The sequence below is a fragment of the Neopsephotus bourkii genome, unplaced genomic scaffold (assembly GCF_033783945.1).
Source record: "Neopsephotus bourkii isolate Nb327-2 ecotype Australia unplaced genomic scaffold, CSIRO-AGI_Nbou_v1 NB_1036, whole genome shotgun sequence".
NCBI lineage: Eukaryota > Metazoa > Chordata > Aves > Psittaciformes > Psittacidae > Neopsephotus > Neopsephotus bourkii.
In genome coordinates this window covers 2,428,577-2,669,390 of record NW_026901525.1, presented here as the reverse complement: position 1 = coordinate 2,669,390, position 240,814 = coordinate 2,428,577, and the positions used below count along the sequence as shown (strand labels likewise).

General features: G+C 51.7%; 10 protein-coding genes across 15 annotated transcripts; 2 read left to right on the top strand and 8 right to left on the bottom strand.

Annotated features, from left to right (window-relative positions):
* Positions 1 to 38,347: 38,347 nt before the first annotated feature.
* Positions 38,348 to 39,857, bottom strand: AIRIM (AFG2 interacting ribosome maturation factor). The gene is made up of 4 exons (XM_061360882.1): positions 39,592 to 39,857; positions 39,331 to 39,510; positions 39,104 to 39,222; positions 38,348 to 38,729 (listed from the first exon to the last, which is right to left on the bottom strand). The coding sequence occupies exons 1-4, from the start codon at positions 39,855 to 39,857 to the stop codon at positions 38,662 to 38,664; spliced, it is 633 nt and encodes a 210-aa protein (XP_061216866.1). The 3' UTR covers positions 38,348 to 38,661.
* Positions 39,858 to 39,971: 114 nt separating this feature from the next.
* CDCA8 (cell division cycle associated 8) lies at positions 39,972 to 44,402 on the top strand. The gene is made up of 10 exons (XM_061360881.1): positions 39,972 to 40,105; positions 40,208 to 40,336; positions 41,041 to 41,085; positions 41,603 to 41,674; positions 42,007 to 42,146; positions 42,591 to 42,664; positions 42,996 to 43,094; positions 43,251 to 43,377; positions 43,847 to 43,933; positions 44,295 to 44,402. The coding sequence occupies exons 1-10, from the start codon at positions 40,024 to 40,026 to the stop codon at positions 44,337 to 44,339; spliced, it is 900 nt and encodes a 299-aa protein (XP_061216865.1). The 5' UTR covers positions 39,972 to 40,023; the 3' UTR covers positions 44,340 to 44,402.
* A 19,556-nt stretch (positions 44,403 to 63,958) lies between these two features.
* Positions 63,959 to 120,791, bottom strand: EPHA10 (EPH receptor A10). Of its 2 annotated transcripts, none has more exons than XM_061360768.1 (17): positions 120,620 to 120,791; positions 97,202 to 97,266; positions 95,316 to 95,985; positions 80,829 to 80,984; positions 79,844 to 80,173; positions 74,439 to 74,563; positions 72,959 to 73,121; positions 71,604 to 71,712; positions 71,333 to 71,388; positions 69,977 to 70,102; positions 68,338 to 68,523; positions 67,585 to 67,646; positions 67,266 to 67,469; positions 65,796 to 65,945; positions 65,434 to 65,627; positions 65,171 to 65,335; positions 63,959 to 64,288 (listed from the first exon to the last, which is right to left on the bottom strand). In XM_061360768.1, the coding sequence occupies exons 3-17, from the start codon at positions 95,917 to 95,919 to the stop codon at positions 64,174 to 64,176; spliced, it is 2,745 nt and encodes a 914-aa protein (XP_061216752.1). In that variant the 5' UTR covers positions 95,920 to 95,985; positions 97,202 to 97,266; positions 120,620 to 120,791; the 3' UTR covers positions 63,959 to 64,173. The 2 variants fall into 2 exon arrangements, with proteins under 2 accessions (XP_061216752.1, XP_061216751.1); XM_061360767.1 differs by lacking the exon at positions 120,620 to 120,791 and adding an exon at positions 98,200 to 98,295.
* Positions 120,792 to 124,344: 3,553 nt separating this feature from the next.
* On the bottom strand, positions 124,345 to 126,632 carry YRDC (yrdC N6-threonylcarbamoyltransferase domain containing). Its single transcript, XM_061360868.1, has 5 exons — positions 126,136 to 126,632; positions 125,899 to 126,013; positions 125,455 to 125,574; positions 124,894 to 125,036; positions 124,345 to 124,541 (listed from the first exon to the last, which is right to left on the bottom strand). Exons 1-5 carry the CDS (start codon positions 126,630 to 126,632, stop codon positions 124,478 to 124,480), a joined length of 939 nt encoding a protein of 312 aa, XP_061216852.1. The 3' UTR covers positions 124,345 to 124,477.
* A 5,433-nt stretch (positions 126,633 to 132,065) lies between these two features.
* MTF1 (metal regulatory transcription factor 1) lies at positions 132,066 to 145,669 on the bottom strand. The gene is made up of 11 exons (XM_061360746.1): positions 145,539 to 145,669; positions 144,751 to 145,215; positions 140,526 to 140,764; positions 140,014 to 140,145; positions 139,408 to 139,481; positions 138,743 to 138,876; positions 137,928 to 138,005; positions 136,798 to 136,900; positions 135,690 to 136,246; positions 134,778 to 134,844; positions 132,066 to 133,805 (listed from the first exon to the last, which is right to left on the bottom strand). The coding sequence occupies exons 2-11, from the start codon at positions 145,162 to 145,164 to the stop codon at positions 133,423 to 133,425; spliced, it is 2,181 nt and encodes a 726-aa protein (XP_061216730.1). The 5' UTR covers positions 145,165 to 145,215; positions 145,539 to 145,669; the 3' UTR covers positions 132,066 to 133,422.
* Positions 145,670 to 146,815: 1,146 nt separating this feature from the next.
* INPP5B (inositol polyphosphate-5-phosphatase B) lies at positions 146,816 to 163,610 on the bottom strand. 2 transcript variants are annotated; one of them, XM_061360770.1, is made up of 22 exons: positions 163,526 to 163,610; positions 163,242 to 163,461; positions 162,176 to 162,273; positions 161,781 to 161,810; positions 161,241 to 161,351; positions 157,297 to 157,390; positions 155,688 to 155,858; positions 155,047 to 155,148; positions 154,524 to 154,638; positions 153,768 to 153,884; positions 152,774 to 152,961; positions 152,121 to 152,232; positions 151,868 to 151,977; positions 151,344 to 151,479; positions 150,648 to 150,758; positions 149,867 to 150,029; positions 149,475 to 149,710; positions 148,796 to 148,909; positions 148,336 to 148,420; positions 147,834 to 147,961; positions 147,532 to 147,643; positions 146,816 to 147,237 (listed from the first exon to the last, which is right to left on the bottom strand). In XM_061360770.1, the coding sequence occupies exons 2-22, from the start codon at positions 163,442 to 163,444 to the stop codon at positions 147,113 to 147,115; spliced, it is 2,661 nt and encodes an 886-aa protein (XP_061216754.1). In that variant the 5' UTR covers positions 163,445 to 163,461; positions 163,526 to 163,610; the 3' UTR covers positions 146,816 to 147,112. The 2 variants fall into 2 exon arrangements, with proteins under 2 accessions (XP_061216754.1, XP_061216756.1); XM_061360772.1 differs by lacking the exons at positions 161,241 to 161,351; positions 161,781 to 161,810; positions 162,176 to 162,273; positions 163,242 to 163,461; positions 163,526 to 163,610 and adding an exon at positions 160,719 to 160,774.
* Positions 163,611 to 170,273: 6,663 nt separating this feature from the next.
* On the bottom strand, positions 170,274 to 177,575 carry SF3A3 (splicing factor 3a subunit 3). The gene is made up of 17 exons (XM_061360745.1): positions 177,415 to 177,575; positions 177,285 to 177,332; positions 177,118 to 177,170; positions 176,675 to 176,780; positions 176,236 to 176,308; positions 175,843 to 175,934; positions 175,467 to 175,549; positions 174,970 to 175,108; positions 174,563 to 174,631; positions 174,175 to 174,242; positions 173,713 to 173,820; positions 173,323 to 173,392; positions 172,527 to 172,691; positions 172,312 to 172,422; positions 171,789 to 171,879; positions 171,152 to 171,207; positions 170,274 to 170,533 (listed from the first exon to the last, which is right to left on the bottom strand). The coding sequence occupies exons 1-17, from the start codon at positions 177,508 to 177,510 to the stop codon at positions 170,456 to 170,458; spliced, it is 1,506 nt and encodes a 501-aa protein (XP_061216729.1). The 5' UTR covers positions 177,511 to 177,575; the 3' UTR covers positions 170,274 to 170,455.
* A 3,605-nt stretch (positions 177,576 to 181,180) lies between these two features.
* Positions 181,181 to 209,324, bottom strand: FHL3 (four and a half LIM domains 3). Of its 4 annotated transcripts, none has more exons than XM_061360743.1 (6): positions 209,235 to 209,324; positions 184,701 to 184,885; positions 184,450 to 184,624; positions 183,742 to 183,911; positions 183,426 to 183,612; positions 181,181 to 182,318 (listed from the first exon to the last, which is right to left on the bottom strand). In XM_061360743.1, exons 2-6 carry the CDS (start codon positions 184,854 to 184,856, stop codon positions 182,167 to 182,169), a joined length of 840 nt encoding a protein of 279 aa, XP_061216727.1. In that variant the 5' UTR covers positions 184,857 to 184,885; positions 209,235 to 209,324; the 3' UTR covers positions 181,181 to 182,166. The 4 variants fall into 4 exon arrangements, with proteins under 4 accessions (XP_061216727.1, XP_061216728.1, XP_061216725.1 ...); XM_061360744.1 differs by having other exon boundaries at positions 184,701 to 184,882; XM_061360741.1 differs by lacking the exon at positions 209,235 to 209,324 and adding an exon at positions 195,796 to 195,953.
* A 695-nt stretch (positions 209,325 to 210,019) lies between these two features.
* On the top strand, positions 210,020 to 215,470 carry UTP11 (UTP11 small subunit processome component). Its single transcript, XM_061360739.1, has 8 exons — positions 210,020 to 210,156; positions 210,241 to 210,302; positions 211,090 to 211,192; positions 211,435 to 211,548; positions 212,197 to 212,290; positions 212,894 to 213,024; positions 214,609 to 214,719; positions 215,187 to 215,470. Exons 1-8 carry the CDS (start codon positions 210,094 to 210,096, stop codon positions 215,268 to 215,270), a joined length of 762 nt encoding a protein of 253 aa, XP_061216723.1. The 5' UTR covers positions 210,020 to 210,093; the 3' UTR covers positions 215,271 to 215,470.
* A 23,499-nt stretch (positions 215,471 to 238,969) lies between these two features.
* POU3F1 (POU class 3 homeobox 1) lies at positions 238,970 to 240,557 on the bottom strand. Its single transcript, XM_061360880.1, has one exon. It carries the CDS (start codon positions 240,527 to 240,529, stop codon positions 239,408 to 239,410), a length of 1,122 nt encoding a protein of 373 aa, XP_061216864.1. The 5' UTR covers positions 240,530 to 240,557; the 3' UTR covers positions 238,970 to 239,407.
* Positions 240,558 to 240,814: the final 257 nt, after the last annotated feature.

The window sequence follows — 240,814 nt, the reverse complement described above, 5'->3', positions numbered from 1 at the left end:
CCAGAGTTCAAGTGGCTGCCATTCTTGCTGCTGATCCCATGACCTGGGGAGATGAGAATCTTTCAGCAGGAGTTGTCAGGAAGAGTTTATTTTTCCATGTCTCCACTTGGCTCAGTCCGCCGAGCAAAGTCATGTTCTATTGATTTATTCTGAAATCACATGTATTTTCCTTAAAGAAATAAAACCCAACATTTCTGCCTTCAGAATTCACGTGCATTGCCCAGAATGTGAGGGTCAAAGTTTCAAGTGTGAGTACATCCATAAAAAGCTCCTGCACCGTCAGGTAGCATCATTTACACTTGGGAACCTGATCCTATAGCACATGTGCCGGCGCTCAGCAAGTAAAGCGAGTCACACCATTACAGCAGAGGTGGAAATTCCCTCCCATTCCCATTCTGCAGCAGCACAGGGCTACCCACTGGTGTCCTCATTGAGGGACAAGTGTCACAACCCAACAGGCACGAAGGACTTTGGATTCTGCACTGATAAGAGCTGTAAAATAGTGTGAATAGATGCAAACAGAACAGAGGCTGACTCCACAGTTTGGGTTGCTTGGCTCTGGCTGCCTTCAGGGATGCACAGTGACTGGGTTTATACAGATAACACTATCGGAATGGCTGGAGCATCCCCGACACATGCATTGACCAGGATGAGTCACTGGAACATGACTCATAAATAAAGCAGACACCTTTGATGTCTCCATTTTCAAACGCTCAGCGAGGCTGGGGAGCGCTGGGGCTATCACGCAGATGTCTGTAATGGGATACTTATGCTCGCACATCGCTTCCACGCCATCAAGCAATGGTGCCCCTTCTGAAAAGGAAGCATCTGCAGGGACTCATTCGCCTGGCTCAGACTTCCCTGGGGCCTGTTTGCTAATCCCAGCCTGTGTTCATGGCACAACTTTTGCCAATGGTTTGGATTAGAGCTGGCGGATGGGGATGTGAGCCTCATAGGTGTTGCCCCTGCATCCCACCAAATCCCAGGTTACCACGTGCCTGATGTTATGAGCACCTACATGCACATTGCTATTAAACCTGCAAAACACAAGGCAACTGGGTTGCCATTGTCTCAGCTGCGTGCTTCCCTCCGGGTGCATTTTAGTTCACTGCATTTCGGTCTGCTTTCTGGAAAGCTTCACCTGAAATGGTTCAGTTGCATCTGAAAATGAGACGAGGGGAAAGAAATTTATGATGTCTTAAATAGATTCCCTCAGGATGAGAATCCCTCATCCTTTCACACCCAGAGCCAGAGGACTGCAATTTGGCAGCCGGCAGCAAGGGTGGATGTCAGTCTGCTCTCCCAAGTGACAAGCGATAGGGTAAGAGGAAACGGCCTCAAGTTGTGCAAGGGGAGGCTTAGATTAGATATTAGGGCAAATTCCATCACTAAAAGGGTTGTCAAGCACTGGAACCGGCTGCCCAGGGAAGTGATGGAGTCACCATCCCTGCAGGGATTTAGAAGACATAGATGTGGTGCCTGGGGGCATGGTTTAGTGGTGAATGCGGCAGTGCTGGGTTGAGGGCTGGACTCAGTGATCTTACTGGTTGGAAACCAACCTAAACAGTTCTGTGTGAGGGACACAGCTTTTGCTGCCCTTTTGAAAGAGAATGAACCCCCCACCCTGTTTTTGGCCAAGCTGCTCAAATACCCTGAAAACATCTGCTCACACTCATCAGATATGTGATCTCCAAACCCCTGCCAGCTCCACTGTGTTGGGCATCAAAAGCGTCTTGTTTTGGTGGGGTGGGGAAACCAGCATCCCATCAGCATCTGCAAAGTCCCTGGGTGCTCCATCAGCAGAGACTGGTGTACCAGCACCCTGCTCCATGCACCTTCACTCCCCATTGCTCCCCTGCCCTATGGGATGGATGCAGCCCTGTGGAGAGCTCTGCAGTGGCAATAATTGGATCAAGGCGCAGGCAAGGGGCTCGGCCCCATCCCAAGCACCCGCATGGGAACTGGCGCTCTCTGAAGCAGCTTTCTCGTATCAGGAAGAAACAAAACCCCAGGTTTTTGGAAGCTGCCACCGCCCTCCCCGCGCCAGCAAGTTTAGGGTTTCATGAAGCCTCCTGGTAATGGGTTACAAATGCACCTATCGGCTTCACATTTGTTTTCATTCAGGCTCCGTGAACTCTCCACCCAACCTGGCGATGGGCAGGGAAAGGTTCCCCCCTGCCCCGCTCCCCTCGCAGCACACCCACAAGTGAATTGTTCTTCCCTAATGGAAACCAACGCTGCTCCGCAGTAAATGGGGTTTCGGTTAAACCCTGTGACTTGTGTGCAAAGCCTCCTTGCGCAAAGCTCCCCGCGGGGTGCGGAGCCACCACGGGCACGCGGAGACGGAGCCTCCGCACATGGTGTCAATCGGCTCAGCCCCGCGGCGATGGTGGGGCCGTGGTGATGGACCTCTGGGTGCTGGGCATTGGATCTCTGAGTGCTGGGCATTGCATCCCTGGATCTCAGGCATTGAACCCCTGGATCCCGGGCATTGCACTCAGGGATGTTGGGCATTGAATGCCTGGATCCCCAGCATTGCCCCCCTGGATCCCAGGCATTGCACCCTGGGATGCTGGGCATTGAGTGCCTGAATCCCCAGCTTTGCACCCCTGGATCCTGGGCATTACATCCCTGGATCGCCAGCATTGCACCCCTGAACCCTGGGCATTTCACCCAGGGATACCCGGCATTGCACCCCTGGAACCCCAGCATTGCACCCCTGAACCCTGGGCATTGCATTCCTGAATCCTGGGCATTTACACCCCTGGATCCCAGGCATTGAACCCCTGGATCCCCGACATTGCCCCCCTGGATCTCTGGCATTGCAACCATGCATCCTTGGCAAGGCACCCCTGAACTCTGAGCACCGCATCCCTGGATCTTGGACATTGAATCCCTGGATGCTGGGCATTAAACCCACAGCTCTTGGGCATTGCACCCCTGGATCCTCAGTGCTGCAGCCATGGGTCCAGGGCATTGCACTTCCAGTGAAGCAGCAGAGAAATAATCCCAGGGACGATGAAAAATAGCAAAGTCTGAGTTCAAAGAGCCTCAGAAACTGAGACTATGAAAGCTCTGGTGATGAAATAGGCATGGCAGGCACTGGCTAGAGATCATAAAGGAGATCTTTTCTTCTGAACATGATTGAACTTCTGGAGATGTAATAAAGCGCGGCTTCCAGATGAGCCAAGCAAACAGGTCCTGTCTGGACCATGTGAAACTGAAACTGAGCAAAGTCACCCATTTCTAATTTAGCTACATGGTGATTACATGGGTTCTCGGCTGAGAAGCAACAGGGATTTTGCTTCTCTATGATAAATGAACGTTTCTAGTGCCTGGAGTAGCAGCTGTCACACAGCTTCTGGTGCTGCCAAGAGTAACTTGGAAAGGGAATTCTGAGCTTAACTTCTGTCTGATTTTGAGAGTTAGGACCCAAATATGATCAAAAAGCCCCTGTGTCCATCCTGCAGGCACTGAGAGCAGCCAAAGAGTAATGAACCACCTTAAAGCAGGTCAAATTGGATCGGAGATAGCACAGCCCCAACATTTCCAACCCCATTAGGTGGGCTGGAGCTGTCCTAGCCCTCACCCTGGACTGCTGCAGTATTCCTAAGGGAAGGTGACAGAGCTCCATGCATGACACATAGACTTCAGAGCATCGGGCATGCCACAGCTCTGGGGTTTGTGTTTGCTGTAGCTCCCCGATGTCCGAGCAGAAGCTGCAGCCATCAGTAAGATCTGCTTCCTGAGCAATTATTCCGAGATATTCCTGGGTCCTTCAGGACCGACTCTTGCAGAGAGTTCTCAGATGGAAAAAATCTATTTAATTTAGTGGTCTGTTAGCAATTGGAGTTGAAGAAGTGGTGCTCAGCTCTATTGTTTTCAGAGCGCGATGTTCGTGTCAAAGAGTTCTTTGATGCAGGATGCTGCAGTGCATGGAGGCACTGCAGACACTATACAATAACAGCACACTTGTGAAAACACAGATAATGGACCAGGAGCTGATTGCTAGCAAGATACCCGTGTTGTTGTTTATTTAAAGGGATGTCATCAACTTAAAATTCATGTTTAATTTATAAGTTAATTTATACGCTGAGATTGGAGAGATCATGCACTGACTCCAAGCGAATGAGGTCGGGAGCGGGTGCTTTTCTCTGGTTCACCCATCTTTGTGCTTTTTGCCTCATCTCAGCCATGCATTCCCTTAGTGCACAGAAATACTCACTGTAGTAAAACCAAATACATGTTGGTGTCCTTGCCAGCCATGGATGTGGTCACACAGCTCCCTGCTTCCCGAGCAGCGCAGGGGGATGATCAGTTTTCATCTTCCCCCCTCCTCTTTATGAATCCATATCTGGTTTGCATTAATGGGCCTCATTGTTCTAATCAGACTATCTAGAAGATGAGCAGCAGCAATGGGGTTTGTTTCTCTGAGCTGGTGTGGGATAGTGGGCGTGAGGCTGGTGCGGGGCTGCAGACCCCATCCCTGCATCCGACCGTGCTGCAGTCCCACTGTGACCCGCACACCCGTGCCAGTGAACTGAGAGCATTCACAAGGTGTATTTGAGGACCACAGTCACTCTTCCCTGCTCCTCACACCCCTGGACTAAACCCAGTCCTGCCCATCCTTTCCCACAGACTTTGGACCATCCTCCCTCTCCTCCGGAGCATCCCACCTTGGTCCATACCTTCCCTCCCCAGGATGCAGCTCACCAGCCAAGGACCCCCAGCAGCAAGGGGGAGAGATGGGCACCAGCAGCCTGTGTCTGGGGCAAGCTGGGGTTGTGCAAGGTGATCAGCCATCGAGGCAGGGCTGAGCCCCATTCCCTGCCAGGGCTGAGCCCCATTCCCTCCCAGGGCTGCAGGCGTTCTTCTTATGTGATTGCAGTTAAGCAGAGAAAGATCTCACTTCATTCACCCCCAACCGAATTACTAGCAGCCGTCCTGGGGCTCTGCTTTCATAAATGAAATACATGCTGTGATGAGTGCTCCCTTTGCCAAGAGCTTGTTAATGGGTGACCAAGTGCAGTGCTCATAATCTAGTGTTTTCCTGATTGCACCAACCTCCTCCAGTAGTTTATGACACCAAGCAGTACCAGAGCACAGAGGAGGCAGTTAGCCTTGCTGCTGGCACATGATAAACACAAAGAGGCTTATTTTTGTGTACAAGCAAGCTCAGCTTTCAATGCTCAACGTTGCACATTGCCTGGCTTGGCTGCTTATGGATCACCCCAAGACATGTACCCACTTCCCGAGGCACGGATGCCATCAGTCTGGTGGCCTCAGCCTGCATCAGCGGGGTTGGAGACCTCATGGGGGTAGAAGGACGCTCCAACAGCATCACGTCTACCACACACAATGGCTATCACTGTTTATCAGGCTTGAAGTATTCGCATAGACATTGATATAGGACTTAACGACTCAAACTGAGCTTGGCCCACTACCTCCACAGTGACATTAAGCAAATCTGCTTCTTATTTATTTTATCTGTGTAATGAAGCAGCAGGGACAGCTCCATAATTAAGGTCAAGCCGAGTGTTGCACTCAAAGAAAAACTCGTTGCAAACTCTCCCTGAAATGCCATCATTTTTCAAAGGAATGCTTCTGAAATTTTACAAGAAACCCTCTCATTTAGGTTAGTGCCTTCAGTGGGAATTTCTCTGAAGGGGAAGGTTTCACATCCCAGGGCCAAACGAAATAAATCCTCTCAAGTTATGAAAAATAATGACTAAAAATGTCTATTAATCCTGAACAAAAATAATGCTGTTTTTTTCACTCATCTCTCCTGCTAGCTCTGCAAAGGCAGAGCAGGGAGGACAGAGGAGAGGGCCACGTGTGTATGGGGGCACGTGGAAGCAGAACGGAGTCACCAGTGTGAGTAGAGCTGAAGCTTGGGGGGATGCAGACCTGAGCAGGATGGATGCTGGGAGGCAGCCCCACATGGGTGAGATGGGGCTGGGGATGGAGGGCCAGGAGGAGCATCAGGATCCTGCCTTGGGCACTGCCATCAGCAAGGCCATCATCGGACCCCATCCATTGTAACAGTATGGGCTCCGCAGGGCCATGTGCTGAACTGGGCCATGGAGTGTCCTGTGCCATGGGGCTCCAGAATGCCATGGGCTGCTCTGAGCAGCGGGCTGACCTGTGTTATGGGCTGTTGCGGTTCCACGAGCTTTGCTGGTGTTCAGCTCCATCCCAACCCCTCATGCCCCAGCCTGGCTGCTGCCTTCCCTCCTTCTTCTTCCCTTCCACAAATACTCCTTTTTTGCAGCTTCATCTGGAACCAGCTGCAGGAGGAAACCAAACCAAAGCATCCCCTTGCTGTGCTGGCTGTGGGTTTGCAGCACTCCGGCGCTCACAGCAGGGAAGGACACTGCTCTTGGGCTGCAACCCAGTGTGAGGACATGCCAGCGCTGCCCAGGGAGCTGAGCTGGGCTGTCCTCCACCCCTGCCTAAGGAATGGCGGGTGCAGACACCATCCATCAGAGCTTTACAGGGTGAGGGGGCCTCATTTGGAGAGGCTGGGGGTAATCTCAGCTCAGCACTTCGGGAAGATGGGAAGCGCACAGGAGGACCACGGCACACCGAGCACCACAGCCCAACACCCGTGCTGCCAGGGGCTGGGGTCTCGTGGCGGGGCAGCAGTGGGGAACAGCAGCACAAACTCCCATCTATACGTCTTGAACCCATTCCCAGCCCGGAGGCAGCGGTGCAGGCAGCCACGTGATGGGGCTCCCTCTCGCCAAGCCGTGTCCCACGCACCGGGGACTGTGGGGTTTCCCTTGCCTGGGAGTGACATGATTAATAGCCTCATTACTGCAACTTTCACTGACACACGCTCTCTTGCTTGTACACAACTGTTGAGTCCTCGCTCTCGGTGCCAGCTCTGATTCATATGTCAATAAACGCAGTGAAAGGAAAGTGGGTTTCCTTGCCAAACTAAACAAACAGTATCTTTCAGCTTAGGGCTACAGCATCCCTGGGAAACCAGCACCAAGAGGCATCGTGCTGCCATCACTCCCTGCTCTGCTGATGCTCCCTGTGCCATGCCTATGGCTGGGTATGGAGCACCCCGGCCCCAAACATCCTGTGCTCCTCTGCCCATCCGCTGCCAACACCTGACAGTGAAAAGTGGAAAGGGATGGGGGAATGCAATGTTTAATGGCACTTTTATCAATAAAAAGGAGTTATATTGGCCCGTATCCCTCCTGAAACTTTAATAAAAGTCGAACTATAGTTTTTTCTTCTCTCCTTTTTCATTTATTTCTAATTCAGACCTGCACTGGGGCCAGATCAAGAATGCTTTTAACCTTTCAAACAGGCCTGGTGGAGGCATGCCCAGGAGCACGGTGTACAGGGAGGAGGCTCTCCCACAGGTCTTGAGACAGGCAATGTGCACAGCAGCCTTGCCATGCGCTGCCTCATGAGCATGGATGTCCCCAGGGCCACCCTGCACCAGGCCTTGGCAGGCAGCAGTGTCCCACCAGCCCCAGGAGGTCCCACCACGCTTTCCCTATGCTGCCCCTTCCATCACGCAGGGATGTGGCAAGCAGGACACCCCTGTGAAAGCTGGTGTTTCCTTTGTTCTCCCTGGAATTTAGATTAGCTTTACTTCATGAAGATGCTGAGATTTAACACAATGTCGTTTTGTAGTTTGAATGAAGCACAAAGATCCACCAGAACTCTGGAAATGCATATCCCGAAACAGGCTCAGGGACTTTCAATAGGCTTGAGGAGCAGGACATGCACCCCCGACACTCACACAGCAGGACTTGAGGTCTACTGCTAATTCTCCTGGCTTTCATCAAGCCCTTTTGCAACACCAAGATGTTTTCCCTGCCTCATTCCCCACACAGAGCAAATGGGTCCCTCCCTGCTAATGGGAGTCCCAGCCCTGCACAGCATCGTCCTGCTCCCGAGCAGGCAGAGCACATCCAGGAAACAACTCCATCGCTTCAGATGGGATCAGTTGTTATCTATTCACACCAGACTTATGTTCTCTGGAGGAGCTTCAGCCTTAAACCCAAACCCAGGGGGAAGGGACATCTCTGCTGTCACTGTGGGTCTGGGGGGACCTGGAGTACCAGGATTCTAGGACGGGGTGAAGGCACAAGGAAAACCATGCTTTGAGCTTGTAATGACCTGCAATTGTGTCCTGCAATCTGAAACTTCCATTCAGTGAGAAACCTCTGCCTTCCATAGGGTGTGAACTAAGAGCAGGGGAGAGCACTGCTGGGTGAGCCGGCATCACATTCACATCCAGCTTTCAGAGCAGTATCATTTCCATATATAAATGTAAAGGAGATGGGACAGGAACTATTCAGCAGGATGTAAAGACACTCAGGTTTTGCTTTCTGCATTCTTCTCGTCAACTTTGCAGTGAAAGACTGAAGTTACCAACACCATCATAATCCCTTTTCTCCTCTTGGATTAGCCAGCCCTCCAGCTCAAGTTCAAGGGGCTCTCCTCATAAGGCCAAGAGCTACACATTGACTCACAGCAGATAAGATGGCTCAAAGCTTAGGTCTTCCCTTAGGATAGACACCAGGGTAGCAAGGAGATGCTGGTTGAGCCTGGGATTGGTGCTCTGCTCTTTCTAACACCTCACGTCCTCAAAGCCTGGCCACACAGACTCTTCCAGATCAAATTCCACACTTCCCTGATGGAAACAGCTGGAATTGCCAAAGGATAAAGGAAAATGGTTTCCATTAACACATCTAACACCCCCGTTACTGCATTCTCGGATACACGCGAGTGCTAATGAGATTTCACTCTGACACCATAGGAGGAGAGAGAATAATTGGGGCTCCTTTCATTTATAGCTGAACTAATTGCCTGAGCTGAAGCCTTCTGCAGGAGACAGCAGCTATCACAGGTGGAAGCAATGAGTGATTATGGGATGCCTGATTACAGGTGTAAAAGCAGGTGAAAATGAGCAGTTTTGTGGCAGCGGCGCTGGTTTGGGTGCCCTTGCTGAGGAGATGGGTGCAGGCATGGAGAGCAGAGCTATGGGTGGGTGCCTCCCAGCAATCCTGGCTTGTTCTTTACTTCCCTATAGCTTTTGCTTCTGCTCTGCCCTTTATCCAGGGGGTCCCCAGCTGGCCAAATGCAGCTCTGGAGATGGCATTTACTCCCAGGGCAGGCCCCAGCCCGGTTACCTGCAGTGCATGGGTGCTGTAGCTGGGACCCTGGATGGATCCCACATGGGGGTGGTGGGTTCTGCAGCCCCAGCTACACTGAGCAGCTCTGTGTGCCCCTGCAAGAGCACCCTGGGATGTGCTGGGAAGCTTTCCTGGTGGAATGCGGCTATGGAGGGAAATATTTCTCATCTTAGCAAATGAGAAAAGGGGGAAAAATAAGGTGAGCGAATGTTTTATTTAATGGACAATTTAATTGCTGACATCTGTGATAAAAGCTGCGTTTTCCAAACTGGAATTTGTTTCTATCTGAGGATGAAGCAGGGATGTGGGGGCAAATTCTTTGGAGAGTCCCTTTGAGTCCCATCCAAGGAGGAGAGGGAATGAAATGTGGCACATGTTAAACATGTAAATGAGGTACTGATTTACTGATTTATTTGTTTCTTGCATGAGATCTTCTTTGGCTGCATCAAAATTACTGTATTATTTATAAGCCTTAAACATTTAAAATTAGATGTGTGGTTTTAAAACAAAACATCAAAACCTTAATGCAAACCACATTGTTTCAATAAGAAATTAGATTAAAAAAAGCAAATTCAAAATGTTTCTGTGCTGGATCAAACCTGCACCTCATGTGGTTCGCATCCACATTGGATCCATTCTGTAGGACTGGGTTCTCTTTGCAATGATTTGCAACAGCGAACTCAAAATAAACAGATCTGGTTTCATTCATGGAATATTTCCTTGTTATTGAAAAGCATCATTTTCTGCACTGTCCCTTGACGTTTCTTGGGGAAATCCTGGAGGCTCGCAGCTCATCCGAGGCACCAGGACATCCCTCCGGAGCCAGCCGTGCACCACGCACGGAGGCGGCCGCTCTTCCCAGTGCGCTGCCGCTTTGCTCTCTGCGGGCTGGGACCGTCTCTCGCATGGCAAAGCGCATTCCTCAAGGCAGATGGGCCTCGCTGAGCCATTTGGTAGAGGATTTGGAGGAATCCATGGGCAGGGCTTGCTGCTGCTCCTGTTTCATCCCACAGAGATGGTGTCAACCGAAACAACACAGTGGGGCTGTTCTACCCTCTCCAAAGATGCTGCTTTAGTGTGAGGGGGCCCTGTCTCATCCTCTGCATTGTGCAAGCACCTTGACACCTACCCTGCACTGGAAGTGTGAACAAGCATGCAGGAAGTCTGCCCTGGAAGGATAAATTACTGAATCTCATGCTGCAGCTTGAACTCTGGCACCATCTCAGCTCCTCTTCCCTGGAGATGTGTGGATGTTTGTAGTCCACAGCACCCACCATCACCCCATCCCTCTCCAGAAGCAATCTTGCTGATGGGCTCACTTGCCTTTCCAGAGCCAGGCTGGAGCTCACTTTAGTGATGGGAAGATGGTTGTCTCATGAAGCATCACGAATTGTGCCTTGGAGCATCATGGAGTCCTGGATTTAGTTGTACCACAGCTTCCAGCTTCTGGCTATCCATGCAACTGGTGTGCTCTTCAAATGGGGGAACAAATGCTGATGTGTCTCACTCCCCCACCGGGGCTGCTGCCCCAGCATCATCAGCCCATAAACATGTCAACAGCGAAACGCAAACCAAATTGCAGTGGAGAAGCGTGACCATAGGCAGGATCACATCGGCTGGTTTGCTGCGTAGTCTGTAATGCACTTGCAACAGAAAGCTGAGAGAGATTGAAGGACCATAGAGCTCCACACCAGGGGACAAGACTCACTTCAACAGGAGATGTGCTGTGAGCTGTGCTGTGCCTGTTCTGGGTCACATTGTGGGGGCCAATGGTCCCAAATGAGTGGCTTTCTCTCCCTGAGGTTGGAAAGAACCAGGAATCCATCTGACCAAGAGGCCAAGAGACTTGCCCAGTGCCAGGCACACAGTTGGCATCACACACCCCCTCTGTGGAGCCCCGCAGCCTGGTCTGATGCGTGATAACAGGCAGGGCAGCAGCACTGAGACATCCCAGGGGTGCAAACAGCAAGATGAAGTACGAACCCATAAAACATAGAGCAGAGCAAAGAGGGAGCTGCTGCTTCTCTCCGAGCCACCAGGCTGCCCTCGGTGTGTGGGTCACTGTTGTCACTGCCTATTGTCATCGTGGGGGTCTCCTGTCATCCTCTTCCCGCTGATCCTGATGTATCTTTTCCACTCCCAGCTTTGCGGTGTCTGTTGTTATGAGTCAGCGTTACCCTCTGTGGCTCTTCCCCTCCGTCCTTCTCAGCACCCACTTTGCACTCTGAAAGCAAGGATTCTTACTGGGGGACAGGAAGCATTTGCTAACACCCTCTTTAATGCACATTTCCCTAAGAGCGATGGAGGAGTTGAGGGGAAGAGCAAGAACTGCAGGAATTGCTCCTTTCATTTCCTGTGGTTTCATAATTTTCTTGCTTACCAATTTTGAATTTCACAAAGCTTGTGGTTTCCCAACAGCCTTCGTCTGCGGGGAGGATCCATTTCAGTAGCATACTGAACTGACATGAAATCCCAAACAAGAATAACATGACAGCAACCGGCGTTTTAAGCTATGGGAGACAGAAATACAAATACCCCGCTGGCTGTGTTTGGTCCAGACAAGGAAGCGAAGCCAAAACACCCCCGTGGCAGCAAGGTCACCTCCGAGTGTCACAAACCTGAGGTCCTGGGGCTCCATCTCTATGCAAAATGTACCCAGGGCCACCAGCCTGTGCTGATCCCTGGCTTTTGCCAGTGGAAAACGCCTAATTGCATGTTTGAAAACCATCCTATGTTACAGCTGACTTTGGGTCATGGCAAGGACTGTGCTGCAATGGGTGGGAGCAGAGGGGGCTCAAGTGGCTGTTCATCCTCAAGGTTTCTTCATGCAGGTTGTGCACTGGAAGCCACTCACTGTGTCCTTGTGCCTCTCAGCCTTGAGCATCGCCCTGCTCTCCCAGCAGCACGTGGCCCTCACCAGGGCTGCCCCTCACTGCTGCACATCCCTGGTGCTTGCAGGGATAAAGAGTGGGAGCAAAGGAGACTGGGAGAGAGGAGAACATCTTCCTAAATAAGCAGAGGGGGCTCTGGTGTCAGCCTCACTCAGAGGATGTTTGGGATCGGTGTGAGCGCAGGCAGTAACCCCCAGACAAGGAGAAGCAAATCTCTGGTGTGGGCAGCGGGGCCGGTGCAGCTGCTGGAGCTCAAGGTTGGGTGAGGGCTCCGTTCCCATGGACTCGGAGCTTGACCTCTGTCAGAGGAGCTCAGCGGGTGCACCAAGGAGAGACTTGTCCTGTGGCAGCCTAATGGAAAGCTGAGGGATGTCAGCAGAGCGAATCCCACTGCCTCCGGTGGCCTTGCATCAGGTCTGTAACGGATGAGGCCGCGGTGATGCTCCCCGCTGACCTCGGCAGCTGGAGGTGAGCCTTGTGCAATAGCGCACGCAAACATGTCTCTAAGTGTCTCCCTGGACCGATCCGCGGTGATTAGGTACAGTAATAGCTGCTAACATCCTCCTCTGGAAACTGCCGGGGAGTCAGCTTGTGTTTATTGCGAGTAAACTTTCGGAGGTGAAGAGAAGCCTATTGGTGAGGAAAATACGTTTGCGAGCTCAGAATTTATAGCCTGCCTCTATAAAGCTGTCCAGAATCCACGGCTCTTTCCTTCAGATACTCATGTTAAAATCATTTTCATTCTGTTAAATGAAAAGTGCTTTAAGTTTGGCAGGGCTGCGCTGCTCATGCTCTCACCACTTCATAAATAATACTTTATAATAACAGCTCCGAATCAAGCAGAAGGAGAAGGAGGGGAGGGGGGCCAAGGTCCGCGCCGAGCTCTCCTTGTCGGCTGTAAATACCTCTCGCCATGATGTCAGCCCCTCTGACAGAGGATCTGCCCAAATCACTACCACATGTGTAGCCAGGGGACGGGCTTTACCTGGACTTTCCACTTCTTGAGTAATGTGGCTCGCTCTCTTGGCAGTGCTCTCGCACAGCTCATGGTTGGAGTCTCCCCTATATTCTCCTGTTAATCAGCTGCTAATATTGGACAGCGCGATTTCATCAAATCAGCTTGAGTTTTATTCCCCCCATGCGTTGTTTTTGTTCATCCTCTAAATAGAAAATGACTTCACACTCTCCTGAACGTCTCCGATGTGGTTGAATTCAGAACATGCAGCCTTGGGAACAGGGGGAGGATGGATGAGCACTCCTCCTTCGGATGCAAACCAGAACCCACATAAGGATGGAGCCGAGACGGTCCCACCTCTGGGAGGGCAGTGAAGTGTCAAGAAGCCACCACCTTGCTGCAGAACGCATCCAACTGTTTGAGGCTTCACTGCAAATGCGGAAGTGCATCTCCCCATGGCCATCCCCACCATGGTGGTGCTGCTGGCAGCTGGAGCGCACTGGCCCTACGAGGAACACGGGGCTTTTAGGACCAGTAACACCTCTAATGACCTTTAAACATCATTTACCAGCCCTCAAAGGGGCTGAAGTAATGAAATCTGCCCAGACATGGCCTGGGTGTGACTGAGCCCAGGGATGGGTCTGCCCCTCACCCTGCAGAGCAGCCTGGGGGCTGAACGTGACCCCCCCCCCCCGGATGGAGCTGTTTCTCCCTGCATGGCTTCGTAGCCTTGATTTTAATTAGTCTGCTCTATGAAGTGGTTTGGGGATGCAGCTTGCATGAAAGGCGCAGTAAAAAAGAGCACAGTGGAGTCCTAAATAGCAGAAGGACGTGTCCACATGTGGCAGATGTTAGTCACATTGCTAAGCCCTTTGTCTGGAAGGACTTGGCCACATACTCCCAGTCTCCTCTGCCACAAGGAGCTGAACAGGAGCTAGAAAACGGTGTGTTTTGGCCAAAACCTTGAGAAATGTGTGTGTAATAACCCTTCACTCACATGGAACTGCAGCAAAGCGTTTCTAGCATGCATTTGACTTGGAGCATGAGCTGCGACCTCCTCACCCCAGCTGGGAGCTGATGCTCTGGCTCTTGAGCTCCCCAAGGTCTATGCGGGTGCTCACAGTCAATGACACTCAGGGTGGGTGTTTCCCTTGTCTGGGCAAGGGGACCTCAGGCTCGTGAAAGGGTGGCAGCTCGTCATCCAGCTCCAGGCTTCCTTACCCAGCTCTGGCCCCAGCCTTTGTGCTAGCGGGAGGGAGCTCTCTGAGGATTTGGCTCCATGCAGACAACGATGCCATGAGCACAGAGTTTTTCTCCGTGCCAACGAGTCTAACCTAATAAAAGGGGGAAATTTCCACTGACCGCAGGGGAGCGGGATGGTTGAGACAGAAAAAAGAGGTGGAAAATTATTTATGACAGTGTAATTGCATTTGAGACAACTTGTATCCAGCCAAGATTCCACAAGAAATTTAGGAAAGAACGACTTTAGGTCAATCTGGTTTGCTGTCCTGTGTGTGTAGGGGTGAAATTTCCCTTGTGAGAATTGGACTCCGCAACCATAGAAGAGCTCATAATCAAAATTAATGTGGAAAATGAATTGCTGGCCGGCATCCCTGTCAGCAACGGACACTCGCTTTAACTCTGCCATCCTGCCTACCCAGCCCCATGGAGCTGGCATTTCCCTCTGGTTCCTTTAAAATCTGGTTTCATTGTGCCCGGGGCTGGAGGGAGGAACAAAGGATGCCCGAGCTCTGGGCAGGGTGGCAGAGGCTGCATAGCCCCAGCTGGGTGAGGAGGGGTTCGCTTGCACTCTGCTCCAAAGGGCAGGATCCTGCTCCTGGTCCTCGCAGGGTGATGCCTCAGCCACCATGCACTGGCTGTCACCATCACCCCACTGTTACCTATGTGGGGGGCAGCTTTAGGTGGAGTTTCACACCCAGGTCCCTTCAGCTCTCCCCATGTCTTCTCAAAGCTCTTGGGACCTGGTTGCTGCTCCCTGGTCAGCACAAGTGCTTGAATCTTTAACGCATGCCGAGTACGTGCTCCTGCTCAGCTCCAGCATCACACTTTCAACCTTTTCCCTGCCACCAAAGAAGCCAGAAACCTTCATTTCTGCAAGTAAAGGTGAGAGTTTCCAGAGCTCCTGCAAGAGTCTCTCTCTGGGCACATTCACTGGAAGCCAGAAGTTGGAGCTGTAAGAAATAAACCACCCGTTCCTGTGAAAAGCTGGAAGACCAAAGGCCGTTTGCTCTCTCCAGCAGAAAGCCAGGACCGCAGAAGGAGCACCAGGTCGTGCCAATGGGGAGCAGTGCTGTGGAGATGCTGTCTCCACATGGAGAGGTTACTGGATCTTAACCTGGCCCCGTTAGGGGATGTGCTACTAATTCCAGTGGTTAATTGTCTTATGTGTCATTTCCCTCCATTATTGGGTTCAAAAGATGAAGCCTAAATGCAGGTTTTTAAATTGCCCAGATTTCAGATCTTGCCCTTGGGAAAGCTTCAATCTCATCTTTTGTTTTCATTTAGGTTTTTTTGCAGGTCTGCAAATGTGTTTGTTTTAATAATGCAGCTGCAGGACAGAGTAAAAAAAGCAAGTATCGCTGGCATTTAGTATCTCTAATCCCGCAGTAAGACAAGCCTGCCGACTGTTTGCTTAATGGTCAACATCCTTTTCTGATTAAGCAAAAGGTTTGAAGTGATTATAGTTTATTTACAACAAAAATGGACTTAAATGAGAGTTAATTCCTCCCCCTTCTCCCTCATTGGGCCGCTTGCCAGTTACCATGTGTCTGCTTAGCTCCCTCTTCGAGAGCATCCACAGAAGCCACGGGCAGATGTTCCCACCAGGGCTCTCCAAGAAGAGGTTCTCCTATGGGGGCCTCTGGGGATGGAGGATGCTCTGGGGTCCCATTCACCCCACAGGGGCTCAGTCCTGGCTCCGCTGCCCATCTCAGGTGGGTCTCCTGTTCTGTTGCCCCTGCAAAAGGTCCAGCACGAGAAAGCTTTGATTTCAAGCACCAATATGCTTTATGTGTATTATTGTTCATAATAGGCTTGAAAAAGCAAGAGGCTACTCCAGTGAGTGGTGGGAGCAGAGCTTGAGGCTGGGAGCATGGTTCGCATCCCCCCATTGCCCTGTAATACAGGGAGACAGCAAGAAGGGAAAGAGAAAAAACAGAAAGAAGAGGTGAGAGTGATGGAAAAGAGAAGGCAAAATCCCACCCACAAGAGACCAAAAAACGAGTGGATTTTATCAAAACCCTAAATGATGATTTGATTTCTACTCAGAATATTCCCAGTGGGAGCTTGCAGATGGGGCGGATTTCTTTTTATGCAGCAGACACCTGCATCTGCCAGCATATAAAATAACAGCAGTCAGGGGGATGGCATCCAGGGGCTCTCTAATGTCACCCAGCCCCACTGGGTAAGTGACAGCCAGGTCCTCACTCCTGGTGCTTGCAAGAGTCTGCTGCAGGTGCAGATAATTACTATTTAGATGTGTAATCACATCCGCTGGGCACAGAGTGCTGGGTACCTGGTAATAACCATGCTGCCGCTAAGGCCCTTTCCTGGTGAGCCCCTGCGGAGTGTGGGCATTGCACTGGCTGGGCACAGCCAACGCAGGAGAGCAGGAAACAGCAGCAGCACTCAGGGACCCCCTTTCCAAAAGCCCTTTCCTCCCTGATGGATTTTCCAGCTGGGAACCTGAGGTCTCAGCCTCCCTGCAGAAAGCAAATGGGGGAACACAGGGATATTGGATGCCCCAAATACCCAAAAGGCTCCAGCTTCTCCCCTGGCTGCACGGATGTGGCTGGAGACCTTTATGGTCCCCATTGGCCAGCTCATCATCGCTGCGTGCAGAGAGCCTGCTTGTGACTTCCACAGCATCATTTCTCTGCTCATCGGGAATCGTTTTCCTGTCTCCAAACAAAGCGTGGAGCACACGCTGCACATCCGCAGCACTGGAGCCGGAGGAAGGGTCCCCGCGCTCCGGGCACCGCTCTGCCTCCACAGGGCTTTGGCGTTTCCCAGCGTCTCAATGGACACAATGAGGCTGGCGGGACCCCGAGGGGCGGCACGCCGGCAGTGCCCATATTGCTACCTAGAGGATCAATGGAGGCCCCGGCTCTCACCGGCAGGGAGTGCAAGGAAGAAAGACACAAAAGCTGCGGCGAGTGAATAAACTCAATTAGATCGCTGTAATTGCAACAAGAATTAGCGTGGGGGTCGGGCACATGTGCCGTCTCGGAGCAGTAATTAAAAGTGCAGTGTTTGCCACGCTGGGGAGGTGGCCTGCTGGGTCCCAGCAGTGCCCTTTGAAAAGCCCCATGATGGAGCTTCTAGCCTGGATAAATACAAATGTCAGTGCCTCGCAGGCCGTGGGGGGACTCTCAATCCACAGCCCAGTGGGAGAATCCCCTGCTTTACATTCCCAACAGTTGGGCTAATTTCAGAGTCAGGCTTTGAAGTGCTTTGGGGAGCCCTGTGTGCTACACACTTTCCCAGCGAGGAGCCCTCTCCCTTTCTCAAATGCTTTATTAATTTTCTCCTGTGGTTTTTTTTATCCTCCCTTTCTCTTGGGCCCGCCTGCAACTCCTCTTTTGTGCTCACACAGCAGGGCGCAGAGCGGAGAATTTATATCATTCTGAAATATATATAAAGAAGGGATAAAAGAGGAGGTGTAGGAACCTGCGGAGACTGCAGCAACAATCAGTCCTGGGAGCCAGGGTCCTCTTCCTCCGGCCACCAGCCCCTTGTGCCCGCAGTGTTAATAACATGGGTTTCCTGGCTGCAGACAGGGCTGCTCCTCCCATCTCTGCCATCAGCAGGGAGACAGGGATAACTGAGCCCCAAGGGACAGCAAAGGTGACAGGAGGCTGTTGATAACCAGGGCTGTTAGTGCCCCATGGCAGCCGTGCAATGGGCAGGATGGAGCAGAGGGGCTTCCCACACTAGTTTCTGCCATGGCCAGGCCAAGGGTCCCATGGGACCAACCTTTCCCACCCACCCATGGCCAGTACCCACCGCGAAGGGCAGCGGTGCCAGCAGCAGGAGTGCAGTATCCACCACAGCATGGGATGCTCTCGGCTCTGCTGGGATGCAGGATGCTCACAGCCCCCAGTGCATCCCCCAGTGCACAGAAGCAGTGCCTAGCACAGGTCTCAGCCCCCAGTGCCATCCCCGGTGCTCACTGGGAGCACCCACTGGATGCTGTGGTCACAACTGGGGGCTGTGGGGGGCATCACTGCTGGCACGTGTGGATGTGCAGGGTTTGTCTGAAGCCCCCCTGTGCAATCTCATCCTCCTCCACCCTGTCCCTGTCCCCTCATCTCCCCCCACATCCCACCCTGCTGCTGGGCGATGGCGACATTCCCACACCACAGCGAGCAGACCAGGGCTGCTCCGCTCCTACGCTGGCATCCAGCTCCCTTCCTGTTTTTTATTATCAACTACATTTGGCATGGAGGGGATTCTCTCCCCACATCCCGTTGGCACACAAAAGGCTCAAAAACCAGCAAAACCATTGTTTGTGCTTGAAGGGCGGGGACCAGGGTGAAAAGAACAGCATGTTTTAGAGCCCAGAGCTAGGAACCATCAGAGCATCTGGAACAGTTAGTGGGACAGGGGCGTTACAATTAAACAAAAATGGGTGATTACAGAACCATTCCCTGGCTCTGACACACACAAGGGCAGTCACAGCACATGCCTGAGCATGCAGTTAAGGGGATTCCTCTCCTACAGGCCCGGAATCAATGGAGTTTTCATCGGGAAAGCCTGAGGTCGGTGTGGCCGCCTCATGTGGGACAAGGAGCGCGGCTGCCCCTTGCCAGGACACGGGGCAAAGGCATCTCAATGGGTGAAAGGAGCCACATTCCTTGGAGCCGGAGAGGCACCGGGTCCTGGAGGAGCTGGGGTGGCAGCAGTGGTTCCAGCTCAACCACAGCCAAGCCTGCGCCACCGCAAACCCTGAGCACACAGCGGTGGGGAAGCTGTGATGCAGCCGAGCATCCCAACTCCTGCAAGTGCTCAGCCTCAGCTGAGGGTCAGGGCCAGCTTTCTCTTCTAACAAGTCCCTTAGGATTGCTCGTGCCCCATCCCTCCAGTTTGTGCTATTCAGAGGGAACCGGTAGGACTGGACAGCGCAGCTTCGGCAGAGATACACAGGTCCTGCAGAGCAAACCCTGCTGTTGAAGGGCATGGGCCCTGTCCCCTGAAATGTGCTGTTTTCATTAAAGCAGGGAAATCGGATTTCAAACAAGCCAGGCTTTGGACAGTGGCCCTTGATTTGGGCCTGATGAACAAGATCCAGAAGCAAAACAAAGGCTGTTTCCACAATGGTTGGAGGGAAAGGGAACCGGTCCAATTGCAAAACTTGGATCCTGGCACCGAGGGAGTCTTTGTGTGCGAGACCTGTGGCAATGGATGGCAATGACTTGGGGAAATTCAATACTCGCCTAGCTCATAAACAGAAAACAAGGAAAATAAACTTGGGCAGATGGGAGGAAGCAGGGAGCCAAGCCATGGATTTCTGCTCGGCTGGAAAAGAGCCTGCCTGTCCCAAACTGCCGGTTCTGGGATCGGAGGTGGTGCTCGGGGTGCTCGAGGCCACGGTGTTGGGCACCAGGCACCAGTCCGGGCAGCTGTGGATGGAGGGAGGCAGCAGCCACCCCTCTGCTGTGGTCACCGGGATGGAGGAGAGGCCACGGGGAGCCAGGGCAGGAGCAGGGCGGTGGGGATGGCACAGCAGGAGCCCCCCACATCCCTTGTGCAGCTCCTTGTCTCAGCATTGCCACCTCCTCCTGCCTGCTCCTGGATTCCCGGCCGGAGGAGAGCCGGGATCTGCGTGCGCAGTGCTCAAGGGTGGGAAGTGGAGCCTGTGTAGGCTAAACCCTTCACTGTATGTGCTGTGGGGCAGAGGAGCAGCCCCATGATGCACATGAGACAGGGATGTGCTGCCCGGGGATGCGACAAGCACAGGTGAGGGCTGCGATGGGGCAAGGGCAGCAATTAAAGGTTCAGTGAAAGAAATGACTTGAAAAAAAAGGTTTTAAGAAACAGAGTTGATGACGACCCCATCAAGCCTCAAATCCGCTGCCAGACGATGCCGCCTTGTTCAAAAACACAAGACCTAACTGTTCCCTCTTGGCCACAGACGAGGAATCAGTATTCAGACCATTTATGGGCCGCCGAGGGTCAGCAGAGATAGGAAATCTGTGGATTCATTGAATTCCCTCATTACCACAACCCCGCATTTGTCATTACAGACCCATGAAGCTCAGCATCCCGCCTGCCACTGAACGCTGCCTGCAAACCCGCTGCAGGCACTGCCCTAGAGCTGAGCTGGCCCTGCCATGCCACTGGCTTTGGGAGCATCCCAAGGTGATGATGTGACACAAAAGGTTCCCCAAAATCTGATCCTGGGATGCTGGAGCATCCCAGGTTCCGGCACGGAAGCAGTGTGGATGTAGGGAAAACCCGTGGTGTTTTTATGTCCTAACAAATCGTCATTGCTTTGGCTCAGGAAGCAGCATCCTCCCCTCAAACCAGGCAGTGATCCTTGTTTATTTTGGTTTTAAACTACCAGCTCATAAAAGAAAAGCAACCAAGAGTGGGGACGCAGCCGCACACATTGCAATGTGGAGCCAACGCACAGCACCGGCCCAGCACCACCAAACCCAGCACTGGGGCGCGGTCTCCCTGGAGCCAGGGGATGGTGCAGGACCCCAACCTGCTCCTCTTTGTGTGTCTGCAGCCTCATGGGCTTCAGCACTCGGGTCAAGGGGCAGAACCAGGGCCTCCAGTAGTCCCTGCCATAAGGAAGCCTTTGCCTGGTTAAACCAGCAAAGGCAGGCGAAAGAAATCCAAGCCAGCCACCTACTGCTCCTCCTTGGAAATTCATAGAAGCATCATTGGCCCGATCTTCCTTTCTGACAACGAATGGCATGAGAAATGCTAGAGATAAAATACACTGGATACTTTGTTGGAGAAAAAGATCATAAATCAGCACGAGAAGCCCACTTGCAGCAGTATTTTAGAAGGATATGTCAGATACACTGCCCAGCCATTAAATTTCACAGGTTCAGCTTCAGAACTTCAGGAGATTGCTGGCATTGCCTGAAAGGGAGAGGAAAATTACAAACACATGCTGGGGGCTCCGAGTGAGATGCAGAAATCTGGAGAATAATCCTCATTGCTATCCAAGATAGAACCAAACAGCCACAAGAAAGACTTCCATTCACCTGCCTGGAGAGTGACTGACTGCAGCCTCCAATGCCAGCGAGATTAAAAGCGTTTCTTTAGAGCAAGTGGACCAGGTATTTTGTGATGGGTTTGCTCAGACCCCATCTGGCCTTCTTCAGCCCGCACTGCACCTCCCCAGCTGCTCTCCTGTCATACCACTAGTCTGCAATGTTGCCTAGTTGATCCTCCGGATGCAAAGGAAGAGCTTGCACCATGCCAGTGGGACCCCCATGGGATGCTATCAGCCACCACTGCTTGCTTGGCTCATCCTGCCCTGCACCCGGAATCTGCTCCTTCCTCCTTTGTTGTGTTCCCAGCAGATTCCCATGGGAGGCAGAGCAAGCCCTGGCACAGGAGTCTCCCTCAAACTCACTTAGAAATGAGCCAGCACATGCCACACACTCGGAGTGTGCCAGGAGCAGAAGCTAACCGAGCTCCGCTCCACCCTGACACACTGCGCCTGCCAGCAGCAAGAGCTCGGTCCCGATGGAGCTGCTCAGGGATGAACTATGGTGGAACCACAGTCTCTCTATTCACCACCCACTTGGAGAAAGGAGACGTGCTGCAGTGCCGGCTCCTGCTTCCCAGTTGTCCCAGAAGATGCTGACACAGAGCGCAGTGGCGCCCATCACTGTGCAGACGGATCTGGCCCGTGGGGTGATGGTGTGTGGGAAACAAAGGACATCATTCATGTGGGATGCTTTGGGAGGGCAGCAGAGCAGATGCTGGCTGTCATGGGATGCAGAGGAAGAGGGAAGACAGAGCCACGGTGCTTTTGGACATCTCTAGACGTAAAATCAGGTCTTTGGGAAGGCAGAGGGAGGTGAGAAGCAGGGAGGATGGGGTTACACTGGCTCCTAGGGCACACTGTCTTTCAGACATTGTCACAAACCCCTCCTGCCCAGAGATGGGCATAGGTGATGCTAAACAGCCATGGGGCCAGGGAAGCACCGGGATGCAGGATGCTGTACAAGGGGAGCAGCAGGATGAAGGATGCTGCCTCAGGGGAGCACCAGGATGCGGGATGCTGCACCAGGGGTGCACCAGGATGGGGGATGCTGCATCAGGGGAGCACCAGGTTGTGGGACGCTGCACCAGGGGCGCACCAGGATGAGGGATGCTGCACCAGGGGCGCACCAGGATGAGGGATGCTGCACCAGGGGAGCACCAGGATGTGGGATGATGCATCAGGGGAGCACCAGGATGTGGGATGCTGCACCAGGGGCACACCTGGATGGGGGATGCTGCACCAGGGGCACACCAGGATGAGGGATGCTGCATCAGGGGAGCACCAGGATGCGGGATGCTGCATCAGGGTAGCACCAGGATGTGGGATGCTGCATCAGGGGAGCACCAGGATGCGGGATGCTGCATCAGGGTAGCACCAGGATGTGGGATGCTGCATCAGGGGAGCACCAGGATGGGGGATGCTGCATCAGGGGAGCACCAGGATGCAGCTCTGGGAATGCACAGGAAGTTCTGCAGGTCCAAGCTCACTCCTGGGAATAAGGATCCTGACTGAGCAGCGATGTGCAGAAGCGAAGCACTCGGAGCTCAGTGGTGTCCATGTAGACACGGTGGGAAAGCCAGGGAGCAGCGTCTGCAGGGGCTGCGGAGCGGGGAGCCTCTGGATCCAAGGACATTGTTACTATACTTCAGATTATATAAATAACTCACTGACTAAAACCACATGTGACCACATTCTGCTCTCCATCCCTCAGTGCTCTGCCGACAGCACACAGGCTCTTGCAACACTTGTTTACTAGGGAGGCTGTATATAAAGCGAATATAATTTGCTAGGTCTTATGTTTCCACTTGAATTCCCAGTGTATAAAAAAAACCTGTGAATTTGCTAATGGGCTTTGAAACGGCACTTTTCAAGCTGGGGCAGCACGAGCCGGTGAGTTGTTACAGAGGATTACAGAAGGAGCAAGGTTTGCTAGGGGAATTATTCCCTTGGGAAAAGCTGGAACAGCTGAAAAGCCAAAGCCGGTTCCTTTCCAAGGAGATAAACACCCTTCAGCATCCAAAAGCAAGCTGCGTTTCAGGTGTGAAGGGGCTTGTTTGTGCTCTCCTGTTTATGCACCTCCCGTAGGCTTCAGATGAGCACGTCTGAAGGCCAAACACCCTCACGGATTCTCCCTACAAAGGATTATTCCTGGTGCATCTTTAAAGCACACTTTTGGACAGAGATAAATGGCTCCGAGCATCGGGAGCGTTCGAGCCAGATGGTCACTGAGATTTCTTTGTGTGTTTCTGGATTTCACTCCAGAGCATAAAACCCATTCTTGTAGCATTTGCATGGTTTGTAGACCTGAGGAATCCTCTGGAACAAAGGCAAATGGACTGCTCAGAGGGGCCACAGACCCTCAGCTTGCTCGTTACTGGTCATTAGAACCTAAGTGCTTTTGTGTGTGTGGGGTGGGGTTGTATCCAGGGCTGATTGAGAGCTTTTAATTCGCTGGAGTCATTTGTTAAACAAGGGTCACGTCTGAGGGAGCAGCCCCTCCTGAGCACTGGGAATGGAGGAATCCAGTAGGAACATTGCACTTTTCCAGGTAGGTAATTGTTATTTCATATTCACAGCCTAAACCTCCTGAGGGTTGATGCCTTCCTACATTGTGGAAGCTGTTTCTCTTTTCCATCACTCCTGTATTCCTGTTGCCTTCTGTGTCCTGCCCCAGGAGGTGACGCAGTGCCTGCAGCTCCAGGTAGGGTCTGACTTTTAGTCACAATAATCTAGCACATAGAATCCCAGAGAGGTTTGGGTTGAAGGGACCTTAAAGCTCCCCCGGCTCCAACCCCTGCCCCTTCCCCTGGAGCAGCTTGCTCCAAGCCCCTGTGTCCAACCTGGCCTTGAGCACTGCCAGGGATGGGGCAGCCACAGCTTCTCTGGGCACCCTGTGCCAGCGCCTCAGCACCCTCACAGGGAAGAGCTTCTGCCTTATCTCCTGCCTCTGGGCATTTCCACAACTTTCCCTCTCTCCATAGCCACCTCTATTGCAGTTGGTACAGGGAATGTGCCTTGATTCCATGCATCACTTTAATTAGAACCAGGCGTCCTTGCTGATCCTTGCACCTTGGGCTAACAGGAGGGAAGGAGTTAACTGATCCTGTGGGATGGAGGCTGCAATTGCCACTAGGCTTGTCTAAGATGAATGAGCTTTTAAAGACTGCCAGCTTCTGAATGGAGGCAAGGAGGACCAACAACAGCATCGCCTTTTAATAACCAGCAGCCAGTGGCAGGAGCGCATATGGAGGCAGCGTGGTTCAGCCTGAAATAAACCCCGGAGGTGTCAGGGCAGTGGACAAGGACTGTGCTGGCAGCGTGAAGGTGGAAAAGATGAACTTGTGGATGCTGGGAAAACAAAGAACGCTGCCAGCCTGGATGTGCGTGTCAGCCTTGCTTCCCTCTTCCAGCCTATGGACCCGGAGATGCTGCGCCCGGGTTGACTAACAGATGCTGGCTACCCCAGGCTCCTGCCAAACAGCTGCTGGCTGCATGGGTCCCACCAGAGGACATCTCCAGCCAGGGACTCGGCTGCCTTTGAACCCAGTGAGAAAACCAGAGAACCAGGCCCAGGCTTTGAATCTTAGGGGACTATGGAGATGCTGCCCATTCCTGGAACCCCATGGGAGCAGACACCATGTCCTGGCGTGGAGGGAGGACATTCCATAGGGAACATGGTTGATTAAACACTTCCCACGGGGCAGGATGACTCCCTGGTTGGGAACCATGTATGGCTGTGCCCTGTCCCCACTCCTGTGGGTCACTGAGGGGCATTGTGCTGCCCTTCCATGGCCCTGGCATCACCACCTTCTCTCCATGGGGTCCTATGGCATCGGCCCTGACCCCAAGCAGCTTCTGGAGACCCAAGCAGCAATGGAGACATTTAAAGCGTTGTAAATACTCTTGCAAACAGCTCCACGGAGCAGGGGCACTGGTGTTCATATGGAGGAGCAACAGCTGAGTTTAAACATCTGGTTCTGTGAATTCCTATATTGTAATAAACGAAGTCTTCCCACAGATTTCACGTCATCTTTGTCTGGGCATCGCTGAACTGTGAAGGGAGAAACTTCTTTTGTGGTTTTCCAAGGAACAAAGAGACATTGTGCATCTGGTGAGGTGTCCTGGCAGCCTCCCACACCCTGAGCCTGCATCTCGTGCTGGCAACGTGGTCCTGTGTCCTGGGATGACAACGGCCTGACCCATCCTGGAGGGAGACCACGTCCCAGTGCCTGGGGAACGTGAGATCACCTCAAAGACCAACAACAGCAGCCTCTGGACAGGTAGAGGCAGGAGGAAAACGCCTGCAGTCTGGATCCCACCTTTCTGGCCCCTGTGCAAGTGAAAGGGCAGCAAAGAACTTAAAGCAAATGGGTTAAAAACTCAGAGTCCTCATGGAGCCCAGAAAGAACCATCCCCTGTGGCTCACCCAGCGCCCTGCAGGGAGCAACCACAAGCATCTCTCTGTGCAGGGCTGGCAGCACAGGACTGACTTTGTCCAGGGCACACAGAGCTCCATGCACCTCCTCTGCTGGGCCTTGTGCCTTAGCAGCATTCCTGATTCCTCACCCAGATGCTCTTCAGGACCAGAGACCTCACTTTTTGGTTCTGGGGGATGCAGGAGCATCCGATGGTTTCCAGCAGAGGGAGGGATGTGCTGATCTGGGGTGTGATGCTCAGCCTGCCATGCCCAGTGCTGGCCTTCATGCATGGGAGGGCAAGCCTGGGACAGCATCCTCCTGCAGGCTTTGTGCAGGTGCTTATCTTTGATTGGGAAGCTTTCCCTGGAAAACATGAATCTGCTGGAGCAGGTGGCTCGGCAGAGGGAGCAGGCACGGAATCCTGCTGGGAAGAAGCAAGCTGGATTGGATCATGTTTTCCATTAAGCACGGGGCTGTCTCTGTTCCCTGGGAGCAGACCCAGAGCTCTTCATTCCCAGACTTGGACAACAGCATCCCCTGGGCTCCTCCTTCCCCTGCTGCCTGCAATGTGACTGCTCAGGTACTTTGATTATTGCCCCCCAAAGCCAGGATGTGAGCGTGCTTGAGCCCCCCAGCAGGCATCCTTTGAGGACAAGGGACTCTCCAGCATCAACAGAGCTGTAAAGAGTCCCCTTCTCCTCTGCTCTCTGATTGTCATAACACAGCCTGTAACGCATCACATCCACTTTGTTTATCCATGTTTAAGAGACCCTGGGCTTATCTTAAGTCTACCACTTATGCAGAGAAGAAAGGCCCACAGAGTCTGTTGAAAGTCGGGGGACATTTGGCTGCAGCCAGCCCTTGGGGATGATAAATGGCTGATGGGGGAATGCGGCAGGAAATGGGATGAACTCGGCTGTAAATGTATGCGGACAAAGTGGGTTTGATGAAACCTGAGCATTACAAGGGGGGGAATGTGACCCCCATTCCTGAGCCAAGCCTCACCCTCCCCAAGGGCTCCCTGCCCCTATTGCCTGATACAAGCTCCCTTGCATCCCAACTGAGCAGGGAGACCACAACCATAAATCTCCATTTTTCAGTGGGACTAAATTCCATTTAGGCCGTTTACCAGTCTGTTTGGGAAAAGGGATTTCATTCCTTTGCTTCTTTGTGTCAGGATGGATTTACTGATCCCAAACATGTTCCTCACACTTTATTTAGGGCCTAATATGCATCATTTACATTGCCGAGCTGTCACCAGCCTGTCTGAGCTCTATAGGCAGGCAGGCAATGCGTTTCCCCTGCCCCATTGCTCTCCCTGCCAGATGTGGAGCTGTGAGGATAAAGCCGTTAGGAGATCCCTTGATGCAATTTGCATTTCCGGGGGGTTGCTGCTTACTCCGGTCTGTGCAGGGGCCAGGCAGGCTCCGCATGGATGGACACCATTCCCAGGACCAAGTCACCTCTAAGTTCTGGGGGAGAGGAACTGATTTTCCCATTAATGGATGCCAAGCGATGGGTCTGGAGCCCAGCAAAACCTTGCCTTTGTTGGCAGCAGAGGATGGGCTTGGGAGGGACACGAGGCTCTTGGAACCCTCTTACAAGACCGAAGAGCTCATCCTTGTGCTCTCCATGCCTTGGGGTGCCCCTGCTCCTGCACCTTCACCACCAGCAGCATTCTGACTGCTCCAGACCATGTTTCTTCCTTGCTGTGTGATTCAGCAGGGTCTGCCTCCCTGCCACCAGCATCCAGGATGGAGAACAGGGAGAGGTCCCAAACCAGAGCCATTTCCCCCAAAAAGGAACCCATGGTTGATTCCAGGGCTCCAGGAACTGAACTGTTCAGCCCTGGGAGCTCTGAAAGCAAAAGGAACAGTGGCTTTAGCATGATAGATCCCTGATGATAGCACAGAAAGGGGAATACAGCCAGGATTTACATTCTGGCCCTGGTTTGGCTGATAGACTTTAGCTGGATGGAGCATCCAAATGGAACTTGATCAAATTAAATGGTTGCAAATGTCATTGAGACAGAAAGTTCTTCTACACGCAACAAATGGGATTTACGCCTCTAGAAAGCATGCAGAAAGCATCCGCTACTGCCTATGAAGGACATTCTTGTCCTGGGCTTCTGACTTCGAATATTAAGACCAAACAGCACCATCCTGCTGAGGTGCCATGATCTATCCAGAAGGATTTCAGAAAGGCAATGAATGCTTCTTCAATGAATCAAATGAAGCGTTCCTCCCCAGGTGAGCAGCAGGATTACGTGCAGGAGCAGTTGTTAACATCTGGCCACACTGGCACAGGGTGCCCAGGGAAGCTGTGGCTGCCCCATCCCTGGCAGTGCTCAAGGCCAGGTTGGACACAGGGGCTTGGAGCAAGCTGCTCCAGTGGAAGGGGTCCCTGCCCCTGGCAGGGGTTGGAGCTGGAGGAGCTTTAAGGTCCCTTCAACCCAAACCAGGCTGGGATTCTGTGGCCTCCATGACCACAAATCAGAGATCCCAGAGAAGGAGCATCACAAATCGCCCTCCATCCACGGACAAAGGCAGGAATCCTCTTACCCTGCTCTTCTCTGGACATGGTCCTTTCCAGCCCTGCTAGATGCTCTGCAAGAGACAGCTCCCATGTGGGGAATTTAGGGAGCAGAGCTCAGCACCCCAGGGCTGAGCAGCCCTTCTGCAGCTCAGGCCCCCATCCTGTACCTGCACACAACTGGCCTGGCTCCAGACAACTGGATTATCTTCCTGCCTGCTGTTAAATACATATAGAGGTTAAGCATGTTTAGCCTGGGTCACAGCACTCAGCACCTCGTGGGGCTGTGCTCGCTGTGGGAGGCAGGGGCTGGGGTGGACACTCGGGCACCCAGCAGCTCTCATCACACGTTCCTCTGCATGAGGAGCCTGTTTCAAACAATGCCTTGTAAGTGCAAAGCTCCATCTCCAGTTACTGCTCCTCTGCATCAGCCAGTGCCCTGCTCCACGTGAGATATGTTTCAAATGATAGCATTTGTCTTTAATAAATGGCCACTCCATAAACTGCCTCCTATGGGAAACCTGGGGTTTATAAGTAAAACCTGATGTTTCCATTTCATTATAGTGCATTCGCTCTAAGATGAATCCCAACTCATCCTCTGGTTACTATCAGCCCAAGGTGTGCAGTGGGTTTGTATTACCAGTTATGAAATTCATATTGCTGGGCTTAATCCTTTTCAGATCCCACAGCTGTCTCTGTGCCAGCTTGACCTGGCACAGGGATGCTCTTCCTTTGCTGGAGTCACTGGCAGCACTGACATTCAGAGGAGATAAAAGCAAGGCTCCTTCCATGATCACAGAAAGTGTGATGTAGATTTGAGCTTCTTTAGCCCAACGTTTGCCTCCGAATACCTCCTGGGATGCTTTATCTCTAAGGTCAAATCTGACCACCTTAAGCACAGCCTTCTGTGTGTGTGCAGCTTGGATCTTGACATCGATCAGCAGAAAACGACCATTTCCCAACCATTCAGTAGACATTCATCTACAGCTTCACTGGAAAACACTGCTCTTAAATACAGAACGCATGCAGAGGACAACAGAAGGCCCAGGTACTGAGCATAGCTGCGTTTGGCTTAAGCATTAAGCATGCACTGAGCGATGCCTTGAAGCCAAGCCTCGCGTTTCACGCCATCACTCACGTTCCAGTGCTCCATCACTCAGGTATTTCTAACACAAGCAATGAGATAATCTCTGTCCCATGAGAGCTGCTCTGCTGCTGTCTCCTGTGGCTTGAAAGGGGAAGCAGAGCAGTGTCTCACCCCCTGTTAATCTTTGCAGAGATCCCTTTTCTGACTCAGTCTCACCAGGGACTGAAGATCCCTCAAATAACCTCAAATCAGGTTCAGGAGGGCACCACTGATTTGTGTCAAGAAGAGAAGGCCTCATCCGAAGCTGCAGAGAGCCATAAACAAATGGATAAGAAGAAATACGTATTTTAGCTGCTAACACCCCCAAAGCAGGATAAATGAATGAAACCACGCAGCAATTGAACTCTCCAGCCTTGAAGACGGCCCATTTGGGAAAGCCTGAACAGGACCAGCTCCCCCAAACCACTGCCTGCAAGCATGGGGCAGGTCTGCTGCTGCTGATCAAGGTGGTCTGCAGGGACCCCTTCATAGGCCTTGCTTTGTTTCCTACTCCCTGGTCCCAACCTGTAGTTTAGTTCCTAGCAACTGCCCTTTGGGGATGGAAAAACTACATAATAAATAAAAGACTGCCCCATTTGAGCTCCATCTGTTGGGGTTTATAACTGTTCTCCTAATTGCCAACTGACAATGTGAATTGCAATTAGCTAATTGCTTGCTAACTTTCCGTTCTAATAATAGGCATGTTCCAGAGTTATACAAGCTTGGAGTCTGCTGCTGTTCCCTTGCAACTGGCAATAATAAATAATCCCGTATTCCCTCAGCATTGCCCTTCCTTCCAAGTTTCATCCCCATGCAAATTGCTCCAGCATGTACTAATCCCTGACGGGATGGCAGAGGCATCAACAGCATTTCTTTGGCTCTCATTGCACTGCAGGGTTCAACACTTGCACGATGATGTGGCACCGGGATGCTGCGACTCCCGTGTGCCACTTCGTGCCTTCGCATGGGAGCTGCCTCTCCATAGGGCTGGGCAGCAGGACCAAGTGTTCTGCATCCCTGGAATTCCATTCCTCCTGTCAATATGGGTTGGCTTTCATTTGCTTTTGGAGATTTGGGGTTTGTTTGGGTTTTTTTGCTTTCCCTTCACAGGATCAGATGTGGCCCTGGCCCCCGTAGTGACATGTTTTATTACCAGTAGCTTCAATAATGTCAGCACAGACCCAAACTGGAGAGTTAAGGAACACAGGCTCCAGCAGCAAAACAAGGTGTACAAGGAGTCTGGATCCTAGTGGGGCTCCTGGTGGGAAGCTGGGTCAGGTTGGGTGCAAAGCCCCAGCATTCCCAACACTGGGAGCATTGGGAGCTCCCTTCCACACTGGTGAACTTCCCTGCACCCCTCTCCAGGCTTTCTCATCTCCGCTTTGTTCCTGCTGTGCAGATGCAGCTAATTGAACAGCAAAGCAAGAGCCTGATCCAGGGAAACCGAGGCCAATGGAATGAGCAACAGCGTTCCCTGGCGCGTGAGGGACTACTGAACGCAGGCCTGCCAGCGAGCTGACAGCTCCAGAGATGATGCACTAATCTTATTAAACTCGACCCAAAAAAAATAGCCTTTTTAGAAGTGGGGGAGTCGTGTCCAGCGAAAGCTGGGCTGGATTATTCCCTGGTGCCTCGGGGGTTTTTCCATGTCATCCCAAGCCTCAGGAAGGGGATGTGGGATGGGAATGGGATGGGGTGGTCTGCCCGGACCCTGCTGTCCTGGAGGGCTCAGCCCACCTGAAGTCCTGCCTCCTGCAGATGTGGCTAACAGCTGGCAGCAGGGGCTCACCAGCAGGGTCTTCATTAGGAGAACTGTTCTCTGGCTGCCTCAGGTGCCTCCCCCCCGGCCCCTGCTCCAGACACATCAGCCACAGGCTCCAGACCTGCTTCAGATGGCTTTTCCTTGTGCGCAGTTATCTGGACTTTTCCATCCCTTGTTTCTCCCCTGCCCTGCTCCTGACATCTGACTCACTGGGAGATTTATTACCTTTAAAAGCATTCCTCGTGCAAGCCACACTCCACAGCTCCCATCTTCCTGCTCTCGCTCTCAGCCCTGGAGCTCATTCGGGCATAGGTAGGAAAACCATACCATGAACCAGAGTTCTCCTTGGCAAAGCCACCACCTCTCTTTGCACAACAACGTGGAGATTCCTCAAGGGAGGAAAGCTCTTTGTAGAGAACTGACCTGGACCACTCAGGATACCGCTTTCAGCATCCTCCCCTGTCTCAAGCTTGCCATCAGCAGGGATTTCCAGACATTGCCAGGTTCTTGCTCCCCTCTGCCCCGCTATTCCCAGCTTCATCCTCCACACACCCCACTGTCAGACGCTTCTATGAAGGAAACTCCTGTCTTCCTCTTCCCCAGCCCTTTGGGAATGGCTGCAAAGCAGAGATTGATTTCAAATGCCCAGGAATGAGTGAAAATGTCAAGGTTGCTTGAGCGTGAAACAGCACAGAAAAGCCAAGTAGAACTCATTGCAAATTAGGCCTGGTTTTTGAATGGCAGGGATAATCTGTTATTGCAACCGGCTGGAGGGAACCCAGTCTGTTGGACCCATTGATCTAACAACAAAGTTAATCCATCATTGATCTAACAACCAGTCCAGCCTGTCGGAATCAAGGAGACCTTTACAATTCCTGATGGGTAAACCCCTGGTTTTCTGTTCTGCTTTCAAGACAAGCTCTGTTTAAAGTTCATCATTACAGTTCCTCCATGAGGAGAGGGAGATGGCAGAGCCCACTTCTGAGGGTAAAATGCAAAGAAAGGGAATGAATGATGGTTATTTGATTTCTCAGGCACAAAAAGCAACAAAAAACCTTAGAATTTATTCCAGAATCACAATTCATTCCTGCTCATTCCCAAAACAGGGATGTGATGTTCTCTGCTAGGGCGAGCAAGGAGGGTGCTGCTGCTGCTGTCCTTTCCCCACCACTCAGGTGCACAAGGCAGGAGTGGGCTCTTCTTGCTCAAACGAAGGAGCAAGACACAAGGAATGCAGCCAAAGGAACAGCTTTGCTTACTTCTGCTTTGGCTTCCTCGGCAGTGGCTGATGGGTTTCAGGCTGAGGGAACATCAGGAAACGGAAGGGGGAAGGCTGTGACACATCACAACCAGTGCCAAGGAATGGCGGTGACGCACGGCTGCTGGCGGGGACCCTGGTGTGCACCTCACCAGCACCACAGCACGGAGCCACCCTCCATGGGGACCCTGCTGTCCTCACTGCCCCAGCACCCCACAGCCACCCTCGGCCTCCCAGTGCCAGCTGCAGCTTCTCTGCTCACAGGAGGTGGAGATGATACCTGCTGTTCCACACCCCCCGTGGAGGGGATGCTGCTGGGGCCATGGCAAGGGGACAAGGTCCATGGCATCTCTGGGCAGGAAAACCGGCCCTGGCAGCGGCACGGCACAGCTTGTTCCTGGGGCTGGCGGCACGTTGCAGACAGCAGCATCGGTCTGAAGCTCAGCCACACACCAGGTCACGCAGAGGCTGGACCACGCTGCCATCCCCGCGGGAGCATCCCTTCTGCTGTGCCTGATGAGCTCCCCCCAGCACTACCAGGTGCTCTATGAAATGAGGAGGGACCAGCTTGAATTCATCTCCTAAGCTCAGGAGAGAAGAGAAAAGGTCCCATTATGCTTAGTGCAGAGCTGAATCTGGTCTCTGGCTGACAAGTGGCTATGGACTAGACACAAAAATGCTCTAAAGCTGACTGCACCAAATGTTTCTTCTCCACCTAACGCTGTTGTTTGGGATTCGGTTAGGAACAAAACGGCATCTTGTAGTTTTTAATAAAGCTCTTGGCCAACAGTTCAAACACTGGGCGGGAGGGGGGGGAGCGGGAGAGAGGATGAATTTATGGGAGCGGGAGGAGATCATTTGCTTGCTTAAGAATTGGAAAAGATTAATGGTGTGCGAAGGCTCTTGGACTCATTCCTCACATAGCAGAAGGGTGAGGAGGCTTACCGGCTTGATGGTCTGCATTCTGCCTGCCCCAGGTGAGGGTGTCTGCACTGTGGAGAAGAAGGAGCAGGGAGCACATCCCATATCAGCCTGCAGTGAGGAAGGTGGCCGTGGCTGGGGGATGGAGGAGCATGGAATCTCACAGAGGTTTGCTTTGCTAAGGGCACGAAACCGTTCCAAGGATCTGAACTTAGGGAAGGTCTCCCTCCTATCAGCACCATTTGGCAATGAACATGAATATGGTAGGTGAATCCAGAGCAAGGAAAAACGGAAGGAAAAAGATGGGATTTTCCCAAGTTCACTGAAGAACCCAGAGCTTCTTTACAATAGCCATAAACCACTACAAGCCTTGCTGCACAGCAAGTGCAGTGGGGAAGGATGAAGAGCCACTGGATGCACATGGAGAACCTTAACTTCAGGACAAGGCAGAGGCTCTGCTGGAGAGGCAGATGATTGCAACCTGGCTCAGGCATTGCTTCCAGTCCTCCAAATCTCATCATCCCACCGGACTTTGGGACAACAGAGGACCCTTTTCCCCAGAGGCCCACAGTGAATGCCACCTTTGTGCACAAACCATGAGGCTGCATGCAGCTTGCCATGCTCCACAACCAAGACAGGATGCTCAGGTCACTCAGTGAGCCACTGACCTGAAGTGAGTCACCTCCCCAAAACCAAAGTTATGCTGGAAACTAGATGAGAGGATGGGCAGCAAAACTTGCTTTCCATTGCTGGGTCACCATCAGAGGAACATCGGACACATCTCATTTCTCCGTGCTGCTGTAGCTGGGATATTCCAAGGCAACAGCCCTGCCACTTGGCTGGGTACCGAGTGTTTTCATGCCTTCGTAGACAGCCATGGAGCACAGTCTGCTATGGAAAACACTCCTGTGCTATTTATGAGTGTCTTGTGCTCAGTGAGGAGTAGAAGGCTGCGGTGATGCTTAAAACGTGGCGTTTTGTGGCAGCAAGGACTTCTCAGAAGGCCGTGATCAGTCGCGTTTTTCCAATGGGATTAGGAAATAGAATGTTTGCTCTGTCTGAGAAGGAATAGGAGCTCGGGCAAAACTGCTAAACATGAAAGTTCCTGGACATCTGGAAGGGATTAGTCAGGAAGGTGCCTGGGACAAGGAGTTCAGGCGGGTTCAAGAGACACCTACTGTAGACTTGCTTCCACGGAAGGAGGGAGGAGGAGGGATAGGGTTGGGGGGAAAAGCAGGAAGGGAGGATTGAAATGAAACCTATGCAGGACCGGCTGATAGGGCGAGTGGTGAGAGCAGGCTCTGCTCTGTGGAAGCACAAAGTGCAGAGCAGGAAGCCCTAAAGGGTCTGCTGCAATAGAAGGGGCTGGGGTGGCAACAAAGGACAAACCACAGCAATAAAGAGCTGGCCAGAGCAATGCTTGTGCCCACCTCTGTGAGGGCAAACAGCTCCCATGCTGAGCATATGGGAAAGCACAACCCTGCTGCTCAGGCAGATGTGCCCCATGCACACATCCACAGGGTTAGATTTTGCCCCCCTTGGCACTCATCAGCAACCCAACAGGGCAAGTGTTGTGATGAAGTCAAGAGCACTGGAGAAACACTGGAGCGTAGGCAGCCGGGCACTAGGAACAGAGCTGCACATCCAAGTACTGGGAGCAGAGCTGCACATCCAAGTACTGGGAGCAGAGCTGCACATCCAAGTACTGGGAACAGAGCTGCACATCCAAGTGCTGGGTTTCTCTCAGAGCGGAAAAGTGCTTGCTCAACCTCTTGGGCCCTGCAAAATCACAAAGGAGCTCTGCTGCAGGCCAAGATGAAAGTCACAAAGAAGAAGGCTGAAAACCACAGGGCCTTGTAAAGCCCACGCTTGGTTTAGGAACCGACTGATTCATGATGCTTTTTATCGCATATTTCTGCCTTTGATTCACTTTACACTTCAATTCAGGTGCCAAATCCTTTGTGTTTTTCCCAACTGTGGACCCTTGTAGTAAGTTCAAGTTTGGAATCTGGGATCCAGGAGCTTGTACTGAAGCAAAGCTTTTGGGTTTCAAAAGTCTGGAGTCCTCATTCCTGACGCAGAACGGAGCAGAAACCACTGCACCAGAAGCTGACTTCCACCCTAGATGAGGAAACAAACTAAGCAGATAGAAGTCAGATGCTCTCTATAAATGTTTGCCAGTGTTCCAATTCAGGAACTGGTTTCAGTTTTTGCTTTCCCTACCAGTGAGGAATAACTGTGTTCAAATTAAGGCAGCAGGAGGTAAAGCTGGAAATCAAAGCGCGAGCTTTGTGTTTCCTGACCATTTTACTTTAACAAGGTAGCTCCAGCTGCTCACTCGGGTTTACTGCATTCCTGAAAGACAGATCTCTGGGCATGCATACTTTAAGAGCCCTGCTCCCCAAAGAAAGGCACTCAGGTTTATCCTTATGGTTCGGTGTATTTTACCAGGGCACCCAACTGCCTGCCAAGCAGATGCTGCTGCTTTTTCACTCTCCTCCCTCCACTCCCTACCCACATAGGCACTGAAACCCTTTGCTGGTGACAGCAGACATGGCTTGCTAATAGTGAACCACGAGACAGCTCAGCCTTGAACTGCAGAAGCAAACTGAGAGTGAGCCAGAGACCTTTGGGATGAGGGAGAAACGTGGGGAAGAGCAGTGCCCACTGCAGGCAGCCTGCCCTGCCTCCCCAGAATTTCCAGGTTGGAAAAGACCTTTAAGATCATCGAGTCCAACCCTTCCCCAGCACTGCCAAGGGCACCACTGAACCACGGCACTGAGGGCCTCGTCTACATGGGTTTTGAATGCTTCCAGAGATGGTGACTCCATCACTTGGGGTCCCAGGCTGGGATGGCACCACTCATTGCTATCCCATGCAGGTACCTAACTTGGCCATGCAGGCTCACAGGCATCAGAGGAGGAGGAGCAGCCTTCCCACTCGAGTGCTCTCAAGTTAAGTGCTTCAAGCCTGAATGCCCACCCTGGCAGCCTTCATGGAGGGAACATCTGACCCCACAGAGATTCCCTGGTGAATGCTAGCTGCAGGGAGTCTCATACCCACAAGGAACCACATTCTTGTTAGCAACTGGGGACCTTGGCAGCCATCCTGAGCTGTAACATCCAGATCTTGAAGTGGAACAAACCCACAGTTGTCTCCAATTAGAGTGCTCTGATGCTGAGGTTCAGTTGTACTCTTCCAGAACACTGCAGACAAATGCAACTGATGACATGGCCCACCAGCCAGAAACAGTTCAGAGCCATTAATCATAGCGAGACTTCAGTGAGCACATCCTTCAACCCATTTCAGTCACTCACTCAGGTCATGGCCACTTTTAATTCAGAAACCCTTCTCAGCACTTTTAGCAGGGCTGTTGTTAGCCCACAGCCAGACATCAGTGGGACAAACATCTGGGAGAAGCAGAAGGGCCACCACTGAACTCCTGTGAAGACCTTCCAAAATTGAAATCCATTTGTTCTTTATGCAGCTGTACTGAAGACCGACTGACAGAAGAGAGGGGTGTTGAAGGGCTGTATAGTGTGTGCACATGTAAACACGACTCTGCATCCTTGAACACCACCCTTTATTGCTTTATGATGTTGACTCGGCAAGGCCTGAGAAGGATGACACCGCAGGGTTCACCCTGCAGTCATCCTGGAGAAGGAAAAGGCACTGAAAAGACCTTAGAGCAGCTCCCAGTGCCTAAAGGGGCTACAGAAACCTGGAGAGAGGCTTGGGACAAGGGCCTATAGGGACAGGCCAAGGGGAATGGCTTGAACCTGCCCGAGGGGAGACTGAGCTGAGCTCTTAGGCAGAAGCTCTTCCCTGTGAGGGTGCTGAGGCGCTGGCACAGGGTGCCCAGAGAAGCTGTGGCTGCCCCATCCCTGGCAGTGCTCAAGGCCAGGTTGGACACAGAGGCTTGGAGCAAGCTGCTCCAGTGGAAGGGGCTGGAGCTGGGTGAGCTTTAAGGTCTCTTCCAACACAAACCAGACTGGGATTCTGTGCTCTGCCTCCGCACTCTTCAAGCCACATTTCATGAACATAAGGCTATACAGGCACTGTCAGCTGGATTTCAGCCTGGTGGCCTCTGCAGCCACCGGCCCTCAGCTGTCAGAGATAGCCTGGAGGGCACCTACATAAACCTACTGTGATCTGTGTCATCCAAGGCATATATTGACCCCTTCCTTAACATCAGAAGTCAGTGACATCCCTAGGGAAGGCACAGGGGTTGAACACCAGCAGCAAGCAATGCCTAAGGAATTTTACCTGTGCTGCTTCATTGACTGGAACTGAAACATGGGATGTGACTCCCTAGAGCTGGGAGTTTATGACTGCAATCAAAGCCCTGGAAAAGGAAATTAGATGAAACTGCTCACTCTGCTGTGGACAGGAAAATAAATGCCTTACACTGAACTAGTTCTGTGATGCAACCCAGGGCATCAGCAGCACGCTGACACAATGAGTCAGTGACAGGTCACGGTGAGACAAAGGCACTCAAGAAGGAGGGGAAGTGCTTTGCATGCAGAAGTGTCTGCAGCAAGACTGCTGTACAGCCGTTTGCTAAACAAAGCTGCATTCTCGGCCAGTCTGCCAAACCAGTATCTTGAGTGCATCATCTGCTTCATCTCAAGCTGAAGCAGCAGGAGGGGGACTCCACGTCTCACTTCCCCGGGAAGGGGATGGCCAAGTGAGCAGGTCAGGACAGCGCTGCATTACTCACGTTATTTCCCTCTGCAATTGGAACTGTGTATAAAGCATCATCCCAGGAAGATCTTTTGACAGGAGGGGGGACGCCCAGCCCCAGCCCCAGCCCCAGCCCCGCACAGCCACCAGGGCCCCCAGTGCTGCTCTCTGCAGGTCGAGCAGTGCCCTCAGGTGGTCACATTCCCGGCTCCAAGAGCCACTTCATCATCAAACCAAGGAGCAGAGCACAGCTCCACCCTGTCCAAGCACCATTCTTTATTTGGCCTTCTCTGAGAACTCGGGTGTCTGCACACCTCCAGCATTACAAACATTCAAGCTCCTTCCTTGTCAATCCATGTGCAGGTGGGATGAAAGCAAACACACTGCTCAGAAGCACAAGGTACAAAGAGGGTTTAAGCCCTGATTTGACACCTTATTTATTTGTAAGGGCAGCACCTAAACATCTTTCTTATATGCTATCAGAACATTATGTTACGCCCATTTACTGGCAGATATCAAGTCCATTTCCACTAGAAAACAGAACAGCCCAAGCATCTCCTGCTCAGGCCAAGTCCTCAGCTCATTCAGCCTTCAAAAAGCACCAGTGAAGCTTCCTCAGTTCATCCTCCTCCTCTTCGAGGCCATCTTGGAGCACACCAGACTGTCACAGAAGCTGGTCCACATCAGCCCCTCCTGTTCTCTGTCAGGAGCCTGCTGAGCTGCACAGCTCTCGCTGGTTGTCCACAAACAGGGAGACCTTCAGAAGAGTATCTGAGGTGGAAGGAAGACAACAACCCCGTTAGCTTAATGCACTTTGTATTCTGTACACACAAAAATCAACCCTGTAATAAAGTAATAAAGAAAAGTTTAAGGACAACTAACTTAGCAGACCAAGTGTAATGGCTCTCCAAACCCCTTGTTTTACTTCAAGGAAGGGCATCACTTCCCATTGAGCCAGCGTGTGATGGTATTTACAGCTGAAGCTGTTCATGGTCGCAAAGCCCAACTGCAAACCAAGCGAGGCCACCCACTGCCACCCATACCAAGACCAACACACAGTGCAAGGCCTGCGTGTGACCTCCAGGGCTGAGGCATCACCATGGAGCGCAAGGAAGGGTCCCTTGGGCTGCTGAAAGTGGAACCACCTTGAACAACATCTCCCTTGTAGCGCTCCAGAATCTTCTCCCAGGACTGCGGGAGGGTCTCCATGTCTGCCAGGCTGTCACAGCTGATGTGGAGGAGGAAAAGCTGGATCTCCAGGTACCTTCACGCCCGGTAAGGACAAGAAAGAGGCAGAGGAACCCAACAAGGATGGGAAGAGGACACCGCCACCCACCAGCGCTGCCCGCGGAGCCGCACCGCTGAAGGATACAGGTGCCGGTAGTGGCGCTCCACGTCCTGCAGCCCCTCCAGCGCGTCGGCCAGCGATGGGCAGCGCGGCCCCCTCCGCAGGGCCAACTCCAGGCCCAGCTCCGCCGCCCGCTCCTCGTACAGCCGCAGCACGGCGGCCACAGCGGCCCCCACCGCGTCCCGCACGGCCCGCAGCTCCGTCCTGCGCGGCAAAGCGGGCTGCGCTCAGCCGCGGCCCCGCACTCCCCATCCAGTCCGGCCCGGCCCGGCCCCGCCGCCTCACCTTCGGCTGCTGAGCTGCTCCAGCAGGGCCTCGGCCGCGCCGCGCTGCTTCCGCCACAGCCGCTCCGGCAAGTCCCCGAAGGCACCGAGCGGGGAGGCGCCCCACGGCAGCCGCTTTGCCGCCCGCATCTGCGCCGCCAGCCCGGCCAGCGAGCCCAGCGGCGCCGCGCACCGGGCCAGGGCCTCCCGCCAGGCCGCGTCCTGCCGGGCCACGGCCGCCTCGCACGCCCCTAGCGCCGCCGCCATTGCCGACAGTGCCGCCGCCATGGCAACGCGACGGACCGGAAGCACCTTTTCGTCATCGCACCGCGCTGAGCTCTGATTGGGTGCATTTGAACGTGCGGCTGGCGGCAGTGCTCCGCATCCCGATCCCGATCCCGGTCTCGATCCCTGTTCCGGTTCTGGTCCCGTTCCCGTTCCCATTCCCATTCCCATGGCCCCCGCGAAGAAGAACCCCGGCGCGGTCTCGCGCCGCAGGAAGCTGGAGGCATTCCTGAAGGATTTCGACCGCGAGGGTAGGCCGCGGGGCCGGTTGGGGGGAGCGGGGCCGGTTGGGGGGAGCGGGGCCGGGGGTCAGCGGGCCCCGGGGCTGAGGCCGTGTGTGTGCTCCCCCGCAGTGGAGAACCGGCTGGCGCGGCTGGAAGCGAACGGGGAGCGCCTGGTGAAGGAGGTGGAGGACATGTACGACATGCACATCCTGCGGCTGCCCGTGGCCTTCCGCGAGATGAACTGGCTGGAGTTCTTCGGTACGGCCCGGGGCAGGGGGATCCGGGCTGGCGGGGCGCGGTTTGCCTTTGTTACTAAAACCAACGGCAATAACGGAGCCGCCGGGAACCATTCTGCCCCCCTCACCCTTCCCCAACAAGCGACCTGCGGGAGCGCTGAGCTCTTTAAAGTCATGGAGTCAACTGGGTTGGAAAAGAGCTTTAAGCTCATCCAGTGCAACCCTTCCCCAGCATTGCTGAGGCCACCACTTAACCCATGGCACTGAAGGCCTCGTCTGTAGGATCATAGAATAGTTCGGGTTGCAAAAGGACCTTAAGGTCATCAAGTTCCAACCCCCCTGCCATGGGCAGAGACACCTCACACTAAACCATCTCACCCAAGGCCTCGTCCAACCTGGCCTTGAACACTGCCAGGGATGGAGCATTCACAACCTCCCTGGGCAACCCATTCCAGTGCCTCACCACCCTAACAGGAAAGAACTGCCTTATATCCATTCTAAAAATATATCCATATATATCAATATATCTTGTTTATATCTGATCTGCCTTATATCCAGTCTATGCGCTTTGCGATTCCAGCACTGCCCAGCTCCCTCGCTGGCCCCAAACTGGTTTTTGCTGGTTTTCTGCACCCTAGTGGTAATTTACTAAAGTATATCTGTGTATGCTGTACAGGCCTATGGCTTTTATATGGCTTCCTTTTCTAATAAATCTTTTCTTTTTAGCTAAAGCAGGATGCAAGAAGCTGTTGGAAAAGACAGCAGTGGTAGGTTTCTAGCATAAATCTTTAGCTTTTCTGATATTGTGGGCATACTACTGTGGGCAGGGAAGGGTTTCTTGAGTCTGTTGGGGTGTTGCTATAGCAGAGAATACACAAATACTTCCCTCAGTGTTGCTGAAGCCTAACAGTCTGCTATATGCAGTATGGGATTTGTATGCTCATGCTGCTCCATGTGCCTCTTCCCTTACCTGCTTGGTTTCACTCCCAGATCCCTGACAGCACACACACTTTTCAATCAATGAAAGCATTCCTAAGCTGGTTGGGCAGCAGGGTGCACCCTTGTACCACGCTTATGTTCACGCCTTCACACAGGTGAAGCACACCTGTAGCATAAGTGTATTAGTCTTGCATGGCATGCAGATGTGTGTCACTATCACCTCCAGAATAACTGGGGAAAATCCCAGTTTAAAGCACAACAGAAAGCACAAAGGTATTCTTGCTGCCTGTCAGAACTATATCCTACTGAGAACCCTAATGGTGTTGTGACTGGTTTTAATTGTAGTCAGACTTGGAAATACCAGAAATAAACAAGCTGGCAGCAGAAGTTTGCCGTACTCCTTTCAAGGTCACCAAACAAGGTGAGTTTGCTCTAAACATTGTGGTGAGTGCAGTGAGATGGAGGCATGTCAAGGTTTACAGACTATGAGTAACAGCCCCGTTCTTACTTATGTTCTCCAGTATATTTAAAATCATGCAGACAGTCTTAGTTTTCTCCCTACTATCTGCAGGACCTCTGCTTAATTCTATTAAAACATTCAAAATAGTGCTCTGTCAATCATCTGGGTGACACTGGGATTTGGATTTTCAAGCTCAATTGTTGCTCAAAAAGCTTGTTGTTTGCTATTTACCTCCTTTGCTAACTAATAATTTCAAGTTACTATTTATTCTCAACTTGGGCAACACTTCCTAGGGGGAAAATTGCCACAGCATGTCGAAGCTATTCAAGAAGAAGCTGAGCCTCCTTTGCTTCCTCCAGCAAAGAAGGTAAAACATGAGAGCAAATGTCTTTCAGAGCCAGAAGCTAAAAGCATTAATACAACAACTGGAAAGGTAAATAGCTAGTTTTTGTGATACCTTTATTCCCAAAGTGTGAATTACTTACTGAGACAATGCCTATGACACTAGAGCTGGCTGGGGTACTTTGAACTGTAGAATCCTAGAATCCCAGGTTGGAAGGGACCTCAAGGATAATGTCCAACCTTTCTAGGCAAAGCATGGCTTAGACTTAGATGCCCCAGCACCCTGTCTAGCCAAAACTTAACAGTGTCCATTGTTGGTGAATCCCCACTTCTGGGGGACTTCAAAACATCTATTGCTTCCTTGAAAGTTGTAGCAATAGGGGAAGGTTACGGAAGCTTCTTTGGTGTTTGTTTGTGGACACTTGTGCCATGAACAGGAGCCTGTGGAGCCAAACAGTTTGTATGGAAGCCTCTGCTGATGTGGACTCAGTTGAGAGAGTGAAGTGACTAATTTGCTGTGTAATATGTGTTTCAGGTAAAGGCATCCACTAAAAAAGTGCCAGCATCCAGGAGCAGAAGAGCTACAAGAGAGGGGCGCACAAGCAAAAGGTAATAGAGGATATCTTTTGTGCTGGGTTTCAGAAATGGAGAGTAAGTGTATAGAGCTAACCCAACTCTGAAAAGGACTGGTTTAGTAGGGTGGCAGGTGTAGTTGTGCTATCCTATAGGAAAAAATGGGATTCAACAGTGAATGAAAGATGGGCAACTTTCTGTTCTGTGGTGAGCAGCTACCCCTAGCTTTGGGGTTTAACTTTGATTAACAAGAACCTCTGGTTTTCTGTGGTGACAACCTCATTCAAGTCTTTGGTAAGATAGCGCTTGCACACTTGTTAAAAAGATTCTTACAAGCAAATGTTTGGGGTTTTTTCTCCTTTAACAGATCAAGCAAAAACAATTTCATCACTCCAGCTACTGGCAGAAATGTTGGTCTCTGTGCTCCACATGGTTCCTCCATGATCACTCCCAAATTTGATCCCAGGTTTGCCTTCTGATGAATTTCTCTGTTAATCTCTTATGCTGTCATCTCCTGGCAATGTAATCCTTAGTGGCTCTTTGAACCTGAAATGAAAGACTTTGAGTCAAAGTGCTTTGAGCAACTGCAGTGCCCTTTCTTACCTCTAACTCTTTGTTTCAGCATCTTCAAGACACCGGGGTTGCGCGCACCCGTAGCACACGAACGCGTTTACACCGTCTCTGCCAATGGCAGCCCCCTTGCTGACATCAATGATATCTTCATCACAGTCCCTGTGGGAGGAGGGGAGGTAAATCACAAACTTGAATCTGCACTTGAATCAATGCTGAAGAGATAGCTTGTAACTTCTTTTTTGGGGGGGTGGGAAGTGGCCTTACCAGTTTCAGTTGATCCACTCTTGTTTGTTTAGTTGTGCCACTGCAGTTTATCAAGGGATGGATGTAACATAAGAAGAACCTTCAAAGACTTTTAAGAAGTCTGAGCTCTTCAAGCTGATCAAAATAGAATGTAGAATGATGGTTGCTCTTGTGTTTAAGTTGCATTTAAAGTAGCTTCTGCTGGCAGTCATATGTTAATGCACTGCAAGGAAGGTGAGATGAGCTTCTGGTCAAGCTTAATGTAGTCTCTGCCTGTACATGGTCTCCTGGTATGCTTGGGTTTTATTTACTTTTATTTTCTAATTGAATTTATTTACTGCTTCTGACTACTGCACCCTTCTATAGACAGAAAACTTAAGATGTGGCTGTTGTTTTCCACAGACCATTCGTTTAGCAGCAAATGATGTGACCAAGAATAATCTTCTTCATCTGAATGCAGAGGCCCAAGGATTTATGCAGAAGCTATCAGTAAGTCTATGTATTTTTGTCAGTCGTAGCCTGAAGTCACAAGGCAGTGTTGTCATTCTGGCATTAGTCACTGAACTCCTGAACTATAATAGGAGCTCCTTATTTTTCCCTGCCCTGCCTTGTATTTTGGCTCATAGCAGTAGCCAAGAAGCATGAACTGAGAAGGGGAGAGAATAGAGTAACTTTACATCAAATCTAGCTTAATACAAACTGAATAAACTATGTGCTTCTTGAAAAAGAGCTATTGTCAATGCTCTGGAAAAGCTGAATCAAACTGAAGGTGTCTTCTCCTTCAGGCAAAAGTCAATGGTTGTGGGGTATTGGTGTCTTAGAGCACTGATTCATTTCCTTTTCTTTCCAGGGTCGTCTGGCGCAAGCCTGCAGTGCTACAAAAACCCACAGATGAAACTCGGTGGATATTGACATACCTCTGTACATACAGAATGTACCTTTAGGACTGCTACCTTTAGTTCTCTCCTAATTGTGTCTTCCATTAATTTAGAGAAGGGAGGTTAACTAATTTTTTTACCTATAATATGTAATGGGATTAGAATAGATTTCATTCTTGTTTTTCAGGGCCAGGGAGGCAGATACTCTGTTTCCTATTTCCTTTAAGGTTTGAGACCAAGATACAGTTATCATGGGCTTGCAGACCAACAGCCTGAGCAGAAAAGCTGTTCTGGTATCTCACAGGAGACTTAAGCAGTGGACCCAAGTGACTGGGGAAAGAAAGCAATGGTTCAGATTTGAAGCACTTCCTTCCAGGCATGTCCTTTCTCTGCAGATGTGCTTACAAGCTGAGGCAAAAGGCAAATTACTGGTGCCTGGGGCTAAATGGAAAGATTCTTGTAGTTCATGATGCTTTTATTCTTTTGGTAGCCATTGCATTTTAACTGGCTTTGAGTTTTGTATAAAGAACTTGTGCATTTTATTGTTTTAAAAGAAATAAAGAATTGGAGTTGCTGAAACTCAGTAGAGTCATCTGGGCTGTGGCTTAACCAGATTACTGAGAGTAACCTTCGAGCTACTGGAGTATCACTAATATGAGAGAACTTTGCTTTTCCTACACCCCCTTTGAAACCTTTAGGAGAAGCAATGCACCTGGAACAGAGTATAGACAGGGAAGAGGAAAGCTTGACCTAGTCAAAACGTTGTTTTCCCCTTTCTTCTCATCTAAATTTTCATTCAGTGCATCTCTGACAAAGAGCCATATGCAGTAAATGCTGTTTTAACTTCCTCAGTCATTAATATGGGGGTTTTCCCTCATTGCTTACAGAAAATAGAAATTTTGCTCTGCTTGAGATTCATGAAAATTCACCTTTAAATGTAGCCCCTTGGGAACTTGCCGTTGGAACTGGATGGATCAATTCTAAGTCCTAACTGCAGGTGGCAATATTGTAAACTACGACTCCTGTTAACCAATGCTCTCATTGGAATTAAGACATTACTTATACATACAGCAAAAAATTCCTTGAAAAATAAGTGTTTAGCACCTGGAAGTTTGGGAGAAGCAGAATCTGCAGAACTTGCAGATCTGCAAGAACTGCATCTCAGTTGGTACTTGGGGTTGTTGGCATGCTGACTTTGCTCTGTAGAGTATGGAGGTGGCATAGGTCAAGGTTCCTTTTTACCCCATCCCTGGCAGTGTTCAAGGCCAGGTTGGACACAGGGGCTTGGAGCAAGCTGCTCTGGTGGAAAGTGTCCCTGCCTGTGGCAGGGAGTTGGAACTTGATGAGCTTTAAGGTCCCTTCCAAACCGTTCTGTAATGATTCCATGATTCCCAGAGGCAGTACTGCCAGCACATGGCATTCCCAGCACAATGCAACCAACAGCGCTGTTAATATTCAAGCTTCCTTTTCCCATTGTCAGACTGAGTTAATTGTATCTGACATGAATTAAAGCTGTCTGGCAGCTAATAGCTAAACAGATTCATCACCTAAATCCATTTTGCTTGCTGCCTGCAGCATGTGCTCCTCTGCAACGGGGGTAAGCAGTATTTTAGGTTAATGCAGTTTTATTGCTCGTGTAAATTGTTGCCATCACTTCTGGCCCTTGGCAGTTGCATTTTGTTTAAGGTGGAACCTACTTCTCTAGTTCAAGGATTATGGGGGCAATGCAGGGAAGCTGTCTGGTTTTGTGGATTTGGGGGAGGTTTTGTGGTACCTGTATGCTAGCCTGGCTGTAGTCTGAACTGCTCTTTAAACTGAGTGATGGGAAATAAAGAGCAACGCAGGGAAATAACTGCTCTGTCAGGTTGGAAGAGGCTGTGCCCATTGCTGGCCAGAGCAGTTCTGCCTACAGAAAGAGACTGACGTTGGCTTGTGCCACCTGAGATGCTGTGGGCATGGCTTTGGGGACTGGCCTGAGCAGAGCTGGTCTTGGGGTGGGCTAGAGGGCACTGAGGTGCCTTCTTGGAATATCACTTCTGCCTATGTTCTTCCCAAGAACTGAACTACCTGACCTCCAAGGGTCTGCGTTTTCTGTTCATAGATAGAGGCCTTGCAGCAGGAATTAAGGCCCCTGTGTTTTGTGGCTGATTCCATGAGGAAAAGTGGTTTTCCTGGTTGCCATTTCACCCATGATGCATTCTGCTCAGGGCTGACACCCGTGGCTTTCTTGTAAGAAGGGTGGTTTGGGGAGTAATGGCCATCATGTGTTAAAAGATTGCTGAGCACTGACTTAAGGTCAAAACCCCTCATCTGAACCAGAGCTCTTCCAGTGTAAGTTTCCCTTGGGAAAGGGCAAACTGAAGAAGGAAGAGCTGGTGGTACTTCCAGTGACATAAGACCCAGCAGGGAGTAGGTGGTAGTCGCAGGACAGGGTTTTTATTGTGCTGGATAACTACAGTCTTGCATGGAAAAATGCATTCCTGCATAGAGCCAGCCCTCCAGACAGGCGTTTCCACTCCTATTACAAGCGGGTACAGCCTGGGATATGCTCAGGGGTGTCTGTGCTCCAGCTTTGCTCTGGGGTGTGAGAAGCCCCCAGAGTTCAGCCCAAATTCAGAATGGGAATGTGCAACCCTTAATCGAGAGAAATAATGAGCAGAAAAGGTACCCAGCGAGGTACCTTCCCCAGGATGGGCTGACATTGAACTCCCACAAAGGGACTGTGTTAGATAATGATCCTAATAGGTGGCTCTTGCAGGCAATTTGATAGATGTGCACTATCAAGCATTGTCAGAAATAGCTCCGTATACAAAGCAAGCGTTTATCATCGTGGACACCTTGCAGGTGGTCACTGATTCGGTGACATTGGAAGAAAGGAACAGATACCAATTCCCTGCTTGCCGATGGAAGGGATGATAGCTTAGAACAAATTACAACTGTCTCTAGGCAATTCTTGCACGCAGGAGTTTTGGATTTGAAGGTGCAGGACAGCACATGCAGCTCCTCCAGTGGACCTGTAGAATTCCACCAGAAATCCATGTCTCCTGGGTCAGCTGAAGGCGTAAGAAGGGGAAATATTCCTTAGGATCACTTGAAGAGGCATCAAGCAGATCATAAGTTCTCACTTCTCCAGCAAGCGAGTGGGAGAACTGCAGATTCAAAGGTGAAATGTGTATCTGGTGTTTGGGTGAGTTTAGTTGAACAGGCTGCATCTCCAAATGTTCCATTGCAGTGACTGCAGCTAGCAGTAAAGGTACTCTGCACACCCAGAACTCATCCATGGGGGTTTAAGAGTCCATTTGAAAACAAGGATAACCCTCAGGGTGAGGGAAATGACAAGGAAAAGGTATTTTCAAAACCAGACATTATTTGCTTAATCAATAGGATGAATTGTCCTGAAAAACTGACCCTTTTACATGAGTGTCCACTCTGAGTGACTCGGTGAGGGCTGTCTGGGGACCAGTGAGAGCATCAAGCTCCTAGCGTCAGGTCTGTGATGCATGATGCTATTCCCTTTGGTAAGGACTCAGCTTTGGGGGGGCTTTTCTCAGAGGGGACAGAATGCTCTCTCCACTCCTGTCCCAGCCTGTGTTTCCATGTCACCTGATGGCATCTGGGCCATCACAGTGGCTCTGCTCTAACTTCCATCTCCCTTCCAGCAGCTCTCAGCTGAGCAATGTGCAGTTTTTAATGAGGCAAAGAGATAATCTCCATCAGGGAGACGAGTCCATTGGAGCCACATGGTGTTGTACACAGGTTAAGTTGTGTCTGCACTGAAGGACTGCAGGTCATAGAATCAAAATGAATCAGGTTGGAAAAGATCTTGAAGATCAAGTCCAACCATTACCCCAGAGCTGCCAAGGCCACCACTGAACCTTATCACTGGGGGCCTGCTGTAGTGGAAGGTGTCCCTGCCCATGGCAGAGGGCTGGGACTGGATGAGCTTTAAGGTCCCTTCAACCCAAACCAGTCTGGGCTTCAGTCACCTTCCATAAGAGGTGCCCATGAGGCAGGCTGGGTCTCGTGAGGCTTTCACAGCCTCACACCTCAAACTTTAAGCCTTTCAGGAGGCCAAAATAAGTATATCCAATTTATTCATAGATGGTAGCGGGCTTTCTTTCACAGCTGTGCTGCAAATCAGACTGGTGTTGTCCAGTGAATGTCATTTACAGCATGGTAATATGAAAAGTGATGTGGCTGGACCTCGCTGTGGAGTTACAGGCGCTGCTGCTCCGCTGTCACATCAGAGCTGGGGAAAGCATAAATGTCCTCTTAAAATACAGCAGTGGGAAGCAGAGCTTACAGGGTGCAGGCTTCAGAGCAATTTCATCCTTGGCTCTGATGAGAGCAGGGAAGAAATCCTCTATTTCTCTCAGAAATTAGTGCCCATAAACCGCAGAGCTTTACCCTGCTCCTGCCCAAAGCCTTCGCACGCTGAGAAATGGGATTAGACAGAGCCTCTCATTCTAACATTGCAGACCAAGACCAGAATCCCAGGCCCCCTCCCTGTGTCTCCAGGGAAAGATTTATTGCCTGCTACAATGTAATTAATCTAATTTCCCTTAATAAGGGCAAGACAGTTAAAAGGGAAGCCATGGCTTCAGCTCCAGTTGCTGTCCCTAAGCCTGGCTGTGCTGCAGAGCATGGACAGGACCGTGCTCATGTGCCCATCACAGCCCCTCACACCGCGGCCAGGCGCTGTCTGTGCCTGCAAAGGAACCAGGAAATATCCCCCTGGAGCCAGAAATCACATTGGAGAGGGAGAAGGGAAAGGAGTGATTCCCCCTTTCCTCCCATGGATGGGTGTCCTTGGGCTCAGGCTTCAGTCTGGGGGTGCCAGTGAAGGGCATAGCCCTGGAGATGCTCCCTGCGATGCTGCAGAAGAGGGTGGAACAGGAGGCATGAGAGGATGCAGGCTCTGCTCCCAGCACCTCTGGATTAGCAGCTCATGGTGCTGGAGTGTAATCCCATGCCCTACCGGGGTCTGTGTGCTCTGCTGGTGCTGTGCAGCCCTGCAGCAACTGCCTGAGAGCAGCTTTCAAGGGAAAAAATCAATAGTTACTGGTTATGGGTCAATCTTCCTCATCAAGTACCAACCCTGCTGAGTTTGCACAGTTCAGGGCTGCACACAGCAGGGAAGCCATCGTGTTCCCATGCGGCACTTGAAATTAATCCATTTGCAACCAGACATTTAGTAAGATCTTGTCCATCACCCTCCCTGAGAGATGCTGGCACCTGGCTCCAGCCCCCAAATCAAGGCGCTTGGGGAAGTGACTTGGTCCTTAGTGCCAGAGCACAAAGCCAGGGGGAAAGGACAATTTATCCTTGTCATGCATCAAACACAAAACCAGCACTGGGGGGTTGAGCATTAATTGCAGCCTCTCCCTGCCAGCTCTGAGCTTGCAGAACCTGGCACTACGGGATCCTTACCATTGGGAAGAGGCTCTGGATCTAAAGGCCATCCCATCCCTCAGCACTGCTGATCCAGGGAGCAGGACCATCCGGGTCCTGCAGGTGAGCAGGCACCATGAGATGGGTTGTGTGCTTCTGCTTGTCCCTGCTTGCACCACCAGAGCCCAGCACATCGCTTGCACCCACCCTCCTGCTGATACCCTGATACCCAGGGCTGGCTCCCAGCACGCAGTGACAGCAGAGCCCGTCTGCTCCTCTGTGCATTCAGTTACAGCAATAAAATCCAACCCCAGATGGTTTCTTTCGTCTCCTTTAAGAAGCACATCTGCTCTTCTCTCTTCCCAAACCTTCCCTTCTCAAAGGGCCTCAGTTCACCTTCATGAAGAGCACTAATTACAGAGTAATTTGGAGTGATGAGCATCTGCAAATGATACCTTCTGTGAGCAGCAAGTGGATTTTCCCCCATTGCTGCAGCATGCATTAGTGATGGAGGTGAATCTCGCTCAGCTCAGGCAGTGCAAGTGAGGGGAGAAGAGCTGCCTTGGGCCACCCTGTTTGTGCTTCTCCCCACTTGGGCTCATCCATGCAAACAGCAAAGGCTGGGTGCAGATCAATCCGGGTTCCTCACTTGGTGCTGGGATGGAGGGGACAGGGAGTAGTGGCAGCTTGAGGACCTGCTGTGTGCTGCAGTGGGAGAGGAGAATGAGGAGGGCTCTGATGTAGCACCGAGGGTGACCCGGGAGCCTGGGGAGCTGCATCCTGATGGCATTTGATTGATGGGGTGTGAGGAGTCGTTGTTCTTCAGTGTCAGTCAGGCTCTCTGCTGACTGCAAATGAGGGCAGGAGGAACTGGCTGGTAACCAGCGCCGGATGGGGAGTGCAAACCCAGTCTGGAGCGTGCAGTGCGGGCTGCCCGCTCACAAAGGCTCCTGCTTTCCCTTTCTGTTGCTCAATTACTGCACACAAAGAGGAGATGCAGGAGATGCAGCTCCACAGGAGCCTGCTGGGCAGGGGAACCGCTTGCCAAGGGCTGCCAGCTGGGAGCAGCTCTTGCAGGTACAGCACAGGGATGCTGTGGGTTCATGTCCATGAATGCCCAGGGAGCTCAGGCAGAAGCACCCAAATAGCTCCCACTTGAATGCTTCATCAGTGGGTGCCTGAGCCCCACTGGGGAGCATCCAAGGTGCTGTCTGCAGGTACCCTTTGGAAGGACTCAGCACAAGACAAGTCAGCATCAAGGCTCCGCTTGCTCCCTATAACCAAGAGCCCACGTGAGAGAGAGCCAGCTTCCCTTTCCCTATGGGACAGGGATAACCCCTGGCAAATAACCCCTCTGGTTGGCTTTTATCCTGTTTGAGGTACCGGGTGTCTCGCTGCCAATGAATTACAGGTTCATTCTCTCGTCCAACACCCAGCTCACCTCGAAACGAGGCCAATGGCAAAGGGAGGAGGAGGGAGCTTCGGAGACCAAGTTTGATGCTAACAGCCTGAGTTAATTGCCGATGGTTGGGAGCGGGATCGTGAGAGCCTATGGCTCCCTCCCCATAACAACATCTCCCTCCTCAGACACCGTCTCCATCTGGCACTTGCCATCTGCTCCCCACAGCACTCCCAGCCTTAGCTAAGCTTTGCTGTAGGAAGCTTCTCCGTGCAGAGGGCTGGAGCCCCGCTTGCAGCAGCACAACACAGGTGGGTTTGGAGGCTGGGCACTCCCAGTGGTCCCTCATGCCCCAAGCGCCTCTGCCCTGTACACCAGGGCCATTGCCAGGATGGGGGGGGGATCGTCATTGACTGATGCAGGCTGTAAGGAAGGTCCCTGTTCAGCTTTTCCACTCTATCTCCATCTGCTAAAGACCTGCCACTACATTCCTTTTCTTGTCTAACCCTAACTCTGCATTCAGACCGCTTCTGCTCTTTGCATCCATTAATGTCCCTACGAACACTTTGCTTTCGATGAGAAGTACAAAAGCTGTTTTCAATACAGAGCCACTGAGCTGCTTTTCCTGCTTCCCAAGCTCTCCTCAACAATATCCCCATCCTTTTTGGAGGCTGACATTGTTTGCTACAGCCATAATTGCCTTTTGGCTCCCAAGGTTACTGATGAGCCTTTCTCTGCGGGTATTCCATGGCACTGCCCTTCTGGCCACATGTGTGGGACCAGCAGCATCATCGCAGGGTATTTCCTTTCCTGATGGAGCAGGTCTAATTGATTCTGGGCTCATTCCTGCCTGCAAGACTGGCTGCCCATGGTGTAAATGGGGAAGATGGGGGCCCTGCTCCTCATCCCACCTCTCCCGCTCGGGGTTGGAGCCTGCGCACCACCGTGCCCCAAGCAACAGGAAACTGGCCCCATCCCTGTGATAGGTTCAATGCAGCAAAGGGGAATCGGTCACATTAAAAGGGAGTCGTAAAGCAGCTTTGGAAGGCGGTGCAGAGCTGCTCCAGGTGTTTGCTCAGAGCTGAGCCGTTTCACCCCCGGCACGTGGGCTGAGCAGCGTGAATCTTGCCCTCGCTGCTCTCTGCTCTCTGCTGATGGCAGCGCACGATGGGGCAGCCGGCACGGGCCCCGGGGCACCGCGTCCTTGGTCTTGCAACGCCAGCCCAAAGAGGTGGAGGTTTTGCAGCGAGGCTGCAGCACGCTCCCAGGACACAGCGGATGCTGCAGCGTCTCCACCTCTGCAGCGCTCTCTGGGATGCGCTTGCTGAGCATCTCAGGCTTCAGGGGGTTTTCCTCTTCGTCCCCAGTCTCCAGGTATTGTTGCTGCCTCTTCTTGCCCTCGGCTCTGGCCCTAAGCAGGCATCGTGGCTCCTCATCCACCCTGCGACTGAGGGCCTGCTTCACAGGCAGGTTTCTTGCAAAGCTGGGATTCACATGGATTCAAGGAATGGTTTGGGTTGGAAAGGACCTTAGAGTTCATCCAGCTCCAACCCCTGCCATGGGCAGGGACCCCTTCCACTGGAGCAGCTTGCTCCAAGCCCCGGTGTCCAACCTGGCCTTGAGCACTGCCAGGGATGGGGCAGCCACAGCTTCTCTGGGCACCCTGTGCCAGCGCCTCAGCACCCTCACAGGGAAGAGCTTCTGCCTAAGAGCTCAGCTCAGTCTCCCCTCGGGCAGGTTCAAGCCATTCCCCTTGGCCTTTCTCCGGCTTCCCTTGTGAAGAGCCACAGCAGTTGTTCTAGGGGAGCCAGTGCTGCAATATTCCAGTGGGATTTGGGGTCCCCAGCCAAGCTGAGGGCCCTGAGAGGCAGCACCAGTCCTGTGTAGGGCTGTCTCCATCACTCTGATCCAGTCTCAGGAGGGCTCACGTCCCACAGTGAGCAGAGAAAGGGATCCTGCCCAGGAAAAGGGCACTTTTACTTCTGCTTTTCCTCCTGTCACCTCCATCAGGTTTTCACAGCAAGCCCTCTCCGTGTGTGCGGGACAGGTACCCAAAGCACTCCGAATGTTCCATCCCATCCCATGGAAATGGGACCGGAGCCATCCACAGGGACCCGGCTGACAAATCACTGCTTTTGTGGGGTGCACGCACAGGCAGTAATGGAGCTGCAGTGAATTCAGTGCTGTTAGAATCAAAGCAGGGACGCTGCAATGAATGTGCCTGTGCTGTGGGGATTAGGGCACAGGTGTGATGAACGCTGTCTATCGGCTGTGATGAAAAGCCCATCAGCCCAATACATATTTTCCAGAACCTACTTAACGCTGAAAGAGATGATTAAAAACGAGGAGGGGAAATTGGCTGGGATATATTTAGAGTCCCCTTGCTAGGTAAGATGAATTCCAGGAGTCAAAATACCGCCCGTGGGGCGAGAAGGATGGATGCAGGGATTGCGGTAGCTCGTGATGAGAAGACAGGGCTGAGGCAATCCTGCTGGAGGAAGGAGAGCCCTTGGCTGGGTACCTGGGTGTTAAACTGATCCTGGAGCTATCACCCTTGATGGGGATCAGAGCACAGGGCTCAGCACAGAACAGGGATGAGCACAGAGCAGGGATGAGCACAGAGCAGGGCTGAGCACGGAACAGGGCTGAGCACGGGACAGGGCTGAGCACGGGACAGGGATGAGCACGGGACAGGGATGAGCACGGAACAGGGATGAGCACAGAGCAGGGCTGAGCACAGAACAGGGATGACCATGGAACAGGGATGAGCATGGAACAGGGATGAGCATGGAACAGGGCTAAGCACGGAACAGGGCTGAGCACGAAAAAGGGCTGAGCACGAAAAAGGGCTGACCAGGGAACCGGGATGATCATGGAACAGGGCTGAGCACGGAACAGGGCTGAGCACAGAACAGGGATGACCACAGAACAGGGATGACCATGGAACAGGGCTGAGCATGGAACAGGGATGACCACGGAACAGGGCTGACCACGGAACAGGGCTGAGCACAGAACAGGGATGACCACGGAACAGGGATGACCACAGAACAGGGATGACCATGGAACAGGGATGACCACGGAACAGGGATGACCATGGAACAGGGATGACCACGGAACAGGGATGACCACGGAACAGGGATAACCATGGAACAGGGATGACCATGGAACTGGTCTCCTGTCCCAGGGTCCTTTCGGTCCCTTCCTTCCTTGGTTCATTCCTTAAGGCTGTGGCTGTTTTGCCAGTGGGGACAGGAGCTTCTGCAAGTGCCAGCAAAGGATCCCAGGGCCCCCAATTTCTAAGAATGGGCTTTGCCCGGAGCTGCCAAGGAGAGAAACCCCTGGAGCTGGCAGTGATGGATGGGCTCTGCTGCTGTGTCCTGACTGTGTCCCTCCGTATTTCACTCTCTTGCACTCAGAGGCCAAGCGCACACGTGCATCTACCCCGAGCACCACGAGCCGGATCCTGCCGTGCGCCGGACATCTGGAAACCTGAGGTTTGATCTTGACTGTTCCCTGCGTCTTCCATTTAATCTCTCTGTGCTGCTGGCGATGACAAGATCATTAGAAACCCAGCTCCTGTTGCAGAGCCCTTCCTCCCGAGCAGCGCGCAACCACGCGCATGATGCCTGCGAGACAAGAGGCTTAATTGTGTTCTGCCAGCATCCAGGGGCAAGTTGGATTTAAAGGCAGGCGGGAAGGGGGTGGGAGCTGCACCTCCATTACTCATCCAGCCTGAATGAGGTTTCAGTTTTATTACATCCCGAAATAGCTGGTGCCTGGGAGGTGCTGATGGAAGCCATTTGAAAACATGACAACATCCCCAGGACAATAGGTGTCTAATCTAATGAAGCCAGGATGCATTAGCGGAGAGCTGCGTAAAGCGGAGGAAACGCAATTAAAGCATTCCTGAGGACAGATGTCGACCTGCGCCGGGGACGCCGAGATGAAGACATCGGCAGAGCTCTAATGGAAATAAATGATGTGCTTGAAACATCCCTCAAATCAATAAGGGAGCCCGAGACACCGCTGCTCCCCCCCTAGCCCTCCACCTCACCTGCACCGGGGCTGTGCTCCCAGGAGGACAAACCCCTTTCCTGAGGTTGGGGAACAGCCATAGCCCCCCTCAGCCTGTTGCTAGAGCAGGTCCCCTTCCCTCCTCGCCGAGGTTTGGAGGTTCCTGTCTCTAAAGAAGCACCTAAAGCACCTCAGGCTGCTGGGTTTTAATCAGCTCCTTTCTGCTTTAAAGACTAAATCCGAGGAGCACACGGGGCAAGTGAGACGGTGATGCATGGGAGCCAAGTTCCAGAGATTTCACCATCAATAACCATGGCTCCGCGCTGTGTCTTGTGTTTCAGGTCCTCAGACTCTCCCCTTCATGCATCCCCTTTTATCCCCAGCTCCTTGCTGACACGGGAAGTCTGACAAAGTTCCGATCGCAGCCCATGCATCTCAGTATCTTTTCCCCTCTCTTGATGCTGGTTTCAAAGGCAGCGCAGAGACTCTAGCCCTGCATCAGGGCACCCTCCTCCCTGTACAAGCAGCGAGTGCCAGGCCCATTCCCCCCTTGCCCGATGGTTTTCCCATGGAGCACCAGGTGGGAATGGCTGAGCCTCCCTGTCCTTATCCGCAATGGAGGCTGTGTAAAACCAAGAGCTGTAACGTGGGGAAATGCCCCTTCCCATTGCAGTGTGCATGGAGGGGATGGCCCAAAGCTCCACCCCAATGTACTTCCTATAAATCCTGCTTCACTTCATGGAAGTGAATTGGGGGGGGGGGATGCTCTGGGCTCAAGCACACACTGAAGCCAGGTCATGGGGAGCCTCTCATCCACCAACATCCTCAGGGATGCTCTCAACCTGGTCTCATCAGCCTCTGTTATTCACCCAAGTGAGCTGCAGCCCCTGTCCACAAGCATAGAAGTGGATTGTGCTTCACTTTCTCTCTCTGAAGCCCTTCTATATTGGAGCTCCATTTAGGAGGTGGGTTTTCTGTTGTACCACACACACATATTTAGTCTTTAGACTCTTACCGGTGTTATTAATAGTGCTGAAACCCACTCGCTTTTGTAAATCGCTGGCAAAAGCAACTCACCTCAAATCACGATTCTTTGGCAAGAATTGAAGTTGACAGTGACAAGTTTATTCCTGGAAGAAAGCTGTATTTGTGGAAGCTGGATCCATTATTGCCACATCACATTTGGATGCAGTGTGATGCGATAGCTGACACGCTGCCTTTCCCCACCAGTGGAAGCAGTGATTTATACATTGCTTTGCTCTGTGCTGTGAGACGGCTCCTCAGAGCCACCCTGATCTTACCAGGCAAGACAATATCCTGTTAACAACAGTTTTAACTGAGGGAAACTCTTCTCCTTTTGTGGCAAGTGTTCCTGTCACAACAGAGCTTCCTTATGGAAGTGGAAAGCAGAACCTGCCCCAGCTGCAGGTACTATAGACCCTACTGTGCACTTAATCACGATTAGGAAATCAAAGGTGTTGCAGAGCTGACTGCAAACACCAGCAACAACACAACCAGATGGCCCACTAACACCAGCACTTTGATTGCCAGTGCTTTAGATGGAAAGGACTCGGGCACATCTGTGAGACAACCTCATACACACACACATGTACACAGGCAGCATGAGGATAAAATAGCTCCCTTGGGATTCCTGGTGATGAAGCAGTGGAGGGGGAATGATGCTGTTGCTGTTCCACACAGGAACCACTGTAATGAACTGGCCTGGGCTCAGCTATAGCAGTCATTTTTATTCCTTTTTAGTAGCTGGTGCAGTGCTGTGGGTTTGACTTCCAGCCTGGGAACAGCGCTGATAACACACTGATGGTTTTAGTTGGTGCTCAGTGATGTTTGAGGGTGAATCTTTCATTACCCATTGGTAAAGTGGGATGTAATGAACACCCACGTGTGGCAGCACCCCCAGGCCTGGTGCTGCTGCATCTCTATGGGATGAGTTTGCTCAGCTGATGCCAATCACGAGCACATCATGGGCCTTTCTCTCCTCTAATGGGAGTTCCATCAGGTGCAATAGGCACCTCTGCATCATTCCCCTTTCACAGCTCAGGGTATCCACAGGACCCTCAAGGGGCTGGCACTGGGGTGCTCATCACTCGGCTCCAACACAGAGCACTGAGCACATCTGAGAGGTGCCAAGGCCACATGAACCAGGATGTGCCACAAATCCCAGCACATGCATCCATGCAGCACCCCCCTACCCTGGGTACCCTTAGCTGCCTTTGCTCCACAGCCTGCTGACAACAGACCCACCTGCCCTGCAGCAAGGGATGCCTGGAAGGCACAAGGAGCCGTTTGATTACACAATTATGCATGTCTTTGGCCTTTTTATCTTGCCAAGGCTGACAAGCGCCTTCAGCATCAGACAAAGGGAAGCTGTTATCTCCCTGCGCAGCGCCTGCCTGCCTGGGCAGCGGCCACATCCGAAAGGGCACAAACAAAAGCAGAGGAACAGGATTGAGGCAGCAGATCAGGATCAGTCCCTAAGAGACATCACAAGAGCTGGCGCTGCTGCGGGATGCAGGCAGGCACAGGGACACCCGGCTCTGCTGCCCATTGCAGCTGTGGGATCTGCTTCCAGCCATGGGGCAGCCTCTGTGTTTCCCAATGGATGCGTTTGGATGCCTTGTCCCTTGCTCTGCAGGGCAGCTCTGCTGCTGCACGGCCGTGCCTGCAGGATGGCAGCACCTTCATGCACCAAGCTGGGTAGCACAGGGCACTGGCCATCCCAGTGGGGAGACTGGGAGGGGATTCATCCTTCCCAGCAAAGTCCTGCTGGGAGGTGGGTGCTGGGCAGGGGCCGGAGGAGCTGCATGGTTCTGGCCATGCCCCAGCCTGTGCAGTGCTCTTCTCATGCACCAAGATGCTGGGAGATTAATACAAGGAGGAAAGATGCGTCCGTCCCGGTGACACTTGAGCTGACCGCAGGTGATGATGATAGATGGCACCGGCTCTTCCTGATAATTAGCAATTGTTCGTATTTAAACGCTGCTCTTCCTCCAGAGCCAGGCTCTTTTTAACATTCCCTGAGCATCCTCTCCTCCTGCCTGGCTCCATCCTGCATGGGGATGATGGGGAACACGCACCAGGGAGGCCGGGCTGGTCTGACCCCACCACATCACTGTCACAGGAGCAGTGGCTCGCACTGTCCTCATCAGCCATCACAGCAGATGAGACCAAGCAGCACCTCTGCAGTAAGTGTCCAAAAGAGGAAGGGGGAAGGTGATGGATCTCATATCTGAGGCTGCTAAGTGGGAGCAAGGGGTGAGAGGAGGAGACCTGGTTCTTCCTTTGCTCTCCCTGAGACATGGACCTGCCATAGGGATTGGCCAGATGTGGTCCCAGCTGCCTGCATGAGCACCATGCAACAAATGGCCTATGTAAAACACCCTCCATTTGAGGCAGCACCTGCCCAGGGCTGAGCCCATCCATGACCGATGCCTGCTGCATCCTGTGTTTTACTGCTTCATGGTTCCTCCTTTGGTACCAGATAGCAACACCCTGCCTTACAGCGTGCTCTCCATCAGCCCAGGGATGCAGGGCTGGTGGTGGAAGCTCTCCAGGGGCAGGAGCTGGCACCAGCACCTCTGAGCCATGGGCTGGCCATGCACAGTGTGATAACCACACTGTTTGCTATGTTTCCCAGAGCTTGGTTTCTTCCTCAAAGGCACCGCATGTGTCAGAAGCTGGGAAGTCCATTGCTGGATATAGAAGACACACGCACAGTTCCAGACCAAGCTGTAACGTTCATAGAATCCCAGCCTGGTTTGGATTGGAAGGGACCTTAAAGCTCATCCAGCTCCAACCCCTGCCACAGGCAGGGACCCCTTCCACTGGAGCAGCTTGCTCCAAGCCCCTGTGTCCAACCTGGCCTTGGACACTTCAGATCAGGGAAGTAGAATTCCATGCAGAGAAGTTTCCCTTGGTCCATCCTGCAGGAAATATCCTGTTCCGTGGCACCAGCAGAGGATGGGGGAAGAAGGAGCAGCATCTTCAAGGTCAGCCTGTGCAATGCACAACAGGGCGGTGGTGATGCCATCACTCCTGCCTGCCCACCAGCCCTGAAGACAGGCGATGTCTGCAGCTGGAGACCCCCATGTCCTCCACTGCAGCCTATGCTGGGTGTCCCCAGCACCCCCCGTTACAGCCATGAAAGGAGGTGTCCCACAGCCCCCAGGAAGGTCACACCATTACCCATGGAGCACAGGAGGCACGAGCACAGATAAATCAGGGCACAGAATCCATCTGCTTGGCTGCGAGTCGCAATCCACTATTCATAACCCTGCTTCAGAGCTCTCATTATTTCTTCCCAGTGCCAACAGAGCCCTGGCCAGGCTCCTAGTGAAAGCTGGCTGAATTAATTGATCGACAGAAGGCAAATAGGCTGCACCCATTTTAAGCACCCATTCAGTTCCTTTTCCCCAGCAGCTGTCACTGTTGTCAGCATCCCAGACCGAGACCTTTGTACCTGCACTTTGGCATCAAGCACCCTGGGGAAAAGAGAAGAAATGTGAAGCACTGGGCATTGCATTGAATTGTTGCTCAGTATTACCTGTGCACTGTTTGCATTTCACATGCTGGCCATACCCTGCTCAGGCAGTCAGTGGCATGCCTCGAGCACAGAGCTCTGCAGTGTTTTCCCTCTGCTCAGCAGCATCCCTGCGCTAAACACTGCAACACGTATATTAGAGTGACAATTGCGCTGGTATTGACAGCTCCATGCTGGGAGCACTTCCAAGGTTATCTGGTCCTCCGGGTGATGGGAGGGATTCCTGCCTGTGCCAAAAGCATCAGGACAACCAATGGACTTTATGTCCACAAAACACACATGCTGTACTAGTTAAACAGTGTTACCCCCCGCCAACAAAGTGTTAACAGCAAGAAGCCACCATCCTGAGCTCCACCTCCACAACAGGAGCAATCAGCTCCCATCTTAGCACAGGGGCTAGTCAATAAAACAGTGCGTCATTTCACACCTTGTTGCTCCTAAAACCATTCCTTACCTGACCCTTACCACCCTTGCTACAGCGGAACTTTGCATCAGAACACCTGAAAGGACCCACACAGACAAGCCAGGGCAGAACGAGTGGTTGGCTTTACTTAGGTATTGGGATATTTCATTATTGCAAACTTCAACCATAGTTCAATAAATACAAAATTAACAAAAATGTCTATAGATCTTTATCACCATTTATTATTATTATTATTATTACTCAAAACCAACTGTGATTCCCTGGAGATGTCTGACTATAGCTCAAACATGAAATGCACACAGTGTCCCTTATGATAGTATATTACATTTGTGTCAAGCTTAGAAAAATAGATATTGCCTTCTCAAGTATGTATTTACAGTATATAACACGTGGTTAATGAATATCAAAAAGCATCTGGAGATGAACCAACTTGATTCCAGTTTTGGTTTCATGCAAGGGGGGTGCTGCAGGGTTCCGGTGATGCTCCAAGCCCCTGTGTCCAACCTGGCCTTGAGCACTGCCAGGGATGGGGCAGCCACAGCTTCTGTGGGCACCCTGTGCCAGCGCCTCAGCACCCTCACAGGGAAGAGCTTCTGCCTAAGAGCTCAGCTCAGTCTCCCCTCTGTTAAAGCCATTCCCCTTGTCCATGTCGCTGCCCCTCCAACAGCCCCCAGCCTTTTGGCTGCTGACAGCAGTGCTGCTGCGCTGCTCTTCCAGTGATGGGAACTCCATCCTGCTTTGCAATCCAAGGCACCAACAGCCAACGGGACATTGCTGGGATCAGGATTGCTTTCCAGTGCATACCCACTGTACAAGGGGAGCCAATGGTCCTGGCCACACACGAGCTGAGACACACATTTGCTCTGCTGCTCTGATTCACACCTGGCCTCCGCTCTGCCTGAGCATCTAAAACCATATCCTCATGTAACTGCATTTATCAGCTCCAGCAAAGCCCACAGATTACAGAACACTTGCTGCTCTCTTCTCTGAACAAGCCCATTAACACGGATGCTGCTGCACTGGGAGAGTGTGGTCAGCCTGCCCTGAACCCTTACTAGCACCGATGTGATGAGGGCTTCCCCACACCACGGGGAGGAGGAAGGAGCCTTGTGCCATCTCAGAGGCTGGATGGCCAAAGAGACCAAACTCATTGTGAGGCATTTCCCTCGGTCAAGCAGCTTCAAAACAGTGCTGCTAATTAATTTAATTATAAGGCATTGAATGCTTCCCCAAAGAGAGGTGCTGGGAGGCTGCAAGTTAATTCTAAAATCATAACAACAATCTACAGCTTAATCTGCTCATTTTATTATCTCCACTGTTGATGGGGAGCTCAATTAAAAGTGTTTATTGCTACAAGCTAGGCTAGAAAGCAGGCTTCCATCATGTGCTTTTCCTTTTCTTTCTTGAAGGAGAGGCCAGGGAAGCAAACACCTCTTGTTTCTGCTGATTTAGAGCACGCTCCCATCCACAGACCACATCCGAGGCTCCCAGCAGAATAAGTCAGAGAAGTAATTAAACACTGAATGCCTTTTGAGAACAGCCAGAGAGACACAGACAAAGAAATTACACCTTCAGGTCTGATTGTGCTGGGGAATGGAGGGAGCCTAATTCAGTGGGGGAAACGCTATAGAAATGATTGAAAGATGGTCTCAGTTTTACTTGAGCTATTCTAGCATTGTACAGCCACACGGGGGGGGCGGTTGGAACTGGATGATCTTGAGGTCTTTTCCAACCCAAACTATTCCATGATTCCACACAAGCAAATGGCCTGGGAAGCTGTGGGGCTGCCAGCCCCATGCAGAGCCCAGCTCCCCTGGTGGAGCAGGGACCCCTGCCTGCATGGGAACAGCAGCTTCCCAAGGGACTTAGAGCCATGAATCGGGGTACGTCCATTTCCCAGACCCTGAGCACTCCATCACCTTGCACAAAGCCCCGGGCTTCCCTGCACCTTCCTGAAAGCAGCTGCATGGAGCTCTCATGGCACAAGCCTATCCAGCAGTGACCTCCAGCACGGCTCCCTGCATCCCGGCACAGGGCAGAGATCCCAACGGACAGGATCAGAGCAGGGAAATGGGGGTGAGGATCCAGAATCAAGTTGGTTCAACTCCCTGCCTAGAGAACGAGAATAGACTTCCTCTATCGATAAAATGTAAACACAAAGAGCATACAAATTGCACTTGATCCTTGGGATCTGGCATCTCTACCAAATGAAGGTTTCGGCTCACCATTGTTACTCTTCTGGGGGTGGAACAGCGGGATGGAGAGCGACCAACCAGACCAGGCAAGGGCCAAACCTAAAGACGAGTTATGTCTGCTGTAAAACCAACCAAGTGACACTGGGGAGCGTTGCTTAAAGTGCAGAGGGGGAAGGAAGGAGAGAGCTTGCTCACCATTGCCACCAGTGCCTATGGTCACGCTGCTCTGCCTGACCAGGAGGGAACCAAGATGCCCGTGCCAACACTTAAAGCCTTTCTCTCAACCATCATTTAGCTCCTCATCCTCTCAGAGCAGGCTAATTGGAGGATCTGACTCCAACAGATTTCCAGCCGTGCTGTGAGCATCTCCCACAGCATCCATTCCCTTTGTAAATCTTTGCCTTTCATCATCAATAATTCACTTGCAATACTTACAGATGGCAATAAAAGGCCTACAAAACTCCGTACAAGGCTGCAAAGACCCATTTAATTAACTAACTTCAAGGAAACTTGTATTATTAAGTAGATGCTATTTATGTCTTCCATCAGGGCTCAGGCCTGCAGCAGTGGGAGCTGCCAGCATGCAGGGCAGGCAGTACTGCGCTCCTGCTGCAACGGATAAAGTGCTGATGTGCCCTGGTTTGCACAGCAGGATTCCACGGATCCCACGGATGCAAGGATCAGTTCTGCCCACCTGGGGTGCGTGGTCCCTCCAGCAAGCAGAGAATGGGGTGCAACCCACTACGGGTGCTGTGGGGAGCGCTGGCACTGCAGCCCTCGGCCATGGATCTCTGCCCAGCCATTGATGTGAGGATGGAAAACATGCACAGCAGAGCCAGGCATTCCCTGCTCCCAGCCAGGAATGGGGCAACTGGAGGAGGAAGGGAAGAGCACTCACCACAGCTAACGCATCCCTTCCAGTGGCCAGGGGTACACTGCAGTGAGGACATGGGAAGCATCCCTCCCAAAGCACAGCCTTGCCTGATGTCTCTCTGACCTCAAACCAGCTCCTGGCTTTCCATCCCATTTCTGGCTGAACTGGGATGCTCCTGCTGCTGCTGTGGGTTGAATTAGTGCTATTCATAACACGGCAGGCACACTGCCTGCTGCTGCTCTGGTCTGTGAGCTCCCACCCCACTGCTGGGCTCCATGGGGACCGGGACGTGCACAAAAGGCTGAGAGCATCAGCAGGGCAGCCCAAGGGCTCCACTGCTTCACCTCTCTTGGTTATGGCTCCCTTCATCAAAGCCTTTCATTTCTTCCCTTGAAATTGTCTTGTCAAGAGAGCCTCAGAAACATTCAGCACCATTTGCTCTGCACGTCAGTGGAGAGTGTTTTGGTTCTGCTCTCCAACCGTGGCGTCAAGACACAGGGAAGTAACTCAGAGCAGAAGGGAGGTGGCTGGGGAAGAGTTGCCTTCAGCATAGCAGATGGGGAAAGTCACCTTCCAGAAGTTGGGCGCTGGGTGGGAGCTGTGCTCCGGGCTCTAAAAATAAAAGCAATAAAAAGCTCCTTGTGGGGTTGCCTGAACGTGTCAGCTCGTATAAAAATACCCATGGATCTCACCGGTAGGATGCTAGGTACGAGAGCGCTGCCAGCTCTGGATTAAGGCAGCGCACAAATGTCCATCCACCCTGTTAACCCATGGCATCATCAGTTCGACTCATCACACACAGCAGTGCCAAGGGAGAGCCACATCCATCGAGGCACGCATCCCGGGAATCCTCGGCTTCCTGACGCCCTGCGCTCCTGCCCCGCCGGTTTGGCAGCAGCTCAGTGATCCCTACATCCCACCTCTGGTCCGGTGCGGGGCCGGGCGGCTGCCTGCTCCCCGGGTCAGTGCTCTGCACCGCTGCGGGGCTCCGCTTCACACCTGCACGCCTCGGCCGTGCATCTGGATCACCTGCGCCCGCAGGGTCTGGATCCCGCTCAGGATGGTGCTCTGGTGCTCCGCCAGCGTGATGCCCAGGCTGAGGATGTCCCTGCCGCCATGGAAAACAAGCTTCAGCTCTGAATGCCCCAACACCGACAGCTCCCATCAAGGGCAGTGCAGGTTTCAGACCGGCCTCAGTAAGAAAGCCCCAACCTGTTGTCCCAGGGATGCAGGGATAACACAAGCCTGCAGCATGCCCTGCATGAGACAGCTCCCAACCCTGCCAGCCTGCGCTGTCCACATAACATAGAATCAGTAAACTACATTAGATTCAACTCTGCTTTTGGGAAGGGAAAGGGAACAGCAACTGAGATGCACAACACATAGAATCATAGAATAGTTAGGGTTGGAAAGGACCTTAAGATCTTCCAGTTCCAAACCCCCTGCCATAGGCAGGGACACCTCACACTAAACCAGGTCACCCAAGGCTCTGTCCAACCTGGCCTTGAACACTGCCAGGGATGGAGCATTCACAACCTCCCTGGGAAACCCATTCCAGTGCCTCACCACCCTCACAGGAAAGAATTTCCTCCTTATATCCAATCTAAACTTCCCCTGTTTCAGTTTGAACCCATTACCCCTTGTCCTATCACTACAGTCCCAAATGAAGAGTCCATCCCCAGCATCCCTATAGCCCCCCTTCAGACACTGGAAGTTGCTCTGAGGTCTCCACACAGCTTCTCTTCTCCAGGCTGAACAGCCCCAACTTTCTCAGCCTATCTTCATACGGGAGGTGCTCCAGCCCCTGAGTATCCTCATGGCCCTCCTCTGGACCAGTTCCAACATGCAGCCAACCCCCACCAGTGAGCTCTTAGAGACAGGTTTTGGAAGACCTGTCCTCTTGTTTAGTGCTGCCTGACTAAATGCAAAGCAGAGCTCACCCACGCTGCACCCAGCGACACAAGGTTATAGCCAGGTTATAGCCACTTACTGGGCTGTCATCCTGGCCACCGACTCCAGGTAGCAGTAGCCCGCAGCAGTGAAGTTGTCTTTGTACCTGCCCATTTCGATCGCTTCCAGCCACTCTCCTACGGAGCTGAAAGATGGGAAGGCTGAGAAGGTTCTCTCGGTGAGGGGGATGGAGGTGCTGTGGGACCTGCCAACACAACAGGGTGGTGAGGATGGAGGACGTGGCACGGCTGAAGTGGGACCTGGCGGGCAAAGGAGGAGGCAGCAAAGCAAGAGGATGCTCACCTGGTGCACGTGGAGCTGGGGCACTTTGGGGGCTCCGGGCTCTGCACCAGCTTGCTGAGGATGTTGTGGATGTGCGAGAACTTGGGTCTCTGGCTGCGGTCCTTCTGCCAGCAGTCGAGCATGAGCTGGTGCAGGGGGGGCTGGCAGTTCACCGGGGCGGGCAGGCGGAACCCGTCCTCCACAGCCTTCATCACCTGCAGGGCACAGGGGAGCAGGAGGTGAGGAGATGGGACCAGAGCAAAGGCAAACCCCTGGGACACCCATACCCCACATCAGGGCAGCGGCAGCTCCTCCACACCCCATGGAGCCTCCTGCACACCATCAGCAACGGCAACACCATCATCTACCCCACGGGCACTCACGTCCTGGTTGGACATGTCCCAGTAGGGTCTCTCGCCATAGGACATGACCTCCCACATGACGATGCCGAAGCTCCACACATCGCTGGCTGGACTGAAGTGGTGATATTGGATGGCTTCAGGGGCTGACCACAGCACCAGGCTCTTCCCACGCTGCATGGGGAGAAGGGGAGAAAGGATGAGCAGGATGTAGCTCATTCACAGGCAGCTCTTCATCACGGCAGACACTGAGCAGCCCGTGAGCCATGTGTAGGTTTAGTACTAACAGAAAACTTTAGCCTCGGTTTATTTGCAAACAGCCATGCCACTGTATGCAAGTCCTAAAATATTAATGGGAGAGGAGAATGTCTCTGGGAAGAGCTGATGGCATTTTATACCTTAATATTTAATGAAAACGGCTTCAGTGCTGTGCAAACACACAGTCCCTCCATCCTGGTTTGTTCTCCTGCGGTCTGCAGTCCCTGTCTCGCTGTCTGCAGAGCCCTCTGGTTGCACTACTGGAAGCAGGTCACAGACCACAGCCAATTGTCCTTAACAGCAGGGAGACCCTGACCCAAAGCCACAGCCCCACTGCACCGTGGTGGGCGAAGCCAGGGCTCCTGCTGAGCTCTCCATCGCCCTCGCTCAGCTCCATACCCAGCACACTTGAGCTGCTGCCTCCTTGGCGCTGCCCAATGCTCCCTGCAAGCAATAAGTGCCCATCTGATTGAGGAATGGATGCTCTTCCCTATATGAATGCCTGGTTAATGCAAGGCACCAACAGCCCCAGCTGGTACCAACTGAAATCCATCCGATTGCTCTGCGGTTCAAAACTCATTAACGCACCCTCAAAAGAGGGGTGGGAAAGAAGCAGGGATGGAGAGCTGGCTCCAGTGAGGGGCTGCCTGTGGGGGGGATCCATGGGGTGCCATGGGGTCTATGCCCAGGGGCTCACAGTTAATCAGGAACTGCAGTGCCTGGCACAAGCGTGAACCAAGCAGGACTTGGATTCTTAATTGAAAGCCATGTATTTCATTACAGTGAGGAAACAGGAGGGACCCTGAGGCTGCCAGAGCTGCCTCCAGCCACCCAGTGCCTCTGCCCACTCACACAGACATGCAGCAGGGCTGTGGCCAGAGGATGGGAAGAGCAGAGCTGGGCAGATCCATGCAGTTCCTGCCTAAACGCTTTTGTTTTCTAGCTGAGAAAGAAGCTGTTAAGATGCAGAGCCAGCATCCATACATGGGGAAGGAAGTGGGAGCCTAGGAAAAATAGCGGTTCTGGAGTGGAATTGCTGTGTGTTTTATTAACTCCACCTGTGGAAGCTGGCTGGCTTTGGATTTGATCCTTATTCAGCATTCAGAGCAGGCTGCAAAGCCCTCTGTCCTCTGTCCAAGCACTCCTGGCCGTAGCCATGTATCACAGGCAGGGAGATCCACCTCTGCAGTCTGCCTTCAGGGAGCATTGCCAGCGGAGCCTGGAAAGGCAGCTTACCATCGTGGAGAAGATGGTCTCCATCTTATCCTCCTGTGGCCGTCGGAAACCAGTTATTTTGCAAGCCAGGCTGCTGTTCACGAGGACTTTGTGGGCAGCCAGGTTTTTATGGATGTAACCCATCTCTGCCAGGTACTTCATGCCAGAGGCAATCCCCTGCAGCATGCCAACCAGCTGGGTGGCCGTGAACTGCCCCTCGTGTTTCTGGAGGATGAGAGGAGGAAAAGGGAAAGGTGAGCAATGCCCACATCGAGAGGCCTCCCCAGCACACACTGGGAGGGTGACAGACCCAGCTCCCACCAGCTCCCACAGCACTCACCCTGAGAAAAGAGTCCAGCACCCCGTTTCCCATGTACTCCATCACTATCATCATGGTGCTCCCTGCATGGACAGACAAGGAGCACTGAGTGAGTCCTGCCCACGGCTTAGGCAATGCTGATGCTGTGGGTGCTAGAAACCTGGGTGCTGACATCCAGCACGGTCAGCCTGGGCTGCCTGGCTATTAAGGAAGACAAGGAGTTCATCTTAGGATAGTCTTCAATGAGCAATGGGTCCGAGGTTTTCCTGTCTCTCCCAGCTGGCATCCCACGAGATGCTCCTTTTACCAGGACACTAAACCCCATCACGAAGGAGGACAGCACAACCCAGTGAAAGCAAAAGCAACCCACTCAGCCCATGGCTCAGGACAGAAACACTTCCTTACCTAATAAAAAGGGGCAGTTAAATCAGCACAGCTGCTCACGTTTCTTTGGATTTACATGGATATCCATTTAACTACAGCATCCGCAGAGCGGTCCAGCGCGTGCAAGAGCCGGGAGCAGAGTCATCTGTTTTACTGACAGAACCTCACTTCAATTTGCTTTTATTAAGAGTGCACAGTTTTGCTCTTCAGCCAGTCCCTCTCCTTGGATGTATTAATCTAGCTAGGAGCATTTTATTAATCAGCAGAAGGCTAAACCAGCAAATACAGGAGGAAACCCCCTCATTTCTAGAGCCAACGGTACCACTCCAAAGCGACAGCTTCAGCACACTGCCTGCACTGTGTCACAGAGCCCATGTCCCCCCCCCTCACCTCTGGTGATGACCCCCTCCAGGCGGATGACGTTGGAGTGGTCGAACTGGCCCATGGTGCACGCCTCCGCCAGGAAGGAACGCTGCTGCTTCTCCGAGCACCCTGCCCGCAGGGTCTGGATGGCCACCGGCAGCTCCCGCTTGCTGGGCAGCTTCAGGCACCCTCGGCAGACCTCTCCAAACTCCCCTGTGCAGCAGAGAGATGGGTTAACGGCATCCATGGTCCCACAGCCCTGGCCATCAGCACACCCCTGCCCCTGCAATCACGGTCGCATCACTCCATCACGGGCTGTCACACTGCCCTCGGCCAGCTCCAGACAGTGAAAGAAGGAGCAACTTCCTCCTTCCTCTCGTGATAGCATTGTGCGAGGGTGATGTTTTATAAAGACAGCTTCTACATATACCTGTCACAAAGCAAAGGGCAGCAGTCCTCCTCTTGGAAGCCTGTTCCCTTTAGGGAACATTTCCCTTTCTTTGGAAGCATAAAATGAATTCCTGTGGGGCACAAGTGATGCGTCTTGCTGTGTCGACAAGCAAGACTTCCCCGTTGCTCACCAGAGGATTTGCCAATCCATAAACTCAAACACCCGGAGCCCTGCGTGGCTGCAAGTTTCCCCCACAGAGCCTGTTTTAACATCTTCCCCCACCTTTGCTGAACACACAACCCTTCACCCAAGTTTAGCATCAGCATGTGATGCTAAAAACCTGCGATCATGCAATGCAGCTGCTTCTTCCTCTTCCTACACCTCTAAGCCATTCTCTCCACCTCTGCTCAAGTGCCCATGGCAGGGGCTGGAACTGGATGAGCTTTAAGGTCCTTTCAACACAAATCAGTCTGGGATGCTATGATGATTCTATGAGGCAGAACATCCCACTCTGCACAGCCACGCACTTGACAACTGGAGCTATTCATACCCAAATTCATAACATAAAAGGCCAATATTGGCTTTATAGCAAAACGTGTAGCTAAGAAAAGCTTTCCTGATTTAAAAGCCAGGTACTTTTTAGGTCAGACACAAGACAAATGCACTCCTAAATTCCTTCCATGGAAATGTCTTCCTGGTTAATTTTCCTCCTTGATCTTTCAAACACCGATTTGCTTCTCAAAGGGATGTGGGATTCCTCTCAGCTGCCCCGCTCAGCAGCTACAGAGACAACCTCCTCTTCTCCTCCGTGTCCTCCTCCCTTCAACCCTGTCCTTCAAGCTGGCAGGCAAAGCCCTTCCCTCTTCCCTTCCTCCACCTCTTCTTCTGCAGCTGAATTTGTCTTTAGGAAAAGAGCCGGCCAAGGATCCTCACGTTTCCCATGTCCTGGCTCACATTAGCGAGGACGGCTCTAGGGCCCACCGAGGGGATGTTAATTTGCTTTTAAGTTTCAGGCAGCAAAGTTGATGAAAATCAATAAATCATTAGGTTCACGTATTTATAAATAGTTTTCACGCTGCTGTCAAAGTGCCCAGATGCAGATAATTGCTGATGCTTTCTGCTCCAAACTCCCTGCCCGTGCTTAGTGCCTCGGAAAAACAAACAGGGATGCAAAACCAAGCTCCCGAGCACCACACTCCCATCGCCCTGCTGCAAGCATCTGTGAGGGCAAAGTCCATGGTGCCAGAGGACGAGGAGATGCAGGAAGGAACTTGCCTGTCCCAATGATCCTCTCAATTTTAATACTAGCGTTATCCAGCTCTTTGGCAAAGAGGTGCACGGCCTGCATGGGGTCTTCACAAGTGTCAGGATCGATGTATGTCCTCCTGGTGGGTATTTTAACTGCAGGGAAGGCAGAAAGGTGCATGAGAGGGGCTCAGCCTGTCCCCCATGTTATCCATCATTAACCAAGTTATTGCCACCTTTTTATCAGTAAAGCAACAGACTCTGATGTCAGGCTGCTAGGAAATTCCTTGTGGGATTAAATGAAACTCATTGCTCTGCTCCGCTGCCACAACCCCTGAGTTAAAGGAGAGGAGCTCCATCACCCTAGTGCAGCTCTCTCCCTGACCGAGCCACTCATGCTAATCCTCAGGTATCCGGATCACCCCCATTCCCAAGACCTCTAGGAGAAATAATCACAACCAACCATGTTCCGAGACCCCTCCATTAACAGCACGGGCAGGGAAATCCTCCCACAGGCACCTACCATCTGCTGCAGGGGCAGTGATCCTGCACCAGGAGCACATCCAGGACAAGAGTGTGCATGGAGGCTGACCTGCTTGCAAAGGGACAGGCCAAGGGGAATGGCTTGAACCTGCCCGAGGGGAGACTGAGCTGAGCTCTTAGGCAGAAGCTCTTCCCTGTGAGGGTGCTGAGGCGCTGGCACAGGGTGCCCAGAGAAGCTGTGGCTGCCCCATCCCTGGCAGTGCTCAAGGCCAGGTTGGACACAGGGGCTTGGAGCAAGCTGCTCCAGTGGAAGGGGTCCCTGCCTGTGGCAGGGTTGGAGCTGGAGGAGCTTTAAGGTCCCTTCAACCCAAAGCAGTCTGTGATGCTATGAAGCAGCCAAGCTGAATCCAAGCAGCACGCAGGCTCTGCTGCATCTGAAATGCATCGGGGAACACAAGAGCATGTGTACGCTTCATGGGCATATGCCAGGAATCAGATAAACTCATCAATCCTGATATCTGAATTTCCTTTGACGGCTGCTGTCTGTCTAATTACTGATGCTCAATAATCAAGAGTAGCCCCAGAAAACAAAAGCTGTGCTCTCATGCAGCCGTTTGGGGGAAGCTGACAGAATGATTCACACAGCCCATGGAAAGCTGAAGCATCCCCATTTCCTTCGGCACAGCAGCGACCCGTGTGCAGGAAGGATGGACCCTGGCTTAGGAAGCTGCCAAGCCTGCTGTCCCCAGGGAGCCTCACTGTGCTGAGCCCCTGCTCTGGGGTAATGCAGGATGACAGCACTTCAAAAGGAAGGACTCAGGGCTGCTTTGTTGGAAGCTGTGTTATTAATAGCAATAAATGCAGGGATAGCCACACCAGCCATGGTGGCCAGGATTCACTTACAATGGAAGTACAGCTCCTCATCCCCATCCTGGCTGGCTTTGCTGTATCCACACTGTCTGCAATGAGAATGAAGATGCACACTGTTGTATGGGCAGCAGCCTCTCGTTGGCTGTAAGAGCCTCAAGTCACAGTGCTCAGGAGCAGAGCCCAGCCCCAGCAGACTCAACCCAGCTCCCATGCTTAGAACCATCACTGCCCCATGCTCCCAAGAGCCCTGCTGTAGGGCAACTTGGCTTTGGTCCTCCTTGGTCCATGCCCCAGCCCCGCTCACCTCCTCCAGACCATGGTGCCGATCACCATGGACACCAGCACCGTCATCCCGGCGACGGCCACCACCACGATGATGAGGACAGGGTTCTGCTCGCTGGAGGCCACCGACACTGCGGGAGGGAAGCCGAGGTGGTCAGCAATGCAACCCAGGAGGGCAATGGGGCAGCCCTGGCTGCTCCTCCCAGTGCTGGCTGCATCCTCCAGCAAGGATGGGACAACCCACCCTTAGCACCAAGCTGCTTTTCCCCATCCTCACAATTCCCATTCTGGTTCAGTTTTACTGCCCTTGAGCCGAGGCAGTGAGACCAGCGTGCAGGGCAGTGCTGCAGGCACAGATGGAGCAGCCCCAGCGATGCCACACCAGGCTCCTGGTCCTGTTAATCAGCGCTGAGGAAAGGTTCCTGTTTATCAGAGGGGCATATTAAAATTTATAGCTTACAAATAGTTTCTCTTCATCACATTAATCCCTTCCCTTCCTGCTTTTGCAAACAGGGGTATTAGAAAGCTACATTCTATATAAAAATTTTATTGGTTTCAATTCATTCTGCAAATGTCTTCTGTGTGGCAAATGGATGCAATTTAAAGCCCTGTTAAACACAATCTGTGAGAGTCGTACTGAGCCAGCCATCTCAGGGCTTTCATTTCTAGCCAGGGTGGGTTATTAAGCTGAAGCCCAACCGTCTCTCCAAGCCCTCTTTTAAATCAGTGAAATAAGATGCTTCTGGACTACAGTTATGAATGGAAACTGTGAAAAGGAAAAGCCCCAGCAAATAACACTGATGCTGGCTGACCTCATGCAGCCAAACAGCTAACAAGCCAAGTGCCTCATGAGCCAGGGCGGCAGTGGGGGTAAAGTCATTGCCTATGTGGGGCGTGCATCCAAGGCCAGCTGCATCTCCAGGCTGGTCTTGCCTCCTGTGCTGTGCCTGTGAAAGCCCTGGGCAGGATTGTGCTCTCAGCATTTATACCATTGGGGACCAACACTCGCTCCCTTCCAGTGCCTGTTTGGTGGCACCACAAAAGGGACCTGGTGAGATCTGTTCCAGCACCAACATCACACCAAGGCAAACCAGCACCCAGTTACTGCCTCTGCTGAGCACTTCCTTGGGCAATCTCAGTAAAGAAGACTGTGTCCACAGGTCACTGATGCACTGAGAAGAGCAAGGACAAACTCCTGCAGAGCAGAGGCAGGGCTCAAAATCATATAGGAAATGCAATTAAATGCAATCCCCTTAGACCCGGAGCAGAGGAACCAGAGGCAGAGATGCTGCTCCAGCGGGGCAGGAGCAGGGAGCAGCAGCATCCCCACGGCTCAGCTCAAAGAGCCTCCCTCGTGTCTCAGGTACCAGCACTTACACTCTGCCAGCGTCTCCACCTCGATGCTGGGGTTGTAGTTCCCATAGTCCGGAGAGGAGGATGTCCGGATTTGGAAAATATAGAGGGTGCCAGGCTTCAGGTTATTGACCGTCACGGCCGTCGATGTGGTCTTCACAGTTGAGTAGCTCTGATCTCTCTGATCCTGTGAAATAATGAGATACCTGAGACGGAGCTGGACTGACTGCCATGCCCCAAAGCAGGCACAGCACCACCGGATCTTCCCCTCGCCTCTGGGTCCCATCGGGACACTCTATCTGAACAGAAAGCCTTCAACAGAAAGGATGCATTTGCTGGATGTCTCATTAATAGAAATTACATGGAAAGGTCACACAAAATAGCAGACGGAGCCTGGTGATGTGCTATGGAAACAGGCAGAGGACAGGATGCTGGTACATTCCGGTCCTTTCCTGCTCCCTTGCTACAGCCACAGGACAGGATGCTGGTACATTCCGGTCCTTTCCTGCTCCCTTGCTACAGCCACTCAAGCCCTGGAGTAAACACCCCTGTATCAGCACACACTGAGGAATTAAAGCTGGCAGGTGGGTTTGCAAAGCAACCCAAGCTCCAATGGCTCCCACAAAGCTTCCCATGGTTCTCAGCCATGTCGGGTACCATTGACTGAGTTCCCCAGTGAGAAGATGAGACCTGGACCAGGTTATCTGATGCTGCTTCCCATTGTGAGCAGGGCTGGGCTGTGTCATGCTGTCCCAGCATCAGCCTCCCTCAGATCCCATATGTGTGAGATGCACCTTCCTTAACACAAGGGATCAGTCCCAAGGAGCATCCCAGTGCAGCAACGCAGGGACACCACTGTGAAATGTACTTGCCATTTGATACGCTTTCCCCCTTGAATCTCCACGGTTCAAATACAGCTTTAAAAGCAAAGATTAGGAACTAAGTTGATTTTCATGTCAGCATCAAGAGCCTCACTGCAGTCAATAATTACTAAACCAGTTCAAATTCCCTGCCCAAGCAGGATGTTTCCTCATTTCACATACCCTGAGCATCTTGTTGCTGCAGCCCATTTGCACAGGAATTACCATCTCGGGCTTCAGCCTTCGCCCTCTCACACAGATTTCTCCTTTCAAATCTATCAGAAGCTGAAAATCACATTAATATGAATCAGCTTCATGGTAGCTTGTTTCTAAATACAGCACGTCACCATGTCACCTGCGCGGTTTGCTTGACATGCAATCAGTTCCATAATGAGCCTGAGCACACGCAGATAAGGTAATTTGTGGAACTGTCTCATAAACCGCATTTATTTGGATTTAGAGCATTGTCCCTGCTCCCTGCCTGATGCTTTTTGCTCTCAAAATCTCACCCCCTGTCAAATAAAAGCCGGGCTTAAAATTAAGAGATGGTCAGGGGCAGACTGCACATGGAGCTGGCTGGGGCATGACCAAGAGATGGAGCCATTCCCCAAAGCCATTCCCCAAAGCCATTCCCCAGATCCTACCTTCTCGTAGTACTTGACCTCGTACTCGGTGCTGTTTGTAGTCGGGAAGCCCGGCTCCTGCCATGACAAGGAGATGCTCTTCTGCTCCACTTTATCGGTGCGGATGCCGGTGATAGGGTTCGATGCTGAAAAAGCAGAGAGGAAAGCAGGGGGTGAGGTTCCCTCCTGCATCCAAGTGAAAGGACCCCTTCCACTGGAACAGCTTGCTCCAAGCCCCTGTGTCCAACCTGGCCTTGAGCACTGCCAGGGATGGGGCATTCACCGGGCAGCAAGCCCCACGCCAGCCCAAATGTGTGCAGTTTTGATAACTTCCTTTCTGCCTCTGCCCAGTGATGCCACAGTGAAAACTTCAGCAATTTAAACAGCTGAAAAGCGGTGCTTCTGCTGCAGATGCCAGTTCCCACGCTCTGAACCAGGACTGAAACAGGGCAAATTCTAAACTGATGATCGTACAATGGGAGAAAACGGTGGCAAAACACAGCAGCTTTGTAAACTGTGGGCAGCTGGCAATGCTTGGACCAAAACCAGGCAGAAAATCCTTAAAAATCCTTAAAATCCCCCCCCCGTGGTGCTTCAGAGGGGTCTGAGCACCAGCAAACATCCAGTGCTCCGAACCTGCTGCTAAGGGTTTCTGGGAAGCACAACCTCTTTGAGCAGGAGCGTGCTTTGGCACCTGTGCTCCCGTTTAGTTCATCTCACTGTGCGGGATGCACTTGCCAGCTCTTCCCATGTTAACCAGGTTTGGCACCAAACAGGCTGATTTCCCTGGCACGGCAGCTCGCTGTCCCCGGCTATCCACAGGCTCTGTGCTGGATCCTGGTGCCTTTGCTGCACTCATCTCCACATTCCCAGAGCCTTCTCCATGCTGTCTCCTCCTCTGACCACCTTCTCCTGCCTCCAAGCCATTGAGCTGTGCTCAGTGCCCGTACAGCAGCATCCCTGCCTGCTGGCAGCATCCCGGCAGCTCTTCCCAAAGTCTTTCCCTTCCTGCACCAGCAGAGAGCCAGCTGGACCTGTCAGACAGTCTGCAGCATCGCAGGAGCCAGCCAAGGACACAGCATCCCTCACCTGCCCAGAGCAAGGCGGCAGCAGCTCAGATGTGATCATCTGCCCATGGCCAGGGCATCCACCAGGAAGAGCAGGGAGGAAGGGGCTGCCGTGTGCTGGGGAAATAAAATACCTGGTACTATAATAAAGGCTCTATTGGAGGCTTTTGCTCTGCTTCAGATTCATTAGTGAGGGAATTAGGATTCATTGGAAAAACTGAGCTCCCCGGGGCTGCACACATCAGGTGAGGTCTTCACAGCTCTCCCAGGGCAGTGCCAGAAGCTGTTCTGGTTGGGTGGCAGAAAGTCTCCTCTCAGGTTGAAGAGGGAATGGGAAATGGCACAAAAGCCTCTCAAATGTGTGGCTCTGGGCTGCCCAACCTGCCCTTCACAGCATCAGCCTGGACATAGCTGGAAGCCACAGTCCTCCCTGCATCACCCTGGGAAGCATCACGGACCAGAGCACACCAGGGTGAACAAGCTGCAGCGACCCTGCACAAGCACAGTGAAAGCTGCACGGGGAAATCAGCTATTTCTGGCTTGTCCTGCTTCTCCTGCAAAAATCAGGGTGTTTGCTGGGCCCTGAGCATCCCACAAAGATTCCTATGGAGTCCCTGGAAAGTCAACCTAAGTGTCCGTGAAATGCTGTGGTTATTACTTAGCTCATTAATCTTTGCTGAAGAAAATAAGTCCTCCTGATGTTTTATTCATGATGATTTGCTTGTTGCTTCCAGGTCCCTTTGGCTGCTGCTGAAAGAGCGAGAGAGCCCAAAGAGCAGCCAGGAGCCCCCTGTGCTCATGTGAGCTTGGTACCAGCAGGAAGCCCCATGTCCCCCTGTGGCTCTTCAAACACCCATAATGAGCATGGCTGAATGTGCCCCACTTTGGCTCCAAATGGTTTCCACTTCAGCAGAGCCAGGTTTAGGCTGGTCCAGGCTGTTGCTGTTGGAGTGGAACCTTGCAGACCCACGCTGCACAAACAGGAACACGCAGCACTCTCACAGCTCATCACTGAACAGCAGGGTAATCCCCACCACGAGCCCTTGGCCTCTGCATGAGCGCACATCGCTGCGTGTTGTATGGAACAACAAGTGATAGGGGCAGCTGAGATCAGCCCAACGCTCCGCTTGGGTTTTGCTCCTGTAAACTAAGTTAAGTGCTCCTTGCTGGTTTATATGATTCCCATCAATAAATCATCACACAGATGCCCTCCTGTATGTCTGAATCTACCAAACAGACTGAAAACACCCCAACAAGTGGTCCTGACTGGTAGCAAAGTCATCAGGAATAATCACTCTCAGTGATGGGCTGTAGAGCAGAACCCATGGTACATGCCAGAAAAGCAGGCGCTAGCCTCAAATATGTCTAAAAGGCATTAAAGAAAATCACACAGACTATAAAGCATTTCACACTGTGAAAAAAAAACATGTTCCCCATCAATATTTTAAGCTCCCCCAACATTACCTCTATTCTGAAAAAGCAAACATTGAATTATTCAGCACTGTGCCTCATTTCATACACTCCCTTCAGCTGGAGGTGGGTTTAGTCCTCTTAATTAACAAGTCTACTGGCAGAAAGGAGTAAAACCAGGGGTGGGCACCCTGTCCCTCCAATGAACAACCCACCGCATCCAAAACCCAAAGAGGGACAACAGCAAGCACCGTTCCTCTCTAAGACGAAGCAGGACCAAGAGCGCCTGCAGCAGGAAGAGCCTCTTTGATGCCCACCCATCCCCAGGAATGTTCTCTCCATACCCTTCCATTGCCAGGGCAGCAGAGCAGACACACAGCAAACAGGAGCAGACACAGCCCATTCACTGATGCTGTCTGCTGGTCCCCATATGGGGTGAGCAGCCATCGGATGGACAGAGCTTGCCATCACCCTGAGCATCCCTGCCACCCTGCAGCGCAGCACTGGGGACAACCAGCATCCTCCCCAGCACAGCAAACGCATTGGCCACTGCCCCAAGCAACTCCTGCCCCAGGGTCCTTCTTCCCAAACCAAAAAAGCAGCCTCATCAGCTCCTATGAAGCTCTTCCAGGGGTGGATCTTGCTGCATGGATGGCAAAGACCCCACAAGCCCAGACCCTCATCCTGCAGACTCATTGTCCCCTCTCACTGGGGCTGGGCTGCACAAGCAGAGAACTCCATAAGACCTCATCCAGCACAAACCACTCCTGCAGTCTCAGAGAGGAGAATGCATTTCAGCACTGGCTGCATTATTAATCTGCAACAGATTTAAAAGCCCTTTACGATCGGAGCCGATCCCTGCCGGGAATATAAATGACATCGTCCCAGAGCAGGCATTTACATAGCTAATGCAGCTCTACTCCTGCAGGTAAACAGCTCCCTTCTCTCCTCAAACACCTTTATTTAGTCCCATGCTGGGGCCCGATTAGAAAAAACACAGTATTAATTTGGCCTCCTGCAGACTAAATAGCATCTCTTCTTTTCCCCCGCAAACACAACGAACAACTGCTAATTCCCCCTTGTGACTGCTGAAGGGGAAGGGCAGTGTGAAAGCTGCATTCGCAGCTATATTTAGAGGAGCAGAGATCTGACAGCTAAATAGGGTCTTGTGTCTTTGTTTAATTTTTCCTCTGAAGCTGCAGCTTCCCTGCTGCTGTAAATGACTTCTGAGAGCATCGCATCGCATCGCATCACAGCCACCAAGGAAGTCACCACTGCTTGTGACACCTCTGAAGTCTTCCTTTTCTCCAAGCATCTCCCCCTCTTTGCCCATAGGTGCAGGTTCATCGTCACTGTCGCTTCATGCCCACAGTGCCAAAGGAGAGCAACTGGGTACCAGGGCAGCCTGGCGCTGTCTCAGGAGGGGACACCTTCAGCAGCACAAGATTGAAGTGTTCTAAGAAGCTTCCTGAGCCTCAGCTGCTTGGCTAATTGTGAGCCACCATCTGCATCCGGAGACTCGAGAGCTCCACAAGAGACATTGATTCCGAGCACTTCACAAGATTAATTATGCCATATTCTTCACTTGCATTTCAGCTCCTTCAGGAGTACGCAGCCTCGAGTGAGGGGCTGAGATTCCCACTTACCCCAAAGAAAAGCTGTACTGAACAAACAGCTAAGGCATGTGCTGCTGGGATGGAGCGGTTGCTTCACTCCCTACAAAGCACAAGGCACTTAATGCCCTTACCCAGCCTCTTGTTCCCAGCTCAGACCTGATGCTGCAGGTGAGGAGGCAGCTTCAATCCCTCTTCCCTCTGCCTGACGCCAGGAGGAAGCCTCTGGATGAATGGCTCATTATTAGACCTTGTCAAGCTTACCCTTCCCGAGCTCATACGCTGGCTCAGGAATAGCCTGAGCTCAGGAGACACAAGATCTTCCCAGAGCTAAATCCATCCTTGAACAGCACAGATCCTAATGAGGAGCGACACGTGCAGCGGAGAGCAGTCTGCAGCACAGCATCCACCCCACGGATGCGCAGAAACCAGGACAGGAGGGAAGGGAAAGCAACAACGGGTGCACAAACACTTGATCAAGCGGTGGGAAAATTAGTTATAACAAGATCAAAGTTTAATCTCTTCAGATGAAATTGTTGGCCAATTCCTGCCAAGAGGTACGTGGGGCTCATCCATCTCCATTAACTGTGGCTTGGCAAAGGGGGTTCATGCAAATTCATAACATAACCACAGAGGAACAGACAAGGACACAAGGCAGAGCTGGTTCTCCTTAGGCACAGCTGACAAATGAGAAGGGATCGAGCCCCTCTGGCCACCCAGGGCTAGGCTGGGTACTTGCTGCCCCTCACATAAGGGAACATAAACGTGACGTGAGGTGGAAGAGCACGGAACTGCCATAGAGCAGGGCAGAAAAGAAAGATTAAATCAATTTGACAAGGGCCTGTAGGGACAGGCCAAGGGGAATGGCTTGAACCTGCCCGAGGGGAGACTGAGCTGAGCTCTTAGGCAGAAGCTCTTCCCTGTGAGGGTGCTGAGGCGCTGGCACAGGGTGCCCAGAGAAGCTGTGGCTGCCCCATCCCTGGCAGTGCTCAAGGCCAGGTTGGACACAGGGGCTTGGAGCAAGCTGCTCCAGTGGAAGGGGTCCCTGCCTGTGGCAGGGGTTGGAGCTGGAGGAGCTTTAAGGTCCCTTCAACCCAAACCATTCCCTATTCTGACTTTATCCTCTTGTTTTTAACAAGAGCAGCGCTGCCTCTCCCTTCCTGAAAGCAGACTCGAACCTGCTGCAGTTTACTGACTGTGATACATGGACAGCACAGGGTCCACAGCTTCTCTGGGCTCCCTGTGCCAGCGCCCCAGCACCCTCACAGGGAAGAGCTTCTCCCTTACACCCCCCTAACCCCCCCTGCACAACCACCCTCAGGGGTCACCTCCGTACCTGCGAGGCCGGTGGAGACGTTGACCTCCGCGTACTGCGGGCTGAGGCCCGAGACGCCGTTGAGGGCGGCCACGCGGATGGTGTAGTTGACGTGGGGCAGGAGGTTGACGAGGGTCACGGTGCGCTCCACCAGCCCCGTCTGCTGCGGCACGAAGCCCACGCTGCTGCCGCACTGCTCGCAGCGGCCCCGCGCGCCCGCAGGGCACCGCACGCACCACAGGCTGTAGGTGAGGTCGCTGCGGCCGCCCGCATCCGCCGGAGCGCTCCATTCCAGCACCAGGGATGACTGCCGCAGGCTGTAGACCAGGTTCCTCGGGGCGGAGGGCGGGCCTGGAAGCAGAAGAGCATCATAAGTCATGGAGCATCATCAGGGCGAAGGGCAAGCCTATGGGAGCAGCAGCATAGGCGCTGGTGGCACGGCAAGAGTGCGTGGTCCCAGGTAGCACAAAGGGATGTGGATGCATTGACTGGGGACACCAAAGGGAGGATTCTCACTGGAGGAATGTGTCTGCACAGCAAGGCACGGCTCACACAGCACCCAGCACCGCCTTGGGGCTCAGCTGCAGGGACCCCACCACCCATCACACACTCTTGGGCAGAGCAGGAGGGTTTCTCATCACTGGAGAACATCCATCACTGGAGAAGCCCGAGTCCAATCCAATTAACTAGAGGCCATTTAATTAAAAGCTGTCAACTCTATTGACTAAATGACTGTGCTCAAGTTTTACTGGGGAGCCTACAAGCCCGACCTCACGTCTGTCTCACCAGCATGCAGCCTCAGCAAGCTGTATGGCACAGGGACAGACCCCACATCCCCTCCCTGCTGCAGCAGTACCACAGTGCAGACAGGACTCCCCTGTACCCAAGTGAAGCTCCCATGCATGGGGCCTCAGACAGCATCCCGGGCATCCCCTGGCTCTGTGCTGCAGGACAGTCTGGATCCCTATTCCCCTGCTTTCCAAGGAGATGTTGCAGGGAGACCTACGTGTGCAGGAGGCAGATGGTGGGTCTGACGGAGACCTGGAGTAGTTCTTCTGGCACGAACAGAATGTGGAGGCTTCCTCATGAGTAAAGCTGTGCTCAGGGCAGGGAGAGCAGAGAGGGAGACGGGGGGAAAGCTTGTAGAATCCAGGGAGGCAAGCTGAAAAGACAGACAGAGTTATGGGAATCATGGAATCCCAGATTGGTTTGGGTTGGAAGGGACCTTAAAGCTCATCCAGCTCCAACCCCTGCTATGGGCAGGGACACCTTCCACTGGAGCAGCTTGCTCCAAGCCCCTGTGTCCAACCTGGCCTTGAGCACTGCCAGGGATGGGACAAGGAAGAATACCACAAGGTGAATCTGGGGCATGTTCGATGACTCCATTTCCCTGTACTCTCGTACATCCTTTACCTACCACTGGCTGGTAAATACAACCCTCCAAGCTCCTTGCCTTCAGCCCTGCATGACCCTGGCACCAAGAAAGATGTGCCTTTGGTTTGACCCCGCAGGGACATTTGGATGCTGCAGCTCTGCACTGACTTCCAGGCGGGAGGAATGATCAGATGTCACAAGGCAGGAAGGGAGCTGGAGGCTCTGGAGGGATGTGGAGGATGAGGTGGCTGCAGAAAGATGCGGGATATGGAAAACACACGGCTCCGGGTTTAAATGTCAGGTGAGCAAAGCAGAAATGACACCAGAGCCATAGCAAGACTCAGCAACAACCCCAAAAGGAGAGGAATATTGAAAAGGGAGAACTTGGAGACCTCATCCATCACCAGAGCTCCATACACAAACCCAAGTCACAAGGCCATGTCAGCAGCAGCTACAGCTTTATCACTGCATCATACACAGCCACTGTGGGCACCAGGGTACGTGCTGCAGTTAACCAGCAGCAGGATCAATCTGCTTTAACAGGGCAGCCCCAAGCTTCCCTTTGAAAAGCATCTTTGATGGACAAACAACTCGCACACCGGACAAGGGTTTGCTTGATCTTCACTACGAGTAGCGTGCAGCCTCCAAGCAATCCCCCTGCTAGGACACCCAGAAGCTGCATGAAAGACTTTCCACTTTACAAACCCAACAAAAAGAGGCTGTAAAACTCCATAAAGGAGCCGGTGACAGCTTCAGTTTGACCTTAAAACATCTGAAAAGGAAACAGCCTTTTGTGTGTGCGCGCCTGGCATCGCTGGTGGCCCCAGCGCCAGGGACCGGAGCTGGTGCAGGGGCTGGCAGGAGTTTGGCTCAGCGGGATCTTGTGTTTTGCTTGGCTTCTGCATCCTCTTGCTGTGGTGCTGCTGTCTCCTACCCTTTCATCACCTCCCGGGGTGCTTAAACTTAATCACTTGTAAAGCTCCTCGATGAGCAGCTCCGCAGCGCAGTCCCTCTCTTATCATCTTTAAGGAGCTGGCTGCTGAGACTCTTCCTTTCCAAGCAGATGATGCTGGTGCACTCCGGTTCATTAAATTTTAGCATGATATAAAACTGGCAGCTACAGCTGTGAGCTGAGGACGAAGCACCAGGCTCAGCACAGGGCAGACAGGATCCTTGCTTGAGATGGGAGCATTTAAGGGGAGGTTATTCCACCTACCACAGAGCCCTTGGAACTCAGTGCAGTCACACACAGGGAGGGACCGCAGCACCGTGGCTGAGGTTTGTCTTCCCAATGGTCCCTTCATCCCCTGGCTGCTGGCACATGACAGACAGCAGCTTGGCAGAGCTGAGAGCAGCCACACACAGCAGAGACTTCTCCTTTCCATCCATAAGAGACACAACAAAACCACCCTGCTTTTGCCGGACCAGATCCTGTGCTGTTGTCACCCAACGCAAGCAAAGCCTGTGGGAAGCAGATTTGGGCTCCTCAGGCCCATTCCAGCCATGCCCAAGTAACAAACAGAGACTTCCCTGTATCTGAGGTTGATTTGGATTAGACATTAAGCACAAGTTCTTCCCTGTGAGGGTGCTGAGGCGCTGGCACAGGGTGCCCAGAGAAGCTGTGACATGAGGCCATGGGGAGATGTGCACCCAGAGAGCAGTGTCAGGATGGGAAGGGGCTCATGGGCTCCAGTGCTGCATGTAACTGCTGCAGCTCCGGCTCCTGCTCACCCCTCACTGCAGGGAGCAGCCCAGCCCAGCCCTGCATCAAAGCCTCGCTGCTGGCGCCCGATGCCTGCGCGCATCCTTTGTCAGGCAGAGCACAATGATCAATCCTGTTTACAAACCGGGTGGGACCTGGGCTGAGAAAGTTGGGGCTGTTCAGCCTGGACAAGAGAAGCTGCATGGAGACCTCAGAGCAGCTTCCAGTGTCTGAAGGGGGGATATAGGGATGCTGTGGATGTACCCTTCATTAGGGACTGTAGTGACAGGACAAGGGGTGATGGGTTCAAACTGAAACAGGGGAAGTTTAGATTGGATATAAGGAGGAAATTCTTTCCTGTTAGGGTGCTGAGGCACTGGAATGGGTGCCCAGGGAGGTTGTGAATGCTCCATCCCTGGCAATGTTCAAGGCCAGGTTGGACGAAGCCTTGGGTGCCATGGTTTAGAGCAAGGTGTCCCTGCCCATGGCAGGGGGGTTGGAGCTTGATGATCTTAAGGTCCTTTCCAGCCCTAACTATTCTATGGCTCTATGATTCTATGCCCTGGGCACTAAAGCCTGAGCACAGAGCTGCCATGCCTTGGATTTGAAGGTGAGCCTGACAGCCACGTACATGTGGCATCTCGCTGTAGGGAATGGAACCTCTTCATTTAGAAGGCTCTCTGGAGCTGTTCCTCAATGTTTTCTAAGAGCTAGAAGTTTACAGAAGTGTCTGTCAGGAGGGGAGTTAATAACTGTACAAAACACCCCAAGCTGCAGGTCCCATAAACACAGGCACCCCGACCCCGCACGAGCACATCCCACGAGGAGCCGGTGGGTTTGCTGTCAATGCTGTTCCTTGCCTGTCTGCACCTTACTCTTGGGGAGAACAAAAGCACCCCGGCACATGTGATGCATCATGTGTGCATCTCCGTTTCTTTTCTCAGATAAACTCCCACCCTCTTCCACCTCATCCTACAAGTGTTTTTCTTGGTCCCCAGCTGGTTTCGGTGTCCCTGTGATTTCACAGTGCTCATTTTTGCCGTGGGTACGTGACAGCTCGCAAGAGATCAGGCCATCAATTTATGGAATGAAATCCTCTGGTTTTTCTCTCTCTGCTATTTTCTAGCCTGTTCCTCGTCCTCTGCTACTACTGCAACTTAATTATTAAATAATAAAATTCAATAAGCCATTCTCCTAGAGCCAAAGAGAAGCAGCAGGATGGGTCAGACAGATTAATTGCCTCTCTCCAGCTCCATCATTTCTGCCCACACAAGCTACTCCCTGTTCACCAGGCATGCCTTATTCGTTTCACTGACAGAGAGAGCACGTATTCCCTCCTTGATACAACACTGTATGCACACATGAGCAAACCAGTAGCAGAACAAGCAGCATTGATCTGTGCTGCAGCTTGGCAGATTACCTGGCATGATGCACGCATGGGAAAGGTTTTCTCTTACCAACTCATCCAGCACAGCTCCTCAGACAAGAGCAGATGGCTCTATCAAGAGAAGGCAACGTCCTCTTTCATGCCCAGTCTGTGCCATGGGGAGAGCAGGGGCAATTGAGGATGCAGAGCTGCAAAATGCATGGTTTCCTACTCAGCTGGCATGGGACAGCTTTGGTTTGCCCTCCCCAGCAGTTCAGGCATCTCCATCCCACAGCCACATGAAGCCTGCCAAGCAGGTTTTCCATCCAGTGGCTCCTAGGCAGAACCTTCCTCTCCAGACAGGGTTTTGGGAGTCACAGCCCCAAGGATGCTGAAGCTTCTCCTTCACCAACAAGGATCTCAACATTTCCTAAGCCACAGTGAGCTGCGTATTCAAGTTTTGCCTTAAAAAGTGCCCGATTAAGGAGCCAAAAAGGCACCAGAGCTTGCAGAGCTTTATCTTGTTAATCGATGAACAGCGATTACAAGTGACTCACTAAGCGCACCAAGTAGGACAAGCTGACTGCAGGATGCAGGCTGTGTAAGCACCAGGGTTGATCATAGGTCACTGTTCAAGTGAAGCATGGCCAGGATTTCACATGCAGCAGTAAAATGAAGTTATCCAGCACTCTGGCAGTATCCACCAGCTGGTCAGCAGCCTTTACCTTGTGCACTTATGACAGTCAACTGGTGCAGTGATGGGCTTCTCCAGCAATTAAGTTAACCTTAGTTTTCTTTTTGGAAGCATTAACCCCACTGACAAGCAGGAAACTGGGACAGAACAACCCCATGATTTGCACAAAGTCATCCAAGACAAAGAGGACCAAGAACAGGACTCGGGTCTCTGGAGGTGCAGCCAGCTCATTGACTGCACAACCAAACAGGAGCTGCCCCTTAAGGATCCACAGCTTTGCTCTGCATGTTGGCTTACACACAGGCAAGGGAAAAAATGGCTTTTAACCAAAGGAGAGCAAACTGAATCCTATTCCCGCAGCCTTTTGGCTAGGCACTGCTCCTGCTGCTGCTCTCCCATGGAGCAGTTCAGCTCAATACAAGCTTCCATCCACAGAGCATCCCCCTCCCCATAGATCCACAGCTTCCACATGCAATCTTCCCAAGAGCAGAGCCAAGCAGCACATCTGGCTGCAATTGTATTGGCAGCAATTCGGCTCCCAGGGCAAAGAACATTCCCTAAAGGAGCAGAAATCCAGGGGGAGCAAGCCAAGGTGTATCCCAGGTTGAAAGGGTATTTCACCTCTGTCACTCATTCACCTGGGCACCACGTACCTGTGCCTGCATCCTGGGGAGATGCTGCAGATGTCAAGGGCAAATGAGTCCAATGGGACTTTCCTACAGCCATACGTGGTGTTGAAGGGACCTTAAAGTTCCAGCCCCCTGCCATGGGCAGGGATAACTTCCACTAGACCAGGTTGCTTCAAGCCCCATCCAACCCGGCCTTGTCTGCAGCAACACTGCTCCAGACACGTCGCAGGGTGCAGTAAAACCAAAACCCCATTTCCTGCAGCTTACACAAGTCTCTTCTAATTAAAAAGTTCATCACTTTGCAGAGAGGAAGGGGCTGAGACCTAAGTAAATACTGAAGCTTAGCATGAAATATTAAGAGAATGAGCACAGATGGAAGATTAAATACTAGGCTGAAATTGCTTTGTGTCACAGATTTAGGAATAAAGCTACTTAAGTCAGACAACTTCACATTAATGTTAATAGAAAACCAAGCAAAACTGATCAAACACACTTTCTGCTCATCTCACAGCTGGAAAAAATGAGCTACACAGGTCGAGGGTCCAGCAGTGACCATGCTGCAGGGTGGAGGGGATGGGAAGGGGCACACAGCACAGCCACATGTGCACGAGCACACTCACACCAGCATCAGCGCCTGGTAAGGACCACAGCCTTGGGTCACCTCCTCTGGGTACCAGCAGGACAAACCCCTCACTGGCTGTGGAAGGTATTCGCTGTCTCAGGAGTGAGCTCCAGCAATGCTCTCGTAGACATGCTCATCCCTCCTTGCTGTCTGCTATCGTTTTCTTCATATCAGAGTTTGCTGGTTTGCTTTCAGCCCCCTCTGCTTCTACTCTTAATGCTTCTGATGGGTTCTGCCTTGCTTTTGCCCTCCTCAAACTGCCTCAGGTCAGCTTCTTGGCCCACAAACCTTGCAGACAGCTTCGAAGGCAGGAAAACAACCCCATGAAGGACACTGCCTGCGTTAGCACTATTGAGCTTCCCCCTGTTGCTGAACTCCTGCAGATAGCAGGGGAGCCGCGTGTGTGCCAGCGTGAATCAATAACGCCTGCAGTTTCACTCAGAACGCCTATACAGTCATTTATAATTAACACTACAACTCGGTTGTCTTCCAAAATCAATTCCTTGCCATTTTTTGTCATGGAATTGTATTTGACAAAGCTCATCTGCTTTTAATGCGTGTTAATTTGCTCTGCTGAAGTAGGCATTCATAAAAACACTGGTTAGGAAAGGCAGCGGCTCAGGGAAGCTAACAGCCCCACCAAGGGGGTGCTGCAGCCAGAACCATTGCAGCACCCATGGGTCAAGGCACCCCAGCAGGTCCCTCCTGGCAAAGGACAGACTTGGAGCACTGAGCTTCTACATTTGCATCCAACCTTCACCTAGCAATGGTCAAATGTGCCATTGCAACCCTCAGAATAGGATGGGGGGAAAACCCACAAGACAAAGGTCTACATCATTATGAGGGCCCTATCTAAGTTGATGTCCAAACTGGAACCTACCATTCCCTACAGGCAGGTCTGCTCTGTCCTCTGCCCAATGCAGACAGGATGCAGAGCATCCCCCTTCCCAGTCACCCCACCTCTGGGGTCCCTCCTTCCAACACACAGCCCGTATTTGAGATATTGACACACCAGTGCCCATCTTACCCCAGCAGCACAGAGAATAGATGTGTATGTGCCTGTCATTAACGTACCTTGAGGCACACTAAAGGTCCACACGCCACGCACTGCATCACCATCCATTTCTCATGTCCCTGCAAACTCACTGTTATCATCAGTCCTATAAAATATGAAGTTGTTCTCAATGTGTCTCTCGGGAGCTATTGCTGCTGCTGACCCCTCCCCGGACCAGGCTGGCACATCCAGCCTCCATCCATCTTAATTCCATTATCAAGCCAAGCAAGTCACTATTTATTACGTTCCAAACATTTCATCAACGCCTAAGAGGAGAGGTGCTTCATGCCAGCACAGCGGGAGGAGGGACAGGGCAGCAGGCCCAAGGAGGAACAGAAAGGTCAGCACTGGAATGGATATCCCAGGACAGCAGTCAGGGAATGTCTGTGGACAAGGACAAGCTGCCCAAAACCAGACAGGGCACCTTGTACAAAACACACCGACAAAACACAGCGCCAGTGGTGTATTAAGCTGGTCAAAGAGCATCGTCAACAAACGTCCTTGGGTAATAGAGAGGCTCCTGTCTTCCCTGTCCACGCTGGCTTTGCAATCTTGCCTTGTCTTATTGCAAAAGCTGTAATCAATACTTTGCAGGCAGAGAGCGATGCTGTTACAGAGCCCCACGGCGAGCAAGGGAAAGAAATCGTGTCCAATCTCCGCGCCTGAGCAAGAGGGACAAAGTCAGCGCGAAGGAACGATCAATAGGAGCACTGGATCGGGTCTCCAGCTCTTCCTACCTTGGTTCCTTGCCTGCCAGGTTGGGCATTTCAGGCTGCACCACTTGAGCGAAATCAACAGCATCTTGTCCTCTGACTTCTTTTTTAGTTTCAATAATTGGTTTTCAACAACATTGCTCAGCAGCCGACAGTCCAGCACGTTCCCAGCATCTCCAAAGCCTTTAGGACAGTGCTCCTCTATAATTTTTGCCCTTGTTAAATCATTTGAAGAGCATTGAAATGAAAACCTGCGTCCAGAGGCTAAATCTTTGTGCATCTCCAACAATGAGCTCTTAATAGCTGAAAATTAAATTCACTGATTTAGCCCAAAAGCAAATTAAATACCCAAGAATATTAAGACAATCTTGAAATACATAAAAGAATATATCTGCTTGAATTCAGTGTTATGGCAGAACCACGTGGCTATTTATGCTGGAATGTTCCTCAAGGACACACTAGAGAAGGCACAGCCACTGAGCCAACTGCAATCTACTGGTGTCTCTTCCAGCTCCCCAAATGATTCCCTGTGAAGGAGTGACTGACCTGCATCCCCAATGCACCCGGCCCTGCCAAGTGCATCACCTCACTCAAACTCAGCCTCAGGCAAAAGATGCTTCCCCTGTATTACAACACAATAGCATTCATGCATGTCCATCCAGCAGCCAGGTATCTATAACCTTAAGTCTGACAAGAATTTGGCAAATGAATTGTGCTGCTTGTAATTTTCTGAGTAGTTTGCTCTAAAATTAAGTGTCATCGAGTAATTTGTGTCTGGCTCTGCCACGATTTCCATAGCCATAATTATCTCAGACACACTGTAAAACAGCAATATAATATGTGATCCCAAATAATAAATATCTCCAAGCTTGATCATTACTCCAAAAAGGGACTGAAGAGAAAGCGTATTTTACATGGGGGGTTCATAGGCATGACTGATGGAAAGCGGCATCTACCAGAAGACATCACAGCTATCACAGAAGCTACTGCTAATGGATGGATGGAGGTGGATGCTCCAAGTTCATTTAGCACAAAGCTCTCTATGCCTTCCAGTTGTCACCCTGCCCAGGTCACAAAGGTGCTCCAGACACATCCTACTAGAACACAGATGCAAGAGGAGAAAGCCAAACCATAATTCATAAGGCAAATTGAAGTATGAATTTCCTCCGGGACTATTCCTTCAGCAACAGGCACAGATTTACTCCCACAGCCCCTACTTGATGTGTAGCCCCATTTCCCACCCCACAAGTACCCCATGAAGCCACAGCATGCCTGGCTCCAGCCCTGACAAGCGCTGCTAAACCTGCACATCAGCACCGGCCCTGCTGTGCCTGTCTGTGGGATGCTGGTGGCTGCATCAGTGATGAAAGCAAAAACTGGTGCTTTGTGCAACTTAGAGAATCCCAGGAGGAAAAATAAACTTATTATGCATAATACTCAAGCATCACTCAGAAGATAAAATAAACTCCAGAAGCACATACAGGTTTGTAAGCTAACCTATAAAGGATGAAACAAATCAAAAGCCCCAGGTGCTGCACATTTGGATCCATTCATTTTTGTATTTCAACAGGAAAGCAGATCTCAGGCTTCAGGAGGTATCTTCCCACCAACTGACAAAATACTGTCATTTAATTGTCTAAATTTCTCTAACTTTCAATTGAACTGTTTGTTTTCCACCTAAGGACACTGTAGCAACATAATGCCTTGATGGGACACAAGCAACACAGAGGAAAGCATCTCACCAATACCATTTCCCACTCCTGCCCCAAACTTTTGCCCAGCAAGAGCAAGCCCTGGCCATACAGAACACACACACCCAGCTCCCAAAAGCATCTTCCAGGAGACAGCCTGCTCAGCAAACCTGGTCTTCGGATGCTTTCCTTCCTCCCTCCCTCCCTCTCACATCCACCGAGCCCCAGCAGGAGCATCACTGCTCGTTGGCCCCTCGCAGCAGCGAGCTGCTGATGCGCAAGGCAGCCACACAGCCCTTGAGACTTGCAAGGACAGCAGCCTCGCTCGGAGCTTGCTGTCATTAAGAGAAAGATGGTGTCAGGAGCTCTCAGGGCCAGGCCACTGCTCTGGGGCTCCTTTTTTCTCTGGTTTTAAAGCTGATGTCTGCAAATTCAGTGGCAGAGGAAAGGCACCAGCACAGCACTGCTGCTGCCCACAGCCCCCCTACACCCAACCCATGCACTGGTGGCTTCCAAAGCAGAAACTCAGCCCAAGCTGCTCCTTTGCCAAAGCAGCCTGGGGCTCCTGCCTTTAGCACAAGCCCCTCTCTACCTGCATCTCTCAATGCAGACACACGAATGGACCCGTTGATTTCCCTCTCCCAAAGAAGAGAAGAGAGAAACACTGTTGTTGGGTACCACAGTCAGGCAAAGGCACACATCAGGGCAGTCTATGATGAATGTAAAGTGAATGAGTGATGAGTCAATGGATGAGTGTGAAATGAATGGGTGATGAGTCTATGGATGAGTGTAAAATGAATGGGTCCAACACCAGCATAAGCTCTCTCCCCACATTCAGCTTATGATGTTGAGAAGCAACAAGGCAAGCACTAAAAGTGGAGGTACAAGAGGACACGGATAGGAAGATGGTGGTTTTTAAAAGCAAGGGCTTTCTCTATTGCAGCACTTCCCTTTGGAAAATAAAACTCAAGGACTTCCTTTTAAATTTCCTCAAAGTGTTGACCAAATGTAAGCCAAGTAATAGCTGGCAGCAATGAAGAAACTGTTCTATTTCACACCATTTACAGCTGTGGTATTTTGTCCTCAAACCCAGTACTCACACCAGGCAGGATGATCTTCTCAAAAGCTTTGCTTATCATTTTCTTCCCCTATTATTCAAGAAACCAAGCACAGGAAAGATGTTATTGACATGCCTGAGATCTGTAGCAAGGCACAATCTGCTCTGAGAGAAGCGTTCTCACTGCTCACTGGTGCTAGGACAAGAAGTTATAAGCTTAAGTGACTGCAAGGGCGATTTGTGTTAGACATAAAGCCAGGCAGGCAGCAAAGGCATCACTGGAGGGCTTTGAGAGAAGGATAAAGTGATCCAGAGGAGACCTACAGCACCCGAGAGCCCATCCACAGCGGCAGAGCAGCCTGGCCTCTGCATGGGCACAGTCCTCTATGGAATTACCAGGGGGTGAGGCTGAAAACGGGTTAGGAAAAGAGCAGCAGCAAAGAGCCACCCCAGAACCCAGACTGCGCTGTGCAAAGCTTGTCTCCTCATTAACAGAAACAATTATAAGCTGCCATCAAGCATAATTACACTACACACAGTGTTAGATTCGTCACCCGGTTCCAGCCATTAATAAGGGAGCTCAGGCTGATGAGCACAGAGAACTTGCAGGCTGGTGTCCTTCATTTTTCAGCAGATCACTGATGAATCCCACAGTAGATCAGAAAAGCCATTTCTCGCCTAATGCAGTGTCAAGCGTGCACTACATCCTATACCACGAGCAGTTCCCATTAGCAAAGGCTGCTTCCTTCTCATTAGTGTGACTTGTGCTTTTCATCTTATCCCCATGTCTCCAGAGCAGCAGCCACATCAGCCTGCCTTGTAAAGCTCCAAAGGCCTTCACACAGACATTGCAGGGATGAGCCCCGTACAGACTGAAATCAGGTCTAGTGGAAGGGGTCCATGCCTATGGCAGGGGCATGCAACTGGGTGATACCCATAATTTAAATTAGAATGAATCACAGAATCATGGAATTATGGAATCCCAGGTTGGAAGGGACCTCAAGGATCATCTGCTCCAACCTGTCTAGGTAAAGCATGATCAAGACTAGACGGGCCAGGAGCCTGTACAGCTGAATCATTGCATCCTAGAGTGGTTTGGGTTGAAGGGACCTTAAAGCTCCTCCAGCTCCATCCCTTGCCACGGGCAGGGACCCCTTCCACTGGAGCAGCTTGCTCCAAGCCCCTGTGTCCAACCTGGCCTTGAGCACTGCCAGGGATGGGGCAGCCACAGCTTCTCTGGGCACCCTGTGCCAGCGCCTCAGCACCCTCACAGGGAAGAGCTTCTGCCTAAGAGCTCAGCTCAGTCTCCCCTCTGGCAGGTTCAAGCCATTCCCCTTGGCCTGTCCCTACAGGCCCTTGTCCCAAGCCCCTCTCCAGGTTTCCTGCAGCCCCTTTAGGCACTGGAGCTGCTCTAAGGTCTCCCCTTCAGGAGCCTTCTCTTCTCCAGGCTGCCCCAGCCCAGCTCTCTCAGCCTGGCTCCAGAGCAGAGCTGCTCCAGCCCTCACAGCATCCATTGGACTCACTCCAACAGCTCCACATCCCCCCTGAGCTGTGTTTTAAATGTTGTTTAAAACTCTTGCCCAAGCACTAGAAACTATTTCATCCCTAAAACTAAAGTCATTCCTGTGTAGGCAAGAGATGCAGCCACTAAACAATCACCTATTGGAACAAGTGCAGTGCCAGGATGCCCCGCATGGGCGATGCCAGTGTTGGAAGCAGAGCATCGCCCAGCACAACAGCAGCACTGAGCCAGCTCCCACCACTGCTGTCAGAAGTGGAGGGAAACAAATTGAGAAGGAAACTTCTCTCGAGCACAGATTTACGTTGCTGTCAAAGAAGAGTGGCTGACAGCTATTTCTGGAACCTGTCTCCATCATATTAATTCAACGTCTGGTTGAAGTTGTCTCATTTGCAGCAAATCTGGCTGGTAAATATTAACCTTGGGCTTTGTTGAAATTCTCCTTGCAGATATTACAAGGGATTGGATGGAAAAGATGAAGCAGAAAGAGACAACTTCACCGCAAATGTCAGGCAGATCCTCCCCATCGCTGTTTCATTTACACAAAAGCTATTGCAAGGCATCACAAAGTAAATGGCAGGAAGGGGCTACAGCTCCTGCCTGGTGAAATTAAGAGTAAAAAGACCTAAGTGCTGAGAAGCCTCCCAAAAACAAAATAGGGATGGGTAGGAGATCATCCACAGTGCAACAGGACTTCTCACTCGCCTGCTGCGCATCTGCTGGAAGCAGGTTTGAGTGTTAAGATCAGGGAAGCACAAGCCAGCATCTGGCTATAGATAGATATTAACCACAAAAATCAGCCCAAATGTATTTACCATGACAGAACCTCTCCTCTTATTTGAGAGGAGATGTGAAACAGATGCTGAAGCTGCTCGGTCCCCCCCCGGAGATGGCTGCATTTCAACCAGCCCCAAAATGATTCATCAGAAAGCCCTGGAAGCCTGGCAGGTACACTGGGGCTTCTTCAGAGGAGTGGTGCCATAGAGGAAGATGGACAGTGAAAAGGCTCAGCTTTCTTGCAGCAGTCATTAGCAGTGCTGTAAATCCTATTAGTCTTTTCTCATCTCCTGATTTCAGTGTGAGGATACAAATGTTCTCTCGGCGGCAGGATGATTTCAGCACCTAAATCACAGTTACGGGGACACCAGCTTTGTGATTTAGTTCCAACAGCTTCCCCAGGTCAGTGCAAATAAAGGAATAAAGCTCCTCCTTGCTGTGCACAAGCCACACATTGGCCCTAAGCACCAACCTGGATCCATTCTGGATCCGGCTCGCAGCCAGGCCCTGTAGGATCACTGGACATGGAGCCACCCAGCAGTCAATGGGGTGAACAAGCAACTGCTTTCAGACACCCCCACTGCAGGGGCAGCCAGAAAGTCCTTGGAGAAGACCAAAGGACAGGGGAGAGGGAAGCAGCACCAAAGGCAGCCTGGAGAACCACCAGGCATCCCTGGTACGGGGTTAGGCTCAACCCCTGCTTCCCAAAGCATCTGGCCTCTGAATAATGAGGTCCAACCCCTCATGGCCAGAAGAGCTGCAACAGGGATGGTGGCCAAGCAGTTTCACAGGCAAGGAGGAGCCAATGGCTTTGCACCATCCAAAGCCACCATCACCACCAGAGCACAGCCAGATTTGCTGCTTTGACACCCCCAAACTAACACCGCATTTACCTGCCCCCAACCCAACGGCTTTTGTCCTTGATGAATTTCCACAGCCCTCAATGCTTCCATCAGAAGCCTTTCAAAGCTCCTCACTTTGCTCTGTGCTGATGCAGGGCTCCAAAACCAAGCACACAACTTTCAACCCTCCAAAACTTATTTGACCAGGCATTAGACGCTGCTCCGCAGAGTGACTAATGACCTGCTTCCTGGGAAAGGGGGGGGACACTTCATTATAACCATTAAATGACTTCAAACATTTTCCCTTAGAGAATAGGAATTATTTAATCTCAACACGGAGAAACCTGAAACATTAGCAAAAGCCTGCTGGGACTCACTATGTAAATTCCCACTCCAAACAGATGGGGAAAGCATGGCGAGCTGCCACGCAGCCACTGAAGCAATGAGCAGTGCTGAGGTTTCAATCCCATAGTTTTCATGAGGTCGCCTTAAAGGAGGGCACCAAGCAAACAGGCGCTACCTGGAGCACTGGGAAAGGATTCCCACCTCCCGGAGGGAGGCAACAGCGCTGGCACAGCTTCAATCTGGAAAGCTTCAAGCAGCTCCTGAAGGGCAGACTTGGTCCCTTAGGGAAAGGTCGCTCTCCTGCGGTACCACACACCTCAAACACGGCGGAGCTGTGCCTGTTTGGGACTTATTTATAGCCATTTTCCTCTCCATCTGTTTTCTACCAGGTGACAAATTGTGGCTGCCCCATCCCTGGCAGTGTTCAAGGCCAGGTTGGACACAGGGGCTTGGAGCAAGCTGCTCCAGTGGAAGGGGTCCCTGCCCGTGGCAGGGGATGGAGCTGGATGAGCTTGAACACTGCCAGCAATGGGGCAGCCACCCCTCACAGTGCTTTGAGAGGCTCCCTCACACTGAGAGCAGCCAGGATCCCACACTCAGGGCTGATCCCATGCCTGGCTCTCACCTGCCTTTGAAAGTGAGATCAAAGTGGTCACAGCAGCAGGCTCATTAGAGGGAGACCTGTTAATGTAAAGGTTATATCCGCTTTTACAGCTGTCATTAAACGTAACCTCAAGAGCTATAAAGTCACTGAATTATTAAGTCGTGTGTAAAGCGTGACAAAGGGGATATTAATGTTCTAGATTAATTTTATAGCTACAGATAAAGCCATGGAAGATGCCTGACGGTACCCAGAGCTTTGGCACGCCTGCCCAGCCAACACCGTGCTGCAGAGCAGCTACCAGCAGCGCACCCCATTTACCCAATTGCCACCCTTCAAATCAAGGTCTGGCTGTTAGCTTGGGAGCTGCAATCAGCTAAAAGAATCATACTGCTGACAAAAGGCAATTCCACTTGTCTGAGCCGTGCTCCAGCACTGGAGCAGTCTGGCAGCGACACAGACTGACACAGAGAAAGGCTGCCAGAGGACACCGACGGCCACTGTTACCTCTGCATCCCCCGTCCTTCTCCTCAAAGCCAGGACCACACGTGCACTTCCCGATGGGGACCAGCCACTCGCCCTCGGCGCTGCAGTGCATCCGGGGGGGATTATCCACATCCACTTGGGCGTGAGCAACACAAGAGCCCTTCACTTCCACCAGAGTGGCAAACGCCGTCTCCGCCACCGTGTCCGGGAACACGGCCAGGTTCTGCACGGTCGCCAGGCACTTCTTGTAATAGACCCGCACGGAGACCAGCGCCACGCAGGCACCCACGTCCTGGAAGCCAAGGTGGAAGCCTCTCTTGCTCAGGTGCCCAATCTCCCTCAGCTCCGTGTTCAGCTTCATCTTCCGCTCACCCAGGTCCCCCTGTGTGAAGCTCTCATCGGCGGCGATGGTGTCAATCTTGGTGTGCTTGCTCTCATGGATGCTACGGCCCAGGTCGGAGTCGGACTCGACATAGTACAGATTGAACGTCTCCTTGCAGGTGCCCGTCACACCAGGGATGCTGTTGCAGTCCCGCAAGGTGAACTTCAGCTCGATGAAGATCCTCTGGCCATCGCGCCGGGCAATCCAGCCTGTCTGCAGCCAGTTGTTCTGGTTTGGCTCCATGACGTTGCAGACCTGGTACGTGCGTATGGGCTTGTAATGCTCATCCACCCCGCTGATTTCTTCCCACTGGGGAAAGAAGGCAAAGGGCTGTAAACAGCTCGTGAGCTGCCATGAGCAAGAGCCAGCTGCCCTGGCAGAAAAACACCCACCACCACAAGCCTCTCCCCACCTACAGCCCGTTATATCATAGGCAATACAAGCCTTCAGCCCACCAAAACCTCAAGCTGTAGGAGCACAGTGGTGCTGCTGGACCACCCAACACTTGGGCTCCTTGCAGAGGTACAAACATGGAGACACACCTAGAACAAGAGCACTGGCATCAGACCTCCTAAAAGGGGACACATCATCTGCTGAGAAGCCAGAGACTTTATCCCCTAGATGCTGTCCCTAGGAAGGACCATCTGCACAGCATAAAGCCAGATGGGTTGGGCCATCCAGAGAAGTCAAAGATGGCCAAGGAGATGTGACCCCAGTCACACCATTACAGGAGGACAAACATCTTTGTGACCAGAAGCAGCAGCTTCTCCATCAGGGTTAGTTTGAGGTGGAACAGGACAAACCCTCTGACTGCAAATGAAATGGTATTTCCCCAAAGTTCCCAGCAGAGATTCTGATCAGTGAAATGATGATTCCACCCTCACATCCTTAAGGATGACCTGGCAACCTCCCAAAGCAATTCTTTCTGGGTGTAAACTTATGCAAGATTGCCAAAACCACCCAAAATAGTATTTCTTCAGCAGACTAACAGCTGGCCAACACAGATGACTCCACCATCTAGCACTACTCCCTCTGAACACTTTGCTTCCATGCTGGAAAATGAACCCACAGCCACAGGCAACACAACTCCTGAGTTTCCCAACACGTTCTCCTGAACACGGTTACAGACGAACCCTGGACCTGACTCAAACCAACCCTACATGATGATGGGCTGATGATCCCACCCCAGGCACAGCCCTCCTGCAAGAGCCGAGCTGATCCTCCGGAGCTGGTGCTACAACACAAAGCTTTAACTTGCTGCTATTTATTTGCCTAGCACAGGAGTGTAAAATTCATTTGGAGGGGGCATTGCTCATTGAGCACACTGTTCCCATAACCCATGCTCTGCTCCTCAGTGTGCCTGGTGCTGACTAACACAACAGCTCATGCCCAGCTGCCCGTACGCCCCCAGCTCGAGGTGACCCCGTGGCCGTCAGCCCCCTCCACCAGCTCCACGTGAGCAGGATGCTCACGCTGCAGGACTTGCAATACCGAGCACCAAAGGCAGCCCCAGCTCTGCACTTACCCCGTTGGATGGGTGCGAGGTCCAGCCCAGCTCCGCTTGCGATTCCTTTGAATCCAGTAGGACAACTGCAGAGAGGGTGACACGTTAGAAAGCAAACTCAGTGACCCTGAAAATGCCAGTAAATATCCACCTGGGAAGCTCGGTGCTGTGCAGCCCTCCTGGCATGGGAGTCAGGTCCTGGAATATGGGGAGCAGCTCCCGCCACAGCTCCACCAGCATGAGCACGGAGCAGGACTCCCGCTGCAGAGCTAGAGGCTGCACTCTCAGCTATGCCATTAACACCCTGACCTAACGAGGCTGACATCCCGGGAAGGCTGCGCTCCTTCCCAAGGGACTCTGCAGGACAACCCCACTGACACCACTGCAGCGGTACCGTGCGTGTCCTGGAACTGGAATGCACCGGTGGCTGCTTTGAAACAGGAGTTTCCTCGGCAGACTACACCCTCTTCCCACGGAACCGCCGATTCCCCGGGCGCCAGAAGAGCGTTTCCCCATATTCACAGTTCCGGGGTTCCTCCACAGCCAGCAGCGGTCCCTGCCTGCGCGCTCTGCCGCGCCTCACCCCCGGTTCCAGCCGCCCGCTAATACCGGGCGCAGCCTCGCCCGTTTCACACGCGAGCGCTCCGGGACGGCTCCCGACCGGATCCAGCCCTGGAAGGAGCTCTCTTCTTCCCAGCGCCTCCGGTAACGGCGGGGACTCGAGTCCCCTCTCCTCGGGAGACCCACACACCCCGCCGGGACCCACCCGCCCCGTCCCGCTCCTCCTCTGCGGAGCCGCCGCCGCGCCGCGACCCGGCGGCATGGGAGCGGACCCGGCGGCACCGCAGCCGAGCCGCCACCGAACCGCACCGGCCTCTCCCGGCGGCTGCGGGCACCGCAACGCCCGAGCAGCGGCGGCGGCACCGAGCGGTACCGATGCCGGTACCGATGCCGGTGCCGGTGCCCGGTGCGGTGATGCCGGTGCGGTGATGGTGATGCCGGTGCCGGTCCCGTCTCACCCTGCTCGGCGGCGGCGCGGGGCAGCACCGGCAGCAGCAGCAGCACCGGCAGCGCCCGCGGGAAGCCGCCACGCGCCGTCGCCATGGCGCCGCCAACTCCGCGCGCCCCGCGCCACCGCCGCCGCCGCGCTCCGGACGCTGAGCCCCGCCCCTCCGGCCCCAGCACAGCCAATCACGGCCGACGGGGCGGGGCCGCTGCCGGAACGGCCAATCAGCGGGAAGGGGCGGGGTGGGCGCGGCGTTCACTCTGAAGCCTATTGATGGCACTGGCAGCCCGAGCTCCTACCTGGTGCGTCCGGTTGCAGGCTCCTGCCTGTAGATGAGGCCCCCAGTGCCGTGGTTCAGTGGTGGCCTTGGCAGTGCTGGTGTGAGGGTCGGACTGGGTGAGCTTAAAGGGCTTTTCCAACCCGGCTGGTTCTACAGCCCATGGAAGCTGAAGGATTGCTGGGGCACAGACAGCCCTTGCTGATGCTGGGACGTTGCAGCCTTGTGGTCACAACTATAACCATCACTGCTGTGTCCCCACTCCAAGGATGACCATTTGCTCCCTGCTGCTATTAACAGGCAGGCAGTGGCGAGTCAGAGCCTTGTTTCTGCACCATAGGACCCAGGAGAGCAGCAGGGCAGCTCTCAGTGATTCCCAGGAGTACCAGTTTTATGCCAAGCCCTCTGCTCTGCCTTTCTAGCTTCAGATTTGATTCTCCACTTCTTCTCCAGGTCCTCCAAGCCCAGAAGCTGCCTTAAAAGAGTAGCCAGAAAGAAGCCCCAGAGAAAGGCAGCACTGCAGTGGCCAGCACTGAATGGGGAGGATCCCGCAGGTCCCAGTGCTGCAGGAGATGAGCAGTGTCGTGTGTCTGCACAAACACACTCTATTTAAACACCTCAAAGCATTAGACCCCAAAGCTTGAATTCTGCGGTGCCTCACGCATGAGAAGCTTGCTGGAGCGGGCATCCCACTGAAGCCTGCTGCCAGTCAGGCTCAGATTTGCACATTGCATAATAAGATTAATTAGATATGGTGATTGCAGTTCATTTGCCTCATACCCCAGCTTCCAAGCTCTCTCTTCCTGAAGTCAGTTAGGACTACCCATGTGAAACCATATCTGAAAGTCCCTGCAGGACCAGGAACCATGAGCAACTCAGGTACCGGCTCAAAACCCTGAGCATGATGTTTCTTTAATCTGTTCCACAGGAATCTTGCCTTTCCAAGCATTTTATTAACACCTAAGGCATGTTTTCTTTTGAGACATTTGGGAGGCATTGCATCCGAGTATAAAGCTGTTGGAAACCTGGGGCTCTCAGCCAGCTCAGAGGAAGATGCTGCTGCTGTAGCCAGCCTGCAGCGGATTCACAATTGGATTTGACAATATATACCTCTAATATTTCTACTTGTTCTCCATGTCTTCCCACCCCAAAGCACCAATCTCCCCTACTCCAGCTCAGCCCCAAACCTTGCTGTTCAGCTCCCACATTAGTGAAACCTAATCCAGGGCAGAGACCTGTAAGAGGACACAGCCAGCCTAGCTGGAGAGTGCTTCCATCTCTCCTTCCATTGCTCAGCCCCTCTGCAAACACAGCCACTACATTTTTGCTGCATTATCTTGACAGGGGAGAAAATCCCCATCCATTTATCAATGCTCTTTCCATCTGTGAGAGCTCAGCATGGGCTGGTGCATTGCTGCGGTGCTGCTGCATCCCATCAGTGCTCTGAGCCCAAGTGATGCTCCCAGTGAGCCTTGGGTACCGCCTTGGTGACTGGAGTCACAAGTTCATATGATTAGACCCTCCCTCCATCACATTAGAGAGCAGGGAAGTAAAAGCCAAGGCTTATTTATGATCTTCTTCAAGTGGAAAGCAGAAGTGACCCATTATTAGTGGAGATTTTTCAAGCCACCCAGGAAGAAAAGTGATATTTAGTCATCGTTAAAGCTCATAACTGCATAACAATTTCATGCTATGTTAACTTTGAGGTTTTCTTTTGCATATAAATTTTTAAGGAGTAAAATAGAAAAACCCAGGCACTTGACCTTTAATCACAGTTATTTGTGTGATCAGTCAAGTGTGGGGGAAAGCCAGTTTGTGCTTGAAAGATGCCCTTTAAAACTAGATTGCTCTAATATGACACACAACTCACATGGTGTACTATATGGGATCTCACTTACCAGCCCCTAGGGTACAACTGCCTGCCATTTAGTATTCACGGGCAGGATCTTGCTGCTGGTACCTTGGAAGGTATTAACATCGTGGAGCAAATCAATACATCCCCTTGGGAGAGCTCCATTCACCTCCGAAACCCAGGGGAGGTGTAGGTGTTCATGTCATCGAAGAACCAAACAGGGAAGAGTGCATGGAGGTGTATGGAGGGTTTGAGGTTAGAGAGATGCTTCGCTAGGAGAAGAGGATGTCATGCTAACAGAGTACAAAGCTTTCCCACTTATCTGAAACATTATTCCAAGCACTAATAAGAGCTTAATATTAGAGCAGCCAGAGGGTGTTTTAATTATGATTGTGAAGTATCGTGTTGTTTGGGGGAAAGGATCTCGGGAATGTTTCTTCTGCAAGACTGGATGACTGAAAGCCAGTGCTGTGGTGAAGGAAGCAGAGACGCCTTTTCAATTGAGACTATTGGATTAATTCCTGATCAGGCACAGGGAATGACAGGGACAGGCCTCTGAGCCCAAAGGCAGGCTGTGGCACAGCACCAGGGACATGGCTGGGGGGCAGGATAGAGGGATGCTGGCCCTAGGATGGCACAAAACCTTCCCCCCATCCTGAATGCTGCTGCATGAGCCTGGAGATGCCAGAGTGGGAAAGCAATATCCAGGATACCCAGGTTCCAGATTGCCAGGGGAGCTTCTGCAAAGAGCCAGGGCCAGCAGAGCCCTGGGAATGTGTAATTCACTGAGCTGAGCTATTACCTGCTCTAAGTGCAGACAGAAAGATAGGTTTGAAACCACAGTGAAAATAACCCTCCTGGAAAAACCAGAAATCAATACAAACACCAAGGAAAGAGGATCAGAATCCAAGACCATCAATTCCTGAGATAAAGAGTTGGAAGTCTCAGTGGGAGGACAGCCAGACCAGGCCTGGAAAACAAAACTTGGTTTCTTTTGCTGACAAATGACTTCTTATGCTAAAGGACAAAGGAGCCGGGAGGATGTGGGCCTTGGGATGTGGCTTGAAGCAAGCAGAAACCTCACAGAAGCTTTTGCACCTTCCTCTTCCACACGTGAAAGGATTTCCTTACCACAGGGAACAAGGGGCTTGTGTGATTTCATGCTGGTTTGGGCCCGGCACAAAAACATGCTCCAGAACAAGGTTTGGAGTTACTGGTGTGACACGGGTGGAGGCAGAGCACAGACAACAGCATCAAGGCATCTGGCTTTAAGCAAACATCCCACTGAGGAAAGCAGCTCAAATGAACCGCACTGGGTACCAGTAGCCCCTCACCATCCCACTGCTGATCCCAGGGCTCAGACACCCCTTCCCTGCTCCATCACAGCCAGCACCATCCCATCCCTGCCCCATCTCCTCTCTGCTAACTGGTAGAAATCACAGCGAGGAGGGAAGTTGGGCTGCAAAAGGGGAATACTCTGTGGATTAACTCCTTTTACCTCCCGAGTTGGGAATCAAAGCAAGCAGAGCTATGCATTTGTTTCTGAGGGCTGCATTTCCCTGTCAGATGTGGTGCACTTTGCTTCAGGATCGCTGCGCTAGAAATAGTTTGCAGCAGCTCTTTAGCTTTTAAGGTAATCACATAAAAGATCCTTGCCTACATAACGGCAGCTAATCTGGGTAAATGCCTTGAAGCATCTTTACAGTTCCTGCTAATGGATTCCCAGGCAGCCCACAGAGGTCCACGTCCTAGCAAATAACGTAAAACACAGCAAATGTCTCATTTTTGTCAATGCCTCCCATTCGTCATACACTGAGAAAACCCAGAGCTCCAGGCAGCACAAGATCATTATACTTATATAAGTAATACTCCGTCCTGTCATCATCAATAGGAAAGCAGCCTTTCACTGGGGGCAAGGATCCACTCAGCATGAAACTCCAACTCAACCGGAGACAGATTATCACACACTATTGATCAGAAGCAGACAGGAGGGATCCAGGCACTGCCAGCCGGTGGCAGGATCTGAAGGGCAAAGCCAAGGCGTTTACGGAGCTGGGGAGTTGTGTGTGGAAGATGCTGCTCCCCTTTCCCCACCTCCATTCCAGCTTTGGGAGCAGCAGGAGGCTCACAGGAGATGCTGCCGTGCCATACATGAGGTGAGTGCAAATCACTGTCCAGAAACCCCACATCCCCTGCTTGTATCAGGGTCCAGGGCTTGCCATGCATCACCTGCAGCCACAGGGACCCAACATGGGTTACGAAGAGCCCCTGGTCCCGGCAATGCCATGCTGCCAGCAGCATTCCCAGGATCCAGCCATCCCAGGGTGCTCCATCAAGCTGGGCACAAGTCCTGGTGCTGCCTTCAGCTCCAGCCACAAAACCCCTGTAAGGGAGAACCCACCTATTTTAAGAGCTCTCTGATGTCACTGTCTCTGTGGAGGAGGAACCAACAGATGCACAGGAGCAGTCAGGCCACCTAATCCTGCAGGTTTATTACATGCATTAATCAGACTCCCTGTGCCATTCCCAGGGGACCTGTGCCCACTCACTCAGCTCGGTGCCCATGGGGATGGAGGTGCATGGCAGAGCTGGAGCCAGTGCCAAGCACACGAAGCCAGTGAATCTCTGGGGCTCTCCTTTGGTGGTTGAAGCTAGTGCAAGCTCCAGTGCTGTGCACACACGGGATGGAGGGTGCACAGCACAGTTATAACAGGGATGGTGGCATCTGGCACCCCAGAGACCGCCCAGCTTCCCCAGGGAGGCAGATCCTGCCCTGCAGAGATGCTTTGCCGGTGGCACTGAATAGAGCACTGAGCACAGCCCGGCTGCTTCCTCCTCTGATTGAGAGGCTGAATTGCAGACTGAGCGCTCAGTCTGAGCCTCTGAGACCTGAGGTCTCTGATAGGAATGATGATATACCTCAAGTATAATGGTGCAAACAGCCATTATCATAATTTTGATACCAATTACGTGTAATTTGAACAAAGGAGTTGTCCCAGCTTTGATTTGCTCTCTTTGTATTCCTGGCTGGTTTCATTAAAATCACTTACCGAGATCTGCAGCAGTTCTGTTTGAAGTGCTGTCATTAGGGGTTTCATTTCCAGTGGCATCGGAAATCAGTTTACAGCAGGCTGCTGATGCTCTGCAGAGGGATGGGCAGCCTGTGGCCAGACTGGTTCTGTTGGTTCTATGGCCACACATGGGTGAGAGCCCAGCCTCACAAACCACAGTGGCTATGGCAGAAACCAGTGCCAAGCCCTCACTTCAGCTCTTCCAACCTCCCTCAACCACTCCAAGAACTCCCAGTGCTTCCCCTAATTGTCAAAGGCTTTTTCACACTCAAGTCTTTGCGTTTCAGCTCAATTACCAAGATTCCTGACTTTGATTGACCCCTCAATAAACTTCCCTTTGCAACAAGGACACGGAGCTGCAGCGGATTTCCTTGGGGTGAGCGCTGCTCTGGCTCCCACCCATGAGGCAATCAAAGATGCAAGCTGCATGGCGCACTGATGAAGACAGACACTTGGGGCCTCACTCGGCAACTCAATCACTGCAAGGCACTCGCAATTATCCCTTAGTCACAGGGTGATGGGGACAGGGAGGTCAGCAGAGCGAGGCTTCTGCATTTGTCCAGGATAAAAGAGGGTAATATACTTTGCAAATGATAATTAGCAATTTACTCCAGCTGGGGCTAATTCCTAGATGCATTTTGCACTCCAGGACTCCGCACTTGGGCAGACTTTAAATAAGGCACCGGGTGCATCCAGCTCCATTCAAGCTCTCCAGTAATTGCAGAGTGGAGAGCTGGATGGCTTCCTGTGCCATTGGGTGCCTCTGCTCTGCTTGGCACCATGCTGGGGCTGGAGACAGCCCCCCAGAGAGGGACCACCACCGCTGACCCCTCGGGATGCCGGCTGCATCCCAGTGATGGAGGGATGAGCCCTCCCTGACCGGTGCACCCCAGTCTGTCTCCCAGGGTCAGCACTGCGGAAGGGGCTTTGGGGGGAAAGGGAAGCAATAAACTCAGTGTCCCAAAGTGTGATCACTTTGGAGGCTCACAGAAATCCTGCTTAAATACACGGAAAGGGAGGAAAAGCTGGAGCGAGTGGCCAATCTGCATGAGAATTAAGGGAAAGAATACCAAATGGCAGCAACAACCTGTTCCCAGCTGCAGCTGCAGCGTGTTCCTACTGGATCTGGAAGGCCAAGCTCCATCCGTACCAGGATCCTCCTCTGGAAATGTATGAGCGTTTCACTCAGCATGAGTGGAAACAGCAGCTTTTTGCCTGTGCTGCAGATTCTGCTGTAATGAAGCATCAGAAGGGATTTTATCAACCCAGGCTGTTACTGCTGGCTCCGGTCTGGGAGAAAGAGTGGGGGGATGCACCCCTGGAAGGCTCTGCATGCAGGGACAGCAGGAGCTGCGGTCACCTTGGTGTGGAGCCAGTGATTTGGGGTCACCAGAGTCACATCTGGGCGCACGGAGCGCTCAGTTTATGCCTTTTAGACGTTATTCAATCCCAGACTGATTGATTTACCCATAAAGCTTCCTAATGAGTCTGATAGTGGAGGAATGGAGAGAAAGCAGCACTATTATCTGTAAACAGCTGCGCCTGACAGCGTGTTTAATCACAAGCCGCAGACCGGTAACATCGGCGGAGGACAAGATGAGGCACTGCTCCAATTAGGCACAAACAGGCAGCCTGAGGGGCACTTAACCCACAAGTAAGAGGCGCAAAGAGCAAAGCCAGAGGCTGTCCCAAGGGGGAGACACTTGGAGCCAGGGGCAGGCAGGGCTGGAGTCGTTCCCAACACCCCAAATGGTGCTGAGCCCCGGCATCACCCAGCATCGAGTGCCCAGTGCTGCCTTCCAGCTCTGCAGGCTGCCTGCTCCTAACAGGATTTAGCAGCCTGAGGTGGATGCGCTAATGGGATAGAGAGGTAAAGAGTTCATCCTGCTCACTTTTCCCTGCTTCTTTCCATTTTCTCTGAGCATCCCTCCCTTTTTCGCTGGCTCACCTCTCCCTGCCTGAGTGCTCCTGAGGTCTGCGGATTAAAAGCATTAATAAGAGCCAGAAAATATTACATGACTCCTATTTATCACGAAGCAAACGGTGTCCAGAGGGCTGCAGCCTCAGGAGCTCTGCCCATTGCTTTGCATGAAATGCTGCTGAGGTTGTGGGGCTTCTCCTTCCCCATCCCTACATCCGGGTGAGGTGGCTCCAGGAGAGAAAGCATCTCCAGGAATCACAGCATCCACAGGGACCGCAGCACAAGAGAGCAGTGACAGCACAGGGGGAGGCCATCAGGCTCTGCCCAGGCTGCAGGGAAGCACCGGCTGTGCCAGGCACCGCGGGGCAGCAGGATATGGCACCGAGCCCTGGATAACTGGGGCTGCAGCATTCCCGCTGCCAGGATGCCACAGCAGACAACACTTCAGCACGTGCCCTCTCTTCATGCTATTCCCAATAGCCTGGGTTAAACCAGGAGCTCCTCTGTGGTGAAATCCAAGTGTTCTGATTTGCCTGTGAGAGATCTCATTATCTGCTGCAGGAACAGAGACTCTGGCCTTTCATGTCAGGGCCCTTTTGAAGCCATGAGAAATCCATTTTCCTTTCCCCAAGACCCCCTCGCTTGCTAGAACTTAGAAAGGGCAGGGAAACCATAACTGGAACCTCTGCCTTTAAAAGGGGCCTTCATCCTGGTGGATTTGGATGAATCAGTGTCCTGCACTCCTGTTGCTTCCACAGGGGAGAGCGATGGAGACCTCCCTATACCCCTGTCTGCAGAGGGAGAGGGAGAGGAAGGCTTTGGCAAACCTGGAGCATCGTGCTCACAGACGAGCCCTGGGGAGCAGGCGTGGGGACCTGGCTGCCCTGTAGGCTGGGGCTGGCAGCAGGCAGGTTCCTCTGCCTGCCAGATGCCATGCATAATTCAGGCAAAGCAGCCACTGAAGCTGGCCTGAGCGGTGGCAATAAAGCAGACGTTATGACAATACGGATCAATAAGTCCAGAGAGGATCCTTTGCTGAAATACTGCAATTGTTCAAACCACAGCTTAATTGTGACAGGAATTGACTTCTCTTTTCTAATATCCCTGACTTTTAATTAAAAGGCAGTTAAGTCGACGATACATTTCCAGGATCATTTAGAGGCAGGATAAGAGTAAGGAGCACGCACTTAGAATGCAGCGATGGTGCTGTGTTAATGCACGGCTGCAGCTCGGGGAGTTGCTCTGGGCTGATTCAGAGATGCCCGTGGCTCAGTGGGGCACCAGGGACCTGTGCTGGCTCCCACAGCCTCTGCTCCCCTCCAGCCTCAGCACCGGCATGGGCACATCCCCACTTGTCTGCTGCTCCCCGGAGTCCTCCATCCATCTGCATTTCACACCCTCTTGCACACATGAGTGCCTCTAATAGCTCTGATTACCCTGCAGACTCCAGCGCTTTGCTTTGCCCTTGGACGTGGCAGGGACAGGCAGGGCAGGCATGCAGGGCTGCTCCCACATCGCACCAGTGAAGGCAGTCACCGCAGCACCAGCTACCCCAGGGGCAAAGCAGGATGGGTGCAGCCGCAGCACAGCCTTGCCCATACCCATCCCACAGCCAGCCCCTGCTTGGGACCGTCCCGAGATGCATCCACAGCAAGCAAGGAGGAGGGAACGCTGCAGCCCCTGCCAAGGGAGGGATGAGCTCCTCCAGCCTTCTCATTCCTGAATTCCAGGAAGCTCCTCATGAGCAGGGGTGGCAGACATGTGAGGGAGCCAACTGCTTCTCAATCATCCTCTATTAGAGTAAACCAGGCCAAAGCACCTTAATCTGACTGGAGGGAGGCCATTAACATCTGAGACTCCATTAAAGGAAGAAAGGGGCCTTTTATCTACCGATCAAGAATCATAAAGGAGAAAACCTTGGAAGATGCCCATAAATCCCTTAAGAGGGAAACCCCAGCCTGCAGTACAGTGAAGCGGTGACAGCTCCAGCAATGCAGCTCTTGCATTACCCCCACCCATGAGGCCAAGGCATCTGCTGGAGCCACAGCAATCTGTATGGCAGACAGCAGCATCGCACCAGGTACCTGAGGTACCAAGTACCCAAGGCATCCCCTGTCCCTGCCAAATGGTACCTTGGTGGAGAGCAGAGCTCTTGGGCTGCATGGGTGCTGGGATGGATGCTGGCTGAGCATCCCTGTGGCATTGACCTGCCTGGACCAGCCTGGTAGAACCAAGCACCCAGCAGAAACCCCTCTCCTGCTTCCAGGAGGAGGAGCTGGACCCAGAGCCAGAGCTGTGCCAGGTTCACACTCTCCAGGCAGATGGAAACCATGGCCTCCCATCACTTGAGCATTAATAACAGAGCATTAACAGGAGTAATCAAATCTCCCCTCCTTACCACCCAGTCCTGCTGCTGCTTGGAAAACACATGGGATGTAGCCAGAAAAGTGGCATTTGGACCAGATCCATAAGAAATTGAGCAGTAATTTAGTGATAATTTAGGGCTCTCCTGTCACTTGGAAAGCAAAGCTGGACCAGTGAGTCCTGGCCGAGCAGGCTCTGTCTCCCAGGCTGCATCCTGCAGGAACATCGGAGCCAATGCTCAGACCCTGGAGCAGCAAAGCCATGTTTTCACAACTGACATTTTGAACTGGAGCGGTTGCAAACGTGCCACTGCCATAGGACTGTGGCCACAAGCAGCTGGTTGCATCCTTTGGAAAGCTTCTCTTTATCAACACACAGCCACCAGTACAGAGCTGTCTGATGAGCTGCTGTACCAGTCCCTAGCACAGGGCTTTGGAGAGGGCAGTAACTGGCTCTTGATACTGCATATCCCCCTCTGTCCCAAGGAACGTACCTGTCAGTGCTGCTGAAAGCCGGGAGTGCTGGAACTGAGCAGCAGCACAAAGCAGGGAGAGGTGCAGGTCCTGGAGCCCTCTCTCGGCATTAAACCTCTGCATTAAAAGGTGCTGGGGTAGCTTTGGGCCATTCCTGTAACACAGAGCTGGAATTTCCTCTGCGGGTGGATACCTGAGTGGTCAGGCACTGCGGCAAATCCACTTTCCCTCGGACTGATTGGATTAGAGAGCAGAGGTGCTTGAAAGCTCGATGATACTGCCAGGAAAGAAGAGCGAAGACTGAAGAAGATGCTCAGCAGCATCCACTCCCAGAGCCACTGCTTCCTGCCAGCTGGACATGGAGAAGCATCACCTTTGCAAACACACTGCAGTTATGGATACCATGAGATAAAAGCCAAAACACAAACGGTTCCCCAGCTCTCTGAACCCCCCCAACAGCCCCATTGTGCCACATCCCTGCCAAACTTACCCAATACAAAGTGCGGCCCCTGCGTTGTTCCTGTTTCCTGGTGAGGAAGGCACCCGTGGGGTCAGGCAAGTCCCATGCCTGCACCTGATAAGCGATGTCAGGAAGGAAGGGAAGCCCTAAAGCCTCCTTCCTGGAGAGAGGAAATCCAGCATCTGAGCACTGGACACCCCCAAGGGAAGGATAACGCTGTCTGGCAGGGACACCCATGTCAAGGAGTGGGACAGCCCAGACAAGTTCCGATAGGATTTGTGATGCTCTAACACCTCTTCACGCTGTTAAGCTTTCAATTCACCCAGCTTTGGTACCTTGGATGTTGTGTTCTCTAAATCAATGCAGCCCCCAGAATGATAAAACCCTTCGTTAACACCGCTGGGCTCTTGCCTAAAACAACAGCACACGAGCTGGTGCTTTTTAGTTTGATTCTGCTGTCGCCTGGGACAGGATTAGAGAGAAATATATCTACTAATTCTTCCAATATCCTTTAGCAAACATCAGCTTGGACCAGCGAGGACATGGAATGCCAGTGCTGGTAATTGGAAAGGAGCGCTTCACTTGCAGATGGCCAGAGACCCTTGATGGCACCCCAGGCTTTGACATAGTTATTGCAGGCACAGAGCAGCTGCCAAGCAGCACAGCACTGGGGTGAAAAGGAGGGAAGCTGATGAATGAAACAGCCTCTCTTCCTAAAGAGGGGGCTTTCATCCTTGTTCAAGCCCTTCGCAGGGGTGCTGCGTGAAGGATGAGGCAGGTGGAGGCAGAGCTGGGTCCTGCTGCAGAGTGGGACCTGTCCATGTGCTGCCAGGACCCACACCTCCACCAGCAGCCTGCAGGTCTCTCCTGCCACCATCCCTCCAACGCGCTCTTCTGGCCTCAGCCATGGCCAGGGATGGGAGCGAGCGCTTCACCACCGCAAACCTGAAAGCATCAGAGAGCAAACAGACACCTGTGGCTCAATGCGTGGTGCTTGAACCCCTCTGCACAGCCCTGTGAGTGCATCTGCTGGGAAAACCTCCTCGTGGAGCAGCTCCAGCCATTTCCCACAGGCCAGAGCGAACAATGATGCACTGCTAAGCCCAGGTCCTTGTCCAGAGCAGCTCCTTCTACCTGATGAACTCTGCTTAGGGCAGAAAGTGTTTCTCACTTTGCTGTTCTTGCTCTAATCTCAGTTTGCTGTGTTGTAGCCAACCATTTGTCTCACGTTTGACAGCAACACGTGTGGTTTAGATCTCCTGCACTCCCATTCTCCACCTTGGATGCCTGCATCACCAGGACAACCTGCCCAGATCCATTGCTGAGGAACCCAGGGTACATCTTATCCCGCTTGCCACCTATTGCTGGCTCTTTTGGAGCTGTTCTCAATCCAGCTAGCTCAAGGGTTGCAGTTCACAGTGGCCTTTCCCAAACAAGCCAGAATTTTCCAGCTGGACACTTCTGGCTTTGTGTCAAGGTCCAGCTTCCCCAGCCAGCGAGTCCCATTGCCTGCCAGTCATGAAGTTCACATCCAGTCATTAAGCTCATATCAGCTGTCGGCCCGTTGTTACAGTGCCAGGATGCTGTGGTCGATGCTGACAGCTCTCCAGCGTTGTTTAGCATCACCACCCGTCCCCATAAGGGAACATGGCAGTCGGGTCTCAGAGGACTTCCCATCCATCCCGCCCCATAGGAAGGCACAAGGAGCATTGCCTTGTTTGCACTGGCAGCAAACAGGATTAACACAGGCAGGGCTGCAGAGACCCCAGGCAGGGAGTGGGGCTCTGCGCATCCTTGTGCTGCTGCACCTGCAGCACCCGGCGCAGAGCCGAGGGAGCAGCCTGGCCCTTGCACCCAGCAATGACTGCGGTTTGTGCTTTGTTTTCTCTTGGAACTCCCTGTTCCCGACCTTGTAACCGTCAACTCTCAGAACCTGACCTTCAGCTTCGCTAAATGCATTTCTCCTCCGTGTTCCCGTAAGGGCTGTGCGATGCCGGGAACGACACTCAATCAAGGCGAGCTGGAGGAGCAAAGGGTCTCCACGGGGCACACCAGGCACGCACACTGCCAGGCTGCATGGGGCTGGGAGGCTTCTCCAGCTGCCAGCACAGATCCACATCTCACAACACGGTTCCTCCCTGCACAACAGAGCCATAGCAGGAACCCCAAGGAGATCCGCGGGATGCTGCGGTTGTGCAGCACCAAGTGGAGCCTGTGGCCAGAGCCCAGAGCTGTGCAGAGGCCCCACGGGAAGGAGCCAGGTAGAGATGGGCACTGCCACATTGTGCCAAGCACACTGCAGGCATGGACCAAGGTGGCTGCAATCCATCATGGCACATCATCCCATGGGACCCAATGGCATCCATCACCCACCAACCCCCTGCAAAGAGCAGCCGCAGGTAAATCACAGCAGGGATGATGTCTCAGGAGAGGAAACACAGCAGAGCAGCCAGATGCCACAGAGGCTTCAGAGAGCTGTAAAGTAATTAAGTATTGACTGAGAATGTCCAAGGCGAGCCCCGGATGCACATTACATTCTGCTTAACTCAATAATTACCATATACATTACCCCTTTCCGCACTCCATCTTTATTAAGCTAAAAGGTCTGCAATTAGCTACTTGATTTAGGAGTAAGATTTTAATTAATTCATATTATGAAATATAATTGCGTATTAGGGATAACGTTGCACGTTCTATCACGCCAGCATCTCTCTATGATATTTTAACCAAAATACAATAGTTTGTCACAGTGGGTGAGCAGAAGTTTCACTCATCAGGCACTGGGATGCAAAACATCCCCTATAAAGTCAAAAAAACCCAACAAATTGGGAAATGATTCGGTACAAACCCATCTCAGAGCCTTCTGACACTGAGCAGGACATGCAAGGCCACCGTGCCCCTTCCACCCCAGGAGGAGGCTTCACCCCCATCAGACCAAGGTCTGCAACAGCCCCATCCACACACCTGAACTCGTACCTGAAACTTCTGATCAGGGTGCCCAGAGAAGCTGTGGCTGCCCCATCCCTGGCAGTGCTCAAGGCCAGGTTGGACACAGGGGCTTGGAGCAAGCTGCTCCAGTGGAAGGTGCTCCTGCACGTGGCAGAGGTTGGGACTGGATGAGCTTTAAGGTCCCTTCCAACCCAAACCAGTCTGGGGATCCTACCCCCTTCTCACTTCCCATCACCTCCCAACAGCAGGATGGCCCAGCCTCTGCAAATGCATTTAGCTATGATTCAAGCTTTGATTCCATTTAATTTAGCTGTTCGAATAGTTTTACGTTAGGACTTAATATGTCCTTTCTGAAGGTATGCCAGCACAGCCCATCAATTCAGCAGCTGTTGCTGGTTTACCCCGAGACGCTGTTCAAGACGGGCCAATCTGTCTCGCTCTATAATGTCAATTCCGTGGCACTTACACAAACACAAAATCACTACAACGCGAGGAAAAAACCAACCCCACAGCCCTGCCGAAGGCTTGCAAGAAATCCCTTGTAAAGTGCACAATAAATTATTGACTTTGTGGAACTCGGCACTGAATTAAAGCGCTAAACTGAAGTTTTCACCTCCCAAAAGCGGTTTCCATGGCGTCGCAGCAGCAGACGGTCCTTCCTGGAGATAAAGGGCTTTAAAGCTTTGCCAATGCAGAGGAGAAGTGGAGCTTTAACATACGTATTGTAAAGGTGAAGGGGAGAGCAGCTGGTTGTGCAGCCTGATGGTGGCTGGCACAGCTCTGCCTCGGTGGTGGCAGCGTGCAGTGTCCCAGCCATCCCAACCAGACCCAGACCCATCACAACACCCGGCCCAGCCCAAGGTGCATTCAAAGGGATGCTTCCTTCGTGTTAATTCAGGAGGGAAACCCCTTCCTTCGCACTAACAGCCTCTTCTGGCCCTGTTTTATGAGTCATTAACTCCTAATAGTAGAAAACCGCATGACGTACTTTGGCTATGAGTAGTTTACTGTATCAGAGGCAATCCGTGATCTAAATTACCAGCTATAAATCAATTCTGGAATGTTGACACATCTCTAATAATGATAAATGAAGAATTTATGGATGCTGCTAAAGTTCACATCCAGATTTTGATTTATGAGCCCACGATGCTCAGGGGGAAGCATCAACCCCAGCTCCAGCACCTTGGCCCAGACCTGGAACTGGTGCATCCCTTATCAGTGACTGCAAGCCCCTCATCTCCCTCCTGTGCTGCCCTGGAGGTCCCCATGGACCAGGGTCAGGCTGGAGCAGAAGGCTGGGAGCCAAGAGACACTGAGTCCCTGGATGCAGGAGACCAACAGACACCAAACCGTGGCTTGGCCATCTGCAAGGCTGAAGCTGCAGTTTGCAATGGCAGGAGCACCGTGTACCTTGCACAAACAAGGCACAGGAACAGCTAAAGATGCAGAGCCTTCCTCCATCTGCCTGCCTGTCTGCTGGCTCTGCTTGGCTCTGTATGCTACCTGGTGCTGCAGGACACATGTCCCTGCTAGGGGCTGTTGTTCTCAGGCACACGTGCCAGGAAGGCCTTCTGGGCTGGAAAGCTGCTTTTTCATTTGCTTTCAATCCAGTGTTGGAATGAAACCGATGTAAACCAGTGTGTGAGGAGAACAATCACCGTGTCTGCTTAGAGAGCGGAAAATAGGGCCTTAACGGTTTGACCGCTTCGACAGTGGGGTCCAAACCAATCTGCGCCCAGCTCACGTCCTGCCACAATTAACAGGCTGAAAATGATGCTCGTTAGAAGCAAACAGGGAACAATAAACAACCTCAGTGCTGTCGCTCCTCTCCTTCAGGCTTGGACTTTGCCTTTCTCCTCCTGTCTCCCATAACACAGCCATGGGCGTTAGTGGGATCCGGGGTGCAGGGGTGGTGGGTTATATGGGTGCTCCTTTGAGGTGCACACCTGGGAGCACCAAGACTGCAGCAGCACCCACCAGCTCTGCAGCAGGAGATGGGGGACACAGGGGCCAAGCCCCTTCCCCACCCAGCCCCACATTTAACATGGAAGATGTGCAACGAGAAGCATCGAGCTCTTTGTCCCAAGCCAAGGCAATGACAGCTCCAGAGCCAGCCAGAGAAACCTTAATTGTGAAGCAAGTAATTAGTGGCTACAAAATGTGACCAATACAATTACACTGAGGGCTTTTTTACTCTGTGTCCAGAGCCTTGGCACTGAATAGTCTTATAATTAGATGACAAAACTGACAGCAACTCCAGCGAAACAGCCCGTCCTCGCCTTCTGCAGAGACACCCCAAGTGTTCTGCACCAATAATTACTAATCAAGTTAGTCCTTTCAGGATGAAAAAGGCATTCCACAGGTAACCTGTCCATAACAGCACAGAGCCAGTGCTGGCAAACAGCCTTGGACCTGCAGAGCCCAGCAAGCACCCCTCTGGCACATTGTGATGGGAGCCCACCAACACGGCCAGGATGGGAAGGTGGGGTTGGTCTCATTGCCCAAGGAACAAGGGATGGGACAAGAGGAACCGGCCTCAAGCTGCACCAGGGCAGGTTTAGATGGAGCTGAGGAACAATTCCTGCCCCAGAGGGTGCTCAGGCATTGGAACAGGTTGCCGGCACTGGCCCTGCAAGGGTTCACACACCATGGAGACAAGGACTCAGTGCCATGGGGCAGTGGTGGCCTTGGCAGTGCTGGCAATGGTTGGACTGAGTGAGCTTAAAGGGCTTTCCCAACACAGCTCATTCTGTGATTCTAAAGGATGAGGCAGACCGAAGCAGCAGAAGCAACACCCAAAGAGCCCTGGCCCTTCTACCTGTCATCAGGCGCAAGGACAAACACCAGGGGGTTGGAACTGGATGCTCTTAAGGTCCTTTCCAACCCAAACCATTCTGTGATTCCATGAGGGAAAGATTGAATGGGCACGGAGGCAGCAGCACGAGGTCCACCCTGCCCACCCCAAGCCAGGCTCACCTGGTGCTCACGGCACAGGGACATGCCCTCCATAGCATCACTTCATCCCAGATGTTCACAGCTGCCCTGGCTCCGTGGCACCGCAGTGATGTCACCATCTGCATTTTCCTGTTTGGGGGGAAAAAACAGAAGCCCACGAGTCTGTAATTTGTCATTGGAACACAGACCTGCAGCACCTGAACAAGCCACTAATATTGAGCAAGCAAACAAACAAGCAGGCAGTAATGGCTTCTATCGAGCAGAGACCCAAAGCTGATGGATGACCCGGAGCAGCGCAGGAGCACTATTTGTAAATAGCTATTGATCCCCAAAATCAAAATGCAAATTTGGCCTCGCAAACTGGAAGTTTCTGCTTTCAGAAAGTCTTTTCTCTCGCTGTGATTTCCCTGCAGGGACTCCAGCCAGGCCCACCTGATCCTCATAGGCATGGAGGGAACTGGTTCAACGCAGGCACCTGCATCTGGGGCCTGGGTTTGAGCATCGCAGGGTGTCCTCAGAGCCCTCCTGGATGCTGAAATGCTCACACAGAAGCAGAGCATCCAAGAGCGAACAGGGGGAGATTCAGGACAAGGACCTGCAGGACCAGCGCTGGCAGGAAGGGTCCTAAGCCCTTGATGTGGTTCAGCACAGAGCATCCCTGCTGCGGGTGAGATGCTACAAGACCGACTGTCCCCACCGAAGCACAAACCCCTGTACTTTAGACCCAACCAGGTGCCCACGAGGTTTCTGAAGGACCAAGCACCCACCTCTACACCACAGCCCCGTTATGCAGCTCCAGTCTGTGACCAACGAGCTCTACGAGCTGCAGACGTGGCTCCGCATCGGGGCGCGTTGCTGTGAAATCCAAATCCCCAGCGCTCGCCCCGGGCTGTTCCGTGTCATTACCAGAACATCTGCTGCAGCACCAACAGCGCTGCTCCCATCGCTCAGCACCACCAGCACCAGTCTCACTGCTGTGAGCAGTGGGCACCCCAGAGCAGGGCCTGCCAGCCTGAAAGCAGCACAAAGACCCTCTCTGCATCCCCTCTGAGCGATCCCGCTTGGCTCTGCAGAGCCTGGATCCCATATCCCACATCAGGAAATGCCTGGTGGGAGCTGCCGCTTGGTGCAGGCACTGCTCTGCCTCCAGTATCTGCTCGTCCCCTCCATCCCCAGCCTTTTATCATTATCTAAGCCATGACAAACCCATTATGATGCTAAAGATTGGAATTACTGTGATCCCAGGCAGATGCCCACAGAAACAGCAGTGTTTTGCACAAGGCAATAATAAATTACTGAAGGTCACCTATGATTTATCACTGCTTTGGATTGCAGACAGTGACACTGCTTCACCCAGTGAAGCAGCCTCATGGGTACCAGAGCATCTGCTCTGGTTGAGCCTCTAACAGCGCTGGTTTTGCTCATTGGGTTGGAAGCATCCCCTATAAGCGCGCTGTCTCCTTCTCTGAGTGATGCCTTTGCCATCCAACACTGAGCTCCCATCCCACAACTGCTCTGACAACTGGAAAAGCACCGTCTGCTTTGTGGATGCAAGATCCCAGCCTGCATCCCTCCATCCCAGGGCTGGCCTCTGATTCTGCCTCTCCAGGCCTATGAGAGCCCCGCACAGCAAGGGAAGGGTCAAGGGCACAGCCAAGCACTACTCAGAGCCAGTCCCCATTGGCAGCTGCAGCTTTAGAAGCAGGACAAATAATCACCAGCAACTTTTGGAAGTAAATAAATAGGTGGTGAGCTGAGCCACTTGAATGATGAACTGTCAGTTCAAGTGCTGAGACACCTTGGTCACTGCTAACAAGGATATCTGATGCCAATAAAGCTTGTTGCCTCTTGTGCTGCCGATATAAAAACATCCAATGTGTGCAGGAGCCCAACCCTCGAGCACAGGGAAATGACCTGAAAACCAAGCTCAGAGGCTGGAAACCCCCCCAAATACTGCAGGATGGGGTAACCACACACACGGAGTGGGGAAGGGACCAGGCTGGGGCACACCTGGGACACCCCAGCAGCAGTGGGATGCTCCGAGGACACTGAGGTATTAAGGAAAGCTCACTGTTGCTGTGCTGCAGGTGCAAGGGGTGGGTGACAGCGCATCAGTGACCTGTGTGCAGGTCTGAAGCATCCAAATGGCCCCACAGCGCTGCACTGCTGGAGCTTGGGATGCTCCGATGAGGAACGATGACACCGGAGGGCAGTGAAACCCCATAGAGGGCTTGCAGGAGGGCTCCTGCTGCAGCTGCCAGCGGGAAAGGCTGAAGTGGCACTTGTGCAAGTGCAGTTAATGCTGCTGGAGGCTTCTCACTGCCAAGGGAGCAGGGACAGGCTGCTCTTAGCCCTTCCACTGCCATCACCCACTTAAAGGGTGTCTGCCCAAGCAGGGCTACCCCAGGGTTTGAAACACACAGGTTGTGTCCAGTAGCCTCCCTCCAGCCCATCCTGCCCATGCCCCTCAGGGTGATGGGGACAGGCACAGGCAGCATCCCCATGTCTGGCTGGTGGCAGTGCCTGCGTTTCTAGAGACCCCTTTCATCCCATCAAAGGCTGCTCGATTTAATTCCCTGCTCTTGGGTATAAAGCCCGGGTCCCATCCGGAAAGCAATCTGTGTCTCCTGGAGCAGGCAGTCATAACATTTCCCATTAAAATGTAAATTTGGCCAAGTTTGTCTGGCATCTCTTTTCCTTCCTTAAGGTAAGGAGGATATGAACTCGCATTATTTTTTCCATCAATGTTATCTTCCTCTCCGTTTTGTGCTAAGTAAAAAAGCTGCCCAATATACACCTCCTGCAAATTAAATTTGAATTGATTCTGACAGCACAACAGGGATCCAGATTACAAAGAGATGTGCTCGCCTAATTGGAAGCATTTCCAAGAGGTTGCTCGCAGCAGCGTTAAGCACAGAAGGGTCGGTGCCAGGCGTGGTCCCTGCACCCAACGCTCACCTCAGCATCGTCCTCGTGGTGCTCCCGATGCCAGCAGCACTGCGCTGGTGGTGCTGCCTCTCAGGAAGGTGCTGGATGCGGAGCAAGAGGGAGATGGAGATGAGCTCTTAGGTAGAAGCTCTTCCCTGTGAGGGTGCTGAGGCGCTGGCACAGGGTGCCCAGAGAAGCTGTGGCTGCCCCATCCCTGGCAGTGCTCAAGGCCAGGTTGGACACAGGGGCTTGGAGCAAGCTGCTCCAGTGGAAGGGGTCCCTGTCCATGGCAGGGGTTGGAGCTGGAGGAGCTTTGAGTTCCCTTCAACCCAAACCAGCCTCCCCGACCCAGGCACTACAGAGCCCCTCCGGCTCCCATGGCCAGACAGGCACCAGTGATCCCTGTTCTACCATGGTCCCTATTCCACCACTTGCATCCCCAGCAAGGTGCTGTGCCCCCAGCACCACCAGCACAGACTTGGAGCAGGCAGAGGATTCCAGCCAGACCTGCTCGGCATCATCAAACCAATGGTTCTGCTCATGCTGCAGTTTTTAAAGATGCTCTTTCATGGTTAAACCCCCAGATCCCTGGAGACCCCCCCTCTTCTTGTGCCTGCAGACCCCTGGAGGCAGGGAAGTGCTGTCTGCACACCTCAGGAAGCTTGTCAGCATCTGAAGGGTATTTAAAGGATACAACCATACACCAAGAACAACCTGACTGTTACCTTCTGCTGGTCATCAATGCAGGGACCAGCCTGCCCATCCCAGGGCTCCCTGCCCAGAGCTGCTGCTGGCCACAGCTCATCAAAGTCACACTGGAGCAGAGCGGCTGCAGCATCAGTATGGGAGCACAGTGAATGGAGGACTGCCTCCTGCTGCACTTCCAGTGGGGATCGTTCCAGGTGCAATGGTTTCAATGCTATCGTTTCCAAGAGGAGACTCCCATTCCCCTGGCTAACCTGAGGTTAACTCAATGGGTTTCTCATCAGCTCAGCCCCCAGCAATGAGAGCTCCTGCAGAAGCCAGGCCTGCTTTGGGGTTGATCCCATACTCTCGCTTCTCTTGCAGAGCCACCCATGGGAGCTGCAGCACCCCCGGTACCCATTGGCCACCACAAGTTTGCCTCCCTTGAAGGGCTCCAAGAGATGCCCAGGTCTTGGGTGAGGTGGGGAGATGTGGTGCAGACAGGGACCCATCCCGTTCCCTCTCCATGGGCCAGGAAGGGCATGAATTGGCCATCAGGGACCTGGGGCACTCAAGCCATGAGACCCTGCTGCTCCCACAGGCTCAGTTCCCCCTTTGCCAGCCACCCTCATCACAACAAGCTGTGCCTAATGACAGCCTGCATCACGGAGTAACCAAGTAATTGCACTTGAGGGAGCTGCAGCCAGCCCACTTCCCAGCTGCTGGTGGGCAGAGTTAATGGAGAGCATCATCACAGGCACCGGGGAGAGCTGGCTCCTCAGTAACAATGAACAGCTTCATTGCACGGAGGGGGCTGATCCAGGGCTTTCCCTATCCCAGAGACCCCCTGGATCCGTGCGGAGCTGCAGGCTGGCCCCTAGGGCAGCTCATGGACAGCATGGGCAGCACCAGCTCCTGGAACCAGCACACGGCTCAGGCTGCAAGCAGAACCTCTGCCCCTCAGCAGCAGCCGTGAATGAGCAGCAGCGGGCACCACTCATTGTGCCCAGAACCATGTGCTGGTGACATTGAAGGGGAATAAAGGATCCAATTGGATCAAAATGTAATTAAATGAATTGTTAATTTAACAACCCCTCTGGAGCCATCCTCCCTGCAAGCACGAGCTGCTCATCGCTCCAGCACTCAGCCTCTGGCACCCCATGGCCACCCCATCCCTTGGGCACATCCCGACCTCGACCTGCTCTGCCCAAAGCTCTCTCCCTAGGGATTCACCCTGCTGCCATCTCCAAGGCTACATCACAGCCTCTTTGGTAAAGGGAGGGGATAAAAGCAATGTGCATGCACAGACCACATTCCCTTTAATCCCCTCAAAAATCCCACTCCCAGTAAACCTTCTTTAAGGAGCGGGATGAAGACGAGCAGCATCCAGGTGGAATCTCCTCCACATAAGGGAGCTGAGAGCGGATCTGACAAATGTGTCTGGAGTGACTCGGGAGATGCTGTCTGGGAAGCAGGTGCTCCAGATGGCCTCAAGGTCCCTTCTGTCGCTGCTTCTGCAGGCTAATTCCCTAAACCAGCATCGTGTGGAAAGGTGCCAGGCATCCCGCCAGCTCCGGAGCTGGAGGACAGGAGAAGAGGATCTGCATGCGCAGCGTGTAAAAGGAAGCTGGGTTTTGCTATAGGCCCCTATAATCTCCAGAGGTAAACTCCAAGGAGCATTCTAGAGCAGATTCCTCTTGAGACAGCGAAGCCCTGGCTCAGAGATGGGAGCGTGGGTGTTGGAGAGGCAGAAAAGCCCCAGCCAAGGACTGGTCCTCGCATGGATGCCCCTTCCCATGTGCTGCTCCACAGCCCTCTCCTGTTACACTCATTGCTGCAGCTATGAAATGCTCTCAGCACAACCACCTCTGCCATGGAACAACTGCACAAAGTACACATGGGTATGGAAAGCCACAAGCTTTTAGGCACCAGCTGCAGCAGGAACGGCGCTGTGGACACAGGGAAGCACTCAAGAGCCACCCATCAATAAGATCACAGTGAGAAGCAAGAGTTACCCAGCAAATGCTCAGCATCAGGCAGACCCCATCACCCATCCAAGGCTTCCCAACACAACACAATACAAACCCTGACAGCACTTTGGCCCAGTGGCTTCCACAGGGATGGGAAGGGTCGGGCACTCAGCAGCTTCACTCCTGATGCCAACACAGCCTGGTCTGCTCCTGCTCGTTGGAATCATCTCGATCAGTTCCAACTGGCTCCGTTAATGAGGTTCTAAAGAGGCATTTTTATGTGGAGGGCAAGCACTAATTAGAATGCAAGCCAAGTGGCTCCTGCTCGGAGCGCTCATGCCAATGTGATCTCCACAAGGGTCACCCTCATCCATGAATTGGCCGATGGAAGTGCTTCCAGCCCCACCACCAAGGCCTGGAAAGGCAGCTCCCCACTCCAGCAGGACCTGTTTGTCCCTTCAGCATGTCCAGGGCTGTATTTAACCACCACATCTCAGCAGACACAGTCTGCAGCATCCCAGGCACTCACCATGGCTGCTGCTCCCGATGCTGCATCCCTCGAGTGCTGCACGCACTCCTCCTGGCACAAAGTCACTCAGGATGGCAGCTTTGGAAACCACCAGGAACCCGAATGAGCAACAAAGCCTGGGTTTGCTCCATGCTGATGTGTTCCAGAGGTGCTGACGGTGCCCAAATGCTGATGCAAAGCCTGGTCATTTTGGCTGGTGCTGAGTACATCACACTGACAGCTACAGCGACCTGCAGCCACCCAGAAGCCAGAGGAAATAAAGGGATTTACAGTGCCTGCCTTTCCTGCATGGGAACAAGGCCAGCGGCCACTTCACCCGCTCTTGAGTGTGGCTCATCCTCTTGGTGCTGGTGGCACAAATAAAGCTGCTGCTCGCAGGGACACTGAGCACCAGCAGCATGGGATGAGCCAGAAGCAGAGACACGTCCTGGCTGGGAGGGCATCACTTTCACCTTCCAAATCCCCATGGGAAGGATGAGCTGCTGCAGCAGACCCCAGCAGCCAGGGCAGCAGCTCCTGGGAGGCCCCTGACCCAGCGTCCCTGTGCCTGTGGCAGCGCAGAGGTGAGGAGCACGCTGCACCCTGGTTATTGATGGGGCCAGATTAGCTTGTCTGAGCAGGGAAATACATCACTGGAAAAATAGGAAACATTTGGGAAGTGGATGGCGGGCGTGAGAGTGATGAATGAGTCCTGGAGGAGCCTGGTGAGGATCAATGAATAGCTGATGAGCTGAGGAACAAGACAGAGGGAGGCTCGCCATGCAGATCCAGAGAGGGAGCAGAATCGGCAGGGAAATTGCTCGCTATGATGAGACATTACTGCGAGTCCCCAAGCAGCCTTTACATCAGGTGCAGGGGAAGCCAGGCATCGGGGCAGCTGGTTCTGGCTCGCCCTCAGCATCAGGCTGGGGAGAGCAGAGCACCCAGTCTGTCTGCATGGCTCCAGGATGGACCCCCCCATCCCCATCAAGTGATACCTCCATCCTGCAGGGTACATGGCAAGAGCAAAGGCTCAGAGAAGGGAAAGCACCCAGAGACCCCTCACACACAGGCTTTGCAGGTGACAGTAACTCACCCAGCCTGGTGCTTCTGGCCTTTTACAGCAGAAGCTCCAGAGACAGGCAGTTTCTGTGAAGACATCATTTTGGGGGTCAGCTCCGTGTGCATTACAGTCCATTAGAAGCAACTGGGACAGCTGCTCACGAGCAATAGATCCATAACCACTGCATGGCACTGGGGAAAATCAGCCCTGTGTGGGCTTGGCCAGGACCAGGCATGGGCAGGAGTGGCACCAGGTCCTGTTCCCCTGCCTGCAGCAGGAAGCTCAGCACACAAACCACCCTCTGCACCACAGCAAGACCATGTTAGCGCAGCCCCAGCCCAGCACTCACTTACTAATGCCTTTAAGGAGCCATAGAGCCGGTGCAGTGCTGGCTCCAAGGCTCCCTGCAGTGGCCGGAGCTCGCTCTAGTGGTGGCAGACACGGCTCCCACTCCCGTGGCCGGGCCACCCTGGAAGCAAAAGGCTGGGTCCTGCTCAGCTCCCAGAACAAACCTGTACGGATGGAGGCATCAGGGGATGCAGTTGTTCAGGACCAGCATCATCTCCAGCGATGCAGCAGTGAGAAGGGTCCTGGTGCGGTGGTTTCTGGAACTCCTTGGGCCTTCTGCACAACAGGGCAGTTGAGTCAGGCGAGCTCAGGGATGGGACTCCAGTAAAAGCTCATCCTTGCCATGCTGCTGAGCACACATCACACTGGGAGCAGGGAGACCCAGCCTGAGCCATGCAACCAGTTCACCCGGTTAGACCTGGCTGTTGGACCTGAAGAGCCGGACTCTCTCACACTCACTGCGTCCAAATCATTGTTATTTGGATGGTTCCACCCTGCCTTCAAGCTCCTTCATTTGCCAGCTCATAAATTCTCACAGACAGCTTCTAGAGGCCCTGAACTGGCAGAACAGCGACAGCAAATTCACTGGGCTGTGGATTTCTGGGCAGTGCCCTTGTCCTTGACACTAGATAGGGAAAGAGAAAGCAACTCCCACCTCCCTGGAGCACCCATCCTCAGCAGCCTGACCCCTGCAAGCAGCCCCAAGGAAGCTCTTTGAAAAGAAAATGACAGCAGCTGCTTGTGGGATGATGGGCTCAACAGAGCCATTTAAAACTGCCCATCAAAGCAGTGCCATTGAGCCTCACCACATCCTTCCCTGCAGGTGGTTCCTGAGACAACACCTGAATCCTGGGCCAACCTTCTCATGTCAAGATGCCCTCTCTGCAGCACCATTTATGATGCTGTATTCATAGTGCTGCTGGTGGTGGAGGGACACAAGCATGATGTCCTCTCCACAGGATACAATGGTATGTACATGTAACTGCATCCAATGGTTTCTCTTTTGGCTCATGCCACCAGCACTGGAAAGCAAATGAAGACTTTCTGTGCCTCCAACAACCTGATGTTCATCCCCAGGGTCATGGGATGCCTCTGGAACAGCCACAACACTCAAAGCAGAGCCAGTGGGAAGTACTATGAAAGCTCTGCAGGCTGCTCTCAGGGTCAGGCCAGGGATCACCTCCTTCACAGAACAGAGTTACTGTTCTCACTGAGCACCTGAAAGCGATGGACAACAATGTCCAAAAAGAAGCATTTATAAGAAAATCATCCAAGTTGTTTCAAATTAACAGTAGCTCCATTAAGTTTACTTTTCAATGAAGGATAAATACCAACAGACACTTCCATCCATTCCCTATTTACTCCCCAGCTTAGCATTGTTTCCAGAACAAAATCAAGAGAGGGAAGTCCACATCTAAAAAACAAAGACCAGCACAATAGCTTGTTTCATTCTTGGTATTAGGAGGAAGCCAGGTCCTTCTGAGCCCTTCTCTAGACAAGGACCATTGGAATACATTAGTTTTCAAAAGCATTTATAGCTTCATCTCAGTAGCAGGTTTTGATTACATTTAGAACAGAAAGAAACAGCCAGAGAACACCAGGGCTATAACATTGTGAAAGCTCAAAACCATCTTTTCCATGTTTGCTTTTCTCTCAGTGCAGATGCAATAAACCAAGACATGGAATAAGTGGTTAAGAGGAGGGTGGACCACACACACCCCCCCATCCTGAGAACAGTCTAATGTGCAAATAGTTGTATTTCAAAGGTTTAACCATGTTACCAAAACAGACAGGTATTTGGGAATGATACAGCAGCACAAGGAGGTCAGCACTCGTGTTTGGGTTGGTTTCTGAGACTACAGCATACGTATGAAGACAATCCAAGGGCTGGAGCACTCTGCTATGGAGACAGGCTGAGAGCTGGGCTTGCTTAGCCTGGAGAAGAGAAGGCTCTGGGGAGAACTTGTAAAAGTCTTCCAACATCTACAAGAGGCCTACAAGAAATATAGAGGGGCTTTGGTCAAGGGCCTGTAGGGACAGGGCAGAGGGAATGGCTTGAACCTGCCCGAGGGGAGACTGAGCTGAGCTCTTAGGCAGAAGCTCTTCCCTGTGAGGGTGCTGAGGCGCTGGCACAGGGTGCCCAGAGAAGCTGTGGCTGCCCCATCCCTGGCAGTGTTCAAGGCCAGGTTGGACACAGGGGCTTGGAGCAAGCTGCTCCAGTGGAAGGGGTCCCTGCCCGTGGCAGGGGTTGGAGCTGGAGGAGCTTTAAGGCCTCTTCCAACCCAAACCAGGCTGGGATTCTGATACTAATTAACAGATACCCACCAACTACTGCTCCAGTTTTCTATCTTTACTTTATTAACCCTGACAGAACCCATCGACCTTATTAAACAAGGCCATGATTGCCCACTTCCTGAATGCACAGGCACACAGTGCCCAGCCTCACCAGCTCCTCCGAGTCTGAAGTCTTAAGATGATTCTGGTACCAAGCCATACTTCTGCATCAGGATCTCAACCGTAGGTGTCAGCGCACTGTGGGGTAAAAGAGAACCATCAGAAAACAGGTTTTTTAAGGGCCAGGCTGCATTTTGTGGGGAGGGAAAGCAATCAGCCAGATGCAGAAGTGCATTTTGAATCAGGGAGAACATGAATTCCAGAAACCAGAGTGTTTCACTAGAAGCTTCTAGACAGGGTTGTCCTATACTGGGAATTTGGAGCACTCTTTTAGGATTGCTGAGTGGGCTGGTCATTAACCTAAGCAGTGCTAATGTGAAGGTTCATCTGCTACGGGAAAAGAAGCAAACCAGGACCCACTCTAAGTCGAAAGCTTCATTCTGTTTCAAGTGAAGCAGCAGCTCAGATACATGCAGCACAAGGAGCTCACCAGCCAGGCCGAATGATGCTGAACTTCCCTGACACAGACAAATCAACCACAGTTGACCCCAAGCGACACTCCGGGCTCTGAACGTCCCCAATTGGGCCTCCATCGATGATTAAGGACAACTGAGGCCACAGGTCTTGGAATTCCTGAGAGGAAGATAAAAGAGGTGTGGCAAACAGGCCTGAGGGTGGTTTGTGATCTTGTTTTCACTGCTGGACATTCTGGTGTTGAGGGAAATGGTCTCCCCCCTTGCCCCCTCTGGTCAGCTCACGTCTTTGTCATGAACACATCCCAGCTTGATTTCTGAGAACAGATTTATCTCAGCTGTGTAGGGAAGCCAGGAGGATTCTCAGGTTGAAGCCTTCTGAACTGCACCACTGTCTAAGAGTGCACAAAGCAAGCCAGAAGTCTGTCAGGACACTTAGGGCAAGGACAGGGCACCCGCCTGGTGCTGTACCATCACCAGGGTCACAAGCTTTGCACAAGCTGGTTTCCAACTGTGGGAGCCCGGGGCTCTGACAAACTACCACAGAAACACCCCTTAAGTGACAAAACCAACCTTACCGACACCGTCAGCGTGCTGGCCTGAGAGCTGATGTTAGCACTTGTTAGAGCCAGTGGTCCAGAGCAAGCTCGTGCCAACTCCCTGATAAAGGGGTGGTTTGGAATACGAACACCAACCAGCTAGGAGGAAGAAGAGAACATGGTTTCACACGCAGGAACAGGTTTTAATCTTGTGCTGCCTAACGCCCTCTTGACAGAGCTGATGCTCTGGAGAATGACACATCAACAAGCACTGAACCAGCAATGATATAAGATGTAAATCTGCTCCTAACACTGCCGTGTTCAGTAAATCATAGGGAGCACAACAGCACAGGGACCAGCTTTGGGAAAACACCCATCACTGATAAGTATAGTGAACAGACACGTAAGAGTAAAAACTAGTGCAGCAGAAGCACAGAACCCCATCCCTCGAAAGCAGCTCCACCTCCTGCAGCCAGGCCCTACCGATGTGAAGGGATTCAAGTCTTTATTTAGCTCTTCCGAACGCTGTAAGACCAGGGTCACAGGTCCAGGCAGCAGGTCCCGCAGCAGCTCGTCCGGCACGTTGACACGGCAGTACCTGCACAGCGAGAGGATGCGGCCTCACCCCGGGGCGGAGCAGGGTTAGGGTTAGGGTTAGGCTCGGGCCCGCATGCCAGCACCGTCCCAGGGCTCCGGAGCCGAGCGGAGCTGCTCACCCACCTGTAGAGGCGCTCCACGTCCCCGAGGCAGATGGCGAGCGGCTTCCTCCCGTTCCGCCCCTTCAGGCTGTAGATGCTCCGCACGGCGCCGGAGTCCTGCGCCAGGCACGCCACGCCGTACACCGTGTCCGTCGGCACCGCCACCAGCCCGCCCGCCCGCAGCGCACCGGCGGCGGCCGACACCGCCTCCCTCCAGCCTGCGCGACACCAAGGGGGGGGGTCAGCGGTGCCCGGCCCGGCCCTCCCGGTCCCCGCCGCGCCACCGCCCCCCCCGGGCCGTACCTCCCTGCTGGGGCTGTGCCGCTCCGCCGGCCGGCAGGAGCAGGCGAGCGCTGCGGGCGCAGCCCAGGCCCAGGGCCGGCTCCGGCCCCGCCGCTCCGTCCCCGGCCAGCGCCAGCGCGATCCGCGCCGCCCGCCGCATGCACGGCTCACTTCCGGCTCGCAGAGGGAAGCGCGCTGACGCACATCCGGGCACGTACCGGGGCGGGCCGTTCCCATGGCGACGCGGGACGGGCGGCAGGACGCGGTGAGGGAGCGCGGCGGGAGGGCCCGGGGCGGGGGGGGGGGGAGCGAAGGGCGGCCCCGGGCACCGCCAGTGACCGCTGTGTCTGCCGCAGGTGCAGCTGTGGGGCCTGCTGGAAGCCCGGCAGCGGCGCCTGCGGGCCCGGATCGCCGCCTGCGAGGAGCTCACGGCGGAGATGGGCGCGCTCCTGGCCGCGCTCCGGGCACCCCTCGGCCCGGGGAGCGCTCCCCCTGCCCTGCTCCGATCGCTGCCGCGCCAAGCGCAGGGCCCGGGGCCGGCTGGAGGAGCCTGCCCGCCTGCCCCTCCCGTGGTGCCGGGAGCGCTGGAGCGGTAGCGAGGAGCCGCGGCAGGCGCTTCCCCCAGCTGTGGCCTTGATGCTCCTTGGAGCCTTATCTCACTGAACTCACCCTTCAGAGCAAAGCGGGATGGCTCGGTCTGTAGCTCGTGCATCCACCCAGGGCTGCCGCTTACTGGAGGAACTGTGGCCTTGAACAGATGGCACCGGTTTGTCCAAGCATCGACGCTTCCCTTGACTGTTCACAGGATCGGCGCTCGGGAATGATCCACTCCACTGTGGGGAGGCTGGAGAGGAACAAACGCTCTGTGTTGTGGGCAGAGACTTGGTCCTGACACTCCCTACAATCCCAAAGTCAGAGATGCATCATCCAAGACATGCACAAGTTACAGGGGGGCCAACTCCGTCTGTTTTCCTTATTGATGCTATCTTCCCCCAATACTCCTCCTTGGTAGGGAGCACTTGGTACCTAAAACTGTCAGAGCTGGAATGCTGAATCTCTCATGTTAACCAAAGGAAGAGTTACCTTTCTCCCTGCCCCTACAGTGTAGGCTGGTTCCTGCCACAGCTCATGGCACCTGCTTGGGTGTTTGCATGAAGGGGACCAAGCAAGGCTCTCCCCTCTATACAAATGAAGAGCAATTTTAAGATTAACAACTTCTGCTCCAACTCCTGAGGGTATGGCACTGCAGGTGGGGAGGAAATACCTTCACATCCTGACCAGTTCCTAAGGGGGCAGGGGAAGGATCCTCATGCATCTCCCCAGGAACTCATAAATACTCTTAGGAAAGACTATTATAACACAATGTTTAAATAAGCATTTAATTAGGATTCCATTAGTATTAATATTGCTTTCAATTCCAAAAAAGTTAATTTCCACTTCTTTGCAGATATTTCAAAGTACAATATTAACTTCATACAAAATGAGCAATTAAGCAAACACCATTATTTCACATTTTACATTCTTCAAAAAATACAAATTCATATTTACTCTTTGTTTGGGGGTTTTGGAGATGCTCTTCCTTTGGAAGTACTGTACCTGTAACTAACATCTTCACATTGCTCAATGTAAGCACATTTATTTTTTTTTTCCCCATGTTTCATAGTTAAATAAAATCCTTTAATACCCATACACACACTCTTGGAAAACTGGGGTTCTTTTATTTTGCCATCTCCAAGCCCACTGCCCAGCTCCCCAGGCGGGTTAACCCAGAAGCAGTTAGCAGACAACCTGTGGTTCTCCTACAATTCCTGGGCTTCCTAATGATGCCAATGCCGACTATGACTTGGGTAACGAACCAGGCTCGAGGTTTGCTCATCCCTTCCCACCACACCGCTCCATGTGAAACCCAACTGCAACTACAACTCCACAGCAAGGGCCAGACAGATCGCTCCGGTTCAGTAAGCAAGTGGAAGGACACAAAGCTACACAGCAAGAAACACCAGCTACTGTAACTACGGTACTGCAAAAAACAGACCCTGGATTTTGCTGAAAAAAGATCATATGAAAAAAATCTCCTGGTTTTAAGAAAAAAGTAGGAACTGCATTTAGTTTGAGAAAGTGTACACTGCATAATGAACCAAATTTTGGCCAGCTTGCACACCACCAAAAGCATGGTGTGGGATTTTTAAACTAGTTCCAAGAACACACACACTTCGACTATGTACACGACTACATAAATATCCAGTTTCATTTGCATTTCTCAGTGCAGACACAGAACCCGACTTTTAGAACAGAGGAAATACACCAAGACGAGACGCAAAAAAGTTAAAAGTTCAGCCCTGTCCATTGAGTATCAACTCCAGGTAACGCTTATAAAAACCTTGACATTGGTTCCAAAATATGCCACGGAAAAAACAGTGTACAATTAAAACCTATGCCATTGGAAATCTGCAGGGTTTATTAAACACGTGCTTTGCTTCTTGTTTTTGCCTTACAATCCCGACGGACTCTGCCCAGCTAGCTCAGGTCACTAACACCTAGGACTGTGCACTCAAAGCGTTTCACAGAGACAAGTGGCACTGTCCTTGCTGCACAAGGAAGAGGCTGAGGCACGGGGCCGTTACATGGCTTGCCCGAGGCCCTGCAGCCAGCCACTGGTGACACCATGACCCTGTCTGCTCAACATCACAGACCTGGCTGCCTCTTGTGTCAGTTGTCAGCCGTGCTCCCCCCAAACCAGGAACAGCTCTGCATCCCCCATCAACTCCAAGGGCAGCTACACTTTAACTGATCTCTCCCAGCAGTTCCACAGCCAACAGGCCAGTTTTAGTGCCTTCTCCAAGCCTTATTCCCAACTAGTGCAGGAAGAGTACTGTAAACAGTTTAACAACGTTGCTGCAGTTGCAAAAACAATACCCTGGATGGCTGCAGAGGCACCATCCTCCATGAAGTAAGGCAGATAACACGACATCAAAACAATCCTGACGACTTTAAAGGTGCAACATGCCCATTTCAGAACAGCTTGTCACTTCTGCTCACCCTCACGTGGCAGAAGGGAGCGGAGGACGTGGGAAGGAGGGTGTACACCAAGGAGCTCGGCTGTGTCCAACAGAAGTGACAAGCAGCCCACCAGAAAGCATGAGAGAAAAGGCCTGCTACAGCACAGTGCTCTCAGTGGAGTATTTGCATAGATTGGACATTTGCTAATGATGCATAATTTAGTTCGGGTACAGACAGGGAAGGACAAGTACATCACCGAGCCCATTACTACACACTCAGACAGACACAGACAGACCGACCACATGGGACAATGATCTTTAGCTACAAGTATTGCACCAAGTTAAGTGCTCTTCTTTGCACACCCCTGTTAACTTTTACTCAGAGCAAAAATAAACTTTGTGAAAGTATATATACAAAAGAAATTGCAGCAATTGGGTTAAGGATAAAATAACCTAAAGTGCATTTTAGATACCAGTATGAGGTTCTGTGAGCTAGTCTTTCTGGACACAGTCAGCATTATACAAGTGCCCAATTCGTACTTTTGTTCTATATAATTCAGTACCAGCATTTAAACGGTGCTGATTTTCCATCCCTCTACCATCTACAACCATGAAAAACAACTTCTACAGCCTTCAACTGTATGCCAAGTCTGCTTCCCTGGGTCACTGCTTGGTGACTAGAGCGACCGATGTTGGCAATTAGACCCATTTGGTATATTTAAGCTCCTGCACTCATCCAGAAACTGTACAGAACCAAGAAAATCCCCAAAAGCCACAAAACAGCCAAACATTTAACACAGAAGGACCCCGAACAGTGCAGCTTTGCTCTCTGACTGGTAAGTGAAGGGGGTTGTGAAAGGTGGATTTTGCAGAGGGAGGACACGCTGTTCTCAGAGGCTCCAGCGTATTGACAGAACATGTCCCATCCTGGGAACCCAGTGTCTTACCAGATCTACAGCAGCAGAAACTCTCCCCCTTCCTTTAACAACGTTATTGTGAATATGCTACATGCTGGGGCAACAAGAGGAAGACATTTCTGGCATCAAGGAGTCTCAGGGCGACTGCCCCCTCTTGTCAGCCACTCACATTCTCCTCCCTTTGAAGCACATTAACCACCACCCCAGCAGTACAAGGCCTGAGGATGCAAATGTCCACTGTAAAATACATCAGCTACATGCAGCATGGGACACTCTGGAAAGCAGACCAAAGAAGCAACAAAAGCACACATCTGTACAACGCAATCAGCTGGGATGTATAGACCGCGGCGCAGTGGCCCATGTAGTCACAGAATCATCACACTGCTCTCGCTGCATTACAACATCTAATTAGTTTCACCTAAATTGCAGCCTGTCTGATGCATGTACAAGAGGGTAACGGCACAACCAGTGCACCTAAAAGCCAGCATGAACTTGGAACACATTGCTTTTCCTAGAACACAACAAGAGAAAACAGTAGGTGTGAAGAGAAAACAGCAGAGAGGTTAACTGCTGATACCCACCCAGAGAGGATGGCAGCAGCAAGGTGCTGCATGCAATCACACTTCCAAATAAGCTTCTGATTTCAAAGCCTTTGGTAGATTCTTTTACTCACTTCTGCCACAAAGCAGTTTCTGAAGTTATTGGGCCCAATGGAAAGGTTGTCGAGGTGAACTAAGTCACGAGCAGCAAAAGCAGCACAGAAAAATACCTTCCTGAAGGACAGAAAGGCTCAGAAAATGCTAAATCCAGGCCACATCTGGTACCCTTGTACCCATCACCCCACAACTCCAGGGGAACCTGCATGATCCTGTGTTAGTGGAATTTCTCACACACATATCCACTCACCCTCAAACACAAAAGGCCCCCTGCAGTGGCCTGTGCCCCACAGAGACATCCCACACAGCTCCAGGCACCACTCACACTCCTCCAAAGCAGAGCTCTGCACTGGTGGAGATTCTCTCTGTGAGGACAGCTGAGCCACAGAGGCTTGAGACTGTTTATTTTGTGTTCTGAACAGTTCTTGCTGCCATGCAACCAAACTGCATCACAAAACTAAGATGTAGGAGGAAAAAAAAACCCAAGGACCACTGTCTCACTACCCTCTAGGGATTACCATTACAAGAACCAAACCTAGAACACTCTTAAATCCGCACTTCATGGATGCAGACCTTATTGCTGCAGGACCCACATCCCCACTGCAACACACACCAACACAGAGAGGAAACAATCAGCATGCTACAGTTCCACTGGTGGCCTCAAGCTCATCACTGCAGTTACCAAAAGGGAGCACCTTGCCCTAGCACAGTAAGATGACACTATCCAGGCACAAAGCCTCTCCTCCCTCACATTCACCCTAAGGGGATGTAGTGTCACCCTTCTGCATTTCACAACCGGGAGTTGTCAGAGGTGAAAAGCCAATTCCATCCATGCTGCTGCAGCACGTTCACTAAGGCTACACAAAGCACATCACCAGAGGGTCAAAAAACCTGCTCATCATCCCACACCCTGGGGAGGACTGGCTGCAGCCAGAGGGTTCTCCCCCCCAGCAGTTACAGAGAGCAGCTTTGATCAAGTACAAAGGGTGAGAGACCTCTATCCACCGGGATTTCGCATTCCTAAATTTAGTGTGCACAGACACTCCATGTTAAGTGGCTTACAGTCATTATCTTTGTATCTCACTAATGACAACACTGTAAACTGAATAAAGACTATTTAATATTCTTTCCTTTAACACAAAAACGACTGACAGCCAAAGCCAGAAAGATGGATAAAACACTATAAAATTACGTCTTTTAAAATAATGCAGCATAAATAAACCATTTAGAATGAGACTGCATTTATTGCAACATTACAGGCTTTTTGGTGGAAGGGGGGGTTTGTGGTTTATTTACCCTGAGTAGGTTAGAATATAGACTTTCAGTTTGATATGAAAAACTACTACGTCGTGTAACTTCTTTTAGTCAAGAAATAGCCCCGTGCACAAAAAGCTGGCATTGCAGTAGGTTGGAGGCAGATTCAGGCAGGAATCATAGAGCTCAACAGAAAACAAGGGAAGCATTTGTGGACAGCTGAAGGATAGACCCACTGAATTCAAACTGAATTTCGGCTGAATCATTCTGAAGAGTTGCTCTTGACAAAAGCTGAGAGTAACCAGCAAAGGCACCATGCTCCTGATTAAACAGTCACGGGGATTAAGAGGATGACTTGGTTCTGAGCCAAAGAAATCAAAAGAGCAGCAGGCACCAACCTGACTACACCTGGGACTCATTGCATCCTTCAAAGAGAGGCAAAGGAAACAGACTCTTGAGTCTGAGTAAGCAGGGGTTCCAATTGCGTTTCCATCTTGTGAAACAGTGTCTGCCACCACCCTTTGAAGCCCTAATGCAATTAAACGAACAGATCCATCAGGAGCACAAAGTACTTGTGCTCTTCTGAAATAAACTCCCCAAAAGTTTCTGTAGGCTTTAGTAACAGCGTTAGTACAAAGCTCCCAACTCAGTGGTGCGACAATCACATTCCAGTAAGATTGCAGATAAATCATCTTCTACAGTAATGCCATTTTCTACTACAGCAAATTCCTTTCCTAGGCTCCCCTTATAGTGCATGGTTAGTATTAGACAAAAGAGACAGAAGAAAAATCATAGACCCAAGGAGTTGTAACAAAGACCCACTTGCTGCCAGTACCTTAAACCCAAACATAAGCGATGTGCAATTGGAGACAAACTAAACCCCCCCTTTTCTTTTTAGAATCTTTTTGCACATGAGTAACCTTAACTTCTGTGTTCACATATGACAAGCAAAAGTGACAGACAGTGCAGCCAAAACAGTTCATATATAACTTAGCTTTTTCTTTTTTTCTTAGTTTTACCTTTTTTTTTTAGATAGATTCTCAAAGATGGATGTACCTGGGACGTGACTAAGATGACATCTGTGAAGCAGAAATAAGCCACAAAACTTCCACAGAGGGAGGAAAAAGAATCGATCCTTCAGTTTCTGCTTCTAAAGGAGAGGGTTTTACCCTCCAGGTGCAAAGGAAAATCTGGAACATCTTCACTTAGAGAAGCTGTTATTCAAACCCATTTCTTCCTCACCCTGCAGTAGTGCTTCGATTGGAATTATATCAGATGGGGTTTCAGGGCTTTGGAGGGACAGGAAGTCCGATACATCCATGGCACTTAATGTTTCAGTCTGTGAGTCTGGAGGGTTAACTATCTGACTGCTCTGCCCACATGAAGGAGAAGAGGAAGAAAAGGTCTGAGGCTGCAGCTGGGGAGCTGGCTGCTCCAAAGCTTTTGAATCAGGTGAGGAACATTCCTTTTTAACAGTGGCTTTGTCCTTGGCAGAGTCTCGGCAGGCACACTGACACTGGCAGGCCTCCTCCTGCTTTATAATAATGACAGGAACACTGAGACCAATCTGCTGAACAGGGTTTCCTGAAGGTGAAACAGAGGCAAAACACAATGGAACTACATCATTTCACAGCAGGGAGAGACAAATCCTTTGTTAAATTAGACTGTATGCACCTTGCAGCAGAGATCACAGCTCACTTTCTCCAAGCACAAGGAATAACTCTAGCAGATGGGAAGTAAGAAAACTGTGGCAAGAACTCTCTGTTGATGAGCAACCTGTTCAGGTTGAATCCAGGCTCAGCACACTATGCCTCTTCTCTGACAAGCGTTAGGCCTTCTACAGCATCAAATCTAATACAGAGTGGCATTCAGATACCCCAGTCCCTAGTACCAATCTTTGAAGATGATGATGATACAACATAACACCAGCGATTCAACTCCTTGCCACCAACACAAGTGTCTTCCTGTCTGTTTTCTCTACTCTGCTCTCCTTTCCCAACTTGTTTCTCATGTTTCCTCCTCACTCTTCCTATGCTGCTCTATCTGCTTGGCTTCCTTTCTTAAAGATTAACAGTTTAAACTTACCTGATCTCTCTTGACTCTGATTCATCTTTGCAATATAATAACACAGTGTAAGAACAGAACTTCTACAGTTGTTTCATTTTGATGAATCTCATGCATAATACTCACTAAAAACAATTGCTAAAGAACTGATGAAGTTTACTATTTATTACCTGTTCCATGTCTTCACTCAAAAGAACAAAAAGATTATGTCCTTGCATTTCTGTCTTTTCCTCCATACACGTTCCATTAAAATACTACTTTTATGAACACTGGATCTAATTTATGATCTAATTCACAAGTTGTCACAGAAATTACTATGGGAGAGATCTCAGCACAAGCCTCTGAGTGCATGGAAAACCTCAGAAAGGTAGAAATATGAAAGGATTTTCTTCAACGTTTCTAGAAGCAATAAATGCACCACAAATGCTGGTGAAGCCAACAATACCACAAAGAAACAAAGAAAAAGAGAAGTAAGTTCAGTGTCCAGCTTACCTGTGTTGCCAGCTACTGGTAATGCAGTGGTAAAAAACACCTTTTCTACTACTTTTGGAACTTGTGGCTTTAAAGAAAAGGGAAAAAGAAGAAAGTGTGAGTTGATTCCAATTCTGTTGTTCAAATTCTAAGCAGCTTCAAGCAAAAGAAACAGCTATGAACATATTCCAAAGAGAACACACAAGAAACTAATCATAAATTGTAATATTCAGCTTGGTTCTGTGCTATGTTCTGGCTATCCCAAAACTCAGAGTGTTATTTCAGAGGTCCTAAAGGTGGGAAGCAATGACTCCCCACACCACATGCTTGTTAACATAGCTTGTGGGTTCTGACAACTGAATTCAACAACTACTGCGCTTGCTCATCCTGCTTGTACCCACAGCCATTGACACTTGACCATGTGCAGCTAAGAAGGCCCACAAACAGCAACAGTATTCTGCAAGATAGAACACTTTCAGTCTCAGCTACCCAGATTTAGTGAGGAACCAGAACCATTCTGCTTTCCCAGAAAACTTCAGTATCTTTATCAAGCTACATCAAGAAAAGACGTATTACAAAATGCCTAGACACAAACTTCAGAGTCTTTTGTGCTTCTGCTTGTCAAAAGTAGATTTAAATCCACAAACATTTTCAGGCCGTGTGGCACTCTGTCTGACACCAAACTGATAACTGCTGTGCCAAGTCTGTCACTGGGGAAGAGATTAAAGATCTCAATCTATTTTCTATTCCCTTATCTCTTTTAGGAGCTGCAGTGGGGGCATGTTTATATATATTAACATGATAAGCATTATACAACACTGCATCCTGGTTTCTTACAGTTATCTTACAGTTACAGGTTTGATCCTCGTCCTTTTCAAAAGGACTCTAGGAGGAAATGAGGTGATTCCAACTGCATGTAGTGGACATACTAACCATTTGTTCTTGGCTTTGCGGAGAACCAGTGGCACCATTTAAGATCCATTGCAAGTTTTGCTCTCCCATGACAATGCTGGACTGCAGAATAGCAGTGCTCTGAGAAGGAGTAATTGTTATAGTTGGATTACTGGTCAGAACAGAGTTCGCACCAACAGGCACAGTCTGAACGACAGCTGGCAGGGGCTCAGTGGCACTTGATGGTGTTGGGGCAGATGCCCCAGCAACCACTGAAAGTCCTTGCACGAGGGGCTGTGGTGGGGTCTGAGTATGCTGCAGGAAGTCTTGGTGACTGGCTGCAAACTGTGTGCTGTGAGGAACAGGCACTTCTGGGGATTGTAAAACAGTTGCAGGATTTCCAAATGCAGCTTGCTGTGAGCTGGTTCCTATGGAGGAGGGAGCAGCAGGGGCTGCTGAGGCTTGTAGTGCTGAATGGGAAGGCTCAGAGATGCCAAGCTGCAGTACAAGTGGAAGAGACAATGACGCCGAGTCTCCTGCAGAAGGCGGAACAGCAGTGACAGAGTCTGCATCGCCATTGAAACCATCAATCAAGGCAGCTGCCAAAAGAAACATGAAAAAAAAACAGAAATACATCACTTCCCATAAGATCTGATTTTTCAATGAACTTTGCAGAAATCCCTCAGCTAGTTGCTAAGTCAGGCATTATCACTTCCCATCTTCAGACAAGTGCTCAAAACCGTATATTCACTAGGCAGTGAAATCAAAAAAGTAGGTCCAAATTTAGGAAGCCAGTAACACTCACTACTACACACAAGCTGATCGGCCTCATTAGCTCCAGGAAGCCTTTGTATCAGCCAGTTTGTGCAGCTACACCAAGTGAGGGAGCTTGAAAAAGCACTTATGTGGAAAGCCCCAGAGCATCAGTGTCAGCATTGTATGACAGCATGCTGTAAATGCTCTGTCAGTTCCTCCATCACCATCCCAGCAATACACCCTCTATGAATACATTTCAATACCGAAGTTAAAAGTTCTGTTTGCTACTTAAGAGTTATGTGGGGCAGCAATCTTCAATCTGAAATGCTGAATTAGGTACAGAGGAGGAAAACTGTTGAAAAGCTCTGTCAAAACACACAGATACAATCTGTACCTGTCTGCTGAGAGTCATCCTGATTTGCGGTGTGATCTGGGCTCTGAAACATCGACTCAAAGATGCTTGCTGGTGAGATTGTGCTAAGGTCTTGTCCATGTGTCTGGCAAACAGAAAATACAGAGGAAGGCATCAGATAACGTTCCATCTCAGGTCTCCATAAACTCTGCACAAATCCCAGTCAAGTTGTGCAGGAATGTCAGAAACACCTCTCCAAATAATCAGCCACCTCCAGAAAAAGCAACATATTTCACTTCCCTAGTGTAAAACACCACTGAGCTTTTACTACCTACAATCAAATTTACCAACCTAATGAGCAAATCCTCACAAAAGTCATTCAGAAGGAAAATACATCCTTCTGCATCCACACTTTGTTTAGCCCTTATTTCTGTCAGAAACAGACATTGATCTGTTCTTGGCTATTCTTTGAAACCTTTTCTGGAGCAGAAATAAAATGGCTCTGCTTAGATTAGATCTTAGACTATGCACTGCCTGTCACCCACAGTGCTCTAGGATATATCAAAGTACTGCATGCTGCTTCCACATCAAAACACACCAGAATGACCCTGTCTCCTCAGTATTCAATGTCACTATGTCACATTTAAGCTCAGTCAAGAGTTATCAATAAGCAAGAACACTGTTATTGTAAAATCAGATGCAGAACCTTTAAAAACCTGCTTGAATTAAGCACTGCAGTACTTGGGAGGAAAATCTCTCTCTTTCACTCAACTATGCTGAAATATTGGGGGTTTTGTTCCAACATTCCCAAAAGAACAGCAGTAATATGTCTGTCAATTTACAGGCTCAATAGGGTGTGTAAAAACCACATTTTTGTCAAGATTGAGCCTCCTGCAAACTGCCATGAGCCACAGGAAATAAAGCAGCAGCATTCAGTTCATCTAAACCAATCCTATCCAAAGTCACTTATGCTGTGGAAGAACTCATCTCCTCCATCTGCAGTAGTGAAATGAAAGCCTGAAGCAGAGCCTGCTGGAGGCCCAAACAAGCGAAACAGAATCCACCAGCCACACATATCTACTCTGCTGAGTTCTAGTTGACAGGACAAGCACCCTGCCAGAGAAACATCAAACTCAAATGATGGGTGAGGCAATTCCAGGGCAGTAACTCACTGGATTAGAGTTTTCCCGCAATTCTGAATCTGTCGATATGAGGCTTAAGTCACTGAGACAAAGCGAGTGGCTTGTATCCTGTAAAGAAGAAAAAGAAATGAAGTTACATATTTAGAAATAGCACCAGAAATGTTGTTCATTACTTGCTAGACATACAGCTCTGCTTAGGCAGATTTTTTACCCATATGTGATCCAAATCTCAGTTCTAAACTCAAAGAAGCAGTATTACTAAGGAAAGGAGATTCAGCAGCTATCAAGGATTCTTAACATCTTTTTCACATTGCTTCCAACAATTTAAATAAAAAATCTTATAGAAAATAAAAAGTTTACCACTTAACAGTTAGTATTTATTTCACTTCACATACTTCTACAAGGAAAGCATGATAACACATCTAACTGTCTATAAACTCATGTCAGCATTTGATATATTCAAAGCAGGAGCAGCCCAAGCCTTAACTTTAAAGTGATTAAAATGAACAGACCAATTTAAATGAGCTTTTCTAAATAAAACCTGCTCACCAAATACCATGCAAGAAGTTTGGGAAATACTGATCCCTCTGTTTATTCTCAACACGCTGTCAACACGCGTATGAGAATAAACCCTACACTGCCACCCTGAATGCCAGCAAGTGCAGGACTTAACCTGAGTTCTCAGTTCAAAACAGAGGCACCCATGGGAGACAGGGCACCAAGTACTCACAATTCTCTTTGCAAATCCCAGTCATAAACATTATACCTTCAGACCAAAGAATTTATTCCTCCCAGTTATGTTTTTATCTCCCAACACAGAAGCATTAATAAGAAATGCTACTAACCTCAGATACATTGTTATTTGGAAGTGCATTATAGGAATGTCCTTTCTCATGACCTTTCATGTGACTCTTGAGACTATACTGTGTACTAAAAGTCTTCTCACAGCCATTACTGGGACAGAAGAAGGGTTTCTCCCCTGTAGGCAGGGCAAAACACATGTAACAGACTTATAAACATCATATCAGACACGTACTTTTCAAGCACCTAGGAGAGTAGTAATATTTCATACAAACAAGGTTATTTAATGCCACATGATGCATTCAGCATTCTTTGGAGTCTCGCAGATAAAAGTTTCCATTTTACCATGTGAATTGACACATTTCATTTTGACGCATCATTAGTGATACGTTTGTGAAACACGTGAATGAAATTCAAGACCTGTCAAGCATACATGGAAATGCATAAATGGAATATTGGGAACTGCCCTGACCTGGGTGCAGGAGTTTGCACCTGGCCTTGTTAAACTTCATAAAGTTCACATGGGTGCACTCCTGCAGCCTGCAAAGGTCCCTCCAGATGGCAGCCCTTCCCTCAAGCGTATCAACTGCACCACTTAGTGTGGTGTCACCCACATAGTATATACAAGTATAAACACATATTAGGATTCTGAGAGTTAATATAAACTGATTAAGTTCAACTCGAGAAGAAACAAAACCTTGGGACTTACCAGTATGTGTCCTAACATGTGTTTTAAGGTGGTGGCTTGCAGCAAAAGCCTTTCCACAGCCGTCATGCTCACACCTGAAAGAGGCGTCAGAGAAAAGATAGCATCAGGCTTACCTGATAAGTTAGTTACCACCTTAGATCATGCTTTGCAATAGTCCCAGGACTCAGAAAAGCAGGCCTAAGCTAATCTGGTTTAATAATCAGGCATCTTCCAGCAGCTCCTGTGCAGGCCACACAGACCACAGCAGGGCTTTGAATAGGACTGTAAAATCCAAGCATGAAATCAGCCTTTGAAGGGGGCCTCCTTCACGGAATAAACCCTGCATCACAGCAGAGCAGCAGCAGTATGTTTTAAGAACATGCTCGCTGTGGCACACATTCAGGTTTGAAAAATAGCTCTACTATTCTTGTCTTTGAAGACAGGCATTTCACCCACTTCTCCAGGCAGCTGAGGGAGCTCTAGAACAAACATGCTCAAATGCCAGCCGCCTTCAGCTCTTTTCTTCCAAGAACAGCTTCTCATTCAGGACAGCCAGAGCTGCCTCTTGGCACAGGCAGCCCATTACACAAGCCCCACAGAGGTCAAAATGGGCATTCAAGGACCTACCGAAATGGCTTTTCTCCTGTGTGTGTTCGAATGTGCTTCCTCAGGTCACTGTGCGTTGTGAAGTATTTACTGCAGCCTTCTGATTCACAGTTAAATGTCTTCCCTGTGTGAAGCCTCTGATGTGCTTTCAACCTAAAAAGGATGCAACCAAAAAACCTGGATTCTATGATTCAAGACTACTATAATATAAATAAGCCAAGTATGTCATCATAGATTCTGCCATCCTGCTCTTGGCATAGCATTTCCACGTTTTGGGAAGATTTATATGCATATCTGTACCTGGAAGAAGCATAACAATTTCAAGGCCAGGTTGGAATGGGGCTTGGAGCAACCTGGTCTAATGTGAGGTGTCTCTGCCCATAGCAGGGAGGGCTGGAACTGCTTGAACTCAAGGTCCTTTCCAACCCAACCCATTCTATGATTCTGTGATCCAGACCCAAACAAAAAGCGGATGCAATCTGCAGAACAACAACAGCCACGTCTACGAGGCAAATTAAGCAGAGACCTCCTACCTGTACAGTGTATTGAATGCCTTTTCACAGCCCTGCACATCACATTCAAACGGCTTCTCCTTAGTGTGCACTCGAACGTGGATTTTGAGGCTGTAGGAGGTAAGAAAGGCCTTGCCACAGCCTTCTTGATTGCAGACAAAAGTGTATTCCCCACGATGGGTCTTTTGGTGAGTGCGCAGGTTCCCAGCAGTGCTATAGGTGCGTGGACAGCCCTCAAAGGTGCACTGGTACCTCTTCACCTAAGAGACAAAATGCTGCTTGTTAACCATTCTTCAGCATTTCTGGAATCCAGACAGGGCAGGTCTGCAGTTAAACATCAAAGACAACAGAAGAGATTTTGACCCCAAAGGAAAAAGAACATTTAATGATCAGATAACTCAGTATTTCTGCTTCACCACCTGAGGAAGGGGTGGCACACGTTGGAAAGCAGGCTGACCTTATACAATAATCATCTAATAGAAGGGGGGGGAAGGAAAAATGTGATTTGAAATGTTTCTAGCTAAAAATCTGCTAAAACAGTAGGAAAGGATTCTAAGAGGCTATTAAACCTACCCACTACTCCCATAGAGTGCCTGCCTTTCACCCAGGTGCTTCCAGCACAGCTACTTACTTGTGGAGGAAGAAGACAAGGGAAAATGTACATTCACAACCTGACCCTCAAAAGCACAGCCCTGTGTGCTGAACTTCCATTAACACCTTGAATGAGAGCTACGGTTTTCACCATCTCCTATGGCCTCCCCATCAGTCCATTTACTACTTCATTTTATATCAAAAGCAGCCTCCACTGTGCTTTATTGCTCTCTCCTGTGGTTACTGAAACAGGCAATGTCTGAAGTGTAGTGAATCCATTGGGATTTTTCAGCCAGCTATCTGGATTACTGGGAAGCAATTTTACCCTGAACTTGATTTCATAGCCTTCCAGCTACTGCAACAGGCAGAGAGACCACGCAGAAGCTTCCAGTGTGCCAGTCCTAACACTTAATTAAATCTCATTCTCTCCTGTGAAGTAAAAGGAATAAGCCATCTGATATGCTTGAATAAAATTAGCTTGAATGTTAATTATCAGCCTTTCATTTGACTGCTACAGTTGAGAAACTTTAACATCTAAAAGTGATTACAGAGCCCAAGAGAGGACTTGGCAACTCCTACTGGGTATAATTTGGGTTCTAGGCAGCTCTCCATAAGGGAAGGGAAATAAATAGTCTCTCGGTTACTTCCAACCTGTTCTGTAGGGGACAAAATTACCAGTAGGACCCCTTTAAGAATGCTTTATAAAATCTGAGTATATAGGAGTTGAGTAATCTCTGCTATAATCTCTTGTTGATACCGTGACAAACAGCACCATGAGAAGCACCACACAGAGAAGGAAACAGTGATTCCACTATAAAGCAACTTACCCTTGGTTTATACCTCAAATGAGGTAAAAGTTATCACTAAATACCCCAACGTTACAGTACAGTTACAACATCATTTCAAGGTTCGGTTGTGTTGAGTCAGCCAAAACCCAAGAGCAGAGACCAATAAGAGACAGCCGCAAGGTCAGAAAGTACATTTTATTACAGGAGAAGAGGTACACTGCCTTCACCAGCGATCACCCGAGCACTCCAATTCACCTATCAGGGCTGAAGTCAACTTCCCTGTTCCAGTTTTAAGGCAGCTGGAAATTAACACTTTCCCTGCTGCACTATGGGATGCTCTCCACTGTACTCCCCATAACACACAAGGGATCTGAACTACCTAAAAATCAAGTGAGGAGGCTGTGAAGCTTTCTCGATGTTTCTATTTAGGTCTAGAAAGTGAATTAAAAGGAGAGAACTAATTCTAGATGAAGGATTTGGTTCCTCGATGCTAATGCACATCTTTAAAGGAAGATGGCAGTACCACTTTCAGTTTCAGGGCCTGAAATAGGCCAGAGGCCTTGCAGCCCTTCCCCTTTAGTCAAAGGCCAAGTCTGTTATTTCCTAAGTCATTTTGAAAATGATACTGCAGACAGAAGCAGTGCTACCACGACATTTGAGGCAAAATTAAAGCAGTAAAGCATTTAATTCTCTTTTCCCATTAGGAACATTAGCACATCAGACAAGCACTGATCATACACATAAATTATGTAGCTATTGACCACAAAAGCCTCACGGTTACAGCAGCAAATACTCAAGAGTAGCCCTGTACGCTTGCAGCAACAAAAGAGGCACATGGCAGCACAGGAGAAGCCACAGATGGGTATGAGGAGTACAGAAACAAGCTGCTTTGAAGACAAAGGACAATGTGCTATCTCTCCCAGGAAGATGCACCAGGGGGAAGCTGGGAAAGCTGTGATTAAGCATTAACTTAGAAGTAGGAACTAATTGTCCAGTAATCAAAAGAGTGGCAAAAGCAAAACCTGTCACACTGTGCCAAAGTCTACTTCAAGTGCTCAGTTTGCCCTTAACTCATCCTGAGCTGAGGAGATTCCCCTTCAATTGCTCCTTTTTTTTCTATGTTATCATTGAACAAAAGAATGCACTTGAAATACAAGACTCTGATCACGTTCATTCTCACCCACAGAATTACAGTGAGGGAAGCAGAACATAACAAGAGGAAGTTGAAGATAATATACTCAGTGTAAAACTATCTTTTGCTTCATAAATGTCTAACACTGCCCCAAAACCTGCAGGCTTTAGAAGAGTTCTCTCAAGTGTTAGAACCATGACAGATGCTTTCAAAGTACCAAAGAATTTGATTTTTAAAGATGAGCCAAACATCTGAGGGCTTTGGAATGTTTCCTTCCCCATCTCCAGACAACTCACCAAGCATCTGGAAGAGCAGGACCAAAGAGGGGTTTAAAGATGGAGGAGTGTCACCTATGCTTATTTCCACTGCACTCAAATAACACCCCCTCCACTCCAGAAAATGAATTCAAGACATGGAAAATAAATTCATTTCATTAGGAAATTCCAGGTCCTACAAGCTCCCTTTTTTAATAATAGGGGAGGTGATGGAATAAAATCAGTTTAATTACACGTGCAGTCACCAATGCTGGTTGAGCCAGTACACACTGTTCTCAGACACTACTGATTACAAGCTTATTATCCTACAAAAAGAAAAGTACTGACGTGACTAACATACAAAAAACAAGTATTTCAGCAGCTCAGAACACAGGATACAGCAGCTGCTGATCTGAACAACCAAGCAGAGCTCCTTACACTGACATGGGCTTACTGGACAAACCTCAGTCCAGAAGCTCCATGATTACAGAACCAGCCTCCTCCAGCCCCATTTCCTCCTTGCCAAGAGAGTGCTAATGAAAGTTCCCTGCTAACCTGAATTATTCAGCGTTCAAACCCAGCTTCCTTTCTCAGCAAGGGTCTCATTTCTGCCATCCTCTCTTACACTCAGTATCAGTTACACAAGTAGTTGATACTTCCACCACTGACACCAGCAGGGACATTTGTACAGATCATCCTTTATTCAACTAGCAAGGGCCAAAAAGGGAGCACGAAGTCATTGCTGTGTTGGTATTTCAATCATCTTCACACTGCTTTTGCACCTAGAAAGTGAGAACGCCAAGTACACGCCCTCAGCACTTTGAATGCAGGTAGGATCCATTAGGGAACCAGAACTGAAAGTAACTGCCATTTTATAAGTCCAAGCTGCCTTAAGAGTTCAAACAAGAGCAGATGCTGCTTTAAAGCTTCCCTTATTTTCCTTAGTTTATTTTCACAGTTGGAACTACCACCACCAGTCTGGAAGTGCAGCCAAGGCCTCGAGAACGTGGTTAACCAAGAAAAAACACGAGTTTGGGTATCTGTGAGGATGGGAAATAATCACCCAACCAAAAGAATAATAAATGCCCACTGCAGTTCCACACACCACTAACACAACCGTGGTTTCAATACCATGCTCTCCTGATGTCTATCATGTCACCACACGTCTGAAAGCGCTTCCTGACTGCTTCACAAGCAAGCAGCAGGATATCTGAGTGAAAACTGATGACACTCGCAGCTTTTTTCACTCTGGGCAGCAGCTCTGCCTATCAGCACAAAGCATGACTATCACTAAGTATACCAGTGGATCTAATGGAGTGTAATTCATTCCACTCCGCAGTAACCTTTAAGAACAAGGGAACCTTCTGACTGCCTCCCAGCAAACAGCTTTAGAAAAGCCTCACATTCTCAAAGCACTTAAGGCCACCAGGTAAAAAGCACTACAATACATATCACATTCAGAATCATATTTAGCTACTTACTTCTTTAAGCTTGGTTTCAGGGCATTCAGACTGCAAAGTGAGTGTTGCTCCTTCGATATTTCTTGGCATAGGAGTTGAACCAGGATTTATTGTCAGGTGAATCTGATCTGGAGAAATAATGTGTTGCACATAACCCTGGGACATTCCTTCATGATCTGCTATTAAATGAAATCCTTCTTCATGACCCTCTGGTAAAAAAGGCAAGTGATCACCACACTGTCCTTCATCCTCGTCATCTTCCAGCACGCCGTGGTCCTGCTCTATCAGAACAGTCGTCCTGTCATAGACCGTCCCAGACGACGAAGAAACCAGCCCGTTTTTATCAGCAAACCTCATCATATTGTCATCTTGGGTTAAATCGTCTTCCTCCACTTCGTAGTAGATAACGTTGCCTTCGGGACTGTTCTCCCCCATGGCTCACCGCCTCTCAGTGCGATATCGTGCACTTACACCGTAGCGACTCATCTGCAACACAAGGACGGGCGGAGGGGGGGGGAGTCAGGCGGCTCTGCCCCGGCCGGGCCCCATCTCCTCTCGCAGCCCCAGCGCCCGGGCAAAGGCCCCGCGGCCCCGGCCGCACACCCAACCTCAGGGCGGGCGGTGCTGGAAGAGCCGGGCCCTGCTCCACGGCCCCCGCCCGCGGGCTGGGGAAGGTGTCCCCTGCCGGACCGCGGCGCTCCCCCCGCCCGGCCCGGGCCCGCACTGCCCCGCCGAGAGCCGCCAGCGGGGCCTGCACGGGCCCGTGTCCCGTCCTCCCCCCCGGCTGCAGCCGGCCCCGCCGCGCTCACCGGGCTGCGGGCAGCGGCGGCACCTCCTTCCCCGCCCCGGCGGCACCATGATCACCAGCGCACTCACTTCCGCTTCCGGCCGCGCGCCGCCCGACGGGAGTGCCGCGCCCACCGCGGGGGCTGGCGGGAAGAGGGGGGAGGCCCTGAGGTGGCGGCTGGGGGGCGGGAGGTAGTGGTAATCCTGATCGATAGCAGGAGCGTTAAACGAGATCGATAACGCTGTTAAAGTGATCGATAGCGCTAGGATACAGTCACCCCATGGGAAAAGAGCACAGGGGAAAAGGAGTCGCTGGGGAAGGTGCAGCAGAACCTGCAGGGCTGCTCAGGGGTCTGGAGTGGCTCTCATAAGGAGGGGCTGTGTAGTCCAGAGAAGAGCAGCCTGAGGGGGGATCCCGTCAATGCACATAAATCAGAATCAGCCACGTTGGAAAAACCCTTTAAGCTCACCCAGTCCAACCCTTACCCCAGCACTGCCAAGACCACCACTGCCCCATGGCACCGAGGCCTCGTCTCCACAGGGTGTGAACACTTGCAGGGACGGTGCCTGCAGCCCTGCCCTGGGCAGCCTGTTCCAATGCCTTAGCACCCTCTGGGGCAGGAATTGTTCCTCAGCTCCATCTAAACCTGCCCTGGTGCAGCTTGAGGCCGGTTCCTCTTGTCCCATCCCTTGTTCCTTGGGAGCAGCGCCCAGCCCCTCCTGGCTCCATCCTCCTGTCAGGCAGTTGTAGGGAGCCATCAGGTCCCCCCTGAGCCTTCTCCAGACTGAACCCCCCAGGTCCCTCAGCCCTTCCCCATCACACTTGTGCTCCAGGCCCTGCACCAGCTCTGTTGCCCTTCTCTGGCCCTGCTCCAGCCCCTCAATGTCTCTCTTGCAGTGAGGGGCCCTGAGCTGAGCACAGGATTTTCAAGGTGCAGCCTCACCAGTGCCCAGTGCAGGGGCACAATCCCTGCCCTGGCCCTGCTGCCAAACTGGTGCTGATGCAGCCCAGGATGCTGGGGGCTGCCTGGGCACAAGCTGCTCCTGCTCAGCTCCATCAATCAGCACCCCCAGGGCCTTTTCACTGAGCAGCTTAACTCGAAGGTGGGTGCCAGGAGGACGGAGCCAGACTCTTTCCAGTGGTGCCCAGTGACAGGACGAGGAGCAATGGCTGTAAACTAAAACACTGGAAGTTTCACCTCAACATGAGGAAGAACTTCTTTCCATTGAGGGTGGCAGAGCACTAAACCAGCCAACATCCAGAACAGGCAGATCAGCCGATAAAAGGCACTGAGATCTCTTTATTTAAATAACACAGACTTAAAAGTCTGAGTTTTAATACAACATAAATAAAATACAGTGTTAAGTATCAGCTTTTATATTTCTGCTTGTCTACGTACAGCTTATTTAGAAATCTTACATACTTTACACCTTAAACAGTGACAGCTGATTCAGACTCTCTGCTCTGTGCCTTCAAAAGCCATAGATTGTATAAAATACTGTGATATGTATATAAAAAAAAAGCAGGTATACTGTACAAACCCAATATTTTTACAGTCACTTGATATCTAAAAATAAGATTAGCCGCATCTGAGATTCACGGTAGATTGTCTTCTCTCAAGAGGAACTGATGGATAAATTGCTGAGCTTTACTCTTTTCAGTCATATCAGGTGGAGGGTGTCCAGGAGGAGGTCGAAGTAACAAGCCACCAAATATACTGGCTGTATTCATAACAGAAAAGAGAAATCAGTAAAGCAGACAGGAAGAGCTGCTCAGCAGCAGGGCAGCAAGGGTAATTCCCCCAAACCCAGTCAGTCAGAGACAGCACCTGCCTTCAGAATGGGGTAAGATAAGGCTGGTGAGCCACACACCTCGCCTAGGCTGCTGCAGTGAACTGGTTTTCTATGGACTGCTCATTGTTAAATGCTTCAGAGCACTGAGGCCACACCTGTGCTCACATTTGTTACACCACTGCCACCCCGCTCTGAACAGAAGGGGTATTCTGCTCTCCTTACCAAGAATATTCACATCCAAATGGTTTTTCCCTGAATTTTTCAGTAGTTCTCGTAGAAATGCCATGAGATAGTCAAACACATTCTTATGGCACGCTGGCAGGTTAGAGATAATCTGAGGAGGGGAGAAAAAACAGCGTTTACACTGAAGACACAGCAATGGCTTAGCAGAATCTATTACCAACACCACCCTGTCTGCCCTTCATAACCAAAAAGCACCATTCCTGAGAGCAAAAACTAGTCTGGGCATAACCCACTTTGCCTGCCCTCCCTCTGGAACTAGAGAACAGTGAAGCCAGCAATACCTGGCAGCTCTGAGGGTAGTTGTTGGCACTCTCCAAACAGCTGCTGTAGAACCTGGAGCAGATGACCGGCTCAGGCAGGCTTTCCAGGAAGAGCAGCAGGGCTTCTGCTACCGAGTGGTTGCTGCCAACTGATCCAAAGAGGGTTAAGGAAGAGGTAAGTACAATGTGATCTGGTTTGGTCACATTTCTGCTGAAACATTAATCTTTGCTTAAGTCTCCAAAAACCTCTCCTATTGTTCACAGCCTTGAGTTACATCACTTCACATAGCAAGCTGTTTCCTTTGGCAGTTGGGCTCTTACATGATTCATCGACACTGCCAGGAATTAGTGGAGGCATTAGTACAGACAACAAGGAGTAGCAGGAACTGCAGAGCTCACTTACCCCAAGACAAGACACAATGATTTAAAAACCATAGTGAAGCACAGCAGATTGATCAAATCCTTTCCAGCTTTGATGACTGAGGTGTAGTGAGCTTTACCAGACATCAGGCTGAAAGGATACAGAGGGTATCGTGCATTCCTTTGTCCAAACAATCTCGGATTTGCTCAAATTCAGATCTGAGGCCTGGTTGCTGAAAGAGATCCTCCTGCAAAGACCAGCAGTCGTTCTCAAGTGAAATAAAAGTTATTTGGATAAATAGAGCAATGTTGTTGTAAGCTGGCTGGAAAAATCTCTCTAAATTGTTAGGTATCAGCACAAATCTCACCCTGAGGAGCTCTAGCAGGGCTGCTGTGCAGTAGCAAGTAATGCAGGAGGGAGGCTGCTGATGCAAGCCACACACAAACATGGTCACTGGCCTGAAATGGTGCAACCCAGAGCACCAGGACCACTTATCTCAATGTCCTTTATCTCTCTCTACCATTGGCCACAGTTCACAATGACTGCTATTACCAGTATCTTCTTCAAAACGAAACCAAATGCAAACCAGTTATTTTGAGTTTACAGTACAAACACTGCCCACCTGCTGGGAAGCATTACGGTACAAGTGATCCACCATCATCCACAGCTCTTTTGGGATGTCCATTGGCTTTTCAGCTGGAACAGCATCATCACTCATTTCTAGTGGCATCACGGTCTGAGGGAAGGAGGTGTGGGGAGAGGGGGGGGAAAGAAAGGGAGAAAAAAGGCAGCTAGCTAAGTTCTTGCTAATACTTGAGAGTTAAGACTTGCTGAGGAACTGCAGCTTCACTCACAACTTCATGCAAGACTAGTACAACAGGCACATTTGTAGCTGAAGTCCAGACAGAAGAAACAAGCTGCTCTCATAAACATGCTTCATGTGCACTTAGCTCTATAGAAGCATTACATCATGCCTCATGTCTACACACACATCTCCATTCCATGCGGAGAAAGACGAAGGCTTGGGGAAAAGATCCACATTTAGAAGTTGCACACCTTTTTTAAACATGCAGGCAGAGCAAATGGATCTTACTTCCAGTGCTCTCTATATGAAATGGGTTGGTTCCTCCACGTGAAGAACTAGGGCAGGGTGTGCAGACGGTGCACTGGAGAGCACAAGCTGTATCAGCATTCTCAGACTATGGACCAGGGAAGTGGAAGAAGGCTCTTTAAGGATAAAGACTTAACATCTAGTTTAATGGTTCTTGCGGGTTCAGAAGAGAATCTTGTCTGAAACTCACAAGTCTCCAAATGGATTCTGCTGACATATCCTGGATCGGTTCCCTCATGTGACACAGCGTATGAATGGGAGACCCAAAGCAACTTGGCAAGTAGTTGCCTGTTACAGATAGAAAATAATCCTTCCCCCTGTTCAGGTGCAAGACCAAGATATCTTCAAGTTTTTCCTCTCCAGAGTTTAACTGTGTCGCTGTAGATTTATTAACAAACACCTCCAGCTCAATTGTGATCTCAGCATCTGCCAGAAGACAAAAAACCCCAACATATTTCATTAAAAAAAGGTATTAAACCAATAAACCTGCAAACAGGCAGAAGAGTCTAAAACAGCAGAGAGAACTAAGACACAGATGACAACAGTAGCTCATTGACAAGAGATGAACAATGGGGAGCTCACCTGAGAGCAGAAAGCCCTTACTGGGGTTAGCAATGAGCCACTCCTTACAGTAGCTTTCCTCATCTGGTTTGCTGATAAATTCGAACTGGCAGGGCACTTGTCCATTGCGGATTGTAAACCTCTCCACCTGCAGCTGCATGTATTTCACATCCTCAAAATGGAACTAGAAACAAATACCAGTCACCATTATCAGCCAAGTCCACCTTGCCAAGCAGCAGCAGCAATTCCTGTCCTGTGGTTTAATCATTAAGCAGCAAAATACTCAGATTAACCCCCTTGCTCCTGCATCCCATCTCTTCCAGGACTACACAGGATTACATTTGCTTACTCTGTATGTTAAGTCAGCTGTATCAACGGGCCCTTTAAAACAAACGTTCCCCTCAAATAACCTCAATGAAACAAGATAACTGAAGCCCCAAATGTCTCATCTGCTTATCTTTTGTAGGCCCCAAAACAAAGCAAATGCCAGGTTTGTGACCTTCTCCAAATCCCCCAGAATTTACATTTTATGTTTCAAAGAACAAGTCAGAGCAAGGGCCACAAACTGTTCTTTTACTCTCACCCCACCTCAGGGCACAGCACAGCTTATGTTTCAGTCTGGTACTGTGGATGGAATTTACCTGCATCTAAACAGAAACTACTATTTCTAGGGCTTGTAAACAGATACCAGTTGGAAGACAAACTGTTATTGCTCTTTAGAACCAGACCCCATGGTCTAGAATCCATCTTCTACCAATGGAATATGGGGTCTAGGGAGTCACAGCACAGGAACATATCCTACCTCTCTCCGTGAAAGGGTCACCGAGGGAATGTTGGCATTCTCCAGCTTGTCCAGGGAGCGCACTATTTCCTCGAAGGCTTTTCGGTAGAGCTCCTTGTCCACAACTTTCACCTGAAAAGGACACACACTGCAGCAACAGGTACTGACTGCACCTCTATGGGAGAGCTGTAACACAGCTGGAAAGATGAAGTGATTTGATTTTAGCAGCACACCAGTGTATACATGTGTAATGAACAGAGCCACCCGGAGCACTCACCCTCCAAGATCCCCTGGGGATCCAACAGTAAAGGACCTTGCCATAACTAGCAAGTAGTAGTAGAGCAGCTCCTGTGGGTTTTTCTTGCATAAAAGCCTGAAAACACTCTGCTGTGTTATTTGATGTAGAATTCCTGCACTGCAAGTTTCTGTGTTATTAGGAAAATAACAAAAAGGCAAAAGAACACTTCTGAACAAACACCTCCAGATATTCAGGCATTATTCTGCTTCACTGAGTCATTTAACACAACCCTGGCTTACTAGAACCACAGTCCTGCCTCAGTATCTTATCTAGCCCACCTTTTAAACCATTGTTCTCTGTGGATGCCATAAAAGAAAGAGGAGAGGGAATCTGGCAGGAGAACCTGCCCCCTCCTTCCTGCTTTCCCCACACAGAGCACAAGGTCAGCAAGTTATTTCCTTCAGCACTGATGTACTTACCCCAATTTCAAACACGGAGCTAACTGGCTTATGATCACTGATCTTCAAAGCCATATGGCTGCGATAGCTCAGCTGGGTGATATTCTGCCCTTTCCAGAGTATCCGATCACACCAGGCTGGAATGCGACACTTCTCACTGCAACAGAGTCCAAATGAGTTTCCAGGCACAGTGCAGGTGGGGCAGCAATGCAAGGCACAATCCCGCTCTCCCACAGAGTTGGTGTTTTGTTGATGTGGTGTGGAGCTAGGTCTCTATCAAAGTTGTATTTTCTACAGTTGTTTTTGCTAGTTATAAATGTCTACTATTAGGTAACTCTGTAGCATGCTTTACTTTCTACTTCTTTACTGCCTCTAGTGGAAGGTGTCCCTGCCTATGGCAGGGGGTTAGAACTGGATGAGCTTTAAGGTCCCTTCCAACCCAACAGCTATAACCTCAGAACTGCTCCTATTTATAGCCATTAGCTCTGCAATTCTTTTTAGCTTTATTTCCTTTGGTAGCATCACACATGAGGCACCCACCATACCTTGTGTCCCAGTCATCACAGCCAGCATCGTATTTGTATGTTGGCTGGAAAGAAATCTCTCCCTCAGTAAAGCCTTCAAACGCTGCATATGCATCCATTTGCCTCTTTAGCTAGGAAAGAAAAAAGGATAAAAAATGTAATTTTCAGTAAGCTCAAGCACAGATCCCATGTGAGCTAAAAGGGAGATGTTCAGCACTGCAGTTTCTAAGTAGCACCCTCCAGCACCACCTGCAGGTAGGTGAGACATCAGTACCTGGTCATACTGGCAAAGCTCTAGAAATGCTTTCTCATCTACAAGCTGCTTCACTTTTGCCACATCCAGATCCTCCAGCCGATAGTTGAGGTCCCCCAACCATAGAATCACACTGAAAGAGAACGTACACCAGAAGTCTGCACAGAGGCCTGAGGATGTCCAAAGCACAAGCTGGCAGCACTGCAGCCGTGCCTCAAACCACCCAGTGCCAGCAGGAGCTCTTCTTCAGCAGGATCAGGTGGATGCTTCTCCATCAGAGAGAACAAGACTGAAAACTTGAAAGAGAACCTACATTTTCTGCCTTTGCTGGGTTTAATCCCTACTCTGCATGCTTGTCACTGTCTCTTAACAACTGGTACTTTTAACAGTCCACGCTCATTAAATCCCACAGCCCACTTGGGAAACTGATGCATATTATCACCCATTCCCACTCCATTTTAAAAACAAAAGAACCTGGAATAGCATAAGGCAAGGGACTTGTCAGCACTGTATGGGCACCACTCTCCAAAGCAGGCTTATGGTAAAGCATTTCAGGCCCCTGCAGATCACTGGGAAGCCCTTCTTACAAGCCTGCTGAGAGAACATCATGCCCCAGTACATTCAGATGGTTCTTCCTTGCCACATGCAGCAATTCCCAGAGTCAGGAAGCATACTCATGTTTGCCAATAGTGAGAGGGGGCAAATCTGGATCTGACTGGCAGAACTGCATCCGAGAGCAGATGTCTTTGAAGTCCTGGTTCCTCCGCTCATATTCCTCCATGTGAGCTGCGAGATGGGAATTCACAATGCACACACTAGTGTTATGGAACTTAAACCTTATGGCAACACCACCTTTGTTACCCTGAAAGATAAAGACAAGGACATTGGTCAAAAGCTTCTACACAGCAAATGAATCCACAAAGGAGTTACTCCAAATGGCCAAGCCAAAAGACATTGAGGCAGATGGCTTAATTGCAGAGGAAGGAAAAGGCTGAAAATGCCACTGACAATCAGTGCATGAAGCCAGTAACTCATGTGAAGGTTGCACACAGCAAGCACATAGAGCTCAGTTTGTAAGTCAGGAATTAGCTACCACAAAAGGTAAGTAAAATCACTAAGATCTGCTCTATTACTTCAGCAAGTCCTGAAACCACAAACTGCATCTTTTAACACAAACCAGAAGACAACTGTAAATGGAGGGGGAAGCACATGGCTTAGCTGGTCAAACCCACCACTGACAAGGTATAAAAACTACAGAAACTACATTCAAAGGGCACGGATTTCATTCAGTGGTGTGGAACGTGCAGGAAGTCCTCCTCAGGCAAACTAATCTGGATAGACACGTTCATGTTTCTTCTACTCATGTCTCCCTGTGTTACTTGCTTTGGGCAGAGTCACAGCCAGCAACAAAATCACATGAGAGCCAGGCCCCACACAGCCCAGCATGTGCAATCAGGAAGAAAAGGCCGTTAAAGATTCTCCCTCAAGGTCTTTAAGCCTTTGGAAGCAGAGGGCAATTCCCTCTGGCAACGCCTGGAGCTGGCAAGAGAACAGGACTAGGTGCTTCCAAAGGCAGCTGCATCCCTCAGCTGGAGGAATAACCACTACGTTTGAGGAGAGGGACTCTGCAGGCCTTTTCTCCATCTCACACACAGTGGCCATTCTTACCATCCTCCCCATGATTCCAGTTCCCACAGTCTCAGCTTCCACCTCTGAGATGTTCAAAGCAAGTTCCGCTTTCACATACAACAGAAGCATGATTCCCACGAGCCGCACAAGTTTCACCTGAAAAACAGATCCTGTTCCATTAAATACTTGAATGGGAGAGGTTTGGTGTGACAAGGAACATCACCCCCCAGTCCAGAACACAGGTCACCAAAATACACAGGGAGAGAGTTCCAGGCTCATCCAACAGAGCAGCTGAGCCCACAGGTGCTCCCAGCACCACAGCACAGGGAAGAGCCAGGGACCAGCAGCCCAGTAAATGAAGCTGAAGCCCAAAGCAAAACCTCCAGCACAGGCACAGCTCATGGAAGGAGCTTCCCTTCAACAACAGTGACAAGAAACAAGAAATCTAAGGAGCAGGAGCCGAAACATAAGTAGCATTCCTACCAAGATACCTTCACAACTCATTCCACCATGCCCTGTGGAGACAGACATGGAAGAAGCTAAGATACTTCCTATTCTCTTCCCCCATGATAGCAGGAGCTTCCTTTATGCATGAATGCCTAGCTCTGGTCTCCTGTCCTGCCCTCACCTTGGTACCCTGCATGGCAACCCTCCCTGCTTCACCTACAGAGCAGTTCTACCTGACCAAGAGCTATAGACAACGAACCTCTGGAATTTGCAGCAACTGAGAACAAGAAAAATCAAAGAGAAAAGAGGCTCATGTGGAAATCAAACCTCCCCAAAAGCCGCATTTACCTTTGCGTATTTGGCATCTGGGTGAAGACTGTCAGTTACAGCTTTAAACCACTCTTCTTCCTTCGGTGTGTCATTGAAAAAGAAGGCTTCTTTACTCAGATCAAGCTCCTGGAAACTGTTAAGAAGAAGGAACCCATGGATGCATTCATTTGTTTGTAACTTTCCAACCTTTCCCTCTGGGAAAGAACTGAATCAGTTTATACTCACTACATTTGTAACTGAAAACTCAAATTCAGTTATGCAGATTTTAGAGGTATGTTAGGTACAAAAAGCTCAATTACTATTAGGATTAAACTGAACTGCATTAAAGATTTTGGAACACTGCAGTGCCAGAATTCAAGCACTACCGCATTTACAGCCCTTCCAGGCTGTGCAAACACATACTCTAAAGCTGTGCAATGCAATGGAGTCAGTGCAAACATTCCTCAGCTGTAGCGTCCTGGCTAAACCTCCACGCTACCAATTCACAGGCAAGCAACCCACAGTGAAGGTGTGGAAGGATGAGCCAGAAAGAGACACTCACCCCACACAGTAGATGTCTGGAGGCTCAGCATCACATCTTAGCCAGGGCTGGAGGCTCTCTTTGGGTGACTGACCGTTCACATTGTATGTCCCCACAAAAAATCTGCAAAGAGAGTCACTAAATCCCAGCACTGCAATTGTAGAGCTGATGGAAATACCCCTATTAGTAACCCATGTACTTAATACTAGATATAACTGATTAGAAGTAACATGTTTCCAGGGGGAATTAGGAAAATGTGACAAAATTTAAAGCCCTAAAATGATTTAATTACAAGCAGCATCTTTACAGACAACACACATATTTACATGTAGTATAGAAAAGAAAGAAGGCTACATGCTAAGCAGTGAACAGAGCGTGAGAGAGGCCAGAGGTGCATAGAACTGATGCACATCCAGACATAGTCTAAAATAAGCACAGGAAAAATTCATTTTCAAAAGGCCATTTTCTCAACAAGAACCAGGAGGCCTCAACAGAGACATGAATGAAATCCTTCTCTGCTAATGCCTAAGTGAGGAAAGCAAGCTCTTCTGGGAAGTACAGATCACACTTTCCTAGTGTACAGCAAACCTAGATGAAATAACAGCTTATGCTAATAAACTTACACCCCGCAAGGAGAAGTCCTTCTCAGGAATGACCATTACCTGAAGTTCTGGATGTATGTGTAGGAACCCTCCTGTTGTAGAAGCTGAGATTTAACAATAGTATCTCGTAGTCCAAACTTTGGCTCTGATAAGATTGAAGCCTTGTCTGACACCATGACGCTGGAGGACCGCACCATTTCAGTCGTCACTTCAAGTCTGGGTTTGTTTTGCCTGGAAACAAAAGCAAAACTGTGATGAAACCCAGGATACGCATGCACCCTGAACAGCTTCTTTCTGCCACCAAGGACTTGATTCACACTTGTTCACCTGTTTCATGGATGATAATCGATGTTTGGGATAAGCAAACAAGACCAAAAGGAGCATTTCTTTTATCTATAGATAAACCCAGTGTAACAGAAATAACAAATGGTTTTCCCTAATGTGGTGCAACCTGTTGGTTCACAGCAGGTCTTACTCACACCTCGATGCTGATACAAAACCTGTACACCTTTCCTGCTTCCTGGAGCAAGGAGATGCAAATCTCATCTCCTGCTGCCCCTGCTCAGCCCTTCTGACCTCAGCAGAAGCAAAGCCTCTGGTGGAAAACTCCCAGCTCTGCCTAGCAAGGAGGCAGCACAGAATGGGTGGAGGTAGAGCTGGTTTTATTTAGTGTCTCATAGCTCTGCAAACTCCTTTTGCAATAGCACTAACGCCACAGCTTGGGAGTTCCCACACCAAAAGGATGATGATAAGAATTTAAGGTCACCAACTTGCACACCAGTGCCAAGGACAGCACACAGGCTTTGAAGGATACACAGCAAGGTCCACAAAGTCCTGGGAACTGGAAAATGAAACTGTGGCATTTTAAGAGTATATCTATGGGACAGGGTGGCCCTAAGCCAAAGCTCTCTGAATTCCAAATAAACAAGGCTAGCGGCTCCTGTCCTACTGAACTTCCAAACTATGCCCAAATAGGGGACTAGCAGGACTGTCCCTGAGAGGCTGCCCTGAAATTCCCACTAAAGCTCTGACAGCATCCTTGTGCTGAACTTTCTCCTCTCCTAACTACAATCTGCAGACTCTAATCTCAAGCAGTTGACAACTTCTGCTCTAGATTCCACCCCTCTGGGGACTGCAGCCGATGCAGCCGCTCCCAGATGGACCCAGATAATGCAGCCACAAAGACTGCTCGAGCACTGGTGTGTGCACAGACCTCACGTGCTGCCACCAGAGACGAACTTCCCCAGTCTGTTTCCCACTGAAAACAAGGAAGCAGAAAGATCACTGCACTTTCTTTTTCTTTCTCTAGACATCAAAGCATCAACAATCTGCTCATCACAGTTCATTCCATCCACATGCAATAGAGTACACAGAACTTATTCACTGTCACTCTACAGAGATCCTCCATGGAGGAGAGCTGTAGCTTAACCAACAAAGAAACATTGCCAGCACACTGACTCCTCACTAGGCCTTCCACAAGGAGCTGACGTGCACAACTCTCCCTTCACGTAAACGCTCCCTGGCAGTGTTCAAAGCCAGGTTCAACACAGGGGCTTGGAGCAACCTGCTCTAGTGGAAGGTGTCCATGCCATGGGTCCCTTCCAACCCAAACCAGGCTGGGATTCAACTGCTTCACCACTAACTACACAAAAAGGGAGAGATACCATACCCAGGAGCACTCCTGTCAGTGCTGTCGTAGCTTCGGTTCTGTGTAACCACAGGCTTTTTTCCATTCTGTTTGACACTTTCAGAGCCAACCAGTTCTGCAAAGAAAAACAACAAAACCAAAGAGTTTCACATTTAACACAAAATGGTCTTTAATTTATCAACACACTCATGCACACACTGGCAAAAATCTGTCAGCAGAATATTAGATCCGTGTGGAGAAACAAAGCACCCCACAGCCTCTCTCCGTTATCTGAGAGATCTAACTTAATGTGACAGAACTGTTCCGTGACGATGCTGCTTCCCCTCTAGAGGAAGAATTGCCACTAGGATGTGGTGGGGTCACAGAGAGCAGCAGAGCTGCTGGCTCTCCATCAGAGCTAAGCCAAACCAGGACTTAGCAGCACAGAATCCACGGCTTTATCCTAGGAATCTAAAAAATGTAGGTTAATAACAGGGTTTTCCTTTCTGAGGGAAAGCAGGAAGTACAAAGAAAGGAAAAGGAAGAAAAAACAACCCCCCCAAAACCACACTGCCATTTAAAGGGTGTCTACTTATCTACAAGCAGATAGCAAAGCACAAGCATCTCCCCACTCAAGACCATGTAGAATAGAGTCACCACATAAGCCTGCTGCACTGCAGCAGACACAAGTGCCTCAATGCAAAACAACCACCTCAAGATGCTGCCACTTAGCACACAAATCTAATGATGATACAGAAACTGTTCTTAAGATTCTAAGGTTCCAGTCATTCAGCTGAGCTGCTCTCTCAGTGAGCACAGCCCAGAAGAATTAAAATGTTATTGTTGTCATAATACATGCTCCAGGACAAGAGCACAAACCAGAAATAGAACCTGAAGTACTTTTACTGAGGCAATCAGAATATAAACAACCTGACAAGAAGTGGCCGTGTTCTCAGCTTGGAAAACCTCTTCTGCCCAAGAGCCCTCGGAAAATAAAGGCTGTGTAAGAGGATTTATCAGAGCCTGGCTACAGAAGAGCCCGTGACTCAAACCTCATTATGGATCACACAGCCAAAGCCACACAGGGCCAAACAGGAGCATATACAGCACAGAGGTGTGCTGTAAAGCCTGGTCTTGGTGAGCTGGGATGGAGCTCACCACAGTACTTCATACAGACATTAAGTACTGCAGCAGTGCTGCCTGAGCCTCTGCAAGCTCTCCTGTAAAGACCAAGCAATGTAGAGAGATAGGACAAGAGCTTTAAGCTAAAAGAGAGAAGATTTAGAGTAGATATTAGGCAGAACTTCTCCCCTGTGAGGGTGCTGAGGCGCTGGCACAGGGTGCCCAGAGAAGCTGTGGCTGCCCCATCCCTGGCAGTGCTCAAGGCCAGGTTGGACACAGGAGCTTGGAGCAAGCTGCTCCAGTGGAAGGGGTCCCTGCCCGTGGCAGGGTTGGAGCTGGAGGAGCTTTCAGGTCCCTTCCAACCCAAACCATTCTAGGATTCTATGACTTGTGTCCTGCTCAATGCTGCTGGCACAGCCACTACATGATCCATAGATCACAGTCATGGATCACACTTGGGAATTTTAACCTCATTAGCAGAAATCAGTTTCAGGTAGGATTCTCCTGAGAAAGCCACAATGGAAAAGGGCTGTTTCCCTGAGGCAAATTTATACCTAGATACAGAGAGCCAGAGGGATCTATGGGTTAGCAAACTGAAGTGGAGCATTTAGCAAGGTAATGACCTTGTTCAGTAATTGAACTGGGCACAGAAATGAAGAGCTATGTGCAGAGATTACAGAACAGCAGGAAGTGCACAGTCTGAATCAGGCAGGATTTGCAGCTAAAGGAGATTTAAGCAGGAATAAAGATGCTCTTGTTAAAAACATGCACTGACATTATAGTGCCACAGCAGGAAAATGTATTGTACCTTTTAGATAACACAGAATTTGCACTTAAGTGTTCAGAAGGGAGAATTAAATTAGCCCTGCCATTAGTTAGATGAGCCTTAGCCAGTCTGCTCTCTGCTTAATGGAAGTGTAAGCAGCAATCCATGCAGGACTGGGCTACTCCAGCCTGGAGGGAAGTAAGTTTGTTCTCTTCAGGGCTCCAGACAAAGCAGCACCTCGGTTGTGACTTACTGCACAAAGATAAGTTGTTGGGTAGGGGCTTTAACCAGAATTGCAAACAGAAACCATACAAGGTGAAGCACATTTAAATCCCTTTACTGATGCTCTCATTCACCAGCCAGCTTTAATTCACAGAGGAGGTAACGAACTAATATCACTTTATTGTCTATTAAGTTGCACCAGGGAAGGTTTAGGTTGGGTATTAGGAAAAAAAGCTTCACCAAAAGGTTTATCAAGCACTGGAACAGGCTGCCTAGGGCAGTGGTGGAGTCAGCATCCCTGGAGGTATATAAGAGCCTGTGGATGTTGCCTTAGGGACATGGTTTAGTGATGGACTTGGCAGTGCTGGGTTAATGGTTGGACTCCTTCTTAATGGCCTTGTCCCACCTAAACAGTTCTATGATTCAACTAGCAAATGGCAGTATTTACACAGTATTTAAATGTGCTTTGATTTGCATATCAAAGTTGCTATCTCAGTATGCATGTTAATTTAAGGACAGAATGAGACACAGCTATTCCTGGAAGACAGAACCCCATTCTACACCGATTTAAGTTCCAAAAGACCCCAAAGGAATGCAGAGAGCATCTTCCTCTGCTAATACAAGAGGAAAGAACCAAAACCAAACCAACCAAAACTCCTGGTCCAAAAAGCCTGGACTCCTCTGACTCAAGATCATAGAATCACAGAATCCCAGGTTGGAAGGGACCTCAAAGATCACCTGGTCCAACCTGTCTGAGCAAAACATGACCTAGACTATCCTCCTAAACACAATGAAGCCTTGAAAAGGCAACTTGGCCAAAGCTCAGAGGCACGATTTGATAGGGGAACTACTCCAAGGAGCTCACCATTCACAGGGTGTTACTGCGCTCTAGAAACAACAAAACCACAATGACAAAGGCCGGGGTTGTGTTTCGTTCAGCCTGTTTTGCCTCCCGAGCACAAGATACGCCCAGGTCTCTCCCAGCCGGTTCCAGGCTCCACTCTCACACGAGGGGCCCGTCCCGCACCGCAACCCCGAACTTCGCCCCTTTCCCTCCTCTGCTCTGACTTCGAGGAATCGCTGCGGTGCCCCGCGTGGCCCCACACCTGCGCTCCGCAAACAGTGAAGCGGCCGCCGGGCCGGGCCGGGCCGAGCCGAGCCGAGCCGAGCCGAGCCGAGCCGCTCCGCCCCGGACCCACCGAAGCCCCGGCGATCCCCGCCTCGGGCGAGCGGCCGGGCCGTGCCCGAGCACCGGCGTTCCCCGCGTTAACTCCGGGCTACCGGACAGCGCAGCTCCCCCGCCCGCTCCGCTCCTTCCCCTTCCCCTTCCCTCCCCGTCCCGTCCCGCTCTCACCTCGGCGGGGCCGCCCGCCCGCGGACATCGCCGCAGCTCGGCGCCGCCACCGGCCCCAGCCCCAGCCCCAGCCCGCCCCGGCTCAGCACCGCCCCAGCGCCCGCCCCGTTCCGGCCGCAGCGGCTCCGAGCGCGCCCTCCGCGGGGGTCGATCCAGGCGCTCAGAGCCCCGTGAGACCGCGCCGAGGGAACGGAGGCGAGCGCCGGGCGGAGCGGGGTGAGCGCGGGGCTGATCCTCGCCTCCGGGGCGGGAAGGGCAACGGGAGGGCAGGGCGAGAGGGAGGGCACAGGCCGGGAGCTCTGCTTGTCCCTCACCGGCTCCAACCGAGCTCCGGTGCAGCCTTTGGAGAGCAGGTACCAGCATCTGCTCAGCGAACACACCGAGCATCTCCGCCGAGCTCCGAGAGCAGCCGCCACGCTGCGAGCTCTAACTGCGTGCAAGTGTCAGGCACTCTTCAGCAGGGACCACCTCCATCCACCACCAACCCCGCGGCTCACACCCAGCCCCCGATGGAGCTCGTACCTTCCCGGCCCCGGCTGACCTCCCGCAGGAACGCGCGCGTGTGGGAACCGAAAGGCAACTGCACCGTGAATTCATCATCTTCTGAAGTGAACAGGACAGTCACGTCACAGCCTGAAGACAAGGGGAGAAAAAGGGCTCCTGGGGTCAGCCCTCAGCAACTGAGCATCTCCTGCCCTCTGCAGCAGCAGGTTAATGTATGCAGACTTAGCAACAAGCCTCTCCAAGCTACATTTTCCATGAAAATGCCATTTAAAAACGGAAAAGTCAGCATTTATAACAATTTTCACCCTGTTCACTCAATGACAATGACTAATCTTCCAGCAGCAGTTTAAAAGCCTCTGGAAAAAACATTCCTTTGGTTGAGAGGAGGGGACAATATTTGTTAACACGAATGAATCACAGCAAACAACACCCCAAGGCTCCCAACAGGAGCCAGAAAAGATCCCCCCACTCCAGACCACCAGAGCCCCTGCTCCAATCCCATGGAATGCAGCTGCTGCAAGGGCCCAGGAACACTCAAAACACCACAAGAGAACTCACCAAGGACGTGAAGATCAGCGTCAATTACAACTGCAAACGTAAAACACAGGTTTGGTTACCAAGCAAGGCAACAGGTTCACAGCCCGTGCTGATGAGCTGAGGTTAGCAAGCTCAGTAAGTTCCTCAAATCCCAAATACTCCTGGTATGCACAGAGACAGGCAGAACAAAGCTGCTGGGGCTGGGAAGGACATGGGGGGCTCTGGGGTGCAGAGCAATTCATCTAGCAGGGCCCTGGCAGCGGTGTGCATGACACACAGGAGTCACCAGGGATTACAAAATGAATTAGAAATGCGAAGGCTGAATAGATCCCAGATGTCATTAAGTAGAACAACAAACTATGGACTCCAAACTCTCCTTTAGAGGCGGCCGCCCAGCCACCCAAGGGTGTTCGTACCTTCTTCCACTGCAAACCCCTCGGTGATGGGGATGACTTTCTCCAGGCAGACATCCTCAGCCTCGATGGCCATCCGCCGGTGGGTGTATATGTGGATCCTGCAAGCACGGAGCAGACACAGAGGCAATGCCTCCTTGATTCGGGCATCGCTGCAGGTACAGACAGATCCCATCCCACCCAGGAGCACCTGCGAGCACAGCCACACACCAACCCCAAAGCAATTGTGGACTGTGCACCCAGCCACCTGCTCGCCCATCATCTGCATACGAATGAATTGTAGACTCATGGAATCCCAGGCTGGAAGGGTCCTCAAGGATTTTCTGTCCAGCCTTTCTAGGCAAAGGATGAGCTAGATCCAATGGGCCAGCACCTTGTACAGCTGAATCATAGAAAGGCTGGAAGGGACCTTAAAGCTCCTCCAGCTCCAACCCCTGCCACGGGCAGGGACCCCTTCCACTGGAGCAGCTTGCTCCAAGCCCCTGTGTCCAACCTGGCCTTGAGCACTGCCAGGGATGGGGCAGCCACAGCTTCTCTGGGCACCCTGTGCCAGCGCCTCAGCACCCTCACAGGGAAGAGCTTCTGCCTAAGAGCTCAGCTCAGTCTCCCCTCTGGCAGGTTCAAGCCATTCCCCTTGGCCTGTCCCTACAGACCCTTGTCCCAAGCCCCTCTCCAGGTTTCCTGCAGCCCCTTTAGGCACTGGAGCTGCTCTAAGGTCTCTCCTTCGGGAGCCTTCTCTTCTCCAGGCTGAACAACCGTAACAGTGCCCAGTGTTGGGATATCCACCACTTCCCTGGGGAGATCATTCCAGTGCCTGAGCGTGCACGGTTTCCCTCTAGTGCCCAGCCAGCACACCCCCAGGCGCAACCCGTCTACCATCCCCCGGCTCTCCCGTCTCCATCCTCTTTATAGCCCCTCGAAACGAACACGTTTGTGTCCTGGCCAACCCCACCGGAGCGCAGGGCCCAGGCCCGGCTGTCCCCAGTGCAGCACGCCGCCTCCCCCCCGCTGCCCAGCGGAGCCTCCGAGCCCCGCTACCCCCGTCCCCTCCCGCGGCCTTGTCACCTACGCGAGCCCGCGGCGGGTCTCCACCAGGCCCAGCAGCCGGCTCCCCCCGGCCAGGACGCCCTGCACCGCCTTCAGCTCAGCGTCAAGGAACGGCAGCGGCGAGACGGGGCCCGCGGCCTCCCGCCGCAACCCCGGTGCAAAGGATACGATCCGGCACGTCGCGCCCTCCGCCAGGCTATCCTGGATGACAACCGACTGGTCCATGCCCCGACCCCGCTCCGCTCCGCTCCGCACCGCTGCCGGGCCCGGCCCACGGCCCCCCCCTACCACCACCACCACCACCACCACCACAGCCCCTCAGGCGGGGCCTCCCCCTTGGCGGCCGTTACCGGCCCCCGCAGCCGCCGCTTTCCGTTACCCTGCGAGCCGGGGCCGCCGGAAATAACGGCACCGCCCCGGGAGGGCCCGGCCCGGAGAGCGGCTTGGCCGAGCGGCAGCTCCCGGCCGCGGGCAGCGGGTTCGGGCCCGGGTCCTGGAGGCCGGGACAGCGCGGCACCGGCGGCTCGATGCAGCGGAACGGGCAGGGAGGGAGCTCCGCGGTGGGGTAGAGTAGGGCCGGGAGGGGTCGTTCCCCCCATCAGGAGCACCTTGAGCTGTTTCCTTGCTGGATTTCAGCACCCGGCTGGCACAAGTCTGCTTATTATTAATTATTATTACATTAATAACGATGGGAATTAATTAACACCGAGTGTGTGAGCCATCACCAGTGTTCTGCATGGAGGTGGGGGAGTTTGGCCTAAGCCAATGCAGGAGCAACAGCCAAGATCTAGGGCTCAGGAAACCCCAGAGCAGTCCCCATTAATGTAGCTGCTGCTCTCCCTCTGCCTTCCCGCTCCCATCCCTGTGCTCAGCAGCCATCCAGAATGGACAAGGGACTGCGGAGAGGAAATGATCAGTGTGAAACAGTCACTGTCAACCCCTGCTCTGACAAGAAACATAGAGCTGGGTGCTGGGTTTGAGACAGAAAACCCCTTGGTTTGGTCCCGTTTTCACTGCTGTTGCGGCCTGAATCAGATCCCAAACACACCCTTGTGCCGCGCTTGGGATGCACTGAACCCACACCCTGCGACGTGGAGCGGGCTGGGTACAGCTTGCACCAGGCTTTTCTCACCCAGCCCCACATGGGCTCCCAGCCCCTCACCAGGGCAGGCAGAGCAAACCCCTTCCACCATTGAACCGGCCCCTCCAGGCCTTCCCCCGAGCCCCAGCACACTCAGACACGCTCCAGCCCCGGACCAGAGCTCTGTATTTGTGCAGTCCTGGAAGAGGCAGCGGAGCGGAGCGGGCACCGGCACCGGTGTGTGCCGCAGCACGGCAGCGCTGGCTGGTGCAGGAAGAGGCTGGGGCTGGTTCACGTCATGGCTCTGCTTTAGCAGCAGAGTGACAGCGGTGAAAGGGGATCAGCTACAACAGGAGACGCTTTGAGATGAATCCCATTTTCCTGCTTCACAACTGGAGAGGAGACGCAGTTCCTAATTCCACCTACCCAGACAAGAGGTATCCCAACACCAGAGCAGTTTACAACTAACAGGGAAGAGGCTGTGCTGTGAGCAGATTATCAGCTAAAGCAGGCTCTGTGCCTTCAGTCAAGGCAGAACTTCCTGGGGTTTAAGCAGGCTTAACCCCATCCTGTTCCTGCTCCCAAGGTCACTCATCCAGCATCCATAGCCCCAGCTGCAGCAGCTCCCAGAGACCCGTGTTAGCTTGCAGATCTCCCAGGCCTCCAGGTTTTTGGCAGCACAGGGAACAACCGTTGCAGCTTCCTTAGTGCATGGATTAAATGCTTTTCCTCTGGCTACACTGGGGGGGTCTCAATCACAAGGAGTTAACACTCACTGAATGAAGATGCCAAACAGGACATGGGACTCACCCGTCCTGGGAAGCTGCAGGATTTGGAGTGGAGCTTAGGGATGAGAGGTGGAATTTGGGAATCAGCATCCGGGGCCTGTGCAGGGCAGCAACTGAGCCAAGCTCAGGGGCCTGGGCTTGCCCTGTGGGCAGGAGGCACCGGCACAGGGGAAGAAGCAGCCACATGCAACTGGGCCACCTCGGGACAGGGATGGAACAGAGGGTGTTCAACAGCAGGCTTGGCTGAAGCCAGAGAGCAGCGGGGATGCTGAGGAGCACTGCAGGGCATCCAGGCTGCTGCTTACCCCCAGAGGGAAGCAGAGCCCCTGGAACTGAGGAGAAAAACCACCCCACACACCATGAGCATCAAGAGCGGGGCCGCAGACACCCGCCCAGCACCACTGACGTGGACTTTGCCATCCAGCCTCAGGCAGCTGGCTCTCAGCGTGGCTGGGCAGCACTCCTGGTAACAGGCAGCCTTGGTCGCAGCAGCACAGACTGGTTTGGCAGCCTTGCAGGCTTTGCTGCATCCCGCCATGTAATTCAAGCCCATCTTCTTCATCTGGAAGGAGGAGAGAGACGTTAGCCTGGGGGCCTGGCAAAGCTTTTAGTGTTCACATCACAGGACCCATGCAGGCTCCTGGGCTCTCCTCCTCCTTACCTCACAGAAGTCCTGCCCAACACTGCATCTAGCAACAGCCTTCTTGCCTTTGAAACATCCATCCCCGTGACAGGAGAACGCTGCGCACACCTTCCCCTACAAGAGAGGAGCAGACACCCTGCACTCAGCAAGCAGGACTCCCAGGACAAGCACTGAACTTCAGACAAACCCCTTCCTTCCCAAACCCCTCTCTGTTCTGCCTCAGGCATTTCAGATCCAGAGATAAAAAGGCAAACAGCACCCATCTGACACTGGAGGAAGCTTGAGTGAAACACCAGCAGCACAAACGAGTTTCAAGCTTCCTCTTCAGAGGCCTCTGCAAAGATGAGCACCTTCCCCTCCATGCAGGCAGTGGAAAAAGGCTGCAGTGCCCCATTGGTCCCTGTGGCTGCAGGAAAGGCTCCGTGCAGTCAGCTCCAGCTGCTTGAATTGATGTAAGCACTGGGCTTGGGAGCAGGCCTGTTTGACAGGGCTCATGGTGGACTCTCCTCTTTCAAAGCTCATTGAGGAACCCCTTCCAGAGCCTGCTTTTGACCCCATAAAGCAGGTGCAGGAGGGGTGCAGGCAGCTTTTGACCCCATAAAGCAGACCCAGCACCCATGGCCACAGCAGCATCTGCCCAGCTGGTACCTACGTTGTGGGGGGGAGCTCTGGAGGTGGTGGTCGGTGGTGGCGTGGTGGCGAGGGGCAGGTCACCTGCAGACACAGACAGAGCCCTGTGAGGCTGTGCCCAGCACAGAGCCCATGCAGAACCCCCCACAGCCACACACGGTTCTCATGCAGAGGAGATGCAGTGATGCAGCCCCAGCTCTCTGCAATGGGTTTTACCCATCATCACCTCCCTCCTCCCCAGCAGGATTAACCTCAGACCATTACCACTGTGGGCACTTACCATAGGAGCTGGCGTTGAGCTGCAGGCAGAGGGAGGAGTTGCAGCAGTCCAGGGCACACTCCTGTGTGCTCATGCTGCTGTTGGTCCTGCACATCCCCGAGCCACAGGCACTGCTGCACCTGGCTGTGTAGTTTGTGCTGGAGAAACGATACAGCTGCAACAGCAGAGCCAAAGGAAGGGGGGTGAAGAGATGCCTTTATGAAGGAGCAAAAGTAACTGACAGGCTGCCACAGAGAGACAAGGGAAACAGGAGAGTCATGGGCTGTCATTGCATTGGAATTGGATGACCTTAAGCTCCTTTCCAACCCAAACCCCTCTGTGGCTCTGTGATTCTATGACACAGACTAACAGGGTACTGTCCATTCCCGATACAAAGGAAGAGAAACAGACTTTCCCCTCTCAGAGCCCCGCTGCAGCTCCATACCTCACAGTAAGTCTCATTATGGCAGGTCACCGTCTCGTTGGCGTGGGCTCCATCCTGGTAACACCTCTCCCCGGAGCACTGGAAGCTCTGGCAGGTGAGCTGGAGCTGGAGGGAGCACACACCAGGGTGTCACCGTGCAGCAAAGCCTCCTTGCAATGCACCACGGTGCTGCCCCCAGCCATGGCCTCGCTGTCTGCAGAAGCTGCCTCCATGCACCCACCGTGCCCAAGGTGCTCCCCTTCCACACAGGGGATGCTCTTATGGGACTCCTGGTTCTCATGAGATCAGCTGGGCTACTGACAGTGTCCACGGGGCTCTAACAGCCTGGCCAACAACCTTCTTGCCATTCCTTTACTTACCTTCATTGCTTCTGTACCGTTCACAGACGCGTTGGTGGCCACAGAGGCGTTGGGGATGGTCACTGATGTGGTGGGGACCACTGAGATGCTGGGGGCCACTGAGGCTTTGGGGACCACCGAAGTGTTGGCAGCTGCCACCAAGGCTTTGGGCATCACCGAAGAGTTGGGCACCACCGAGGCATTGGTGGGGATCGCCGAGGTGTTGGGAACCACCGAGGCACTGGTGGTGACCACCGAGGCATTGGTGGGGACCACTGACGTGTTGGGGGCCACCACTGAGGCTTTGGGGACCACTGAGGCGTTGGTGGGGGTCACCAAGGCATTGGGGGCCGCATTGTGCTCTGGAAGACAGAAAGCTCCCCCTTGGTGAAGGAACCACCACCAGCCTCGCCCTGCATCCCTTCCTGAACCACGGCACAGCCCAAAGGGACCTGTGGGAAGCATCAGTCACGTTGTGGTTGGGGTGTGGATGGCACCCAGTGACAGGATGTTCCAAACAAGGTCTGTTTGCAGCCCAGAAGCTCCAAGCAGATCCCAACAGAGACAAAGAGCCACCACAGCAGCGCTGTGGCTATTGTATCAGCTTCTCCCTCCCCCTTCCAGCCATCCTGCATGGGAAGAACAGGCTTTCAGGGGTCAAAGCCTTGGTGAGAGGTTCCTCAGCAAGGCTCCATCCTATAGAATACAGCCTGGAGGGGCAGGGGCAAAGTCCCCATCGCACCACGTTGCCTTTGCCCCGCTCCCCACAGAACCCCCCCAGCTTTCCCTTGGGGTGCAGAGCTCACCTGCTGCAGCAAGAGGCTCCTGGACGCAGAGGTGCAGAGCCAAGATGCAGAGCAGCAGGCCTGGAATGGAGTGGGGATGGCTGAGGCCACTGCTTCAGCCACAGCCCAAGGAGCCTCCCAGCAGCACAGGATGCTCACCCCAGCACACCAAACCCAGCCTCCCTAGGGCAGGGAGGTTGTGGGGAGCCCCACAGACACACCAGTGACCTGTGGTGGGTGCAGGGACCAGCCCTGCTGCAAATCCCTGCCCAGAGCCCCCCATGACAGCAGCCACCCCTGTCCCAAGGAAGCCTCTGGCACCCAGCAGGGGTGGATTCCCTGGGATAGCCACTGCAGCAGAGCCCGTTACCTTGAGCAGAGGGGATGAGCCACCGGTGCCCTGCCATCCCCATCCAGCAGCAGCTTCTCCCAGGACCTGGCAGGAAGAGGCAGGCTCAGAGCTGGGCAGCAGCAGAGGCCAATGCAGTGGTCACTGCCCTCATGTGTGCCCAGCACACGGCTTGGGATGAGGTGGCAGAAACAATCAGGACAAGGTGCTTAAGAGAGACTTTTCCTATTGAGTCTGTTTTCTCATAGGATCCCAGAGTGGGATCCAAGCCCCATCCAACTTGGCCTTAAAGGAACCATTCTCCCAGGAAATTCTACAGCCTTTATCCTAGACACCACGGGACACCAGAGAAATCCATGTTGTTCAGTGCTCCATGTTTGGTCCTTGTAGTGCAGGCCATGCTTTTCAATGTGAAGCTCCTGGGAATAACACCACCACCACCAGCACCTCTGCAGACTGCCATCCACATCCTCTCAACAGGCTCCCAACCCAGAAACCACCTAACATGTGAATAACCAAGTACCTCAGCACTGTCACTGTGCCTGCCTGCGCTTAGGGAGCAAGAGGAAGGTGCTTTGAGCCTCAGCTGCAGCAGGAGGTGGTTGAACAGAAGGGGCCTGGGAGGATGCCCCTGGGAGCCACGTGCTCCCGTTGGTGTGGTAACCCTGCACCAGAGCTCGCAGCCAACACAGCAGCTGCCAGGAGCATGAAGCAGGTCCAGATGATGCTTGGCACTGTGCAGCAGTTAACTGATGCTCTGCAAATAAAGGTGTGATCCAGCAGCAGCACCCATCATGGGAGGATGAAGCTTTCATGGCTTCACTGAGGCTCTTCAGTGCAGGCAAATAGAAGACAATGCAGGCTGGCATCTTTTAGCTTCCAAAGCGGGGCACCCACCACCCAGGGAAGGTTTGGACCTCACTGAGCAGGCACCAACCCAGCTCTGAGCAGGCTTAGGAACAAACCCCCAGCAGCCACAGCCTCATCCCAGGGCAGGGAAAGGGAAGAGCCCCCAGCATTGACTCACCCTGTCCGGCTGCTCCTCAAAGCTCCAACACAGCGGGGAGAGCCTGCAGCCACTGCCAGCACTGGAGAGCCTCTGAGCACCACAGAAGCACTGGTCCCACAGGCTGCACCCTGGTGCCAGCAACCAGCTCCACCCCTGCCAACCACCCATCACCCAGGGGAAGCGCTTGTTACCTGGGACTACTGGAGATGACAGCAGCTCTGCACAGAGACCACAGGGAAAGGGCTCGTTTTGAAGCTACAGATGTCACCACCCAAGGCAAGAGAATCCCCTAGGTCTTCTGAGTCAATAACAATGCTGCAGAAGTGACCCCAAACTCCCCACCCAGCCCAACCTAAACCAAGCTCAATGAATTCCCTAAGAACATCCCAGTGGCCAAAGCTCCACAGGGAGGCAGCCCGAGGTAAACGCAGCAAGAAGCCAAATGCATTTGTTTGGCAAAGGAGCCAGAAGAAACCCATAGGATTAGAGGAAGCCACAGGACAGTTACTCCTGTCAGCATGCAACGTCCGTGTGTGCTCTATAGAAACTCAATTCTCATCATAGATATTCCCATGAGCATGGGAATAAGAGAGAACAAATTGCTTCTGACAATTCAAACTGTGTACAAAGCGTTTTAAAACCACAATCAAAGCTCTTCCTCCCAGCATAGGAAAGGCAACAAAGCTCCCCAGCACTTCCTACGTTAAAATTGGTTTATTTTCTCATGTTTTGCTTTGATATAAAACAACGTCACAAGTCTGCTTTTCACGCGGGGCTTACTAAAAGCGATCCTAGAAAGTATCCTTGAAATCTCTATTCATGCACATACAAAATCAGGGGCTGAGGAGCCAGAGCTGCTGACGCATCTCCGCTTGCTTTGCTGGTGTCAAATCCTGCACGTGGGAAAAGCTACAGCAGCCCTTGACGTTTCAGGTCTTCGTAGGTCTTTTTATTCACCACGTTCCCACTGGAATCCTCGTATTCCTCCTAGGATGGAACCAACAGTTTAGAGACACCTGAGGCTGTGCTACAGCATTTAAAGCTCAGCTCCAGCCAAGAACCTCTCCACATGAAGGGATGCAGTGGATCTACCAGCAGGCCCCATGAGAAGAGCTTATCCTGAGGCAGAATGATTACAAGCTGTAGGACAGGCTGGATTTCATAGAACAGTTTGGGTTGGAAGGGACCTTAAGCTCATCCAGTTCTAACTTCCCTGCCACAGGCAGGGATGCCTTCACTCGCCCTGCATACTGGTTTGAGATAGAAGAAAAGGCACTGGTGTAAGTGAGCACAGTGCTCCCAACAGCTCCTTCTCCTCACAAAACAAAGAGGACATTGGTACTGTAAAGCAGCAGCATATTAAAGGATTCCTAACACAAAGGGCTGAGCCTGTGCTCTCTGGACCACTCTCCAACACAACACAAGAGGCACTTTCCACACAGCAGCACCACCAGGAGCTGTGCAATGAGCACAGTTCCTGCTGCTCTCTCCAGTGTGCAGGAGGCTCTTAGAGATTCATCCAACAGAACCAGAGTTCAGGCCAGGTAAGCTGGAGGATCCCACACACACAGGACCAGACACAGCCAAATGCCTGTCATGTCTCACCTCTGTGTCAGGCTGCCATCTCTCCGAAGCCTTCTGTTGTTTCAGCTTTGCCCACACTGCAAATACAGAAGTCATACAGGATTTGATGCCATTTCCCTTGAGATACTGGTTTTTAATCAGGTCAAATACACACAAGAGCTTTGTGCAGTCCAGGAGTGTATCTAATATCCATTACAAGCTTTTCATTCTTGTGTATGGTTTACTGAAAGGCAGAGAACCAAAGCAAGGCAGGCTTCAAAGGGAGCATTCAAGATGGGACACAAGATGAAGATCCAAAACCACTACTTCAGAGATACTGCTCCAAAGGTAATAATAGCTTTTTGGGAAATCAAGGCTTTAATTGTTTTCTTCTAGGCAAGAATTAATTTACCTCCAGGAACTACAACCTGTATTTGTTAACCTAAGTGAGGCAGACTGAAGGAACAACCTCTGCATGAAACAGAGGCAGCTCCCTCAATCCATCAGCACAGATGCATTGAACTGTAATCACTGACAGCCCTAAGGACTTGTGTAGGCTTGCAAAAGCTGCCTATAGGCTCTACCAGTTCCAAAGGTTTTTTCTGGCTTCCCCAGGTGATCAGGGAAGGGCAAATCTTTGGCGAGAGCACAGGCTCCCTGTTCTGCCGTCAGTACTTACATGAGACTGCGTCCTCAATCTGTGTGACGTTGGCAAAATGCGCAGTGTTGGGAATTCCCAGGCATCTCATTCCGTGAGCATGTCGCCATTCCTGGGGAGAAGAGATGTGAGTCAGTGTCCCAGAGGGAATGCCACTCCATCTGCAACACCTGAGACTATAAAGACACACTAACAAGTACTATGAAAACACAAATCTAAACAGAGTCCTAAAAACCTCTGTTAAAGTATTTTCCTCTACTTTAGACAATCTAAAGTACAACAGAGGCACTGTGCATAAACCAGACCTGGATACGGGAATTAGGTGTTCAAACAAGAAGGAACTGGACAGAAACTGGCGCAGGAGATCCCAGTGGCACAATACAGCTACACAAAGCATAGTTCCAATCACAAGGCCCTACAGCATCAGCCCAGACCCACATTTTAGCAGTGGAAAAAGGGCACCTGAGCGCTCCACTGACTTACTATTTCTCATAAAGATTATCTGAACCTGGTGTTGATGTTGCTGTAGCAGAGCATTACTCACTGCAAAGTGACGCTGGAAAGCCTTGGGCCCTCGGTAGGTGTAGTTACCACAAATCTCACAGTTGTAGTTGATGTTTAAACCATGTAATTTGTACAACCAGTATGGGATTGGCTGGCAAGAGAAGAGAAATGGGGATTAGGTCAAACAGCAAGGCAGGTTCAAACAGCAGGCCAGTGTGGAGACGGTGACAGCTCCCGCTTTTCCAGCGCTGTTACCTTGCCATCCCAACCAAGAGGCAGGTTTTTAGGATTATAAATGATTTCATTTTCTTCATCTTCACTCTCACTCTCACTGATCTGCTCTTCCTCCTCCTCCTCCCTCTCCTCCCCTGTCCGTGCTTGCTTACGCTGCACGTTCTCATGGGTGAGGTGCCGCTGCTCCTAATGTAAGAAAAGAGAAGGAATTGTTCACAGCAACAAAGGAAGGGCAAACTCTTGCAGCATGAAACACGTCTTCAGTGTACAGAGGGAGGGGAATGGAAAACCAGTATGAAACGGAGAACTCTCATTTTACTCAGCCCAACAACTGGACCTTTTAGTATACTATTTCCTACTTACAGAGGATAGAAAACTCATACTACCATTGGCACTTCCAAGGGGACAAGCTAACACCAGCAGCCACCCTGCTAAAAGCAATCACCCCGAACTGAAACAAGGAGTTAGGGAAGCACCGAGGCAGAACAAGTAAGGGTTTGCAATACCCTGTGATTTAGACTTAAAATGGAAATTAACTACACTGATGTGGTTCTTAGAAGCAAAAGACACCCTCTGGGACAGACCCAAGACATGTCTGCTCCTAAAAGCCTGCAAAGTAATTATCTAATGGAAATATAAATATAATTCATTATATTCTACTTACTGACAGAAAAAGCTATCTGCACTTTAAAACTGTGGATATGAAAGGAACTCTTCTTACTGCCTATGAAAGCAGTGGGTACAGATGTGGATGACCTTTCAGTCACTGTTTGACAGCTCTGAAATAAAACCCTCAAAGACAGAATGAAATCCTTACCCCAAGAACTTCCACGTACTCATAAATCTGAGCTTCCAGGAATGCGAGATCTTTGTTTCTTTCAGTGTCTCTGGAAATAGATAAAGGACCTTAATGAAGCCCATTCTGGAACTGGCAGCACTGTGTGTGCACCAAGTTCCTAAAGACAAATTTGACTTGTATACAGCAAGGAAACAGAGACAAATAGCAAACAGCTTATGGAAAGTAAACTGCACACAAACTCAGCTCTGGTATCTTCCCCTTGGGTCAGGACTATGTGGTCCAACATAAGAAGCTTCTAACACTCCAAAAATTGATCCATCACAACCATACGACTGTGGTGTCTATAGAACACTTCTCATGCAAGCGAAGAGAACACCCCCAACCTCAGAATGACCTTTAAGAACTCACCTTTTGCTTCCTTTTGTCTTTGGATTCTTGGCAAATAAGGAAGGATCAAGTGCTTCAAGGGATTTGCCTTTAGTGCTAAAAAGTCTCTGGGCACGCTCTTCCAGAGTACTGTGGAGAAGCAGGGAGAAGATGAGCCCAAACCCCAGTTTTACATTCCCTGAGAGCTATTTGTATTCATGCCACAAAACTCTAAATGCAGCTTGAAAAGATCATGAGATTCCCTATTATCTGTCTTCCTTCTTTAAGCCAAATTCTTCCATCCAAGACACTCCAGTATAGGACACTTTTCACCACAGGGAGTACATCACTGTATCCCCTGACTGGTTCTCCATGCTTTGTCTTTCAAATATCACTGAGGTAATTCTTGTACAACAGAGATGACAAATCAAGTATCCCATAAAGGAATGCAAGCCAGGCATACCTCAAAAGCTGAAAAGGAACTGTGAAAAGACTGGAACTTACCCACCACATTTTAGTCCCAGGGCCAGTAAAGCTGATTTTAACCTGTCCAGTCCCAGAGAGGCCAATTCCTGTTCAATTAAAATCACAAGAGAGGAGCCATTCACCAAACACGATATGGTTGTACATTCACTTTAACTTATTAGAAAACACACCAACCAATGAACAGCAGGAAAGGACTGCAAAGAGTGAGGAGTGTGACAAATCGGACCAGATCTTTCAAGTTACATTCCCCTAATAGGAGAAATTAAATCATCCGGATAATCCAGGTTTTACCCAGAGAGCACAGAGCCAAAGCAAAGCACAGCACATCAAGTTATGAAAAGGAACTAAATGATGAAGCTTCTACTGCTCAAAACATAGCCCTAAGTGCAGAGCACTGAGAACTTACCTCCCAAGAGGAAAATGCTGACAGGTCCAGGTGGGCTCCAGCATGAGTGAGTGCACTGCTGGTCTCTTTCTGCCAACATAAAACACATGCAAGATCTTCATGACATCCTACAACACGACTTCATGCAATATTCCAACCTCAAGAAAAGCAATTAACTTCACAGATACAAAATAAACCAAGCAAGGGAACAATAGAAAAGCTACAAAATAAGCAAAGCTTAAAAAGGTTTCAAACCAGTTACGTTGGGTTTCAAATCCAAAGTAGTATTAAGTCGCATCTTTGTGATATGCAACCACACACCTTGCTCTTAGACTTAACCTCAGTGCTGACTTCACACAAGTGATTTGCATTCACAAATGACAAGCTCTCACAGGTACAGCAGCATTCAGAGCTCAGTCACTGCTCACCGGCCAGCCTGGGAATGTGCCATTTTCCCACTTCTTCTCAAACTCAGTCTGAATCTTCCCAAAAAGCTCATTCTGGTCCAGTAAGGGTTTCACTCGATCCGTGTAATCCTGCAGGTACTCAAGCAGCATTTCAAGGTACCTGGCAGAGTAAGCACGAGCACAGGTCAGTCAGTATCAACCTCTAACATTTAACCACCTCTTTGGAAAGCAATCACCCTCTACTACTCCAAAAGGAGATCATCAAGAGAACAACACATGACTTATAGATGCAGCAGTTACAAGGATAAAGCAAGGTCCTTCCATAGGGTAGGACGTGGCTTTCCACAGTGCTGCTGTGCTGCACGTTCTTCTTGGGGCTCATATTGAGTTACTACAGCTCAGTGACCCAGCTCACACGAGTCAAGGTTGGCTGTTGATTATATTCTTAGCAACTGTGCACTTAAGAAGCAAACTGCTTCTCATCAACTGTCATGAAAGAAGCAGGTAGGAAGGCTCACCTCTTGTATTCCGCGTTCTTTCTCTCCTTGGGAATATCGAAGAGTTGGTCAAATGTGGATAAGTAAGTGATATAATCCAATTTCTAAAAGGAAAAAGGTTGAGTTAGGCTTTATACACATGCAGGCAGATTAACACCCAGTTTCCAGGTACCAGGCCAGAAGAAAAGCTCTAGTTCATGCCATCGTTCTGGACTGGAGAGGCCTGGGGTTCTCAGGGTGCTAACACACTGCCCTATACAACTATCAGCACTCAGCAGCAGAAAACAGAAGCCATCATGACATTAACAGAGACACCAACCTAGAGACCAAGACAGCAGAGTCACAAAGCAGCACTCAGAAGTGGAGGTGGAACAAAGTGACTTTGAAACAAACCTACCTCTGATGATTTCAGGTTGATGTATTTGAGATAACAATCATGCAGATCCAAGTATCGTCCGTACCCTTCCTCATCTGTGAACTCCACCAGATCTGTAGGGAAGATCATGAAAAGCTTCATTACGAGCTTTGTTTTCTCTCTTTATTACACATATACTTTAGAACTTGAAAAGGATTAACCCTGGATTAATCTGTGCTTAAGGGATGTAAGCTAATCAGACACCCTGTGGGAGCACATGAGAACATTCCTCAAGAGGAAGAATTTAAATGACAGAAGAGTTTCCAGAAGTCATTCAGTAAAAGGGAGGTGGAACTCTGAAGTGTGCAAACCAGAGCAAATAACACCTCCCAAGCACCACATTTCCACTGGCCCCATAGAAAACTACACACTTACTCTGAGCCTCTTCACTGGGGTTGTCTCTGGCCTTCAGCAGCTCCTCAAACTCCACTGACATTGGAACACAGATCTTCAACAGCAGGCAGAGATTACAGAAGCCCCAGGATAAAACACACACAAAGCATCACAGGCTGCAAACAAGAACCTGCTCAAGGTGCCCAAAGCGTTTCCTCACCATTACTTGGGCACAGGCTGAAAAACCTCAGCAGCAAAGCGTGCCTGAGCACACAGAGAACACATCAGCATCCCGTCTTCTCCCCACACTGCTCGCCCAGCAGCTTACACTGCCCCTGCAGCACTGCCTACCCTTCACCATGGTTCCTCCAGCAGCGTTTTAGTGTGCTCAGCATTGTGTAGTAAGGCAATTAAAGCAGCAGGGAAAGCCTGCTGATTGCAGGGGTGCGGAGAAGGGAGCACAAAGCAGGGAGCCTCTCACCTCATTGGGGTGCTTCCGATGGAACTCCTTGATTTGCTTCAGCCTGTTGTAGAACTCGGCAAATTCATTGGGGCCCGAAATGGCGCTGAGCTCCTCCTTCCGTAAGCTGTGAGCACACGAACGGGGGCCAGGTTACACGGGAAGGGGAACCACCCCGACACTGACACTGCCTTCTCCCAGCTCCAGGGCTGCGGTTTGATCCCATTGCAGCCTCCCCTCACCAACCTCCACAGCAACCCCGAGCCTCCCCATTACCCCAGGGACCCAACACGGTGCCTGTGTCCAGCACGGCCGTGGCCCATGTGCAGCCTGGGGCCCGCTCCAGCAGGTTCGGTCTCCCGCCCTCATGCATTTCCAATGGAGTTTGAAGAGCCCCCCCCCACCCCGGTTCTTTACCGGCCACAGCCGCTCCCCAGCAGAGGCGGTGCCCGGGCAGCCCTTACCCGTCCTTGTCGTCGTACAAGTCCCTCAGGTTGCCGCTCACCTCCATGTACCTCTAAGAGACAAAAGCAAACCCCAAACGATGCCGCCAGGGCCGAGCCTCCTGCAGCACAAAGCAGAGCTCGGCCCGGCCCCAGCCCTGTCCCTATGCCGGTCCCGGTGCACTCACGTCCTGCATGGCCCGGGTCCGGTGGTCCGAGTTGATCTGGTCGCGGAGCTGAGGGCAGAGGAGCGGAGGGTGAGGGCGGGCAGGGGCAAGGGTCGGGGTCGGGTGAAGGGGGCCGCGGCCCCGCACGCACCGTGGACTTCTTGGTGAGCATCTCCTTGACCATGACGTCCATGAGCCGCTCCCGCTCCTCATGGTACCGCCGCTGCTGCTCCAGGATCGTCTCCATCCTCCCGCTCCCGACCGGAACCCGCCGCCTTCCTCTTCCTCTTCCGCTCCCGCCAGTGCAGCACCGGAAGCTTCCGGCTGGGCCTTGTGGCCCGCAGGGAGGTTCCGGCCCCGGCCCCGGGGCCTTGGGGAGAGGGTCCCTGGTGCCGAGACCTGGACCCGCAGCGGTTCCCAGCCCCCGCACTGCGGCAGGGTCCGGGCAGGGCTCAGGCTGAAGCCCCCATGGAGTCCCCTTGGAGCAGCCCCTTGCCCACGGCCACCGCTGACTGAGCCGTGGCACTTGCCCTGGGCAGCCTGTTCCAATGCCTGAGCACCCTCCGGGGCAGGAATTGTTCCTCAGCTCCATCTAAACCTGCCCTGGTGCAGCTTGAGGCCGGTTCCTCTTGTCCCATCCCTTGTTCCTTGGGAGCAGAGCCCAGCCCCTCCTGGCTCCATCCTCCTGTCAGGCAGTTGTAGGGAGCCATCAGGTCCCCCCTGAGCCTTCTCTTCTCCACTGAACCCCCCAGGTCCCTCAGCCCTTCCCCATCACTTGTGCTCCAGGCCCTGCACCAGCTCCGTTCCCTGCCATGGCCCTCTGGGTGTGCACCCACCCCTGCAGCGGCGGTGCTGGGAGCCAGCGCTGCGCAGTGACCCCGCGGTACCCCGGGGCCTGCCTCCACCTTGCGCCGAGCCCCAGGGAGGGCACAGGCGGCTCCGCGCAGGCACCGCCGGCACCCGCAGCGCCCGGCTTCGTGGAGCGCCCCCTGCAGCCGGGTTGAGGCAAGGGCAGGGAGCAGCACCCAGCAGGGCTGCGCTGGGGTGACCCGGTCCCGGTGGGAACCCCCCCACGGCAGCCCCGGCTTGGATGCTGATTGCCTTGGATGCTGATTGCCTTGGGTTCCGCTTGGATGCTGATTGCCTCCTTCAGCTCCACCCGGAGCGCCGAGCAGAGGCCGCCAGCTGCACCGCTAGCGTTAACGTGCACCTCATGATCCCTATGGTTCGAGCAGGGACGGGGAATGACTTGAAGCCAAAAGCAACAAGGAACTGGGCTTAATTCTGGCAGACAAACGTGACCGTGCCCTGGGAACAGCCAACCCACTGCAGAGAGCACGGGACTGAAGGTACCAGTATTGCCTTTAATCACCCTCCAGGCTGCCCCAGAGAACGGCAGCTCCTCCTCACGGATGCCTGTCTAAAAATAAAGAGGGAGATAAGATTCTGAACTTCGTGTTCTTCCCTTTCCCTTTGCGTGAAACCTCATCCCTGGGAAGGGAAGGAGCTGAAAGCCAGCAATGTCCCATCAGGCCATAGGGCCTCTTTATTTGGGGCTGCTGGCATTAGGAGGGTCAAGGTGGGACAAGAGCAGCCCCTGCGTGACCTCCCTGCTCCTCTCACCCACCGTGCCTGGTGCCCCTCGGTGCAGCTTTGTGCCCATAGGAGGGACAGCACAGTTTTCCTGCAGGGAATCCTATGGGATGCTCCTTCCCCACCTCCTCAGGACCTTCACTACGGGACATAGGGACAATCAGAAGAGACCTGGGGGATGCCTGCAGGCTCCAGCCTGGCTCTAATCACAGCCCTGTCTCGACTTGAGACAGAGGAGAGCCATTCGCACTGGAGCACTGGCTCTGCCACCAGCCTCCAGCCCAGCACCATCACCTGGAGGTGCTGGTCCATGCCGCTCCGGTCACCCGGAGGGATGCAGAGGTCCATGCTCCATGGGAGATGCTCAGACAAGGAACAACGGCTGGAATGGGGCAACCACCAGCAGGGAGCTGGAACCAGCCCTTCCTTCCCTCCTGCCCAGGCGCAGGCAGGAGCAGCTTTAATGCTGGGGCCTCTCTCTCCACCCCAGCCCTGGAGTCCCAGCGAGTCCCCCTGCTCCCACCTCACCCCAGCCTGTGCTCAATCCCCTTTTCCTGCCTGTTGCAGAGCCGCACTCTGGGAATCTCGGGGGATGTTTGTGCATGACATCACCCTCCCCCTGCTGTAAATCAGGCTCTGGGCCCTGCGCAGCCCTGACCCATTCATGACAGGGATAAAATCCAGATGTTCCAGGCCCTGCGCAGCTGGGTCATTTCCTTTTTTGGCTAAAAACGTGAGGCTCTTGAGGCTGCCTGAAAGAGGAGCCCGGGGGCCCTTTGTACAGGAACCCTTTGTGGTTAATCCCCGGGCCCAGCGCTGCAGGAGCAAGGGCTTGCGGTGCTCCCGCTGCAGCAGGGCTGAGGCTGCTCCTTCACCTTCTGAAGCCAAGCAGAACCGGGCGCGGGGCAGCTACAGCAGCAAAGCTCCTCCTTGAACAAGCGCGTCTGCTGCCAGAGCAGGAGCCTTGGAAGGAGCCAGGAATGTGCCCGTGCCCTCGTTGTCCGCTGGAGCAGCACCAGGGGAGCGAGCGGGCGCTGGGGGCCAGGGCAGGCCCAGAGGAAGCTGTGGCATCCGTTAGTAAATGTAAAGGAATCTGTGGAAAACAGTTTCAGATGTTGGGGAATCAGCGGCTCCCCGGCTGATGTAAGCGAGGAACGAGCACGCAGCGCTCCGGGGCAGGCTGCCGGGAGGAGCCCGCTGTTATCCCAATGGAGATTACAGCAGCTTCCCCCCCAAACCTCCTCCCGAGAGCCTCCATGTGCGGATGGGGGAGTGCGTATGGCAGGGGCAGGGAGCCTGTGTGCCCAGCGGGATGGGATTCCCCATCACAGTGATCCAGACCAGTGCAGGATGCTGAGCCTGACCCAGCAGCCAGCCTGGAGGCATCGGCCACGGCCTGCCCAGCACGGACACACAGGAACCCACAGTGGGAAGAGGGAGCTGCTGCTTCCCTGCCATAACCCACAGGGCTGGTACTGATGCTGGACGTGGTCTGCAGGAGGTCACCATCCCCAGTGCAGGGTAAGGGGTGAGGACAAGGCTGAGAGCTCTGCCCTGTGCCTGCTGCTGGAGAAACACATGAGAACAAGCATCACTAAAAGGGTTTATTGTATAAAGCCATAGGAAATACACAGGAGGCTGAGGTTTAGGATACTTCCTTCTTGAGACTGCTCCAAGCTCCTCAGAATAGCAGACACACAAACTCTGATTTGCCTGCATCAAAGCTTTCAAACAAGGGTTCAACAAGGGTCTGAATACACAGTTAATAACACTTCAACATGCATAACATTTGAACAGGCTTGTCTGTTCCTAAGTGAAGCCTGCGGGGGGGTCTTGCCCCTTCATCCTGCAGTTGGTTATAAAATGACAGATATTGATGACAGAAGAGTACAAAAGGGAAAAACCCAAACACAAGAAGATGCTTTCAGGGAAGCACACGGTTGTCTGAGCAGGAAAGCAGGGTCAGCAGAAGTGCCCCAGCAAGACAGAAGCAAAAGGGATGCAGGGACAAGGCAGGCAGGAGCATCCTGCTGAAGGGGGGACTTAAGGGGCCCAGGGCCAGCTCAGCCTTGGGGCAAGGATGGCTCGAGCCCTTGTGTGGGTCTGGGATGGCTCAAGAGGTCCCATTTTGCAGTTAGGGCCAGCGCAGGGACTTGGGGGATGCAAAGGCTCAGGGCAGCCCAGGTGCCACCTCTGCTTTGGGACTCGGTGATGGATGAGGGGAGCTGCTGCACTCTACCCATCGCAGGGGGGGACACAGCTCTGGCAGGCTGCAGGCACCCTGACTGCCCTCCATATTCCCAGTCCCTCCCCTCCAGTGCTCCCACTGAGCACAGCCACAGCCCCACAGAGGCCTGCAGTGTTACCTGTGCTGCTGGCAGTGGGCTCAGCAAGGGGATCCCCATCCCATGGGAGGGATGGAGCAGGGGTAAAGCCCGCGGTGCTCCCAGCCTTCAGCACACCCTCCTCCAGGGCCCAGCCAGGCACATCTCGGGGGCTGCTCCATGCACTGGAGCTCAGGCACTGCAGAGGCAGCCCTGGGAGATCCCAGCACAGATGGGAACGGGCAGGGAGGAGATGGGGCTGAACCCCCTGTACCTGTGAGCAATCCCAGCTCCTCATCCACACCTGAGAGCACCTCCATGGAGCAGAGCAAAGGGGCTGGCCTGCAAACAGCGAGGTGGCTACAGCAATGCAGAGCTGGCTCCCATCTGGCAGGACACATGCTCATCTCCTGGCCACGCTCCAGCCTGGTGTCCCCTAAGCTCCCTCCACAGCATGCCCTTCATGCCCAGGTCACCACAGGGCAGCCACACGTAAGCCATCCACGATGCAGGCCAGCAAGGCCAAGCTGCACGGACCAGGAGCTGCTGCCTTGAATCACACAGAGCAAGGGAAGCACATGGGGAAAAGAGAGAAGTCAGCAGCGAGCCAGGGGAGCAAATCCATGCTGCCAGCCTGCAGATCCAGCAGCCCAATGCTGAAGCTGCTGCTGCCCTTTGCTCAGCTGGGGCCCTGGGCTCAGCTTGTGCCTGGTCAGACAGGAAGCAAAAGGAAAGAGTAAATAATGGAGGGGAGGGGATCTTGAAGCTCCTTTTCAACTTTATTTAGCTTTGGCTCTGCACAGAGCCATAGCACAGCGTACTCTAGCCTTCAGGAGGGGCACAGGAACCCTCTGGACACACCGTGCTTCGGGGTCAGCCCCCATCTCCTGTGCCTTGTGCCCTGCGCCTGCAGTGGTGGTGGGGTGATCTGGCACAAAGACCCTGAAGAATAGAGAAGGCCCCTGCCCCACGGTGGCCTCGGAGGCTCATAGGTCGCTGCTGCAGTCGCGGCACAGGATCTCGTCGTTGTCAGGGATGAAGCCTTTCCCCACCAGCGAGGTGTTGCAGCGGGCACAGTTAAAGCAGTTGTGGTGCCAGTGACGGTCCTCAAAGGAGACGTATTTACCACCACCAAAGCCTGCAGGAGGGGCAGAGAGCAGTGTTAGAACCCCTGGGATGAGCTTCCCCCACAGAGCAAGCCTTTGCCTGGTCCTCTCCGAGTCAGGTCTTCACCCACTGTGCTGCACCCACACCACCCCAGTGTCAAATGCACCTGAAAGCCAACCAGCACTCCTGGAGGGGAGGAGAGGAGCTTGCAAGGACAGGAGAGTCCCAGGAGGAGCTCTCCTGCCACCAGCCCCAGCCCAGGCTCCTGCAGAGGCTCTGTGGCAGCTTCCTTCCTCCTCCAGCAGGGGCTGGACTTGTGGGCTGGGACCCCCTTCTCCCAGGGACTGGGACAAACCGATAAGGACCAGAGGGGAAGCGATGTGCCCGGGAGCTGCCGGGTCCTCAGCTGGAGCCATCCTCTGAGTCCCCAGCTGGTGAATGCCTTTGCCTGCCTGCCCAAGCAGCAAGAGACATGGGCTGCAGAGGGAAAGGTCAAGTGGAGGAGAAGAGGAAGGAGGACAGACCCTCCTAAGGGTTTCTGCAGAAGAGGACCCTCTGCTTCCCCTGTCATAGGCAGGTACAACAGGTCCAGGCTCCCCTGCAGCAGTTGCTGCCCCAGCTACAACTAGAAGTCTCTGGCTTTCCGTGTCTATGAGCAATCTTTCCACAGGGCATGGCAACTAGCCTCAAACAAGGAGAGCTGGAGACACAAGATCACACTGAGAGAGGTCATTCTGGGAGCCTTTAACCCTGGGCAGAAGGAATTCCTCCCAAGGGGCACAGTTAACCACTTTGGAAGATGCAGATAAAGGGACACAAGTGATCACAGGACCACTGCAACAAAGAGATTCTCTCTCATGGGGTTCCTCAGAAGGTGGCTCCAGTTGTTTCTGTGGGGGATAGGCCTCAGGGTGCTTTGCACTCCCCAGCATTTGTCCCTGGGAGGCTTAAAGTGCCTGGAGACCCTTGAGCAAGCCTGCATGGTGGAGACGTGTACGAGCATCATATGGATGTGGGTGACACATGCACACAAGAGGGTGCACCCAGAGAAGTCACCACATGTCTGGACATCAGATGGCCTGAACCAGGCCAGGTAGGTCACGCAGAAATGCCCTGTCACCAGAGCTGTTCTGCTCACCTGTGATGGGCTTTGTGCAGGCGCTGCACTTCTTGGCATAGAGGTTCCCAAAGCACTTGATGCAGTAGGGGTTGTCATCCTGGGAGGTGAACTGCTGGCCAGCCAGGGGGGTCTTGCAGCCTGTGCAGACGAAACACTCCTTGTGCCACGGCTCATCCCGGTAAGTCACTCCTCCCTTGGTCAGGGTCTGCAGGGAGAGAGCACACACTGGTGACACATGGGGGTGCTGGAGCCTCTGGTGAGGCTCAGACAGGAGCAGGGATCATACCCCTAGCTCCAAGAACTGGGGGACTATGGGCTGTTGGGTCACACGCACCTTTTTGCACCGAGTGCAGCGAGGAGCAAACTTGCTCTCGTAACAGGGCACACAGTAATAATCCTTCTTGTCTGGGATGAAGGAGCGTGACCCGATGGGCTGCTGGCAGCTGCTGCAGATGAAGCAATGCTCATGCCAGGTCTGTCCGTTGTACTCCAGCTTCCGGGATCCTGCAGAGAGAGCTCACGGTGACGGGAGGGAGCAGCACTTGCACACACACACACGGGTGCTGTGAAGTGGCCCTGCACACCCAGCTCTGTGCCTGCCTGCAGGCAGCTGCACAGGGACACCCTGCCCACCCCACAGCCCCAAGGGGAGGGCTGCAGGAACATGCCCCCAGCACCAGCACATAGGCAGAGATGCCTGTTGTAACCTATATGTGAAGATGGTGCTAGAATGGCCAAGCAAAGACACACCTTTGCCTCAGGCCACCTCCAGAGACGCTCACACACCTTCAGTCATTCCTTCTCTCCTCCTCAGCACGCAGCAGGAAATACCCAGGAAACCCTTTGTTATCTCCCCCCCCCAGCTCACTTCCTCATGGAAGCAAAGGAGCAGCCACAAAGGGCTGCTGTGGTGATCGCAGCCTGGCAGACAAGCAAAGTGCCAAGGGAACAGAAATTCATCTCTCTCCCTTGCTGCCCCAGTGTCGGACCCCCAGCCCCACCACTGCTGGGACCAGGAGCCAACTGCAGTGCCTGCTCCTACCTGGCATGACTGTCTTCTCGCAGGCAATGCATTTGGAGGAGAACTCGCTGCAGTAGCAGTCATTGCACAGCAGCTCCTCTCCTTGGCAGGTGAAGGGCTCATCAGCCAGGGAGCGGTCGCAGCGGAAGCAGCGGAAGCAGTGCTCGTGGTAATGGCGATCCTCATAGTACAGCTCCTGTGAGGAGAGCGGGGTGAGGAGGGCACCCATGACCCAGGGACCCCCCTGCCCAGCCACGGGGTCCCCCACTCACTCTGCAGTCGTGGCCGATCAGCTCTTTGCACTCATCGCAGGTGTTGGCAAAGTGGGCGTCGTAGCAGGGGATGCAGTAGGGGCCGTTGTCCATCTGGATGTACTTGCGCCCATACAAGGACTCCTTGCAGTTGTCGCAGTCAAAGCACTCTGTCATGGTGCCAGTCTGAGGGCCTCCTTCACCTGCTAAGAGATCAGCAGAGATGCTGGGTCAGTATCAGCTTACGCTGCCTGAGATGTCCCTGTGCAGCCCTGCCATCCCCATAGGACAAGGACCGTGAACCCCTGCACTGAGCCAACACCAGGAGGCCACAGCCCTGAGCTGCGCCTGCTCCGTGCCTGTGTGCGCCTCCAAAACAGCCTGTGCACAATCAGGGCCTGGGATGAGCCTTGCTTTAGGTTTATACTCAAGTTCAACACTTGGAGCACCACTCAGAGAAACCTTGACACTCGAGCATGCAGCCAGAAGACAGCTCCTCGCTGTCTGCCTCCTTGCTGGGAAGCACGGCGTAAATGAGGACCAAAAGAGACCATTTTCATGCATCAGAAGCTTTAGGTTTGGCACTGAAAACAGCCCCATGCACACGCTGTCACATCCAAGAGCCAGCCACCTGCAGGGAGACCTGCTTCCCAGGACACCAGCATGGCCCTGGCCCAACAGCAAGATCCCTCCTGCCAGCCTGGGAGCCGATGCTCTGCCCAATGGGGCTGTCAGGAACTGCAGTTCTGGAGCTTCTCCAGGCAGCTGCTCCACAGGGGGGCAGGAATCAGGCACCCCACAGGCTGTGCCCAGCTATCCCAGCTCCATCTACAACCACTCTTCAAGGGGAAAGCGCTCAGGAGGACGGGTGGTTCACGAGCAGCAGAGGTGCTGCGTGCAGGTCAGGCCTCGCTCACTGCTCCCGGTCTCCCTCTGAGACAAGAGGTTTAAGGAACCACTTCCCTCCCTTTGGAGCACGATCTCCAGAACAAGAGGATCTTCCTTCTGTTTGCTTTAGCCTGGTTATTCCTAAATATGGAGTTTTCCACTTGCAAAATCACACCCTGCGTTAACACGGGTTGCTGTCAAGTGCAGACAAGCCCGTGGAATTACATGGGAGCCATCAGCAGCAGAGTGCCACACGCTGCAGTTTTCTTCGTGAACCCACCCACTTCAGAAAGAGCTGCTGTGGCTCAACCTAGCACTTAATGGCACACAGAGCTCATGGCCCAGCTCCGTGCCTCCCTGGCCATCTCCCTTAGGCTGGGAGGCAGCCTCCGGGACAGAAGCTGATCCAGACAGCTCTGACTCACGGCCGCCAGCTCCCCAGGGCTATTCTTGGTCAAGCCACAGAGCTCCCAGCTGTTGTCAAGCCTGGTATGTGCTGATAGGCCTGGTGGTGAATAAACCCAGTGTTCCCACATGGCTACGTGACCAACGGAGGGGGAACAAAGTCCCTTTTCAGACACTGGGGACCCAGCTGCTGCGCGGGGCTGCGGCTGCAGGAGCAGCTCCGTGGGGTGCCCCTGTGAGCATCGTGCCCTTGGGGCCATGGCTGCACCTCCAGTGCCCCCAAGCAGCAGCCCCAGGCTGTTGCCAGCTGATGGGTGCCAAACTGCCCAGCTCTGCCCTCCCTCTGGGGCATCCCATGAGGTGCTGACCCCCCGCCCCCCCCAGCACCCTGCCTGGCTCCTGAGCACTCCTCAGCCACCCCACTTGCCTTCACTCCCTGAAGCTGCCGGGGACCTTTCTCCCTGGCAAAGAATGGAATCAAATTAATAACCCTCCTCCTCCTCAGCCCTGCTGAAGGGAACTTTCCAAGGTGTGTCTGTAATAAAAGGGCCTCTAATGAGCACTCCTACCCTGGGAGCGACGGTACCGCTGGAGCTGGGAGCCGCCGTGTTTGCTCAATGGGCTGTGCTTTATCTCCGTGGTTCTGGAACAGGGGGTCAGAGGACGTGAGAAAACACAAGGGAAGGCAAAATAACTTCAATGGAGAAGGCTTGGATTTTCCTGGTGACACAGAGCACTGCTGTGCCTGACACCGGTCACCTGTGAGTGCCAGGCCCCAAGCTCAAAACAAGGGGCAGCACTTCCCTGTGTCACAGGGACAGGAGGTGAGCAGATAAACCCAGCCAGTGCTGAACCACAAACCACCCTGATGAGGCAGATGCTGTCCCCAGCTCCACGTGCACCCTTGGGACCCAGTGCCAGCAAACACAGGAACGCCATGGGTGGGAGCACCAGCTCCACAGCGAGTGCTCAGGACCTGCTCTCCCAGTGCTGCTGAGCTGCCTCCATCATCAAGCCCAGGATTAAAAGTGACAGGACAGGAACACTTCAGTCCCAAATGCAGTGCCAGGACTCATCTCCTCCACCACCACCAAGGGCTGCTGGCACTCCTGAGCCCACTGATGCTCTCCACCAGCACTCACCGGCCATACTGGAGGTCCCTCGCAGGATGCACGACACAGAGGAAGCGAAAACCATATGATAACGTGGAAGACTCTTGCTCACCCCCACTTGGAGCAGTTTCTCCCCATAATCCACCTATACCTGCTGGTGCTGTGCGAGCCAAGCTCCTGTTCTCAGGCTCTGGAGTCAGAGCCCTTGGCTGATGCAGAGCAAGTCCCAAGAGCATGACGTGGCCGAGACTGCCGTCAGAGTGGATGGGATCAGACTCCAGGATGCCTCTTCCACAGAAGAAACGGAACAGCCCCAGGAAGTTTGCTCGGGGTTATTTGTACTAGATAAGCTGTTTGCTCTCTTTGTTCTGGTCTCATGCAGTGCTGGGCAGGGGTGTCAAAGCCCTGTGCAGTGCCAAAGCAAACTCTGCATCTTCACACACCCCCACCAGGACACAGCAGTGCCTGAGACCAAGTTCAGGGACAAGAGGGAGGTGGGACAAAAGAAAGAGTACAAAAGCCCCCAATTCTTATTGTGATTGTGGTGAGGAACCTGGAAATTGCCTCCATTGGTGATGAAACTCATTTACAAACCCCTTCACTGAGGCTCACATTGAGAAGTCTCAATACAGGCAGTTACTATGTGCTAATTCACATGTACTCATCCTACTTCGCAGTCTGCCCTGCCCTGTAAACATTAGCAGTGATCAAGGGTGACGTAAGTAACGCCTTCAAATGCTAACCAAGGTGTTGCCCTGAAATGATGGGATTCCAGTTGCTAAGAGAGGGTTTGCTTGCCCATTACTGCATGGCTCCGGTCCCTGTGGGGCAAGGAGCAACGCAGGTCCCTCATACATGGGGACAATGGAGCTGGGTGTGGGGTATTCTCCCAGCTGTCTGAGGGCAAAAATAAGCAACAGATATATGCCTGCCAGCTGCCTAGCCTTTCCCTTTGACAGATATAGCCGTGCTCATGGAAGAAAGGAAGTCCAGTTCCTCTCCTGTGCCCATGAACAGCTTTGGGAACAAGAGCCCCTCTCACAAACAACATTTAAAGTGCTCCGGGATGCAAATCTGATCAGGCTGGAACAGAGCTCAGAATAGCTTCACGTATGGGAAAGGTCAGCAATTTGTCAAGGACACCCAGCCCAGTCCACTTTCTAATTAGAGAGTAACATGCACCTAACACCACCCTGGTGTCATTGTCCACAGCAACACAGCAGGTGGCTTAGCAACAGCCCCAGGAGATGAATACATTCATTTGAGTGTCCATAAACTGGGAAGCTATTATGCAAAGGAGGCAGCACAGAGTGTCCAGGGCCAGGCTTTCTGCTGCACGCAGTCACTGGAGCATTTCACCTCCCTTTTGAGATGATTCCTGCTGCAGGGAACTCCTCCAGGGAGACATCTCATGTACATGGTGAACCTACAACCCTGGGCAGCTTCCCACCAGGCTGGGATTTGTTGTCAGGTCACAACCAGCTGCTGCACCAAGTGATCCCAGAGCAGCCCATAAGGCTATTCCTAGGGAAACACTAAATCCTCCCAGGACACAGGAACAGACCTGCCTTTAGCTGTTGGGTTCCTGCCTGTTCTCTGCCCTGGGTTGCTCTGAGCACTGCTCGTGTGGTTGCAGCTTACACCTAAACAGAACAGACAGCACAACCTTGCTGGGACAGGCAAGTGTTCCCCATGTAAGGATGAAACTGCCCAGGGCCAAGGCTTTGGAAGATGGTCCTCAACACGCTCCAAGGTCAGAGGAGGAGGAGAACGCTTTTTGTTCCCGTTGGCTTTCCAGAACCATTATGGGTCCTGGAATCTGCGTGAAATTGTTTGTGCCTGCCTCTGACCCTAAAAGGGAAACCAGCTGCTTGCTCTGAGGAGCAGCTCCAGCCCCTCTGCTCCACTGGGAATGTTTTCAGCCCTGACACTGCTCCTGCTCATGGTCACTGCACACCCCAGCACAGGCTCTCCAGGGTGGTGGGGACCAGCTCCATAGGGCACCATTCACCTCCTCATGCTGCTGCCTCTCTCTGTGCCCTCTTGCTCTGCTCCCAAACCCACGAGCACAGCTGTAGACCTGGCACGGTGGCAACAACATCCCCCATCTGCTGTTAAAGGAGATCCTGCTTTCAGGTGAGAGGCTGGAGGCAGCTTGCCAGAAAGGTGCTGAGTGTTTCATCAGCACAGCCCAGCCTGCACAGAGCACCCCCAGGAGCACTGTTGCATCAAGCCTTCACCCGCCTGCTTGGAGCACCACTGAGTCACTTCCTGCCCTTGGATCTCACCGTGGATCCATTCCAGTGCTGAGCCTCCCCATGGACAGCTCAGAAATCTCAAGGATGATGAAGGGCTGCTCTGGGGGGGGGTAAAGTCCTTACAAGGACCATGGGCCTCCCCCATGGGCAGCTCCCCCATCCCCAGCACAGCAGGAGGATGCTGCAGGTCATTTCTCCAACACACAGGGAAGATTTGGTTCTTACAGGCAGAGGAGGAGACAAATGAATCAGCTGGGTGTAAGGCCACACAGCCCCCACCTGCAGCACTGGGATGCTGTGCTTGTGCATGCACCAAGCTTGCACCACAGTTGTTTGCCCAAGCACAGGCAAACCAACCTCCTGCTCTGGGCTCTGCAACAGGCTTAGTGAAATGGGTGGCACGTTTGTAAGGAAACACCCTGCATTTCCAATGAAATCAGTGCTGTCCAAATCACCCTGGTCAGCAAAGGGGGCAGGCTCCTGAAAATGCCCACGGCATTGGGAGGAACAAGTAGCAGAAACTGTTCAAGCCTCTGCTAAGTTACAAGGAAGACCTAGGCTGTTGCAGGAGTTCAATACAGTCTTAGGATGGCAAATTGAGGGTTTCCTAACGTTCAGAAGGGACCTCTGAGGTTTCCTCTAACCAAAGAGCAAAACCGCATCCATCACGTGGACTCCTCCCGACAGCTCTGCAGACAGACCACGATGAGTGCTAAAATCACAACTGTCCCTCAGATGTCTGCTCTTCCCCTTAAACCAACACAGCCTCACCTGCCTGCAGCACACAGCCTGCCCAGAGGCGCTGCAGGAAGCGCTGCACTGTTTGCACAGGCTCAGACATCACACCCGCTCCAAGGTGAGCAACGGCAAACGGCCACGGCCACCACGTCCTGGAGGGCACGGCAAGGCTGAGCAGTGCTTCACAGGCAGAGGGCTCCAGGACGTGCTCTGAAGGGCAGGTCCACAGAGTGCAGTCCTGCCCGAAAGCAGCTTCCTGCAGAGAGGAGAGGCTGAGGAATGAGGTTACAAGTGCAATGAGGAACACCTCATAGAGACAAAGGCCAGCTCTGGTAAATGCAGCACAAGGTGTCCTCTGCCTCAAAAACAGACCGAGACACAGGATGAGAGGCAGGAAGCATCTTTATCACTTTATCCAGTAGTGACATGCCACAATTACATGCTAATGTTTATTTGCTATATCAGCACTGTTCTACAGAGGAGGAGGTGATGGGATGCACCTTCAGGAGGCCAGGCTCACTTTCACAGTCTTGTAACAGCAGCAATGCTGATCCTGGGAGGAAAATGACCACTGGTCTAAGACTCAAAAGATCTGCAAAGCAGCAAGGATTTTAAGGTTTAACTTTCTGAATTACCAGAAATGATTGGCCATATCTCTCAGGCCAGAAACAAGAGACCATACGCAGAGTCAGCACACTGCACATGGAAGTAGTTTTGGCCTCGATGGCATACACACGCCACTAGATATGGTCTGCAAGAAATGTTGACATGGATGAGAGGCTGTCCAGAAGCCCAAAACTCTGCTGGGGTTTCAGAACACCAATGAGTTCATAGACCCTTTTCCTCTAAATCCTTCATTCTGTCTCCCAAGATAAGGGAACATAACCCAAAACTTTTCCTATGTGAAAGGAAAACCTGCTCAGAATAAGTCAGGCTCTCACAAGGCAGCATCCCCATACAAGGTAATAGGACAAAGCCCAAAGCAGTATTTGTGCACACTGGGACTTTTGTCCCTTCTCTACCCTTTAAAGAAAGAATCTCTTTTTAATGAGGCCGCAGTTGCAGGGGAATCCAATTTTCCATGCTACAGTGGAAAACCCGGTGCATTTGCCCATCTGAGATTCAAATTGTAGTTTCCTGTGGCCAAGACCTTGCTTTTTTTTTTGCTTTTCAGCTGCTTTTGTCCCTTTCCTCCTCAGATCTGCCCTGTCCGAGCAGGTCCCCTGGATCCAGCTGTGAGCTGAAGCATCTGCACAGGGAGCATGATGATACGTGGTTTGGAGGGAGAGAAACAGACCTGTTCAAACAGCAGCAGTGAGAAATGCCAGGCTTCCCAGCGGTGCTGGTCACCTTCCAGTATCCCAACCAAGGGACAGCAGAGTGCAGGCTCACAGGGAGAAAGCCAACAGTAATTGCAGGCCTCCCTCTAGGCTTATTTTCTTTAGGGGAAGTTAATTCTACCAGGGTTAAAGAAAGAAGCTTAAGAGCCCCTTTTATGCACCCATAAAACGAAAAGCTCTGCCAAGGAGGAAAGGATGCAATGATTTAAAAGTCATTACTAAAGGCAAGGAGTAATTAACTATTTCAGGTTCTGAACAAAATCCTCCATCTACAGAGGGCAGCTTGGACCAAGGGTGGCTCCAACAGCAGCAGAGCAGTTGGGCCACATTCAGAACAAGCAGCCTGTGCCATTCTGCTGACATGAAAACTGAATGTTTGCTCAAGAGATCAGCTGTTAATCTCCCTCTAAATGTATACAGAGCAAGCAAATTCTGCACGCTCAACAGGAAGTCTGGAATTGAAACCATTTGGGCAGTTTGGACCTGTCAGGACTCAAACAGCCCACTGAACTGAAGGAAGAAGTGCAAGAGGAGTAAGGTACAGACGCATCAGAAGCTTCTCCCAGCCAAATGAAGTCCTTTTTAAGGATGGTTAAGGAACCTCTGGCTTAGAAATGTGCCAGAAGAGATTCTGGCCAGTGTCTGAAGAGGCTTGGGAGGAAAGGGAGACTGCCTGCCCCACGCTCCACATCGCAGGTACTTTCCCCTGCCATGTGCAATGCTGGCCAAGCAGGAGCCCGCTGCCAGCAGTAGCTTACACAATGCAAACCTGCTACTGAAGCTCATTACTGCTGCAGAAGAGCAGCTGTAGACATGGCTGGGGTGACCGTAATAGGAAGAAAGATGCTGGAGCCAAGTCGCAGGGAGTGTCACTGATCACAGGATCAGAGGAGCGAGAGTCATGGTCCAGGGAAGCTCCCATCAGCTTGTGGTGCCTCAACAGCCCTGGCACAAACACCATCAGCTCGTGGGTGCTTGACAGACTACACCATAAGAGTATGCCAATGTCCAATCCACAAATCCCCTTAGTTTCTTCCTTCCACTAGAAAACTAGGAAGAAGGAGGAACTTGTTGCTCGTGCATGGCTGAACAGGCCTTTCAGATATACTGAGTAGACCGTGCATTAACCATCATCCTACTGGCAACAAACAGTAATGCAAGAACACAAAACAAAGCCTAGAGATAGTCATCAACCCTATAAAACAAATTAATGGGCATTGGCTGGCCTCCAGGCCCCAGGTTTCACACCAGGTTTAGGCAGAAGCTGATCTGAACAGTGAAATGCCTGTTGCTTAGCACAGTATCATTTATCTGTGGACCTTCTTTGTCTGTGATGTGATGGGCAAGAAAAGGTGGTGGGAAGGGATCATAACTGGATGAGGTTTCATCAAAAAAGCAATGAAGAGAATATATATAAATGCATATGAAATTAGAACTTGGTAAATAAGCTGCTTCATGGTACCTGTTGTAGCATGTGTGGTTTTTGTTGTGTGCTACAGCCTCGTAACTGCAGACATCATGGCAACTACAACTGTGCATGAGGAACAGAGCACTGCTCAAGGTCAGTGTTCTGCAGCAACAAATGTATGACCACAAAGATCAAAGGGGAAAATGCACCCATGCCCCAAACTCAAAAGGCAGAACTCGGTCGCAGAGCCTAGGATGCCCTAAACCTCCCAAATGCAGAAATCCAGCGAGATCTTTATAATGCTCTGGCTGGTAAAGAGGGAAAAAGGGAGTCCTGAAGAATAAGCATGTTGTGAGGATTATAATCTAGCAATGAAAGTTTAAATTTAGACTGGATTGCTTTATTATAACCCAGCAAAGTTGGCCCAGAGCCATAGAAATGCCTGACTGCTTATCCAACTGCAGGAACCCAGGGCTCCGGCAAGAGCGTTTCAAAATCTCTTTGCCCCATGAAATAAAGGTCATCCCCAGTACGCCAGAATTCAAACATGAAAGCATGACAGGAAATGACTAACTGCACACTGAGGCCAATTTACCTTCATCTGAGATCTGCTCAGCACACAAGAATCCTGCAATTCAAACAGACATCACAGCCTAAATGCAACAAAAGCAAGCTGACTGCTCTGGCTGCTCGGTTCTTGGGGTCTGTGCATCTCATACACATCTCACTGCAACCTAATGGAATTCCACTCTGTTTCCCTAAAGGTCTCTCACAATTCTAGCCCTGCACTGTAGTTTTCACTTTTCCTTTAGGCAGCTGTTATTTAAATGGAGGATGAAGCCATTCTTCTTTCTCAGGGAATACATAAGTTAGCATTTACAAAGCTTTTCACCCTCCCCGAATAAAAGGCACTTAGATTATACCTCTATTTTGCACATAAAGGCAATCAAGGGGCTGCTTCAAGCATGCTTCTGAATGAGCACACACGGGAGCTTGTGGGCAGGCTATAGGATGCAGTGATGGTGCACATGTTTTGTGCTCATGTGCTGCAAAGCAAACCTGCTTGGTCTGATCCCTCACTACCTTCTCCAGAAGACCTGACAGCTCTTTGCTGATTAAGGCTCTGCTCAACTTCAGGGCTTTTTTAATAAACAAAGCAACTTTGACTTCCAGTAGCAGGAAAAGACACATAAACCAGACATGGTTCATTTAATGCATGTCTATTGCTTAACGGGTAAAGTGCATTTTTTCACCAAATTTGGTCAAAATACTCCCTTTTCCAATTTGATTCTTTGCCCCCCAAACATGAGCACTGATTCTATTCTTGCAGCTATACTGACTGAGAAGGGTGAGGCAGTTTGGTGCCTTTTGGGTCTCTCCACCTCTATGCAAGACCAGCAGAGAAAGCCAGGAAGGTGACAAAGAGATGCCTCTCCCACCATCTGACCACTAACCATGGGCCTCTCACCTGACTGTTTGCATGAGAAGGGCACTCTCAGTCTAAGGTCCTTCTTACAGCTGCTGGTGTCCCTTGCAAGCAAAGGCAATTACAGCTCTGTAGTCCGCAGCATGTGAGCAGCTTCTAAATCTGGGGAAGGACTGAATCCTGGCAAAGGCAAATTGTCTCAGGTTACCATCCCCAGAACTGCTTGCCTGTGGTCCGAAACAAAACTAAGATCATTTGTTGCCTGGGAGATGCTGTTATGTGCCAGCTGCAGCCCTCCTGAAAAAGGTATTGCTCTGCAAGGACAGCATAGCTGAGCCCTCCGAGCACCAGAAAGCACACAACGGGGACAGACGGGATCACTGGGAGGGGAAAACAGCCTCTGCTTTTAGCCATGGCCTTGCCAACATAGAAGGGAAACAAGCTTCCTTCTTTTGTGGCTGAAGATTCCTCTGCTAGGTGATGTGGTCATCTGGTGTCATTCACTTCAGCGATACAGAGCCAGTTATCTTCAAATCAGGCTCCCTTTTAAAGCATTTCTCACTGGCACCTTTAAAAACTGCTCTTAGATACCACACACTTTGAACAACATAAATAACATCAGTTGTAACTGTCACATATTTTAATAGAACATCTCTAAGAAATAACAACACACTTTCCTATTTCTGCCGTGCTGCGTTGCCACGTTTTGAGCTGGAGTGGTACCCATATGGGAAAACTGGTGCCACATCAAAAAAGACTAAATGGGAACAGCTATTTTAAGGGGCACAAATGCTCAGAAAATTGACAAATGCCTTGATATCATGTATTTACCCCTTGGGTTTGCAACATCTATGCCCCTGCCCCCTGCATGGGTCTGCCTCTGAACTGGCTGTTGCTCAGCATGGCAATCTGGGCAACGTGGGACACTGCTGGTGACAGGTGGCACAGTAAAGCACAAGCGCTGGCTGTCCCTAAAAACTCCCAGAGAGAGGAAAACTACTCCTTCACAGAAATAAACACAACACATGAGCCAAAGTAACATTACAGAGCCCCTCTTCCAGGTCTGTGGCTCATTTGCAGAGCCTCATTCTCTCATTCAGATCCGAGATTTACAAGGAAACCTACACAAAACAGATTAGTCATAGATTAAAAAGGCACCGAAAGGTCAGAATTTTAGCTAACAGAGGCTCCTCTCATGACAGCTTCCAGGTAAAGACCGAGATGAGTTGATGTTTCAGCCCCTGAAGCAGCAGATACGAAACAATGCCCCATTTCTTTGCTGTAGAGAAGGTGCTTCACACTCATTCACTGAAGGAAGCAACAGCAACCCGCTCTTTGACTACAGTGATAGGTCTTCCAAGACTCTTTTGCATGCACACACAGGTCGAGGATCATGGGCTTTACTGCAACAAGTCACCACCAACTCCTTAATAACCCTCCTTCCGTTCTCCAGACCAACCAGAACAACAAAGCTCTATTTCCAAGTGGTTTGTCCCACACTGGCAAAGCCCAAGACACAAAACAGACCAGTTCCCTGTTACCTTGCATTGCTGAATGCGATGGGCCAATGTAAAACCCAGCGGTCCCAGCAGCTCTCCCAGTGACTCACAGCACAGACAGTTGAAGCAGGTGCCACCAGCAAGAGGCTCTCAGTGGTAAATCATCACTTCGCCAGCAAAACCCTCAAGTGCTTGCCCAGAAACAAAGCAGTCACATCATAAACCAGAGGGTGACATCAGTCCAGGGATTGCATTTCCTACAGAGGTTTAAATGTCACTACTTGTGACTGGAAACTGGACACTTATATCCAAGTTACTCTAAATTTGCAGAAGACATGGAAGAATTGTGATTCTGATTTTGTGTAGGTAGAGCTCACTTCCAAATCCTTTCTATTTCTCAATGTGATGATGACAGAAAAGGAAAGAAAAACAGAGAACAAGCAAAACTTGTAACATAAAGTAAAAAGCCAACGAACATCGATTTAAGGCTGACTTACCAAGTCAGGTGTGAATGAGGTGAGCAGCAGAACCCCTTGATTTCCACTGGAAAGGGTCAGTGTGAGTCAAACAGCTTGATCTACTTGGGACCCAGCTATTCAAAAATCTCTGGATTCCCCTCTTCCAATCTTATTCAAAGTTCTGCTCTACATCTTCTAAACTCAAAGCTCTCAAGGATCTGAATGCACTTATTTCATCATTCCTTAGTTGAGCCACAAAGACTCTGCACATAGACACATATATACACACACACATACACAGCTTGTGCATATGGTCTAACACCTTCACCAACCTGAAGTGCATTTGTGATTTTCCACACACAGCTCTTCAGGCTTTCCAAAAGCAACACATCCAAGACTTCTACCCAAGCACAATGGGTCAGATTTAATCTTGCTGTGAGGTACAAGATGTTTGCACAGTGGTGAGAAATACTAGAAATCAAACTTTTCTTGGCTGAGTTACATGCAACATTACGTACTTCTTGCTATTAATGACTCCTTAGTAAGTAGTGCTATTACTCTACATATTCCAGAATACTCCAAGTTAGGCATGGCAGCAATTTTCTTGGTATGAAGTGTTCCCTGAGTTAAAGGTAGCCACTGAAATGCCCTAAAATGTAAAGGCTGACTTTTCTCTTTGGAAATTTCCTGTGCTGAGAAAAGAGGCAGATGAGAATAACTAATCCACATTTAAGGACACAAACTATGGATTAGTTTCTTTACTTGGAAAGCAGTTTAGCTCCTTGACTCCCTGCTGCAAGCAACACAAATAAAATGATGCAGTGCAAGACCATAAATGAAAGGGCACTCAGTTTCCACAGATCCAACATCCCGTAACTCTCATGGGATTGTTGTTTCCTCAGTTCCCTAATGGCTGTCACCAGCAAAAAACATTATTTACCCTTGTAATACCTGCAGGGCAGGCAGTTATTTTATCTCCCTCATGGGATTTGCACCTCCGTGGGTTCTGGCACAAAGCAAGCTTGGGAGAACTAAAAATGGAACCAAGATCCAAGTCCCTGTCCATCTTTCTTCTTCTGAGATGCAGCACATATTCCTGCCAGCCTGGAAACTGTGACACCCACTAATGCATGTTATAGACCTGTGTCCATATAGATCCCACAAACTGAGCTCTATCACAGGCAGGGGAAAAAAAGGAAGCAAGGGAAGGATGATAAGGACATGAGGTTTAAGGTCCCTTCCAACCCGAACCATTCTATGATGGACAGACACAGTACTGCTCAGTTATCAAGTACAGTTAATCCAGACTGCACATCTTTCAACCAAGTAACACCATGCCTTTGCTAGTTGCTCCTCCTATTTAAACTTCAAGCTTTCAAAGCAAGTGCTCTGGGTTGGAAGACGGCACGGGAGTAGTGCAGCACCAGGAGTTACACATCAGTTCAAAGTGATTAATCCTGAGGAATAGAAAAAGCCATGTTTTCCTCAAATGAGAGGAGCAGAATTCCAAGGTGAGGTCAAAAGCCTGCAAGAGTCAGCAGTTTAGGCTGGTACGTGGGATCATGATGCTGACAAAAGCAGTCCTTCCACTTGGAAACATTTTGTGAGCCACATGTTTTTTGTTGCTGTTCTTTCTTCACCATCTTCTCATCCTAAGCAATACCTGGGAATACTGCCATCAGATGTGGATCTCAGGGAGGAATTCTGGTCTTCAACCATGCTGAAATTAGGCCTTTCAGATATTTAATATTATTTATTCAATTTCATTTGAAGAGCCTTAAAGAAAGACCTTTTCCACCAACAGTCCTGAGTTAAGATAAATGCTGTTTAAGTGGAAAATGGCATGGTCAGCAGCCACACAGATCTGACCTGCAACAGAAATTACCTAACCTCCAATACACTCATATGAGGGAAATCCTGTGGGCTTGGGTCATTCAATAAGGTTGTTTTACACTTAGAGGAACACCACATGTCCAGAATGGGCTCTAAACTGCTAAGATACAGCCTGAAAATCGACTGCTCCTTGGTTTTACAATGGGTTTTTTGCATTCTCTATTAAATAAAACCTCCCAAAGCCCTCAGGAGGCAGAGCTCAGCCTGGAAAGGATTTTGATGGTTACACTGTAAACCCACAGAAAGCAGGGACCTAGAAAGGAAACAGCTCATTATAGATGAAATCTTGATCCCAGGTTCTGCCCGAAACAACTGGGATTATTAATCCAGATAAGCAAACTCCTGGTGCTGAACCCCACTCCAATATTTAAAGCAATTCAGAGAAGATGCTGAGTAGTCCCTTTTCTCCTCAGATAACGCCATTGGAACTGTATTCATCGATGAATTTCTAAGTGAACACTCGAAATCTGGGTAAACAAATTCAAAATATCAAGGCCATATTTACATTCCAGGGTAATAATTCAATATTTAATATCTCCTGCTTCCAGTATTCTAGGGTTTTCTATGCACCAAAGCGTTTAGCCATGTAAAAACCAGCTGCAGCAGCTGGAAGACATTCACTGGGGCCGCCAAGATTAATTAGTTTAAAAATACATTACTAAAGTGTTCATTTTATTTCCAAAAAGCTAACCCTGCTGCTTTCAGCTCTATTAGGGGGCTTGGTGAATAATGCTTATGCAATGTTCTCAGCGGGAGGGATCAGATGCCACAGTTTCACAAATGCATACAAATATCTTAACTAAAACAAGTCTTGGATTTCGGTTAATGCTCCTCTGGACTGACTCAAGTCATTATTCACAGCAATATGAAAAGCAGCTTGCAAATAGTTTCTTCTTTCCCCTCTACACCCAAATGCCCAGTGCTGAAAACTGCTTTATAAAATCACTGATGAAATCTCTCTTCATACCTGGCATTCACATCCCTGTGTTCAAGCATGATAAAACACAACAAGGCTCTGTGTATGCCTTTTCTCTCCAAGAAGTTCCTGCATAATCTTAACACAGCTTTTGACAAATCAAACAGACAAGAGTCAGAGCTGAGATTGTAACAGAAAACAAGGGCTAGATTTGGCTTAGTATCCACAGGGATCACTTTTCTGGCCAACAGTTTGCAAAGGGTTATTTATGGCTAGCCATTTTCTGCTGGAAGATGCTGAGGTTTTAGCAGAGTTTCTGCAGAGTATGCAACAGCATTCAGCATTTGCTCAGCTAATGAGTTAAATCACTGCAGCTCTCCAATGACTTGAAGATTATGGGTGTAGGAAAAGGGAATGCTTGGCGAGGGGAACTTTCAGCAGTCACCACCAAGCTGCGGTTAAAACAGACACCAATGACTCTATTCAGCTCCCAAACCTCAGACAGTTTCCATTTTCTCAATAACAAAGCATTTTTGTGGAATGAGGTAACAGTCTCCATCTGCCAGGTTCTAACTCTCCACTAGGATTTCTCAAGAGCCTGGCTGAACGAGGGCTGGCCAGAGGAGCCCAGGGCTGCACAAGGCAGGAGTCCTTCCTGCCTGGGAAACAAAGGGACAAAGGTGACCCAGGACAGACCTGGAGAGGAGCCTCTGGGATCATCACAGGAAATCTGCTGGGAGTTTGCATCAAAAGTAGCCTCAAGGTAGCTGAAACCAGTTCAGGAGAGTGCAAAAGACTGAGGGAAGTGAGACTGCACTAAGGATGGACTGGGACAGGCAGGAGGGACCAGAAAACAAATGGGCTCCACAGGTTCTGTGGTCAGCAATCCATCATAGGAGAGTCAGGAGAACAGAGCAGTGTAATTTAGAAGTGAACAGAGGTCTGTGAGCACACAGTGCAAATGGGAATACCTGAAAGGCTGTGGAGCTCAGCCAGAGCAGTTACAGCCTCAGAACAGAGGTTGGAGTGGTCTGGGGTTTGTCCTTGCCTTGGTTTTGTATGTGGCAGCCTGCATCTTGGCTTCTTAATTCCAGGGATGCTGAGCACCATTCCTTTGATTTCAGGCAAAGTCAGCTCAGTTCCTCTGAAGCACAGACTGCTCATTTAGATTCAGATGAAGATCCTGCGTCCTATTGGAACCCCACATCCAGCCCTCATCTTCTGTAAGCAGCTCAGACTCTCAGCTCCAGGTTCAGCACATCTCACCTGCCTGCCCTGCCAAAGGATGAGCAAACCAGAACACCCCAACCCTAGGCTCACTCATGCAAATAAAGGTAAAAACCTTGGAACGGCATGGAGAGATGAGGCCAGCTGGAAAGAGCTCGGAGGGAAACGTGGCTACACAGCACGTAACATCAGGAAAGGATCTTCATGGTGCATGTGGGATTTCTGATCCATTTTTGTCTGTCCCTGCATATATAAATCTTTAAAAAGCCATGCAGGAAATTCCCCAGGACACTGCAGCAGCTGGTGCAAATGGATGCCTCGGGCAGGTCACAACATACGAGATCCAACTTAGTTACTACTTTGGTAAAGAGTGCTGCCAGGAGCAGTTATTCACACCATGTGGAGCCCTCGTTCTGCCTGTGTGACAGAACACATCTGACTACAAATTTAAGTCAAATTTATAGTCAAATGTCTATTCAGAAGGACAAGAAAACACGTCTAGAAAACCCATTCTGATGGTATTTAGTCTGGTGCATCAAGTTTTGTATTTACAAGGACAACAACAAGGATTGTCAAGCAGAAACTACTCCAAAGCCATTTTTGCACGAATTTCATTGAGATTTGCAACCAGATCTATGATACTACTGCAGTACAAAGGAAGAATCAGTGAGGAGATTTAGGCATAGATAGTCCTGTTTAACATTCACCAGAGCATCAGTTTTACTGATCTGACACAAAACTTCATAGATGAAGACTCAGCCAAAGCAAATGCATTTAACCCTGGTGTTATTTAGTCTGAAGGAGATGCTGAAATCTGTGCACTCATACATATTCATATGCACTAACAAGCAACAAACTCAAAAACACAAGATGCACCTGGAACTCAGCTCACCTGCAACCCAAATTGAGAGAATTCCCACTTCCAAAGATGCCAGTTCTTTAACCATCAATCCTTATTTCTGCAGGTCAGGCACAGCCTCCCAGACATGCACTGATGCAAACCAAGGAGGAGCTTTTTAACAGGTTTTGACAGGGTGCCCAGAGAAGCTGTGGCTGCCCCATCCCTGGCAGTGTTCAAGGCCAGGCTGGACACAGGGGCTTGGAGCAAGCTGCTCTAGTGGAAGGTGTCCCTGCCTATGGCAGGACATTGGAGCTGGATGAGCTTTGAGGTCCCTTCCAACCCAAACCATTCTGTGATGACTCTATGAATATCAGAAGATATGGGGTGTACTCACACCACTGCTGACAGTTTCCTGCATGGCCTTGTACAACTCAATTCCCACCTCTACATCCAATTCTCCCACCTGAAGCAAAGGCACTTTTTCACTTGCTTTTCTGAAGGCATTCATGTTCCTGTAGCTTTTTTCTCTTGAAGTTTCAAAAACATTAGTATTGACCCGCTCACTCTCTAGTTTAATACCACGTACCCAGCGGGATACCTGGGGAACACAGCTGCCAAGTGGCATACCTTCTTTCCCAGCCAGGACAACCCATTTCCCAAGCCGTTTTTCTTCCTACAAAGAATGCTGCTGCCAAATCTCTAATACTTGCCTCACTGCAAGGTCAGCCAAAGAGGACTTCCATCAGAGAGGAGCTCTGCTAGAGAAGGCTCCCTGGAGATTATAAGAATAGTACAGTCAAGCCCAGATGGCAACAACGTGCAGAGCACATTTCCAGCAAACAGTGACTGGGCAGAGGACTATGCAAACTCAAGTCCACCCTGAGTGCTGCTATCTGCTAGCTAAGCACTCAAGTCTAGGCTGAGGCCTTTGGGAAAGGTCAGGGTGGATTTACAGGCTCTGGAGATACTGCTTTTGTTCTCACTCTTTGCTTCTCAGTTCCTTCGTTAAAAGATACTAATCTCTCTGTAAGGCAGCTCTTTGGAGCCAAGAGTTTAGATATTATTGCAAAACATATGCTTAAAAGAGACTGGAAATGATGTTGGCAGTGTTACAAAGGGGAGCGAAGTGCAGCTTTGGGTCAAAACAAGAAAAAATAAACCTAAGCTAGTAAGCAATTCCCATGTGATGGTTTAGGAGAGCCAGCAAAGGCTTCTTCTAGAAAGAAAACAATACTGTGAGAACGAAGCTAACGAGAGCTGGCTCTTGGAAAAATAAGAGGCCTGTAATGAGCCACAGTATTGCCAACAGCTCATATCCAAGAGAATCTTTCTGGGAAACCGACCCAAGTCATTACACTGGAAAGCCCTGCGGGACGAGGGACCTTCAGGCTAAAAGCTGGCAAGCTGCTTCATCAGTTAAGGTTGGTCCCAATGTTTTCTCCTGTGTAAGAATAATTTGTTTTAGCCTACAGGTCTCTACAGAGCAATGGGTAAATTCAGGCTGCTTCCTCTGGGAAGGGGAGTGCTTGGCAAAGCCCTGCCTAATGAGACGTATATAGGTTTCCTACCACTGACATCCCTTCAGCCCAGGACCCAGCCCAGTGCACCCAGTCTGTTTGCTTTGCTTCACTCCCATGCACCACCAAAGCTCCATGGTGCTACCATGGTGCAGCAGGCACATCATGCTGATGAGCTGGTAGACACTCACCCCAGCCACTTTGGTCAGTGCTCCACTGCAAAATGTGATGACTGTGCCTCCACAGAAGCAACTTTTGGGGCCTCATTCACCCAAAACAGACAATTAGAGCAATTACTCTGGTGTATCTTGTTTTCCAGAGGGATAATGAGACTTTGTTCTATCTCTCCATTTCCAAGAGATCTGCTAAGACACCACAAAAACACTGATGCAGAGTGGTATAGGTCAGGCTTTTGTATGCAGCCTTCTCTTTTATTTCCACCCCGACTACTTATAGTTGCAGGAGTGTACAGATCACAGAAGACAATGAATGTGATCCCTCACTGCGCTTCTCTGCTGGCACAGAACGAGCCGGCATTGGCAGGGGATGTCAAGGCGCTGTCTAATGACTTTCCTCCTCTTCCAACTCCTTTTCTGATTCATGTTGCCATCTTCCTTGCAATTGACCTAAATAACATGTTCAGGCAGCGCTGGAAGTGGTTCTGCCTCATACTTCAATAGCAGCAAGATCTCCACACCTGGAAAGGGTATTTCTTGGGAAAGTCACACCTCAGGTGGCTTCGGAGCGTCCTTCCTGGGAAAGGAACGGAAGCACCCTGTCTTGTCTCACTTCAACTGTAGGACTTCCTGGCTACAGGAGAACAAAGGTTGCCCAGGAGCAAAGAAAACACATGCTACGTCTGTGCCCAAGCCCCAGCAAATCCGAACAGTGTGGGCAGAGTATTCGGTTACCTCATTTCCAGGTGTGCTGTCAGCATGAGCCATGACTGGCTTGGGATGAAAGAGGGAAAACTGCTCCTAGATCTGGACTTGTCTGCATCGTTTATGGTAATTATTGCCCAGCAGCCTTTAATCCTTTAATGTCATATCACACTCTCAGCCCTCAGTTTCTCTATAACCTTTTGATCACCGCTTGCTGTTCCACTCAAGAGGAGGCTGGAAGATGGAGTGCAAGACCACACTATCCCAGCAGAGCCAAAGGGAAGAGGAGAGCTAAGAAAGCCACTACAGAAGAACATTAGCAGGTCAGCCATTATCAGACACACAGTGGTTATGTATGCTAGCAACATACAAGCACTTAAACCAGCCATTACCCAAATAGCTCTCCAGCTATTTACTTCTCTTAGCACCTTTTATAACATAAAGCATTCAACACCACTGCATCACAGGCATACAGGGGCAATCCAACCCCTGGTGCCCTACAGAGGCTTCACACAGAAAGACTTTTGATCCTCTCCCAGTCTCATTCTTTCCTTTACCATAAGTTTAGGCACTCCTGATAGCCACTGAGATATCTCGCCTCCTTACAATCCCACACAGACTGCTGGTCTCAATGTTATCTTACAGCAATGGGCTTCGCAGCTGTGTGCTGAGTAAATGGAAAAGCAAAAAGTCAACTGAAAACGCATTGATTGCCAATAAGGAAATAGACTGTGAGGAAACACAGGAAGGTATTCCAAAGCTGCACGGACTGTCGCAGCTCTCACATGAGGTGGTTCTAGTATGTGGTCTTCACAATACACCTTGCAAGGCAGGCGCTAGATCCTCAGCAGCCTAACAGATCCCTTTTCCAATTCAAAAGCTACACATAAATATAGCTGCCCTCGCACAATAGAAAGGAAGTTATACTTGATCTGTATCACTGCCTTTCCAGGTAACTGAGCTTCAAAACCAAAGCAGAAAAGCTGCAAGCAAAACGCACACATCTCTGTGCCACAGCATGCCTGCTTCGTCCACAATGGCTAGTCTCTATCTGTTATCTCCACATTTTTTATTAGCTCATGTTTACTTTGGCCACACATCCAAGCAGTCACTTAAACAGAGTAAGAGAGGGAAATCTTGGACTCCCAACAATGGCCACGCAGTCTAATCTGCCACTGGGGACAATGACTTGACTCCTATTGGCGTTTAGTGCTGGCAGGGTCAAGTGTAACATGTGCTGAAGGAAGCACTAGGGAGGCAGATCTGCGGCCGTTCCAACCACACTGAGCACTTCCTTGAGCTATTCAGAGGTCCCTTTCCCCCTCGTGTGTAGAGAAAACAGCTCCAGCTGTCCAGTCACCTGCACTGGCTTCTCTGCTCCCTGGATTTATGACATTGGAGGCTGCTAATGGCTCCAGGTTAGATACAGCACATTCCTCTGGCTTACAGCTCAGGATTAGTTCACAACTAAGTTAGGAAGCAGTTAAGATTATGTCCTTGGCATCAGCCTTATATTTGGTGCTGGAAGATAATTTATGCTCCTGAACAGAACTGGCACTGGGCAGGTTGGGCATAAACACCAACAAGCTTCCATCCAGCACGCACACCAATCAGAAGGGTCGAGTTAATATTCATCCCCGGTGCTGATTTAAGAATCAGTATTTTCTTAGCTGAGGAGTTCAAAATACTTTGCATAAAATCACTGGAACTTGCAGAGGACAATCTACCGTAATCACAGGCAAATAAAAAATGATGTGAGTTAATGTTGATGACCACAGGCCAAATGAAGCCAAAGCAAGGCTGCAGTAAGAACAAGACCATAAATTGTAGGATTTTTATTACATTGCTGTTTGGATTTTATGTTAAAACATTTCTAAACAGCTCTTGATTAACTATTAACTTAGCCCTAATAGACGCATCCTTCCAATTGCTCCCAGAGTAATATTATCCTCTCAGTGGGCTCCTGTTGAGCAAGGGCAGAATCATTTGCTAAACCCCTTCTCCATTTAGCAAATATCCACAGACACGAAGTGAGTCACTGAGCAGAGGCAATTCTGCTAGGATGAAATACAGGAAGGTGGAAGCCATGTGGCATTCTTCAATTTCCCCTTTCCTTTCACAATCAGCCCCTTGATATTTTCTTCAACAGGAAAACTGACACTCCCCCTCCTTGTAAACTGCTGACAATTGTATTTTACACCTGGCAAAAACCAGCGCAAAGAGGAAGGAAGAGAAGAAACAAAGCCCAAGAACTTTTCTCAGCAACTACATCTCTGCACAATGGGGCAGTTTTCTTCCCAACTGCAGCTGAAGAGCCACCACTTAATGGACAAAGCCTAGCAAGTACAGATGAGCCTTCGTGGGAAACACCACCTCCCCTCCACGGAATGACACAACGGGGAGCTCTGCAGCGGCTTCACGGCAGCTGCTTCCCAGAGAGCAGCCAGAGCTGTCAGGGTTGGCCCAAGTTCCACTGAAACCACTACAGCACGTGCAGCTGAACCCCTTTGCTTGCAAAATCTCAGCCCTAGTACTCCAATGTCCTAGCCTTTAACAGTTACCCTAGATTCTTGGCAGCAATCTGAACATTACATAGTACTGGTAACGTTTCTCTGTCCCCTAACAATTGGTCTCTTCCCTTTCCTAGATGCAGCTGGGGTTTATTGTTCTACCTGCCTTTTTTTTAACCAGAGTAAAACATTTACATCTGTTTTCATGACCTCACCAGGCAGAACACTGACAAGTTCTCTCTGACTTTTTCCATTTTGGCCATTGAAACTGCATCTCTTTCAGCAGAAATAGTCAAAGGCCCCCAAGGAACGAGGTGTAACAGCTTGAGCTCTGGAGTTGAATGCTGAGTAAAACTGCAAATGGCATCGCACCACCTTCTCCCCAGACCAAGGTGGGTGCTCCATGGTGGGCACAGGCAATCCAAGAACTGAAGATACCAACCGTGGATACTGATTGCTGAACACCAGCAAAGTGGTTTCCTTACATGAGCAATTACAAGAAGTTCTGGAGCTGTTTGTTCGGTGGAGGAGCTCAGCTCTTATTCAGACCAGTCAGTCCCCAGGTTTCCCTAAACACCTTTTACGCCTGTGGAAAATGTCTTGCACTGAAGGTGAAGCAGAGGCACAAGGTTTATGCTCATGTGTCTCTCCAAGGCTGTTGCTGCAACCAGGGCTCTTCAAGCATGAACTCATGCAAGCCAAGAACAGTGGAAATCCCACAGACATGGATGAGGACCCTAACAGGCACTATGAAAATCTCCTGTATCAGTGCTGGGATTACCATCAAAGTCCTTTTCCAGAGAGATGGGGTGGGAATCACCTGAGCAGGAGAAGGAATCCATTTATCCCTTTTTCCTGCTGGCAATTCAAAACCACCAGCAGGCCACGTAACAGCACCAGCTCAGCCGCAATTAGGAACACAGCACAAAGCATCTTGCAGTTGAGCAAGTCCTGGCTCTGAACAGAACCAAGTGTTTCTACAGTTGGTGCACTGGGAATTTCAGTAACCTGCCCCCAGAGTTTCCCTGGCTCCATCAGTTAAGGGTTCACCTCTATCCTAAAGCTGTCAGGTCCAAAACCCAAAGAACATCACTGAGCTCATACCCCTCCCATATCTGTTGACCAGTGAACACTGCCCACAGCCACACAAGGCTGGTACTCTGTGTCAGGGCAACCACAATGACACAGGCCAGGGAAGAGCCTCCTCCTGCTTTTCTTCCCCATGATGATCCTGGGTAGTTGGGCCACCCCACTGACAGGCAGCATGGCTGTTTCAGTCTGCTCTAAACCCAACTGCAGCGTAAACAGGAAGCAGAGCTGACAGCAGAAGGGCTGCAGATGCTTGCAAACCCTGCAGAGGGAATGGCAGGAACCTACCGTCCTCCCAGAGAACAAGGAACCAGCCTATCTCCAGCACACCAGTCCCTGCTCAGCTCCTCAGTGCTGTTCTGCAGGCAGGGGAGATGCAGAGCTCTTTCCCCAAGAGGCATCTCAAAAACATCCTGCATGGAGAGACAGCGGTGCTCCAGCAGCTGAGGCCATGGAAGTGTTCACAGGGCTTCCTGCTAGGGAATTCTGGATATTTCCAAGCACCACCCTGCCTTTGGTGTGTCCGCACCACTCCCTGTGTGCAGGTTTAAGGAGTCCTTATTCCAAAACATACTTTTTGCAGCAGAGCACCCACTGTAATTAGTGCCCACAATGAGCTACACTGCCTGTATTTTTGTCTCCTGTGCTATGCCACTAGTCTTAAAAGCATACGAAATTACAGACCTAGCTGGGAAAGAATTAAACCAATGCTCACAACTCTGTGTCTCTAAGGAAGTAGCCAAGAACACGAGCAAGAGAACCAAATGGTCTCCATCCTAGGAAAAGGAAGGGAAATGGCACAAAACTAAGACAGGAGAAATGTCAGACTTCCCCTTTCCTGCTGTCCTGCCTATCAGGAAGTCAAACCACATTTTGACAAAGCAAATTAGGGAAATGAGGCAGCTTCAACACTGTTGTGAACATCAGAAAAAAGATTACTCATGCCAGAGGCAGATATTTAAATACAGGAGCCTCCTAAGGACATATCCAAGAAAACACTTCACAAAACTGAACAGCAAAGGGAATATCTGACAATCCCATGCCCAGAGGGGCCAGAAGAGCCACAGATTTCTAGTGCTTGGTACAGGAGTCTAAAAACTAAATCTCCCTGAACTGCTCTCTAATGGGGTGAGCTGCCAGCAGGATCCTGCGTCCATCAGATGGGCCTGCTCTGGGGCCGCCTTCCCTTTGCTCCTGGGAGAGGTTTTCCACTTTGGGAAGCTTTCTTTATGAAACAGCGAAGGCATTACATTCAGCTCTGAAAGAATGGAGACCTCAGTATCAAACAGCACTGTGAAGGTAAGTAACCAACCACCAACATCCACCATCCATTTGAGCTGTGAGTCAGCGGGGAGTAATTCCTGCTAACACACTTCACCCAGGGCAAATCTAAAGTGAATTCTCATGGAAGAGTCAAAGTGATTAATGTAACCACAAGTACAAAACATCAACTAAACTGGCAACCAAAACAGAAAACATCACCTGAAAGAAAATGCAATCATCTGAAACAACACTGTGCTTAGTGAAAACCCCAACCCGTTTTGAAGTGATGCTGAGCTGGTTTTTAATAGCGAGATCCAAACCATGCCTGCAGAGTCTTTGTTTAACACACACACACATACAAAAAGCAAGGCTTGGAGCAGTCCTTCCCTGTACCCACCCTGGGATTCCCTGGGAACATAGCAACCATTTAGGATGTGTTAAACATTTCCTTGCGCTACGTTGGAGCATTTGGTTTAAGTTTACTTCCGAGTTTATTGGTTGGGTAAAGTTTCAGAGCTTACTTAATAAAACACAGCTTAAGCTTTGCAACCGCGCAGCCTGGGGAAGGGACACGGCCCAAAGAGTGGGGTTTTTCCCCTTTCAGAAAGCGGAACGAGCTGTGCTTCCCACCCAAACCCCATCGCGGCTCCCTGGGCGAGCTGCATCCCGGCTACCGACCAGCCAACCCTCCCGGGGTCCCCCGGGGCTCCCCGGCCGCGCCCGGGACACCCGCGGCGGAGGCACCGTCACCTCCACACACACAGATCCACTCCCCCCGCTCCGGGACAAGCCCCGGCCCGCCCGGGGCTGGTGGGGGGGAAGCGGGCGGCAGCTCCCACCACGGCCGCTGCCCCAGCACGGTGCTGCCCGGCCCATCTCAACCTACCTGCTCGGCGTTCACACTCGCTCTCCCGGCGATGGGCAAGCGCGGCTCAGCTCACTCCGGCTCCGCTCCGATGTGCTCTCCAGCCCCGCGGAGCAGGCGCCCAGCCCGGGGCGGGGCCGAGGGGCGGTGGGCTGGGCTGGGCTGGGCTGGGCTGGGGCAGGGCCGGGCCGTCCGGTGCCCGCCCCGCACAAGCCCGCGCTCCGAGAGCCGGGAGGGGGCTGCGCTGCAGCTGGCGCCGGGGCTCCGCGGGACGGAGGAGCGGCAGCGAGGGCTCCGGGGGAGCAGGCATCGGCGGGGTGTTCTACCGCCGAGAGGGAGCTGCTGTCCCGCAGGGGCGCCGCGGTTTAGATCCCCGGCCCCACCGAGCTCTCCCCGCCACCGCCGGCCCTGCGGGCTTGTACAAGCCCTACGCGGAGCACGGGAGGGAACCGGTCGGCCTCCCCACACCGGTCACCGGGGCTGAGGTGCGGAGCCCGGCCCGCGCAGACCAGCCCCACCAGGGCCGCTGAGGGCGAGCGGGAGCTCGGGTCCCCCCGGGCGACCCTTCCCCTGAGTAGGGCCGCGGGTCCCCGCGCTCAGCCGGACCCTCATGGCCGAGCACCGGCAGGGACAACCTCCCCCCACCCAGGGAAGGCCGGGTCCGGCGGGGCCTAACCGGGCACGGGGAGCGCTCCGGGCCGCCTGGCGTCGCTGTCGCCATGGAGACGGCGCCATCTCCCGGCGAGCCTCGCGCGCGACCTCTGACGCCGAAGCCCCGCCCCTTCCGGTCACGGCGCGGCGGCGGCACCGGGAAGCACCGGGATACCGGTACCGGGGTGAGGAGTTCGAGGCCTGAGCCCGGCGATCGGAGCCCGCCGCCATGTCGGCCGCCTTCAGGAAAGCGTCTAAATCGAAGCAGCGCCCACACCGCGAGCGGTCACAGGTCAGTGCCCCGGGCCGGGCCGGGCCGCGGCGGGAGTTACCGGTGGTGACGGCCGCTAATGCCGTTCTGTGCTTCCCCTCCTAGCCCGCCTCCCGGAGGAAGCTGGGGCTGCTGGAGAAGAAGAAGGACTACAGGCTCCGCGCTCGGTAAGTCGGGCCGCTGATGGCGGGGGGGAGTCCGGGCACCACCGGAGCGTTGGCTCCCGGTGGAAGGCTCCGGGACGGCGGAGGGGAGCCAGCGCTGGTGATCGCACAAGAGCCGGTGTTCCCGATACCGTCTAGCACGGATCGTCCTGCAGGCAGGGGCCGCATCCGCTCCAGTATCCCCATGGCTGAGCCGGGGGAATGGGAACGTGGAGGGCGAGGGCTGCAAAGTCGTTCTTGGGGTTAATCAAAACTTGCAAGCGTTATATTCCGTCATTGATTTAAACAGGGGACGTTTAGATTGGATCTAAGGAGGAAATTCATTCCTGTTAGGGTGGTGAGGCACTGGAATGGGTTGTCCAAGGAGGTTGTGAATGCGCCATCCCTGGCAGTGTTCAAGGCCAGGTTGGACAAAGCCTTGGGTGAGGTGGTTTAGTGTGAGGTGTCCCTGCCCATGGCAGGGGGGTTGGAACTGGGTGATCTTAAGGTCCTTTCCAACCCGAACTGTTCTATGATTCCATCATTAATGCCTGATTCTGTAGATCCAGGAGGCCTGAGCAGCTCAGTGAGCTTCGCAGGATGGGTGAATGTGTTTCCATGTCCTGTTGTTGGACAGTGTTTGTTTCCAGCTTAGTTAAGGAATAAATCATAAAGCTCAAGTCTTTTGTTGGTGTCTCAAAGATCTGAGCATCAATTTGAAGGACTCAGCCCCTCATGAGGGACTGTGAACATGGCGAAACTGCTGAACAACATTATGGGTTGGGTTGGTTTTGTTGGCTTTCTCTCCTAGTGACTACCACAAGAAGCAGAATGCCCTCAGAGCGCTTCAAAAGAAAGCTCTGGACAAGAATCCCGATGAGTTCTACTTTAAAATGATACGTGCAGAGCTGAAGGTGAGAAACTGAACTGCCTTCAAGCAGGGCTACACTCAGTTGCTGTGAGTAACATCATGTTTTCTCTACCTCGTGTTGGTTTTCATTATGAACTAGTAAACAGATTAGCAAACCTGCTTTGGTGCCTGTGGAAAGCTTTGAAGAAGATGAGGGCCAAAGGGCAAAAAGGATCTTTTGGGTTTATTGTTAGGATCCGTAGCTGAATGGTATCTATCTGTCTGTGCCATATTATCTGGTTTTAGGATGGAGTTCATATTAAAAAGCTGCCAAAGGATGAAGTGACTCCTGAACAGGTCAAACTGATGAGGACGCAGGATATTAAATATGTGGAAATGAAGAGAGTGGCAGAAGCCAAGGTAACACTTCACTTCCTTTTAGGGTTTGCTCAGGATTGTTCTTTTGATTGTGTTGTTGGCTATTGTATGTATGTTGAGTGAAATCTGATTTGTGTCATAGTGGAAATGGTAGGTGGAAATGTCAGTGTGTATAAAACCTAAAGGTAAACATGGCAAATTTTCATGTACATTTCAGACATTAGACATTTACTCTTTCTTCTAATATTTATAAAGAATTGAGAATTATTGTTACAGAAGGGAACTGAATACAGTAGGTAGTCAATAAACAGATAAACAACCCACTTCTGGACATGCTTTGTGCTCTGATGGTGATCCACACACCATCACTGCAGGTAATAAAGAGAAAGCTTTGGATTTGCCTTCATGCTTTTGCTAGTGATTTCATGGTGATCATTCCTACTTCATTCACCATAGAGATAACTTCCTGTTGTGAAAATTGATTTGTACCTATCTAGCGGGGTAGTACCAGAAATTACTGTTAACCTCTACCCAAAAGGTTATGAAGACATGGTGTAAATATAGACCAGGTGTATTTCCAAAGACTAAAAAGAAAGGAAGAGTTCTGATGCTCGAGAAACAAACAGGGAGACATTATTTATTTACCTTGTCACGGATGTTTGGCAAAACACGTTAACTTCCTGCCTGCAGAAAATCGAGAGGCTGAAGTCGGAGCTCCATCTGCTGGATGCGGAGGGGAAGAGTCCCAACAAGCACGTGTTCTTCTTTGATACCAAAAAAGAAGGTAAGATGCTCCAAGGGCTGGAGCAGCTCTGCTCTGGAGCCAGGCTGAGAGAGCTGCGCTGGTTCAGCCTGGAGAAGAGAAGGCTCCTGAAGGGGAGACCTTAGAGCAGCTCCAGTGCCTAAAGGGGCTGCAGGAAACCTGGAGAGGGGCTTGGGAGAAGGGCCTGTAGGGACAGGCCAAGGGGAATGGCTTGAACCTGCCCGAGGGGAGACTGAGCTGAGCTCTTAGGCAGAAGCTCCACCCTAGTGGAAGGTGTCCCTGCCTGTAGCAGGGGATTAGTATTGGATGAGCTTTAAGGTCCCTTCCAACCCAAACCATTGTAGGATTCTGTGATTTAAATGGGTTGTAGCAGAAAACTTGTTCTGTTATGTTTTACTGTAGCTGTTTAAATTACAATGGTGCTTTCTTTATGCCATTACAGTAAGCAAAGGTACTATTTTTCCCAGGAATAATAATTTGGTGCTTTAGAGTTCTCTTTTGATTACTAGAGAAGACCTCAGTTCTGCAGGAGCTGGGACTTCCATCACTGACAGCTCTTAGGCTACATGTTTGAAAGGTTTGCTGGTCCATGGGAGTTTATTCCTAACTTCTTGTTATTTATAGTTCAGGAGTTTGATATTGCAACTCATCTGGATACTCTTCCGGAGCTCGTAGATAGAGTGTACAACCGACCAACCATTGCGACCCTGCAGAAAGAGACACTGAAAGGAGCTACTGATCCTTTCCACTTAAAGGTGCTGCCACTATTTCTATTGTCATTTTCTTCTTGGTTTAATCTTCTATATGATAAGCTCTAAAGAGGATTCATTGGACTGTTGTGGAGGGGAACAAAGTTTTTGTGTTGGGTTTAAACTTACATTGGTAACAGGAGGCTGTGGTGGATGTCACTTCATCATCAAGTACCTGGAGCCTACAGTCAAATCTTCTCCTGGACTGACATGGAGAACTTGTTCACTGGTAGTCCAGTCCACTGTGGATTATAAATCAAGAACTGTGACAGATAGGCTAGAACAGAATGGTATAGATATGATTAGGCAGTTTCCTTGGCAAACTGATGTATTACTCCTCTGTTACATGACATACACCTATGGCACTACCTTTTCATTAGATTGCTGCAGTTTTAGGTGTGATTTTTTTGCAGCATCCCCTGTTAAATCTGCTCTCACACATGCCCCCAAACCCTTTCATCCCTGAATAGATGTGAAGAAGCTTATTCCAACATAGATGCAGCCATTGTTAGGTTTCTAATCTTAAAGTATTTTTCCCTTAGGTTCTGAGCCTGAAGTGACTTCAGATTCAGGATTTGACTCTGTCCTTTTCTCCTTAAAAACCTTTAAGCTATAATCTCACTTTCCAGGTTTCTTAATATAAAGTGTTTCATGACTCTTCAGGTTGCATTGCTCATGCAATCCACTTGGATTCTGATGCTTTGTTATCACAACATTTCTGTCTAGAAGTAGCTACACTCAGCTTTAACACTGTAAATACCACTTAATTGCTTTAGAACACTGGGCAGTGCTATAAGCTTGATTTGGTCTGTTTAAGGTTAAAAACAACATTCCAAATTGCCAATTGGCAAATTGGTAACCTGTTTTTTCCCTAATCAGATGTCAGATAACAAACACCCTGTGGTCCCTCTCCTCCTGCCAGCTTTCTCAGTTTGGCTTGTCAGGAAAGCAGTTGGACAAGTCTCAGGCTGACAAGTTTTCTCCTCTAAAGGTCTGAGTCATATTGTAAGCGTGTTGGGATTTGTTCTCCTTAATTTAATTACTTCAATCACACCTGCACTAATACCATTTCTGTGCTGGGAAAGCCATCCACTCGCAGGAGGTAAACGTGACCAAACAAGTTGCATTTTGAGAAGCCTCTCTGCAATTTTGAGGCATTTCAGGAATTGGTCTCTGGTCTTTCCTTTTATTTCCTCTCTTCTGGATAAACTGGGCTTTTGCTGGGGAGTTCAGTGTTCTCCTGCATTTAACATTGAAATTAAAAGGATTGAGAGAAATGAAATCCCAGCCAGGTACAGAACAAGGTTACACAGCGTCTAAACTAGGTTTGAAGAGATTTGGGGCTTTATGATTTAGGAGATTAAAACAAGAACAAAGAATGAAGTCCTAATTAGAAAACCTCAAAATGAAGGTGTTAAAAATGGTTCTGTGGACTCCAGCCACCGAATTGAAGCAGCTTTCTTTATATGATGATGCTTTTAAAATGTACTAAATGCTTGTAAGGTCTGAGTACCTCAGAAGAGGTCAGTTACAGACCACAGAGTCCTGTTCCTTTCTGTCTTAAAACAGCTTCTGGTTTTGTTCCTCCAGAAATTAGCCCAGCAAAGGAAGAATCAGTACGACCTCCTGAAGCAGCGCATTGAAAGGGAAAAGGCCATGTTCGTTGTTGCACAGAAGATCCAGACGCGTAAAGATCTTTTGGTGAGGGATTTTGTCCTGATTCTTTGAATCTGTTTTGTTAAGGTTCTTAGGTCTGCTTTTGTATGTGTGTGCTTCTCCACTCTGATTTTATATTGACACTTCCAGATAACTGCTAAAAGTAATCCTCTTCTAGTATGGAAAAAGCGAGGAGATGGAGCATTCCAATTGTGCCATGGCTAGGAAATTATATCTGCTAGTCCAAGTCTTACCACATCAGCAGTCTGTGAACAAACCAGATGGTGCCTGACAACCTAAAGGTGGAAAGAACAGGCAGAAATATAATTCCCAGCTAAACAGTTGGAATTTTTCACTAATGCCTTGTCATTTTTCACTGATTTTCACTAATTCACACATTTTTCACTAATGCCTCATCAGTCCCACACAGGGATTTTCTTATTTCTCTCAGGCTGGGTGGGTTATTTTTTCTTACATGGCAACAAGTATGGTTTTCTTGTTCTTTTCTCCAGGACAAAACTCATAAAGTGAAGGTGAAGAAAGAGACAACAAATGGGCCAGCTATTTACAAGTTCAAATTCCAGAGGAAACGTTAGCCATTCCATTGAATAAATGCTACCACCATTGCTTAGGAAGGAAGAGGATTCACGTTAGGAAGGAGAAGTGAGGCACCACATCCCATTGTTTTTCACTGCAGCCTAACACTTTGTTAAAACAAATCACTGTGGGCCTGCGGTAGCCATAAATATATTGTATCTAATGAATTGATTAATAAATCTGAGTTTGTTCTCTTGGTGTTTACAGTGGGAAGCCACAGGAGGTGCCTGAATGGCCCAGTAATACACACCATAAACAATCCTTGAGAAGTCAAGGTCAAAGTTAAGAGCCTGGGAGAAGGGCTGCACTGGGCTTGTTGCGCTCAGCTCCATGGTCCACGATACATCCAAAACCAGAAGAGATTTCAGGTTAGCTCTGTAGCTATCTTTTCAAGCAGGTTAAAGGTGAATTATTACTGTTCTAATCACACCCCCCACTCCAGAATCCCTCTAAGTTTGTGCTTTATCTACACAAAGTATTTCACTTCAAAACATATGAGCTGTAGGGCATTGCAAAGGGTGAATTTCTAAATTCAGGCACCACATTAGCCAAAGCTTATTCTGGAAGGGTGCTAGAACCAGGGAACTGTTTCTGCTGACAAACAAACACTCCTTCCAAAAACTCTCTTGAGTAATTTTCATTGCTGAGGAGCTGTTTGTGCTCATTCTGTTCATGATGGGGCAGTGCTGTGCCATGCTAAACTACCAGCATTGCCCCCGGTGTTCTAACAGAGGTGATACTGAAATGGAGAGACAATACCGAAGGCGGCTGTCCTTGTTGCTCTGAGCTTGTGGGAATGCTGGTAGCTGGAAGGGGGTTTCAACCCAGAACAATGAAGATGCATCCTTGAGCGTCCTGGAGCAGTTCAGACAAGTTGGGAGAGCCTGGGCGTAAACATTCCTTTTCTTATCTCTATCACTTGTACAACCTCTGCCAATAATAAGCACATGCCCATGCAAGATGGTAAAAAAAAAGATGCTCTTCCCACTTTGGGAGCTCTCCTGGATGAAACAGCTTTTTATGTGCTCAGCTGCAGGTTGTTCCTGCCATTGCAGACATTCCCAAGCTGGCAATGGTGGGGGGGTTTTCTCCTGTGGAGGATTAAGGGAAGCACTATACTTTGCTCCCAACAGCGAGTAGGGAGTGCTGAGGGTGAGGTTCGCCATGTCACCATTCCTGGCGTCCTTCAAACCCAAAGGCCAGGAGGGAAACTGAACACAGCGCATGGAGAAAGCCTCCCCTCCTCCTTCCTCACGGGAAAACAAACGCACGACCGAAACTTCCAACGCTTTTCCCTGTGGAAGTTGCTTCTCCCAACGAGACGCCCCCTCTGTGCTGCGGGAAGCAGTGGCAGGGCCCGGCCGGCAGAGGGCAGCAGCGCGCCGCTGCGGGGCCAATGCGGGGGCACCGGGGCCGGTTGCGCGTCTCGGGGGTCTCGTTTTTAATAGAACCCGAAGATTTGGGAAGCGAAATTCCTTGATTTTGAAAGCTCCACTCGGCAATGAGGGGAGAAATACAAAGAATGAGAGGAGGGAGAAGCCAGAGCCTCAGCAACACCGGGTTCACGGAAGAAACCCCCTCAAGTTCATGCAAGAAAACCCCAAGTTCATGTATGGTTTGGGGACCATGGTTTTAAAACGTACATGAAGGTCCCCACGACACTGTGTGTCTTTGAAATGAAATCTCTTTGACTGAGATTTAAATGGGTAAACGTTTGCTCCTTATCCCTGATTCATCTTACCTGCATGGGGTGGGAAAGGACAGGAAGGAAAACCAGTGATCCCATTGGAAGACCCTCAAGGAATTGCTACAGCTAATAGCCAAAAGGTAACCCCACCAAAACCAGCTACCCAGCCTGGCATTCAGAACACCTGCTGCTCCTCTGACCCATCGGTAGAACAACTGTTGCAATGGGCACAAATGACCTAAGCCCTGGAAAAGAGCCATCCCTTCCCAGTAAAGAAGCAAGACATTATGGGATGCAGTAGGTAGCTGTGGGGCTTTGAGCGGTCCAGTGCTTTCACTATGGAAAATTATAGCTCGAGCGCCATACCTCTTATTGTCCTGGTGGTAATTCTCATCCCCACTGCAAGCTCAGCTACACAACAGCCTCACGTTCACTGAACAGGGTACGAGAAGCAGAAGTGGTGCCTCCTCCGAGTCACTTTTCCTTGGGAAAACCAGGAATGTCTTGATAAAAGGAAGCCAGAGCACAGTTACCTCTGTGGTGTTGCACTGAGCAGCTTCATGGCCTCAGAAGCCAAGGTTACCCATCCAGTGGGCTGGGGAGCTGTTTATCACCTTGTGGCCACACCAGGCTGCAAAGAGGAGCCAGCTCTTGTGCACAGTCCCCTGCTCCTGCCTCCAGCCTTCAAGGGTTTGGTGGATGCTGATCCATGAACTGAACCTGCAGCTCCCAACAAAACAGTGCACGACCTCAAAGAGTTAAACCCAGCCAAGCTCTTATCGGGCCAGCAGCCATCACTGTGTTGCAGTTACTGTGGCTCAGCGTCCAGATAAACACCTGGGCTGTTGATGCTGGAAATGCCACTGCAGGTTAAACACCACACTCCAAAGCAGTTGATCTGAGACCATAAGCAAGGACAAGGAAGGGTTTATGGTGAGGTTCGGATTCTCAGCTTCACAATTAACCTTTCATAGGAAAGCTGGGGGCTTATCCATGTAGCAGCTGTGTGCACTTACACAAGTTCCTGTTAATGCTGATTCCACATTTAAAATAATGAGAAAAAAGGGAAAAACTCTGGGTGCAATCACAGAATGACTTCAGGCTGCCAGGGGGAAAAAGCCAATTTATCAGGAGGTAATACTGGAAGTATCATAGAATCCCAGACTGGTTTGGGTTGAAGGGACCTGAAAGCTCATCCAGCTCCAACCCCTGCCATGGGCAGGGACCCCTTCCACTGGAGCAGCTTGCTCCAAGCCCCTGTGTCCAACCTGGCCTTGAGCACTGCCAGGGATGGGGCATCTTACAGGGCTGCCATGAGACTTCACCTGGAGCATCATATGCAGCTCATCAAGGTTCAAGAAAGATTTAGTTCACAGTGGGACACATAAAAAGAGCCTCTAAGATGCAGAAGGGAACTGAGAGCATCTTACGAACAGGACCAAGTACACCACAAAGAGCCAAACACCTCCCCTCAGCCTTGCTCCTGGTTTGACTCCCAAAGCCCTTAGCTTATCTCCCTCACCCTGAAGCACTGAAATGCTTCTGCAAGGGCCTGGGAAGGGTCAATACCTTATAACTGAACAAAACACCCAGCCCACTCGGCCGCAGTGCAAGATGTAAAGGGAGACATCGGTGGGATCTGCATCCTCCAGCTGGGCCCTGGTGAGCGAAGGACAGAGAGAAACAGCCCACAGCTATTTTCTGCTTGTGGTAATTATAGCATCGGAGGCTGAACCAACAGGTTCTTTAGCAAGGAGATTCCCTGCAGCTTGCAAGATACAGATATCAAAATACCCCACAGATTCACAGCTCAGGTTTCAGGTGACTCACAATAATACCGTGCTGTATAATAATTTCATGGAATTCCTTGTTCAGGCTGAAGAACTCAATTGATAATGACTGTCTATAAAACTTAATAGCAGGCTACATTAAAACACCTGCAGGATTATCTCTAGGCAACTGCACCAATATATTTCTAGCAGTAGAGCCATCACCTCCTTGGCCTTCAGGGGTGATTTCCTATAGGCCCTGTTTTCCAAGCCTGAACCAGACTGGACACTGCCACAGCAGCATCTCTTGCCCCATCCCTGTTGGGAACACTTGGAAACCCCAGAGCTCTCCTTCAGCAGAGCAGAGAAGCTTTGATCCCCCCATCCCATCACCGTGCCCATGTGTGCTGCACCACGCCATGAGTCCACTCACCATGATCCCAGCTCCTGCTCGCCATCAGGATGGTGACCCCAGCATGGGGCAGTGGTCCAGCAGTGGGATCACAGCCGTCTCAGGCTGTCACCAAGACCCTGCTGTGCTCACAGCCAGGTTCAGCTGAGGTGCTTCGCCCCAGGGCACTAAAGGGGAAAGGGTGGTGGAGCTCCTCTGCTCCAGCCAGCTTCACAGCAGGGAGTTGAAAGAGCAGGATGTAAATAGGGAATGACTAATGGCTGCCCTGAGCCTCTCTGCACATCCCTTTCCACAGGCTCCTTGGCCACCCGCACCTTTCCTCACCTGGCTGGGAGCAGGATGAGGGCTGCAAACAGGCAGGAGCAGCCTGGGCACACAGCATCACCCCCATCCCCACTGCCACGCACTGGGACGCAGCCCCCGTTTCCCTCTAAACAGAACGTTCCTGCCCAAATTCCATCACAGAGGGATTCAGATAAATACCTGCTGCTGCCTCTGTGGGGGAAGGCAGACATCAGAGCAGAGCCAGTTCTGCACAGGGTGAAAGCAGCTGGTACTTGCTTTGCCATCTCTACAGTTACATACCCAAAGCCTTTAGTGCCTTGAGAACACCAAGGTGAGCAGCGTTGCTTCGAGCAGGTAGGAGCCCATTATTCACTGAGGTCGTATTCCCAGGCTTGGCAAACCTAAAGACTGAACTAGTAACTTAGTGCATATAGATCATGATTTACTGAAGCACAAGCCCTGATGCACCTTTCTAGGGAAGCTCTAATTTATTATGCATTGTCATTAGCTGCAGCAGGGCCTTCATTAGAGCTAGAGTTAAGGTCTGTTTTGGCTGCCTCATCAGCATCAGTGAACTGCGTCCCTGCGAGGTTTGATACAATTTAATTAACCTAATTAAAAGCTCTGATTGCAGAGATGATTGGGGTAGAGCCAGCAGCAACTGCATATTTATAACAAGCTGGAAGGTGTGGGACCGGAGCCAAATGATATGCATCTCTAATGAGCTGGTGCTATTGAAGTGTGGATTTGGAACACTAACATTTATTTTTGGCAACAATGGCCAGTTTATCTTCATGAGAGGAACGATCACGGCCTGATCGCATCCAGCACCCTGCTCCCTGGCCTTCTCCAGCCCCTCACAAGCACCCCTCAGCCCTGCTGCACCTCTGCATCCATGCAGCCGCAGCACCCCCCAGCTCCTGCCCCACATCCCGCAGGACGCAGCACATGTGGTGTGCACAAGCCCTAACCACACACTGGCAGTCCCAGATAAGGCAGGTGGGAAGATGCCAGCAGGTTTTCCTTACCTTCCCTGGCCACCACCTCCTCCTCCATCCCTCCCATTGCACAGCCAGGCTGGGCTCCTGGGACAAGGAACCTGCCTCCATTACCCCTCCAGGCACCAAATACTCCATGCCCATATCTTCTGCTGGCCACTGGTACCCAAACCCAAAGAGCAGCCTGAACTGAAGACCTATCAATCTGCACTCCAGCACCCACAGGAGGGGTTTTAAGGCTTCTGCTGCCTTGGCTGATTGGGCTGCTGGAGGCTGGGTAAGTACCAGCACCTGCCCTGGTCCACCCACTGCAGTGAGAGCCTTTCCTCCCCCTGTTTACAGCCAGAGAGACCCCCAGCCCTTTGCAGTTGTGCTCTGCAGGAATGCTGTGTCAGAACTGGGGGCTTCCTGGCAGCAAAGGGCAGGAAAACCTCGTTTCTGGGCTGCAGCTCTGCTTGACAGAGGAGCTGACAGCAGTGACCCCTCTCTCCCTGTGTTTAAAGACTATAAACCCTATGCAGACCCAAGTGCTCTCAACCCCCAGGACCCACAGGGCTGTCCCAGTGTGGGTCCCAGAGCTGTTCACAGCCCCTCTGCCTGTGTGGGAGCAGGACCCTGGTTCCCTGCAGCCAGCACCAGTGGGGCTGCCGCATCCTTCCCAGGAGCCATGTCCTTAACTGCCCTGCCCCATTGCCCTTCCCATGGGGATGGCTGTCCTGGAGCATGGGTCCGAGCACCCCGGTTGGTGCTCCCAGCCCTGGGTTTCCTCTCGGAGCATGGTCAGGGTGCTGTGGGGGTCAGGTGTGCCCAGTAGCCCCACTGGGACAGACTGGGCAGAGCAGCGCCTGCAGAGCCGCTGGGAAAATTTGATCCATGCTAATTATGCTGGGGAAAAAAAAGCATCCCTTGTGCTAAGGAGTGTGAAATGGAAGCGCAGATAATGCTCAGCTCCGAGCGCCATCAATCTTTGAAACGGGAACAATACGGGAAAACACCGCAGGGCATATGAAGCAAGGTGTGATTCACATCTGCTGCTCCTGATTTATTGGCACAAGGCAACTTCCTTGCACGGTTTCAACAGGGCTGCATTACATAACTCCGCCGACTGTTTTGCTTCCCTTTTATCAATCAAAGGATGTTTAATGATCTGCGGCCCTTCCCTGATAGAGCTCGGGTCCCCCAAACAGGATGGGGAATGGCTTGAACCTGCCCGAGGGGAGGCTGAGCTGAGCTCTTAGGCAGAAGCTCTTCCTGTGAGGGTGCTGAGGCGCTGGCACAGGGTGCCCAGAGAAGCTGTGGCTGCCCCATCCCTGGCAGTGCTCAAGGCCAGGTTGGACACAGGGGCTTGGAGCAAGCTGCTCCAGTGGAAGGGGTCCCTGCCCATGGCAAGGGTTGGAGCTGGATGTGCTTTGAGTTCCCTTCAACCCAAACCAGTCTCCCCCAGTTCCCAGCCTCTCCAAAGTCACCTCTTTGAGCCTGGGTGCGATCCTGTCCCATGACAGCAGGGATGAAGTCCACAGCCAGGATGCACTGATGGGGCAGGGCACGAGGGTTTTCTAGGGTCCAGACTGCTCCATGCCCTGTGGACAGGGGGATGGAGGCTCCTCTCCATCCCTGCTCTCATTGATGCACCACTTGGAAGCACCCGGGGTACCTGTCCTCTGCCTGCGCTGCAGACACTCCCTAAGGCCGAGCTCTCCCTGTCACCCAGACATCCCACATCTGTCTGCACATTTGATGCCTTCATTTTCAAAAGGCTTTCTCTGGGATTCACTTTCTTTTATTTAAATTGAGGAGGTGCTGAAGTGACCTTTCTGCTGCCTCCCATTGCAGGCCCACAAAGACCTGGGGCTTTGAACAAGTTCAAAGCTTCGCTTCCCTGTTGGCCGTGCCCCTCAACAGAGCCTTTGGATGGGTTTTTCTCCCACAGTCCTGAAAAGCCATCATCAGAGACATTTCCCCTCGCAGCCTCTTTAATATTTGCACTGACTTTTTGAATAGATAATATATTCCACCTTTCTTTTAGCCTTTTAAAGCACACGCTGCTCATAGTGCAGGTGGAGGAGGCTGCTGCGTGGAAGCTGCCTTGGCAGGCTGGGAGGACAAACAGAGCTGGGGGGAATGCAGATTGCTCTGGACCGCATTCACTTGCCTGTCTGCAGCTCATGGCATCATCCTGGGGCAGGCACAGACCCGGAGTGGCCCCGCTCAGTCCCACGTTCCCTGCTCCAAAAGAGACAGCCCTTAAACCCTCCCTCCCAGTCCTGAGCCCAAAGCTGCTCATCCTGTTAAGCTGGAAGGCAATAAAGATGCAAACCAAAATGCTTCTAAAAACTGTCCCATAGATTGCCAAGCATCTTACAAAGCCTGGCCATGGGCTTAACTGCATCAAAATCATGTGGATGCTTTTTGTCAAAACCCCTCTAAACCGGGGAGGCAGCAAGCAGCTCACAACCCAGAAGTGTCATAGATGCACTCGCAGATGCTGTCCATAACGCTGCTGCCTCCAGACTGCGAGTCCAGGAGGGACTGTCACATCCTGTGTTCTGATGGCCCCCGTGCTGCCATGCCCTGCGCTTCACTCACAGAGCCCAGCCTGGCTCCAGCACCTCCAGCTGGGTTCTGCTGTCTCAGGCTGGAGGAGGCTGAGCCGCAGCAGCCCCAAGCAGGAGGTTCACCCCTGCCCAAGGCTTCAGTGACAGCAGGGAAGTGCTGAGGGGAAAGATGCTTGCGTGTCCCCAAGAGCAAGGCCATGACCCCAAAAGCCTCTCAGTCCTTGGATTTTACTTGGATGTAAACCCCTTCCTCGCCTCAAACCTGGTTGAACCCATAAACTACAGATGGAGGTGAGCAGAGGATGGGCAGAAGCGCTGATGGAGGCTGCAGGGTGCACAGTGCATGTAGCATGAACAGCCTTTGGGCAAGGCACAACCTCCAACTGCAACAGCGCCCATCAGCCCAACTGCTCCTTAGGGCATGAATCCCTCCTGCAGGGCTGGCTGCGGGGTGAAGCCAGGCTGGTGAGGGTGGCCTGAAGTAGCCCCTTAGGTGGGCCAGCGATGCCAAGAGCCGTGATGCACACAGCTGCGCAGAGGGGCACATACTTTCAGCCCGTGTTGCCCTAACAAACCAATGTCCCGGGATGCAGACAATAATGTTTTTATGAGACTCTAACTTCTAAACTCAAACGCTCTTTGTAGTGGACTAATAGCCAACACGTGGCCCTTCGTCTCATGCTGAACTTTTGTGGTCCTCCAGGAGGGGGAAAAAAGGGGCCCTGGTGAGCATTTACACTGAGCACTTTGTTCTCACGGGGTTGTAGAGCAAAGAGAATGATGCATTGAGAGCCTCGGCCCCTGCCAGTTTGCCTTCATTCGTCCTTCTGAACTTGCCCTGAGAGATAATGTTTCCTTCTAATCTGCTGCCGTCCACCTACAGCAGGGACCCAGTGAATAATTCTCCCAAACAAGCCTTTATTCTTAAGTCTCTCTCTGGCCCTAGCCCTTTCCCCCCCCTTACAGAGTGATTGTTGTGTTCATTACATGATAATGGCCCGAGCTGTATTCCAGCCCACACTCGCCATGGCCGCACAAACAAGGCTCAGGCTGCGCTGCTCTCGGGATAATGCTGCTCATTTGGCATTATTGGAAAGAATGTGCCAGGCATCCGAGCATCAGCTCCCTGCCTGCGTCACCTCCCGGCTCTGACACTGCCTGCACCGGCCCGCAGCAACCAGCACAACCCCAAAGAGGGAAGAAGACCCTCTGGTTAATGGGACAAATCTGTTCTGTTCAGGTATTTACGGTGCCCTTTCACAGTGATGTTTTTAATAAGCCTGTGTAAGCTTCCCAAATTGCCCTTTGTATCTGGAGGAGATGGGAAGCTCCAGGGGATGAGCAATGTACACGCTGGATGCACAAGAAACCCATTACGCAGCCTGCTCCTGGAAGCTGCTCTCTAGGGGTATCTGCAGTGGGTGCCCCTCTGAAAACACCCAAGGGAGCTCCCTGTGCTGTAGAGAGATATTAGTGCTTATCAGCGCCGGCCTTTCCATGGGGTAAAGCTAAGCTGAGGTCAGACACTGTGCTCAGACATTGACTGGGGGCTTTGCTCCTGAGCTTAAGGCATGGCCAAGGGTAGCGTGTTCCCTCGCTATGGGGAGGCTGAGTCAAGTCGTGCCTTGTATTTGCTGCTAAGTCCCGGCTTAGCTCAGGCTGACACTTCCATCCCATGCCAGTGCCATGCAGCCTGTGCCAGCCACGTATGGCGATGCGGGGTGAGCACCTACATGAGCACATAGGTGTTTAGGAGCACGCATGCAGCGGTGTGTGTGCTGCATGCAGTCTGTGCAGGCTGCTCCCAAACTTGTCTATGCATGGTAAGGAAAAGGTAAGGAAAAAACCCTCTCACGTGCAGGTTCACACATGAGCATGTGTATGCAGAAACATGCAAGCATCCACCATACCCATTCGTGCTCAGTGTGGGCACAGGATTCCTCACAGCTCAGAGCACTGCAAACCTCTCTCTGCCCCAAACACCATGGGTACCCCCCTCCAGCCCCATGGCTCAGACCCTGCCCCTTCCCAAGGGAGCTCAGAGTGCTCCAGTGAGTGTGAAATATCCCTGCCCAGGACAGCCTGTTCCAAGGGAGCAGGAGCACAGAAAACCTGCGCAGGAATGGCAGTGTCCTTTGTGCATCATGAGGATGGACTCCTGCCAAATTCCTCTGCACCCACTGCCTCTATTAAATGCGTCAATCACTTCTTGGCAACCCAAGCCCCAGAGAAGACTCGAGAGGCGACTTGGGTTGCTTTTAGTTAAAGGTGAAAAGTACCAAGCAGGAGGTGAGCTCTGCCTGCACGGAGAGCAGGGCTGCTGAGCCCTTCCTGCTGCCCAAGGGCCGTGGCAGCAAGAGGCAAACCTTCACGTGCTCATGGACTCATCAGCCTGTGAAATACCCCTGATGCAACTGCCCAAGGAGAGCACACAGACCCCTACGTGTGGGTCTTGGGTCACTGGGAAAGCTGAAGGGGGAGCATCAAGGTGATGGGGATGCAGGAGAGCCCATGCACAGTGATCCGAGTGCTGGTGGGCAGGGGATGGGGCGGGCAGGGACCAGACAGCATCACTGCTGCTCAGACAGCATCTTCTGGCTTAGATGCTCCCAGTAGCATCCCCAGCAGCTATTGGCAGCCAGCACTCAGGGGCTGGAAGGGAGCTGGTTGCCCTTTCTGGAGGGGAGCAGGCTGGGTGCTCAGCAGCAGCGGTTGGGGTGCTGGGTGGGAAGGTGCTGGAGGGTGGCACCAGGGCTGCAGCGGGGCTTTGGGGAGCAGAACAGGAAAGTCCGGGTGACTCAGTGATTCCTGGCACAGGGCACGGCTGGTGCCAGCCCAGAGCAGCGGGAGGGAGGAGGACGAGCAGGCAGGGATCCATGGGGCTTGGGAATGGGGACAAAGGGCCTGTGAATGCTCGCTGGTGCCCACCTCGGCACCAATGGTGATGGATGTGCAGTTGCATCCAGAAGCCCCCTCCCTGCATGTGGGCACCAGGGTCCCGAGGGGCTCCCCCCTGCCCGGAGCTGCTCCGCATGGGGCACCGTGCCCTGCACAGAGCCCATTCCTGCTTGAGGAGCTCCTGGAAAGCCACCGCACACCCGCTCCCATCTCCTCGCCTGTGCTCCTTCCCTTTGCCTCCTCACGCAATCCCTTTGATCTGCACTCCAGGGGCTCCCTGTTCAAAATTAATGCTTCATGGATATTGCTGCCCATAGCCTGAAATAAAATGGCTTTAATCCCCCAGCCCAGCTCCCGCAGGACTCCCAGTTAAACAGATGGGGACCAAACCTTTGGGGCTCTTTGTGTCTTGGTTCAGAGCACGATGGGACCTGCTGCTGCCCCATGGAGCTGCGCTGAAGGGGGGCGAGCTGTGACCATTCCACAGTGCTCAGGCAGGCTCTGTGCCAGCACCCCTGGGGCTCCTCCACATCAGTGAGGAAGGGACCACAGACGGGCTGCTGGGGCTGCTCCCCTGCAATGAGCACAAGGGGCAGTGCAGGGTGGGATGTGCTGCGCCCTCCGTGCCCTCTCGATGTGGGTCTGTCCCCAGGCTCCTCCGCAGCTCAGCTCCGACCTGACAAGAGGGAGATGTGAGCAGCAGTGATTTCCCCAGCACCCTTATCACAGTATCACAGTACGTTAGAGATTGGAAGGGGCCTCAAAAGATCATCCAGTCCAATCCCCCTGCCGGAGCAGGAACACCTAGATAAGGTTACACAGGAACGTGTCCAGGCGGGTTTTGAATGTCTCCAGAGAAGGAGACTCCACAACCTCCCTGGGCAGCCTGGTCCAGTGTTCCGTCACCCTCACTGAGAAGAAGTTTCTTCTCAAGTTTAAGTGGAACCTCTTGTGTTCCAGTTTGTACCCATTGCCCCTTGTCCTATCATTGTTTGCCACTGAGAAGAGCCTGGCTCCATCCTCGTGACACTCCCCCTTTATATATTTATATACACTAATAAGGTCACCCCTCAATCTCCTCTTCTCCAAACTATAGAGACCCAGCTCCCTCAGTCTTTCCTCATAAGGGAGATGCTCCACTCCCTTCATCATCTCAGTTGCCCTGCGCTGGACTCTCTCCAGCAGGTCCCTGTCCTTCTTAAACTGAGGGGCCCAGAACTGGACCCAATATTCCAGATGCGGTCTCACCAGGGCACCCTCACTCATGGGCACCCTGGAGCTTCAGCTCCCAGTGCCGGGGGTTCTGCCCCATCCCTTGCGCTCCCCGGTGCTGGGGGAGCTGCTCAGTGCAGAGCCTCAGCCGGGAGCGGGGTTGAAGGCGCAGCCCCGGGCGCGCAGAGCCTGGGAACGGTCCTCGCTCCTGTCCTGCCGGCTGCTCTGGGAGGGGAGGGGAGGGAAGGGATGCGGCGCCCAGGGCAGCAGGCTGGGCGCAGCAGGAAGTCGGGCTTGCCGAGCTGGGTGTGGGGCTGCTTGTCTGGGCTCCCAAAGCGTTTTCCAAACACTTTAATTATAGTGATTTATATGGCAAAAGTGTGGGGGCGAGAGCTTGGGAAAGGCATCAGCAGGTTTGTTCCGAGGGCTCTAATCAGAGGTGATGGGGGGGGAGGAAGGGAGGGTACAGCACCGGAGCACCTTGAACTGCAGCATCAGGACAGGTTTGAAGGATGCAGAACCTCCCAGCATGCCAGGGATGTGCTGATGGCATCCCTGAGGCCTCCGTGCATTACCTGCTCCTATGGGAACAGCAACAGGAGTGTCACCAGAGGTGCTGAGCCTGTCCCGAGGCAGGGTCTGCAGCACTGGGCTTCCCAGGGATCCTTCCCCACCTCTGGTGGGACTTCACACAGCTGTAATCAGTGAGGCTGCAGCCAGCCCCATGCACAGCACAGGCAGAGGATGAACACCAGGACATGAGGGGTTTCAGTAGACAGGAACCAGAAAAGGATCAACAATTCTACAGCAGCTCAGCATTCATAGGGTCCTACAATGGTCTGGGTTGGAAGGGACCTTAAAGCTCATCCAGTTCCAACCCCTGCCATGGGCAGGGACACCTTTCACTGGAGCAGGGAAGAGCTTCTGCCTAAGAGCTCAGCTCAGTCTCCCCTCGGGCAGGTTCAAGCCATTCCCCTTGGCCTGTCCCTACATCCCTTGTCCCAAGCCCCTCTCCAGGTTTCCTGCAGCCCCTTTAGGCACTGGAGCTGCTCTAAGGTCTCCCCTTCAGGAGCCTTCTCTTCTCCTCTTTTTGGTATTACCCTGAAAAGCAAGAACCTCTTCAATTCCTGTTCTGCCCAACGTTCTCTTCCCCCCCCTCCACATTACACACACTCACAAGCACCCACAAACAGTTTTCTGCAGCTCCCTGGCATCCAGAGCCCCCGGTCCCTGCAAAGAGACAGCATCTCCCCCAAGCCCGGTGAGCACCAGAGCCCTCTTGGGAGCCTCAGCCCCCTCCAAGCCTGACTTGCTCTGAGGATGCTGTCCCTGCTGCAGAGCCCTGGGTACACCGGAGCAAACAGGAGCTCTCTTGGGCTGCTGCTGGCACAGCACAGGGCTGCAGGGCTGAGCCGTGGTGTGGGGATGGGGGCAGTGCTGGAGCGGTGGCTGTGACCCCCCCAAGCCCCTGCAGGATGCAGCGCTGGCAGCGTGGCCGGAGCACACATCACCCTGCTGCAGTCCTGCTTCTCGGCCTGTTTGCTGGTAAATAACCTTTGTGTCCTTTGTGACACTGATGGTTATTGACGTCTGAAATCCCTCAGAGCCGGGTCTGCCCTCAGAGAGCAGAGGTGCTCCGCGCATCCCATGGCCAGGAGTGGGGAGAGGGGCAGAGCCAGCTCCGCTTCACCAGGATGCCACCAGCCTCCCTAACAGCTCCCAGCCGTGGATGCTGGCAGCGTTTCCCAGTGGAAACAGCATTGAAATCAGGGGAATAAGAGGGTACTTTAACTAAACATACCTCTGCTTCCCGAGGCGGCTGCTCCCAGGCTGAGCATCCCCAGCCTCCTCCCTGTGCTGCTGGTCCTCTCTCCTAGGAGTGTGGGGCAGCAACCCCAATGCTCACCCTCAGGGCACAACGTTAGTGTGCAGAGAGGGCAAAGAGAGACAAACCTATGGTAGCAGGATGCTCCCTGGTCTCACCACCAGTGAGGACACGGAGCAGCAGTCAACAGGGACCAAACCAAGAACTCCCATGTGGAGGACATTGCCCTAAACCCACAGGGACACCGGGTGGCAAAACACCCTGCCCCACCTGGGGAGAATCTGCTGATTAAGGGATAAGCAATCACTCCTCTACCCACAGCCTCATGTTATCACTTAATTGAATGCAATTGATTGAGAAGCTAAAAGCAGCCTTGGCTTAGAGCGTTGCAGATGGTGCCTGGGAGCAGGGCAGCATACTGAACCCTTAAAAGCATTGGCATCAAGAGCAGCCACAGCCTTGCTCTCTGAAAGTGTCTCACGCATCATTATGATGAGCAGGACCCAGCAGCAGGGCAGTATTATCTATCAAGCCTCAAGGCTGCACAAAAGCCTCTTATTCTTGCCCCCTCTGCCCTCAGTGGGCAGCCTCTGCGCCCACAGGGATTTCAAGGGAAGGAAGTGTGCATCTGCAGGGCTCTGTGGGGGCAGCCTTGGCTCTTTAGTGGTCTGACCACTGGCCCACACTGCTGGGAACGGAGCCCAGGAGCTGGTATGTGCGAGCTCTCAATCAGTGCTGGAGATGGGGACATCACAGCTGAGGGCAGCCGTGGCTCACCTGCCTCTTGTCCTTCTGATCTGGTTGTGTGTCTTCAGTGCTGACATCCCTGCAAACTTCATTAACTCTGCCACTGTCGTCCCCACTAACTAAAACCAGGTTAGAGCTCCTGCACGGGTGTTGGTGGGTGTGTTTTTGTTGGGGTTGTGGTGTTGGTGGTGGTGGGTTGGTGTGGTGGGGGTGTGGGGGTGGTGGAGCCTCTCCTGGACTCAACTTTTCAGGTTCATGCCAGGGCGCCCCAGGGCCAAGAGGAAGAGCATCACAGTATCACACAGTATCACAGTATCACAGTGTGTTAGAGATTGGAAGGGACCTCAAAAGCTCATCTAGTCCAATCCCCCTGCCGGAGCAGGAACACCTAGATAAGGTTACACAGGAACGTGTCCAGGTGTTCCATCAGTGCAGCATCCCAACAGCCTCACCATAAAGAGCCTTGGGAGAGCAGAAGTGCTCCACGCCAGCCCCTGCCCTGTATTCCCTTAGTGAAGCCATTACACATGGATTGTTTTCCTCAGGGAAAGGGTAGAGTTTCTGCAAGAAGACAGGACTTCCCCTGTGGCCCTTGTGCTGGTGCTGGCAGGAGCCACGTTCGAAGTCATACATCATCAATGGAAGGTATCTAATGATATATTGCCCTAATACATCACCATAGCAACAGTGCTCTAATAATGTATTATTCTAATGTGTTACCCAAGCGCGTGCTCCTCCCGATGATGTATGGCTGGGGTTGTTGTGCCCTGCCAGGCCCCCATGCAACAAAGCTCTCCTGCCTCCTCGGAGCTCAGGTGTGCCCTCCTCTTGTCACCCGTGGCCCGGGCTGCATCCCCAGCAGCACAGCACAGGGTGCCCCGAGAAGCTGTGGCTGCCCCATCCCTACAGTGCTCCAGGCTGGGCAATGCCTGCAGAGCTTGCTCCCACCTTCATGGCCATCCTCAGAGCACCCAAAGGAGGAGGAACTCCTGTGCTCAGTGCACACCAAGGCTCATGGCACTGCATGGCTCAGGCAGCGCACACCTGAGCAGGCACCACCACGGTCCTCCCCTTTCCCAGTGTCTCACTTCTGGAGCTCTACAGGACAGTTTGCAGAGCATTCCTTCCCCGCCATCTGCAAAGTGCAGGAGGGGAAGCAGCAGGCTGCTCTGTGCCTTTCTCCAGCCCCTTCCAAGGTACCAGGGCTGCACAGGCCCTGGGTTTGCTCATTGACAATGAAAATACCAGCTGGAATTCTCCTGCCGCCCGATACAGGGACAGCATTGTTTGCAATCCACACTATCTTTTTGACCATTCAAATGCCATCAATTCAGTCACCCCAATGCGTAGGACAGTTATCTGAAGTGTTTTCCCAAACAGCCCAGTGACTATAGAGCAACGATTCATGGCACTGCTCGGGGACATCTGTGCGAAGCAGCGCGCAGCAAAGAGCCCGCGGCCAGCTCAATGCTCCCTGTGTGGACCCCGGATTCCACAGAGGAGCAGGGAAGCCGGCGGACAGAAAGCCTGAATGAATGGCAGGAGAAATCATTCCATCTATGCAAGCCCATGCCAAGCTCCCCGTGCAGCTGCTGTCAGCTCTGCCCCTCTGCGCTCACATGGGAGGAGATGTTACTGTGCACGGAGACCACTGGTGTCCACCATAGCCCACATCAGGGGCAAATCCTTCCCAAGCACTGCACAAGGAGCCAGGCTTAGTGGGGGGCTCTATAGGACAGCGCTTGCTGTCCCTCTGCTCCGAGATTCCCAGGCCTTGGAAAGCTAACTACCAGCTTAAAGCTAATGACACCTATGGCTTATTCCTCCATTGACCAGCAGCAGCACTTCCATTGACCAACCTGAGCCCCAGCCTGGCCAGGGTAGGGCTTGAGTACACGTGGGGCTGCTCCATCTCCCCAGGGCTGTGTCACTGTCCCTCTGCTGTGGACAAGCCTTCTGTATGCAGTGGTCCAAGAGATGCAGGATGCTTCCCTGTGCTGCCTTTGCTACGCTCCCATGCTGCACCTGAGCAGATTCCAATCTCTCAACATTCCAAGGGGGCAGCAGTGACAAATTACAGCATCTGCAGCGGAGAGAAAGGGAAACAGAGGGACCGAAGGAGGAATGATTGTGTTATCAATAATGTTTCCAATAGCTGATGGATGAGGACACCCAAATTATTTTTAAGGCTTCAGGAGAAACCTTCCAAATGGCAGCACAAAGGCAAAGGATGCATCAATCCAGGGGCTTGTAAGGGAGACCTCTGGGGATGTGCACAGCGATGCCGGGTGCAGGCAGTGTGTGTGCTCAGCATCACGCTGCGGGCAGCCCATTAACAGACAAGAAGGGACCTTTTCCTCCTCCCCATGGATACAGGAGTAACCCCAAGAGCTTCCCAAGAGGGATAACACAGACACGCTGCCCATCTTCCCTTCCCAGGGCTCAGTGTGAACGGTCACCAAGCAGCTCTGCAGACAAGCAGCTGATTGAAAGCTGACAGAGTCCTCCAAAACTAAAGGGTTGGGAACAGCAAGGGAAAGATCAGCTCTGGATTCTCCGGAGCACTGAATGCACAGAGCAGACCCCCTGCTTTAACGACACAGCCACATTCCCTGCACCAGGCAGGGTGCACCCCTGCATCCCAACCACAGCAGGACGTCCTGCTCACAGCTCCCTGCTGCCATATGCCAGAGGCAGCCTCGGAAACGCTCCCAATGCTGCAAGCAATAGACAGCATCGCTCTGTGCCGAGCCCTGGCACATCTGCAGGCTGGGGTTGCAAGGGATAATCTGCAGATTGAATGTTAATGAACATTATTGCTGGTACCCGGGAGGGCTGCGCTGAGCTCACCCCATTGCCGATTGCACGGCTTTAGTTCTCCCTCCACACTTCCTATACCCAAGAGAAGGGGCAATTCCAGCACAGTGGATAGTCCAGGAAGCTGACTGAAGGCACACGGGAAAGGGGATCCTTTCTGTGCCCAGCAATGTCACTCCCTCCTCCAACTCCGCCGCTTCCAATACTTGGCTATGGGATCATTGTTCCACCTCGGTCCCACCAGTCCTTCCCCTTGCAAACTCACCGTGCCTCAGGAACCATCCCGCAGGGGCTGTACCTGGAGGTCGGGAGCAGGCATCAGGGGCATCTGTAGTGACATCCATCTTTCCTTAGCTCTTTGGGGAGAGGCAGGCAGGGAAACGCCGTCACCTCCGCATCCCTGCACCGCGTTCACTGCTGAGGCTTGGAAGATCGGCTCACGGAGCAGCAGCTTACCTGGGAAAACTGGTTTGGGATGCTCCAGTGTCCCAGTTCCCCCCTGGAGCTCCAGTGAGGACCTTCACCCTCCCCACAGGGCAGGCTGGCTCCCGGCCCCTCGGCAATGCACTGCAGCCCGCTGTGATTTATGGGGCACTTGTACAATTGATGCGCTTTGTGCCTGGGGACAGTTAAATGGTAGCTCTGTCATTAGTTTAAGCAGAGGTTAAAGGTGATCAATAACAAGGGTTTCATGCCCAATTGATCACCCTTTGCTATTTATTTCTGCCTTTTGCTTCCCATCCCATGGTGCTTTTAGAAATAGTAATTAAAGACAGGACAAGTGTTCCACTAAGCAGAATATCAAACACTCCAGGTAGCAGTTCAATACCCTCCCTCTTCATGCCGCTGACCCCAACACCAGCAAGGCTGAGCCAGCCTCTGAGGCTGCTCCTATCCCCCCCAGCCAGGGCTGCACAGCTGGAACCCAGCACATGGAGATGCTCATTCCACTGGAGCAATGTGGGAGCAAACCCCCTCCATTGGCACCCACCAGCCAGGGAGCATCTCCCACTGCAACAGCTCCTTTGGCCGAGGTCCATGGAAATTCAGCCTTGCAACTAACCCTAAACCCACCCCAGAACATTCCTCATCATCCTCGAGGAAATCAACAGATCTGGGAGTAAAATCCAGGGGCTCCAATACGGGTTTAGAGGAAAGCAGCAAATCTGAGAAGCCCCCTCCTGCAGCGCAGCTCCCAGTGCCCAAACTGCTTTATTGGAAGAGAACACATTATAAAATACCATAAAAACACATTATTCATCACTTGACTGACAAAACCTCTCCCAATTTAATCATACATTTAAAGAAGTACATGGAGCCACCTGATGTAATGCCCCGACTCCTTCAAACCAATGAAGGCCAGGTTGGACAGAGCCTTGGGTGAGATGGTTTAGTGTGAGGTGTCCCTGCCTATGGCAGGGGGTTGGAACTGGATGCTCTTAAGGTCCTTTCCAACCCGAACTATTCTATGATTCAGTGACTGCAAAAGATGCAGACACGAACATCAAATTCGCTTCCCAGAGCTCGGCTGGCTACAGGGTTCAGATCCAGCATCATCTCCAAGCTGCGCAGCCCCTAGGGCGAGTGAGAGGCTCTGATGCACTGAGCTGCGGGCAGTGAAAAACTGCAGGACAGAATTCCACAGGGAAAAGAAGGAAAATCCCTGTGGTGAAATGAGAAAGCGCCCATCGGCTTTCCCACACCTTCTTCATGGGCTGGGTCTGGTTGGAAGGGACCTTAAAGCTCCTCCAGCTCCAACCCCAACCCCTTCCACTGGAGCAGCTTGCTCCAAGCCCCTGTGTCCAACCTGGCCTTGAACACTGCCAGGGATGGGGCAGCCACAGCTTCTCTGGGCACCCTGTGCCAGCGCCTCAGCACCCTCACAGGGAAGAGCTTCCTCAGATGATATTTTTCCTATCAATCCCATAGCGAGATGCCTTTCGAGGCCCTTGGTTGCTATGGGCACAGCTCCCAGCACAGGGCGCGGAGCAGCTTCAGCTCCCGTCCCCCTTTCTTACATACATTGGCAGCAAATCCAGCTTGGAAACCTCATGGGATACTGTTCTGTGGCTGTGGGGACTGGCGTCCGTAATCTGGAGAAGCAGTCGAACAGGATTGCCCCTGTGGAGCTGCAAGAAGTCCATGTGTCCATGAGGAAACAGGACCTTGCTGCTGGAGGTGTTGCACAGATGCCTTTATCCAGCAGAATGCTCCAAAAGAGCGGTGGAAAGGAGGAAAATCAATGGAAACACATCTTCAGCTTAGCACGGACACCATTCCCATCCACAGCAAACGCTCTCAGCAGCGGATGAGCCAGAGCACCCATGCAACTAAACCACTTACAGGAAAGAACACTCATTCTGACCAACACCAAAAGTAATGTGCTATTAAGGAACATGAAATACTCCTGAGCTCTGATCCAACATGCACATTATACCTGCTGTGTATATATATATATACACCATGTGCTTTAATGCTGCCTTGTCATTCCCATGCCCAGCACGGTGGGTTACAGGGAGAAGCTGGCTCTCACTGGTTCCAATTGAAACCAGAGGCAACTTCCATGGGTAGAGTTTACATGGAAGAGGGAGAAACCCCGGCTCAAGGGCAGTGGGCTGCAGGTGAGAGCTGTGCACACACACACACAGTTACCCTCAGCACCAAGCACCAAGTGGGAGAGATGCTGGATGCCCATAAATCAGCTCGGTGAAGCGCAGCAGGGGCTCCCATGGAAGGCTTTAATGAGCTCCTTCTCTGTGCCTTTCCTATGGACACACGTACACGTGAAGCAGAGGGATGATGCTGAGCAGGGCCCCTCCTATTCACTGATGTTAAGCACGGAGAAATCCTGTTCTTCGGAGCTGCCCACAGCAGGAGGGTCTGGGCCCTGGCCAGCATCTCTAAGCAGCAGTGTTAACCTTAGTGAGACCACACTCTTGTCTATGGACATTCAGCATTGGAAACCAAAACCAAGCAAGCCCTCAGCTTGCTCCTGGCCCTGCCTGGAGCTGCTCTGCCCGGATGCATCCCGCTGGCAGAAGCCACCACACTCCTGTCCTGAACACATGGGACACGTTATGGGCACAGCTTGGAGCCTGCTGGCCAGGATGTGCAAATTCTCCATCGTAAGAAACAACAGGAGGCAGCGAAGGAGAAGCAACTCCACAGCTGTGAACATCTGGGGGCATGACCCAAGCCTGTTTCAATACCTGTGAAAGAGCAAGGCTGAGTTTTCCCGGCGCTGATCCGGCCCCATCCAACCAACAGCAGCATTAGTACGCACTCACAGTATATGCAAAGAACATTAGCACAGAACTGGAACAGATACTCAACCAGGGAGTTCTCCTTGTGGGAGGGAGAGCAAAGCAGGGATGGGCAGAGTAAGGAAGGAGATTCCAAGCTGTTAACGCTGATGCTCCAAATAGACAGGAACAGAGCGGAGCGCGGTTCCACTGCGCTGGGGTCAGGCTCCGGGGGGGTGGCAGCGAGGAGAGGAGCCTGGATTCTGTTGGAAGTGCAAGATGAAGAAAGCATCAATGATTACGTGTGACTGTGCCCAGCGAGGCGAGAGGCCGCGCCGCGGCCACTTCTGCCTCATCACAGCGCGAGCGCTCCCTGCGCTGGCAAGTGGCAGCGAGGATGGCCTGAGACAAGGAATGGGGAAGGGAAGGTGGGCACTGGAATGCCACAACCTTTTCCCAAGAGCAGCGACCGTCCCCCTTTGGAAACATAAAAGGGAACAGAAAGGGGAGCGAGGCCCTGCTGAAGGTTCTCCGGGTACTTAAGTACCAGTTTCCTAAAGCGCTGCTCACCAGTGCCTAAAGCAGCAGCATCCTGGGCCCAGGCAGGCTGCTCGGCCCCGGGAAGGAGGCACTGCACAGCCTGTGCCCCAGTGTGGGGAGCACTGAGCTCACCCCAGAGCTGGGTTTGCTCAGTGCCAACTGCTCCAGCTGGGCACAGACCCCTCGGCCACCACCTCACCCGCACAAGGTCTGACTCCACACTGCACCAGCCTCTCTGCACCGTGCACAGTGCCCAGCACGGGCAAGGCAATTGGGTCGCCACCAGCCCAAGTGCAAGTGCAAAAGTGATGCTGCACATCGGCGATGCTGCTCTGAGGAGCATCTGCTGGGGCCAAGCAGTGCCCAAGAGCAAAGAGCTTCCACAGCCCCTCTGCCCTTGGGTTACAAGGATTTCACAGCAGCACAGACCTAAACCCCTCTAATATCTCACATAACTCTTATCTACACTTCCTACCTTGCATATCCTACTATTTACTTTGTGCATTGTTAAGTAACTGTGCACATCTGCTTCTCTTTACTGCACAGACATCACAGTCCTACCTGCGTGTGCTTCACTCCTGCTGTAGTAGGATGAGCTCACACCTCAGTGAGAAACAACCACCACCAAAAGAAATAAAAGCATCTCCCTGCAGTAATTGCTATTTAATCCTTGACCAAGAACACGAATAACTTACTCCCAGAGAGGCAAACCTTTGGGGCATTTGGTTTTCAGAACGGCTGAGCACTGCAGGAATAACATCTAAAAGTGTGTTTTATTTCTGCTGCTCAAAGGAGCTAATGCAGTGGGGCTGCCAGCGCCTTATCCAATCTGACAAACCCAACAACCCAAGGCTGCTCGTCCTCCCCAGCACTCACTGCACATCTCATCCATTACGAGAACGCAATGTGAACACTGACCCTTCCCTTCCAAGTATCAATACAAATCCTGTTTGCCAGCCGGGCTGGTTCAGAAGAGCTACAGAGAAGCTCAATGCGAACGAGTTTGTTTCCTTAAAGAACACAAAACAAAACCCTCTTTTGTTCGTTTCTGATTCGGTTTCTTCTTCCCTCGAAGCCTGGCTACCACACACAAATTCCCCAGCACAGGCTGCAGCTGCACCATTTCCGAGCACCAAACACGACGTGCGCGTGAAACACACAGAAACCCAGCGCAGGGAAGGTTTGCAGAGTCAAGAATGGATTTAAATGCTTCCATAATACATTAACTCAAACCCTGAATCCTCAGGCTCCTTCACCGGAGGCGATCACCTCAGCCATTCAGCTCTTTAGAACTGAAGAAACAGCCAGTAAATACAGCCAAACTTCTGGAATTCAGCACCCGACACCAGCTCCGAGTCGGAGCCTTTCCACAAAACGCAGCCTCCTTACAAGAAAAGGGCTCTAAGTCTGGAACAAAAGCTGACAAAACACACAATGCACATTGAATCCTTTAAGTGAGATCTCTTATTGTGCTCTGCATGCCCAAGGGACGTTATCACTACCCTAACCCACAGCATTTGCTGGTTTATGTGTACCAAATGCGAACCATTTCTCTCTGTCCTTACGAGCATCAAACATCGCATTTAAAGAAATAACTGCCCAAAGTCACTTTATTTTAAGCCCTCAAAGATCAGTTTACCAAAAACTCGGAGAACTGAAGCGTTTTGTATCAGCCCGTGTGGAGCAGCCACACTGAGAATGCAATCGTTTATAACGTTACCTACCGCAAAGGCAGAGTTAAATCAGTTATTACCCCCCCCCCAAAGGCATCAAATGCACCCAAACCAAAGCGCAGCAGTGAGGGATTCCCAGGGGTTCGTTTCCAAGGGCCAGTTTTAGAGGCACATTTTTAACAGACCAAATGTATTCCACAGTAATGCTGCCCCAGTTCCCGTGCAGGCAGCGCTGCCACCACAAAATCCCTTTCCAACCCGCTCGTTTGGAACATCTGTATCAAGAGGCAGGTAGGGAAACTACCGAGAGCCCGATGTTCAAACGCATTAGGGTCTCTACAAATCAAAAGGAAGAATCTGGGGTTTTACGACGCGATTTTGACTGTTTCATCACTGCAAGCGCTCTGCATCGCACACGTTCCGAAAGTTCTCCCAACGCACCGAACACCGCGGCAAGCAAAGGACCCTGCAAAGGCAACCGCGGTCCTCACATGCGACGTCTGCTGAAAGGGAAGAGGTTTAAAGCAGAGCTGCGAAGTGATTCTTGCAGCCAGAGAGAACGCAAGGAGTAAATCTGCAGCCTTTTCTTGGTGTAAGCACGAAGCGTGGAGGGCAGGAAACCCCGGAGGGAAAACCGGGGGGATCGGAAAAGCGGAGAGGGGTTTGAGTGGAAAGAAATGAGGAGTTTCCTCAGCTATAGCAACGCGCATCCCTTACCCGGGCGGTAAACGGGAGGGAAGTTGCGTTCCGAACGTTTCCTGCTCGCACCGCAGACCGCAAAAAGTTACGGTAAAGATGGGTAAAACACCGTCAAACCACAACCTCCGCGCTCCAGGGCTGCTCCCGAGTTCCGAGGCTGGGTTTTGGCCGCCCGTGCCTGTGCAAGACCGAACACAAGACAACGGAGAAGTCCCGTTGAAGCGCCGTTAGCGGGGGGGTGACGGGACGGGAAACGCCGCCGGGCTAAGCGGGGAGCAACGGGGCACCGCAGAGCTGCCCGGCCCCCGTTGGGCGCCCGCAAAGACGACACGAGACGGGTTCCTGGGTAAATGGTTTATGTAAGTAATAAAATATTTACTATAACATAAATAGAAACGTACCCTCGCAGTCTACATTGGTTTTGCAATAAAGATACAAACGAAAACCGAAACCCAAGGGGATGGGACCGGACCGAACCCACCAACGGGAGGGAGAGAGCTCCGCGCACGCTTAGAAAATAAATAGAAACGGGCCGGGTAAACGGTACCGAAGCGTCCTCCGGGGGAGCCCGGGCCGGTTCGGGGGCGCAGGGAATAAATTAGAGATCGCAAACCTTTGGCTACTGCTGCTGCGGCCGCGGCGGCTCCGGCACCACCGGGCGCGGAGCGGGGCGCGGAGCGGAGCGGCCGGGCCAGTCTGAGGAATAAATTAACGCGCGACGCCCGCGGCCGCTCCGCCGGGGACCGGGGCCGGTGCCGGTGCCGCGGGGCCGGGCAGTCACTGCACGGCGCCGGGCAGCGCGTGGTGCAGCGGCGACGTGTCCGCCTGTGCGTAAACGTCCTCCATGGGGGGATGCGGGGCCCCGGCCGGCGTCATTCGCTTCTCCTTCTGCCGCCGGTTGCAGAACCAGACCCGCACCACCTCCTTCTCCAGCTGCAGGGAGTCCGCCAGGGAGGTGATCTCATGCGCCGAGGGCTTGGGGCACTTGAGGAAGTGGTTCTCCAGGGCGCCCTTGACGCCCACCTCGATGGAGGTGCGCTTCTTGCGCTTCCGGCCCTGCGCCGCGATCTTGTCCAGGTTGGTGGGGCTGCCCGTGCTGGAGTCCGTCTCCTCCAGCCACTTGTTGAGCAGCGGCTTCAGCTTGCACATGTTCTTGAAGCTCAGCTGCAGCGCCTCGAACCGGCAGATGGTGGTCTGCGAGAAGACGTTCCCGTAGAGGGTGCCCAGCGCCAGCCCCACGTCGGCCTGGGTGAAGCCCAGCTTGATCCGCCGCTGCTTGAACTGCTTGGCGAACTGCTCCAGGTCATCCGAGCTGGGCGCGTCCTCGTCCGGCGGCTCGGGCGGCCCCAGCGGAGGCGGCGGCGAGGCCGCCAGTTCGTGCGCGCCCGCCTCCTCGGCTCCCAGCGGGTCGCGCAGCCCGTGGTGCAGCGCGGGCGCCGGCGGGCCCAGCATCCCGTTGAGACCCGCGTAAGGCTGCGCGTAGAGCAGCGGCTGCCCCGACGGCGGCGACATGGGCGGCAGGTGATGCGCGCCGCCCTGCGCCCAGCCGCCCGCCGCGCCGCCCGCCGCCGGCTGGTGCACCAAGTGCGGGCGGTGGTGGAAGGCGGCTGCGGACAGCTCCTCGCGGGGCCCCGGCGGGCCGCCCTTGGCGTGCTCGGTCGGCGGGAGATGCGCGCCGCCGCCGCCGCCTCCGCCGCTACCCCAGTCCGTGCCGGCGCTGGGCAGCCACTGGTGATGCGCCAGCCCGACGGCGTGCCCGGCGGCGGGGGCCAGCCCCTGCAGGTACTCGTGGTGCATCATCTTCTGCACCTCGCGGTACGTGGTGCCCTGGTGCAGCCGGTCCCCGTCGGGGTGCATGAGCGCTGCGGAGCGCGGCAGGTACTGCGCGGTGGCGGCCATGCCCGTCTGCGCTGCCCCGCGCCGCGCCGCGCTTTAGAGCCGCGCGCCGGGGCGCCGCGCTCCGGCCCCGCCCCCGAACCCCATTGGTCCGCCCGCCCGCCGCCGCCGGCCCGCGCCGCTCCGCCATAGGGCGCCTCCCGCAGCCCCGCGCTCCCCTCCGCCATTGGCCGGCGGCGGGAGGCCGCTGCTGCCGGATTGGCCGGCGGAGGAGCTCGGCGGGGAGGGGAGGGAGGGCAGCCCGCGTGCAGCCCGCCGGCGGGGCGGCCGCTGATTGGAGGAGGGAGG

What these genes read in the sequence shown, in the direction of transcription:
- AIRIM (XM_061360882.1), bottom strand. Translation starts at nt 39,857, where the DNA reads ATGGCGGCGGCACTGTCGGCAATGGCGGCGGCGCTAGGGGCGTGCGAG. An exon ending in GAGCAGCTCAGCAGCCGAAG is followed by an intron (nt 39,511 to 39,591) that starts GTGAGGCGGCGG and finishes TTTGCCGCGCAG; the next exon opens with GACGGAGCTGCGGGCCGTGC. An exon ending in CAAGGGAGATGTTGTTCAAG is followed by an intron (nt 38,730 to 39,103) that starts GTGGTTCCACTT and finishes CTTCCACCTCAG; the next exon opens with ATACTCTTCTGAAGGTCTCC.
- CDCA8 (XM_061360881.1), top strand. Translation starts at nt 40,024, where the DNA reads ATGGCCCCCGCGAAGAAGAACCCCGGCGCGGTCTCGCGCCGCAGGAAG. An exon ending in GAAGGATTTCGACCGCGAGG is followed by an intron (nt 40,106 to 40,207) that starts GTAGGCCGCGGG and finishes GCTCCCCCGCAG; the next exon opens with TGGAGAACCGGCTGGCGCGG. An exon ending in GAGGGGCGCACAAGCAAAAG is followed by an intron (nt 42,665 to 42,995) that starts GTAATAGAGGAT and finishes CTCCTTTAACAG; the next exon opens with ATCAAGCAAAAACAATTTCA.
- EPHA10 (XM_061360767.1), bottom strand. Translation starts at nt 98,284, where the DNA reads ATGGCGACGGCGCGTGGCGGCTTCCCGCGGGCGCTGCCGGTGCTGCTG. An exon ending in TGAGGAGCTGTACTTCCATT is followed by an intron (nt 70,103 to 71,332) that starts GTAAGTGAATCC and finishes CCTTCCCTGCAG; the next exon opens with TTAAAATACCCACCAGGAGG. An exon ending in CCCAGCTCCACGTGCACCAG is followed by an intron (nt 65,336 to 65,433) that starts GTGAGCATCCTC and finishes TTGTGTTGGCAG; the next exon opens with GTCCCACAGCACCTCCATCC.
- YRDC (XM_061360868.1), bottom strand. Translation starts at nt 126,632, where the DNA reads ATGGGAACGGCCCGCCCCGGTACGTGCCCGGATGTGCGTCAGCGCGCT. An exon ending in GACGTGGAGCGCCTCTACAG is followed by an intron (nt 126,014 to 126,135) that starts GTGGGTGAGCAG and finishes CTCGCTGTGCAG; the next exon opens with GTACTGCCGTGTCAACGTGC. An exon ending in CCAGCACGCTGACGGTGTCG is followed by an intron (nt 125,037 to 125,454) that starts GTAAGGTTGGTT and finishes TCTTCCTCTCAG; the next exon opens with GAATTCCAAGACCTGTGGCC.
- MTF1 (XM_061360746.1), bottom strand. Translation starts at nt 145,164, where the DNA reads ATGGGGGAGAACAGTCCCGAAGGCAACGTTATCTACTACGAAGTGGAG. An exon ending in GCATTCAATACACTGTACAG is followed by an intron (nt 140,146 to 140,525) that starts GTAGGAGGTCTC and finishes CATCCTTTTTAG; the next exon opens with GTTGAAAGCACATCAGAGGC. An exon ending in ACATGTTAGGACACATACTG is followed by an intron (nt 138,877 to 139,407) that starts GTAAGTCCCAAG and finishes CCCTGCCTACAG; the next exon opens with GGGAGAAACCCTTCTTCTGT.
- INPP5B (XM_061360770.1), bottom strand. Translation starts at nt 163,444, where the DNA reads ATGGACCAGTCGGTTGTCATCCAGGATAGCCTGGCGGAGGGCGCGACG. An exon ending in CTGGAATCATGGGGAGGATG is followed by an intron (nt 152,962 to 153,767) that starts GTAAGAATGGCC and finishes TTTATCTTTCAG; the next exon opens with GGTAACAAAGGTGGTGTTGC. An exon ending in CAGAATCCATTTGGAGACTT is followed by an intron (nt 148,910 to 149,474) that starts GTGAGTTTCAGA and finishes TCCTTCCCTCAG; the next exon opens with ACCGTGATGCCACTAGAAAT.
- SF3A3 (XM_061360745.1), bottom strand. Translation starts at nt 177,510, where the DNA reads ATGGAGACGATCCTGGAGCAGCAGCGGCGGTACCATGAGGAGCGGGAG. An exon ending in GGACCCGGGCCATGCAGGAC is followed by an intron (nt 177,171 to 177,284) that starts GTGAGTGCACCG and finishes TTTGTCTCTTAG; the next exon opens with AGGTACATGGAGGTGAGCGG. An exon ending in CCCCAGTGAAGAGGCTCAGA is followed by an intron (nt 175,935 to 176,235) that starts GTAAGTGTGTAG and finishes TCTTCCCTACAG; the next exon opens with ATCTGGTGGAGTTCACAGAT.
- FHL3 (XM_061360741.1), bottom strand. An exon ending in CGAGAAGACAGTCATGCCAG is followed by an intron (nt 183,912 to 184,449) that starts GTAGGAGCAGGC and finishes CTCTCTCTGCAG; the next exon opens with GATCCCGGAAGCTGGAGTAC. An exon ending in CTGCACAAAGCCCATCACAG is followed by an intron (nt 182,319 to 183,425) that starts GTGAGCAGAACA and finishes CCCCTCCTGCAG; the next exon opens with GCTTTGGTGGTGGTAAATAC.
- UTP11 (XM_061360739.1), top strand. Translation starts at nt 210,094, where the DNA reads ATGTCGGCCGCCTTCAGGAAAGCGTCTAAATCGAAGCAGCGCCCACAC. An exon ending in GACTACAGGCTCCGCGCTCG is followed by an intron (nt 210,303 to 211,089) that starts GTAAGTCGGGCC and finishes TTTCTCTCCTAG; the next exon opens with TGACTACCACAAGAAGCAGA. An exon ending in CTTTGATACCAAAAAAGAAG is followed by an intron (nt 212,291 to 212,893) that starts GTAAGATGCTCC and finishes TGTTATTTATAG; the next exon opens with TTCAGGAGTTTGATATTGCA.
- POU3F1 (XM_061360880.1), bottom strand. Translation starts at nt 240,529, where the DNA reads ATGGCCGCCACCGCGCAGTACCTGCCGCGCTCCGCAGCGCTCATGCAC.